At 44.2% G+C, this 286,873-nt stretch overlaps 8 protein-coding genes and 1 long non-coding RNA gene across 14 annotated transcripts; 8 read left to right on the top strand and 1 right to left on the bottom strand.

The window, feature by feature from the left end:
• Positions 1-25,751: 25,751 nt before the first annotated feature.
• On the top strand, positions 25,752-27,907 carry LOC134389611 (metallothionein-4). Its single transcript, XM_063113183.1, has 3 exons — positions 25,752-25,858; positions 27,068-27,133; positions 27,682-27,907. The coding sequence occupies exons 1-3, from the start codon at positions 25,828-25,830 to the stop codon at positions 27,771-27,773; spliced, it is 189 nt and encodes a 62-aa protein (XP_062969253.1). The 5' UTR covers positions 25,752-25,827; the 3' UTR covers positions 27,774-27,907.
• A 10,275-nt stretch (positions 27,908-38,182) lies between these two features.
• LOC134389310 (uncharacterized) lies at positions 38,183-55,383 on the bottom strand. Its single transcript, XR_010024693.1, has 3 exons — positions 55,101-55,383; positions 42,293-42,368; positions 38,183-42,038 (listed from the first exon to the last, which is right to left on the bottom strand). It is a non-coding gene; the product is annotated as an uncharacterized LOC134389310 (long non-coding RNA).
• A 1,808-nt stretch (positions 55,384-57,191) lies between these two features.
• On the top strand, positions 57,192-58,850 carry LOC134389309 (metallothionein-2A). Its single transcript, XM_063112852.1, has 3 exons — positions 57,192-58,001; positions 58,331-58,396; positions 58,605-58,850. The coding sequence occupies exons 1-3, from the start codon at positions 57,974-57,976 to the stop codon at positions 58,694-58,696; spliced, it is 186 nt and encodes a 61-aa protein (XP_062968922.1). The 5' UTR covers positions 57,192-57,973; the 3' UTR covers positions 58,697-58,850.
• Positions 58,851-67,520: 8,670 nt separating this feature from the next.
• On the top strand, positions 67,521-69,247 carry LOC134387168 (keratin-associated protein 5-8-like). Its single transcript, XM_063109518.1, has 3 exons — positions 67,521-68,019; positions 68,613-68,678; positions 69,023-69,247. Exons 1-3 carry the CDS (start codon positions 67,536-67,538, stop codon positions 69,112-69,114), a joined length of 642 nt encoding a protein of 213 aa, XP_062965588.1. The 5' UTR covers positions 67,521-67,535; the 3' UTR covers positions 69,115-69,247.
• Positions 69,248-73,599: 4,352 nt separating this feature from the next.
• On the top strand, positions 73,600-74,802 carry LOC134387169 (metallothionein-1E-like; the record flags this gene model as incomplete). The annotated part of the gene is made up of 3 exons (XM_063109519.1): positions 73,600-73,633; positions 74,234-74,299; positions 74,647-74,802. Coding segments are annotated over 3 exons (192 nt in total), but the record flags the coding sequence as incomplete, so codon positions are not given.
• Positions 74,803-83,101: 8,299 nt separating this feature from the next.
• On the top strand, positions 83,102-84,407 carry LOC134387201 (metallothionein-1E-like). Its single transcript, XM_063109597.1, has 3 exons — positions 83,102-83,364; positions 83,901-83,966; positions 84,176-84,407. Exons 1-3 carry the CDS (start codon positions 83,337-83,339, stop codon positions 84,265-84,267), a joined length of 186 nt encoding a protein of 61 aa, XP_062965667.1. The 5' UTR covers positions 83,102-83,336; the 3' UTR covers positions 84,268-84,407.
• Positions 84,408-88,277: 3,870 nt separating this feature from the next.
• On the top strand, positions 88,278-89,780 carry LOC134387203 (metallothionein-1E-like). Its single transcript, XM_063109598.1, has 3 exons — positions 88,278-88,305; positions 88,878-88,943; positions 89,689-89,780. Exons 1-3 carry the CDS (start codon positions 88,278-88,280, stop codon positions 89,778-89,780), a joined length of 186 nt encoding a protein of 61 aa, XP_062965668.1.
• Positions 89,781-128,316: 38,536 nt separating this feature from the next.
• NUP93 (nucleoporin 93) lies at positions 128,317-231,157 on the top strand. Of its 3 annotated transcripts, none has more exons than XM_063109387.1 (22): positions 128,317-128,408; positions 145,124-145,316; positions 155,345-155,462; positions 192,482-192,544; positions 197,876-198,004; positions 208,555-208,629; positions 210,958-211,047; positions 212,592-212,731; positions 216,367-216,499; positions 217,936-218,093; positions 219,283-219,448; positions 219,736-219,829; positions 220,643-220,834; positions 221,560-221,686; positions 221,803-221,875; positions 222,208-222,252; positions 223,898-224,014; positions 224,784-224,902; positions 225,946-226,063; positions 226,510-226,593; positions 227,974-228,102; positions 230,888-231,157. In XM_063109387.1, the coding sequence occupies exons 2-22, from the start codon at positions 145,138-145,140 to the stop codon at positions 230,996-230,998; spliced, it is 2,460 nt and encodes an 819-aa protein (XP_062965457.1). In that variant the 5' UTR covers positions 128,317-128,408; positions 145,124-145,137; the 3' UTR covers positions 230,999-231,157. The 3 variants fall into 3 exon arrangements, with proteins under 3 accessions (XP_062965457.1, XP_062965459.1, XP_062965458.1); XM_063109388.1 differs by lacking the exon at positions 128,317-128,408 and adding an exon at positions 144,758-144,998; XM_063109389.1 differs by lacking the exon at positions 197,876-198,004.
• Positions 231,158-250,205: 19,048 nt separating this feature from the next.
• On the top strand, positions 250,206-286,179 carry SLC12A3 (solute carrier family 12 member 3). Of its 4 annotated transcripts, none has more exons than XM_063109007.1 (25): positions 250,206-250,312; positions 250,503-250,578; positions 251,465-251,560; positions 251,847-251,986; positions 252,362-252,472; positions 253,454-253,565; positions 253,764-253,894; positions 257,703-257,787; positions 258,779-258,933; positions 259,254-259,361; positions 259,853-259,976; positions 261,798-261,899; positions 262,854-263,009; positions 263,815-263,914; positions 264,710-264,821; positions 265,189-265,329; positions 266,317-266,423; positions 267,810-267,892; positions 269,091-269,162; positions 269,939-270,040; positions 270,956-271,067; positions 273,730-273,816; positions 275,951-276,086; positions 277,676-277,743; positions 283,918-286,179. In XM_063109007.1, exons 1-25 carry the CDS (start codon positions 250,253-250,255, stop codon positions 284,057-284,059), a joined length of 2,718 nt encoding a protein of 905 aa, XP_062965077.1. In that variant the 5' UTR covers positions 250,206-250,252; the 3' UTR covers positions 284,060-286,179. The 4 variants fall into 4 exon arrangements, with proteins under 4 accessions (XP_062965077.1, XP_062965076.1, XP_062965079.1 ...); XM_063109006.1 differs by having other exon boundaries at positions 269,091-269,168; XM_063109009.1 differs by lacking the exon at positions 252,362-252,472 and having other exon boundaries at positions 269,091-269,168.
• Positions 286,180-286,873: the final 694 nt, after the last annotated feature.

Below are 286,873 nucleotides of genomic sequence, written 5' to 3'. Positions count from 1 at the left end.
TCTTGTTTTGAACCATTTACCGCCTCCATGGCAAACGACATGACACATACAAGGTTATGATTAAGATTCTGCGCAACATGGATGAGCCAGAGGTCCCTGAAGAAAAGGAGGGAAGCCATGGGAGAGCGATTACTATTTGCACATCTATGAGGACCAGGACTTAATTTTTTTTTTTTAATAAACAATAAAGCAATGCCATGCATCACATCCTCAGCTATTTAAAGACATACTCAGTGAATTACATTTAAAGACTCTTTGGGAAAGCAAACAAAGAAAAGATTTAGCCTACAAGGATCCAAATATCATAATAGCCTTGCCAAACAACTCACTCAAAGAAAACACATTTTGATGAGTTTTTGCCGATGTTGTTCCTCCTAACATTCTCTGGCTTCAGGCATAAGCTTCTGATTTTGAAATGCCTATGAAACTTACATAAGGTGTAATTTTTAAAAATCTACAAATGTACTCTCCTTAATCTTTTTGTTGTTATGATCTATGAAAAACTCCCCCTGCTTTCATCTCCACCTGCCAAACCCACAGTAGTAAATGATATTGATGGAAGGTGTGACCAGAGGTGTGCTGACAATGACAAGTCTGCTTTGCCAGGCAAGGAAGAGCCGAAGAGTCTTCCAATGATTTTCAAATTAGAGGAGTCCACAGCAGGATGCGGTAAGGCAGCAACCAAGAAGCAGAGGAACCGCCTTCTGGCCCATCCTGCCCCAGGGTGCAGATCAAAGCTGGTAGCTGCAGTCTGTTCCAGTTTCCAAGGAGTGTGCTCTTTATAGCACCCTGGAGCCATCCCCAGGCGTGGCCAGCATCAGACGCTAGCTAAGACTTGACTCAGCTTTAGTAACTACCTACTTGGGCAGGAAGCCAACCTCTGGGGCACCTGCTCTGGGAAGTTTGAGTTTTTCTACTTTGGTATGAACTCCTATACTTGAAAATGGTATACAGGTTTGTGGATCTGAACATTACATCTTCAGGGGACACAGAAGGCTAAATGAAATTCCAAGTTCCATTTCTACACTCATGGCATTTCCGAGTAGGAAAGGGCCAAAAAGGTCATCAGCCCAGGCTTCTGCCCAAGGCAAGAATCATCATCCAGCCCCTATTTGAATATTTTCTATATCTGGGTGGCTCACAACTCACATGGAGTCCATTACATTTAGACATAATTCTCAGAAATCTCTTACTTACATTGAACCACATATCAGTCTCTGCTAGAAAGAGAGACAGATTGACCTTATCACTTTTCCCATGCCGGGGAAAGTAAATACTTTCCAGGTATTTGAAGAAGTATCATCTTCCTTCCAAAGTCTCCCTTATGCTGAACACCCCAAATGGCCCCTTCAAGGGTTCCTGAGGGAGATGGCATTCCTAGTTTCTTTACCAAGCAGGACACACTTTACCATCAATTCTTCCTTAAGGGGCCTGCTCTGAAAGGAACAGAACTCTAAAGCAGTTGTGGACATATTGTCACACGCGCACACACACGCCCAATACACACACATGCAAAGTCCTTTCACTCCACCTGCCTCAAGCTTCTCAGGTGCCAGCTGGAGGTGACAGCAGCTGTCTAACACAGAGAAGAGAGGTGTGCAGTGACCTTGGAACTCTCCAGCAGAAGATGCCAGGAAGCGAGATCAGAGTTCCTTTTTGAAAGTTAGATAAAAGTGAACTGGCTGAGGTGCTGAGGCTTGATGGGTCCCGGCGGCACACAGGAGGGTTACTCACCTGGGATTGTGAAGACACTGAAATTGTGGGAAAATAACAGAGGATAAGGAGGCAATAATAAAAGCTGTGACTACCTGTTATGGGCTGAATATGTTGGAGTCCTAATCCCCAGTATCTCAGAATATGAGCTTGTTTGGAGATAGGGTCTTTGCAGAGAAAATCAAGTTAAGAGAGTTTATTAGGGTGGCATAGTTTAATCTACAATCTAGCATGACTGGTGTCCTCATGAAAGGGGGAAATTTGGACACAGACATGTACACAGGGAGAATGTCATGTGAAGAAGAAGGCAGAGATCAGGGCAATGCTTCTGCATGTCAAGGAGTGCCAGAGATTGCCAGCAAACCACTGGAAGCTGGGGGAGAGGCATGGAACACACTCTTCCTCACAGCCGTCAGAAGGAACCAACCCTGCTGACACTCTGATCTTGGACTTGTGGCCTCCAGAACTGTGAGAAAATAAACTTCTTTTGTTTAAGCCACTCAGTTTGTGGTACTTTGTCATGGCAGCCCTAGCAAACTAATACATCACCCCTAGGCCTTAAGTCAAAAGGGAAGGAAACTGTCTCAGGAACTCAGTGAGATGGACACCTGGCTGGAGCTGTATTCACAGAGGCTACAAAGCAAGGAGGGGGCCGGGCAGTAAAGACCTGATCTCGCTCTCGTCCCACCACCCAGTCTCCTGCCTAAGCCAGTTGGAAGCCCGCAGGCAAGGGAGGTGGGTGACACAAACTGAATACACACCTGCCTGGTGAAGGACATTGTCCGCGCTTCTCTTATGACCGATCAGTGTGGGATCCTCGGCTGATAGAGCAGGGAGGAAACTCAGGAGCACGTGATCCTACCCTTTCATATGGCCCCTAGGGAAACTGAGTTCCAGAGAGGGGTGTGACAATGCAGGCAATCCAATCTAAAATTCAATCTCTTGACTCCACTCATGCACTCCTTCTGATGCACTCCTTCTGAATATCAGAGCTGCTTTTTCTTTTATTGTTGTTGTCGTCCTACTTTTACTCACCCATCCTAGCCTCTTTAGCACAGTGCCTTTTTAAAACATTTTATTTAATTTATTATTTGAATGAGTAATATTTTGATATGCCAATTAAAAGGTATGAAAACATATACACAAGGATGTGGAGGAATTGGAACCCTTGTGCATTGCTGGTGGGACTGTAAAATGATGCAGCTGCTGCGGAAAACAGGAGGACGATTTCTTAAAAACTTACATGTAGAATTACTGTATGATCCAGCAATTTCACTCCTAGGTATATACCCAAAAGGAATGAAAACAGGGATTCAAGTATTTCTACCAATGTTCATAACAGCATTATTCACAAGAGCCAAAAAGTGGTAACAATCCAAGTGTCCATCAACAGATGAATGAAGAAATAAACTGGTATGTGCATATAGTGGAATATTATTCAGCCATAAAAAGGAATGAAGTTCTGACACATGCTACAACATGGATGAACCTTGTAACACTATTCTAAGTGAAATAAGGCAGACACAAAAGGACAAATACTGTATGGTTCCATTTATATGAGATACATAGAACAGTCAAATTCATAGAGACAGAAAGTAGAATAGAGGGCTGGGGGGGAGGAGGGAATTGGGAGTTATTGTTTAATGGGTATAAAGTTTCTGTTTAGGATGATGTTCTGGAAATAGTGATGATGGTTACACAACTTTGTGGCTTAATGCCACTGAACTGAATACTTTAAAATGGTAAATCTTATTTATTATTTATTTTTTTTAAAGATGACTGGTAAGGGGATCTTAATCCTTGACTTGATGTTGTCAGCACCACACTCTCCCAAGTGAGCTAACCAGCCATGCCTATATAGGGATCCGAACCCATGGCCTTGGTGTTATCAGCACCATACTCTCCCAAGTGAGCCACGGGCCAGCCCTAGTAAACAAGTATATTTTCAAGGGTTCAGATCCCTGCATTGGCCAGCCACCAAAAAAAGAGAGAAGTATATTTTCTAAAAAAGCATACACAGTGAAAGGAAGTCCCCTTTCCTATCCCTGTACTTGCCACCAAAACCTGCTCCCTGGAGACTCCCACTGAGACCAATTCCTCTCCACAGATGGTCTGTCTATAATTACACAGGTAAGTCCTCTCTCCCTGTGTGTATCTTCCCTAGCTTTTGTGTACTTCATAAATGGTAGCATACTAGATACAGGTTTTGTATTTTGCTTTTTCACTTAATATGCTTCGGAGATCATCTTCATTTTTTTAAGGTCACATAGTGATATCCCTGCACAAAACCTTTCACACAGGAAGTGTTCAACTAACATTTGAAGATGACGACACTTGCATTTTTTTAAAAAGTTTTTATTGAATCAAAATTGATTATACATATTTCGGGGGTTCAACATTGAGATATGCTGATCAAATCAATATTACTAGCATATACATTTTTACAAATCATAATTATTCTTTATGTCCCTTGTCCAATCCCTCCCCATCCCCTTTTCCCTCCCCCCTCTAATTACCCTAGATTTCTTCTCTCCCTCTGAAAGAATAATGGTTACTCTGTTGATTTGCTGCCCAAATGATCTGTCCAATGCTAAGAGGCATGATCAGGTCCCCCAATACAATCATAGAGCAGATGCCTCTCTGTCACCCTGAAATGGGCTCATCCTCCTCTTTTCTTTATCTCTGCTGATGACTCTTCTTGTGTCAATGCACTCCAGTGGCTGGCAGACCATCTGCGTGGTGGTTGTGGTGTCTAGCTGCCTTCGCAGCAGCCATGATACCGTGGTGGCTGTGGTGGGCCACCCACATGGAGAAGATGATTTTGGCATGCTACTTGGTGCTGGCGGTGTGTCTGGTTGTGGAGAGTGTCCGATCCCCAGCTCCATACCCAGAGTCCCTGGGTGGTCCCCAAGGCACTGGTGCAGTGAGCCTGGTTGTGGGAGGGGGCATCTGGTCCCCAGCTCCATACCCCGGGACCCTGGTTGGGTCCCAAGGTGCTGGCATGGTGTGCCTGGTTGTGTGAGGGGGGTCTGGTCCCCTTCTCCATGCTCCAGGTCCCCAGGTGGGCCCCAAGGTGCAGGCATGGTGTGCCTGGTTGTGGGGGGGATCTGGTCCCCTTCTCCATGCCCCAGGACCCTGGGCAGGCCCCAAGGTGCTGGTGCATTGGGCCTGGTTGTGGGAGGGAGAGTCTGGTCCCCTTATGCATGCCCCAGGTCCCTGGGTGGGCCCCAAGGTGCTGGCGTGGTGTGCCTGGTTATGGGAGGGGAGTCTGATCCCCTTCTCCATACCCTGGGTCCCTGGGTGGGCCCTGAGGCACTGGCAAGATGTGCCTGGTTGGGGGGGGTGGTCCCCTTCTCCAAGCCCCAGGTCCCTGGCAGGCCCTGAGGCACTGGTGTGGTGTGTCTGGTTGCGGGAAGGGGGTCCAGTCCCTTTTTCCATGCCCTGGGTCCCGACAATACTTGCATTTTAATAAGGTACAATGTCTTAACTTCAAAGAATGAATTAGGAATGGTAGAATTTCAGAAACCCACCAAGTATGTGTACGCAGGAGGAAAGGATGGGCTAGGGATGCTGTCTTTTCAGTACAGCTGAACAAAATTTATGGAGGCCACACCTGGAAAACAGCCCTTTGTTGGGTGCTGGTATGATAATAGCCAACGGCTATATAACTCTCATCCTACTGCAGCTACTGCTCTAAGCACTTCATGCATATTAACTTATTTAATCCTCACAACAACTTGATGTAGGTACTGCTATTAATTACCCCCATTTCACAGGTCAGGACTCCAAGTCATGAAGAAGTTAAGTAACTCGATTAAGATCACTCAGCTAATGAATGACAGAACCGAGATCGAACCCACATAGTGGGGTTCTAGGGCCCTTGATCCTGCTCACTGTGCCATGCTGCCTCTCAGCCATGCAGACATTTACTGAATTGCATGCCAGGCCTTGGGCTTCCTACCAAGAGGGATCTGTTGATGCCTTAGACATAAGCCCCACCCTCAGGGAGTTTCCGACTGTGACAAGGGCACAATTCACCCTAACACAAGGCAGAGAACTGATCAGGGGTGTAAGAGAGGAACATATCGAATGTTGGGGAGGTTAGAGGCGATATGGTATGGAATGCCACGTGGAGGAAGCAACATTTGAGTGTGAAGGGAGCCAACCTTTAGGGAGCAGCTATCCTATACCAACCACAAGATATATTGAGTCCTCCTGACAGACGAGCTGTCAACCCCATTTCATAGATTTAAAAAAATTGAGGCTCCCAGAGATGTATTAGGTAGTGGAGCTGGGATTCTCCCCCAGGCTCCTCTAACTCAGAGCTAGGACCTTCCCACAGCGAGACCGGACCATGAGCCGGGCAAGGTCTTCTCCATGCTGTTGGCATCCACCTCCTTCCTCAGGAACGTCTGGGATCTTTAGCCAGCTTGGTGTGAACCGCCATCCTTGGCAGGGCTGCTCCAGCCAATTAACAAGCCAAAAGCACTTTGAAGATGAAACTGTCCATAAAAAGGGCTGGTTCCCACAGTTGCAGGCAGTGAGGCGGGAATGGTTTAGGGAGAGGATTGTCATGACCATAGTGTAGGAGCAGTATAGGAATTCCTGGGAAGAGGATCCTTGAGCAAGGAGGCTGAGCTTCCAGGACCTTCCAAAAATGTCCTTCTCTGGCTACAGAGAAGGCCACAATAGAGAGCAAAATTTCCAAAATTCAGTCTGACCCATTTTCCCTTGAATTTTGCTATAACTACATTCCACCTGAACTGGAATTTATTTAGTGTCTTCATTAAATTGATTCAATTAAAAATTATTCATCCTAAGCACCAACTTTTATGAGATTATAAGTCTGATATGCTAGTTGTGTTTCTTTCTCATTCATATTAAAGTAAATTAAAACCACCAAGGCAACAAAAACAGTTTTTCTGTGGATCATCTAAAAGCCCCTCCCTTTTGAGAACCCCAGACTAAATCTCCTCTTGCCTTGATGAGCACAGGAATCACTAATCAACTCCTCCTCTTGCTCCATGACCTTAGGCAACTCCCTTTTCTTTCTCCAGGACTCAGTTTCCCCATCCCCAGGTTCCTTGTAGCTCTTACACAATGAGGTGGTGAAATGCAGACTCAAGCCTGGTTTAGAATCCTGGCCCTGGCCTTTCCCACAGTGTAATGTCAGGCAAGTTACTTAGCTCTTCTCTGCCTCAACTGCACCAGCTATGAAATGGGGACTACTCCACAGGGCTGTTGAGGGTCTTTGCATCTCCTCTGTGGAGCCTACCCTGACCATCCTATTGTATATACCACGTGTCCCCTACCCCCAGAAACTTTTCTCCTCTACTTGTCCTTTTTCCCATAGCATTTATTATCTTCTAACCAACTACACGATCAATTGGTTGATTGATTATGTTTATTATATTTCCTCCTGCCCTCGCTGAGAATGTAAATTCCACAAGGGCAGGGATATTCAGTTTTGTTCACTGATGTATCCTAAGCACCTAGGCAGAACACTGCCTAGTCTTCAGTAAATATTTCTTTAATGAATGGAATGACAATTAATCCTGAGTCTCACAGCCTCCCACGTGGGGTAAGAACCCTGCACCCCAGGAAAAGTCAAGAAAACTCCTGACTAAAGAAATCATCGTCTTTGGCTTCATATTTTGAAGGAACAGGAACAATTAGGAAATGGTCTCTGACTCAAAGGGAAGCCAGTCTTTTTGGCTTTCTAGCAGTACTAATGGTACATCAAAGGAAATGAAATGATCACCGAAACCGAAGACTTTTGGCAAGTCTGGGGGTTGGGGGTAAGGCTGCTGCCCTGTGGCTTTGAAAGTGGTGTGTAGGGTCTTGGGAGAGCCCTAAATGCTGGCTGTGATGTCACCCTCCCTGCTGGGTTGAGAAGGGATAGTTACTCTTACTGAGTGCCTGCTAAGTACCAGGGGATCCCTGTAGAATAGATCATTTATTCCTAAAAACAGCCAAATGTGATGGGTGGAATTCTGCCTGTTTTACAAATGAGGAGGGATGGAAAAAGACAGTGAGTTCCTAAGGGTCACCTAGCCAACTGATTAACAGCAAAGTCTGGGCTGGAACCCAGACTGCTCGGTCTCTGGTCTCTGGTTTACCTTCCCTGCTCTGGGTGCTCGTGGACCCTCACTCCCACAGCTTGTTTTCAACCCCTGGAGCTTGGGCTTCCCTGAAGATAGGCTTCCTCAGACAATGATGCAGACGTGTATTTACTCACCATAGGAGGATGCTCATGACATCACTTGAAAGCCAGACCTGGTTTTCTGACCCCCAAGAGATGTTCCACGTCATCTACCAGGCTGGCCTCCAGAAAATATTCGCTGTTTCCAGAGGGATAAAAGGTGCCTCCAAAGATATCTTGGGAAGCAGCCGGTCCAGAGGCCACCCTTCTAAAATAACAATGTGGAGGGGGATGTTCGTGTACCCTGCTCATTAGCCAGTTACCACACTCTGGACTCTCACCAGATGCTTCTATAAAACACCAATGGAAGAAGGCACGGAAAACAGGGAACAGCTGTTACTGCAAAGAGGGGAACTGCATGTTTCCACTTTTCTTTCCTTAAAATGACTATATTACCTATTCAAAAATAAATAAATAAAACAAGAATTATTAACATTAAAAAAATAAAAATGATCACAATGTATGGTTGAGGAGAGGGGAAGGTTGCAAAGTAGCCTGTTTAATATAAGCTAATTTTTTTTCTTTCTTTTTTTTTTTTTTGGTGGCTGACCAGTACAGGGATCTGAGCCCTTGACCTTGGCATTATCAGCACCATGCTCTAATCAACTGAGCTAACCAGCCAGCCCTAGTTTTTATGTTTTAAAAATGTATGTATAGAGCATGAAGTTATAACACCAAGGTCAAGGGTTTGGATCCCCATACCAGCTAGCCACCAAAAGAAAATAATGCATGTACAGTACCCTTTTGTATGGCGAGTTCTGCATCCATGGATTCAATCAACAGCAGGTTGAAAATATTTTTAAAAATAAAATTAAAAAGTAACAATAGAACAATAAAAATAATAAAAATTTTAAAATACAGTATAACAACTATTTACATAGCATTTACTTTGTATTATGTACTGTAAGTAAACTAGAGATGATTTAAAGAATATGGGAGGATGTGTACAGGTTATATGCAAATAACTATGCCATTTTATATCAGGGACTGGAGAATCTGCAGATTTTGGTATCTCCAGGGGGCCTGGAGCCAATCCCCTGTGGATACTGAAGGAGGACTGTATGTCGCCAATAACGGAACAAACTGGTATCATGGGCCCCCTAACAGAATGCACTGAGGACACTGCACCACATCAGTGGTGTTGCTGCCAAAAGTGCAGAACCTGAATCTGATCATAAGGAAATATCAAGCAAACCTTGAGGGCACTCTACAAAATAACTGGCCTATGCTCCTCAAAAACATCAAGGTCATGAAGAGAAAAAAAGACTGAGGAATTGTTTCAGATGAAAGGAGAATAAAAACACATGACAAGGAGATGTAATTGCTTGGTCCCTGATTAGATCCTGGACCAGAAAAAAATCTTGCTATACAGGACATAAGTGAGACAATGGTGAAACTGAAATAATTGGTGAAATTTAAGTAAGGTCTCTAGACTAGATAATAGAATTGCATCAATGTTAAGTGTCCTGATATTGTTAACTTTAGTATATTTGTAATATTCTTGTTTTCAGGAAATACATAATGAATTATTCAGTAGTAAAGTGGCAACTTACTCTGAAATGGTTCAGAGGAAAATATCCATATGTGTCTCCACATATATGTAGAGAGCCAGGTGGGAGAAGGGGACGATAACAAAGCAGGTGTCGCAAAATGCACATCTGAGTAAAGGGTATATGAGAGTTCTTTGTACTATTGTTGCAACTTTTCTTTAAGTTTGAAATTACTTAAAAATGATAAAAAGATATGAGCCAAAATCTGATCAGTACTTATTTCTAGGTGATGGGATCACCAACACATTTTGTTTTTACTTTTCTTTGTATTTTCTTTTCTCCCTGTTTTTTCTTTACTTTTCTTTTGGAAAAGTAATACAAGCATATAGTAAAAATAATCCAAATGCTAAGAAAGTACTGACAGTGTAAGTTTCTCTCCTGGCTGAGCGGACCTTCAGCTCCCAGTCCTCTCAGAGGTAATCGCTGCTACCTGTGCCTCGTGTCGCCTGGCAGGTGTATTTTGTTCATATATTTATGACTGAGTGGCCTCTCTCTACTTTCCCCCCAACAAATGGTGTCACCCTGATCCACATCAATCTGTACTTTGCTTTTCCTCAGTTAACACTATATCTTCATGATCTCTCTATATGGGGACATATAAAGAGCTACCTCGTATTTTTAAGGGCTGCCCAGAATTCCACTGCACTGACATATCATAATTCATTGAATCCATTCCCATTGTCATGCACGTTTAGGCCTTTTCCAATCTCTTACAAAGAAGATTGCAATGAATGACACCCACTTCTTCATGCTCGATATGTGAATAGATATCCAGGATAATTTCCCGCAAGTGGAGCTGCTTTGTGAAAGCACATGTGCCTTTTACGTCTTGAAAGCTGTCCTAGTCACCCTCCAGTGTATGTGTCACCAACCATGTTGAAGCTTGTTTTCCCACAGCCTCCCCACACAGTGCACTTCATATTTTTGTTTTTTGGGTTTTTTTTAAAAGATGACTGGTAAGGGGATCATAACCCTTGACTTGGTGTTGTCAGCACCACACTCTCCCAAGTGAGCTAACCGGCCATCCCTGTATAGGGATCCGAACCCGTGGCCTTGGTGTTATCAGCACCACACTCTCCCAAGTGAGCCATGGGCCGGCCCTGCACTTCATATTTTTGGATCTCCGCCCATCACATAGATTTTGAAATGCTATCTGATTGTAGCCTTAAGTTACATTTCCATTACCTTAAGTGTAGATGAGTATCTTATCAATTGTTCTAAAAGTCATTCGTATTATCTTTTTCCTCTGTGATCTCTTCTTGCACTTACATAAATGGTTTAAGTTTTCTACTATGGACCCAGCCCTCCTCCAGGGAAACCCACACTATTAATCGCAGGCTGAGCCCTCCTGGACCTGTCTGGGTGCTGAAAAGAAGAATTGTACCTTCTGGTGCATTCAGACAACCGTGTGTCTCATCACGCCCAATGACTCACGTCTCCTTTCAGGTTTTCTAGCTGTAAACCCAAGGGCACTAATTTACTTCAGGTGCCAGGTACGTGACTCAGCCTCCCTGTCCCATGGCAGCTTGTCACTGAGCTTTGTAGCACATCTACCTGCCCATCCCTGAGAAGCAGGGCTTCTTAGTCACTCTGGGTTTCTGTTTTCTCCCCACATCTTTAAAAGCTGCAGTGGGAACAGAACGCTTCATTCAACAGGAGGCCCTGAAAGGCCCTTTTGTGTTGCATCCGTTCCAGGAACCAGCTCAATGTTCTCTGAAAGAGAAAAGACTTGGACAAGAGCTGGCATCCTAAGAACCCTGGAGGTCAGGCCCTCGCTAATGAGCCACAGGCGTCTTTGCCTCATTAGTACACAAACACACACAGAGCTTCACCTCCTTTGAACCCAGCTCAGGGCAGACATTGACCCAGCTCAGTGCAGGTGTTGATTTTGGAGGTGGAATTTTTTCCCTCCAGCATCTGTCAGTGAGAGCTCTGCAGTTAGGGGATTTTTCTACTTGGTGATGTGTCTGAGACGGGTCATGTCGAGGATGTTGGTCATTATTTTGACTATCCTCTCATTGTGCGTAGAGCCCAGGCTTTGGAACCAGATCGGCTGGGGTTCCAATCCTCACTCTGCCCTTTCCTGGCTGGCTGACTTTAGCAGATGACCTCTTTGAGCTAGTGTTCTCATCCCAAATGTGGACTTACAACGGTACCTACTTTGCAGGTGAAGTGCTCGTGTCTTTGGATGCAGAAAAGGTGCATAAAGGACTCCTTGTCTATTTTCCTTACTGTGCTGCAAGCTTCATGAGGACATATTTCTAGAGCTGGCACCATGACTGGCACATAGAAGGGACTCACTGAGTATCTGGGTATGGAAGGAAAGGGGACAGAAAGGAGGGAAGGAAAGGACAGGCTGGTGGGAGAGACGTAAATGTACTGGTGCTCTCTGGATCCTACAGCAGAGGGCAGCCACCTGTTCATTTCCCTTCTGGTTAAGGTCCACTGGACATGGGGATGGGCTGGGGTATATCTGGTGGTGGCCCTTTAAGGAACAAGTCCTTCAAAATCCCCTTCTGAGCTTCTCTGGGTACTTAGTTCTTCTGCTTTGGGAAGCTTCAAAGTCATTTTCAAATCCTAATTACCCCACATACTGTAGCCCCCAGGCAGCCACCAAACTTGGCCTAACACTCATAGTTGCAAATTAAGAAACTGGCACCCACAGTTAAAAGCTTGCCTGGGTCCTGAAGAGAAAATCAACCTGAAAGACCCCTTGCTCCTCAGAACTTGAAGCAAATGCTGGAAACTAAGGATACCGTGGGCCTCAGCTTCCCCACATCAGTGCGAGACATTCCCTGCTGTGCAATTCCTTGGTTCTCTGCTGTGAATCTACCCAGCTCAGGTGCTGCAACGAGGCAGAACCCAGGCTGTCAAACATGTGTTGTGAGGATCTCAGTGTTTTTTTTAAAAAAAATTGGAGACTTTTTATAAAAGTCAATATTTGGGGATTCTTTTGAAAAATCAAAAGTTCCAGCAACACTGGAGTCACACATCCCATCTCCACATGTTGAGCAATAGCTTTCTCTTTTACACAGATTATATTTTCTCTAATGTGCCACAGTCCTCACTGCTCCCTTTTGTCTCTGACCTGGCTCAATTCACTCATTCATGAATCCTGCTGAACCATGTAGGCATTTGGTCCACAGTTCTTTGAGTACCTCTTTCCCCTTAGCCGCTATATAGGCCTTCTCTGTTTCTCAAAAAAGCTGTGCTCTTTCCAGCCATAGGGCCCTTGCATATGCTCTTTCCTCTGCCTGGAACACTCTTCCCTCCAAGTTCCCTAAAAGTGTCAGCTGAAAGGTCACCTCCTTTATCTGAATTGGGTTCCCCTTCATACATCCATAGTTATTTTCCCATGTCACATATCACAATTTGTAATTATTCACGGGTATGATGATTTGTCTTATCTCTCTCCTGTTAGAATATTAGAAGTAGGAGGGCAAGGACTTGCTTGGTTTTATTGATTGCTGCATCTGTAACACGCAGCCCAGAACCTGGAGCATCTTAGGAACTTGGTAAATGTTTGTGGAATGAATGAATGAGTGAATGCATGAGTGGGTCTCTGCCAGGCCTGTGGGCTTCTATTCAATGGGAACTGGCCAGTCATTCCTGTCTTCCTACAGAGTTGGTAAGTGTGCCACTTTCCCAGCCTCCCTGTGGGGTTCACTTGGCCCATGTTTGCAGGCACATGTGTTCCCTTTTTTCCAGAAGCCCTGGGATGAAAGGTGACTGAAAACGCTTAGGGGCATTTGCATTTGAACCTGGGTACATTTGTCAGGCAACTGCTGATGACTACAGTGATCAAAGGGATGGTGAGATGACAGAGCTACGAAATGAGGCCTCTTCCATCTGGAGAAAAGGAGGCTTGGCTTGACTTAAATCTATAAAGTCCCAAAGTGTATGCACAGGGAGCAATGCTGGTTACCCCAGCTATTAGAAGAAGGAGAGGTCTTCCTAGAAGTTTAAGAGAGTTCAAGGCAGGGAAGCACCCCCCTTCAACCTACTTTACTCAGAAGGGTCTTAGGAAGTGTTCTACCCCAAGAGGAGGATGGGCCAAGGATAAAAGCAGGGTTAAGAAGGCTTCAAATTCCTATGTGACAGATCTGAGGCAGGAAATGAGTTTGGGGCCTGTTTATAACAGTGTGGTCTATGTTTGGCCAATGTTCAATGAACAAGCGATGGCATGAATATCATAGAAAGCAGCATTCTTCTCCCGCAAGTGCCCACCAGACCCTGATCAAAGCAAGAGTGCTCACCTAAACGGATTCAAGCACTCATTTATTTGATGCTTCTAGTATCTCCAAGCTCTCCCTGACTCACATTGAAAAGGTTCATCTTCCAGGCTTGGGGGGTCAGGTATCCAGAGAGTGTCAGTCACAGGGAAAGTTTCAAAGACAGGATGGGGAAGCTGAAGAAGTAAGGATTCAGGTTTGGCATCTAGTGCTGGATGATGGAAGGGGTCTCTAAAGGGGGCAGAGAGATGAGGTGGCATGAATAAGCATCGCCGGGATCTGGTCAAGAATCTGCTCCCAAAGTCTCAAACCCTAAGAGGAACAGCTCCTTATCATTGGCTGTCTCCAGCTTCTGGCCACCTGCAGCAGCTTTCCCTTCTACAGTCCAGTAAAATGAGAGATTAACCAGAGGACAAATGTGGGACTTGTGAAAGCTGGGGGTGGTGGAGAGGGCTGCTTGTGGGAAGGAGTCCACTGAAGATTGATGCTCCCAAAATGGAGATGGGCTATTTCCAAAGGTAATGAGCTTCCTGTCACTGGAGGAGTACAAATGAGACCTTGGAGGCCATTTTCATGGCTCTTGCAGATGGGATTCCAGCATTGGGCACACAAAGTTTCTTAACCTGATCATGGATGGACATCAGAGGGAAGGTACTCAGACCCTCTGCCACTGGATGAAAATTTTTTCCTGAATAAGTATCTTATTTTCCCTAAGGAAAGTGTTGATAACTTTCTTCAGCTTCTCAGAAAGGTATGACCCTCCAAAATTAAAAACCATAGAAAGGGACTGATGAAGTCACTGTTTCCCAAACCTGCTGCAAATGAGAATCACCTGAGGAGTTCAAAAAATATGAGACTCCTCCCCCACAGATCCCACTTCAAGCCCACTGAATCAGAATCCCTAAAAATTTGTATTTTTTATTTTGGCAGCTGGCTGGTACAGGGATCTGAACCTGTGACCTTGGTGTTATAAGGCTGTGCTCTAACCAACTGAGCTAACCGGCCAGCCCCAAATTTCTATTTTTTTAAAAAGCTCTCCCTGAGTGGTTCTGATGCCCTCAACCAGGGACCAGTCTGAAGTCTCTAGAAAATGGTAACCAAAGGCCTAGATGAATTTTAAGAGACTCTGCACCCCTGACACTTAAGGTTTCCAAGGCAGAGCTCACAACACAGGACCCTGTGGGCTACTCTGGCCTGTGGATATGCTTGTTCATGAGGAGGGTATTTAAAAAATAAACAGTAAACAACTTTGATCAATGTTTAAAAATTGAAATATTACACACACAAACCAGATTTTCAATTTCTCCATAAAATCGGAAGAGCTGGCAAAACTTGACCCTCATAGTCCCCACCTCTCCGTATTACTGACGATCAGCTTACTCCATTCATGCACTAACTACCTAGCCCCTGATTGCACTTAAGTTTGAGACCCCTATTTGAAGTTTCCTCGGACATTCACCAGCTAGGGAGATTGCTGACTCTAAGGTGATCCCCAAATTGAGACAGGGGCTGTCTGCTCTCGGCTGAGCTAGGAACTGAGGGACCAGGCTTTTTCTAGCCCCCTGCCCTCCACCCTGCTGACATCGAGGAGTTGTCCTGCAACTCCAGCACTGGGGCCAAGGACTTCAAAGCCAAACAAGATCTAAATTTAGCTGGCACTAATCCTCTTTGGCCTCGACCTGTTTTCTTCTGCCAGGCAGAACCTTCCTGCCTCTGCTCACTTCCTATTAAAATTAACAAGCGTTGCAGGCAAGCATCAAAGGCAGAGTTGTGCCTTTAATATTCTAAGCAGGCCCAGGCTGTGACCACAGCCCTTGCCCCTTCTTCTCTTCCAGCTGAACTGGGGGAAATGGTTCGGCTGGGAGTGCCAGAATCAGGACTTTGGCCATCCTCATCCAATATCTGCACCATGGAAAATTCCAGGGCCAGCAGAACATCCTCACAACAATTTTCTTCAAAGTGCCCTGCAAAAACTGGCCAATTATTCTTAAGAAGCACCCTTAGAGAGATGTGTTATTATCACCATTTTATTGGCAGGGAAACTGAGGTCAAGGGCTTACCCAAGGCCACAGAGAGCAAGAGACAGAATCAAAGCAGTGGTAACATAAATCTGCATCCACCTGGGGTTCACTCAGACCTGTACCTGGCCCAGGCATTCTAGCAGGTTTTCATGCCTAGCCAGGATTGTCGTAGCCACCCTTCCTCGTTCTCACGCTGGGCCGCCTAGACCCAATCTGTGTGAAGACATTAGGTCAGTAACCCACAGGCGCCGAGGGGGCCACAGCCTTGTCCTCAACCCCATTACAATGCAGGAAATGAATGCGACCAATAATTATTCTCCTCTATACAACCCTCAAACTGTCATCTTTGTTATTTCTCCCTAATGTTAATTGGGGATGATCTGATTATTTCTAGGGAACTATATATTTATACTAGAGAAATCAACAAATAACGAGTGTACACAGGTCCCAGATTATCAGTGAAGTCCCTGGTAGGTGGGTAAGGGCTCTGTTGTTTGAGCCTTGACCCCTCTACCTGAGTGCTCTTCAAACAGAACTCCACAGACCCCTGGGATTTCAGAACTGGAGGAAATGCTGGCGATCTGGCCAGCCCACTGAAGGTCTTCAGGGCCTGAGCTGCTGAATCTACTCCCACATCTTTGGAGGAAAATCACAGGCAAAAAGTGCCTGCAGCCAATTAACAATTAGTGAGGTTTCTCTCAAAAGTGGCTTTGATCCCAATGTCTTAGATACAAACTGCTTTGGGGGGACATTGGCTGAGGGGATTACCCCTCTGGAGATCTCAGAGACAGGCATCTCCCAAACAGTTGTCTCCTTACTGGCAGCAGGAACAGAGCGGGGGCGGGGGTTGGGAGGATGCTGAGCAATCATCCAGCTATGGACACGTCCTTCTTGTTTCAGGAAAACTGAGGCCCAGGGCAGGGAAGTGAACTCATAAGTGAGGGATGCCAGTGAGTGAGTCGAGAGGACTCAGATGCCCTGAGCCCCAGACTGGTGTTCTTGCACTAGGAGAGAAAAGAAACAAGAGAAAAAGTGAGAGGTGAGAGGGTAAAGGAGGAATGAGAAAAAAGGCAGAGGAAGAAGAGGAAGAAGGAGGAAAAAGAAGGAAAGGAATGGGTGTTGGAGAAGAGACAGAGAGAGACTCTAAGATGCACGTGAGGCACCTCGGTTTATTTCAGCATTCGAGCACATGGCTCTGTGATCTCGCCAGTGGTTTCTACTCTGGGTGTCTCAGCTCCCCAATTACACCATAAAATCTACTTCTTTGCACCCCTGGGTGAGGCGTGTGGCACTGTGTGGGGTCCTCAGCAGTTGCTTAATCCAAGAAGGTGGTTCTGAGAATAGCCACACTCTGTAGTCACTTAGGAGATTTCAAAGGCACTGGGAGGTTTTCCTCCCCATTTCAAAACCTGCTTCAGCTGATTTGCACCAGGGGTGGGAGGTAGAACGATAGGCTCTTCCCTCATCAGGGCTTCAGGCCCCCAATCTGTAAATGGGGTTGGTCGGGTTGGGATTGGGAGAAGGTTATTGCCCTTAGACCTCTGGCATTCTAGAATGACGTTAAGTCCAAGAGTTATTCGTCCCTCCTTCCTCTTCAAGTATTGATGAGAGGCAGTACAGAGCAAGTCCAGAGCTCCTTGTTATGAATTAATTACAGCAGGAAGGAAGGGGTTCTAAATGAATGGGGGATGAAGTGTGGAACCTAAATGGAGCTTTGCCCAAGTCGGCAAGATCGTTCCCCTCTGGGTTTAGCGACTGCTTGCAGAGGATGCTGCTCCAGGCTGTCCCCCCATTCCCCAGCCTACTCTGGCTTATCTTTTGGGGAACGTACTGGTATGTTCATCTTCTTCATCCCCCAAGGTCATCTCTGAGCCTCCTAAACTGGGAAGTTATTAAAAATCAGCAACATGGGAAGACAGAGACAAACAGTGTGTTCGAGAAAAAGATATAAACTGGTCCCAAAGTGGGACTGGTTAGTGCTGAGTCCCACAGAACAATCAAGGAAGTCAGAAAGAACACTGGACCAGAGAGGAAACCTGAATGGCCAAAAATCCTGTGATAGTACTCTCAGCCTCTGCAGTGGTCAGGTAGATGCAAAGCAACAACCAAGGAAATGCCATTTCCTGGCTGTCTTATCTGTCCCATTCAGAGGGCTAACTCAAAGCTTAGCACACATTTTAACTGGCAAAAATTTAAAAGTCTGAAAATACCAAGTGTTGCCAAGGATGTGGAGAAATGGGTCCTTCAGTATATTGTTTGTGGAAATGTAAACCTCCGTGGTGAGCAATTTGGGAATATCCAGTGAAGTACAATAAGCATATGTCCTTCAAACCAGCAAGTCCACTCCTAGGCATACCCCCTCAAGAAACTCTGGCACATATCACATAAGGAAACATGTATATGTGAATATTCATTGCAGTATTGGAAACATCTAAATGCTCATCAACAAGGAAAAGTTTAAACTGTGAAATAGTCATACTATAGAATACTATAAAGCAGTTAAAATTGTGGATAAATTTCAAAATGCTGAGCAAAAGAGCAAAAAAATTGTAAAAAGTTACATAGAGAATGATGCCATGTTATATAAGGTTTATAAACCTGTAAAACAAGACTACATAATTTTTATAGATACGTATATATGCAGTAAAAATAGAAAAACATGCATGGGCGTGATAAACACTTAATTCGTGAAACTGGTTCCCTGGTTTGGTGGTGGGGTAAGAATGAGATCAGGGAATATTACATGGGGGCTTTCCACTCTGATTGTCTTGTTCCTTTAAAAAGTTGAAATGAATAAGACTTAATGTTAACGTTTTATAATGCTGGGTTCCAGATTTAATTCTCTATTCTTATCTGTTTTTAAAATAGTTGAGAATAAAAAAAATAATAATTTAAAAAAGAAGAGAAAGCAAGAAAAAGCACTGGGCCATGAGTTCCATCCACTCAGGATTACAGGTAAGCATCTGCCCCAAGCTGCCTCGGTTGTCTTGGGTAAGTCCTCTAGCCTTGCTAGGCAGGGTTCGTATTGAGCAGGTTTCCAAATGGTTCCAGCTGCAGCATGATCTATACCTTCCCACTTATGAAAGCATTCTTTGTGTGAGGGGGGAGAGGTGAGATGCACAGGATAACACAGATTTTTTAAAAGGAGGAGCTTCCTGTTAAAATAGTGGGGAGGACGGAGGAATTAGCATCCCACCTGCAGTCAGCCCCTACAATACAATGCATGAACTCCCAGGTTCTGAGCATACATGTTTTGAAAAAAACCTAATCCAGCTCCAACATTCCATGAGGAACTAAGGATTACCTAGACTGGGAGAAATGAAGGCAAGACCAGGGTGAGGCAGGTGAGGCAGCTAAGGCATCCAAGTGCCACCCTGCCCTTGTGTCCCCTCACAGAAGTCCTGCTTGCTCTCTCCCTTTCTGGTAGTTGTAGCCTTGATTATCACTCCTACTGGAAAACCAGTTCCTGTCTGGTTTACTTCCCCCATCCAGAGGACTAATCCAAAGCCTGACACATAGTAGGCCCTATATATGTTTGTGGATGTCTGATTAAAGAAGGATAGAAGGAAAGAAAAACAAAGAGAGGAAGGTTGAAGAAAGGAAGGATGGATGGATGGAGAGCCTCCTTCCCCTCTCCAAAGCCCTAACTAATCTGGGCTGCCAGCCAACCTGGACCAGCCACTTTGCTGCTGGGGGCGATGAGTGTGGGTAATTGTCGGTTCTGGCCTTACTCATCCTTCCTTGGGGCCGTGCGCAAAGCAGAGGGTTTCACTTGCCCAGTGGGTACTGAATTATAGCTGTGGAGCTGGTCCCGTGTAATTAACTAGCAGCCGCAAGCCCTGGAGAGTCTGTGAAGCTTGCCGAGTGCACAGGTGGTTTGGGCACCAAGCGAGGTGGCTCCTAATTAGTTTTGGCCTGATTTTTACAATCCACGGTGCTGGGACCCACCTTCTCAGATGCTGGTTACACACTGGCTGTGGGATTCTTTACTGGGGGCCCCCCGTGTGGAATTTGGGGCCAGAAAAGCAGAAGTTTGTGTGTGTTTGTGTATGTATAGTTCGGTTGGGAGGAGAGGCTTTCTTAGAACTACTCTGAGAAAGAACAGCCTCAGAATCCCTGGTTTCTCTCTCTCTCTCTCTCTCTCTCTCTCTCTCTCTGACACACACACACACACACACACACACACACACACACACACACACACACACACACACACACTCACAAGTTACCTTAGCTAATGGAACAAATCTCAGGGGAAAAAAACATAGTTAAAGGAAATGTAAGAACTTTACAGTCTATCAACATCTATAGAATCTCTTCCTGACGATAAAATCTTTAAAGTACCCTCAGCACAGTCATCGGAACTTGGATCGCAAAGGGGGAAGCATCTGGAAACCTAGCAGGGGAGGAGTAAATAGTGCATGGGGGGTGGGGGGCTGTAGCTGCTCCCCTCCCCAAGCCCAACACTCCTCCCTGACCTTTGGGCCTCTCTGCATCACGCTCCGGGAATGGCCATGGACAGATTTGTGACAAAGAAGATGTTTGTCCTCTATGTTTTTCATGGCTTCCTGCTTCTCTTTGAGCTTTCTACCCTTGTATCTCCTGTTCTGCTCTTTCCATGTATTATCATTTCCATTTTAAAGATGACAAACTGATATTTGAGAGGTGACATGCCTTGCCAAAGCACTGAGGCTGAACTCCAGGCTTATCTGACCCCACATCAAGTTGCCTAACCACCACTATAAACATGAAATCTTAATGTCTATCTTTCCTGGAGCACTTGGTGCATTAGATGCCTGGTCCTCATTTTTTCTAAAACCTTACCACAACTCCATGAATAGACCCATTCCATAGTAGAGGTTCATAGAGATAAGGGAACTTGCCTGAGGTTTTACAGCAAACAGATGGAGGAGCCAGGATAGGAAGAAGTCCAAAGGACCACAGCCTTTACCTTCACAATGCTCTTTCTCACTAGGGTGTGAAAGGCTGCCGAGACATGCACAATCCAAGTGAGGAAGACTGAACCATGGCCCACTCTCTGGATGTTAATGGTTGATAAAGCTGGGAGGCAGGGACATGCAAATTATACCTCAGTTAGATACCATTGCACATCACACTTATCAGATGGGCAAACATTTCAAAGTCTGACTATAGGGAGTATTGGAGGAAGTGGTGGGGAAACAGAGACTCGCAGAAATTGCTAGAGGGAGTGTAAAGTGGTATAGAATCTTTGGAGAGCAATTGTCTCCTACAACCTAGCCATCCTCCTTCTAGGGATGAATGAAACTTGCACACTCATCTATGTGACATGAGTGGGGATGTTCCTTGCAGCATTTTTATAATAGAGAAAATGTGAAAGCTACCTAAATGTCTGTCAGCAGAGGAATGGATAAGTAAAATGTAGCATATTCATACAGTGTGATATCATAGAGTAGTCAGGCATCAAAAATATCATGGAGAGACCTAAAAACATAATAGTGGGGGTGGGGGGAATGGTCATAGAAGAATACTTACATTATGGTACCACTTATGTATTTTTTAAGAACACCCAAAGCAATACCATATATAGATTGTGTATGCCCACACATGCAGAAAAAGTTTGAAAACAAGAATGGAAAAGATATACATGAACTTTATAACTGGCTTTCATAGGGGAGAGAGGGGAGGGGTGTGGAAAGGAATATAAAAGGGACTTTGACATATTAATTCAACAAATTGAGCACCTGCTACATGCCAGGTACTTTTCTAGACAATGAGTATACAGCACTGAGCAAAGCAGGCCAAAATCCCTGCCCATGTGGAGCTCACATTTTGGAAAAGGAGTCAGACAATAAACAAGATAAATAAGTAAAATATATAGTACTTTTGATGGTGATAAGTATCAAAGAGGAAAAAGAAAGCAAAAAGGCACAAAAGAAGTGTTAAGGGAGGAGGTGGAAATATTAGATAAGGTATCCAGAGAAGCCCTCACGTGAAGGAGAGGAAGCATAAGCCGGGTAGATATCTAGGGGAAGATCCTTTAGGGATGTGCAAAGGCCCTGGGGCTGAAGCATGCCTGGTGAGTTTGAGCAATGAGGAGGTGGGGAGGCTGGAATGGAGGAGGCTGTGGAGAGCAGTGAGAGACAGAGGCAGAGAGGTAACAGGGGCTGACCAAGAGCCTTGTTTACTCAATGAGATGGAACACCTCTAAAAGGTTCTGAGCAGAATAGTGACACGATGTAACTTTTATTTTATTTTATTTTATTAAATCATAACTGATTATACATATTTTGGGCATTCAACATTGACAGATGTTGATAAAATCAATATGATTAGCATATCTACTATTACGAATAGTACTTATTCTTTATGCCCCCTGTCCAATCTCTCCCCATCCCTCTCTCCCACCCCCTCCCACCTCTGCCAGAAAGAAGTTTCTGGGACTCACGGCCTAGGAATGGGTTTAGCCATGCAATGATGGCAGAGAAAGGTCCTGTGCCCTGACTCCACACTCCAGTTGGGGTTTTGCTCTTGGGATCATCATCCTTCCCCATACAGGATTTCTTCTCTCCTTCTGAAAGAGTATAGGTTACTCTGTTGATTTGTTGCCTAGACAATCTGTCCAGTGCTGAGACTCTGTTGATTTGTTGCCTAGACAATCTGCCCAGGTCCACTACTATTATTGTAGAGCAGATGCTTCTTCTACCACTATGGGCTTTGTGGAGAGAGACATCCTCTTCTTTTCTTGGGCCTCTGCTGGTGACTGTTCTTGTGTCAATGCACTCCAGTGTCTGGCAGGCCATCTGCATGGTGGTTGTGGCATCTAGCTGCTTTTGTGGCAGCTGTGGCTATTGTGGGCAACCCACATGGAAGTGATATTTTTGGCGTGCTCCTTGCCTGATTGCAGGAGAAGGGGTCGGTCCGTGGCTTCGTAACTTTTATTTTAATAGGATCACTCAGTGTTGTGTGGCAAACGGGGAGGTGGGGGTGGGGGCAGGTAAAGAGGACAGCGACAAGGAAAGAAACAGGCAGACCAGTTCAGAAACAAGTGCTGAATATAGGCAGGAGTTGCTGGTGGCTCAAACCAGCAGCTGTGGGGGCAGACAAGACTGTGGAAGGATCTGGTAGGAGGTGAGGCAGGGAGCAGGAGCTCAGCAGGGGATACATCACTTTTGAGAAATTGGTTGACTTTCACATGGAGATGTTGAGTAGCAGCCGGAAATATGAGTCTGGAATACAACAGAGAAGCCTAGGCTGGAGATGTCAATTGGGAGTCATCAGCACATAGATGGTGTTTAAAGCCGTGAGCCTGTTAATTTTTTATTTTTTATAATTAAAAGAGCTGAAGCAAATATGACAATGTTGACATCTGTTAATGCTGGGTGCTAAATACAGTGGTGTTTGGAATACTTTGTATTTTTTAGTACGTTTGAACTCTTTTCTAATAAAAAATTAATTAATAAACAGTTTATAAAAACGCACAAGGCCTCAAATTACTGAACAATTCTGTCACGAGTGCCTCAGATTTACAGCTTGAGGAGCCAAGTTCAAATCCCCCCACGACCAACCTAAGCTCAGTGACCAGGAGTTGGCGCTGTCTCTCTGGGCCCGTTTCCCCATTTGCACAACAAATGGCCAGTCCCTGACTTCTCAGGGTTCTTCCAGTGCCAACCATCTAGGACTCAAGCTGGTGCCCCACAGGGGCCCTGCCTGCTCTGATTTTTGCCCCCCACATCTCACACCAAGTCCTACATATAAGGTCAGAAATACCCCATAAGAGGGCTGTGTAGGTGGAAGGTCAACTTTCCCTCCAAAGAGATGGGAATTACAACCAGGGGATTCAGAAAGGACAGCACCCCGTGGTCCCCAGGCCCTGGGACCCAAAAGGAATTGGGCTGAGCTTAAAAGCAGGGAGCCCCAGAGACTAAAACTCCACAGTATGTACTGCTGATGAATGCATCCTGCTCAGGACCCTGAGTTTGGGGTCTGTGAGCCTGAAACATACAAATGGGTGGGTGACTGAACCAAGCTGCCAAGTTGTATTAGGCACAGATAATGATAATAACATTAACTGTAATAATGTTAAGGGTAAATGATATTGTGCCAGATTCTGAATTAAGTGCTTAACATGCCTTCTCTCACTTAACCTTCACAACAACAGTGCCATAGGGTTATTATTTGTATGAGCCAGATTTTGCAGATGAGGAAACCGAGGCTCAGAGAGGTCAAGAATCTTGCTCCAAATCATGCAGCAAAGAAGGGGCAGAGCTGGGATTAGGACCCACGCTGTGTGATTCCAGGTCTCAAGCTCTTGCCTGCTCTTGGTAAGCAACAATGTCCTCTAAGTCTCGTTGATGTGAGCCAGAGAAGACAGCGGGGATGTGACTCTGTTAATTGGGTCATTTATTCATCATCAGCCCACAAATATTTATTGAGTACCTACTGTGTGGCAGCACTCAATGTGCCTGGCCACGGGGTTATGGAGATTAATTAATAAGCTTCCGTTCTTGAAACGCTTCTGGTCTAGAGAAGCCAGCATAATAAAACCGATGGCTCCAGGCTGCTCCTGGGAAGACACCTATATCAAGAGGGTCCTGTATGGGGAAGGATGATGATCCCAAGAGCAAAACCCCAATGGAGTGTGGAGTCAGGGCACAGGACCTTTCTCTGCCATCATTGCATGGCTAAACCCATTCCTAGGCCGTGAGTCCCAGAAACTTCTTTCTGGCAGAAACTGCTGGGCACAGGGGCAGCACTTGTTACATGTTTAGCTTTTACCTTTATGGGAAAGGGGAGACGACAAAAACCCTGTCATTTTATGTTTTGTAAGAGGTGAAGTATTAGATGCTCCTTTGAAACAACCTGCTTCATTGTTCTGAGAAAACCACTTGAATTTACTTATGCATAAAGTAGAGGCCATGAGTGGAAAAGGAGATATTTAGGACTTAGTGGCTCAAAGGAGCTAAAATTGCTGGGTGAGAAGAGGTGATCCAATTTGACTATTTGTTTCATTCATTCACTCATGCATTCATTCATTCATTCATTCAACATCCACTGAACATTGTACAGAACACGAGCGGGTATAGAGATGCTTTAGACTCAGGTCTTTCATCTGAAAGTTCCCAGATTGGGGCAAGGGAGGTAAGAGCCATGAACACAAATAATCATACAGTGGAGTAGAAAGTAGTAAATGCCATGAGAAGTGTACAAACACACCACTAAGGGGACACAGAGGGGAAAATTTCTGAGCTGAGAGGGAGAGAAATCAGAGGCAGCTTCCTGGGGGAAATGTGAACAGCAGCTGCTCCAGAATTTCTGTCTGGGGGATGGGTGAGGGCGGCAGCTTGTGGGGGAAGCTTGAAGCTCTTTCGTCCTCAGGGCACTTTATATAAGACTAAGTGGTAGTCAGCTGCCTATATTCAAGAGTGAGGTTATGATGGCAGTTGGGGGGTGGCTAATTCTCCCCCAAGTCCTCTCGTGCTTCTACCACTCCATGTGTGGTCTGGAAGGAGAGGTTGCAAGTTCAGGGTGGACCCATCCCCCTGATTTTCCACCTTCTCACCCATGAGGAGGGGCACAGCTAGGGGAGATTCTTGGTGGGGCCTTCTAAAGCCTGGGGTGAGGATAGAGGCTCCCTCCTGTCTATGGTAAGGGCTTTTACAGTCACCCAGAGAAAGAATGAGGCACTGAGCCTTGGCAGGAGCAGCCCCTGTAAAGGAGAGAACAAAAATAGCAGATAACAGAACTCATAGGACTTGGAGACCAGATGGATGTAGCTGCCAATCTGAGCACTGTGAGTGCCATTTGAGCCTGAGTCTGGTTCTTTGACACCCTGGCACCTTGGCAGGTGGGCAGGTCAGTGAGAGCAGCCACTTGCACTCCTTGTGAAAAGCCACACGTATGACTGTACTGCTCAGCCTCTCCTCTGCCCTCTCTCAGCCTGCTCTCCCCAACCCCCAGCCCGCGGCGTCTGGCTGGGCCGTGTGCAGGGCGTCTGGCCCCAGGGAGAGGTGGAGTAAGCCGCATTCTACACCTATCTGGCTATAAATAGGGAGCCTCCAGTAGCTGCTCACTCAGCCTCCCTTCTCCAGCTGTGATAACACCACTGGAGCCACTTGGACGCCTAGACCATGAACCCTGGGGAATGCCCTTGCATGTCTGGTGAGTGAGGACCCATCCTGGGGTCCTGGAACCTTGCACCAGCTTCCTATAGGGAGCTGCAGGATTCTGATTAAAACTCCTCTTTCCTCCAGTGAGGAGCCACCACTGGGGTTTGTCCTGGGCTAGCAACCTCTGGAGCAGTTCCCACTCTCTGTTGGCTCCCATCCTGATTTGCTAGAATTGATAGCCTGGCTCCCAGAATGACTGAGAGGGGAGCCTGAAAACCTTGGTCCTTCTAGCCACAGGTCCCTAGGGGCAGCCAGCAAGGCTGGGGAAGAGCTTTGGCCCAGAACCTGGCAACCAGTTTTGCTCCATTGCTGCCATTTACTCACCAACACTTATTGTTGCTGGGCCTCAGTTTCCCCATCTGTAAACTGAGGTTACTCATCTCCAGCTGCTCACATCCCAGGATTGCTGTGAAAGTGCTAAAGTCATTAAGCACTTGCAGATGTCAAGAGAGTTGTTAGAAGCTTATGCGGACTCCCAAGTCTCTGAAACTGCTTAACTCCATGGAAGCATGTTGGCCAGAAGGAGAGAGGTCAGGGGTCAAAGCCATCTCAAGACTGAAAAATGGTATCAGGAAGTCTCACAGGCCTTCCTCATTCTTAACGGGACATGTCTGTGCCAAAAACTTGCAAAAGAGACAGAAGTTTTAGCATTTTGAAATTGACACTGATAGATGGCATGACTTTTTAAAAGTGTGGGTAGTTTTTATGATATGAAAACAAAGCATGGCTCTCACTTTGAGATTGTGGATGCCCCTTGTCCTTTCTCCTACCCATTCAGGGTTTCCATTTGCCTTGTGAAGGTGAGAAGGTTATGAAAGGCTTCGATAGTTCCTGGATGAACCTTGGGCTTGCTAGGCTGGCCTAGCCTAGTGGTTCTCAAACCTGATTGTACATCCAAATGATCTGGGCTGCTTTTCAAAAATACTGATTCCCTTTCCCCACCCAGGCTTATGATTAGGTCCAGGAATCCCAATTTTAACAAGTCTCCCAGGTGGGGCTAGTGTATCCCAGTTCCCATATGTGGGAACCAATGGACAGTACTTGACCTGGTGTGATGCTCAGCAGCATTGTCACCCTCTGTCCAGCCACCCCCACCAAGGGCAGCCCAGAAACCCTGCCACTGTGACACTCAGCAGCATGCCTTGTGTCCCCCGTTGCATCTCCATTCTCATGTTTGTGGTGTTTCTATCCTCTCTTCTAGGAGGAATCTGCATCTGCGGAGACAACTGCAAATGCACAACTTGCAACTGTAAAACATGTCGGAAAAGTGAGTATGGTGATGGAGGCACCTCTGGACAGGGTGAGGTCCGGTCCCCCATCCTCATTCCTCCAGCCATGGTGGGACTGAGAGGGTTCTGGATGCCTTTTATCCATTTGGGAGAAATCTGAAATGAGAGCTGAGCAGAGACCTGGGGCAGATCTCCCCTCGAGCTGTAGCCCACCTGGGCCTGAGGACATCCGTGGTGTTTGGAGCAGGAAGGGGACTGAGGGGGGAGGTTCTATCTAGCCCAATGGTGAAGAGGATAGAGCACTGGCCTGGAGTCATGATCCCTGGGTTCCAGTCTTGGATCTGCCACTACCCAGTGACCTTGGCAAACCCCTTCCCCTCTCTGAGGGTCTAATGGACTCTCCATGACCCCTGAGATTTTAATAACAATAATAACATACCACAACCTCCTGTCCCAGGTTGTCTGTTAATGTGGATTGAAGCCTTGTGCACACACTCTTCTTTTGCTACTTCCTCTAAGTAGTGGGAGGGGTGGTGGTAACATGGGAGTGTTGACCCCAAGCTGACCTATCTCCTGACCCTTTCAGGCTGCTGTCCCTGTTGTCCCCCGGGTTGTGCCAAGTGTGCCCGGGGCTGCATCTGCAAAGGGGGCTCAGACAAGTGCAGCTGCTGCCCCTGAAACCCATCCATCATGCTGGAAGAGAGGCCTGGAAGCACCTGTATAGTGCATGAATAGAGATGTTGGAATAATTGTACAATAGGTTGTGCTTTTTATATATTTGCCCAAATGTGGTGTTGGTGACATTCATGTAAAGTGCTTAGAGCAATAAAATTTTCACTCATGATTGGTGACTCAGAGCATTATTTTACTCTAACCCAGCAGGACCCAGAAGGGCTGGTCTGCTGCTGATCCTGTAGCTGCCCACCTGTACCCCTTGTGCAGATGGCTGCTTTCTGCAAGACCTGCAACTCTGCCCAAGGGCTTTCTCCTGCTGCCTGAGCACACTGGACCCATGCACAAGGCAGGCCAGGAGCACTGAGGCATTAACACCCCTGGGAACAGCCCTTAACCAATGACAAACAGGAGTTGATAAATAAATACCCCAGCATCTGCCCCCTTCAAGCAGTATAGCTCTGCGGCTTGTTCTTTATTGTCTCTAGAAGTCTCCCGTGGCACTGACCTCCAACAGCCTGCATCGGTAACCTGCTCATTAACATAACTCCTCCCTTACCTCATTTCCCCATTCCCCCACCAGTCCTTTTTGGCATCCCCACCCAAAGAAACTACTTGTACAGGGTCTGCTTTGGGGGTAACCCAATCTTAGCCAGGCTCTCCTGGCATGGTGTTGGTCCAGATGCTTCATTGTGCAAATGTAGCTGTTTAGTGGACGTGAACACTGAAACAGCATGACCATTGAACCAGTCATGAATAGGGTCTGTGTGTATGTAGAGAAAATCCCCAAGGCCAAGACACTGAGGATATTAGCTACCCTGGTTTGGTTATTTGGACCAATCTTCAGGACTGGATGACTGGGTAGACATGGACTGGGAAGGAGAAGCTGGTGGAGGTGCAGAAACAATGTCCTAAGCTGACATCCTAAGAAACGACTTCCTAGATGGCCAGCTGAGAAAGTTGAAGTTCCTGTAGACTGAAGGCAAATCCATGCTCTGAGATGGTGTTCATTCACGCTGCAAAGGGCCTGAACCAGGGCCCATCAGAGACCCGAGCAGCCTTCTCCTCCACTGGCCTCTGTCAAGCAACCATAGCTTTAGGAGTGGGTGAGAATGGAACATTCTCCAAGGTCTCAGGGCAGCTCCAGCATGTCCAGTGGGGCTGGCTCAGTCAGTAAAATGAGGAGCAGGATTACCTAACTGTGTGCTTCCTGGTACTGAGCACTTTCATAATCCACACCGTCATTACTCCTGTTTGAAAGGAGGCCTCCTTGGGAAGGTTGGGGTCTTCCCGGGATAGTTTTCCTCCTCCATCCATGAGTTGCACTTTAGATGCAGCACCATAGTGCAATGAAAGGGCTTGGCCTTTGGAATCAGACACTCCGCTCCACCACCTCTGGCTGCATGACCTTGACCCAGACACTTAACCTCCTCATATGTGAAATGTACCTCCTTCACAAGGTTTTAGGGAGAAACTATAGCATAGCATTTTGCATATAGTAGGTGTCCCCAAAGCAGGGATTTTAGTAGGGTTACAACCCATCTTAGGCTTCTTTTTGTTAATCTCTGAGAAGGCCTGACCTTTCTGTAATTGCAGAGCTCTTGGGCACCTTGGGAAGGACATGATGCTGGTAATTATACTTTCCAGGGGATGGAGCAGTGCCTGGTGTCTCCAGCAAGCAGGCTGGCCTCTCCCCCTGCAGCCTCAGCCTCAGCACCCACAAGGATGCCATCTCATCACATCCAGATGCCTTCAGAGCAACTGCACCTGAACAATCTCATTTACTCTTATCACACCCTTGAAAAGAAGAATCAGTTCTCAGATTCTCATTTTAATGATAATAATAATGATTCTGATAACCATTATTTTTATTATTATGTATTGAGCACTTAAGATGTATTGAACAGTTAATGTGTACCAAGCATTGTGCTAAGCAGTTTGTAAACATTATTTCATGGACCTTGCAGAATGAGGACCACTTTAGAGCCAGACAGCCAGGGCCCTGCTCTGGGCTCCCTGCCTTAGAGGGTCTGTCTCTGGTCATCCTCTTCCCCACAGGCTAAGAGCCTGAGGATCTAAAGGGATATGTCCAACTGGAACTCATACTCCCCCCAAACCCCCATCCCACCATCTAGACAATGCTTTGAGTACCTTTTACCCCAGAGCCCAATTCCAGGGTCTGCTTCAGCCTCTTCCTCAGGTCCATCCTTCCTGAGAGTGGACCATGTCATCAGTCTGTACACTCCTAGGCCTGAGGGACCGCCATGGGCAGCTATATTCAAGGATGGTGTGGGGAGAGGGGGATGAGGTGAATAGGGATTGGATACATGAGTTTTGATTTCTACTTAGAGTGGAACAGCCAGGGTGGGAAGAAAAGGGAATGAACTGCAGGCTTAGCTGGCTAGAGCATGGTGCTGATAACTCCAAGGTTCAGGGTTCGATCCCTGTACTGGCCAGCTGCCAAATAAATAAATAAAATGAAAAAAAATAAATTGTTGTTACAATATTATGATTACATAAATACTATTTACTGGAGAACCAAGGGTAAATGGATCCACAAAGAAGGGCATCACTGTATCACTAAACTTGGACTACTTAAAGGAGAAAGAAGGTAAGAAAGATATTTTCTTCTGAGTCTTGCTCAGAGTCAGATCACATTTTAGTTGGCTTAATATCTGGACTATTATTTTCTTGCAGGGTTTTTTGTTTTTCCGGGCATCTGTAGCTGTCTTTTCCCAACTTGTATAGGCACATAGGTATATAAGCCTTTTTTACTCTATCAGTAAGATCATTTCATTTTTAATTATGCTATTTGTTGAATAAACTAATATTCATTGACTTCTTTCCTGATCTGTTGTACAGCTATCATTCTGAGATCTCTTTTCATTAATCTCCTAAGTTAGACCCATTGGTTCTTGGATCCCTTGTCATCCTCTACCTTGGACTCTTTTCATTTTCCTGGAGTACATCCTCAAGCAATTTTTTACCAAAAGGATGACTTAGGAGAAACTTCTGGAGTCCCTAAATGTCAGAAATTGTCTTTATTTTTCTCACCTGCTTGATTGATAGTATGATGGGATATAAAATTTTAAGTTCAATTTAATTTTCTCTTAGCACTTTTGAAGGCATTGCTTCACTGTCTTCTAAGATTTAGAATTCCTGTTACGAACGCTAACGTGGTGTGTCTTTTCCTTCTCTTTGGAAGTGTTTGGGGTGTTTAACTTATTCTTGGCACTTAAAATATCTATAATGGGTCCAAATCTGGATAAATTTTCATTCATCCTATTCTATGTCTGGTGGGCCTTTTCATTCAGAAGACTTTTGCCTTTTTTTTTTTCTTTTTCTTTCCCTCTAGTCTTAAGAAAGTGTCTACTATTTCTTTAATGATTTTCACCCCTCTATTCTGTTTTCTCCTCTAGAACTCCTATTAATGATTACTGATTTTCCTGGATCAATCCTCTATGTCTCTTCATATTTTTTTATATTATGTACCTCTCTCTTGGTCTTTGATCTGAGAAATTTCTCAGCCATTTTGCAACTCTTTCATTGATTTTTAAAAATTTTGTCAAACATATTTAAATATATTAGAACTCCTTAGTCTCAGAATGGTTCTTTATCGTAATATCCTGTTTTTATTTTATGAATGAAGTCATTTTCTGAATCTCTCTGAAGACTTAAAGGGTTTGTATTTTTATTAAGTTTTCTCTTTCTTGAATTATTTCTGCTGAAAGCAGGCGTGACGGGCATGAGTGGAGCTTGTTGACTGGCAGACTTGGTTTTAGCATACCCAGGTGGGGACCTAGCAGGCAGGTTTGACCCCTCTTTAGGGTCATACAAGAAGGGCTGTCCTCTGTGGGGCTGACCCTCCTCTGGGAGCCCTGGCCCCTCCCAAACTGGTTACTCCATTTTTTTCAGGAAACATCTCACAGTTTCAGTCTGGGGGAAAATGGTGGAGTTGCACAGTGGAGGTGCAGGAAGCCAACCTGAAGACCACATGGCAGCTGCACAGCCAGATCTTCCATCAGCCACTGTCCTCATTTCTTCCCTTCCTTCCTCTTTGGCTCTCCCAGTCTGACTTCACCCCACCAAGACAAAACAAAACACAACAAAATCCCCCTTGATATAAGCTGTGGCTTTCTCTGCTCTCATTTACCCATAAATGTGATTCGATCCATTCTGGTATTCCAGAAATGTAAAAATCTCTGATCCCTTGATATACCAACCAAACCATCCTCCCCCACACAGCTCTTTTATTAGATTTTCTTTTTCCCTTTGTCCTCCTTTAGTTTCTCTCAATGGATGCTGAGGAGGAATGAGGTAAATCCATGTGCTCAGCCTACCATCTTGAGCCAAAAGTCTGAGCTAGGTTTTTTGTTGGTGTTATTCTTTATCTTTGCAACAACATTGCAGGACAGAGATTATTATCTCCATTCTACAAACTGAGACTCAAAGAAGTGAGGGACCTCTTAGCACACTCAGGCAGGACTAGCTGACAGAGAAGCTTAAAGACCACGAGGAAAGATGAGCTGGAGGAAAGTCAACAGGGAAACGTGAGCAGAGTGGCTACACATGGCTCTGAGGGGTAACACATGAGCAGAGAGAGGAAACACCAAGGAAACAGATTTTAAGTCAAGAAAAGGAAGCACTTTCTCATGGAAAAGCCGCCTGGAACAGGTAAGTGCTGTATTAGGAGGCTGACACATCATGGATTGTGTTCCCGTGCTGCCTAAGGAGCAGCGGAGTCCTCAGAACCTGTGACAGACGTTATGCACCTGCTCAGGCCACACCTGGACTGAGGCGGAGATCTAGGGGTGGGTGGAGGGAGGGCGGGGAGCCCAGATCACAGGACAGAGAGGGAAGTTCCTCACATGGGCTGCAGGGGGCGCTCGAGGCCCAGTGGCAGGTGCCGCGGGAGTGAACCGATGCCCGGCGGGATTGCACAAGGGTTGAGGGCGCTGTTCCATCTCAATCCAGCTGCTACTGGGGCCCAAGAGAGCCTAGAAAGGGCCTAGGACCTTCAGACAGGATGCTGGGAGGATCATTCAGGACAAGTTCTCCAAAGGGCTGAGGAGGCCACAGGTATGAAAGGGCTTAACAATGTACAAGTCACCCCAATTTACAGAGCATAGGCTTTTAAAACAACTTGCCAATATACATCAAAGAACCGTAAAAACATTCTTCCCATTCCACCCCGTAGTTTCACGTCTGGAAAATCTATTCTAAGGAATTCAGCCCAAATTCGGGGTGGGGGTGGGGGGGAAGCCTCCCTCACAAAAAGGTTCGTTCCTGTACTATTTACCTTTTTACAGTTGAGAAAAACTGGAAACAACCTAAAATCTAAGTGAATGAAAATGTTCAAGTAAGATATGGCCTATGCACAAATAGGATATGATACAGCCATTAAAAATGCAAGAACACAAAAAATGGTTATGGTAAAATCCTAAACAGACAACAGGCCAAAAATTACTCAATGCAGTAATTTTTTTTTTTTTTAAAGAAACCACATGGAATATGAAATACGGATATGAAATATACTAAAATGTCAACAGTGGTTGTGTTCAGACCACAGATAAAAGATAAGTTTTACTTTTCCTACTTTGTATTTTTCAGAATTTTCCAAAATTTACTGTGGTAGCATGTTTTAAAATAAATACATTTTGAAAAGTCTGTATTCTTTGAGCCAGAAATTCTACTTTAAGAAATGTTGTATCCTAAGGAAAAAAATCATGAATATACACATACAGATGCTACCAAGATGAGCATCGCAGCATGGATTATAATAGTGAAGATTTGGAAATAATAAAAATGTGTCAAAATAGGGGATTGGTTAAATAAATTGTGGAATGAATCTATTAAAATAAAATTGTAGAAGTGAAATTAATGTCATGGACAGATCCCATAGTCTACTGATGAGCAAGGAAAAAAGTCACTTATAGATCAGAGTGTGCTGTAGATTTCTATTTTTTATATTTGAAAGAATTATATATGTATTTTAAAATATTTCCAAAATTTTCTATAATAAAGCAGGAAGAGGAGGGGAAGCTAGGAGCTAGACTCAGGTATTTTTTTTTTAAATCCAAGGCACAGATGGCCTGAATTGTCAAATTTACCATCGAAGACAAGAAAAGGACAGAACTTGAAATTGAAAGCATCTTGTAAAATTTGAGCTATTTTACTGCAGTAGACACAGGCTGGATGGACACTCTTCTCCCTCTCCACGCCCAGCCTCACTGTCCAACGTTTCTCGTTTCTCGTAAATTACTTCCCCTTGCGTTCTCACTTGCTTTGGCATAGTTGAGCCCCCAGGCACCTTTGTCAGGGAGGGAGGATGATTCTGCATTTGATACATTCCAAAGATGCAAGCTGGTGATAAGGGAGGGATTGCAGAGCAGGTATTCTGATTCCCCTGGTTCCTTTTCCTACATGTTTGAGTTGCTAAAAAATATCACAGACTGTTATAAGATAAAGTAAAGCAGGCTTTCTCAATCTGGACACTATGAAATTCACCCAAGAAGGGAGGTTTCATCTGGCTGCAGGCAGGAGTGAAGACTTCCTGAAGGAGGTGGCATTTGAGCAGGGCCTCCAAGGATATGTAGGATTTTAAACAGGTGGAAATTGTGAGCAGGACATTCCAAGAAAAGGGAACCCTGAACAGAAGCATGGAGGCAGGAAAGCTTGGGGTAGATTTCTGGGTTAGTATGGATCACATTTGGTTGGCACAGGGTGCCATACCATGGAGTGTTCGTAAAGACAGTCTAAGGGAAACTGGAGTCCATTATTTGCTAATCCCAGATCCTTGAAGATTTCTACAAAGGGGACTGATACTAGGATTACTGTTTATTGAGCACCTCCTATTTGTTAAGCAATCTGCATGAAGAATCTCATCTACTTTTCACCATAACCCAAGAGATAGGGAGTATTATTATTCCCATTGAACACTGAATAGCTGAGTAAAAGTGGAGTGATTCAAACTCACCTCTGTCTGACACCAAGAACTTGTCTTCACTCACTGCGGTGTGTAAGAAGATTCTGGCAGCAGTGTCAGGGTGGTGTGGGGGAGCAGTGTGGGACCCCTATTATGCTCCTGCTGGGAGCCCAGCAGCACACACTGGAACAATCCCTGCAGTTCAGGGGCCCTGAGGATTTTCTCCGGTGCCCCAGCTAAAGTGTACCCTTCATTCCACGTTAAATCCCGCCCTCCAGCCACCGAGCTCTGGTCCCAGCCACGCACAAAAACCAAACTTCTATGAAGGGGTGGTCCTCAGGCCCCATAAACCAATGCTCCAATCAGCTCAGCTTGAGCCCCTGACTTGCTCAGTGTTTAACTACTCCCCTAATCCCCTCACTGATAGGAGATGGCAGGCCACCTCTGTCCCTATAGTGTTAAGAGGTTCAGACCCTTAGGGAACACCCTGTGTTACACGGTCCTTAGTGCCAGGAACAAACACCAGGAGCCAAGATATTGGCGTAGTTGCTGGCGTCAACCTGGTCACCTTATAAAACCTAGAAGATGGAGGCAGCCCTTCCCGCCTCCCTTCCTCCAACACCCTCATCCTGCCAACAACCAAAGAGAAGAGCGGAATCTCCTTGTGGTTTTTAGAACCCAAAGGTGCCTGGCGAGGTTTCACACAGGAGAAAGAAACAGAACCAGCAGCCGAGCTGGACTTGAGCAGTCAGGGTTTTAGCCTGGTAGAGGGCAATGTTTCCCTGACTGCTGTCCTTCCAGAGTCACCTGTGCCGTCTTAATTATAATCACATATCAGCTGGTTTATTATTATACTGAAATTTATTTTAAAAGGAAATCTTGCATCACTACTGTAGAAGAGACACTAAATCATTTGCCATAAACAGGAGGTAACCATGGAACTAAATACACAGAAAATAAAGCAAAGGTCTTAAATTTCTAGCTAAGTACTGTGGCATGGTGAGGCTCCCTCTTCTGTCTTTTTCCTGACTCTTCTGCCCTCTCTGTTAGAAAGGGGAGCTGGGCCAGCACATGAGAGGCACTGAAGACATCTTAGCAACAAGCTGAGACTCCTTGGGGTAATCAGGAAGATTGATAGGGAACCAAAAGGGAAATAACCTTGTTATTATGTGATTTGAGGTTATTTTATAAAATCATCTCACTTTGGGAAGCTGGACCAGTGGAATCAGACTTGGAATCAAGACACATGGTTCAAGTTCTGGTTTCATTACCACCTTGCTGTGCAACTTTGGTCAAGACCCATGCTGTCTCTGGGTTTCCTTATCTGTTAAAATAAGGCAGATCATACCCATGACATGAGTTTCCAGAAGGGGTCTCAGAACGACTGCTCAAGCCTGGGGCGAATGGGGCAAGGATAGGACAGGGAGGGGAGGAGCACTTTGAGAACGCATGTACCAGTAATCCAGTGAAAATTGGGAAACCAATATCACAAAATAATTTAGGCCTCCAAAACCTAGTTATTGCAGCTCACAGTGACTGTCCCAGGCTCAAAGACTCGGTCCCCTGCAGATAAGAGCTGGTCCCCTGGTGCTGTGGGATGGAACCTGTTTCAGGCCAGGGTCTGCTTGCAGTGGAGAGTCAACCTTCATGGGGAGATCTGAAGTCAGGGTTTTGATGTTCTCCAGTGTGGAATACCAGGCGTAATATCATGGGAGAAGCTGTGGGTTGATTCTATGCTGTTGCAGGTCATAGAGATCCTGAATGAGGCATTGCCAGGAACCGCAGACCTGCCTTGTGGGTAGAGAGAGGAGACAGAAGGACTTTCTTTGTTGCAGACCTGAAGATTCTGCAATTCTACAATCTGCTTGGGGTATCAAAACAGTGCCTGGCACATAGCATGCCTAATGAAAGAGAAGGGGCAAGATGCCGGGTACTGTTCAAGCTTTATTAAAGAAAGAAATCCGCCGGGCTGCGCTCAAAATGGAGGACAGCCTGGGGCTGCCCTGAAAATAGGAGACAGCAGCAACAATGAGTTTGTGAGAGTTTATATTAGCTTTTGGGCGTGAAATGTATGGGGGGAGGGACCATTATTAGGTTGATGTAAGTGGGTGGAGAACTGCACCGATGCAGAAGCCGGAAAGTTGTTTCTAAGTCAGAAGTCTTCTCCTAAAGGGAAGCGGGGAGGGGCTTGGTGCTGGAGTGGAAGACGAGGCTGGCAGCTATTTCATGCTGGTGTTTATTGTGTGCACAATGGCACCAGCCACGTCCAAAATCCATCACCAAATAACTGGAATTCATAGTGAATTAATTGAATTAAAGAAATCAGGGCAGGCCGAATAGCATTGTACTTAGATTCAAGTCCTGGGTCTGCCTCCAGAACAAGTCATTTGATTTCTCCAAGCCTCGGTTTCCTCGACTACAAAATGGGGTTAACAATGCCTACCATCAAGGTATTGGAAGAAGTCAGTGAGGTATTATGTGAAGTGCTTGGCTCCACACGGTGCTCAGTACACTACCTGGTACATAGTAAACTCTCAGCACATAGAAGACATTATCCACAGTAGTCACTAGCAGTCATCTGGTCAACCCATGTAAAAACTGGGGCACAGACTGGGAAGAGGCTTCCTCGAGTTTACAAAGCTACATAATGAACAAGCTAGAAAACATGGGGCTCCTGGACCAGTACTCTTCCTCTAGCTTCAGCTGCCCTGTGAACAAAATTGCTCTTTAAACAGTTATTTGACTAATAAATCCAGATCTCTCCAAGAAATGACTTTATTTGCAGATAAGCATACTTGCAAATCCTGTTTTTATGCAACTGTCTATCCAGACTCCTAACGTCCTGGCCAACTGTTCATCCCAGGACAGGAATCAACACAATAGTCTTAATCCTGCACTGGATCAATTTCAACCAGGATGTGGGACTTGCTGGGCTCCTTGCTTTTTTTCAGAGATCCTCTGGGGATTTCCCTCCCCTTGGCTGGTGAGACTATGAGTGATTTCCACCCCTCACTGGTCCTGCCTATTGGCTCCAATCTAATGGAAAAAATAAAAAAGTCTCCGTGAACTCCCAGGAAGCACTAGGATTGGGTGCAGGACGGATGTCTGTGACTCAGCTGGTCCAAGCTAATGCCTGCAGTCCTGTCAGTTGGAGGCCACTGTGTTTCAGGAAGCAGAGAGCTGAGGCCACCAATGAGGTTGGGCATCAGGTAGGAGCTTTAGGGAGCCCACGCTCCCTTCAGAGTCCTCACCTGACCGCCTCATTTGTAAATGGTCAGAGCTAATGTGATTAGCCCTGCTCTGAGTGCTCTCCAAGTGCTATCCCATTTAAACTCCTGACAAACCTATGAAGTAGGAACTGTTATTCCCATTTTACCCTTGAGCAACTCAAGACACAGAAATGTTAAGTATCTTGCTAGTAACTTGCCACATTACTAGTAAGTGGCAGAGTCACACTGTAAACTGAAAGAAAGTGAGCCGAGAAGCCAGGTACTGTTCAAGCTTTATTAAAGAAAGAAATCTGCCGGGTTGTGCTCAGAGTGGCAGGCAGCCCAGGACTGCCCTGAAAATGGGGGACAGCACTAGGCATGGGGGTGGTAGAGCTTATATTCGTATGTTGGTGCCAAGAGCCGGGTGATGTAATTCCGGGGTGGGGATTGAGTTAGGTCATGGGAATGGAGAGTTCTGCACATGTGGAAACACCGAAAGTTTCATTTTCTCTGAAACCATGAAGCTTCTGGTAAAAGAGAACGGGGGAGGGGAGGGGAGGAGGTAGACGGCACCATTTTGTACTTGGGCTTGTCTAAGATGGTGCTGGTTATGTTGCAGATCTTTTATAAACCCACCCAGCATGACTTCAGTCATTGGATAAAAGCGTCCTGACTATCTGTCGTGTGCAGGGTATTGTGATAGGCACTTCTGATACATCGGTGAATAAAAACAACGATCCCTGCTCTCACGTGCTTAAATTCCAACAGGAGACAGACAACAGTAAGCATTATAAATAAGTAATTGTTTACTTTGTTAGAAGGTGTTAAATGCTATGAAAAAAGGAAAGCTAGAGCAAAGTAAAAAGAATCAGGAGTTCTGGGGTGAGGGTTGAGGTGTGTGTTGCAATTTTTACTGGGATGATCATGGTGGGCTTCACAGAGAATGTAAGATTTGAGCAAAGACTTAGAAGCAAAGAAGAGAGCAAGTCGCATGGACATCTGCGGGCGAAGAATCACAGGCAAAGGGAACACAGACAAAATAATTTCAGGTTGTGAGAATTAACAAAGGGTCATAGGGGAATAAAGGTGGGGGTAAGGGGAATCCTTGGAGTGACACACCTATGTGACATGTTCCTCAGAGGTCATGGAGGCTGAGAACTGAAGGATGAGGGGCCTGGCCATGTGAAGAATGGGCAGTAAGGTGTTTCAGAAGGATGCTGTGGCTGGCACACCCCTCAATATCCTGGCTACCCTTGGGGAAGGAGGGAGGTTGCTATCCCAGCTCTGAAGCCTCAATACCAAGGAAATCTGAGAAGCCTGAGGGGTAATGGAAGGGAGGTGGTTTGGGCTGAGTGTATCCTAGGCACTGAAGTTCCCAGATATAGAAGCCCCGAGGGCTAGGGGCAGTTCAGGGCCTAGTCCAGGGTACCCTTAGGCAAAATGAAAACAAAGAAAGAAAGAAACAGACAAAAACTGGTGCTGGAGCTGTGAGATCTGAAATTACCACCGATGCTGTGAAGCAACTTGAGTTTCGGGTTAAATGCTGTATCATGAGATATTAGAGGAGACCCCCTGTTCCTCTCACTCCTCTATACCCTACTCATCTTCCTCCTCCCCCTCCCCACATTTTCGTTCTTCACCTTTACTGAGATTTAGACTCATGGACCAACTGTAGGTGCCAAGGCAAGACATCCCCTTCAACTCCCTGAAGGTTCTCTGAAAAATCATCTAACAGAGATTAATATGAAGAAAAGGCATAAGAAATTTTATCATATAGTTTTACGTGACACAGGAGCCTTCAGAATGAAGACCCAAAGATATAGGGAAAACTACATTTTTATGCTTAGGTTCTATGAGGCAGACACAGCTGTGTAATGTGATTGGACAAGAAATGCTAATAATAATAATAATAATAATAATCTAATGCTATTAGTCTGAGTGGGGAAACCCAGCAAGGCCTGTTTGTTCAGATTCTTCTTGGTCTCTGCCATGGATTGAATGTCCCCCTAAAACTTATTGAAGCTTGACCCCCATTGTAACACTGTTAACAGGGTGTGAAATCCAATTATGGTATTTAAAGGTGGAGCCTTTAAGAGGTGATTAGATTGTGAGGACTCTGCCCATTGATCCATTCATGGGCTAATGGGCATCATAATTTTGATGGCTTTATAAGGAAGGCGATTGAGGTTAGCTCACTTGCTCATGCCATTTTCTCTCTCTCGCAATATTATACCCTGAGTTGCTGTAGAAGGCCCTCACCAGATGCGTTCCTTGGACCTGTAACTTGCCAGCTTCCAAACTTTAAGAAATAGATTTCATTTTTTTTATAAATTAACCAGTTTCAGGTATTTTGTTATAAGCAACAGAAATGGACTAATACAGTTTCTCAGTGTAGCATTCTTTCCTCCAGGATATGGAGCAGGACCCTTCCTAAAATGGGTTTATGACCTACGATTAGACAAGGTAGGTCAGAAAATTTCTTTATGGCCAGCTCTAGGACAGAATAGCAGCGGGGGGTGAAGGGGATGGGGGAGTGGGGATTAGAGTATATCTATGACCCTCCTTGGAGAAGAGGAATTCTAATCTCTGTGCCTTGTCTCAGGAGAGAATGAGGCTGAGAGACGGGAAGGCAGGAGAAGGTCAGAGAAAAACTTTGCTTTGGCAGCTGCTTCTGAGGCCTTCACCCTGGGGTCCTCAACACAATATACGTCAGGCCTGCAAGGAAAGGCCTGGAGAAACCAGCTAGCTCAATCCCTCAATTGAGGCCATTTAGAAGTCCCTGGACAGCTAACATTTTGGGGTTTCCAACCAACATTTTAAAAGTATTGTCCAGCTCAGATTTAAGACAGAGGCTCAGCTTTGCACCGGGGACAGTTGAGTGGTGCCTAGTCTCTCCTCTGAGTCCCAGTATCCCCCTCTCAGCAAAACCAAAGCCTGGCGGCTCACCAGACTTGCCTTTCTCTGGAGGTGGCCTCTGGACAACCTGCACAGAGGGAGGGATGTGGTTCCAAGGGGGTGTCTCTTTAAAAGAAGTGGAAGTTGGGGTAAGAGCAGTGTTCAAGCCCTTTGGGGGGGCTTGTGGAGGAAATTCCACTCCGGGGGAGGCAATGGGTGTTCCAACCAAGCACAGGATGCCAACCCCTTTCAGACACTTGATTGCAGGAACTCTGGCATTATCTTCTTTTTGATTCTCTCTCTCTAGGCAAGCCTTGTCCTGTGAAGCCCAAGACAACTATGTGAAAGGAGCTTGTACCACACGCTGGAAAAGTGAGGCCTCCTGGTGGGAGTCACCATGTGACTGCCATGTCTGAAAAGCCACCGTTACCAAGGCTTTCTTCTACTTCCATAGCCCTTGACCAACTGTCTCATGCTTTTCCTTTGCTCCTCTGCTTCCTGGGGACCAAGTGAGGACACTGAGACTTCCTCCAAGGACATGAACTGTCCAGCACAAGAGGATACACTTCAGTGAAGCCTCTGACTCTCAATCCAGTGCTCCATTTTTGGCCTTGGTCTACAGCTGCCAGCCCTCTCCCTGCCCAGAGTCGTGTGTTAAAAATTCTCATCTCAGGGTGAATTTCTTTGTTTTGCTCCAGTGTGACTGGTTCTTTGTCTAACACCTACTCTAGCCCTGCCTTCATTTGGGGGCCGTCTTAAGGCTCAGCTCCACCTACTCCAAAACACAGCCTCTTCTGTGAAAGCTTTGGCAAGCAAGGCAGAGTTTCCAAAAGTCTCCAAGAGATGGAGGAGACAATTGCACCACACATCACACAATAACACTTTTTAAAATTCCCTTTACGGAGTTTCTCTCCTACCTCTCGTCCCTTCATCTCTCCCTCCCCCAAACCTGGTGGTCCCAAAGGCTCCTGGATGGCCCTGTCTTTTGAAGAGCAATGATCGCTCTCATCACTCTCCATGGCCCAGGTCTCCTCCTCACATGCACTGTGGTGCTCAGCCACAAATGATCCTCCTTGGCAGCAGCCCTTGGAAGGCAGGAGAGGGGGTAAATAACAAAGAGTTCATGTCCCTGTCCCAGCATCACCCTTGGGATGTGATGTCAGAACTTCAGCAACAAGGGCTGGTCGGTGGCTCCCTCGGGAGAGTGCGATGCTGATAATACCAAGGCCATGGGTTCGGATCCTTTAAAAAAAAAAAAAAGAAAGAAAGAACTTTAGCAACAAGTTGAGGAAATAGAGGACTTACTGCCCTAGAGCTGGGTCTGGGTTTCAACTTTGGGCATAAGTTAACAGTTCCCCCCGCCCTCTTGAAGGGAGCAAATGTAATTTATTTATTTTCTCAACCCTAATAAATTCTGAGCTGAGACACTCCCCTGAAAATAAAAGTCAGATTAACAAGAGAAAGTCGAAAATTTTTATTTTTATTTCATGCTGTACCTGAAGTTGGAGGTAGGGTCCAGGGGGCCGGACAGTCGGCCTCAACCTGCCCGTTCTTCTAACCAGGTTCTTGACTCTGCCACAGAAAAGAATTCAAGGGCAGAGTCATAGTAGAAAGTGAGAACAGATTTAATATAACAGATAAGAAATACAGATTGCACAGAGAGCACGGCATAGCTCCAGAGACTGAGCAGGGCCCACACCAAGTTTAACACAAAAGTAAGTTCAGTACAGACATCAAGTCTAACACAAAAGAAAGAAAAACATACTTATGGTTTAGTACAAAGTGCAGGCTGGCTCAGGAGAATGAGCAGCTGCCTGCTGAAAGTAAATTTGATACAACGTAAAGCATACACACCTCAGCAAGAGAAATACACATCACCTCCAGGAAAGTGAGCAACAGCCCCACCTCTGCCTGGGATTTGGCTTTTATAGCTTATCTAATGAATATTCAGTTAGGGGGTGGTTCCCAAGTATATGCACCAGGCATATTCAAGAATATTCTGTGTTCTCTATTGAGCATGCCCAGCCAAAGGCCAGCCCCTTGTGGTCTCATTTTTCCCATGTTGGTGCTAAAAGTAGGTCTAAGTGGCTACAGTTACATTCCTCCAGGGTAGAGCTCAGAGGAGGGGTCCTGAAACCTCAGTTCAAAAGTATCTCTCTTGGGCGGACCAGTGGTGCACTTGGGAGAGTGCGGCGCTGGCGGCAGTGCTCCTACCGCGGGTTCGGATCCTATATAAGGATGGCCGGTGCGCTCACTGGCTGAGTGCGGTGCGGCGGTCACAGAAAGACAAAAAAAAAAAAAAAGAAGAAGTATCTCTCTCTTCCCACAATGGCTTAGGGGTTTTGCTTAAATAGTATTTTAACAAAGAGCCATAGATCTTAGAAGGGACAGATTAAAGAAGAGAGCAGTTTTAGGCTTCCAAAGGACGGGAAACTGTGGGAAGGTAAATTTATGGGAAAGATGAAGTCTGCTCCTAGATTCTCTTAGTTCTGCTTGATGCCAGCCTCTGAGCTGGTAAGCGCTCAGAGCCATCTCCACTAAAGACAGAATTTACGTCTGTCTCCAGGTGGAAAAGCGGGGGTGGGGGGAGAGAGGTGGAAAGATCTTTTGGCTTTGTGAAGACATCAGGCAAGCAAAGGGAGAGGCAGAGAAAAGAGCAGAGAGGCCCCCTGAACTCTAACCACTTTTAGCTCAACAATCCTGGATAGTTTAGAGCGGAGTATTTTGGTTTCCTTCATTCTCAAAGCAACTCAGACTTCTTTTCCTTTTATTTGCATCCAAGTCCCTTATATAAGCACTTATCAATCTTATTTTATCTAGGATCCCTTTTATAAATAAAAAATCTCACCACTCTCCCCCGATTATGATAGGCCCCCTCCCTATAGGTTCTCGATTTCTTTCTTTCTTTTTATTAAAGCATAATTGATTATACATGTTTTGGGAGTGCAGTATTGACTACCATTATTTGTGTGCAATATGTGATGATCAAATCCCCCATTGACCATTCCCCTAGGTACCGGAGTTCTGAGTTCTAGTCCCGGCTCGCCTCAGTTTCTTTCTGGGACCTAGGCGGGTCCCCTCCTCATTTTTCCTTATTTGTCTAATTCAGGGGTAGGAGTCAAGAAGCTGAGGGTGCTGGACAGGACGGAGGTGGAATGGAAGACGCCCCTTGCCGGTGCACGACGCGAGCGCAGTAGTCACCGCCGGGTTCATGCCAGGGGGCTCTTTCTGTCCCCAGCTCAGGACCCCATTTAGACGAAACTGGCGCCCTCGAGAAGTCCAGAATAAGGGGGATGAGAAGCAGGGAAGTGCTAGGAAATAGGCAAAGCACCTTCCACTCCCTTCACGTTCAGAGACGGCACGCGCGCGCTTCCCCCGGCCGCGCTGCAGCGGCGGGCGCGTCCCCCCGGTACCCACGGCGAGGGGTGGTGGCTGCGCGCGCACGGCGGGGAGTCGGCCGTGGCCACAGCGGCGGGGTGAGGTGGGGGACAGCTGCCGCAGTGCGTCGGAGCGGGTGCGCAGACGAAGAGAGCTGGCGCCCTGCGCAGGGGCTTTGCATGCGCGCCCCCGCCTGGAGTTATAAAACCCTTGCCACCCGCTGCCAGTAGCCAAGCCGTGCGTCCACTTGCCCGGAGAAGCCAATTCACTACCTCCAGCGGCTGCTGGACTCAACATGGACCCCGAGACCTGCCCCTGCCCTTCTGGTGAGCCCCCACCCCCGTCCTGCGGCACGGTGAGCCCGCTGACTTGCAAAGAATCCGGCGCCCTAAACCTTCGCTCAAGGACACTTGGGAGAAGGGCTCGTTGTTTCCCATTTTTAACGTCGTGAAGGGTGAACATGTCCATGTCGCGAAGAGCACAGAGATTTGGCACCCCACCTCTTCCTTTTAGGTGTAGGACCCCCGAGTTTTAGCACATTAACCGTTCCTCTCTCTCTAGGTGGTTCCTGCACCTGCGCTGACTCCTGCAAGTGCGAGGGATGCAAATGCACCTCCTGCAAGAAGAGTGAGTGTATCCCCCTCCTACTAGCCCCCGCCGCTGCCCCCTTTGCTTTCCCGAGTCCGCGTCTGGTCACGAGGCATACAAAGAGACCTTTAGACCCCTTTTCCATTGCTTCTGACTCTTACTGGGACAGAACCACCTGCGCAGACGTTAAAATACAAGAGTCCGCGTCTCACCCAGAAATTGATACAGTAGGCATGGAGCGAGATGTTTTTGTAAATTCCCAGAAGATTCCAATGAGCAGCTGGTATTGAGAACTGCTACCCTGGTCCAGTCCCTCTAGCCCCACCCCTCAAAACCTCCAGCGCCCGAGGAAGCCATTAGTGAGGCTGGGGGTCAGCTCTGGAGTTCCGGCCCCTCTCAGGTTTTATGGATCCCCTCAATTTGACCTCTCTCACATCTCCCCAGCTTGCAGAAATGTAATATGCATGGGGGGTAGGAGAAAGGCTCCCTTCTTTCCTTGAGTGTATGACTGGGCATGGATCTTCTCCTGGACCCCCTACACTGGCACCATCGCTGCCCCTCCAAGTTTATCCTTCAAGGCCCCTTGCAAGGCCATTTACCCTGTGATGCTTTCTTCTGAAGGCCTAGCACTCCCCTAGCCTGGGCCTAACCCAGCCATCCCCAGGGACTCCCTGGCACACACAGAAGAGGCTAGTTACTGGTTATCTCCTTCCCGTGATAACCCAGCACGTAGCTGCCTCACCATTGATGCTGAATCAAACCAGCAGTGAGAGTAGGAAGGGGACAGCAACCAGCCTTGGCTGAAATAGGATGACTCCCCAGACATCCAGCACCCTTCCCTCTCTCCCCTCCCCTTTGATGGGGACAGATGTGTGTGTGTGTGGTGGGGGAGCATCAGGTTAGGTGCCTCCCATTTTATCTGCAGGCTGCTGCTCCTGCTGCCCTGCAGAGTGCGAGAAATGCACCAAGGACTGTGTGTGCAAAGGTGGAGAGGGGGCCGAAGCCAAGGCAGAGAAGTGCAGCTGCTGCCAGTGAGGACGTGTCCCTCCGTGTGGAACCTGTGTAAATAGTGCTGGTTGGCCCAATGCCACTTCTGCCCGTGGGGAGCTGTGACTCCTTTCCCTGTTTGGCCGATGGCAAGTGACAATAAATCCCATGAACAGCATGAGCCAAGGTCTGGTTTCTTCTTAAAGGGGGGAAGGATGTAGGGGATAGGGAGCCTACTGCAAGGGAACCACCCAGTTAAAAGTGAAATCATGAAACTTGGCCACCAGTTTCTTTGGGTCCAGGATGGTGTGTACACTCTCCCCTACCTTCAGAAGCCACTCGATCCTCCTGTTAAGTCAAGCTCGACTCGGGAAAGAGGGGAGATCAGACCCATTTAGGTTTGTCTCTCCAACTCCCAACTTCTGTTTCTTCTTCTGTACAATAGTGGGAGTTAAAAGCAGACCCCAGCCTCAAGGACCTGTGATTTCTGGAATTTTCTAGTTGCTCCTGCAAAACTGCTCGTTTTGAGTCATTGGAGGAGAGTCCAGGAGGCCCAAGGGCTTGTCTTGGCAAACTGTCAGCTGCGTTTCCAAGGTCACCTCCCTGAATAGCCTGTCCCCCCAAAGCACATGGTTCAGCTTCCTCTCAAATCTTCTCACTTAGCAACTTGTCTCAAGCCCCTTCTTCAAGAGGAAGTAGGGTAGTAAGAGCTTTGATCTGTGATAGTTATGGTTCAATCCTTGATGAAAGAGAACACTCAGATCTATCTGGGTTGGCTGAGAAGAGAGAAATAGAATTCTGGGATACAAAAGTTTCCCAATAAGAGGATACAATGCTGTGAACATGTCAGTTTTCCCAAGTTAGATTTTTAGGACAGTCCATTCAAAAGCTCACCAGGATTTTTTTTTAAAAACCTAACAGGCTGAGTTCAGAAAAGGAGAGTGCAAGAAAAGCTAGTTTTGAAAAAGATCAGCAAAAGCTGCTTGCTCTAATCTGCTAGCACTACTTGTTCTGAAGCTCTGAAGTGGAGTAGGCTCAGGGATAGATCAATTGGACAGAGATGAGAATCCAAAAACAGACCCTGTGTAGCTTGAAGAGATGACCAATTGAATCAGTGGGGAAGGATATATTAGTCAGTACTGGAACAATTGGCTACTCCTTTGCATATCATATATAAATAAATTTCAATTGACTTAAACACCTAGGAGCACAATTTAAAACTATAAAAGAATTGCAAAGAGGGAAAATAGGAGAATGTTAATTATTTGGGGGGTAGAAATGACCCTTTAGATAAAGTCATAAATGAAAAGATTGATAAATTTGAGATTATCTTGTGCTAAATCCTTTTAAGTGCATTATCTTACTTAAGCCTTACAATTGTAGAACAGTATGCTTACTATACCCGTTTAACAGATGGGGCAATAGGGATTAGAGTAATTTGCATGAGGTCACACAGCTAGAATGTGGTAGAGTCAGGATTTGAACACAGGCAGTCCTGACTAAAGTCTAGGTCCTTAAACTTAACCATGCATTGTTTTCTCGCTTCTGGCTTGCCTTGTGTTACAAAAAGTATCAAAAACAAAGCTACATCACTTCATACCCATTAGGATGACTAGTATAAAAAAATAAAATAAAATGAAAATAGAAAATAAAAAGTGTTGGCCAGAATGTGGAGAAATTGGAACCCTTGTGCATTGCTGATGGGAATATAAAATGGAGCAGCCACTAAGGAAAACAGTATGGCAGTTCCTCAAAAGTATAAGAGAACTACCACATGATCCAGCAATTCCACTTCTGGGTATATCCAAAAGAATTAAAAGCAGGGTCTTGAGATACTTGTACACCCATGTTGATAGCTTCATGCAGCATTATTCATAATAGCCAAAAGCTGGAAGCAACCTAAGTATCCATTGACGGATGAATGGTATATTCGTACAATAGAATATTATTCAACCTTAAAAAGGAATGGCATTTTGACATGTTACAACATGGATGAACCTTGAGGACATTATGCTAAGTGAAGTCAGTCAGTCACAAAAAGACAAATACTGTGTGATTCCACTTATATGAGATACCTACAGTAGTCATATTCTGTCTACATAGAGACAAAGTAGAATGGAGGTTGCCAGGGTCTTGGGGGAGGGAGGAGTGGAAGTTAGTTGTTTAATGGGTATAGAATTTCAGTTTTGCAAGATGAAAGAGTTCTGGAAATGGATTGCACAACAATCTGAATGTACTTAACATTACTGAAATGTACACTTAAAAATCATTAAGATGGTAAATTTTATGGTATGTGTATTTTCTCACAATTTTAGAAGTAAAATAAAGAAAGCTGAATGACAATAAAAATGGTTGCTATATTGTGTGCTATGAACTAAAAGGTGTCTGTTCCCCACCAAATCCATGTTAAAACCATACAAACCCCCAATGTGGTTGTATTTTGAGATAGGGCCTAAAATGAGTTCATTAAGGTTAAATGTTACAGAGAGTATCATGGAATGGTTATATCATGGTTCGTTTTGCAACTCTTACAGAAAGATGGATAAACATTTAGGTGGCTTCTGCTTTTTTCAATATGCAGACGGCGATTCCTTCTTGTGCACCTGTCTCAGTGAGTTTCTCTGAGTTATAAAATGAGATGTGTAATTGCTGGAGCACAGGAAATAGCCCTTTTTACTTTTGATAGATCCTGCCAAACAGTCCTCCACTGAGGCTGTTCCAGTTTGCACTTTACCAGCAGTGTCTGAGAGTTTTCAGTGCTCCATTCCCTCATCAACCCTAGGTATTAATCTTGCATTTTTGCCAACCTGATGGGTGAAAAATGACATCTAGGGTTTTAAATTGCATCTTCCCTATTAGCAGTGAGGTTAGGCATCTTTCCATTGGTTTACTGGTCAGTTGGTTGTCATTTTCTGTGAACTGCTGGTTCATGTCCTTTGTTCTTTTTCCTATTCAGTTGTTTGTCATTTTCTTATTGATTTGTAGAAGCTCTTTATATATTTTGGCCATTGAGCCTTTGTCTTCCATTTGTGCTTCAGGAAGTTCTCAAAGTGTCAGGTCCACTAGTGTGGTATTCTTTTTTTTTTTTAACACCTTTATCAAGATATATTTTACATGCCATAAAATTCACCCATTTTGAGTGTACTATTTGATAATACTAGAAAATTTACAGAATTGTGCATCCATCACCATAGTCCAGTTTTAGGGCATTTCCATTATCCAAAAATTCCCTTTTGCCTGTTTGCAGTTAATCCCTGCTCCCACCCCTAGGCAACCAGTGACCTGCTTTCTGTTTCTATACTATTGTCTTCTCTAAACATTTCACATGAATGGAATCATACAATGTGTCGTCTTTTGCATCTGGCTTATTTCACTTAGCATAATGATTCTGAGATTCATTCTGTGTTGTTTCATGTATTAGTAATTCATTCTTTTTTTAAATTGCTGCGTAGTATTTGGATACACTATGTTTTGTTTATCCATTCACCAACTGATGGACATTTGAGTTGCTCCATATTGGCTATTTTGAATGATAGCTGTGTTCATAAATGGCTGTGAACCTTTGTGCGTGGGTCTTTGGGTGGACATATATTTTTATTTCTCTTGGTTAGATATCTAGGAGTGGAATTGCTGATTCATATGGCAACTCTATGTATAATTTTTGAAGAAATTGCCACATTGCTTTCCAAAGTTGCTGTACCATTTTATATTTCCACCAGCAATGCAAAAGGTTTCTAATTTCTCCACATCATCACCAACACTTTCTGTTGTCTCTTTTTTATTATAGCCATTCTAGTAAGTGTGAACTGATATCTCATTGTATTTTTTCTTTTTTTAACATGTTGATCAAATTAATATTATAAGCATATTCATTATTATAAATCGTAATTATTCTTTATGCCCCTTACCCAATCTCTCTCCAAATCCCCCTCCCTGCCCTCTCCCACCTCTAGTAACCATAGATTATTCTCTCCTTCCGAAAGATCAACATATTATTGTGCTTTCTTTCTTTTGTTCTTTCTTTCTCTCTTTCTTTCCTCCTTTCTCTCTCTTTCTCTTTCCTTTCTTAATACCCAATTATGAGTGAGGATATGCGGTATTTCTCTTTCTGTGTCAGGCTTATTTTATCATTGTGGTTTTAATTTGCATTTCCCTAATGACTAATGATGTTGAGCGTCTTTTCATGTTCTTATCAGCCATTCATGCATTTTCAAATATTTTGCTCCTTTTCGCCCTTTTTTTCTTGTGCTGAAATATACACAATATAAAATTTATCTTTTTTTTTGCAGGCTGGCCAGTACATAAATTAATCATTTTTAAGTATACAGTGCAGTGGTATGAAGTATGTTTGCATTGTTGTGGACCATCACCACCATCTACATCCAGGACTTTTCCATCTCACAAAACTGAAACTCTGTCCCCATCAAACACTTAATTCCCCATTCCCCTCTCCTTCAGCCCCTGGCACTACCATTCTGCTTTCAGTGTCTATGAATTCGACTGCTCTAGGTACTTCATATAAAGGAATCATACTGTGTTTGTCCTTTTTTGTCTAGCTTATTTCATTTAGCATAATGTCTTTAAGGTTCATCCATGTTGTAGCATGTGTTAGAATTTCATCTCATTTTTAAGGCTGAATAAATTTTCCACTGTATGTATATACCATATTTTGTTTATCCATTCATTCATCAATGAACATTTAGGTTGTTTCCATCTTTTGCCTATTATAAGTAATACTGCTATGAACATTGATATCCAAATATCTGTTTGAGTCCCTGCTTTCAATTCTTTTGTATATGTATTTTTGCCTATTTTTAAATTATTTGTCGATTATTTGTCCTATTATTGTACTGCAAGAGTTCTTTACATATTTTGAATACCAGTTCTTTATCAGAGGTATGCTTTGTAAATATTTTCTCCTAGTCTGTGGCTTGTCTTCTCATTTTCTTAATGGTGTCTTTGAAGCACAAGAATTTTTAATTTTTTTTAATTTTTTTTTTTTTTTTTTTGAAGATGACTGGTAAGGGGATCTTAACCCTTGACTTGATGTTGTCAGCACCACACTCTCCCAAGTGAGCTAACCAGCCATCCCTATATAGGGATCCGAACCCTAGGCCTTGGTGTTATCAGCACCACACTCTCCCAAGTGAGCCATGGGCTGGACCAAGAATTTTTAATTTTGAGGAAGTCCAATTTATCAATTTTTTCTTTAATGTATTGTGCTTATGGTATCAGATCTAAGAACTCTTTGCCCAACTTAGGATCACAAATATTTTCTCTTTTGTCTTCGCTTTAGATGTTTTGTGGTTTTAGCCCTTAAATTTAAGTCTATGATCCATTTTAATTTATTTTTTGTGTATGGTGTGAGGTAAAGTTCTAATTTTTTTTTTTGCATATGGATATCTAGTTGTCTCAATACTATTTGTTGAAAAATCTACCCTTTCTGTATTGAATTGTCTAGACACCTTTGTCAAAAATCATTTGACCATACATGTGATAATTTCAAGACTTTCAGTTCTGTTCCATTGACCTAAATGCCTATCCTTGCACCAATACCATACAGTCTCGATTATTGTGTCTTTATGACAACTTTTGAAATTGGATATTAAGTCCTCCAACTTTATTCTTTTTCTTTATTTTCTATTTCTTTATTGTTTCCTATCAGTTAGCCTTTTAATGAATGACTTTTTCTGTCTTTCCATGGGATTTTGAATAGGCATATACATAACCTCTGAGTCTGTCATCTCAACCCAGCCCTCTAAACCATTTCTTTGCAAAAATATTTATGGATGTCTAAAAGTCACCATGCCCTGTGGTGGTCACTGGGAATACATAAAAAGAGGTGGTCGCTGCCCTTCAAGGAGCTTACAGACTGGTCGTGAAGGTAAGACCACTGCAGGAACATTCTGAGTGGAAATCCTGATACTTCAGAGCTGGAAGAAACTTACAGACCATCGAGGCTTTCCTCAGGGAGGGAGGGGATGTACAAGCCGAAGCTCTGATGACTTTAAGAAGGGAGAGAAGAGGAGGCATTTGAAATGGGCTTTGGTATATGTAAGGCAGGGGGAGCAAATACCTGGAATGTGTGTTTGGAGAAGGGTGTGGGATGGCAGGGCCTGACCCAAGGGCAGAAGTGCAGGGCTTTGAGACAGGTAAGACAGAGAAGGGAAGTTGAAGCCAGATGGAGGAGGAGGGGGTGATACAACCAGAGTGTAGCTTCTCCCTGAATGCAGGCTTTCAAAAGCTGGCTCTCCACAAGGCAGGCCTTGCCCTTCAAGGAGCCTCCTTCCTGGCTGCTGGCAGGATTCCCTTTTTTCCATTCCTCTGCATTATTTAGCACCCACCATGAGCTAGGCGCTGTGCCAGGTGCCAGAGATGAGACAGAGAGCACAACAGACACAGCCCACAGCCTCGTGGAGAGACAAAGGTTAAACAAAGAACCACACACAGCACCAGCTGCCCAGAGAGACCACGTAGCAGTGGCTAAGCTCACAAGCTCTGGAGCTTGACTGTCTGCTTTGGTCCTTTACTAGAGTGACTTTTGGCAATATCATTTAACCTTTCTGAGCCTCAGTTTCTCATTCCATAAAACGTAGATAATAATGGTCACTCTCTTACAGGGCTGTCAGAAGGTTTGAGTTCACACATGTTAATCATTTAGCACCTGCCACAGGATGTGGGCTATATAAGTGTTAGCTGCTTTAGTAGTAGTGACTGTGATTGTAATAATGCTACAGAGAAGCGATGTGTTTGCTGGTAACAGAGGGACTCAGCCTTTAAACTGGAACCCAACAGATGGAGTGGTGGCAAGAACATTCTAGACAAAGGGAGCAGCATGTGCAAAGAACCTGAAGTCACACAATATACTATTGCCTTTGTCCCCAGGGTAGCCAGGATTTGAAGTCGCCAGTGATCCAGCCTCTGGTGTTCATGCCTTTGTGTAATCCCCTCCCCTTGAGTGTGGGCTGGACCCAGTGACTTGCTTCTGACAAGTAGAATACTGCAAATATAATGGGGTGTCACTTCCATGATGAGGTTACAAAAAATGGTGACTTCTTAATTTAAAAAAACTGGGAAAAAAAAAAAGGGAGGAAGCTATCTTCCAAATAATTTGGAAAAGGGAGAAATTTCTATCTTGTGGAACAATGTAAAAGTACTGGGAGAAGAAAAGATTTACAAAGAGGGTTTCTTCAGGGCTGGCCCCGTGGCTCACTTGGGAGAGTGTGATGCTGACAACACCAAGTCAAGGGTTAAGATCCCCTTACTGGTCATCTTTAAAAAAAAAAAAAGAGGGTTTCTTCTATATAAAAACAATCTTCTAGAATCAGAAACTTCATCTGGGTTGATGATAAGTTGGCAATGGTATAACTCTTCTGATGTTTTAAAATGAAAAGCTTCCTTTCCATCCCAGTCCCCATATGGCAGGGGAGAGGTGGGGAACGTATCCTGCCCTGGGTTGCTAACATATTACTATTTGGGGCCACGAGATTGAGATCCCATAGCTTGGTCACCTTTTGAATAAATTCAGTATCATTACCTTTCATTAAGAATGAATGAATCAAAGACTGTGACTTCTGTCTTGCTCACTCTTTTTTGCTGGCACTCTCTCTGGCCCTCTTACTTGCTCACTGTCATGTTATGAGATGCTCTGTGGAGAGGCCCATAAGACAAGGAGCTGAGGGGGGCCTCAGTGTGATAGGACACAAGGAACCAAACTCTGCCAACAACCACATGAGGAAGCTTGGAAGCTGATCCTGTCCCAGTTGACCATTGAGATGACTGCAGCACTAGCCCACACCTTGATTGCTATCTGTCAGATCCCCTGAGCCAGAGGGCCCAGCTACACCTTGCCTGATTCCTGACCTACAGAAACTATGAGATAATACATGTGTGTGGTCTTAAGCTGCTAAGTTTTGGGGTAGTTTGTTATGCAGCAATGGATATGAATATACCTCCAAAATGAAGGCAGGGTCAATAGAAGGAGGAAGAACTAAGATTGGACAGATAGTACCTGTGATGGGAACCACAGAATCACAGAATCTCTCGGGGAGGAAGGGCCCTAACCTCTTCCTATCCCCCTATCTCATGCTGGAGTCTGCGGCCTCTGCTTCTATAGCTGTGGTAACAGAGAACTATCTCCCAAGGCTGGCCTCTTCCACTCCTGACCAGCTATAATTACAAGAAAGAGCTTTCTCACCTGGAACAGAATCTTTATCTGTTTAATCCCACCCTTTGTCCTGGTTCTGCCCTTAGGACCACAGACAGCCGGCCTAATTTCCTCTTTTCAGCAGGGCATAAACACATAGGTGTGTGTTCGAATCCAACTCTGCCCTCAGTGGGATCACATAACTCTTCAGTGTAAAACGGAGATCATAACAGCATCTGCTTTATAGGGCTGTGTTGAGGTTTAAGTGAGATAAATCCATATGGTCCTTAGCACAAGTCCTGGTGCATAGTAGCTGCTCAATATCATTCCCCACTACTGCTGTGGCAGATTAGAGATACCTGCAAATTCCTTGACTCCTCCCATGGAGACATGGGGTTTTTCTCTCCTCTCCTTGAATCTGGGCAGGCTCTGAGACTGCTTGACCAATAGAATGTGGTATAAGTGACCTGTGCCAGTTTTAGGGCCCAGGACTTCAGAGACTCACAGTTACCCCTCCTGTCTTTTTGGGACTTTCACCTTTGGAGCCCTGAGCCACCATATAAGCAGCCTAATTACGCTGAGGCCACCCTGCTGATGAGGCCATATGTGGAGCTCTGGTCAACAGTTCTAGCTGAGCCCAGCCTTCCAGCCAGCCTTGCCAAAGTGCCAGACATATGGCTGAGCCATCTTATATCCTCCAGACCAGCCCATCCACCATCTGAATACCACCAAGTGACCTCAGTCAATGATACATGAAACAAAATAAATCACCTAAATGAACCCTGCTTGAATGCCTGACTCACAAAACCAGGCAAGATAATAAAATGGTTGTTGTTTTAAGTTGCTAAGTTTGGGGTAATTTTTTGCACAGCTATAGATAATTAGAGCAACCACTGTCAAATATTTGAAGTTAACTCTTCTAGATTGCCCACCCCTCTCAGCTGTTGCTTACATGGTAGGGTTTTGAGTCTTAAGACTATAGTGATCTGGACAACAAGAGACACAGCCCTCCGGGTGGTCTACCCAACTGTGCCAGTTAGGACTCTATCCAGAATGATTTAAGCAAAAAAGGAAATTATTGGCTCACAGTGGCTTCAGGCATGGCTGGATCCAGGTGCTCCAATGATGTTGTCAGTCTCCATTTCCTTTGTGATGACTTTATTTTCAGGCTCTTCTCATGGAGACAAAAGGCTTTAGTAACTCACCTTCACATCCTCTCAGGTTCAAGTCCACATGGAAAAAGTATCTGCCACTCTCCCAACATTCCCAGCCAAAGTTTCATTGATTCTCTTTGGTACATGGCTGTGTGGCCCCAAAGAGCCAATCACTGTTGCCAGGGAAGTGGAATGTCCTGGGAGCCCACAAGTGGGGGCCTACTCCATCAAAACCATATAGACTGAGAGTGGGGAAGGGTGATTCTCCAAAGGAAAACCAGGCATACCAGCACAGGGGATGAATGAATGAATGGCTGGGCAGCAGAACTATATATATCCACATCATCAGTTAAAAGGAAAGTGAAAAATCACCTCCCTCCTTCTAGCTGGCATACTTCTATTAATCAGGGCCACATCATCACCTCACATTGATGACTCACACCAGATATTCAGGAGGATGTTTTCCTTATTCAACGCTGCTTGGCTTCATCTCCCTCATCCCCTACCAAGTCAGGAATGCAAACATTTGAATATCCTCCCTCTCCACCTCTGTCTCAAGCACAGTGAGGCTTTTGGGACACAGAGATGAACAAGACCAGGCCTGTGACTCCCTCCACTTTCCCTGATTCATCATCCCTCCCTCCCCTCACAGAGTAAAAGTGAGTTAAGGGAGACAGCTTAGGCCCAACAGCAAATTTTACTGCCAACATGGCTGGCATAAACCCAGGGCTAGACTCAACACTTTTCAGTGCAAAACAAGCCCTATTGTCTCTTCACAGAGTTGGATTGTTTCCCCTGAGTGGATGGGGACCATCTGATTTATTAGATACCAGGGATTTGGTATATAATGTGTATACATATGTCAATAACAACAACAACAAAATCTGCCCACTGCCTGAAGAGCTTTCAGTCCACCGGGCTGCCAGACACTGTGAGATTTTCTGAGAACTTGGCTCTAACATCAGAGGATGTTTGGATATGACCCTTAAATTCTAGTACAATCTGATCATTTCACAGATGAATAAACTGAGGCTCAGAGGGGCCTTAGCACATAACTGCCCCAAGGTCGCTCAGCAAGTGAGTGGCAGTGACCATCAGAATTCAGTCCTTCTAACAGCTCGCTTCTCCCACTCTGCTTGATGTTTTTACTGGTTAGCACACAGTTTCCATCATGGTGAAAAACTGTTTACTTTCATTTTATAATTGGCTCTAATGCAAGATGGGAGCTGAGAAGGGAGGAACAGCCCAGGGGATTACCCCCATTAATTCATTTGACAAATGTGCCTACTGCAAACTTGACCCTGTGGTGGGGGCTGGAGACACGATTCCAGGGGAGGAAGGACAACTGCTCTTGCAGTTCTCATTGTCAGGCAGGAATGACAAGGGGCACAGACCTCAACCCAAGAATCGCATAAGTTCCCATATATGACAGACATGGAAAGTGCAGTACAGAAAAAGGACAAGATGTTTACCAGCACATTCCAGGGGCATCCACAGGCATGCGGGTCTGGGCAGGCTCCCCAGAGGAAGTGATGTTTGAGTTGAAGTAGACAGATACTTCCAGAGGTGCTTACAGAAAGCACTGCAAGGACAGCCTGTCCTCCTCCTGGCCACCACCTCACCAAATTCCGCTGCAGCAGCCAGCATTCACTAAGCCTGCCAGAAAGCTTCCAGTAACCGTTTCCTGACTCCTCGGATGACACACTTCGGGCATTCCAAAGCGAATGACGTAACACCGTTACACAGCGGCCGGACACGTGCAGGCGGGGAAACAGGATGTCCCTCCACAGAGAGGAATTTGGACACCGCCTCGGCTCTTCCCCTCAGCATCCACTGGGGAAGAAAGTACTTGTGACGGTTTCCCTTCCAAATGTTCCAGGGCAATGCCAACTTTCGTGCCGATTACTCCCTCCCCAGGCTGGAACACAACTTCCCCCTCCCTGCCTGGCACACACCTTCTCACTCTCTGGCCCAAGACGATGCAACACCTCTTCGGGGCTGGACTGGGTCTTCCTCTCCTCGCTCCCCCCACGCCCCAGCTCCCCCTCCATCACTTTTCCCTGTCCACCCACGGAACCGCCCCCATGAATATGAGCTTCCTGAACACAAGACTCGTGGCTTCTCGATCCTTATTCTTTCTTGTTGGTGATGTCTACTCTCCAATGACCTTCAGCACCTGCTGGGGCCTCTGATGTGAACCAGTAGGCTCTGCTACTCACTAGCTCTGTGACCTTGGGCAAGTTATTTAACCTGTCTGGGCCTCCGTTTCCTACTCTGTAAAATTAGAGTAATGAACAATCCTTACCTCAGATTGTCACAGGGTTAAATGAGATCTCGCACATAACACGCTTACTATGGTCCCTGTGGCACGCTAAAGCACTCAATGGACAATGGATACGTCATCAATAAACACTCCACGGGTTTAATAAGACGCTACACAATTGTAAAGCCCTGACTGGTACGGTTTTTTTGTAACCTGTCCACACTTTCAACTGACCCACTTTCACCCTCTCTCTAACCGCTCGGGTTCCAACACAGGACACGCGGCAGGCGAGCTGTGCACACGGCGCAGGGCGAGGGGCGGGGTGCTCCGCGCGCGGCCGCGGCACGCGCTGCCCTCCGGCTGCACCCAGCCCCTTCCGGGCCGAGGGGGCGGCTCCTGGGAACCGGTGCCCGGCGGCCCGTGTGCACAGCCCGCTGCGCTCGGCTCGGTGCGCACAGCCCGGAGTGCCGAGCGGAGCGCCGAGTGACTCAGCGCGGGGCGTGCGCAGGCGGCGCCCGGCCGAGGCAGGACTTTTGCACTCGCCCCGGCTCTTCGGCTACAAAAGCAGCCCGCAGCGCATTCCGCTGTACTACGCCTCCTCCAGGCCCTCGTGATTCTACGTACAGCTGTCTCCAGACTCCAGCCACCGCTTCAGCTCGCCATGGATCCCAACTGCTCCTGCGCCACCGGTAAGGGACCTGGTCCGGGGCTGGGGACTCCGGTTTACAGCGTGAGAAGCAATTTCTGACAACTTCATCACTTACTTTCAGAGTGCTCATTGCTAATTGCTCCTTCCCAACGCGTTTTGGTGTATCTTTCTCTCTATTCTAAGTTATTAGGAGCGCAGCCCCACTTTTTTTTTTTTTTTTTTTAAATCTATGGGAGATCTGATTTAAAGTCTTGCCCAAGTTCCCATGGGCTGGCTGCGTAACAGAGGGACTCGAACGCGTGCTACTAGCACGCAGTCCCACTTTCAGGTCTCCAGGGACCGTTCTCACCTCTGCCCTTCTCCTTGCAGGTGGCTCCTGCACCTGCGCCGGCTCCTGCAAGTGCAAAGACTGCAAATGCACGTCCTGCAAGAAGAGTGAGTGGAATCCTCTCTTCTTCTACCCCTTCACCGCCCCGTAACCCGTCCTCAGCCCTCTACATCATCCTGGGGGAATTTAAGCAGGCTGGGGATGCCCCATCCTCCTGGAATTGGTACCTCCGCAGTGATCCCTATCAGGTACGGCGGGAATCCTTATTCCCTTTATCCCTAGCGCTCATCTCTGTCGTCTCTTCCCCGTCCACAGGCTGCTGCTCCTGCTGTCCCGTAGGCTGTGCCAAGTGCGCCCAGGGCTGCGTCTGCAAAGGGGCATCAGATAAGTGCAGCTGCTGTGCTTGATGTGGGAGAGCCCTGCTCCCAGATGTAAATAGAGCGACATGGACAAACCTGGATTTTTTTTTTTTTTTTTTCTAGTACAAACCTGACCTGTTTGCTACATTCCTTTTTCTATGAAATATGTGAATAACAATAAAAGTTGTTGACTTGATTCTCACTCTGGCTTCCTTTGTGTGTGTTGGTTATAAGGGACTTGATGCCCATCAGGGCTGGAGAGGGATTAGGCTGAGACTCAGCGACCTGGGCTTTGGACTGAAATGTTAGCCCCTAAAAGTGCCTTTATTTTTTATTTTATTATTATTATTTTTTTAAAGATGACCGGTAAGGGGATCTTAACCCTTGACTTGGTGTTGTCAGCACCACGCTCAGCCAGTGAGCGAACCGGCCATCCGTATATGGGATCCGAACCCGGGGCCTTGGTGTTATCAGCACCGCACTCTCCCGAGTGAGCCACGGGCCGGCCCCCTAAAAGTGCCTTTAGACGAGCCAGGTCACCTCGCTGACCTTCCTCTTCTGCAAAATGGAAGAAGATTGTGCCAGATCATATTGGGGGGGGGCGATAGAGGATCCACTTTGTTCTCATGTCAAGTATTGGTGTCTGAGAAACTTCTCAATCCCTGCCCAACTTCAGTTCTTCATCAGATTTTAAGCTTAACAGTGACTTCGGGGTGTGGAATCCAACTCCCCAGTTGCTAGAATCTTACTCGGAGCTTCTCAAACACACTGTGATGAATGACTGGTCTTTATTTTCTATTGGTCACAGACCTAAACTTTAGTAAAATAAAATGAGTTAATAAAAAAGAAAAATCAAAAACAAAAGTATATGAAGAACAAAATAACATAGTGAAAAGAATAACAAACACTACATGTTTATTCTAGAGTGTGTATCACACACTGGAAACAGTTCCCAGACCAGGCCAGTGTGTGAACCACATGCCTTGAGGCCATGTGACTAGCCAGGTCATCCACATATGGGACCATCAGTTTTAGCTTAACCACTACCACTGAAGGGACAGTTGCTGACCCCTGAGAGCTCCTTGTGCCTTGGATCTGAATCTTTGGAAGTTCCTCCCAAGGTCAGCTGGATTTGGTACTCTTTCAAAATTCCAGCCCTTGGTTACTTTATACCAGAAAACTGACTAGGGATTTGGAGGGAATTGCCTGGCATTTTCCTGGCAAGGTGAATTTGTTCCAGTTGAAGCACTTGGTGTCTGCCAGTGCAGGGGTCAATGGCAGATTCTGCAGTTTGGAGGGTGTGGTGGTGTTTATTAGGAAGGAGTGAAGCCCTGAATGACTTGTAATTAATGCCAACGTTTAGTCCCCCTGGCTATTTGTTGAGGAAATGTTATTTGATGTTCATTCAAAGAGAAAGATGAGTCACCTGACCTAGGAATCATGACCATGCTTGCCTGAAGGTACCCTGTGTGAAGAATGGGTATTTCAGAAGGCAGCCTGGGACAACTACATGGGTTTTGATGTCAGATAGTCCTGGTTCACAGCCCTCTTCACCACTTACTGGCTGTGCAGCCTAAGCAAGTCACTAAACCTCTCTGAGCCTCCATTTCCTCATTTGTAGAAAGAAGGCTGTATCTGTGTGGGGGGGATTCTGTGAGATAGTGACCTGGCTCTTGGCTAGGGCTTAGTAAACCATGGCCATTATGATCATTCTGTCTACATGGACTTTCTTAGAGAGAGAATCCAGTCTCAACAAGTTCTTAAAGAAACATCTGTCTGGAAAGAATTACTCTGGGTTGGAGGGGAATTGGTGCCTTACTGATTGTGTACCAGGGGGAGTGTGGATGACTTCCCTTTAGGATAACCTGCTGCCCCAGTATTTGACAAACACAAAAGACTTCCCAATTTTTTATATCATTTGAACTTCACATGACCCAGTGAGAAAGTGAATGTTTGGGGACTGTAGTGATTGTATTATCTTCCAGAGTGGTTAAGCAACCTGCCCAAGGTCACACAGCTCAGAAATAAAGGTATGGGTGAATTTATGCTACAGTTGTCCTCCTACCCTGGCCACAGTCCTGATGTCACTAGAGACTAAATACTGCCTCTCACAGTTCAGAGCTAGAGGGGCTTTTGGTTAGTTACTCCAATTATGTCCCTGACTTGAGAAATGGTCTACTGAAGCCTGAAGAGGTCACCAGGCTATGCAGAGGAGCTGACTAGCTGGCTCAGTGGTCTTCCCACTGCTGCCTCTGTTCCAGATTTGTGTCCCCATCTTTCATGTGACATGGCGATATAGGGTGTGGGGAGGAAATGATACTACAGTCAGCCTGCATGAGTCCAAACCTCCACTCTGTCACTAATACCTGGGTGACATACTAACCTGTGGCTCAGTCTCTCCACTGTAAAAGGGGCATAATAAAAGGGGCTACATATAGGAAATAATGAGTTCATACATTTAAAGAACTTAGAATGACACCTGGCAAGTGGTGGGTGGTCTGTAATATTAGCTATTATTTTGTTTTCTTTATTCATAGCATAGAAGACATTTTTATCCCAGACAAATATGCTAGGACTGGCATGCCTAGCTGTGTGTCCTGTATTATCTTTATCAACTACCCGAGCAGGTGACCAGTAGTCCAGAGAGAGTCATTATACTTCCTCCAAAGTTGTGATCAGCGCTGGGGACATAAAACCATGAGCAAGACAGTCCGTGCCTTTACAGCACATACAGATGGATGCCTTTTTGTTCCCACCTACACCACTTTCTTACTCAACATTTTTGCTTTAAATGATTCATATTTTTACAAATATATTGGTATCACTCACAGTGCCCCTTAGAAACAAAACCAATGGGATGTATATAGGTAGACTTAGAAAGAGAGAAAGAAAGAGAAATTTATTTTAAAAAATTTGCTCATGTGATTGTGGGGACTGGCAGGTCGGAAATTTCTGACTGGCAGCCTTGCAATTCTGTCAGGAGTTGATGTTGTAGTCTTTAATCTGAAGGCAGTGTAAAGGTAGATTTCCTTTCTTTTTCAGAAACCTCAGTCTTTTCTCTTAAAGCCTTCAACTGGCTGGATGAGGCTCACCCCATCCAATTATGACGAGTAATCTGCTTTACTCAAAATCTGCTGATTTAAATGGTAATCACATCTAAAAAAATATCTTCACAGTAATATCTACACTGGTGTTTGAGCAAACAACTGGGTACTATATAGCATAGCCAAGTCGACCCATAAAACTAACCATCACCCATTTTCACCCAGTCCACCCATTGTCAACTTGGCACACATCTCCTTAAGCCACACTTAAGTCTGAATAAAGACAAATCAGGGTCATACTTCCACCTAAAATGACACAACTATCCTGTGTACAACTGAAAATATACTAACCCTTTACCCAGAAGAGGTTACAAAGTCGTTGGGTGATGTTGACTCTTTTCCTTGATAGCCTGTAACTTAAATACTGTGATATAAAGTTAGCGATACTTAAACACGATGATGTAAAGTTAACACACCCTCTGTTATATGATAAAGAGTTAACAGAAAGAAGAAAACAAAGATATTTTCCAAACACACATACACATATTTATTACAAAATAATGAAGAAATACTCCTAACAATGACTTTCCTCCTTTCCACTTCTGTAACTGGTTACATCATCATAGTGGTATTTATAACTTCCTTCTTCCACTACTTATTCGGTATTTCCTTGGCCCTCAGCAAGCCGTGGTTCTTTATCTGATGGAGGGAACCAAGCTTTTATTCCTGAAGGGTCTGGGACATTAGCAATCCTGCCTGAATTTGATTGTTAAAGTTTTCCATTGATTTCAATCATAGGACATGATGGTACTAAGAGACCCCCTACTGCATCGCCTGTATTTCATATATCCTCTTCCTTACCTCCATTGTGGAGTAGCGTCCAATTTCCACTTGGTAATCACAATCAATCACCCCAGACAGTATGGCAACTCCTTTCTTTGCCTGTTGATTCAAAGGCATGAGGAGCCCAGAGTGGCCTGGTAGCAGTCTTCACTTCCAGTCCAATGGAATCACTGGTGCATCTCCCAGTGAAAGCACTCCTTCCTTTGAAACTAAAACTTTGAGACCAACAGAGCATAAGGTAGTAGGGATAAGAAACAAAAATTTTGCTGTGTGTCACTAGGGGTAATAGTGAGTGGTGCTACTCCCATTTCCACCCCTTGATTCCTAAGGGTCTGTGCTTCCTTGGTTTACCTATAGAGGCCTGCCAAAGGCTACAGACAGCATCCCTACCTGCCACTGACACTTTAAGCACCATTGAATCTGTTGGGTAATATGGCCCAAGTGGCAGCACAGCTTGCAAGGCAGCCTGGGATTTGTTGAAGAGACTTTTCTTGTTCTGGGCCTCCACTCAAAATTATCAGCTTTTTAGATCACTCTGTGAATGGTCACCCACCCAAAAGAATATGTTGCCACGAAAATTCAAAGAGGCCACCAGGCATTGTCCTGCTTCTTTGGTTGTAGGAGGGGCCAGATGCAACAACTTCTCCTTCACCTTAGAAAGAATATCTCAACATGCCCCGCATCACTGGGATCCTAGAAATTTCAATGAGGTAGAAGTCCCCTGAGTTTCTGTCAGATTTTTTTCCCATCCTCTGACATGCAAATGTCTTTCCAATAAGTCTAGAGTAGTTGCTACTTTTTGCTCTCTAGATTCATTCAACATAATGTCATCATTTCCTGTATTCATTACATTGATAACATCATGCTGATCGACAGTGTGATGTCTTGTAGAAGGGAAAGTTTCCTGCAAACAAAATTATGACATAGAACTGGAGAATTGATATATTCCTGAGGTAGGTCAGTGAAGGTGTATTGCTGGCCCATATAGCTAAAAGCAAACTGTTTCTGGTAGTCTTTACTAACAAGTATTGAGAAAAAAATCAAAAACATTTTTTTCTGGTTGAGTGTACAACAATCCATGGTCATTCTCCAAGATCCATTTGTCATCTTCATGGGCAAAATAGGATAGTTGAATTGGGACGTGGTGGGAGTCACCACCCCTACATCTTTCAAGTCCTCGATGGTGGCACTAATCTCTGCCATCTTTCCAGAAATCCTGTATTGCCTTTCATTTATTATTTTCCTAGGTAGAAGAAGTATTTCTAGTGCTTCTATTTGGCCTTTCACACCGTATTAGCCCTCACTCCACAGATCAGGGAACCAATGTGGGGATTCTGCCAGTGGCTGAGTACATCTGTTCCAATTATGCGTTCTAGAACTAGGGAAATAACCATAGGATGGGTTCAGGGACCCATTGGACCCACTGAGATGGACCTGAGCTAAAACTCCACTGGTCACCTGACACGCATAAGTCCCTACTCTGACTGGTGGTACACAGTGACATTTTGTGTCTCCTAGAATTAGTGTCAGTTGATAGCCAGACCTGAAAGGTCTGATTATTTCCTTTTCCCCATTACACAGTTATCCTGGTAAAAGACCATAAATCTCAGGCCGGCCCGTGGCTCACTCGGTAGAGTGCGGTGCTGATAACACCAAGGCCATGGGTTCGGATCCTATATAGGGATGGCCGGTTTGCTCACTGGCTGAGCGTGGTGCTGACAACACCAAGCCAAGGGTTGAGATCCCCTTACCAGTCATCTTTAAAAAAAAAAAAAAAAAAAAAAAAAAAGACCGTAAATCTCTTTGGGGAAACTGGGAAAAAGATGAACAGTATCAATGTTTGCCAGTGTATCAGGAGCCTTCTTCAAGGGGACCCAGCCTTCCTTTTATTCAAGGAGTTCTGGGTCTGTAAACCAGCTCAAGTCTGGGAATTGTTTGAGGGGCTCTGACTCTGTATTTATGATTCAAGTTAGACTCTGGCTAACTTGACCTAGAACTCCTCCATTTATGCAGATCAAATAAGATTTTAGTAGGCTGACAATCTATTTCCCTCCTAGGAACACCAGGAGCAACTAGCCAACACCACAGGTCTCTGCAAGTCAGACTATTCTGCTTTGACTCTGCTGTCAAAGACAGTAATCATGCCCATGTTGCCTTCGGTGATTGTCACCCCTTGGCTCATACCACCCAGGGATCCAACTAAACCCATTGCATACAGGATTACCAATTCAGTGGCAGTAGTTCCCACTGTAATTTCTAACCTATAGATAATAGTGACTGGAGAGCTCTTTAATAATGCAGGGGCTACTTCGCAAATTTATTTCTCATAATCATGGTGAAAGGCGTGTACTCTGGACCTTTCCAAATGTGGGTGAGCTGGTCTAAAATGATAAATCCCCCCTAACATTACAATCTCCCTAAGCCTTTGGATGTTTCCCCCTACAGTATACAAAGCAGTTGTGACATTTCAACTTCATTTAGTGTAGGCCACTTTTTGGTCCATGTTTCAGCCAACTAACATACCAACGAACCAGATTACTTTCTAGCCCCCAAGGGCTAGAAATGTTGAATCCAGATCTCTGATTAATGGACCCATATCAACAAATCTGGCTTCATCCAACCTTATGATCCTTCTATTATCTCACACCCTTAATAAACATTTCCACAGTCCCAGGATTTCTGTCTACATAAAATGGAAAAAATCAGGTTGTTCTTTTGGAGCATAGCACACCTTCTCAAGGGTCACACTTCAACCTCACCTTTTGAAGTTTGCTGGGACTTGAGTCTAGTTATAGGTCGAGACCCAAAGACGGTGGTGGGGATGAATCAGGAGTGTCTTGCAAAACAACTATCTCAGGGGAGGCCATTACACTTTCCTCAGGCAGAGCAGGGTTAATCTCTTCAGGTGGGGTGGAACGGCTGCTTCTCCTGGCAAAAATGACTGAGCAGAATTTAGGGATTCAATGTTCTCAGTTTCATCAGGGTCTTCCCATATGTACACATTCAATTTTCCGGATTCCATTCCTTCCCAATCAATGGCCTCGCTTTAACAGCAGACACCCTGAGAAGCTGGGAATTCAGTTTGCATTGCAATCCAGCCACACACAGGATGAGACCCTGAGCTTGGTTTTCAACAATCTCAGCTCTGTGCTTGCAGTAGATGAGGGTTTCTTTCAGGGCAGACAGAAACTTTCAGATGGTTTATGAGGTGCTTCAGCTTGGATTTTGAATCCCTCATCTCATCCTTTTCTTTCCCACTTTATCCAGCACATTTAGGAGCGATCAGGCAATTTCATCATACTCATTAGTTTGTCAAAACTATTCTAGATTATCAGATACATGGCCACCCAGCACCTTGCTTCTTTTAAGTATTTGATTAGGCATAACCAGTGGTGATTTTTTTTTTTTTTAAATAAGATGACCAGTAAGGGGATCTTAACCCTTGATTTGGTGTTATCAAGACCACAGTCTCCCAAGTGAGCCACAGGCTGGCCCCTCAGTGGTGATATTTTGTATATCTCGTGTTGCATCACAACATGAACTACCTACCAATGCCTCTTTACTATCGGGGATAGAGTCATTAGTGATTTCACATATAAACAGATTAGAGAGCCAATTCCAAAAACACCAGAACCAATTAAGAAAACTCATTTTTAATATTCTGTTCCTCCAGAACTAATCTGAGTACCAACATCTGTATTATTGCCTGAGAAACAGAACCAATAGGATGTATGTGTGTGTGTGTCTGGGTGTGGATGAGACAGAAAGAGAGACAGAGAGAGAGAGAGAGAGAGAGGAAATTAATTTTAAGGAATTAGTTCACATGATTATCAAGTCTGATGTTTGGAGGGTTGGCCAGCAAGCTGGAAATTCTGGCAGTTGATGTTCCAGACTTGAGTCTGGAAGCAGAATGCCTACCTTTTGGGAGGAACCTCAGTCTTTTCTCTTAAACCCTTCCATTAATTGAATGAGGCCCACCACTATTGTGGACAGTAATCTGCTTTATTCAAAGTCTACTGATTTAAATGTTAATTACATCTAAAAAATGACATCGCAGCAACACCTACACTGGTATTTGAGCAAGGAACTGGGCACCATAGCCTAGCCAAGCTGACACGTAAAATTACCTACCTCATATATTTAAGTTAAATATATGAAATTCTTCTCTACTGAAATTGAAAAGCAGTCTAACTTCCAGACATAGATTACTCCGTATATATAATATTCTCTTCCTCTCTCTTTACATATATATTTCTCTTCTTCATTACTTCTCAAGCTATTCAGGGTTGAGCTTGAAACTTGCCCCTGTTTAAAAGATTTCAAGCAGTACACGTGTTGAAGACAAACCTGACGCCAAAGAAATCTTTGTCCTCGACCTTCTTTCCTTGGGAAGCTGACAATTCAGATCCAGTGGCACCACATCCTAGCTCTATAACCTTGGGCAACTTACTTAAACTCCTTGTTCCTTAGCTTTCCCATTAGAAAAATGAATTTATAGGAGTTTTTCTCTTTTAGTGTTGGTGGGAGGGTTCAAAGAACGAAAACGATCGTTCAGGGGCTGACATAGACTAAACGTTATGTTATAGGAATATTCAATGAAAAATAACCACTTTTCTTGCTTTACTTTGCTCAACGCAGGGTCGGCACATCACCTAAAATGAGTCCTCCCTTGGGGGAATCCCCATTTTGGGACTTGCCATCCCGGAGTGGGGAAGGCTGGCTAGGTTGTGGGGAGCCCCTGGAGATTTACGCAGTGCAGGACGCTGACAAATGTTCCTATACATCCCCTCAGACTTGGAGAATGAAAAAACTTGAGGCAGAGCTCAGTGTTCCCCAAGTTGCTGTATAAAGGAGAAGTATGGTCAAAGGACCTAGGTGGGGACAGGGACAGGCAATGTCAGAGGCGGCGGGGGAAGGCACAGCATCCGCGTCCAGTCCTTTGCAGGCAACTCCCCCGCTCTGCTCCCCACACGCGCCTATCTAGAGACGTGAGCACTGGCATGGGGTTGCACACGGGCTCCGAGAAGGCGACGCTGAGGACAACAGAGAGGGGCAGAGGGTGGGGGAAGGCCAGGACGCCAAAGCTGAGTTCCCAGAAACCGGTGGCCGACAACCCCGAGAGAATTGGGAAGGTCTGGCGGGGCGAGGGGACGCCGCGTACCGCCGGGCGGACAGCCCTCCAGCGCGAGACGGTGCCAAAGGGGCGGCCCGCGGTGCACACCGAGCCGCGCTCCGGGAACAGTGCGCCCGGCACGCCAGGGGCTCAGCGCCGGCCAAGGGCGGCGGGCGGCGCTGACTCGGCGGGGCGCGTGCAAGGGCCGGGGCGGAGCCTTTGCGCCCGGATCTCCCCTGACTATAAAGGGAGCTCGCGGGCTCCTAGGCTCCACCGCTCCTTCCACCACCCGGCTGCTTGTTCAGACCTTCTTCTTGGATCTCCAGCCTCATCTCGGCTCGAAATGGACCCCAACTGCTCCTGCAGCACTGGTAAGGGACGCTGAGTTTCTGGTCCTTAGTTTGACCGTATCCCAGCCACAGAACCGAGTGTCCCTGTGGTTGGAGGCGGGCACATTTTGAGTTTTGATCTGAAATGGACTCCTATATTTCGTCTAGTGCTTTCTTCCGGGCAAAGCTCCTGAGAGCATTTCCATCCTCCCTATGCCTCTCTTTCATGGTTGAGGGTACTGAAGGTCAAGAGTGTCCTTCTCGATATCTCCCACGTGGTCAGGAGGCTGCTGGGCTGACTCTAGTGCTCTGTCCAGGCGTGAATTTCCTGGGCTGAGTGGCAGATAGGGAGCAAGGAGCTTCTGGGATGACGACTTAAGATCCTGGCCCCGACCCATCCTGAATCAGGTCTGGAGCCTGGGACCTTGCCTCCCTATAGGAAAAACGGAGAAGGTACACTATGATTCCCGCAGGAGGGTAGATAAGCTGGGGTTACACTTGCATCTGTTCAGTGTGGGACAAGAGCTCCCAAGACTGAGCCGACTTAGTGATGGGTGCAGGGAGAATTACTGACCCACTGCTGTATCTCCTACAACTCACTCACTGCGCACCACCTGTCTTTCTCTTCCTTGCAGGTGGCTCCTGTGCCTGCGCTGACTCCTGCAAATGCAAAGAGTGCAAATGCACCACCTGCAAGAAGAGTGAGTGGGGGCCTTCCCTGGGAATCTGGGGCTGTGGCTATGTTGGGAGGAAACCCAGAGCTGGTTCTGAGTGTATGCTTCTGGGCACCTGGCCTTCCTTGCCCCCAGAGGCCATGTCATACCCTCTCCAGGTGTTTTGCCCTGTCCTGAGCTCAGGTGGGACTGGGCAGTCTTTTTCTATTAGGACACAAACCACAAAGGTACCAACTATTGTGTCAGAACAGAGCTCTCCTATCTAAAAAAGTGTCCAGGGGCTGGGGGCAGAGCCTATTCCAGGCCTGCTGTTGGGGCAGGGAGGTGCCTAGTAAGTCTGCTCTGACCTCACTCTTCCCTTTCATTCTCAGGCTGCTGTTCCTGTTGCCCTGTGGACTGTGCCAAGTGTGCCCAGGGCTGTGTCTGCAAAGGAGCATCAGATAAATGCAGTTGCTGCGCCTGATGTGTGGAGAGCCCTACTCCCTGATGTAAATACCTCAATGTGTATAAACCTGGATTTTTTTCATAACCCCCTGACCCATCTGCTACATTCCTTCTATGAAATATCTGAATGATAATAAAAGTCTTTGGCTTCACTTTGTCTCTGGCTTCTTTTCTGGGCCTTGGAAATAATGGACTGGTGGGGGGTGGGGGGGTGGGAGGTATTGCACTGGGACTCAAAGACCTGGGCTCTATATTGAACTGTTAGCCCCTAACAAAATGAACTTTCTGGCAAGCCAGGTTACCTCACTGAGCTTCCTCTTCTGTGAAATGGAAGAGGATTAAGCCAGATCATTGGGTTTGGGGCATATACAGGATCCCCTCTCTTCCCACATCAGCTGTTGATGGCACAAAAACTTCTCAATCCCTCATTTTCACTCTCTGAGCTCCCTGCCCAACTTCAGTTCCTCATCAGATTTTAGGCTTGAAAGTGAGTATAGGGGTAGAATCCAACTCCTCAGTTGTTTGAATCCTAAGTAGGGTTTCTCAAACTCCATGATATAGAAACAGTTTATATTTCCTATCCATGGCACACCCAAACCTTGGTAAATAAAATGATATTAATTATGGGGATAATGAAATTAAAAAAAAAAATACAGAACACATTTTTAGATTTAACGGGTAAATTTTAATAAACATGAAGAACAGGCTGTCTGGTTAGCTCAGTTGGTTAGAGTGCAGCCTTATAACACCAAGGTTATGGGTTCAAATCTGTACAAGCCAGACACCAAAACACACACAAACACACACACATACATATGAAGAACAAAATAACAGGAAAATAAAAGAATTACAAATACTGCACATTCATTCAAGGGTATGAATTGCAGACTAGCCCCAGTGTATGGATCACATACCTTGAGCAGCACTGGCCAGGACATCCCCACGTGGAGCCATCAGTCTTGGCTTGCTCAGTACCACTGACAGGACAGTCACTGACCACTGAGACCTTCCTGTTGTGACTTGGCTCTCTTTGGAGGTTCCTCCCGAGGTCAGCTGAATTTGGTCCTATTTCAAATACCAGCATTTGGCTACTTCAAATCAGCAAAGTGACTAGATTAAGAGGGAATTGCCTGGTATTTTGGGGGCAGGATAAAGTGAACCTGTAAATTGGTTACACGTGAATTACTTCTTATTTGCAAGTACAGGAGTAATGGAAATTTCTGCAGTTTGGAAGATGTGGTGGTGTTTATTGGGAATGAGTAAGTCTAGGGTGACTTGTAATTAATGCCAACGGTTAGTCCCCCTGGCTATTTGTTGAGGGAATGCTATTTGATGTTCACTCAAAGAGGAAGATGAGTATCTTGGACTAGAAGTCAGGACCTTGCTTGCCTGCAGATTCTCTGTGTGAAGAGGGCATTTCAGAAGGTAGTCTGTGCCAAGTGCAGGATTTTTTTGGGTCAGGTAGTCCTGGTTCACACCTTACACACTTCATATCACATTTTTGGCTGTGTGGCTTGGCCCAAGTCACTCAACCTCTGAATTTCCAGTTCCTCATTTGGAGAAAGGAGGTTATATCTCAATGTAGGGATTAAGTATGATACTAGTCTGGCTCCTGGCTATGGTTGAACAAACACTGGTGATTATGATTGTTCTGCCCCCACTGAAGAACGAATCCTGCTAAATACCAACGAGCTCCTGCGGAAAGGCTCACAGGGTTAGAAGCATTACTTGGGATTGGATACAGGTAGTGGGATTGGCACCTAGCTGATCCAGTGCCAGGAGGAGTGGGGGATGTCCTACAGAAGCCCTCTGTGATGACACACTGCCCCAGCATTTGAACAGACATAAAAGCCTTTTCCCACCCTCCAAAGATATTTGATCTTCACACAACCTAGTAAACTAGAGCCACAGGCCTCATGAATGTGATAGCAAATATGCAGGGGCTGGAGTGATTGTGCCATCTTCCAAGTTCCAGAGTAGTTAAGCAACTTTCCCAAGGTCACACAGCTCAGAAGTAAAGATATGAATGAACATATGCTACAGCTGGCCTCTCAACCCTGGCCACAGCTGGTAGATCATGATGTCATTGGATGCTAAACCCTGCTTATCTTTGTTTAAAGCTGTAAGGCCCTTCAGGATGAACTAATTTTACGCTTGGCTTGAGAGTTGGGAAACTTAAGCCCAGAGAGATCCCAGAGTTGTACGAAGAAATCTGTCTCCGTGCCAGACTTTCAGTGTCCTCGTCTTTCATGTGACATAGTGGAATGGGTGAGTCAGTCTGTTGTCACAGCCAGCCTGCATGAGTGTAAATCCCACCTCTGTCACTTATACGTGGGTGACATAACCTCTCCTCCACTGTAATAGGGGCCAAATAATAGTGACTGGCTTGTAGTACTAAATGAGTTAATACATGTAAGGAATTTACAATGGTGCCTGGCAAATGAGTGGTCTATGTATTAGTTATAGCATTTTTATGAATATACATAACATAGGGGATATTTATTTACAGACAGCAAAGCATCCAGTTCTGGTGTGCTCAGTTGGGCATCCTATGTCATTCACATCTACTATATGAACATATAACCTGTGGTTTAAAGACAGTCATTCACTCTACCCACATAATTGCAATCCACCTTAGGGGTATAAAGACATGACCAAGACTGTGTGCCTCATGTTTGATATGAAAGGATGACTGCCATTTCTGCTACCACTTGCATCATATTTTACTCAACATTTTAGGTTGGAAATTATTCATATTTTCTTAAATATATTTATATAAAAACCAAACTTTTTACCAGTACCGAAAACGAAAGTCATCTTATTCGACACATAGAAGATAGCCAGATTATTAATTACATACATGTGTGTATTTCACTTATGGGTTGCTTGTGTCACTGCCCATGTTGAGCTGGTGGCATGCTCTTGTTTAAAAGATTTCCAGCAATAGAGAAGTGTTGAAGACATACCTGGACCAAAGGAAGGATTTATCATGGCCACCTCTCTCCCTTGAGAAGCTGACTGAATTCAAATCAGTGAACAAATTCCTAGCTCTGTCAGGTTGAGCAAGATCTTTGGACACCATGTATGTCAGATTGCTAGAACAGTTGGGTCATAAATAATATTTCCCTTTAGGATTGTTGTGAGGATTCAAATAACAAAAGTGATTAAACATTGCCTGGCACAGAGTAAATGCTATGTAATAGGAAATCAGCACTTGAATTGCTATTTATTTAATGCAAGATCTGCATATCACTTTAAATGATCCCTCTTTGGGGAGCATCTCACATTTTCAAAACTGCCATCCTGGCATGTCGTGGGCCAACTAGGCTGCGGGGAGACCCTAGAGAATTTTATGCAAAGGAGGATTCTTCCATTTTCCGCTCATCCCCTCAGGCCCGGAAAATGGAAGAAAGAAACAGACTGTATTTGCTATGTTTCTGTGTACAGGAGGAACTGTTGCTTTGCCTACCACGAATTTGTCACCCCTTTTCCCCTGGTGACGGAACTGCCAAAGATTACTCAAAGCTCATCTCTTCTGAGCAGTGAGAAGCCCCGAAAAGGGGTTAATTTCCCGGAACCCTCAAGATGGAGGCATTCCTTCCATTTGGGAAATTAACCACAAATTGGGGTTCTCTTCCCGCATTTATTCTCCAGACCAGGAAGTTACAGGAAGGGAACATAGGTGGGGTTTTTGCTAACTATAGTTTAACAAGTTTAACAATAGAAGCTGGTAACATTCAGTAAGACAAGCAAGGTGACATTCTATAATGCAATTAACTCTATCCACTAACAAAAGCTTGAGTTTAGCAAACATTCTCTTCTTACAGCAATTTCCCAGTATCTATACATACCAATCAGTAACCTGTCTGTCTTTGAGCCAGCAACCTTGCTGTGTTACAATTCTTTATCTTACAACAGAGACTATAGCCTGGGGAAAATTTGTCCTTTGCAAGGTCAATATTTGAAACTGCAAGGCTTTGGAAAACCAGGCCCTGTGAAGTTCATTTGCTTTATGCATACTCCACAAGGAACAAGTCCTAGAGACACACCTGTGGAAAGGTTCAGGCAATGCAGGAGAGTGGGGGAAGCCAAGGTCCCGTCCATGGCCAATCCTCTGCACATGCCTATTCAGGGACGTGAGTGTGAGCCTGGGGTTGCACTTGGGCTCCCAGAAGGTGACGCAGAGGACAACTGTCCGTGGTTGGGGGTGGGGGGATGTCAGAATCCCATGGTTGAGTTCCCAGAAGCTTCGTCCCCGCCTGGAAAGGGGTGAACTGCAGGGCTCAAGTAAGTTGCCTTGGCAAGGATGTCCTTGGCAAGGACAGTCCAGGCAAGGATGGCAGGAGGCGCTGATGTGGCAGGGTGGGTGCAAGGGCCAGGGCAGGGCCGCTGAGTCCGGCCCCCTCCCCTGAGTATAAATGGAGCTCATCTGCTTCTAGGCTCCAGGACACCTTCTACAAGCTCAGCTGCCTCTTATCTGCTTGGATCTCCAGTTTCACCTTGACTCCAAGTGGACCCCAACTGCTCCTGTGCCACTAGTAAGGGATCCGGCTTTCTGGTCCTTAGGATCTATACCTCCCAGCCACAGAATCAAGTGTCCCTGTGGCTGGAGGAAGGCACATTTTGAGTTCTAAGCTGAAGGGAAGGCCTTTAATTACTCCAGTGCTTTCATTCTGGGTGAGCTCCTGAGAGCATTTCCATCCTCCCTATGCCTCTCTTTCAGAGTTGAGGGTACTGAGGCTCAAGGCCATCCTGCTCGATATTTCCCAGGTGGTCAGGGGGCTGCTGCTCTGAGCCCCAGTACTCTGTCCAGGCCTGATTAGCCTGGGCTGGGTGGGAGTTGGGGAACATTGCCACTTCTGGTCTCATGACCTAAGATCCTGGCCCTTGGCCCAGCCTCCTCAAACTGAGTGTAGAGCTTGGGACCTTCCTTCCCTGTGAGAAAAAGAGAAGAGGTTGCACTGAGCTTCCCGCAGGAGGGTGGAGAAGGTGGGCTTACACTTGCATCTGTTCTGTGTGGGACAGGAGCTCCCAGGCCTGGGCCTGCACAGTGATGAGTGCAGGGAGAGTTACTGACCCACTGCTGCATCTCCTGCATCTCACTCATTGGTCACCACCTGTCTGTCTCTTCCTTGCAGGTGGCTCCTGCACCTGTGCTGGCTCCTGCAAATGCAAAGAGTGCAAATGCATCTCCTGCAAGAAGAGTGAGTGGTGGCCCTCCCTGGGAATCTGGGGCTGTGGCTAAGATTGGGAGGAAACCCAGAGCTGGTCCTGAGTGTGTGCCTCTGGGGACCTGGCCTCCTTTGCCCCTGAGACCATGTCATTCCCTCTGCTTGTGTTCTGCCTTGTCCTGAGCTCAGAAGGAGCAGGGAAACCTTTTTCTATCAGGACACATACCCCAAAGTTACCACCTATTATGTCAGAACAGAGCTATGTCATTCTCAAAAAGTATCCAGGGGCTGGGGGCAGAGCCTATTCCAGGCCTGCTGTTGGGGCAAAGAGGTGCCTGGTAAGTCTGATCTGACCTCTCAATGTCCCCTTTCTTCCCCAGACTGCTGTTCCTACTGCCCTGTGGGCTGTGCTAAGTGTGCTCAGGGCTGCATTTGCAAAGGGGCATCAGACAAGTGCAGCTGCTTTGCCTGATGTGAGGAGAGCCCTGCTCGGAGATATAATAGTGATGTGTGCAAACTTGGATTTTTTCTACAACTGTGACCCATTTGCAGCATTCTTTTTCCTATGATATATATGAATGATAATAAAAGATATTGACTTTATTCTGTTTCTGATTTCCTTTCTGTGCCTCAGATAAATGGACACTTTGTTCAACAGCTGGGGTGTAGGATTAGACTGAAAGCCCAAAGACTTGGGTGTTGGAACCATAGCTTAGCCCCTAAACACTGTCTTAAGGCAGGTCAGGTACCCTGTCTCCAATTCAGTTCTCAGCTAAAAATGCAAGAGCATATTCCAGATGATATAAGTGCAGGCAGATATAATCTCCCCTCCATTCTCAAGTCCAGTGCTGATGGAGCAGAAATATCTCAATCTCATTTTTATTCTCTGTGGATTCTATGTCAAATGTCAGTCCTCATTGGACGGTAAGTTTGAAAGGCACTCAGGATGAAATACAACTAGTATGTGCTTATATTCTACAAGGAGTTCCTAGAAGGGGGTAGTAAAGATTCAGTTTTCACTATCCATCACAGACCTATACTTTGGTATGATAAAATAAAATGAATTAGTATTAAAAAAGCAAACCCAAGATACAAAACCCATTTTCTATATTCCATATGCATATTTCAATAAATATATGAATAACAAATTAACATAGTAAAAATAAAAGACTTGCAAACACTACACATTTGTTCTAGGGTGTTCATCATGGACTGGAGACACTTCATAGACCAGCCCCAGTATGTGGGCCACACACCCTGAGCAGCACTGGCCAGGACATCCCCACAAGGAACCATCAGGCTTGGCTTGCCCAGTGCAGCTGGCAGGACTCTTGCTACCCCTGTGAGCTCCCTGTTGTGACTTGGCTCTGAATCTTTGGAAGTTCCGCCCAAGGTCAGGCTGAATCTGCCCCTGTTCTAATTACAACCCTTGCTGACTTCAAGCCATCAAAGTAACAAGGGATTTGGAGGAAATTTCCCAGCATTTCCCAACAAGATGGAGTGTGTGTGAGAACAGGTTCCAAATGAAGTACCCTGTGCCTTCAGGCAGTGCAGATGGCATATTCTGCAGCATGAAGGGTGTGGGAGTGAGACCCTGGGTGACTTGTATTTAATGCCAGCAGGAATCCCCCTGCCTATTTGTTCAAGGAATGTTATTGGATATTCAATTTAAGTGGAAGGTGAGTCTGGTATCCCTGGAGGTAGGGTCATGATTGCCTGCAGGTCCCTGTGTGAAGAGAGGATTTCAGAAAGCAGCCTGGGCCAAGTGCATGGGTTTTAGTGCCAAGCAGCCCTAGTACACAGCTTGCTTCACCACTTACTGGCTGTGTGGCCTGGGCAGTTCACACAACCTGTCTGAGCCTCCATTTCTTCATTTGTAGAAAGAAGATTGTATCTATATGTCGGGACTAAATGTGATAGTGGCCTACCTCTTAGTAAGGGCTTAATAAACAGTGGCATTATACTCATTCTGTCCACATGTATTTACTGGAGAAACAATCCTGTTTCCTGTCATCAAGTTCCTGGGGAATGACCCATCCATTTGGAAGCGTTACTGTGGATTGGAAGTTGGAGATGGGATTAGACTCTTTCTGATCCGGTTCCAAGGCAGCGTGAAAGACCTCTTTCAAAAAGCCATTCAGAAGACACTGCCCCAGCATTTAGATAGACAAAAAGCCTTTCTCACACTTCATGTCATGTGATCTTCATATGAACTCATGAGAGAGTAAATGTGCAGAGTGTGGTGAGATTGTGATTTCTTCCAGAGTAGTTAAACAACCTTCTCAAGGTCAGATAGCTCAGGAGTAAAGGTATGAATGAACTTACAGTATAGCTGTCCTCAAGCCCTGAACATAGCTGCAGGTCGTGATGTCTCTGGATGCTAAACCCTCCCCACACAGACCAGAGCTGTAAGGACCTTGGTTAATTAGTTCAGTTGTGCCCTTGACTTGAGAGATGGTCTACTGAAGGCCGAGAGGTAACATAGCTACGCAGAGGGAGCCGACTGCCAGCTCAGTGCTCTTCCCCCTGCTCTTCTCTCTGTGCCAGATCTCAGTGTCCTTGTCTGTCATGGGACATGGTGACATGGTTATGGTTGAGGGCAAGATACTGCAGTCAGCCTGCATGACAGTAAATCCCAGTTGTCAGTGATACCTAGGTGACATTACTTCCCTGTGATTCAGTCTCCTCAACCATAACACAGGCTTAATATAAGAGTTTGGCTTGTAAGAGTAAATGAGTTAATACATGTAAATAATTTGGAATGGTGCCTGGCAAGTGGTGAGTGGTTTATAGTATTAGGTATTATTTTATTGTCTTCATTCATAGCATACAGGGCATCTTTCTCCCTTAAGAAAATAACCCAGTCCTGGTGTGTCTCGTTGTGAGTCCTGTGTTGTTTTCATCACTACATGAGCATGTGAACTCTAGCCCAGAGAGGGTCCTGCACTCTTCCACAAAATAGGGATCTACGCTGGGGATATAAAGTTGTGGACAGTCTGCGTTCTCATAACCAATACAGAAAGATCTCTGCCATTTCCGCTACCAGCTTCACTACTGTTTTACTTTACATTTTCTTGTAAATAAATCATATTTCCTTAGACATATTTATATAAAAATCAAACTTATTTTCACTACTGAAAAGGAAAATGCATTTTACTTCCGGGCATAGAAGACTGCCATAAAATTACATATATCTCTACCCCTTCCACATCCCTTTTTTGTTGCCAGGGTTGACCTTGATGCTTGGTTTTGTTTTAACAATTTCAAGCAGTAGAGAGGCCTTGAAGACATACCTAGGCCAAAGGGAAGCTTTATCATTGATTCCTATCTCTTGGGAAGCTGACACAGGATTCAGATCCAGGGGCACATAATTCCTATTATGTAGTAGGAATGCTGAAGGGAAAACAACCACTTTAATTGCTTTATTTAATCATATCAGCTAAGAAAATGATCCCATCCTAGAGACATGTCACTTTTTAGGAATTGGTTCCCTGGAGTGGGGTGGGCTTACGTTAGGCTGTTGGAGTCCCTGGAGAGTTTTATGCAGAAGAGCACTCTGAAAAAATGTGCCTCTGGGTGCCCTCAGCTGGAGAATGAAAGGGAGGGAGGCAGGCCCTGTGTTCACCTGTTGCTGTGTACTGGAGAATCCCTGCAAAGGACCAAGATGCAGATAGGCACAGGCGATGCAGATAGGCACAAGCAATGCGGACAGCTGAGGGGGAGTGAAGGTCACACCTGCATACATCTGTCTGCATGCAGTCTTCTGCACACAACTCCCTCCCTGTGCTGCTCTGGTTCACGCCAATCTAGGGACTTGAGCACAACGCCTTGGTTTGCACACGGGCTCCGGGAAGGAGATGCCGAGGACAACAGTGTGGGACAGGGGGTGGGGGAAAGCCAGGACCCTGCGGATAAGTTCCCGGACATCTGGGGGCAGGGATGGTGGGCAATCTCAGGGAAATTGCTAAGAGCCAGCAGGGTGCATGGAGGCTAAGTTCCCCTAGGCTCACAGCCGGTTCTGCAGGAGGTGGCACCAAAGGTGTGGCCCTGTGGTTTATGCCCAGCAGTGCATGGTGTGCACAGCGCAGAAAAGAACAACATAAGACACTGACTCTTTGGGGTGGGTAAAAGGGCCCAGGCGTAGCCTTTGCACCCAGAACCTCTTCTGAGGATAAATGGAGCTTGCAGGCTCCTAGGCTCCACCATGCCTTCCACCAGTCCAGCTGCCTTGTCGCCTCTTGCTTGGATCTTCAGCCTCACCTCGGCTTCAACTGCTCCTGTACCACTGGTAAGGGATCTGGCTTTCTGTCCTTAGGATCTCCATTTCTTCACCACAGAAATGAGTGTCCCTGTGGTTAGAGGAGGGTGCATTTTGAGTTCTAAGCTGAAGTGTATTCATTTAATTTGTCCACTGCTTTCTTCCTGGTCAAGCTCCTGAGAGCATTTTCTCCCATCCTATACCTCTCTTTCAGGGTAAAGGGTACTGAGGGTCAAGGCTGTCCTGCCGGATATCTCCCAGGTGGTCAGAGGGCTGCTAGGCTGACCACAGTGTTCTGTCCAGGCCTGAATTGCCTGGGCTGGATGGGAGGTGGGGAGCATTGCCACTTCTGGTCTCATGACCTAAGATCCTGGCCCTTGGCCCAGCCTCCTCAAACTGAGTGTAGAGCTTGGGACCTTCCTTCCCTGTGGGAAAAAGAGAAGAGGTTGCACTGAGCTTCCCGCAGGAGGGTGGAGAAGGTGGGCTTACACTTGCATCTGTTCTGTGTGGGACAGGAGCTCCCAAGCCTGGGCCTGCACAGCGATGGGTGCAGGGAGAGTTACTGACCCACTGCTGTAACTCCTGCATCTCACTCATTGCTCATTGCCTGTCATTCTCTTCTTTCCAGGTGGCGTTTGCACCTGCGCCGGCTCCTGCAAATGCAGAGTACAACTGCACCTCCTGTAAGAAGAGTGACTGAGGGCCCTCCCCTGGGAATCTGGGGCTGTGGCTAAGATTGGGAGGGACTCAGAGCTGATTCTGAGTGTATCCTGGGGAACTGGCCTTCCTCTGCCCCTAGAGGCCATAACATTCCCTCTCCAGGTGATCTGCCCTGTCCTGAGCTCAGATGAGGCAAAGTCATCCTTTTCTGTTGGGGGACAAAACTCAAAGGTACCACTTAATTTATCAGAGCAGAGATGTGCCATCCTAAAAAAAAGGGTCCTAGGGGATTGGGGCAGAGCTTGTTCCAGGTGTGCTTTGGGGCAGAAAGGTGCCTGGTAAGTCAGCTCTGACCTCTCACTCACCCCTTTCTTTCTCAGGCTGCTGCTCCTGCTGCCCCGTGGGCTGCGCCAAGTGTGCCCCAGGGCTGTGTCTGCAAAGGAGCATCAGAGAAGTGCAGCTGCTGCACCTGATGTGGGGAGAGCCCTGCTTGCACATGTAAATACAGCAACGTGGACAAACCTGGATTCATTTTTATACAACCCCAAACCATTTGGTCCATTCATTTTTCTATGATATATGTGAATGATAATAAAAGCATTTGACTTTATTCTGACTCTGGTTCCTTTGCATGCCTCAGGAATAAAAGACATCACATCCAATAGCTGGAGTTAAGGATTAGACTGGGAGCCCAGAGACCTAGTTGCTGGAACCATACCTTGGCACTTTAAACACTGAGTGCCTTAAGGCAGGTCAGATTCCTTGTCTCAGATTCAGTTTCCCAATGAAAAGTGCAAGAGCATCATCCAGACGACACAAGAATGGGGCAGATATAAGCTCCCCTTCATTCTCAAATCAAGTGTTGATGGTGTAGAAACTTCTCAATCTCATTTTCTTTTTCTGCGGATTCACTACCAAATGTTGATATTCATTAAATGTTAGGCTTTACAGGAACTTGGGATAAAATCCTACTGTCCGCTTATATTCTATACAGAGTTTCTAAAATGCAGTGGTAAACGACCAGGTTTTATTTTCTATCTGTCACAGCCCTAAACTTTGTAAAGATAAAATGAAATGAATTACTGTGAAAAAAATAAAGACACACACAAAAAGAACTATTTTGTACATTCAATAGGCATATTTTAATAAATATATGTATAATAAAATAAAAGAAAAAAAATTTAAAATCACAACCATTGCACCTTTGTTCTAGGGTGCACACCCCAGATGGAAACAATTCCCTGACTGGCCCCAGTGTGTGGGCCACACACCTTGAGCAGCACTGGCCTGGAAATCCCCACAAAGAACACTCAATCTTAGCTTGCCCTGTGCTACTGACAGGACTCTTGCTACCCCCGAGAGTTCCCTGTTGTGACTTGGCTCTCAATCTCTGGAAGTTCCTCCCAGAGTCAGGCTGAAATCTGCTCCTCCTTCAAATCCCAGCCTTTGACTACATCAAGCATGCAAAATGACTAGGGATTTGGAGGGGATTGCCCAAAATTTCCCAGCAAGATGGAGTGTATGTGAGTAATGCTTCCAGATGAAGTACTTTGTGTCTGGCCAGGCAGTGGTGATGGCATATTTTGCAGTTTTTTCCAGTGTGTGGTGGTGCTCATCCAGAAAGACTACCAACCTGGGTGACTTGTAATTAATGCCAGCATTTTTTCCTCATGATTATTTTGTTGAAGGAATTTCTATTTCTTGTTCAAAGAGGAAGATGAGTTTGGTGGCCTAGGAGGCAAGACAATGCTTGCCTTTAGGTGCCCTGGGTGAAGAGGGGATTTCAGCAGGCATCGTGGACCAAGTGCATGGGTTTTGATGTCAGGTAATCCTGGTACACAGCTCATTTCACCACTTACTGGCTGTGTGTCTTAGGCAAATTGCTCCAACTTCTAGCCTCCATTTCCTCATTTGCAGAAAAACTGTTTCTCTATGTAGGGATTAAATGTGATAGTGACATGACTAATGAGTAGGGTTTAATATAGTGGCATTACAATCATTCCATCCACATGGACTTTCAGGAGAGAATCCTGTTAGTTCTCATCAAGTTCCTAGGGAAAGGCCCATCTGTTTGGAAACATTACTGTGGCTTAAATGTTGAGGATGGATTGGAACTTTGCTGATTTGGTTCTGAGGCCATGTGGATAGACCTCTGCACAAAAGGCCTCCTGATTTGGTTCTGAGGCCATGTGGATGGCCTCCTGTACTCTTCAAGACAAGACACTGCCCCAGCATTTGAACAGAGAAAAAGCCTTTCCCACCCTTCACGTCATTTGATTGTCACATGAACCAGGGAGATACTGAATGTGCAGGGTCTGGCAAGATGTGCTGTCTTCCGGAGTAGGTAAGCAACCTGCCCAAAATGACACAGCTCAGGATTAAAGGTACGAATGAACGGATACTACAGCTGGCCTCATGCCGTGGTATCAGCTGGTAAATCATGATGTCACTGGATGCAAATCCCTCCCTCTCATACTTCAAAGCTGAACGGTCCAGGGTTAGTTAGAACAATTGCAACTTTGACTCCAGAGATGGTCGACTGAAGCTCAGAGAGGTCACAGAGCTATGCAGAGGAAGCTGATTGCCAGCTTAGTGGTCTTCCCACTGCTGCCTCTGTGCCAGATTTCAGTGTCCTCATGTTTCACGCGACATGATGGCATAGGCTGTGGGTGAGGGCAAGATCCTGCAGTCAGCCTGCATGAGTACAAATCCCATTGCTGTCACTTATACCTGAACGACATAACCTCACTGTGGGTCAATCTCATCCACTGGAAGAGGGAATAAAAAAGTGTCTACCTTGTAGGAGAAAATGAGTTAATGCATGGAAATAACTTAGAATGATGCATGGCAAGGGGAGAGTGGTTTATAACATTAGTTATGTTTTTGTTATCTTTATTAATAGCAGAGGAGACATTTTTATTCCAAAAAAAAAAAAAAAGTCCTTATGTGCTTCGCTGTTTCATATATTGCTCTCATTATCTGCATGAGCAAGTGACCTGGAGCTCAGAAAGGGACCTCTAGGCCAAAGGGAAGCTTTATCATTGATTCCTTTCCCCTGCCAAGTGGACAGATTTCAGATCCAGTAGCACCGTTTCCTGGCCCTGTGACCCTGGGCTAGGTACTTTTAAACTCCTTGTGTTGTAGTTGTCCCGTTGATTAAATGGTTCATAAATGTGCTTCCTCTTAGGGTTGTTGTTAGAGTTCAGGTGCGAAAGTGACTAAACAGGGCCTGGCACAAACTAAATGCTATGTAATAGTCAGGAATATTGAAAGGAAAATAGCCACTAGTCTTGCTTTTTTATTTAATACAGGGTCTGCACATCACATAAAAGGATCCTTCTTTTGGGGTCATCCCACATTTTCAGAATTGCCATCCTGGAGTGCTGTAGGTCCCTAGGCTGTGTGGAGCTCCTGTAGAATTTTATGCAGAGGACCACGACAAACGTATACATCCCCTCGGGCTTGAAGAATGGAAAGGAGGAAGCAGAGCCCCGTGTTCCAGTGTTGCTGTGTACATGAGCAACGTGGCCAAAGGACCTAGGTAGGGGCAGAGACAGACGGGGCGGGGTGGGGGAGTGAAAGTCTCCTAACCGGCACTCCTCTGCACAGAACTTCCTCGCCGCATTCTCCAGCTCACGACGACCCAGGAACATAAGCAGGAGCCTGGGGTTGCACACGGGCTCCCACAAGGCAAAGCTGAGGACGAGGGCGTGGGGTTGAGGGTAGAGGACGGCTAGGACTCCGGGGCTGAGTTCCCGAAAAGCCAGGGGGCAGGGCGGGCCGACCCTCGGAGAAACTGGGTAAGGACAGCAGGGCGCAGGGACGCCGCGTTCCCGTGACGCACAGCTCCTGCCGCTGCAGCGGGCGCCAAAGGGGCGGGTTCGCGGTGCGCACGGAGCCGCGCTCGGGACCTTGCGCCCGGCCCGCACGGTGTGCACAGCCCGGCCAAGGACGCAGGGAGGCGCTGAGTTGCGGGGCGGGTGCAAGCGCTGGGGCGGGGTGTTTGCGCCCGAACCCCACCCCTGACTAGAAATTAGCTCCCCGGCGCCTAGGCTCCAGCACGCTTTCCGGCGCCTAGGCTCCAGCACGCTTTCCACCACCCAGCTGCCTCATCACCACCTGCTTAGACCTCCATCTTCACGTCGGCTCGAGATGGACCCAAACTGCTCCTGCGCCACTGGTGAGGGACACCGGGTTTCCGGGCCTTAGGGTCTCCATTTACCAGCCAGAGGACAGAATGTGCCTGTGATTGAAGGAAGGTGTATTTTGAGTGGCTGAAGTGGTCCCCTTTCCTTCCTAGTTCTAGTGCTTTCTCTCAGGCCAAGTGCCTTCATCACCACTTAGAACGTTTCCATCTTTCCACGCCTCTCATTTCAGTGGCGATAGTATTGAGGCTGTAAACCGCCCAACTTTATGTCACTCACATGGTCATTGGACTGTTGGGCTGGGACCCAGTGCTCCGTCCTGGCATTTGAGTTGCCTGGGCGGAATGGGAGGCAGGGGACATTAACTCTTCGGGATTCCCAACATAAGGCCATATGGGGTAAAACGAGGACGGCACTTGTCCTTCCTGGCCCGTGGGGAGACAGCATGAGGTTAGACTTCCCTCTGCCCTGAGTGACAAGAGCTACTGTGCACTGAGTGGGGAGCATGTTGACCAACTGCTGTATGTCCTTCATCACACTCATTTGTCACTGTCTTTCCTTTTCCTTGCAGGTGGCTCCTGCACCTGCGCCGGCTCCTGCAAATGCAAAGAGTGCAAATGCACGTCCTGCAGGAAGAGTGAGTGGAATCCTCTTTTCCTCTACCCCTTCACCACCCAGCAACCCGTTTTCAGCCCTCTACACCATCTTGGGGGAATTTAAGAAGTCTGGGGTTGCCCCATTCTCTTGGAAGCTGGCTCCTCCACAGAGATCCCTATAAGGGAGGGTGGGAATCCTTATTCCTTTCATCCCTAGTGCACATCTCTGCTGCCTCCTCCACATCCACAGGCTGCTGCTCCTGCTGCCCAGCAGGCTGTGACAAGTGTGCCCAGGGCTGTGTCTGCAAAGGGGCATCGGACAAGTGCAGCTGCTGCGCCTGATGTGGGGAGAGCCCTGCTTCCAGATAGAAACAGAGCAACATGGACAAACCTGGATTTTTTTTCATACAACCCCACCCCATTTGCTACATTCCTTTTTCTTCGAAATGCATGAATAATAAAAGTCACTGACTTTATTCTGACTCTTGTCTCCTTTGTGTGTTTGGAAATGAGGAACACTATATCCAGCATATGCAGTGGGAGATTAGACTGGGAGCTCTGGAACCATAGCTTGGCCCTAAACACTGAGTACCTTAAGGCAAGTCAGGTTTCCTGTCTCAGCTTCAGTTTCTCAGCTAAAAATTCAAGAACAATATCCAGATGATATGGGTGGGATAGATATAAACTCCCCTCTGTTCCCAAGTTAAGTGTTGATGGCACAGAAATGTGTCAATACAATTTTCATTCTCCATGGACTCCCTGCCAGAGTCAGTCCTCATTGAAAGGGACTCAGTATGGAATCCAACTCCTTACCTGCTTGTATTCTACACAGAGCTTCTAAAACAGTGAAGGACAATTTTTATTTATCTGTTAGAAAGCTAAACTTTGATAAGATAAAATAAAATAAAATGAATTAGTATAAAAAAATGAAAATACAAAACCTATTTTTGAGATTCAACAGTAAAATTTCAATAAATATGAAAAACAAGATAACATAGGAAAAATAAAAGAATTACAAATACTACACATTTCTTCTCGGCAGTCCATTGCAGACTGGAAACAGTTCACAAACCAGCCCCAATGAGTGGATCATACATTTTGAGCAGCCTTGGCCGGGACATCCCCACGAGGAACCATCAGGCTTGGCTTGCCCAGTGCCACTCACAGGACTCTTGCTACTCCTGAGAGCTCCCTGTTGTAACATGGCTCTGAATCTTTGGAATTTCCTCCCAAGGTTAAGATGAATCTGCTTCTTCAAATTCCAGCCCTTGTTGACTTGAAGCCACCAAAGTAACAAGGGAATTGGAGGAAATTTTCCAGTGTTTCTCAGCAAGAGGGAGTATATGAATTACTTCCAGATGAAGTATTTTTAGTTGCCTAGGCAGTGGTGATGGCATATTCTGCAGTGGTGAGGGTGTGAAGGTGTTTATTAGGAAGGAGTGAGGCCCTGTGTGACTTGTACTTAATGCCAGCATTTAGTCTCCATCGGTATTTGCTCAGGGAATGCTACTGTATGTTCAGTCTAAGAGGAAGATGAATCTGGTGTCCCAGGAGGCAGGGCCATGCCACCCTGCAAGTGCTCTGTGGGAAGAGAGGATTCAGAAGGCAGCCTGAGCCAACTGCATTGGTTTTGGTGTCAGGCAGCCCTGGGTTACGGCCTACTTCATCAGAACTGGCTGTGTGTCTTGGTCAAGTTGCTTAACCTCTCTTAGCCTCCATTTCCTCATTTGTAGAAAGAAGATTGTATCTCTATGTAGGGATTAAATGTGATAGTGACTTGGCTCCTGGCTAGGCTTGATAAACAATGGCATTACAAACATTCTGTCCACGTGGACTTTTTGGAGAAAGAATCCTGTTCCCTCCCATCAAGCTCCTAGGGAAAGGCCCATCCACTTGGAAGCATTATTGTGGATTTGAAGTTGAGGATATATTGAAACCTTGCTGATCTGGTTCTGAGGCTGTGTGGATAACCTACTATACAAAACCCTTCAAGACAAGACACTGCCCCAGCATTTGAGCAGAGAAAAAGCCTTTCCCACCCTTCATGTCATTGGATCTTCATATGAACCAGTGAGAGAGTGAATGTACAGGGTCTGGCGAGATTGTTCTGTCTTCCAGAGAATAGTTAAGCAACCTGCCCAAGGTGACACAGTTCAGTAGTAATGGCATGAATGAACTTATGCTTCAGCTGGCCTCATGCCCTGGTATCAGCTGGCAAATCATGATGTCACTGGATGCTAAACCCTGCCCTTTGCATTTCAAAGCTGAACGGCCTGGGCTTAGTTAGAACAATTGTGCCCTTGACTAGAGAGATGGTCGACTGACGCACAGAGAGGTCACAGAGCTATGCAGAGGGAGCTAACTGCCAGCTCAGTGGTCTTCCCACTGCTGCCTCTGTGCCAGATTTCAGTGTCCTTGTCTTTCATGTGACATGGTGGTGTAGGGTGTGGTGAGGGAATAATTCTGCACTCAGTGTGTATGAGTCCAAATCCCAGCTCTGTCACTTATACCTGGGTGACATACCTTCTCTGTGGCCCAGTCTCCTCCACTGTATAAAAGGCATACTAGCAGCATCTGACCAATAGAAATAAATGAGTTAATACATGGAAATAACTTAGAATGGTGCCTGACATGTGTCAAGGAGTCTATAATATTACCTATTATATTGTTATCTTTATTCATACCATAGAAGACATTTTTATCCCAGACAAATAAGCCAGGCCTGGTGTGTCCTATGTAGTTTTCATCAACCGTGTGAGCATGTGACCTGTGACCCAGAGAAGGTCTTTGTATCTTCCACAAAATAGGGATCCACATTGGGGATATATATTGGTGAACAAGACAGTTAGCATCCTCATGAATGATAGAAAAGGATGCCTGCCATTTTTGCTGTGTCTGCAAAGTTATTTTACTTACCATTTTTCTTTTAATAGATCATATTTCTTTAATTGTATTTATATGAAAAGCAAACCCCTTACCACTAATGAAAATGAGAATCTGTCTCACTTCCTGAAATAGAAGGTTGCCATAAAATTAAATATATTTCTTCTGTAACACTTTTCTCCCTCCCAGGATTGACCTTCATGCTTGCTTTTGTTTTAAGATTTCAAGCAGTAGAGAGGTACTGAAAACATTCCCAGGTCAAAAGGAGGCTTTATCATTTACCTCTTTCCCGTGAAGCTGACAGGATTCAGATACAGCAGCACCTTTTCCTAGCCCTGTGACCCTTGGCTACATACTCCTGTATGTAGTTTGTCATTAGTAAAACGATTTCATAAATAGTATTTTGCTTTAAGATTATTGGGAGGATTCAAAAATTGAAAGTGTTTAAACAGGACCTCCACCGATTAAATGCGATCTAAAAGGAATATTGAAAGGGAAACAATCACTTGTTTTTTTATTTAGTTCAGTGTCTGCACATCACCTAAAATGATCCCTCCCTTGGGGGCATCCCAAGCTTTGGGAACCTCCATCTTTATGTGGGGTGGGCCTGCTAGGTATAGGAAGCTTCAGGGAAGTTTAAGCAAAAGAGTTCCTGTACGAATGTGTTCATACATCCCTTCCACCTTGGAGGATAGAAGGCACGGAGGCACAGCCCTATGTCTGCCCTGCTGCTGTGTACAGGAGGAACGTGGCTGTGAAGGCCCTAGGTGAGAATAGGGACAGGCAGTGTGGAAGAGGCGAAGGTCACATCAAGGTCAGTTCTTTGCACACAACTCTCTAGCTGCGCTCCCCACCCTCCCGGCAATCCGGGAATGTGAGCACGAGCCTTTGGTCGCACACGGGCTCCGGGAAGGCGACGCTGAGGACAACCGTGCGGGGCGAGGGGTGGAAGTCGACTAGGACCTAGGGGCAGAGTTCTCAGAACGCCAGGGGACGGGGTGGCCGGCAACCTCGGGGACATTGGGAAGGGTCAGCAGGGCACAGGGAGGTTGCGTACAGGCGAGCGCACAGCCCCTCCCTCGCGAGCCAGTGCCGAAGAGGCGACCCCGCGGTGCGCACTGAGTCGCACTCGGGACATCTTGCGCCCGGCCCGCCAGGTGCTCACAGTCAGGGCGAGGATCGCGGGCGGCGCTGACTCTGCACCCGGCCCCCTCCTCTGATTATAAATTGTCTGCACCCGGCCCCCTCCTCTGGCTATAAGTTGTCTGCACCCGGCCCCCTCCTCTGATTATAAATTGTCTGCACCCGGCCCCCTCCTCTGGCTATAAGTTGTCTGCACCCGGCCCCCTCCTCTGACTATAAAGGGAGCCCATGGGTTTCTAGGCTTCACTAGGGATTCCATCGCGCACGTGCATCTTCATCTCCATCTTCAACTCCTGATTGGATCTCCAGCCTCACCTCGGCTCGAAATGGATCCAAACTGTTCCTGCGGCACTGGTAAGGGACGCCGGCCTTTTTGATCTTTAAGATCCCTATTTCTTAGCCACATAAACTGTGTCCCTAGGGCTGCAGGAGGGCACATTTTCAGATCTGAAGTGGACTCATTTAGTTTGCCTAGTGCTTTCTTCTTGGCCAAGCTCCTGAGAGCATTTCCATCCTCCCTACACCTCTCTTTCAGAGTTGAGGGTACTGAGGGTCAAGGTCGTCCTGCTCCAGGTCACCCAGTTGGTCAGAGGGTTGCTGGTTGGGCTCAAGTGTTCTCTCCAGGCTCTGAGCAGCCAGGATGGATGGGCAGCAGGGGATGTTGCCTTTTCCGGGTTCAGGGCCTAATGATGTCCTGGCCCCCAGTCCCAGTCTTCCTGGGCTGTGTCTGGAGCTGGACCTTTCTTGGTTAAAAACAGGAGGGCACTTGCCCTTCCCCAACATGAGGGGAAAGAAGATGAGTTTCTCTTCCTCTGCCCTGAGCAGGGAAGGAGCTCTCAGAGTTGGCCCTGCACAGAGGAGGGAGAGTTACTGACCAACTGCTGTATCTCTTGCATCTCACTCACTTCTCACTTTCTTTCTTCCAGGTGGCTCCTGCACCTGCGCTGGTTCTTGCAAGTGCAAAGAGTGCAAATGCACCTCCTGCAAAAAGAGTGAGTGGGGGGCCTTCCCTGGGAATTTGGGGGCTGGGCTGACTCACAAGGAGAAACCCAGAGCTCAGCAGGCAGAAACAGGACAATGACCAGCCTCCCCACATCCCCTTCCCTCAGCACCTGATTCAGGATCAGAGCTGAAAGAGCCATAGTTTAGTTCCAACCTCTCATGACAGAACTGGGAAACTGAGGCTCAGCAAGGTCACCGACTGGTGTCAGGGACTGAGCCAGAACTTGAATATAGGTCTCCTGCTTCCTGATACAGCCTTTTTAATCCTCCTGAGTCCTGAAGCGCTTAATGACCGTGATCTTTAGGACCGCATGTGATTTCTGACATGCTGGTACAACCTTTTCCTGTAGAGGCAGCCCAGAACTTCCCTGACCCTCCCGGAGCTGCATTGTCAGGGGTTTGCGCCTGTCTGATCTTGAGGAGTTTCCTCATTTAAGTGCATGGTTGGGGGTGGGGTGGGGAGGAATATGCTGCCTTTCTTCGCTCCCAGAGCCCCTGTCGCTGCCTCTGTAGGCTTTCTGCCCTAACCAGAACTCAGGTGGGGCAGCGCAGCCTTTTTATAGTAAGACCCACAGCCTAAAGACCCACCTGTTGTCTCTTGACACAGCATGCCTGCCTGAACTAATGGTCCTCCAGGGCTGTGGGCAGAGCTTGTGCTGTGCCAGGTGTGCTGTTGGGGCAGGAAGGTGCCTGGTAAGTCTGCTCTGACCTCTGACTTCTCCCTTTCTTTCCCAGGCTGCTGCTTCTGCTGCCCCGTGGGCTGTGCCAAGTGTGCCCAGGGCTGCATCTGCAAAGGGGCATCGGACAAGTGCAGCTGCTGCGCCTGATGTGGGGTCATCCCTGCTCCCAAATGTAAATACATAAACATGGACAAACTTGCATTATTTTCATACAACCCTGACTCACTACATTCCTTTTTCTGAGATTTGAATGACAATAAATTTGTCCAGACTACTCTGGCTCTAGGCACCTCATTTGGTTTTGGGAATGTGGCACTTTTAGTTGGGTTGTAGGGGAACCTGGGTTGAAGGAGGTCACAGGGAGGGATCAGAAGTGGGGGTCCACCTTCCACACACCTTGCCTTGTTTGCTCCTAAGTATTTATCACCCCTGACATCGTATACACTGGTATTGAGTAAAATTTATGAGGCCATTGTTTGGACTAAGCTCTTGCACTAGACTCTATAAGACCAGACTAAAAAAATCAAAATCGTTACCCCTGCTAAGTTCCACATCACTTAGATTGTGGTCTGACCTGCAGAGAAATAAGGAGAAAGAGATAACAGCCAATTTCCTAAACAGGCTAGTTTAAATCTTCAATAGTTAATGCTAATAAACTTCCCTCTGCTTTAATCCTTACACAAAAGAGCCTGAAGTAGCCTGATGTTAACTAGTCAGTTATCTTTCTATTCTGTCTTGTCCCCAACTTAAAAGGAAAGTAACTTTAAAATGATCGATCTGCATTTTGTTCTTTCTTCCGCCTTTTTCTGTTTATAAAATCAACCCCTTTTGCTCAGCTCATTGGAACACCTTTTCTATTTTATGAAATGAAGTGTTGCCTGGTTCTAGCATCGTAATAAAGCCAATTGAGATCTTCAAACTACAACAAAAGTGGGGGTCCAGGTGCAAGTTGTCTTGCAGTCTTGCCTGGAGTTGGCTCTCCTTTGTGTGCTATGGCAGGGGGGATCTTCTACCACCTTCTAGAGACAGTTAAGTGGTGGTCGCTGCCCTCTTTGTATATCTAGGTCACATTCTGTATGCGACAGCTACCTATCATGCAATTACTGCATACACAGTTAGGCATGGGCTTCTGAGTGATGAGGGAACATGGAGCTTACAGACTGCTGGGGAGAAAGATAATTACAGAATAGGAAGTCTTGTGAAAAAGAAATCACGTTAGCTGCTAAAGAAACTTGTTTAAGGAAAAAGAAACAAGGGCTGTGACTGAACACAGCTGTGCTGAGCCTGAATGAAGAGCCCTTTCCACTGACACCTGAGTGCTGCATCCCTGCCAGAGGGCACAGCTGGAGCGAAGGCCAGGCGGTGGGGAAGAGCTTGGTGTGTTCAGGAAACGGAAAGGCCAATCTGTGATAGTGTGAGGGGAAGTAGCCCATGTTCCCTCTGGAAACAGGAGGGCAGAGACCATGTGCCTCATTTATCTGAGTGACTCCCAAACCCCAAAATGGTCGCACAGCTGAATCACTGGGAGGGAGAGGTTGAAAATGTGCTCAAGCTAACGTCCCACTTCCCCCTCCCAGCCTGCATTTTGATTTTTTAGGTCTATAATGGGTCTGGTGAATCTACAGTTTTAACAAGTACCTAAGGTTGCAACCCGCTGAAGCAGTCACACGGAATCATTTGATGAAATAAAATGAGCCTCTGCCATTTCCCCTCTGGTCTTAAAAGCAGGAAATATTTCCTGGAGCCACTCCCCAACATGTGGCTGCCTGTCCTGGTGGCCAAGGAAACCTGGTGGTGCCCAGCTTCTGTCTGGCTTGTTGAGGGAGAGGCGGGCAGGCCTCACCATGCAGGACGTGGTTGGTGTTCTCATAAAGACCAAACTAGGTTCAGAGGGCAGGTCTGAGCCTCCTTGGGACTCACGCTATGGTGACACTATCCCAGTGTGGGAGGGCTGGTGTCCGAGGGGCCTTTTCCTGGTGAGAGAGTCTGGCATGGACCTCATGGGTAGGGCTGCGATGTGGGTGCTGCCCTGTTTATTTCAGACTTGGTCTGGAAGCCCTGCTACCAAAGTCACAAATGTTCCTCGCTGTCACTCTTTCACAACTCTGTTTTGGGGAATTGCAGCTGCCAAACCTCTCAGGAGGTGGGTACACGATGTTTTCACCAGGTCTGACAAACACGATCATTGCAGCTTTTTATTTTCCAAGTCATGTATGAAACGGTATCCTGACTCCTCACCCCCATCCCTGAGCCCCATCTCCCCTGGGGGGAGGGCATGATCATCGTGGATGTCTGTTAGATTAATTTATAATAATTTAAAAAAATTTTTTGATGTGGCTGATACTGGAATGCCTTGTTTAATTTCAAAAGTCTCAGAGCCAAGTACATCATTGTGAAACAGCCTGGTAAAGCAGTCAGAGCAGCAGCTCTGGAGTCCGACTACCTGGCTGGAATCCCAGCTCCACTACTTAGGCAAGTTATGTGGCCTCTCTGTGCCTCATATTTCTCACCTGTCAAATGGGGACAATAATAGCACCTACCTGATAGGTTTGTTGTGTCTGGCAGTCCCTGGCACATATCCAGTGCTCATTAAGTGCTACGTCCCTCTGGGCCAGGCGTGGTATCTGACAATCAGTAGGTGATCCATAAATACTCTTTACTTAATTCAACGAGCACTTATTGGACCCCCTCTTGTATGTAAATCATTGTGCTGGGCACAGAGAGGGAAGATAATATATAAATAAGTTCTAGTCCCTTTGCTGGAGATCTTATTCTATTCCCTCTTGAATTCAGGGAACAACTATTTACCACTTCAAGATGCAGCTGCCAAGATTGTACAAAGAACTGCACAGAGTCTGAACATCTCAACCTTCAAGAGAAGGACCCACTTCATGCTGACTTTGTGATAGGCAGAGACAAGCTAAGACAGAGGTGTGGAAGCCTTAGGGGAAGGGTGTGATTTACCCCTTCTGTCCAGGAGACCAGGAGAAAACCCCATTCACTCACTCATTCATTCATTCACTCACATTTATTCATTCATTCACATGGCCACATCTTGGCCACAGTGATAGAGTATTGGTAGGTAGGCTGAACAAGCAGGAGGTTCTTCTGGAGGGGCGGGGCATGACACCCTGCCCAATGCGGATGATTGGTACAGGCTGAAGGTAAACTGAACCAATTAGATCCTCTTTTCTGAGAAGTATAAATTCAACATGCATGTGGGGGGATAAAAGGGCCACAGGATTTCATGCTATAACTGTAGCTATGTCATAAGAACAGTAAAGAACCCACCCTAAGTGGTAGCCATGAAGATGATTAGACCAAGCTACATGTCTGATTTTCTGTGAGAACATTGTGTATCTCAGTCTCCTAGGGACTCAGAGAGGCTGAACATCTGCTGAAAGGGGTCCCAATGACACCTCACCGCCCTTTGAATTCTGAAAGCAAACCCTCTATCAGTCAGGGTTTCTTGGATGCAAGCAACAGAAACAGACTCTAGCTAAATTAGGCAAAACAAATTCATTAGAAGGATATTGGGGACCTGTGCAATCAACTGGAAGGATGGAGAACCAGGCTCGGAAAATGGGCAGGAGCTGTGGGTGGCCAGGCAGCAGGCCATGTCCCAGGAACAGTCTGGCTGGGCTGCAACAGTTGGCACAGCTGTCACCACTGCTTCTGCTATCCCCCAATACCTCCACCACCGCCACTGGCCACCACTACTGTGAATGAATTCTAAGCTGCTTGCCGAGTTCTTTACGCCTTGCCTAAGACTCAAAGTCTCAGAAAGTCCAGCTAGTTGGCAGTGTGGAGGAGGAGTATATGGCCACCTTTAGATTCCCTAGGGGGAGGCAGGTCCTGCATACCCCCAAGACTCACCCTGTGGGGTTTCTTGCTATACCAGTAAGAGTCCTGGAAAGAAATCAGTGAGTAATTGGGGAGAGTTTAATAAGGGGATTGTTTACAAAGGAGTGGGAAGGATTAAGAGAAATGAATAAGATATGTGAAGACTCCCAGTGGGAAGCAATTACCAAATCTAAGTGTTACTAACCCAGAGAGAGTAGCTGTAGGAGAGGGCGTCCCAACAGGAGCTGTGACCTTGAGGTTGCCACACAACCTGGCAAGGAGGGAGCCCAGGGAATACATTCTGTGACCTCCTGTCCTCCTTGCTCATCTCCCAGTGCTCTCACTGGCTGAACCCAACCGAATGTTGTCCCTGCAGCTCCCATCCACTCCCCAGCTGCAGGGAGGAGGGTCGAGAGTGGGTCTGGAAAACACCCAGCACACCCTGCAAATAGTCTGTGTCCCATCAACAAAGGCCACGTGTGTTTCTTCCTTATTCCCTGGAAGAATCCAATGAATCTAAGGATGAATTCAGCTTACAGGGTTGAAGGGAGGGAGGGGAGGGTAGGGGTCAGGGATGATGGTAGAAGCCCTGTATTGGCAGCGAGGTGGGGGTGAGGGTGGGGGAACAGAGTGTAGGCATTTGAGGCCTCTCAGAATGCCTGTCTGCAGGTGTGGCTGAGTCCCCTGGTGAATGCAGGTTGGGGAAGAACTTGAACCACAAATAAGTGTGTCCCCATGACACGCTCATCTGGCTGCACCCATTGCATCACCATACCCACCGGGCCACCCCTTCAGAGTGGTCCCTGGGGCCACCCTGGCTGCCTGAAGGTCCATATCCACCTCCTGCCCTGGGCGAAGCTGTGTCATCAGCAAGACTGGTCACAGTTCCCCACACTTCCCACTACCCCACCCCACTCCTTCCAGATCCTTTCCCTCCTCCACGGGGGCCTTTCTCCCTCCCGTGCAGATTCCAGGGCTTCTGCCCCCAACTCTTCTACATAGCAAGGACAGGGAGGTTGGGGCACGCTGTAAGAGTTGGCTGGTTTTTTTGCCTTCTCAGGGGTCAGAGATCCTTCCTCCGAGCCTCTGCCAGACTTGGTGATCCTTGAGTCCTCATGGGAGGAAGGTGAGGCAAGGCTGGGGAAGCTGGCGCTGCCACTGAGGCTTGGCGATATGAAGGACTCAGTGGACTAGCCCACTGGGGATTCCAGAGGTTGCCTCGTAAAGCTGGGGATGGGATCTGGGCCCCAGTACCTGGCCTGCCTGATACATCATTTCCATCCCTGGCGGGGGGCGGGGGAGTAGCCTCCCAAACCTGAGCAAGTCTGAGCCAGAACCTACACCAGTAGGTCAGTAATCTCAGGTCACCCAGCCTGGGAGAGTTTGCTGGTGTAAGTGTCCTTCAGAAACAGAGGGCAGTGTCCCACCTAGAGAAGTGACTCTGAGAGTGGATGAGGCTTATGATGGGCATTCATCAAGCTAGACTGTCTGGCATTCATCTCCCCAACTTCATTTTGGGAAATTCCCTCTGCCTCCAGTTGTGTGCAGCCTTGAAGGGAGGGAAGTTCCAGGAGTCTGGTGCAGCTATAAAAACTGGAGGGCCAGAAACTTGTTCTCCAAGGAGCCTCAGCCAATTGGAGACTCCCCTTTGGAGCAGAGACATGGGGTGGAAAGAGTCTCAAAGGACATCCTTCACAGGCACATGCCCTGACCAGATTCTCTGGGTCCCAACACCAGGCCCGTGGAACATGCATCCCAACACTATGGCATTTGCTTGGTTGCTGCCCTCTTTCCAAGAAAAGCTCCACAGCCCTCACCGTTTATTCTTCTAGCAGGTGACCCTTAGCTTAATTTTTTTGCTTACAACTGAAGCATCTGGACGGACATCCCTTTAGTGGGAAAAATGTTGGTAGGGGAAGGGGGCTTCCTTCGTGGCATCATAGGACCACCTACTGTGACCAAGATTGTCCCAAGATTGTCCTCACCAAACCCCCAGGGCCTACGACTCTGAAAGCAAAACTGGACCAGGGGATATAATCTCCCATCCAGGGCTATGTCCCTTCTTGCCTGGGCCTGTGAAACACACCCATGGGTGAGGTTTTCTCTGATCAGGTAGGTGTTTCCTGCCCTTGGGGCTTGCCACTTGCAGGCCTGGGAAAGCTTACTTTCCTGGCAGGGATTCTGTTTGTACCATTCAGAAGTGGCTCCTCAGAGTCTTATGGGTCACGTGGGTCTGGGTCTCTGGTACAGATGAAAAAGCTAAAGCAAGATTCTCAAGGCAAGCTCCCCTAGAGGGAAAGAGCCCAAAGAAGACATGTGTGTAGGACCTCGGCACTCCACTTACAGCACACCCACCCCAGCATGTGCCCTCACCTGTCCTGGAGAAGGGGATAGAATAAGAAAAGGGCTGGAGGTGGGAAAGAGAGTCTTGTTTGATCACTTCCCAGATAATAGTGAGCCAGAGAGGGTAAGAGGCAAGGGAACAATGTGATTGGGGCTCTTTGTTCATTCATTCCTGGCTGCTTCCACTGTGCTGGGCCTGTGACAAGAACTGATTGATAATAATGAAAAAGATAGTCCTCGTCCTCCTGGAGTCCTCAGTCCATGGTATGAGGGTGGGGAGAGTTAAGTACACAACAAATAAATTCAACACGGGGTGAAAGAAGGCAGGGTGGCATCAGGCCAACTCCCATCACTTCTTACTACTCCCACTGCTGCCAAGTCCAAGTCACCATCTGCTTCTCCTCACTTGCTGCCCTAGCTTCCAACCTGGTCTCCCTAGGTCTGCCCTTGCCCTCTGCAGTCCAGCAGCCAGAAGGATCTGCTCAATGCCCTCCATTGGTCTCCACCTCACTCCATGTAAGAGTCAGAGCCCTCACAATGGCCCCCAGGGCTGTAATTAGAACCTCTGGATCCTCATCCTCTCTTGGTGCATTAGAGTTTTCATTTTCTTTCTTTTTTTTTTTTTTAAAAAGATGACCGGTAAGGGGATCTTAACCCTTGACTTGGTGTTGTGAGCACCACGCTCAGCCAGTGAGCGAACCGGCCATCCGTATATGGGATCCGAACCCGGGGCCTTGGTGCTCTCAGCACCACACTCTCCCGAGTGAGCCACGGGCCGGCCCAAGAGTTTTCATTTTCTGACAATCAAATGGCTGCAAAATGGTATCTCACTATGACTTTAATTTGCATTTTCTCAATCACCAATGATGTGGAACATCTCTTCATATGTTTATTACCATATGTGTTTCCTCTTCTGAGAAATGCCTGATAAATGCTGTGCTCTTTTTAAAAAAAATTAACCAAAGTCCATGCTCTATCTAGATTTCCTTAGTATAGTGGATTGAATTATGTCCCCCCAAAACTCCATGAGGCTTGAATTGTCTCCCAAGTTGTGTGTATTAGAAACTTAGCCCCCACTGTGACTGTTAAGAGGGTGGGAAATCCTATTATGGTCATTGAGAGGTGGAGCTTTGAAGAGGCGATTGGATTGTAGGACTGTGCAGTAGTGAATGGATTAAAAATGGTGCTGAAGGGTGTAGTTCTGAGGGCTTTAAAAGAAGGGGAGAGTCTGTCTGTCTCTGCTTCCACCATCTCGCAATGTGAGAGCCCTGGGTCAGTGTCGCCACCACCAGATGGACTTTGGACATCACAGCCTCAGAAACTGTAAGCAATAAATGTCGTTTTTCTTTATGAACCACCGAGTTCCAGGTATTTTTGTTAGAAGCAACAAAAACAGACTAACACATTTAGTTTTTCTAATGCTGCTTTTCTGTTCCAGGATCTCATCCAAGGTACGACATTATACCCAACCATCAAGTCTCCTTAGGCTCCTCTTGGCTGTGACAGTTTCATCAGACTTTCCTTGTTCCGGTGACTTTGACAGTTTTGAGGAGTCCTTGACAGATATGTTGTAGGATACTCCTCTCCTGAAATTTGTCTGATGTTTTTCTCATTCTTAGACTGGGGTTATGGGTTTTTGGGAGGAAGACCATAGATACCATACCATCACATGCTGTCTATCAAGGGCATAATACTGTCAACATGACTTATCACCGCTGAAGCTGAACTTGCTCACTGGCCGAGGAAGTGTTTGTCATGTTTCTGCACTATCAAGGTACTCACCCCTCTTTCCATGCTGTGCTCTTTGGAGGAAGTCACCATGTGCAGCCCACATTTAAGCAGTAAGAAGTTATGCTCCTTGAAGGCAAGTATCCACATAGATTATTTGGAATTCTCCTACACAGAAGATTTGTTTCTTCTCCCCCTTTTATTTATTCAATTGGTTACTTATATCAGTATGAATTCATGGATATTTATTTTATACTTTGGGTTATAATGAAACACTACTTTATTTTGTTGCTAAAATTGTCCCAAATTGTCACATTGGCTTTGGCCATTGGGAGCTCTTTCAGTTGGCTCCTGTGTCCCTTTGACACACCCTTGTCATTGTGGATTATCTTTTTGTTGTTGTTGTTGTTGAGTATTTCATTATTTTCTGTTTGTGCTCGTTTTTCTATGGGTTGTTTGTACTCTTCTTATCATGTTATAGGCATTCTTTATATACTCTTGAATTTCATCCTTTGTCTGAGTCTTTTGATGGGCAAAGGTGTTACTTTTAAAGTCAAATTTATCAACTTTTATAATCAGATTTTCTTTTTGTAGCTTAAGAATTGTTTTGCTACTCTGAGGTCCAAAAGATATTTGTCTACCAAAAAGATTAAAATATATTTCCTAGGGTTTTGTTTTTGATATTTAAGTCTTCCTTCCATCCGGACTGGATGTTTGTAGATAGTATTGAGACAGACATCCAATTTCATTTTTTCCTGGTGAGTGATCAGGTCCGTTTATTGAATGTTCTTTCTTTTCCCCACTGATCTGACTTGTCACTTCTGTCACATACCAAAGTTCCATAGATGTGTGAGTCCGTTTCTAGGTTCTCTTTTCTATTTTATTTTATTTTTTTATAAAAGATGACCGGTAAGGGGATCTTAACCCTTGACTTGGTGTTGTCAGCACCACACTCTCCCAAGTGAGCTAACCAGCCATCCCTATATAGGGATCCGAACCCGTGGCCTTGGTGTTATCAGCACCACACTCTCCCAAATGAGCCACGGGCCAGCCCTCTAGGTTCTCTTTTCTAAAGCTTAAGAATAAGTCTGATATCTGGTGGTGATCAGCTCCCCTCACCCAAGCCCCTGCTTCTAAATTCCTGCTGTTCTTCAGAAATGTCCTGGTTATTCTTGGCTCTTTGCTCTCCCATACACATGTTAGAACTATTTATAAAAGCTCCATGAAACATTTAGTAGATTTTGATCAGAATTGCATTGAATCTACAGGTCAATTTGGGGAGAGCAGACATTTTTAGAATACTAAATCTTTCTACCACGAAATGACATAATTTTAGGAGAGTGCCGGTAAATGTGTAACAATCAGTTCTACAGGGAAAAAAAATGCATTTATACACATGAGTACACAAGTTTACTATAAATTTCAATGATATAAAGGACATGCAGCAGACAGTTTAGAAAAAGAAACAAAATATGCGATATTCTTCATCGTATAGTCCATATAACCGCTTGATTTTTACAGAATGCTTTCACCAATTTTGCTGAACTCTTGTATCTGTAGCCAATCTATGGTTTTCAATTGATGAATTAGTTCCAAGGTGAATCTTGCTTCACATTTTCGTTTACATTAACAAGTGAGACAAAAGTGAAACAATGAAGATGATTGTTGGAACTTCACTGGATTGTTAATGACCTGAGTAATTTCTTTGCTGAATGAGGTCATAGTCTACAAATACTAGAAGAATATTTCTTTATTTTTTGTGCTATTCATAATGTAATGATTACACAATTTAGGTGTAAGCTGCATTATCAACATTTACTACAACACTTTCTTAAGTCTAGACAATCAAAACATAATTAATCAAGCCCTGGTTTTTAGGTTTGCCAATTTAGGGGGTGTAAATAGTGCCCAATATTAAGCTACCAATGTGGTGTTACTTAACCCAGAGTTGGGAAGAGATGCAGGGTAGAACACTATTACATAGGACTTCCATCAAACACGATAGATGTCACCGATCTCAAGAACATAGGTCGAGGTTCAGGAAATCATTGAGCTTGAGGCCTGTCTTTGAATGGCCTAGGAATGTTTTTACATTTTCAAAGTGTTGGTTTTTTTTTTTTAGGAAGAAGAAGGAGGAGGAAGAAGAGAAAGAAGAAGAGGAGAAAACACAGCAAAGACTGCATGTGGCCCACAAAGCCTAAAATAATTACCATCTGGCCCTTTACAGAAAAATTTTGCAGACCCCTGGCACACATAATAAAATATAGTACAACGATTAAGAACTAACGAGTTTTGAATATTTATTACCTTTATTTTAATATGATTTATTTAGCTGTAATTTTCTATTATTTTTAATAATGGTGCAGAGCCACAGCTAATGTCTGGAATCCTGTCAACATTGCCAATTGTAGAACTCTTAATCCTGTTTGTGACACCAATTGTCTAGCTTCACGACTACACCAGTTGTCAGGCTCTTTTACCTGCCCATAATCTTGCACCGACTGGGCTGATTGTCGAGCTAGGGCTTCGTCTGGAGCTCACAGACCCCTCAAGCCCGTTCACAGACTGGGTCACAAACCCTTCACATGCCAGGCTGTGAAGACCCCTTACATGCAGGTCTATGAGCTAGGTAACTGGCCAAAAAGTCCTTGGAAGCCATAGGTTGAAAAGCATGGCTGCACCGGGCAGATGCCCCAGGCAGACGCCCGCCCGCCTGCTTCACAAATTCCTCTCTCTCTAATAGCAACAAAACTAAAAAGATACATTGGCACACATGCGCACTAACTGCCCGCGCACACAATTTGCTTACAATGGATGTGCTAAACCACACCCAATCGGACCGAGGTGAGGGCCCTGACCAAACTATTCTATTTTCCCAAAGAATAGCTAGGTTTAAAATTGGCTTACAAAATTCCTGAAAACTTAACAATGGCCTCTTATGAGTCAATACAGGCTGATTCCAGAACCCACTGTTTCTCTCTCCATTTATTTAGAAATTCTTTAGTATCTCCTAATAAAGTTTTACGATTTTTCCCTGTGGTTATTTTGAAAATTATTTGTGGGACTTATTCCTGGATACATGGTATTTTCTGATAATGTTGTACGTGATGTATACTCTAATTGCATTTGTTACTTGTTTGCTCCTGGTATATAGAAATACAACTGACTTTTGTAGATACCAGTCACTTTATTAAACTCTCCTGTTGCAGTAGTTCCGCCTTATCCACAGTTTCGCCTTCTGCTGTTTCAGTTACCTGTGGTCCACCTCGGTCCAACAATAGGTGAGAACAGTGCAATAAGGTGTTTTGAGAAACAAAGAAAGAGACCACATTCAAATAACTTTTTTTAATTTTTTTTTTTTTTTTTTTTTTTTTTTTTTGTCCTTTTCGTGACCGGCACTCAGCCAGTGAGTGCACCGGCCAGTCCTATATAGGATCCGAACCCACGGCGGGAGTGTCGCAGCGCTCCCAGCACCGCACTCTACCAAGTGCGCCACGGGCTCGGCCCTCAAATAACTTTTATTACAGCATATTGGTATAATTGTTCTATTTTACTATTAGTTGTTGTTAATCTCTTATTGTGCCTAATTTACAAATTAAATGCTATCAAAGATCTGAATGTATAGGAAAAAACAGTAAATACAGGGTTCCGTAATACCTGTGGTGTCAGGCACCCACTGGGGGTTTTGGGATATATTCCCCATGGATAAGGGGGAACTACTGTATTTCTAACAATTAAAAAACGTAACTTTTACATTTCTATGTAAATGTGATGTACATAGACATACAAAAGAATCTACAGTTAAATTGTTAGAAATATAAAATACATTACCTGCAAATAATGACACTAATTTCTTCCTTTCCAGTGCTTATACCTCTAATCTCTTTTTCTGTTTTTCTTCCACTGGCAAAGAATAAAAATAGAATGTGGAGTAGAAGAGGTGACAGCAGGCGTCCTTATCTCATTTCTCCCTTTAAAGGGAATTACTCTAGGTTGTCTTGCTTGTTTATGTGTTTTTTTTCCAGAATCACCTTGATCTTATGAAATGCAATTATTCAAAGTATAAACATATAGCATCTATAAAAGGACATAATCAGTATTAGTTTATGTGTCTTATCTCAATATATAAGATAAGATTTTAGAGCCATACAGATTTAAAAATAATAAACTTGTCCAACTTCTCCATTTTGCAAATGATCAAACTGGGGCCCAGAAAAACTAAACTGTATCTTGCTTGTTCGTTTTGTTTTCTTAATGAATATGCTTTACCAAGTATGCCCCTTACCGGTTTATTGTCTCTTAGCTCCAAATCTTCCCTTCTTTTCCTGCTCTGTGATAATGGAGGAAGACTTTGTAAATATTTCACCTTAGCTGTTAGGAGTGAGGTCATTCATTGTCAGAGGTGCTGGAGAGACACTGGAGGATGGGGGTGTTTTCTCTTCCTGGTTCATGTCTACCTTGTTTCACAGGCTCCTGTAGAACACATTCTCCAGCACACAATTCTTGCAGAATGCAGTTTCTCCAGCACCCAACTCCTACAGAGCATGGTTTCTTCAGCACCAGGCTCCTGAAGAGGGTGATATCATTGACTGAATGTATGTGTCCCCTCTACCCAATTCATATGTTGAATCACTAACTCCCACTGTGATAGTATTTGGATATGAGGTCTTTGGGAGGTAATTAGTGTTAGGTGAGGTCATGAGGGTGAGATCCCATGATGGGCTTAGTGTCCTTAGAGAAGATACCAAAGAACTCTCTCTCTCTCTCTCTCTTTCTCTGTACATGCACTGAGAAAAGGCCATATGAGTACACAGCAAGACGGCAGCTCTCTACGGGCTAGAAAGAAGGCCCTCATCAGAACCCAACCATGGTGGCTCCCTGATCTTGGACCAATAAATAACATAGTGCCTGGCATATAGTAGGTGCTCAATAAATGGTAGATATTATCAGACAAAGCTGGGCTGGCCAGTTGGCTCAGTTGGTTAGAGCATAGCATTGATAATCCCAAGGTCAAGGATTTGGATCCCTTTACCAGCCAGCTGCCACACACAAACAAAAAGACAAAGCTGTGTGGCTTTCCACTGGATTAACATTGATTTTAAAGTTTGACGATATAATTTTTTTTTTTTTGGGGGCAGCTGGCTGGTGCAGGGATCTGAAGCCATGACCTTGGTGTTATAAGGCTGTGCTATAATCAGCTGAACTAACCAGCCAGCCTTTTAGTTGGACAATATCAAATGGGAACACTTACTATCATGAGGGGCCAAAAAGACATTAGACTCACCTGCAGAGTTCTTACTTTTTTTATTTTTAAATAAGTCAATGAGTTCATGATTTACTCTGGGATTAAAAACAATTATTTTTGAAAGAAAACTGTGATGTGCATGGGGTTACAAGGTAAAGTTCGTGAGCTGCTGCCAACTCCTGGCCTCTCCGCAGAGCATCTCTCTAAAGGGTCGCCATAACCCAGTGCCGGCCCATTGTCTTCCTGTGGCAATGTGGATCCAGCGTGGCCAGATTTTGCAAATTCTTAGCACAAGCCAGAAATCCAGACTTTTATGTAAAATATCCAGGTTTTAAAAATATTGTGTGGAAACTTGAAAACATTATGCTAACTAAAATAAGCAAGACACAAAAGGAGAAATATTATATGATTCCACGTATATGAGGTACCTAGAAGAGGCAAATTCATAGAGACAGAAAATAGAACAGAGGTTGTCAGGGGTTATGGGGGGTTAATGTTTAATGGTACAGAGTTTCTACTGGGGTTGATAATAAAGTTCTGCAGAGATAGATGGTGACGATGGTCACACAACATCGTGAATGTACTTAATGCCACTGAATTGTACACTTCAAAGTGGTTAAAATGGTAAATTCTATGCTATGTGTATTTCATGATGATCAAAATTACATTAAAAGAAAACAGATTGTGTGGACCAAAGAAAAGTCAGAGGGCTGGATTTGGCCACCTGGCAACTCCTGGTTGGAGCATTCCTACCTGGAACGCCAACTCCCACCTGTCCCCCCTGCCCCCACCCCCTGGACCCAGCAAAATTCTGCTCATCCTTCAAGGGCTGGCCCAGATGTCACCCTTTTCAGTTCCCAGAGCTGAAGGTCCAGCAACACTGGGCCCTCTTTCCCACATGGCAGCAACATACTCAGGTGAATGGTGGCTGTCCCTTTAGAGCCACATTCTTCAACTTGCTGCAATCCTCAGCACCTCCCATTTTATCTCCTACCTGCCCACCTCACTGGCCCCGTAGGCATCTGAGATTTCAGCCCCCACAGACTGTCTGTTCCTTGGGGACAGCGATGCTATGCTATTTTCCCGTGCTCCCCCAAATCCAGTGCTACAGCAATACTGAGTGGTTCCTCCCCGCCAGATCCTTGGTCAGGGGCGGGGCTACAGAGAGAAGAGACCCAGGGAGCACTGGTCTTACCTCATCGTGGGCAGGAGTTAGTTTTTTGTCGGTTTAATCCAGCTTATCTCAACCTTGGCACCACTGCCATATAGGGTCAGATGATTATTTGCTGTGGGCTGTCTCATGATTTGTAGAATGTTTAGCAGCATTCTTGGCCTCAACCTACTGGATACCAGTAGCACACCCCTAGTTGTGACAACCAAATATATTTCCAGATATTGCCAAATGTCCCCTGGGAGGCAAAATAACCCCTAGTTGAGAACTTGTTTAATTCATTGATTGGTTTATCAAGTAAGTTATTAAAATCAAGATCCCAGATAAGGGTGGGGTGATTCTACGCAGGTTAAAAGCTGGATACGTTAAAAAAAAAAAAAAAAAAAAAAAAGATCAGCAGCATAATTTAGCTATGGTTACCCAGAATTCTAAGTACTCCCAATGTCACGGATCCCACCTCTTCTGTTCAGATTCGCAAGTCTGAGCGCTTTGTAGTGCGAGAAGGGATTGCCTCTGCTTACTAGGTATTTGCTGCCACCTGGTGGTAGTTTCTCTTCATTGCAAGCTGGGGAAAAATTTCAGTGTCACTGGGCGTAGGAGAGACAGACGTGCTTTTCTCGGATGCTAGAAAGCAGTTCCGGGGGCTCACAGATATGACAGTGTGAGAGGTGTACAGACAGGCCCTTGAGAAAATAGTTTGGACTTAGCATGAGCTGGTATAAGCAGTGACCTGCCAAATTTTCCCAGGCCTATCTTAGTTTGAATTTTTAGGACACCACTCTGGCCCCATCTTTCCTACTACTAAAGATCCTGTTTGGAATGTGATTGTAATTTATGAAAAAGTGCATTTGAATTTGTTTTGGAAGAATATTTCTGAGAAATTTCATATTACACTTGGACATTTTTAGGCACATTCAGGGGTGCCATCAAATGAAGGCATCTTATATTAAAGCAGTGTTTTTCAAATGTGTCTGATCACGAGAAACAGACAAATTGATGCAATAAGCCTAAGGTGGAGCCCTCCAGTGGACTGTTAGGACCAAGGCCGTCTGGAAACCTCTGTCATAGGATGTCAGAGCTGTTGCTATGGTGACTTAGTGTGCTGGCTGATCTTGAGGATGATGAGTTTTTCTGAGACTCAGTTTCCAGGCGTGGGCCACCTCCCTATCCATCTGGGCCCAGATAAAATGTTTATTCAGGGCTCAAGCTCAGGCAGAAGCCAAGTTCTGCAGCTGTCATTAAAATGAATTATATTTAATAGCAATAGCCACAAAGTTTCAAGGGTTTGGAGATAATTCAGGCAAGTGCAGCCAGACCTTTGGTCTATTTTCAACAAAGTAGCTGGACTCCTCCTGGTGGAACATGTGTCACTCCTCTGTTCCAAACCCTTCAGTGGTTGGACATTTCTCTTGTAGTAGAAGCCAAAGTCCTTATGAAAGTCCACAAGGCCCTACATGACTCCCTCCCACCTGCTATATTTGCCTCATCCTGTCCCTCAAGATCACCAAGAATGGCCTGCCTCAGGGCCTTTGCACCTCCTGTCCCCTGTGCTTGGGATGCTCTGTAAGACTGGTTCCCTCCCTCACCTCCCTTAAGTCTTTGCTCAGCTCCTCCTCCTCAGAAACACACCCGATCCCTTTCCAGCATTATTTTTTCCCTGAGCATTTGTCTTTATTTGATGTGTTTTCTGCCTTCCCTAACAGAATGCACATTCCATGAGGGTAGGGGGTTTTTTAATGGAAAAATTCTTTCTTACTGAAGACATTAAATAGCAGGGCATTTACATAAGAAATAAGTCAGACAGAGAAGACTTGCAAATTAAAGATCACTCTCTTTAGAAATAGGGACATTATTTGAAGGAAATGATTTATAAGCCATTATATAGTTATCATAGAAGAAGTTTTATAATTATGGTGAAAAAATATTCAATTTTTTGACTTAGCACATGAAGCAATGTAATAATCTCATATCTTAGTTTTATAGACCCAGATGAGATCTGACCTATATTTCCCCTGCTTGTTACCTTCAGGGTTTATTTAGTCAAGGAAGAAATAAGAAGAGCAAAGGGCCGTTGTGAAATAATTGCTGTGACCTTCAGAACAACTACACTGGTGAATGAGTTATGAGAAATGAACTGTGATCGTTGCTGTGATTCTAGTAAAACAAGAATGTAATCATTGATGGTGCTGGGGTCTGAGGTTCCGGGGTCAGTGTTGAATGTAGCATCTGAAGGCCGGGGGTCAAGTCCTGTCTCTACCACTCGCTAGGCATGTCAGTATGGGCCAATCATTTATTTTGTTATATGTCAGTGCCCAGAACAGTGTCTGGTACACAGTAGGTCCTCAGTAAAAAACAATAAGTGAAAAAGAAGATGGAGTTGGCAATGCACCCTTGGAGGGACTGGGAGGGGTGGTCAGAAGACCCATGGGATTCACAAGGAGCCCCAGGTGGGGAGGGAAAGGTGCACACGAAGGACCCTCCCCTCTTCTTTTGAAAGACTCTGAACAGCGTCAATCCCACCAGCAATAACTGATGCTTGGGGGCCAGGTCCAGGGTGGGGAATGGGGAAAGGCTGCCAGGAGGTCAGAGACCAGCATGGGGAGCCCACCCTGGAGAGGTTCACAGCTAATTGTGGGGTGCAGACACCTACACATTCATCCAATGTGACCAGTGTGGTCTGTGCCTACCATGGGGGTCTTACCCAAGAGCCAGAGAGCACCCAGGAAGGAGCAGTCTGTTCTTGGAGAGAGGGGCTGGGGACCAGGAAACCTTGGGTGGGGAGAAGGACCTGGATGCCTCTAGGAGAAGAAGGGAGGCATATCTTGGGACAATAATATTATTTTAGGTTCTTTTTTCTTCTCCCTTCCTTCACCCCACAACCTTGACTGCTGAAGTCATATATGCTCAAAGTAGAAAATTCATACATTATAGAAAAGAACTAAGAAAACCTCATCACCTAACAGTTTAGTGTATATCCATGTAGTTTATTTTTAGCACTGTTGTTAATTATGCATAACACAAATACTTTCTTCTTGTAAAAAATGTAAACATTACAGATAGCTCTCAAGTTTCTCCTTGGAGCCCCACTCCTGGTCCTTCTCCTCCACCCTCACCTCCCAGATGACCACTTTATCAGGGTGATAAACATCATTCTAGACTGTCCTCTATGTACATCGAGATGTAGAGACCTTTTTGTTTCTTTAGTTAGAGTTACATTGCAAATTCAGCTTTGTGGTTGCATTTTTCTACTTCACGTGAGTGCTTTTTCTATACATTTATGTATGTACCTACAGAAAATATATTATTTTATGGGTTTTTAAATTTGTTTGAGCTGTATTGCTCACACAGATGTGCAACTTGTGTGACATGTTGACTTAGGGCAAAAGGATCGATAGTGCAGGCTCTGAAGCATGATTACAGAGTTCTGAGTCCTGGCTCTACCACTTCTTATCTGTGTGACCTTGGGCAGGTTACTTAACCTCTCTGTGCTTCAACTATCTCCTTTGTAGGGCTTTTAGTGATTACTGTCTCCCTTCTTCAAAGAGCTGCCATGAGTGCAACATGAGATAATACATGTCAACTACTGTAAACAGTGCCTTCACTGGCCCTGCAGGAAGGCACAGGCAGGGCTCAGCTGGCACCACAGGTGGACCTTGGGCTCCAAGGAAAACCTTCTGGATCTGAGGTACCGATGGGAGGCCTTGGGCAGCCACACCAGCAAATTCAGCGACACCTCTGTGGAGGACGGGGGCAGCAGGTCAGTCGTGAAAGGCAACACCCTCAAGTTGTGAGTGGCTCCCTGGCTTTCATTGTGTTGGTAGAAAGCAGTGTATCTGTACCTGCATCTGCGCATGTGCAGACATAATACTTGTGATTAAATGGAGAGAAAACCAGAAAAATAAACAAACAGTGCCTTCCATGTGCAGTGTTACAAATCAATGTTAGGTCTGATAATTGTGTTAATATTTGCAGGACCCGCTCATCATTGAGTGGGGAAATAGCATAATGGCTGAGAGCACAGACACTACAGCAAGACTGACTGCAGCCTTGGTTTAAACCCTGTGACCTCCACTGGCCCCATGATCTTGGGCAAGTTTCTTAACTTTTCTATTCTTTATCTATAAAACGGCTTAATGATAGACCTACTTCATAGGGAGAGAATCATGTTAAAGTGCCTAAAGTATTTAGACTAGTACCTGCATTTACATGTTAACTAGGAATTTTCTTTTTATCTTCTGCCTAATATCTCAAAGTAAAAATGTAGTACAGTTTTAAAAGCCATTTTCCTACTAATAGATATTTAGGCTGTTTTTCCTTGTCCTTTTCCATGTGGTTTCTCTACCCAGGAAATTCCTGGGTCAACGGGAATGTACATTTCAGTTTCTTACTATTTTTAAATCCACATGTAGACATTATTTTATATACTTGGGTTAGTAGTTTTAGCCAGTTTTTCATTTAACTATGTAGTATAATTTCCAAATATCATTAAGTATTCTATAGTATCTTCTTCATCTTTGTTTTTATAAACATTTTATCATGGAACATTTCAAGCATATACAAAAGTAGAGAAAATAGTTGAATGAACCCTCATGTACCCATTCCTGAGCTTCAACAAATAGCAACAGTTTGCCATATTTTGTATAGCACTGTTAATGGCGGTATAATATGCATCATAAGCATGTACCGTAATTTATTGATCCTATTCCTTACTGTTGGAAAATTAAGCTTGTTTACTTTTCGCTATGCCAATAGGATTTAAATGTCTTCCCTTTAGTAACTGAAGTACAGGAATGTTCTGCCATTCTGTTTAAGGTTTTGCCCTACTCCCCGCTTAGCCCAGTGTGTCCCCTCTTCTGCCCACAGACACACCTTCTCCCACCTCGGTGTTATAAGGAGTTGTCTTCTGTCTGGGTTTCTCAGATGCAGAGCTGGACACAAGGATTTGGATGTGTGTGACTTATTATTGAAGGAGGAAGGGAAACAGAATATGGAAGAAGAAAAGGGAACGTCTAGCGTTGGCCTGATCCACCAAGTTTGTGCTCTGGAGCAAAACTCATACCACTGACTTGTCCTGCCATGAAACAAGGGCTTTTGCTCCTTCTGTCAGTCACTGGCTGCCCCAGGAGTGGGGTGTAACCTGCCAGGCATAGTCAGGGGATGCACCAGCAGCAGCTGGGGAACAGTGACTGCCTGTGAGGCTATCTGGAATGCCCACGCGCCCATGTCCTGCATGGTGAGACCATGCTGACACCTATTTATGAACGAGGCTTCATAGGGAACATCTGTGAGGTGAAGGCAAATCTTCAGAGCTCTTAGATTAAACTGGAAGATTTGGGGTTGGAGAGGCAGGCAGCAGGAAATGAATCTGCCTTCTTTTCATACCTGGCTGCAAAGCCCATGCATGTCCGAGTTCAGACGGCAGCTAAATATGGAATGAGATGAAAGATTGGGCCACATGATGGCCCAAATGGAATTTTAAAAAGAGACAAACAAGCAAATCAGTCAATAGAAAGGTGGTAGGAGACAAAGAGAAGCTGAAGGGAGATCATCCCAAGCTTTGGTAGATTTTGGGAGACTTTGGAGAAAGCTAAGGAGCTGCTGAGGGGGTGATAATTAGAGTCCGGATGGAACTACTGTTTGTCAGGAAGGATGGATGTATGCAGGCAGGAGGGCAGCCTCAGAAAGTTCAGGTTTAGTCAATAAAATCCTCTTACTTTTCACATAAAAAAAAAAAAAAAAAAGAAAGCTCAGGTTTAATGCACAGGGGCTTTTAGATGGCGACATAGCCTCATCCTTAGAAGGCTGAGACGTGAGCTTGTGAAGATCACTGGCCTGCTGCCCATCCTACTGCAAAACACACAGGGGGGAGAGAAGCACAAACACTGCAATCCATACTCCTGGGCTGCATCACACCCACAGACATGTTTTATGTGGCTGCAATGTGCGCTATTAGAATCCAAATCTTTAAAAATCTGGGTCTCCAGGAACACTAGGCCAGTGGTCCCTCATGACCATCTCAGGGGACCATCTCAGTAATGGCTGTTCCCTTTAAAGTGGTCATGCCACAGTCTCCACCATTCCCTAATGCATCACCCCTGCCACTTCATTCATTCATAAGACTTGGGTAGCCCTGCAGGGGGTTGTGGCTTCCCACCCACCAAATCTTCGAGAAGTCCAATCTCAATCATCCTTTTTTTTTTCTCAACCATCTTCTGAGGCTCCATTCTTTACTCCAGCTACAGCACTTCCTCCAGTGTTCAGGGAAGTGAGGATGGGTGGGGGCAGTGGGAGGGGAGGACCAGCACGGAGGGTAATGATGTGAGCCCTGGAACTGGACCGTCTGGGTTCAAGTTCTGGCTCCAGTACTAGCTAAGTGAGCTTGGCGAATTGCTTAATCCCCCAAGTGTCTCAGTTTTCTCATCTATAAAATGAGGATAATAAAATGAATAACTACATGTATGAAGTGCTCAGTAGATGTTAGCTACGACTGTGATTGCTAGCTCTGGATACTGGCATCACCAGGCCTCCAGCTGCACAAGCCCTCTCCCAAGACTGTGCCTCCATGGGCTATTGGCTAGAGCTGCTCTCAGCAGACCACAAAGATGCTCTCCCAGCTGCCCCCACCGCTGACCACAGGACGCCATGATGGAACCCTGCCTCCACCCCCAAGGCTCCAGCATTAGGCACCAGCATCCCTGGATATTCTTGCACTGCCCCTACCTGAGAACCCCCTCTAGGGCACTGTGTGCCACCTCTCTCCACCTCCACTCACCACCTTGTGGTCCTCTGGATCTCAAGGAACCACTCCCTTCAGAGCCACAGACCTCCATGCCTCCTTACCCAGTCTGAACAATCACCATTTGTCATGTCCACCTGGGTCAGAATAAACTGGGGCGGGGGGGGAGGGGTGGTGATAAAAATGACAATTCTTGGGTCAAAAATGCCCCCCCAAAATGTCAATTTCCCAGGTCTCAGGAATCAAAATCTCTGAGATCAGGGTTGGCAATTCACACACAGAAACACACACGCGCGTGCACACACACACACACACACACACACACACACAGCTTTTGAAGTTAAATTACATTTACCTTATGTTTACATTCAGTAAAATGCACATATCTTAACCAGGCGGTTTGACAAGTTTAGAAAAATGTACACCCCATGTAACCCACACCCCAGTCAAGATATAGAACATGTTCAACACCTGGGAAAGTTCCCTGCCAGTCAATACCCCAAACTGCCCCCACAGGGCGACTACTTTGTGATTTCTACACTATATTAGTTCTGCCTGTTCATGAACTTCATATAAATAGAATCGTATAATATGTGCTTCTTTGTTCTGACTTCTTTAATATTGTCGCATGTATCAATAATTTGTTCCTTTATATTTCTAAGTAGTGTTGCATTATATGCATATATCAGAGTTTGTTTATCCATTCTTCTTTAATGGACATTTAGGTTGTTTCCAGTTTTGTGCTGTTATAATGAAGCTGCTTAAGCAACCATCTTGGAGAGTGAGGCAGGAGGCTAAGGGTAGTGGAGCAGAAACGGAGGAGCCTGGGTCCTTGATGACTGTGACACCACTGCCTGGTCTGGATGGCTTCTCTTCAAATTTCTTTCATGCAACAGAAATAATGTCTTATCTTGTTCAAGCCACTAAGTGCTGATATTATCATCATGTTTTTGTTTGTTTTATGCAGCTAAATTGAATGCTAGTTACTATACCTGTCTGCTGTTCCTGTGATGGGATAGGGAAAATTAACGTTTCATACTTTGGTTAATGAATGCTGCCTTAATCCATTTCTGCTGCTATAACAGTGTTTTAGTCAGTTTTGTGTTGCTATAACAGAATGATCTGAGACTGGGTAATTTATAAAGAAGAGGGGTGTATTTGGCTTACGATTCTGGGATGGTTGCATCTGGCACGGGCCTCAGGCTGTTTCTACTCATGGTGGAAAGTGGCAGGAAGCCGGTGGGTACAAGCAGATCACATGGAGAGAGGAAGTAAAAGAGAGAAGCAAGAGGTGCAGGGTCCTATAAACAATCAGGTCTCTCGCAGGAACTAATAGAGCGAGAACTCACTCACTACCCCTCCTCCCCCAGGGAGAGCATGAATCCATTCATGAGGGATCCACCCCCATGACTCAATCAGTTTCCAGCACTGCCACATTGGAGATCAAATTTCCACATGAGTTTTGGAGGGGACAACACATCCAAATTGTATTGGAGCCTCCATTCTGAGAGTCCCCTGGTGAGTCATTCAGGACCTTTTTCAACTAACGTTCACCGAACACCCCCTGATGGACACAAAGTTGAATATGTCATGCTACTGCCTTCAAGGGCTTCCAATCTAGTGAAATTTACAGACATTTGCAATGTCCTGTGATGTATTGTGTGCTTGGTAGCCTGATGGGGTGGGGAAGCCTCTACTTGATTCTAGAGTTGTGACAACAGGCCTTGCTAGAAGTAAAAACACTTAACAGTTGTTGAGTACCTGCTAAAAGCAGGGCTGTGCTCTAAGTCAGTCCTTATAACTACCCTTCTTGGTAGGTTACTATTATCCCTATGAGAATACCTGCAATGTGAAAGAGGTAATCCCCCCAAAGTACTTGAGTGGGGTTCTTGGTTATAGTTACCAAAGAAGGGAGAGTGAGAGGCCCCCCCAAACACCCATGTTCACTTACTATTCTCCACACTTATTTGCTGATATTAATTTTCTCCTGGCTTTGTAGAGAATAATTAAGTCTTCTGATTTCTAAAAGTGACAATAGCTACAAGTCTGTTTCTGTTTTCCACTTTCACTCTTGGAAACACTTTTCTTTTGTCATTTAAGTTTTTTTTTTTTTTTTTCTGTGAAACTCCAGCTGCAAATACATTTAATAATCAAACACAACAGAGCCCTTGACAGATGGGCCTTGCAACAGATGGCTCCATTGAAAGGCAGCAATTGAAATTAGAGGGTAATTTGAACCAATCAAGAAGATGGGGTCTCTTGGAGGCAAAGTTCCCTCAAAAACTGAAACTACATTCCTCAAGCTCCTTTGGTACATTTTTCACCCTCAGATGAGCCTTCCTGGAGGCGGGAGGGAATCGATCCAACTTTTTTTAAACATCTGGAATGTTGAAAGAGAAGGAAGAGAGAGAAGCCCCAGGGGCTTGTCAATCAAATTCACTTTGCTTTTGGCAAATTCAGCATCAGTGACAAATTGCACAATTTGAAATAAACAAAGTTGATAGATGTCGGCAAAGCTGTTTTTAAACAGCAGCAAGGGAGAGATGTGTAGGATTTTTTTTTTCACTCAACAGTCAGTATGTTTAATAACAAATAAAACACCAGATGTTTAAAAAAAATCTACCACCTTCACAATGTCATCTGATAGCTGCTGTTGACTGATGATAATGTGGGATTCATTCCAATCTTAATTCAGTAAGTTGGCAGTAACATCCATTTAAGGAATTCTTTGGATAGCTCCTTGTTAGAGATCACGAAGGGTTCCAAATTCATCTCTGAGGCTTTCTTGGACTAGAGAACCCTGGTCTCAATTTCAAAAGACTTGAGCTCAGCCTCTGGTCTGCTACTATTTCTCTGTGTAACCTCGGGTAAGTCATTTAATGTTCTTGGAGCTTAGGCTCCCCACAGGATACACAATGATAATAAATCCTGACCTACCTAGCCTTAGGCTGTTGCAAGGTTCAGATGGAATAAGAGATGTGAATCACTTTTTCCTTAATTTTAAGTTTATTGATCTTTTTACTGAGAAATAATTTCATCTGGTAAAATGCACAAATCTATAGCTCAATAAAATTTAGCATATGTATACACCTCTCTTGCACTCAGCTCAAGATATGAAATATTTCTGGCACCCCCAAAAGTCCCCTGTGCCCTTTCCCAGTCAATATGTCCAAGAAAGAGTTATTCTCACCTCTATCACTCATAGATTAGCTTTGCTTGCTCTTGACCTTGATATAAATAGAATCACATAGTACTTATTCTTTTTTTTTTTTTTTCTTTTTTTTAAAGATGACCGGTAAGGGGATCTTAACCCTTGACTTGGTGTTGTCAGCACCACACTCAGCCAGTGAGCGAACCAGCCATCCATATATGGGATCCGAACCCGGGGCCGTGGTGTTATCAGCACCGCACTCTACCGAGTGAGCCACGGGCTGGCCCGTACTTATTCTTTTATGTCTGGCTTTCAGTTGACATAGTGGTTTCTGGGATGCTCTTATACTGAAGCAGCAGTTAGTAGCTTGTTTCCATTTATTGCCATTCTATGGCTATATCACTCTTTGTTTATCTATTTATCTTCTGTTGATGGACACTTGGGTTGTTTCCAGTTTGGGGTTATTATAAACAAAGCTGCTACAAGCATTTTTTGTGCAAGTGTTTTTGTGTGAATATGTTTCGTTTCTCTTGAGTAAATCCATAGAAGAATGGCTGGGTCATTGGGTAGGTGTGTGTTTAAATTTCTTAGAAATTGCTCATTTTCCAAAGCAGTTGTATAACTTTATATTCCCTCCAGAAAAGTATGAGAATTCTAGTTGCACTACATCTTCACTGTTCTTGTCACCTTTGAACTGTGGCACCCTCTGCAATGTAGTGGGCATTACCATTACAATGAGGGAGGAGATGTAGTGTTATGATTAATACAGAGCATGGCGTCTGTCTTGTTTGAAGCATCATTCAGCGCTGGGTTCACCATATGCCCTTCAGGAAACTACTTAATTCCTCTAGCCTCATTTTCTGCATCTGTAAAATGGGGCTGTCAATAGCACCTCTCTCAAAGAGTGATTGGGAGGATTAAATGAGAAAAATCTCTTAGAAACCTTAGCACGGGGTATTGTACACATAATGCTCAGTTAATGATTGCTGTGGTCTTTATTTATTTTGCCTATAATTTAACAGATCCCAGTTGGAGAGAACATCTTTAAATGTCACACATTTGTCAGGAGTGCTGACGGAGCCCAAGGATTGTGATTGTCTTATACTGTAGGAGCTGTCTACCTTTTTTGACCAGAAACATCTTTACTGCCCCAAGATCGAGTCCACACCAAGAATGGCAGAGCAGAGAGATGGAAAGATCTGAGTCCTTGGTGAGCTGCTGAATTAACCAAGCTGATATTCACCTTACTGCTAGTAATTAAGGTACATAATGGTATTTCCTTATTGTTTAGAGCAATTTCAATTGGTTATTTGAAGCTTAAACATGCTGTCTAATACATCAGATGACCCCAGCATTCCTCCACCGAACCTAGACTTGCTCTCAGCATCCTGAACGCTGGGCTTCCAGCAAACCCAACCGGTTGCCAGGAGCTGTGTTCTAGTGAAAGCCTATTTGCCATCCTTGATAATGCCAAGTCGCCTTTTGTGCAGCTAAAATTTAACCCATCTGAAGGGCAAAATAAGAGGCTTCCTTTTTAAGCTTTTAATGCTTTTGAAGAATATTGCTGATCACTCAGCCACAGATCACAAAGCTTTATGTAATTTGCTGCCACCTACTAAGAAACCATCTCTGGCAGCAGTAGTTCAAGATAGAAGGCAATCGGTGGAGCTGGATTCTGTCTGTTATTTAAGAAATATTTCTTGCTTTCTGTGCATGTATCACATGCTGGGTATTGTGGAGAACACCAAAAACGTAAAACAAGGTTCTAGACTGCAAACAGCTGGGGGAGGGGAAGTGATATGATTTCTGGGTCACAAAAACATTGAATATTCTACAGTAAAGGGGATATTTTATTTTAGTTTTTACTTTGTATTGTAGTATAATGATTAATATATGTGTGGTAAAGAGCACAAGTCTTAAATGTGCAGCTCAATGAATTTTTTTTTTTTTTTTTTTTTTTTTTTGTCTTTTTTCGTGACTGGCATTCAGCAAGTGAGTGCACTGGCCAGTCCTATATAGGATCCGAACCCGCGGCGGGAGCGTCGCCGTGCTCCCAGCGCCGCACTCTCCCGAGTGCGCCACGGGCTCGGCCCTGAATTTTTAAAAAGTGAATACACCCATGCACTTTACTTCCAGATTAAAAAACGGAACAGTAACAGATTTTAGAAGGTTGCTTCATTCTCCTTCCTAGTCAACAACCCTCCCCTGCTTCAAAATAATGACTGTTCTGACATCTGACACCATAGATCAGTTTTGCCTGCTTTGAACTCTACATAAATGGAATTTTACTTTTGTGTCTAGCTTCTTTTGCTTAACATTATGCCTGCGCGATTCATTCATGTTGTTGTTTGTAGATGTAGTTCATTCTTTTTGTTGCTGTAGTGTTTTGTTATATGACCACAACATAATTTATTTATCCCTCCTTCTGTAATGGACTTTTGGGTTGTTTCCACTTTCAGGCTAGTACAAATAGTGATGCTATAAACATTGTTGTACATGGCTTTGGGTGAAAACATGTACACATTTATGCTGAAGATAGATGGTAGATAGATAGATAGATAGATAGACAGACAGACAGACAGAAAGACAGACAGACAGACAGAAAGACAGACAGACTTGGTAGGTCATAGAACATATGCATATTTAGCTTTAATATATTTTGCCAATTTTCCAAAGTGGCTGTCCCTATTTACAACCCCTCAACAATATTTGATGGTCCCAGTTGCTCCACCACTCTTTGAACACATAGTATTGTCAATTTTTAAATGTAGCCATTTTCTGGACATCATTACTTGTCAGGGGGATGAAAATTAAAACCACAATAAGATACTCTGCACACCTATTAGAGTGCCTAAAATAAATAAAAAGCTGACAATACCAAATGTTAGTAAAGATTGTAGCAACAGGAGCTCTTATATATTGCTGGCGGTAATGTAAAATGGCACAACCATTCTATTTATTTATTTATTTATTTGCTTTTTAAAAGATGACTGGTAAGGGGATCTTCACCCTTGACTTGGTGTTGTCAGCACCACGCTCTCCCAAGTGAGCAAACCAGCCATCCCTATATAGGGATCCGAACCCGTAGCCTTGGTGTTCTCAGCACCACACTCTCCCAAGTGAGCCACGGGCTGGCCCTAGGTTTTTTTTTTTTTTTTTTATGAGGTTGAACATATATTTACCACATACCCAGAAGTTTTATTCCTAGGTATTTACCCAAGAGAAATAAAAACGTAGGTTCACACAAAAACTGGTATAAGAATGTTTATGGAAGCTTTATTCCTAATAGCCAAAAACTGGAAATAACCCAAACATCCATCAAGATGAATGGATAAACAAAATGAGGTATATCCATACAGTGAATACTACTCATCAGTAAAAAGGAATGCACTACTGATACAGGCATCATCATGCATGAATATTAAGAACATTATGCTGAGTGAAGAAACCAGACACAAAAGATAGAATGTGGGGCCGACCCCGTCGCGCACTCGGGAGAGTGCGGCGCTGGGAGCGCAGCAACGCTCCCGCCGCGGGTTCAGATCCTATATAGGAATGGCCAGTGCGCTCACTGGCTGAGTGCCCGTCACGAAAAAGACAAAAAAAAAAAAAAAAAGATAGAATGTGATTCCATTTACATGAAATTCCAGAACAGGCAAAACTAAGTTATAGTGACAAAGCAGATAGATCAGTGGTTTCCTGGGGTGTGTGTTGTGTGGGTAGAGAGGAGATTCACTGTAAAGGGACATGAGGGAAATTTTCAGGATGATGGAAATGTTCTATATCTTGATTGTGGTGATGGTCATACAGATATACACACGTATTGAACATATCTAAGTGGACTTTGTAAATTTTTTATTTTTTGATGGCTGGCTGATAAATGTACTCTTAAAACAAGTGCATTTGTTACTGGCTTGCTAAAATCTGTTATCCCAGGGCATTCAGCTCCTGGCTTGGCTGGCCAAAGTCTGGTTACTGAACCCAAGTCTGGCTGCCTGTTCTCCAAAAAGACCAAAAGACCCAAAAATCAAATGCTGGTGAAAATGGAAGTCAGCTTTTACTCAGGAATGCCGGTGGCCTGAGGAGAGATGTTAGATTAACTCTTCCCTCTCTTCCCTAAGCCTGAAGGAGACAAGCTAGTCTAAACCATATCAAAGATTCAGATTTACTAGGGAGGTTTTTCAAGAGGAGATTGAGAGAATGCAATGTGGGAAATGAAAAGCAGGACAGAGGAGGATGAGTAAGGGGCCGCCAATTCTTGCCAAGGCTCCTTCTGGCTTCTGTTCTTGTCCTTGATGTTACCTTAGGGTCCTGTAGGATTTTGGTTTGCTTTGGAGTGGAATCACATAGTTTTATTGATGTCTTTGGTTTTTTCAGGGTCTGGACAATACATATCTCGTTGCAAGATTGCAACTCCAGGCTGACTGGAAAACAGCTTTACATTTATGTAAATAATGTTATCTTGCCCCATAACCAAGGTTCAAAATATCAAACAACTGTGGGAAAAGAGGGAACTCAGAAATGCATGCTAAGGAAAAAAACTGTCTTTTAAATTTTCCTACAGCCCAGGCGGTTTTAGGTCCCAACATGACTTCAGTCCTGCTCACTTCAACACATTTTACTGTATATAAATTGTGTTTCATTAAAAATGTAGTTATTCTGGTCTGATGGATGTGTAGTGGTGTTTCACTGTGGATTTAATCTTCATTATTTTGGTGACTAATTATGTTGAGTTGCTTAATGACAGGGATACACTCTGAGAAATGCATTGTTAGGTGATTTCATCATGTGTGAACATCATAGATGTACTTACACAAACCTGGATGGTATAGCCTACTACACACCTAGCTATATGGTATAGCCATTAAAATCTATGAGACCACCATAATATATGTGGTGTGTCATTGTGTGAAACCTTGTTATGTGGCATATGTCTATACTTACTGGCTATTTGGATATTATGTTATTGTACAGAACCAATAAGATATATATAAAAAGAGGTTTATTATAAGAAATTGTCTCATGTGATTAAGGAGGCTGACCGGTCCCAAGATCCGCAATCAGCAAGCTGGAGACCTAGGAGAGTCGAAGGTGTAGTTCCAGTTCCAGTCTGACAAGCTCAAGACCCAGGAAGAGCCAGTGTTTCGGTTTGAGTTCAGTGGCAGGAAAAAAATTAATTTCTCAGTTTGAAGGCAGACAGAAGAAATTCTCTGTTACTCATGCCTTTATGTTCTATTCAGACCTTTAACTGATTGGATGAGTCCCACCCACATTAGGGAGGACAGTCTACTTTACTCAGTCTAACAATTCAAATGTTAATTTCATCCAGAAACAACCTCACAGACATGCTCAGAATAATTTTTGACCAAATATCTGGGCACCCCAATCAAGGTGACATGCAAAATTAACCATCTCAGATGTCCTCTTTTGTGAAAAACCTGTTGAAGTTCCTTGTCCATTTCTAATTGAGTTATCTGTCTTTTTCATCTTGATTTATAGGACTTCTTTATATATTTTGGATACAAATCTTAGTTAGATACAGGTACTGCAAATTTCTTCCAGTGGTTTGCCTTTTTCACTCTCTCAGTGGTGTCTGATTTATCAATCTTTTCCTTTTGGTTAATGATTGTTGTGTTTTGCTTGAGAAATTTTTGCCAACCCCCAGGTCATGAATTCTACTTTCTTATCCTTTGGAAGCTTTATTGTGCTTTCTTTTCACGTTTTGGTCTATAATGCATCTGGAATTCATTTTTGGTATGTGATGTGAGGTAGGGATGATTTTTTTTATAGAGCCAATAGATTCAATACCACTAACTTAAAATGCTTTCCTTTTTCTCCTCTGAGTTTCTTGTGTCATAAATCATGTAATCATAGAAGTGTGGGTCTGTTTATGGACTCTCTGTTCTGTTTCATTGCTTTATTTATCTAACCTTGTGCTAATATCATCCTTTTAAAATTACTATAGCTTTAAATAAATCTTCATATCTGGAGGTATAAGGTATAAGTCCCTCTCTCACTTTGTTTTTGTTCTTTAAGAATGTCTAGAAGGAACATACTTGGCCTTTCGCATTTTCAGATAAAGTTTGAAATCGGCTTGTAAATTTCCATTAAAAATTTGCTAGGATTATGCTTGTAATTGCACCAAATTTATAGATCACTCTGGGGAAATTGGCATCTTTATCATTTTGGGTCATACTGAGCTCATCACAACTTTGATTTCTTCTGTATTGGCTTTGTTCCTAGGCAGGGTCTTCCCTCATGGCTAATAAACAATTAAACAAAATTTTAAAAGGTTAATTTCAGGAAATGGTAATTCCTACAAAAACATCTTCACAGTTCCAATTTCAGTGGTAGAGAGAACCGTCTGAGCAGAGCATCTTGAGAGTGCATTCTTTTGACCCCACTGGGTCATAGATCTATCCCTGCACCAGCCACTGTGGCCAGGATACTGCAGTGTTTTGATTGGCTAGCCCTGAGTCACATGCCACCAATCAAAACACTGAGAATAGGGGTGGGCAGGGTCACAAAGGGGGGTTCAGGACGCTAAATAGCAGCTGTCTACTACAGAACCATTGTCTGGTAATATAGTGTAGTGTAGTGAATGTACATTCCATATATACTAAGTGAGTTAATCTGAAGACTAAGAATATCTGAAAGCACTGTAATTCAACCAGAAAAGTGTACAAAGGCTCTTGCATTACTTTGATATGATCAGCAAGCAAAAAAGGTAGAGTTATATGCTTGGCATGTGCACAAGACATGCAAAATCTGTGTTACATACAATGGCTCCACCAAAGATTTCCTTTGAAAAAGGGGTTCTATTAAAGGATGTCTGGGAAACAACGGGATTAAATGGGGGAAGGTAAGGACTCCCTGCCACCACCCAGCTGCCTTTTAAGTAGAAAAGAGCATGCAATTTGTTTTAGTCCATTTTGTGATTCTAAAACAGAAATACCTGAGACTGGGTGATTTATAAAGAAGAGGGGTTTATTTGGCTTACAATTCTGGGACAGTTGCATCTGGCACAGGCCTCAGGCTGTTTCTACTCATGGCGGAAAAGTGGCAGGCAGCCGGCAAGTACAAGCAGATCACATGGTGAGAGGAAGCAAGAGAGAGAGAGAGAAAGAGGAGGTGCCAAGGTCCTTTAAACAATCAGCTCTCACAGGAACTAATAGAGCGAGAACTCACTTACTACCCCTTCTCCCCCAGGGAGAGCATTAATCCATTCATGAAGGATCTGCCCCCATGACTCAATCAGTTTCCAACACTGCCACATTGGAGATCAAATTTCCACGTGAGTTTTGGAGGGGACAACACATCCAAACTCCATCATAATTCTCCAACTCAGGGAGAAAACATAGGCCTTACAGGGATCCTGGGGCACCTCTCAGAACAATCCTCAAGGCAAAGTCGCTTTGAAGGTTCTGAGCTCAGTTAAAAGTGATGTTCAAGAAAACTCTTCTAAACTATGTAATTAATTAATGGACAGTTAGAAAGAGCTCCAGAGATTACCCTGTTACAGACTTTGAGATCAGTAGAAAGAAACTCCTGTCTTTGTGGCATTTGAACAAGAAGACAGTTCAAGGAGTGGGGCTGGAGGTGAGTTTGGAATCCTCAAAGGAAATTCTCTGGATTATATACCTAGGTAAATATTGGGAAGCTGATGTTTGTTATAACTCTTGTGCAGATAAAACAAAACAAACAAAGTTTTAGTGTATTTTTTCTGATTATGGGAGTTATGTATTACACTTCTTCTCCCTGTGTAATGGAGACGAAAAAAAAGAATTATGTGATTACTCAAGCACTATGTATGCATTGAGGCCCAGACAGCCTGCACTTCAGTAATTTCCCCATTAGGTGGAGAAAAACTGAATGTGTCAACCCGATTTAAAGTTAGCCTCTCCCTTTTATTGTAAAGACAAGGAAGTTTCACAAGAAAATTCAGTTGATTTTATCATTACAAAGAACACAAGGACTAGTAGCATCAGTGAAATAACAAAGTGACCTTTCATGATGCAATTTGCAAAAGGTTAAGTTGATCCACCAACAAGCTTGTTCTTAGCAAATACTGTCTTTTCCTACACAGTTTCCTCAGTATTGTTACATAACAAGAAAGCATCTTTAGGTTAATCTGCTCCAAAGGCATCTGTCCTTGAGCCAACAATTTTGCTGTGTTACAATTCTTAATCTACAACTGAGACTTTAGCCTGGGGAAAGTTTCTTGTCTTTTGGAAGCTTAACATTTCCATATGTAATTTTTAAAAGTTAGATTATACCTGAAGCTACAGGGCTTTGGAAACTAGGCGCTGTGAAATACATTTGCTTTATAAATGTTAGTATACTCCACAGTTATGCATGGTCATTTCATTACAGGAACTTTGAAAAATACACTAGCTCTTAAGGGCTCACCTGTGGTTCCACCACCCAGGAGAGACATCGTTCCCACTTTATCAGTTTTTTTCTCTCAATCAATCAATCTCTCTCTCTCTCTCATGTGTATTTTTAACATAGTTGAAACTACAGTTATATTATCTTGCTTTTTTCCTCTTCTTGGGAATTTTCTTCTTTATTATTTTAAAATATTGACACATAAAAATTATTTGTATGTAATAACATATATGTAATAATGAATAATGATATAATGAACACCTGTGAACAACCACCCTACCCAAGAACTAGAACATATCCAATACCTTACATTTTCCCAGGTGGTTCTCCCAAATCCCTTTCTCTCCTCAGAGATAACCACAATCTGAAATTTCTATTTGTCATTCCAATGTTTCATAGTTTTATCATAAACATATCCATGCATAAACAATATATGACTTGGCTTGACTTTTTTAAAGCTTTATTAGAAATTTTGAGCTTATACTATACTACATAGTCTTCTGGTACTTGCTTTTTCTTTTTTTTTATTTTTTTATTTTTTTTTATTTTTATTTTTTTTTTTATTTATTTTTTTTTATTTTTATTTTTATTTTTTTTATTTTTTATTTTTTTACATTTTATTTTGTCGATATACATTGTAGCTGATTAATGCTCCCCATCACCAAAACCTCCCTCCCTTCTCCCTCCCCCCCTCCCCCCCAACCATGTCCTTTCTGTTTGTTTGTTGTATCAACTTCAAATAATTGTGGTTGTTATATCTTCTTACCCCCCCCCGTTTGTGTGTGTATGTGTGTATGTGTGTGTGTGAATTTATATATTAATTTTTAGCTCCCACCAATAAGTGAGAACATGTGGTATTTCTCTTTCTGTGCCTGACTTGTTTCACTTAATATAATTCTCTCGAGGTCCATCCATGTTGTTGCAAATGGCAGTATTTCATTCGTTTTTATAGCTGAGTAGTATTCCATTGTGTAGATGTACCACATTTTCCGTATCCACTCATCTGATGACGGGCATTTGGGCTGGTTCCAACTCTTGGCTATTGTAAAGAGTGCTGCGATGAACATTGGGGAACAGGTATACCTTCGACTTGATGATTTCCATTCCTCTGGGTATATTCCCAACAATGGGATGGCTGGGTCGTATGGTAGATCTATTTGCAATTGTTTAAGGAACCTCCATACCATTTTCCATAGAGGCTGCACCATTTTGCAGTCCCACCAACAATGTATGAGAGATCCTTTTTCTCCGCAGCCTCGCCAGCATTTATCGTTCATAGTCTTTTGGATTTTAGCCATCCTAACTGGGGTTAGATGGTATCTCAATGTGGTTTTGATTTGCATTTCCCGGATGCTGAGTGATGTTGAGCATTTTTTCATATGTCTGTTGGCCATTTGGATATCTTCCTTAGAGAAATGCCTACTTAGCTCTTTTGCCCATTTTTTAATTGGGTTGCTTGTTTTCTTCTTGTAAGGTTGTTTGAGTTCCTTATATATTCTGGATATTAATCCTTTGTCAGATGTATATTTTGCAAATATTTTCTCCCACTCTGTTGGTTGTCTTTTAACTCTTTTAATTGTTTCTTTTGCTGTGCAGAAGCTTTTTAGTTTGATATAATCCCATTTGTTTATTTTTCCTTTGGTTGCCCGTGCTTTTGGGGTCGTATTCATGAAGTCTGTGCCCAGTCCTATTTCCTGAAGTGTTTCCCCTATGTTTTCTTTAAGAAGTTTTATTGTCTCAGGGTGTATATTTAAATCCTTAATCCATTTTGAGTTGATTTTAGTATATGGTGAGAGGTATGGATCTAGTTTCATTCTCCTGCATAACGATATCCAGTTATCCCAGCACCACTTGCTGAAGAGGCAGTCCCTTCCCCAGTGAATAGGCTTGGTGCCTTTGTCAAAGATCAGATGGCAGTAAGTGTGAGGGTTGATTTCTGGATTCTCTATTCTATTCCATTGGTCAGTGTGTCTGTTTTTATGCCAGTACCATACTGTTTTGGTTATTATAGCTTTGTAGTATAGCTTAAAGTCAGGTAGTGTTATGCCTCCAGCTTTATTTTTTTTGCTGAGCATTGCTTTGGCTATTCGTGGTCTTTTATTGTTCCATATAAATGTCTGAATAGTTTTTTCCATTTCTGAGAAAAATGTCTTTGGAATTTTGATGGGGATTGCATTGAATTTGTATATCACTTTGGGTCTTGCTTTTTCCATTTAACATTAGGTTTCCAGGATTCATCCATGCTGTGTCTGTAGCCGTTTTACACTCATTTTTCATTGCTTTGTAATTATATGTTGCATAATATACCACAATCTATCCATTTTGTTGCTGTTAATGGATTGGCTTGTTTCCAGTTTTTTGATATTCTGAACTGGGCTGCTATGAAGATTCTTTCTCATATCTCCTGGTGCACATGGGTAAGAGTTTCTTCTGGGCAGGTATCTAAGTAGAATTGCTGGATTTTACAAAATGGAAATATTCAGCATTAACAGGTCAATGTCCTGATTTTTTTATTTGGCAGTGTTTCATGAGCATTTGTCTATGTCATTAAAAATTCTTTACATAAAGGAAAAAAAGCAAGGTGAAAGTATAAAACATTATTCAGATGTAAGATACTATTATCTTTACGGGTATACTCTAACCACAGAAGGATCTGGATACATATTTAATAGCTTGAGGACAAGGCCACATCCATACATACTGTCAACCAGCATTGATCATTTATAAAGAAACCACAATATGCTGGTGTGAGGTTTTAAAAATAAACAAAGCTGAACACTAGTTGCTATAGACTGCATGTTTGAGTCCACCCACCAAATTTATAGGTTGAAAACCTAACCCCCAATGTGACGGTGTTAGGAGGTGAGGCCTTTATAGGTGATTAGGTCATGAGACTGGAGGCCTCATAATAGGATTAGTGCCCATATAAGAGAGACACTGGAGAGCTCCCTTGTCCCTTCTGCCATGTGAGGTTATAGCAAGAAGATGGCTGTCTATGAACCAGGAAGTGAGCTCTTACCAGACACTAAATCTGCTGGTACTTTGATCTAGGAATTCTAGCCTTCAGAATTGTGAGAAATAAATTTCTACTGTGTATAAGCTACCCAGTCTATGGTAGTTTGTTATAGCAGTCTGAACAGACTAAGACACTAGTTAAAGTGGCAAGGACAGGTTTTAATCAATAACATACTATTGCAAAGGGAAAGAGTCCAACGTGAACTTGAAACCACCTAAAACTAGTTGAAACTGGTTTATTTCCTTATCTCAATTTGTTTTACAAGTTGTCTTGCAGGATGTTAGCTGAGCATACACAGAGAGAGGAATCTTGCCCTCCAGATGACCTCGGACTCCACGGGAACCAAATATCTCCCACCTACGGAACTAAAAAGCAAGAAATTTAACCACCAGAGTGTTTTAGGAAGCGAGAGCCCTTCAGCAAGGAAGATCCAGCATCCAGCAGTTTCATTACCACATATGGCCTGACTTGAAGCTAGCCAATCCATTTTGCCCAGTATCCCTTGAAACCTGCCCTGCCCCTGGATTGAGGAGTCAGATTTGAGAGTGTCTTGCCTCCTGTCTCTTTGCTAGTTGATCTTGCAAAATAAAGCCTTTTCTTTTCTCAAAGACTGGTGCCATAGTGAGATAGGAGGTGATCGGTTTCCCTGGGTTTGGGTTTCAGGACACTCCTCTAGGTTTCAAGCCACTCCCCAAGGTCTCAGGCCCCTCCTTTAGGCCCTCTCCTAGAAGAAAGTTACTGTTGCTTGTTGGACCTATTTTTGGCAGCAACACAGGGAAATTGAGACTTCAGGGGGCTGACTTATGCAAATCCAGTGGCTGGGCATGCTCAGTAGAAAGGGGTTATATAACCCTAATAGCTGAGCATACTCAGTAAAGTGGAGTTTATGCTTTGAATGACCTTCCACTAGAGATACTAAATAACACAGAATATTCTTGAAAATGTTCATTGCATGTGATAGAATTTGACCAAAAAGGAGACCAATTGAGCATGTGCAAGACTATGTTACATCACTGGGAACCACCCCCTTAGTTGAATTTTCATTAGATAGCATGAACTATGTGTTAGACAGCAAAACTATAAAAGTGAATTTCAGGAGGAGGTGGGGTTGTTGCTCACTTTCCTGGAGCCAACCCACACTTCACCAGCTGATGTGTGTATGCTTCCTTTTTGTATCAAATTTATTTTCAGCAAGCAGCTGCTCAACCTCTTGAGCCAGCCTGCACTCTGTACCGAACTTTAAGCGTGTATTTCTTACTTTTCTATTAAACTTGGTATGGGCCCTGTTCAGTCTCTGGAGTTAGGTCTCACTTTTTCTGTGAAGTCTGTATTTCTTATCTGTTAGATTAAACCTGTTTTCATCTTCTACTGTGACTCTGCTCTTGAATTCTTTTCTGTGGCGAAGTCAAGAGCTTGGTAAGAGGATAGGGTAGGTTGAGGCTGGCTATCGGGCCCCCCCAGATCCTTTTCTTAATATCAATAGCATTGGCTTCTGTGCGCATCAGGTGGCGAGTCCTTGCTCAATAACAAACTGAACTCAACTTTGATTTGTACAGAGGAGAATGGACGTTTTAAGGATAGAATAAGGGACTGGGGGCAGAGGTGAGTGGGGGCTTGGTAGAGTTAGAGAGGTGAAAAATTACAAAAAGCAGGATGGGGAAGGATGGTCCAGGTGAAACTGACCTGAGTTGCTAATTGTTGCTTATTGAAGTTAGTCTTCTATCCTGCCACAGAGGCTGGGAGACAGGGGCCCTATCTTTATGTGTTGGCTGGAACAAATGCTAAATTTTTTTGGTAGCCTTGAGTTAATTTTCTCAGGCAGGTATTTAGGAGGGGTAGATTTATCTTAGTGATGCAGCCTTGAGCTTTTAGAAACAAAATTAGTGTTTTCTCAAGTCTTTATAGGCCAAGGTTGAGGCCTAGTTGAGAAGAAGGCTCAGAGGGTCCTGGCTAGAGTCTGGCCAAGGAGAATCTAAGCTAGTCTGGCCAGTTAGCTCAGTTGATTACGGTGCAGCCTTATAACACCAAGGTCATGGGTTCAGGTCCCCTTATAATACACTTACCACATCAAACTGAAGTACAATCTCTTTGTGTACTCGCTTCCTCACTGTATCATAAGAACTGGGCCTTACTGATTTTTGGCACATTGTGAGCATAATGTTTTGCATGAGTGGACACTGCCACCACTTTAGTCCCACCATCATTATATGCTGGCCAAAACTGTAGACTCCTAGTCCCTTTCTCTTGCCTACATTTCCTTCTCCACCCAGAGAGCCAGAGGGATCTTTTACAAAGGTAGGTGAAATGCCACACACTTGCTTCAAACCCTCCTGTGCCTTCCCATTTGCACGAAGAATAACTTCAGTTTTCTTGCCATGGCCTAAAGAGGCTGCCAAGTGTGGCCCAGCCCACCGTGTGTCCTCCCCTCCCCCACATCTTCCAGCCATACCCTCTTTGTTTCTATTCTCCAAACACCAAGCTTGTTTCCCCTCCAGTCTTCACTCTTGTTCCCTCTGCTTGGAATGCTCTGCCGCCAGGACTTTGCAATCTCCACCCTTTCTCCTCGTTCATGTTTCAGCTCAGACTTCACCTCTTCAAAGAGGCCTTCCCTGGCCACCCAAGCATTGTCTCTCCCATCACTCTTTTTTCTTCATAGCCCTCCTTACAAACTACAACTACTTTCTTTTTCTATTATACGAGTGCTACGTATTTTGTTTTCCCCAGCAGCCCGGGAACTCCCTGAGGGCAGGGATCTTGTCTGTTGTGGTCCCCACTGTGTTCCTAGCGCTTAGAATAGGGCTTGGCACTTGGATGGCGCTCAGTAAGGTGTAAGAAATCCCTTTGGCGCTGAGAATGGTGAAAACGCTTTCTCCCCGCAGAGCCGACACTAACCAGGCAGCGGGGTGAGGGCGGTGGCCTCCAGTGTACCTGAAGTGACAGTTCAACCTAAGGCCCCGCCCCCTCCCCGCCCCCAGCTCTGCCCGTGTTCTTGTCCTCCCCGACGGATCTCCATAAAGTTTGTTTGGAGGCGCACCGCGCGGGCCTTCTGGGAGCGCCCGGCCCGGCCAATCAGGAAGCGCGGGCGCGCGGCGCGAGAAGCGGCGGCCGCGTTCTCTAGGAGGGATCTGCCCGGCGGAGACGGCCGCCTTGCCAGGTAAGGGCCACGGTTGCGTTCATCCGACACAAGACTTGTCCTTGAACTCGGGATTCCGAGGCTGAGCGGAGTCCCGTCCTCACGCTCGGAGTCATGCCGCTCAGACTTCCCGTTCTTCTCATGGCAGCCGGGCACGCCCGACGCCGGCGACACAACGCTTTGTCGAACCGCCCCCCATTATAGCGTCGGGCTGCACCCCCGGGAGTGCCTTTCGTTTGTCTTCCTTCTGAATTCAGAGGCTTGGCCTCTTGATCTACCTTCCCCGCTGTAGCGCTCTGCCGCGGCGGGGCCTGCGAGCCCACGTGGCTGGACCGGTGGCCCCTCGCCGCTACAATCACCTTCTGGACTGCGCCCTAACAACTCTGTCTGCTTGTTTCTTGCAGACACACCTTGGGGGGGGGGGGCGTTGCCTTCCTAGGGAAGGGGTCTTTGGGGATAGGGGAGACGACCCGGTGAGCTTCTCCCAACCCTTGGCTTGTCTCCAGTACCGTCATCCAGGGGGAAGGTAGTGATTGGAACCCGGGGGTGGCCCACTTTTCTCTGGGCTCTGAGCATCCCGTCCTCACGATGCCTGAGTTTACTGGGTCGCTTTTTAAAAAAATTACTGGGCCGATCCAATGGGTCCTTGGTCAAAGTTTGGACGGCCGGTGACAGAGGCTCTGATTCGAGTTTGCCCTTATGCTAGGTGTGGGAAGAAAGTTTTATTTCTTGTTTTGGCCGAGATGTCTTCCAGCACAAGCGAGGGTCACTTTTTGTATTCTTTCTGGGGAGTGTGGAAGGGTATCCTCGGGCATCGTAGCTTTTCTTTTTAATTTCTTTCTTTCATGTATTCTCCTTTGTTTATTTGTGTTTGCGACATTTTCATTTTTTATTCATGGTGATCTTATACAGGCTCATAGCTTTAAATACCTATATATTTAGCTAACAGATCTCTTTTTTATATCTCCAGTCTGGGCCTCTCCCCTGACCTTTATCCAGCTGGCTACTTAACATCTCCACTGAGATGGATGACAGGTGACTCAAATTGAATATACCAAGATAGGGCTAGCAAGCTCCCCTCCATCTCCTTCTCTGAACTAATCCTCTTGCTGTTTTTTCTCATCTTGGTGATATAAAAGGCTCTGGCCAATAACCTTTGAGTCATCCTTGATTGCTGTCCTTCCCACTCTACATCCAGTGCTTGCCACCCTGGGCCAAGTCACCACCATCTCTCACCTGGATTGTTGAAATAGCTTACCATCTGGTCTCCCTTCTTCTGCTCTGACCCAACAGCTAGAAGGGATCCTTTTAAAACACAGGTTGTCATATCATATCACTCCTTTACTTAAAAAACCCTCCTATGGATCCGCATCTCACTAATAATAGAAAAACTGCTTATAGTGAGGTATAAGGCTATACATAATCTGACCCACTATTACTTTCCTAGTCTCATTTTCTGTAACCCTCCACTTTCACATGTCATACATGCTTTGGCCTCAGGGCCTTCGTGCTTGCAGTTCAATATCCATGAGGCTTGCTCTCTCTTCTTTCAGGTCACCTGACAAGGGTGTCACCTAGTGAGGCTTTCCCCACTTTCTGTCTTCTTCACTGCTTTAGTTGTTCTTAGCACTTACATTTTACTTATTTATCCTGTGTATTTTGTCTTTTCCCTCTAGAATGTGAGTGGGAAGGATTTCTGTGTGTTTTGTATTCTCATCACCAAGGCCTGGCTCACAACAGGTGTTCAGTAAATATGAAGTAAATGAATGTTCCTGGTACTCTTATAGGCTTGGGTTATAGTGGTGAATGAGACAGGTCTGCCGTCATTGAACTGATGTTCCTAGGGAGGACACCGTCAACAATAAAACACACAGATATAAAATGTAGTGTTGGAGCTATTTTTTAAAGGAGGAGAAGGATATTTCAACAGAGACCTGATTGAAATGAGGGAGCAAGTCATGGGAATATCTAAGAGCATTCCTGGCAGGGAGAATAGCAAGTGCAAAGACCCTGAGGTGTGAACAGTTGGAGATGTGGTGAGCTTGAGTGTCTGAACCTGCTTCTTGATGGACTGAAGTAGAAAATAAGATAGAGGGAAAGGTAGATGTGCCAAGGTGGGGGAGGGGTCAGAACAAAGATCTGGAGGTGAGAGGGCCCAAGGTGTGTTTAGGGAACAGGTCACTTTAATTCAGCAAATATATATTTAGTACATAAAAAGGTACTTCAAAAAGTTTATGGAGAGAGTCACATTATCTTTTAATTCTACTTTTCAATGAATTTTTTGAAGTACTCTCTTATGTGCTAATCTTAGCTGCTGAGGATTGAGAGTTGAGCATCTGTGGACCTTATTCTATAGAAATTTGCCATGTAGAGAGGGAGGCATACGTGGGAAGATATAATGACAACTACTCCACTGGGGAAGAACAGTATAGAAGGTTTAGAATAGTGTGGGAGGAGGTTGGGAGGAGGTGGGACTGCTCCAGCAGACTTTGCATCATACATAGGACTTCCCATGTGACAAGGTAGGGATGGGTGTGTGTTATAGCTGTGTTCACCCTAGCTTGTACAGGGGTATGAAGGGAGGAAACAGCATGAGGAATAGAGAATTGCTAGGGCATAGCTGGGATAAAGCAGTAAGACTTGACGATGAGGGTGGCAGTGCCTGTTCTGTGGAGGGCACGCCATATAGTTGCATCAAGTGTGAGTACTTCCTCCCATTGGGGATGGAAGCTGTCCCTGATGGACTTAAAGTAGGGGACAGAAAGACCTCTCTGGCTAGGGGGAGGATGGGTCGGAGGAACAGGAAGGCTTAGACTGTTGAGATAATCAGGAGAAAAATGTGAGGGTCAGAGCCAGGGGCAAGAGTTGAGGGTATAATTGCAAATGGTTTGAGAGTTAGATGTGAGATTGGCTGTATGTTCGGGAGGTCAAAGAGGAGCCTTGCTTGGGTGACTCAAAGGTGATTTTTTGCTGACATGACTGGGTATTAATTGTTTTACCAGAAGAGACTGGGAATCCAGAAGGAAGCAGTGGTGGTGGCTTAAGAGGACAGAGAAGTTATGAGTTTGGTTTGGGATGTGTATTAGTCTGTTTGGGTTGCTTATAACAAAATACTTGGAACTAGGTAATTTATAAAGAAAAACAAAATTTATTGCTTACAGTTTCTGAGGCTGGGAGGTCCAAAGTGCATCTGGTGGTGGCAACAGTGACCCAGTGGTCTCACATTGCAAGATGGTGGAACCAGAGAGAGCAGCAGAGATAGAGACTCTCCTCCTCTTTTAAAGCCCTCAGAGCTACCCCTCTGACCACCATTTTTAATCTATTCACTGCTGCAAGGTCCCACAATCCAATCACATCTTCAAGGCTCCACCTTTCAATTACCATAATAGGATTTCTCATTCTCTTAACAGTCACAGTGAGGGCTAAGTTTCTTTTTTGTGTGTGTGTGTGACCGGTAAGGGGATCATAGCCCTTGGCTTGGTGTTGCCCACACCGCGCTCAGCCAGTGAGCACACCGGCCCCATCCCTATATAGGATCCGAACCCGCGGCCTCGGCGCTGCTGTGCTCCCAGCGCCGCACTCTCCCGAGGGAGCCACGGGGTCGCCCCATAAGTTTCTAATACATAAAACTCAATTTGAGCTTCAGAGAGTTTTGGGGGGACATAATTCAATCCAATACAGGATGTGTGTTGTTTAAGGCATCCATGAGTCATCTAGGTATAGATGTTGGGTAGACAGCTGGAAATAGCTCTCAGGGAGAAAGTTGGTTGGACATAGAGATATGGGAATCACCTTTGTTTTGATAGATTAGGGTCCTCCTAACTTGTTTATTTGCCTTATGTTATTGTCTATTAATGCCTATATCCCTTCTCCCCCAAGTAGCCTAGAGCTTGGAACGTTTTGTTTTACGCTTTTTCTAACTTCAGCAGTGCCTTCAAACAGTAGCTTCATCCTCAATATACATAGTTGCCAACTGCCAGAATAACCTTCCTCAAACTTTGCAAAAAATCTCTAATGTCTCCCTGTTTTCTGAATTCTTACATTGTTCTGTAAGGTCCACCAAAGTTATAGCATCATCTTTTTCCCTCCTTTCTTTCCTTCTGTCTGTCCTTTAACAGATATTTATTGAGGATCTACAGTGTGCTGGGTATTGTTTGTTCAGTGCCTATTTTCTAAATTCCTACATTGTTCTGTAAGGTCCACCGAAGTTATAGCACCATCTTCCTCCCTCTCTCCCTTCCTCTCTTCTGTCCTTCCGTCCTTTAACAAATATTTATTGAGGATCTACAATGTGCTGGGTACTGTTTGTTCAATGCACAAGGAATGGAGCTATGGACAAACAAGTCAAGGTTCTCAACTCAAGGAGCTTATGTCTGTCTGTTAGGAGACAGACAATAAATGAATAAACAAATACATATGATGCCAGGTGTTGATAAGTGCTAGTAAGGAGATAAAACAGGGAAATGTCATAGAATGGACAGTGGGACTGCTTTAGCTGGGTGTTCTTAGAAGCTTCTTTAAAAAGGAGACCTATGAGCAGAGACCCATATAAAGAAAGGGGGTGAGCTTTATAGATATTTAGTGGGAGAATGTTCCTGCAGGTGCAGAGGAAACTGAATGCAAAATCCTTGGGGTAGCAGTGTCTTTAGTGTATTTGAAGAAGAACAGGAGGCCTTATGGGTGAAGCTCAAAGTCATGGGTAGAGTGTTGGGCAGGGGACAGGTCATGTAGGCTTCACAGCACAAGGTAAAGACTTTGGATTTTAGTCTGTGAGTGGTGGGAGCTGTTGAAAGGTAGAGCCTCATTCTCAAAGGCTTCTTCCCACTGCTGTGTGGAGAGAATACACTGGGAATCGGGAGGGGACAAAGTAAGAACAGGCAGACCAGTCAGGAGGTTACTGTATTACCTAGATGGGATACATGAGAGTGGCTTGGACTGGGATGGTAATGGTAGAAGAGACAAAAAGTGGGTCTGACTCATGTATATATTTTAAGAATAAATTTAGTGTAGACATGAATTGCTAGAGTATGAGAAAAGAGATCAGGGACAGTGCCAAAGCTTTAGGACTGAGCAGCTTGGAGCGTGAAGGTGCCATTTACTGAAATGAAGAAGACGACAGGGAGAAGAGTAGGTTTGTACACCAGAGGGCTGCCATGAAGGTGACATTAGATTATACAAGTAAAGCCCATGGCAGGGATTTGAACATAGCCAGAACTCAGGAAATGGTGGCTGTCATTCCCGCTCTCAGGCAATAAATGAATGGAGTAGAAAGGAATTTAGATTGGGAAATTTCTGTAGGATGGGTATTGAGGAAAACTGGTAGGTAAGATTTGAATTGATGGTAAGGATAATAGCTAATGTTTACTGAGTGGTAACTATGTGGCAGGTGAGGGAGGTACAATTATTTTTCCATTTCACAGAAGAGGCCCAGAGTGAGTAATTAACTTGCCCAAAGTCACCCAGCTAAAGAGTGGAGGAGTTGGCTGGAGCTCAGGTGTGCAGCAGCAGGTTGGGTAGGTGTTTCTGTTTGGGAAAAATGACATGAGCAAGAGCACAGAGCAGGGCATGTACAGGGTTGGTCAGGGACAGAGTATCAGGTGACTAGTACACAGGGTGTATTCTGGGAGGTAGGAAGTCAAAAGCAGTACCTCATTTGAATCCCCGTGAATGGGAGACAATGAAGGCTTTTGAGCAGGAGCAACATAGGAAAGTGATGTTGGAAAAATTGAGATGGTCTTAGAGCAATGTGATGTGAAGTGGGAAGGGCTAGAAGTCCATCTAACAAGGACTTAGGCTTAAAGGAATGGTGGTCTAACCTTGTGTGATAGTGAGGGTGATGGAAGTAGCAATTAGAGGGCATTGCAAAAATGTAAGTATCCCTTGCTGTCTAAATCTGTTTATGTAATGAGTACTGAGGAACATCATGTTATCTGAATCTACAGTATTTGGTTTCCTGAGCTTTTTTTTTTTTTTTTTTTTTTTTTTTTTAAAAAAAAGATGACCGGTAAGGGGATCTCAACCCTTGACTTGGTGTTGTCAGCACCACGCTCAGCCAGTGAGCGAACCGGCCATCCGTATATGGGATCCGAACCCGAGGCCTTGGTGTTCTCAGCACCGCACTCTCCCGAGTGAGCCACGGGCCGGCCCATGGTTTCCTGAGCTTTTATTAGGGAGTAGCAAAACTTTGGATAAGAGGAATACCTACCTGCTTGCTCTGAAAAAATGTATCTACATGTGTCTGGTTTCTGAGTCTGGAGAGTGATGGATACTGGTAAGTAAGCAATCTGAGGTCATGCACAGATGCAAAGGAAAAGGATCAGTTAGAACCTGAGTGAGAGAAACCAGGGGTCAGAAGTGGAGGAGTTGGGGAGGGCAGCCAGTGGTGGTGGTGGTGATTGGGGGTGGATAACAGCATTTTGAGATAAAGTAGGGGTAATAGGTGGGGGTAACAACTAGGAAGGTGTTCGAGAGAGGAAATGCACAGGTGGTGCCTGGAAACTCCGGGTTGGAGTTTGAGTGGAATGGGGCAGGTGTGGATTTGACAGTAATTGCCATTGAGGATTCAGCAGCAGTGGTGAGACCAAACACTCTGAAGTAAGGAATTTAGAGCACTATAAAAATTAACAAGTTATTAAAAGTTATATAAGGTCACATATACTCATAGAATATAATTCAGATTGACAGGAGTATAAAATGAAAAGTAAAAATCTCCCGTCAGCTTTGCTCTGCAGAAATAATACTAAGTATTTTGTTGTGTTAATATTATGTTTCTTGCTATTCCTTCTAAAAACTGTTTGTGGACAAATCTTATGTTACATATCAATGAAATTTTACAGATTTATTCATTCATGTGACCACTGTATATTAAGATACTAAAGTAGAACATTTCTAATACCCCAGTGTCTTAGCTGAGGCTACCATAACAAAATACCATAATTGGGTGGCTTAAACAACAGAAATTTATTTTATTGTAGTTTTGGAAACTGGAAGTTTGAGAGCAGGGTGTCAGCATGGTTGGGTTCTGGTGAGGGCCCTCTTCCAGCTTCTAGATGGCCACCTTCTTGCTGTTCACTCTGAGCTCATGTGGCTTTTCCTTGGTGTTGGTACATAAGGAGGGGTTGGTGGGGGAAAGCAGGCTCTCTGGTGTCTTTTCTTATGAGGGTACTAATCCCATCCTTACGAGCCCAACCTCATCACCTTATCTAAATCTAATTACCTCCCCAAAGCCACACCTCCAAATACCATCACATTGGGTGTTAGGGAATGTGAATATGAGTTTTGGGGGATCATAGTATCTGGAAAGTTCTGATGTGCTTCCCCCCATTCAGCACCCCCCACACCCCCAAGGATAACCAGTGTTCTGATTTCTAGCACCATAGATTAGTTTTTCCTGTTTTTAAGATCTGTGTAAATGGAATATTACAGTATGTTCTCTTTTTTTGTATCTGGCTTCTTTAGTTCAACATTTGGTCTGTGAAATTCATCCATGTTGTTCCAAGTAGCTGTAGTTTGATCTTTTCCATTGCTGTTTGGTACACCAGGGTATGAAAATACCACCATAAAAAAACCCAAATAGGATAATTCTGTATATACAGTGGTTTTTAAATTGTTTGGGGAGGGGGATCCAGACTATTTTTAGAAACTGGTAAGAGCTGTAGTGCTTTCTTTTATTAATAAAAATATGCATATACTTCCGGGGGTTCCTAGAGTCTCTGATGCTGATGTCATGGCCCTCAGGCCAAGAAGCCTTCCTTAGTTTGCAGCACTGTTTCTCAACCTGAGCATTATTGATATCTTGGGCCAAATACTTTATTGAAGGCTGTGCTGTGCATTGTAGGATGTTTAGCTGTATCCTTGGCCTCTATACTCTAGATGCATGTAATGTACACCTCTGCCCTCAAATTGTGACAACCCAAAATGTCTCCAGATGTTGCCAAATGTCACCGGGGGGGCAGAATCCCCCAGTTGAGAACCACTGTTTTAGAGAGAAGAGCCAGACCCAGAACCAAAGGCCTTTGGGGGTCAGACTTGGTGATTTGCCCCTCTTTGCCAGTTGTAAGATGGGGCCAGTGTCATTCCTAAGATTCTGTGTACAAATAATTTCCATTACCACTAAGATGGGACTGTTCCTTTCAAGGAAGCATAAAACGAGTTTAAAGACCGAATTAAAATGTGTCATATTTGTAGATTTTTCATGGTGAGCAGGCCCTTAGAAATCATCTGAGACAACCCTCTCATCTCATTGGTAGTGCAACTAAGATCCAGAGAGGATCCAGCCCCAGGGTCAGAGGGCTGATGTGGGTGGAGCCAGGCTGGAGTCCACAGCTCTTCTTTCCTGGGTTGGCCTTCTACTTGACTGGACAGCTAAGGGTTTATCAGAAAGTTCCTTAGGTGGATAATTTGTTTTTCTATGTGATGCCAGGTCATGTCTCTTTGCTCATTGCAGATGAAATAATACAAGTGATGTTTTATATATAAGGAAAGCTGATACTACACATTCCTTATGCAAACAGTCATCAAGGGCCGTACTGCTACTAAATCACCCAGGTCTGTCTTTTCTGTCTACATTAATTTATTTTAGTTCTTTGTTTTCTGCAGAATTCTACCTTCTGAGTAATGATTAGGGCTAACTCTGTTTTTCTTAGTCTTACAGGAATATAAATAATTATCCAAAAACAAATTTTTTTATCATCCTTTTCCCCTTTATCCAGAGGCATCTGAAACAGTAGTATCTTTCAAGATGTAATTTTCTTTTTGGTTGTTTTTGTAATTGACAGCTGACAGATACAGTAAAAACTGGAATGATAGTGTCCTCTAACCATAGTTTATATATTCAAAAGAAAAGAGAAGAGGAGAACCATTAATAAACTTTTGATATCTTGAGTGAGGCTTTTCTCATTAATCTTTGGTGCTGAATGTTGAACACTATTTTTGTGTTTTAATGCTGTCATATGTCATAGTCTGATTCGTGAAGGCTGAGGGCAGGATTTCTGCTTGAAATTAAATGCTAAATTTCTTTTGAATCAAAAGTTCATTGTGGAAATTTAGATTTCCGGTAGTCCCTCCTTATTCACGGTTTCACTTTCTGCGGTTTCAGTTACCTGCAGTCACTTGTGGCCTGAAAATATTAAATGCAAGATTTTCGAAGTAAACAATTCATAAATTTCAAATTGCACATTCTGAGTAGTGTGATGAAATCTCACACTGTCCCCTGGGACATTGAATCATCCCTTTGTACAGAATTTCCACTACCTGCCTGATAGTCACTTAGTAGCCGTCTTGCTTATCAGATCTACTCTCCTAGTATCACAGTGCTTATGTTCAAGCGACCCCTATTATATTGGCCCCAAAGTGCAAGAGTAGTGATGCCAGCAATTCAGACATTCCAAATAGAAGCTGTAAAGAGCTTCTTTAAGTGAAAAAGTAAAAGTTCTTGACTTAGTAAGGAAAGAAAAATTGTATGCCGAGGTTGCTACAAGCTACAGTTAGAATGAATCTTTTATCCAGTAAGAACGAATCTTTTATCCATGGAATTGTGAAGAAGGAAAAAAATTTGTGCTAGTTTTGCTGTTGCACCTCAAGCTGCAAAAGTTATGACCACAGTGTGTTTTAAGTGCTTAGTTAAGATGGAAAAGGCATTAAATTTGTGGGTGGAAGACATGAACAGAAATGTGTTCTGATTGACTGCATTCGGGTTTGGTATTATCTGCGATTTCAGGCATCCACTGGGGGTCTTGGAACGTGTCCCCTACGGATGAGGGGGGGCTGTTATATAATAATTTGTAAAAATCATATTTGATGGAGGGTGATAAACATTTGAAAATTTGTATTCCAGAAGTTCTTACTGAATGATATAAAGTTGTGACTAAATAAGTTATAATATAGTACCAAATGTTTACTAGAAGATTTTTTGAAGCAGAGATGTTTATAATTAAATGATAAAATGCTGCCAAATTGGCAACTTTGGGAAAAAAGCTAAAATAGCATTTTACAGTGATGTAAATCAGCAGAGTTTATAAAATACTTTATGTGTATCAACACCCCCTTGAAGGAGATTATCATCTTTTGAGGGGATTATTATCATCTTTTCATAGATGAGAAAATTGAGATGGAGAGAATTTTATCTCGGGTAAATCGATCCACCTTCTGCTAGTAAGTGAACAATCTGGATTTGAACCAGGTGTTCAGGTTCAAAGTCCAATCTTCTACTTACCCATTCTGTTTAAAATATTTTTTTGGAATTTATTTTCTTGTCATATTAAAATTTAAAGATAATTGAAAAAAAAGGAAGAACATTGTTTGGTGTGCATTTGGAAGAAAAAGGTATAGTAAATAGCAACATCAGTTATTTCCTCTGATGTATATATAAAATCTCCGCCTTTGACAACATCCAAAAAAACATAGCAGTACAAATTGCAGGATCTTATTAGGTTGCAGGATCTTTGCAGTTGAAAGAGACAATATTTGGGTTTGTAGTAAAATTAGAATTCTTCAGTGAATGGTAGTAAGTATTGTTTGATTATATTGAAATTCTGCAGGGAAAGTTGTTGGTGTCATCTCCCTGTGTAAGTCAGTGAATGGAGAGATCCCTTAACACTGAAGAAGAGACAGATGGCCTTGTCTTTATCCTTTTATCTCTTTCTCAGGCCTTTGTATTTCTCTCATAACTGGGCTATTTGGATTGTGGTGATGAAAAGGGAAAATAACATGGGTTTAATATATTGCATTATACTTGAAGAAGGCAGTGTGTTTCCTCTATCATCCTGTGCGTTAGGTCAAAAGAACGTTTACAGGACAAATTTCATCATTTGCAAAACAGATTTCTTTGCCAAATATACTCTCCAAATAAACAGTTTAAAGAGGGAAGAGGAATGGTAACAGGCTTATTGAGTCACTTGTTTAATTTTTTTAACAATGTTTTCACTACTGGGGCCTACTGAGGGTAGCTTTGTCAGAGGCACATAACTAGTGAGCACTGAACCAGGATTTACTTATCAGGTCTAGCTCAGATACCCTAGGCCAGGGGTTGGCAAACTGTGGCCTGAGGGCCAAATAAAAGCTAAGAAGGGTTTTTACATATTTAAGTCGTTGGAAAAAAAAATCCAAAGAAGAGTAATATTTTGTGACAACTGAAAGTTATATGAAATTTAAATTTTAGTGTACATCTTAGTTTTATTGGGGCACAGTCACACTCATTTGTTTGCATATTATCTGTGGCTGCTTTCAATCTACAATGGCAGAGTTGAGTAGTTGTGACAGAGATTGTCTCACAAACCTAAAATATTCATTACCTGTCCCTTTATAGAAAAAGTTTGCTGACCCTTGCCCTAGGATACCAGCCTCAAAGACTATAAACTGGACAAGGCTTTGGCAGGCAGGTCTAGGATGGATGGCTCTGAGGTTCTTTCTCTTTGTTTCATGTCAGCTTTGAGGCTCTGAAGGCTCTGATTTTCTGGAGAATATCCTGGAAGTAACATAGGCTTAAGTCAAGAGAAATAGTGAGTAACAGCCATTTCTGGGATGACCCAGTGGTCTTTAAAGAACTCTGATTCTCCAACTTGGGAGTCCACAAGCCCCGGGTAAATGAAAAGAGGTATTCTACTTGTGGCTGGGGCTTTTAAAGTAAAAGAAAAAAAACCAAAGAACTAATAATCAATACCAGAAAACGGGCATATAGACGTTTTAATATACTAAGCATGAATACTGTAAGAGACTAAGATTCAGACCACCTGCAAAATCCTGAAGGGGGCACTCTTTGAGAATACTGATTTAAAATGGTTTAGAAGTACTCAGCAGTTTGAATATTTAAGTATGTACTCTTCTGGCTTGATTAAATATTTAACTAGGTTTATTGAGAATGTGGAAATGACCATATTTTTAATAATTGACTTACATGTTAATAGCACGTGAACTGAAATTATTTGATGTATTTTTGCTCTTCCTTTACATTTAGTTCATTTCACCTTATACGCATTTTTGTTTTTTGGGGTTTTTTTTCTCTCATTTAAGACTGTTGATGTGCCCCAATAGGGGATGTTTTTTTAGACAGAGAATGACAACTGAATGCAGACCACTATGAGGAAATGGAAGTCTGGCCAACCCTTGGTTTAGTTCTAGGTAGCAGCTGTCTCTCTAAATCCACAGATTTAATTTCTTTTTAGTTAATTTGCTCGGCATCCTCTAGGTGTGATGAAGAGATCTAGATCATGGGAACTTCCCACTAAGAGCATTCCTTATTTTTAGCATAGTGGGGTGTCCTACTTCAACTTCTGGAAAATAGTGGGTCATTATCCTTTGTTTTGGGGGGGACTTTTTTATTGAAGTATGATGAGCAATCAGAAAAGGGCGCAAATCATAAGAGTTTAGATCAGTGAGCTTTCTCAAAGTGAACACACTGTTAACCAGAACTCGGATCAAATAACTGAAAATTACCAGCTCCCTAGAAGCCTTCCTCATGCCCCCACAAGGGTAACCAGTCTTGCCTTCTAACAGCAGTGATAAGTTTGCCCATCATTTTAAGGCTCTCAGTTGCCTGGGTGGTTGAGGAGGTCTGTGGAGGCTCAGAAGGGCTTCTGCCAAGTGGCACAGGAAGAGCAATTTGTTACTCTGGGCCCTGGTACCCTGGGCAGCTCTTCGAAATGCCTGTCAGTGTTGCCAAAGGCCTCTCATGATCACAGACCAGAGGCTAAGTCATTGCTATCATAGAGGAGTCCCAGTGCTATTAGTCTGTCCTTGCTGGCCTTTTCCTGTCCAGCCCCAGTTCTGCTGCATTGACTGTTCCAGTTCTCACTTCTGTGGGTTCTCTGTGTGGCTTCTTACTCCCTCCTCCATAGCTCCCCAAGGGTGCAGCCAGTGTCCAGTCTTTGCATGGCCAGAAGTTTCCAACACAAAGCTTGGACTTCAGTCCCTGCCACTGCCCTTGCAGATCATTTTAGTTCTCCCTATTGGGCAAAGCTAGTGAGATTATTTTCACGATCAGTTTTCAGTATCTTGAGTCAAAATTGATTTAATGACTTAACCTCTATATTTTATGACTAAATTGATATTTATTTTGTGGAGGGGATAAAAATAGACCTTAAATTTATGAAATCAACCATAAATTGAAAAGTTTTAATGAAGTGGGATGATGACTACATCAAAGTATAGATTTGGAAACTTTAAAACAACTTTTTTTGTAAAGTTAATTTCCACTGGTTGAGTTATAATGCAGGACAGATCCAGTTTTTCCCAAATATGGTACTGTATACATGTCTCTCTTTTTTCGCAGGGAGATGACATGGAACAAGCTTATTTTCTTTGTACTTCTACCCTGAAGTTATATAGCAAAATTTTTTCTATGTGTATCTATTTTTTTTTGTTGTTGTTGTTGTTCTGTTCACCTGAAGACTTGGCTGTTTATTCTAAAATACTACTGGTTTTTGTTTGGGTATTTAGAGGGAAAGCATGAGTCTGCACCGAGTGTGATCTGAATTTATGCCATTTTATGCTGTCTCTGCCTTATGCTGTGTAGCCTCAGAAATGTTATCAGTGGGTAGTCAGAAGGGAATGTTTTTGTTCAGGTCTCTGCTTGCTAGTGGGTGCCGATATGGCAGGGGAGTGCAGGAAGTTTATGAGAAGGACAGACTCTCCACAGACAGATGAATAAAACTCCTGTCCATTCAAAAAATGAGCAACTACTATGTGCCAGACACTGTATGATCTTGTGGGTACATTAGTGAACAAAACACTGTCCTTGTGCAGTTTACATTCTAGCAGAGGTGACAGACAGTACATGAGATGAGGTGACACTGGGGTTGGAGGAGGTTTGTACTTTTAAATAGTGTGTTCTAGGTTGGCCTCAAAGGCAAGGTGACAGTTGAGCTGAAGCAGAGATAAGGAATCAGCCATGAGCAGATCTGGGGGAGGAGCATTTCAGTAGAAACTGGGCATGTAAAGGCTCTAGGGCAGGAATGTGCCTGATCCATTGGGGACCAGCAAGGAGGCCCCAGGGTGGCAGGAGCCCAGGGAAGGAGTGGAAATGGTGCTGGGTCGGAAGCGGAGGTGGGGCCCCTTCTATAGGGCTTCATTCTATACAAGACGTTTAAGCAGTGGAGGGATGGAATCTGACTGACTTTCAAAGGGTCGCTGGTTGCTAGGTTGAGAATAGACTGAGGCAAGGGCTAAAGTGGGGAGGGGAGGTCTGGGAGGGAGGCTGCTGAGGGAATCTAGGGAAGAGGTGAGGATGGAGGGAGGTGGCTAGATGGAGGTGGTAGGAAGAAGCAGATTCTGGATGCATTTCGAAGGAAGATTTGAAAGGCTTTGTTGGCCGATTGGATGTGGGGTATGAGCCATGGCAGCCTTCAAGGGTTTGAGCCCAAGCAACTGAATAATGGAACCTCCACATGCTGAGAAGGCCAAGGGGCAGGTTTTGTAGATGAAAGTTTAGAACTCAGTTTTGGGCATATTAAGTTTAGGATGTTGTTTAGAGATTCAACCTTTATTTTACCATGGTCAAAATAATTCTATCTAATTAACTTAAAAAAATCTTTATTGAACCATGTTAAAGTAAATAATGATTTTTATTTTGCATTTATTACACTCAAATTCATTGCCCTAAATCTTTGTATGGGCTGATCATTTGAGGAGTTGAGCATTTCCTTTGTCTGAATTTGTCTGACAAGGGAGTGAAATGTTAGACATATTTCTTTCTTTTGCCTTTTTCTTTTCCTTCTTCATCTTTTTCTTTAAGCATATAAAAGTTTTCTTTCATTCAGTTAATTTAAGGACTTCCAAAGTTTTCCTTATGGAAAAAAGGATTTCCTTTTCCTGTTAGAAAAATTGTTTTTATCTTAGAGTAGAAAAAAAAATGGAAGGAAAAGGCAGCATTTTGCTTTTCTTTCTTCTTTCTGGTGAGTGACCATGTTTCTAGTGCTTAGTAGAATGTCATCAGCCGTACACGTTTCTGGGGAAAAACATTTCTTCATCAGGCAGAATTAGTTGTTTAAAAATATTCTTCTGTTTCTACTTCTGTCCCTAAGAATACCTTCCTAGTTCTGCCATCCCCATTTTCCCACAGGTAAAGATTGTATTATTGTATTCAGTCAAAAAAAATTACAATGCTTAGAAAATTTAGGTTAGCAGTTATTGTGTATGTGAATTTTTATTAAAGATTAAAACCAGCTTGGAACTTCATAAGGAATACCAAAATGTTTTCATGTTTACTGCAACTAAGCTATTTTTGTTTTAACCTTGTGCCCTTTCTTTTTTTTTTTTTAAAAAAAGATGACCGGTAAGAGGATCTTAACCCTTGACCTGGTGTTGTCAGCACCACGCTCTCCCAAGTGAGCTAACCAGCCATCCCTATATAGGGATCCGAACCTGTGGCCTTGGTGTTATCAGCACCACACTCTCCCAAGTGAGCCACGGGCCGGCCCTCGTGCCCTTGCTTTTAAAGTTAATGTCCTTTAATATTCATTTTAAAAAGTCCTTATTCTCCTGCTGTGGATTTATGGTGGTAACAGTGCCCTTTTAACATTATCATCCTATGCTTCATAGCTGAAATATTATTACGTATTACATTAACATGACTACAATTCCAGACCAGTGGGTTTTTACATATGCAATAGAAGCCATGAGTTTAAAACAAAAGCAAAATCAACAACAGCTGTTTAAAGAATTATGTTCTTTTTTAAAATAAATAATTTTGTTCTTAACCTTTTAGCAATGTAAATTTTTCAATGATGATGATACTTTTTATTTTCTTTTGATTTAAATAGTGGTAGGAGTTAAAATAACATTCTCTTGGTCAAGAACCTTATTCAAGGATGGTATATATAATATTCATAAATGTGTAATATCTGTTAAATATTACCACTCCTCGTAGGGCTTTTCTTGATCGATTGTTGGAGAAATAAGTGGTTTTGCTAATATTCATGGTCTAGATGCCAGCTGCTATTTATATATAGTTAGTAGTAATGGTATTTATAAAAGTAGTAAGTATAGGAATTATTAAATCCTGAATGTCATATATGACAAGCAGACATGTATCTCTTTCCTCAGTAACTTTGTAAGCTAAAGAATATGTGAATGGAGACTCAGAAACAAATAAAAAAAGAACGTCTTATGTTAGTGAAGGAGCAGGTGTGTTAGAATAACACAGGGTGGAGTGGGGGAGGCAGTTAGGCAGAAGATGATCTGTGGTGTTCTGGTCTCAGTTCAGCCAAATTGCAGCAGAGAGTATTCTGGGCACGTAACTGAGCTTCTCTGAACTGGAGTTGCTTTTTCTGTCTACTCAGTTGTGAAGATCATATGAGATAAGGCCCTATAAATTGTCCGGCACTCTTGGGGTGGTGGTGTTTTTCTAAGATGGGTGGAGAAATAGGAGTGCAGGGTTATTGTTCTTTAAGCTTCTCAGAGGTTGCCACAATGGCTTCTATTTCCTTATCTGCTTTGGGTCTGTGGGAGGAGGCAGGAATGCTGGCCTATGGCTTAATATCTTTGCTTTTGTTCTGGTGACAGAAATCAATCTTGGGGCTCAGTATGAACAGAAATGATCTGTTTCTTCACAGTCTGACTCATTTTCTCTGTCAGGCTTGTTCTTGGGCTATGTTCAGGAACAAATCCTGCTTGTTGGTGAGCTGTCTCCTTGTCTGTTTACAAAAAGTACTAGTGTTTCCTTAAGCTTGTAACAGTTCAGGCAGTGTTTGAAGCCTATCTTTCTTTTGATTTAGGTCTCCTCTCTTTTCTCTCCCATCTAGGTTCTGCATCTCCAATGGATACTGAGGGGTTTGGTGAGCTCCTTCAGCAAGCTGAACAGCTTGCTGCGGAGACTGAGGGCATCTCAGAGCTTCCCCATGTGGAACGGAACTTACAGGAGATCCAGCAGGCGGGCGAGCGCCTGCGTTCCCGTACCCTCACACGCACGTCCCAGGAGACAGCAGATGTCAAGGCGTGAGTACTAGTGGGGAGGCAGCACTGGTATTGGGTGGTTGGGGGCAGGATTAGTTTCTTCTTTCATGCCTTGAATTCTGATGTAGTCTGTGAATCACAGTCACGAGCCAGATTTTCAGTAACTCAGAGAGGTTTTGTGAACAGGTCAGTAGCCTTGCTCTGTCTCCCTGCCTCTTGAGCTTTCCAGCCTATCTGCCTGACCAAGCTATGAGCCATATCACAGGCAGAGATGATCAGGGTGGGAGGCGGCAGAAGAGCTCCATCATGCAGAAACTGGTCACAGTAGTTCCCGCTTGGGTTTGCTAACTGTTGGGTCATAAATGGCTCTGGTTAAGTATGGTACTAAATATGGGCCATGCAGATAAGTGTTACCTTCAAAGTCAGAGAGCACTCAGTGATGAGCAGAGTTTTTAAGAGCACTTGGAAGAAAGTGATGAGCAGTCAGTGACAAGAAGCCATCTAAGTGAGGAATGATTCTGCCTGCTTATTGTCAGTGAGCCCAGAGGCTGCCTCTGAAAGGCTTTGGAAATACAGTGCCTCCTAGCTGATTGTAGAAAGGGAAAGTGGGTGAGCCCCATGAGAGTGCAGCTGGTGAAAAGTGCTGACTAACTGGGCCGGTGGCTGCTGCTGCCACACAGTATCAATTAAGCTACTGATTCCACAAATGCATGTTTAGGGTGCCCACTATGCCAGGCCTTCACCATTTCTGGGGCTACAGCCATGAATTAGACATAGTCTTTGCCTTCAAGGTGCTTATAATTTGGGGAGTGGGGCAGAAAAAAACATGCTGCTTTTCATAAGAAATGTGATTTACTGGTTACTTGCTGTGTTTCAAAAACTTGGCTAGACTTAAGATTCTTGCTTAATTCTCACAACCAACATTAGGACTGTGATCTCCATATTACAGTTAAGCAACAAAGGCTCAGAGAGGGCAGATAACTCTCTCAGATCACACAGCTGGTGAGTGGCGAGCCAGGATTTAAACCCAGCAAGGCAGACTCCAGAGCGTATGCTCTTTGTAACCCTGATGGAAGGGCCATGGGAGGTAGGAGGGTGCCCTTGGTGAATCTGGAATGTCACTTAGATTTTGTGCAGGAGATATGGGAAATCGTCAGTCATCTCCTCAGTCTTTATTCCTTGAACTTGAGAAAGACCTAAATGCTGTTGTTTGTTTTAGGTACCTAGTAAATGTCAAGGAGTATAATGTAGGAGTGGGCTACATTCTTTTTCCAACTAATTTTGAGAGCTGCTGAATGTTTTGGCTGCTCTGTCAAGTCAGTAAGGATGTTGGGGAAATTCTTCTATAGGCCTCCCCAGAATGTTATTTTTTAAAATACTAGTTGGTTTTGGTTCTATTTGGCATTGGTAAAGGCAAGTCAGAGGAGCCCTGGCAGAGATTTGTACTATCCATCTTTGCAGGTAAATGCAGCCAACTGCTCTCCCACATGGTTCCCCAGCACCCCAGCCAGCCTATACACATTTCTGCTAACTTGCCCTTCTTACAGGCTCCTTAACTGCAGCTCCTGGCTGCCTGCAGTTACCCCCAGTCTTGAGCATGCAGGTTCTGTGCTTGTGTGCAAAGATGCTGCTGGAGTGAAAGGCCTGCAATGCCAGCTGAGTTGCTATAGTTATAATTTAATTGCATCAGCTTTATAGCCTATTAAGAGCAAAAAGGGAAAATGTTTTCTTGGTAGCAATTATCAGTCATGCTCTCTTTCTTGTAAATTTCCATTCTTCCTGATCTTTTTCTACATTAAATTCATTATTTTAGGGAGGAGGAAGTTGACACATTGAAAGAATGGGTATAGGGTGGGGCAGGTGCTAAAAAAAAAACCAAAGGGCTGATGACTGTATTTTTCCATCTTTTTGATAGGCAGAAACATAAAGTGTGATGTGAATATTTTAGTACGTACAGGGTGAGGGCAGAAGAGAGAACTGAGTAGGAAGAATTTTCTTATATGAAATAAGTTTTGAAAAAAAATTCTCTTTAAGATTTTAATTTAGATTGCAAGTTTAAGGTAGAATTGTTTTGTGCTGAATTTGTTTATTTGTTTAAATATACTGTGTTGGATTTTTCTTTTTAGGGAACAGATTTGATAGCTTTTTTGCATGTGTGTTTGTTATTTTTAAGTTGTTAAATAGTTTCACACATAAAGAAGAGTATGCATAATATACTCATATAAAGGTGTAAATCAGGGATTTGCAAACTATGGCCCATGAGCCACATCCAGCCTGCTTGCCTGTTACAGTTTTATTGGAAAACAGCCACACTTATTTGTTTATGTATTGTCTGTGCTGCTTTTGTGCTACAGTAGAGTTGAGTAGTTGTTGCAGAGATCCTATGGCCTACAAAGCCTGAAATATTTACTATCTGCATTTTACAGAAAATGTTTCCTGACTCCTGGTGTAAATAATAAAATGAATGGATACCCATGTACATATTGCACAGTTAAGACCGAGAATACTGTTAATGTCTATGGAGCTCTCCCTGGGTGCCCGTCATGTATTATATCCCTCTCTTTTCCTGTCAGAGATACCACACTGGATTTTTCCATTCAAACTCTGAAGCCAAGCAATGTAGAGTTGTACAAAGAAGAGGCTAGTAGTCATTCTCTTTCCCTAACTTTATCCTCCAAGGTAACTGGTATTATTAATTTGCTTATTTTTTTATACTTTTCTCCATGTTGATGCAAAACATATACAAACATGGATTTGCCCAAAATTATACAGCAAATTATAACTTTACTTGTGTTGACACTATTATACTGTCTTTAAGCACTTTGTATTTTGTTAGGTACCATGCCGTGCACTTTACACACATTTTATAATTTCTTCTCAAAATAACCTTGTGAAATGTGTTATCTCCATTTTATAATTGAGGAAGGTCAGATAGCAAGTGACCAACCCAGAATTCAAATTCAGCTTAGTAAGAATCCTTACATTCATAATGTCACTTTTCAGTTCCCCAAGGACTGTCGTAGGCGTTCTCCTGACTGGTCTTCAAAACCTGAGAGGTGAGAGAGACAAGGATTTTTCTCCATATTTATCAGAGGAGAAAACTGAAGCTTGGAAAAGTGATTACCTAAGATTTTCAGTCAATAAGACATAGGCTGGACTTGAACCCAGGCCTTGTGACTTTTTTCCTGCTCCCTATATGTACTGTGAACAGTCTTTGTCTTCCCTCTCTCCTGGGACTGGAGTGTTTGACTCCAGCTTCTGTGGCTTTCTGCTCAGTGGGTGCTGCTTGACTTATGAGAATTGGGTTGGGTAGAAGGCAGGGAACCTTTGGATTTTTCCACCTTTAGGAACTGAAAAGTTTCTGGTACAGTCTTTATAAAACCATTTCTACCCTAGATTCCCTACCTTCTTCATCAGTCCTCTCTCACCCTCCTCCGTCAGGGTTTCTGCGTACTCAACACATAAGCCATGCACTGCACCGTTCCTGCAGCTGCCACCTGCTTAGATGATCTTTCTTTTGTAATAATTCTAATAGCTAATTTTTAAATTCTCAGGTTCTCAACCCTGGTACGCATTAAAATCTTAGGGCACTGGATACCTTCTTACATATCACTGGTTGAGATATATCTCACTATGGGACAGAATTTGGAAACAGCTAACAAAATTGACCCAGCAATCCCAGCAATGCCACTTCTAGGGATTGATCTCAAAAATATACTGGCAAAAATGCAAAAAGACTACACAAGGATATTCATTGCAGCATTATTTGTAATAGTAAAAATAGGAAACAACTCAAATGTCCATCAATAGGGGACTGATTGAATAAATGCGGTACATCTATATAGTGGAGTACTGTTCAGTAGTACAAAAGAATAAGAATATACCCTACCAAAGAGTGATTCCTGGACATATTATTAAGTAAAAAACGTGGGGCAGAGAAAAGTATATACTGTAGTATTCTATCATTTATTTAAGAAAGCAGGTGAAAGGATTCCATGTTCATGGATTGGAAGACTTAATATTAAGATGTTAATACTTCTGAAATTGATCTACAGATTCAACATAATCTCAGTCAAAATCTCAGCTGGTCTTTTTTTGCAGAAATTGACAAGTTGATCCTAAAATCCATACAGAAATGCAAGGGACCTAGAATAGCCAAAATGATCTTTAAAGAATGGAAAAAAGTTGGAACTCACACTTGCTATTTCAAAAGTTACTGCAAAGCCACAATAATCAGGACTGTGGTACTGGGATAAAGAAAGATATATAGATTGATGGCATAGAATTGAGTCTAGAAATAAACCCATGTTGTGTCTGTGATCAACTGATTTTTCAACAAGAGTGCCAAGACCATTCACGGTAAAAAGAATAGTCTGTTCAACAAATGATGCTGGGACAACGAGATATCTACATGCAGAAGTATGAAGTTAGGCAGTTATCTCACACCATATACAAAAATGAACTCCAGATGGATTGTGGGCCTGAGTGTAAGAGTGAAACTATAAAACTCTTAGAAGAAAATATGGTCATAAATATTCTTCATCTTAGGTTAGGCAGAGCCTTCTTAGGTAAATAGATCAACTGAGCTTCATCAAAATTAAAGACTTGTGCTTCAGAGGTCACTATCAAGAAAGTGAAAAAACAACCCACAGAATGGGAGAAAATATTTGCAGATTATATGTGTCCTAAGGGACTCGTATCTACAATATGTAAAAAACTCTTAGAACTTAATAATAAAAAGACAAATAACTTAACTAAAAAATGGGCAAAAAGATCTTTGTCCTATAAGCAAATGAAAAGATGCTCTGTATCTTTTCATGATGGCTTCCGCCATCAGGGAAATGCAAATCAAAAACACAGTGAGATAACCACTTTACACCTACAGGAATAACTATAAACAAAAAGACATATGCAGTAATAATAGGTGTTGACAAGGATGTGGAAAAAAATGGAACCTTCGTATTCTGTTGGTGGGAATGTGTAGTGGTTCAGCTACTTTGGAAAATAGTCCAGCAGTTCCTCAAAAGGTTAAATATAGAGTTACCACATGACCCAGCAGTTTCATTCCTAAGTGTATTCCCAAGAGGTGAAACATTTGTCTACACAAAAACTTGTACATGAATGTCCGTTGCAGCATTTTTCATAATAGCCAGGAAATGGAAACAACCCAAATATCCATCAACTGATGCATGGATACATAAAATGTGGCATACTCATACAATGGAATATCATTTGGCAATAAAAAGGAAAGTAGTAATACATACTTCAAAATGAATGAACCTTGAAAGCATTATGCTAAGTGAAACAAGCCAGTCATGTAGGACTAGATATTGTATGATTCCACTATGATTCCAGAGTAGGCAAATCTATAGAGATAGAAAATAGATTAGTGGTTGCCAGGGGCTGAGAGTGAATGGGTGAGAGAACATGGGAAGTGATTGCTGATGGGTAGGGGCTTTCTTTTTGGTATGATGAAAATGTTCTAAAATCGATTGTGGTAATGGTGAGTCACAAATGGTGATTATACTAAAAACACTGAATTATACACTTTAAATGGGCCAATTACATAGTATGTGAATTATATCTCAATAAAGCTGTTTTAAAGAAGCAGGTGATACAAATGTATATACATATTTGCTGGTGAAAGAGAAACAAAGGGTTTTAAATTACCCAGAATTTCTTTTAATCAGGTATGGTAAGACATGTAGGTAAATGACTGTCATAAAGGAAGAAGTTTTTACTTACAGATCCCTAGAAACAGGAGTGTGGTACACCACTGGGCCACATAGGGAAGTACTGGGGTTGATCAGGAGGGAGAGGAAGCGAGGGGAAAATGTGGGCAGTAGCCTTTATTGTGGTTCCTGCAGGAAGGCAACGTAAGGCAGGGTAAGCAGGTTTAGGATTGGCTAGTTTGAACAATTTCAATAGGCTCTGGGGTATGGGACTGTTTTGTGTTATCTGGTACCTGGTCCTGGGATGATTAGGACAGGGATAGTGGCCCAGAACGTGAGAGCCATATGAGAATTCGATAAAGGAGGAAGGAGGTTGTTGGGGTATTGGCTCTTGATTGATTGGTTTGCATACGAAAGATGTGCTTGCAGGGTGGTTGTTTGCTATCTCTAGGAATTAGCTAACCCTGGGAAAGGCAGTCCCCCCAGTGTTGGCAAGGCCCCAGATGTCAAAGCATGAAATACAGAAAATAAAAAGGCATGTTTAATACAGAAGGTAAACAAAAGCTTATACCTACAGGAAAAAGGAAGGAATAAGGTGAAGACAATGACCTTTTTTTTTGTAGATTTGACTTTGGAACTATGTAAAAATTTAACATACTTATAAAACAAAATTAAATTTCAAAAAAGGAATTCCTAAAAATTGAAAATAAAACAAATGAACCTAAATGTTTATCCAGTTGATGACATAACCACACAGAGACGAACAGTTCCAAGTAACATTTTAATCCGTCTTCAGTAATCAGTATTGTTGGTGAAGGGTTGTTATTGTTATTTGGAGGCTGTTGTGTGTATATTGTATGATAAAGCCAATTACTTATTATGGCAGTGATGTTGAGAACTAGGGTTTTTGGTTTGAGAAAAAGGTACAGATGGAAAATTTATGAAGCTAAATGAACCAAAACCCTGTGTTCTTAATTTTGAATTGGAAGTATCGCTATGAACTCATCATGTAATTTATCTGAAGAAAACTAAAACCACAGTAAAAACTCAATTTCTAGCTTTGGCTATTGAAAAAGCCTTGAAACAAGGTAGCAATGAGCAATCCTAGTGCCCAGATAGTTGCCTTTAAATAAAGACATCTAGAGCTCTTTGTAGAGTTGGCTGATTCCAGGTCTGAGGCACAACTGTATAAGATGAACATGAAATATCTTGTCATACCAGGTAGCAAAGAAGCTGTTAAAGCCTACTTGAGTCATGTCAAAAGAACTCAGAAACCAACTTGAAGAGGCTTCTACTGTTCAAAGATGATTGGTTCATTAATAAGGAAAATGACTACAATGGATTGAAACATTTCAAATATGTTTAAATTCGTAATGGTACTAAAACGAAACTCATCGGTCACTTTTGGAGGATACTAGAGAACCAACTCATTCAGGGTAATCATATAGTAGATGAAAGGAATTTCTCTGAATGGAAGTGTTATAGCTAATGAAGGTAGAATTAAAATACCACCATCTTGCAACCCCAAAGGAATTAATGGATCTAAGCAATGATTATCAATGACTGCAAACATTCCAAGTAGTTAACGAGACATTACATACCTCTTGATGAAAGTATGAAGTAATCTAAGCAAAAAAAAAAAAAAAATGGTGCCTGATCTAATCAAAACTTTAGAGTTTACTTTCAGTTTACAGGAAATACAGAGAACAGAGGAACGTGTTAAATGACATCCTGGGGATTCAATCAGTAAAACCTGTTCTGTAGGAAACCAAATCTTTGCTACTTTGAGTGTAGTCCATGGGTCAACTGCATCAGCATCACCCATGAGCTTTTTAGAAATGGAGACTCTCAGGCCCCATTCCTGACCTGTTGAATCAGAATCTGCGTTTTAACAAGCTTCCCAGGTGTTTCACATGTTCATTTAAAGCTTGAGTAACACTGCTTTACATGATAAATAATTCAGAATCTTCAACAAAGAAATTATATGAAAAAAAGATGAGATGAAGGGACAACCTTTATATTAAAAGAGATTTAAGAGGCATATCAATCATTCACAAGTAGATACCTTATTTGGAGTATATTGAAACAAATACAGATTTAAAAATTATGAAATAATTGAAGGATATCCTGGATTTACTTCAGAACAATTTGGGCGATAGAGGAAAATAGGTAGGGATATGGATGAAACATGATTGACTACAACATGCAAATTGTTGAAGCTTGGTGATGGATACAAGGAAGTTTATTAATTTTGCATTTAAAATTTTTTTTTACAGGAGCTTAAAAAAGGGATGCCCACTAGGACTATAGTCAAAAAGACAGATAATAACAAGTGTTGGCAAGTATGTAGAAAAAATTGGAACCCTCATGCATTGCTAGTGGGAATATAAAATGATGTAGCTGCTTTGAAAATAGTCTGGCAGTTCCTCAAAAGATTAAACATAGAGTTACCATGTGACCCAGCAATTCTACTCCTAAGTAAATACCCAAGAGAATTGGAAACATATATTCTCACAAAAACTTATGCATAAATGTCCATGGCAGCATTTTCTGTAATAGCCAAAAAGTGGAAACGACCTAAATGTCTGTCAACTGATGAATGGGTACATAAAATGTGACATAGTTGTACAATGGAATACTATTTGGTAATAAAAAGGAATGAAATACTAATATATGCTCCAACATGGGTGAAGCTTGAAAGCATTATACTAAGTGAAAGGAGTCAGTAACAAAAGGATATATATTGTATGATTCCATTTATGTGCAATGTCCAGAATAGGCAAATCTGTAGAGACAGAAAGTAAATTAGTGACTGCCAGGTGGTAGGGGTGAGGTTTTGGGGCAAATGGGAAATCACTGCTCATGGGTAGAGGTTGTTTTCAGGGAGGTGATAAAATATTCTAAAATTGATTGTGGTGATGGTTATATAACTTTATGAATATACTGAAAAATCACTGAATTGTATACTTTAAATGGTGAATTGTATGACATGTGAATTAATATCTCAGTAAAGCTGTTATGAAAAAAGGAGGGAGGGCATTATATTAACACCCATGCACCAGGCTTCACCTAAGACTAATCAGAATTGTTGGGAGGAAAGTTGCGGCCGTGATTCTAATGTGCAACCGGAGCTGAGAAGCAGTGTATTAGAAAGGTAACTATTAAGAATTGTTAGAAGAAAGAGGGAAGATTATCTATCTGATAAGATAGCCTGGAGAGAAGCCCCAGGGATGGCATCAGAGTTGACCTGGAGGAGACAAAAATCTATAGGGAGGAGCCCTCTGGGTGAACATAATCTGTTGTAGTGTTGATGAGAAAAGAACTAAACGTTGGAAATCATTTCTCTTCTCCAATAAGCGTTAGTTCAGGATTGAAAATCTTGGGTGTTACACCTGTAGATGTTAGGGTTATTTGTAGTGCCAAATGTTATAGCTTCTTCTAAAGTTACTCAAAGTGAACACAAACTTTGTCAGTGGGATTTTTGTTACTAAATCGTAATCCAAAAACAATAGTCTGAAAAATTAATTTAATGCCACTAAGTTTCTTTCTCCCAGAAAGTGTTCTAATGTTCTCTAATGTTCTTTTTCTTTTCTTTTCTTTTTTTTTTTTCCCACCTCTTCACTGTTACATTGCCCCAGATGAGTAGAAATATAGCTGGCTTTATTCCCATTTCTCTTTGAAAGCATATATTGGTCTGATGACAGCCTCCTATGTTATTGGGCTAGGTCGCAGAGAGGGAACTTGAAGATGTTTTGGACGTGGCGTTTGAAGAGAAGCCAGGGAGAACTGGCCTTAGATTCCGGTTTGACTGCCCTTGGGCAAATCATTGACTTCCCTGGACTTTTAGTTTCCTCAACTAATGAATGAAGTTTGGATTATGTTACTCCTCAAACTTCTAAAATTTTGTAGTTCACTATATGTGTCTTGATAGAGGTTGTAAGTATAGGATGGTGATTAAAAGTTTGTACTCTAGAACTAAGGGACCTAACTGTGCCACTTACTGGCTCTATGATTTTGGACAAGTTGGTTAACCTCTTTGCACTGTAGTTCCCCCATGTATAAAATGGGGATCAATAATAGCATCTTCCTCATGGGCTTCTTTACTGTAAAGTGTTTGGTGCTATCTAGCCTCTGGTAGTATTATTGTTTTATTCTAGACAAGGCTCTCAGGTATGATCAGAACTCGGATCTCTCTTACTGCCAAGTGCACTATTCTGTCTCTTATTCCAAGTGATAGATCTTTATGGAAAGGTATAAAACAGCCATATAAAAGTGCCTGCCCAGTATATAGGAAGTTTTGAATAAAAATACTCTCTGGTATTTTATGAAGCACATTAGATGTCCTAATCCTACTTTTTTTTCTTCACCTTTGTCTCCCTGCCCTATATCCCCATATAGGTCAGTTCTCCTCGGGTCTCGGGGACTTGACATTTCCCACATTTCCCAGCGATTGGAGAGCCTCAGTGCTGCCACTACTTTTGAGCCTCTTGAGCCTGTGAAGGACACGGACATTCAGGTAAGAGGTGCCAGATATGGTGCAGGTGGAACCCCAAGCACGCAACCTAAACTGAAGTCCCTGCCCTTTGTCGACCAGCTAATTTAGGGATTCCGGTTTTCTTTGTTAATTTTCTTCTTCCTCAGATATTAAGAGAACAGGATACTCAGCTTTGGAGGTATAGTGGGGGTCATTGGGTTATTTTCAGAGTGTTTTACATAGATGAATTTAAGAAAGCAATTCCAACCTGCACTTTTTACATTATTGTAATTATGAGATCAGATTTCTCTTCCTTCCTTGAGCTTAATCCAAAGTACAGAGACATTAGTTTAAGTTTCTCTTTCTTTACTAGATCTCAAGTAATTTTACTGTTCATCTTTCATGTTTATTTTCTGCATCTTGCTTGTATTGGTTGGCAAAGAGCTGGGGAAAACTTAGAGTACTATTCACTGAAAACCACTCACTGATTTCCAGGAGGTATTTGGCTGCATAGTGGCACCAGGAAATGGTCTCATAGAGCACTCCAGTCTCATTTAACCTAACATGCCACCAGCAATTGATAGCTATTTTAATCTAATCAGACACTGATAAAATTGTTGCAGAAAAAAATTGTCCATTTAGCTTTGAGGAATTGGAACAGTTTATTTGGGTTAAAGTGAAGGGACAGTGGGGTACCATATTTATCATCAATTTACCTTTGAACTGAAAGGACACATATCCTGCAAAGGCAAATCCTAGTAGAAATGGGAAATAATTGTGTTGTTATTTGGGCTCATTTTGAATTAATACTCTACCGTATTTCCTTTCCCAAGAACTCTTTTAGTCCATATAATGGCTGTGTTTCTACTGCATTTATTTCAGTTTAAAAACCTAAAACTGTATAATTGAGTTGTGAATTGAATAATTATACATATTCATAGATTTTCCTGTTATTGATATGTTCCCGAACTATGGAAATCAGTTTTTCTCCAGTTTTATATGTTAAATTGTGTTTGCCTGTCAAATTATAGATGGCTTCTCATTTCCATGTAATCTTAAAATGGCATGCATACTTAACTTTTTTTTAAAAAAATTTTTGTCACACCCATCTCCCCGCATTGCAACTGTTTATTGCTCTATAAACAAATACTTATAATAGTGATGAGGTGGGAAGAATGGGTCAGAGTTTAAATAATTTGAATAATCACCATATATTTTGGGAGCATTCCTAATAGTGTGGAAAGAAATGACATCGGAAGGTCTTTTTTGTTTTTTCATTTGAGTGTGTTTAACGTTGAAAATACCAAAGAAGTTGTTTATTTGAAAAACTAACTGCTTTTACAGTTGTCTTTGGCATTCTTGGAATACCTGTTTGGAACATTAGGCAACATTTAGTGATGCCCTTCATGCATTTCCACTGATGTGGTGCTTCATTTTTTACCTTGAGATATTGATGAATTTATAAATGTATTGTGTTGTAGTGATCATCTCTTCTAACCTTGTACTTTAATGCAAGAACACCCTCCTTCAGCACCCCCAATAGATGGTTTCCTAGCAGTGCATGCTTAGTCATATCAAAGAGAATTTCTTAATTTGGAATTAGCACGGCTAAGTGTTTTTTAGTTCTGTACCACTGGGAAATCTTTGAACTTTGAGACTAGGGATGCTTCCATTTCAAAATTTCACCTCGCAGTTGGCCTTTTCTAGAATAGCTTCAAAAATGCAAAACGGTCAGTCCAAGATAACTTTTGGTTAATTGGGAATTGATTATTTGGACCTTAAAAAGTAATGGTTTAAGACTTAACTAGTTTTGAAATAAGTCCTCTGTTGACTTTATCTTGTCAGCAATTCTTAAAGGAGAAATTTTAGCTTTTATCTAAAAGGCTGAGACTTTGGCCTGATCGGAGATGACTCTATTTTATCAATAGGGATTGGAGATTTTAAAGTTATATTGTGTGACTCATCTGACCTCTGCTTAAACTTCCTATATACACAGTGGTATTGTGTCCTTGCCTAACTTCTTATTTAGTAGCCAAGAATAAGAGCCAAGCCAGCTTGCACACTTAAAGCATGGAGTGGTCCTCCTTTTAATTCTTCTCATAATGCATTGGTTATTTAAGAAGAGTAAATTAGGACATTTTCAATTATTTGTTTTTAGAAAAGCCAGATATAGTATTTGATGGACTTTTCTCCATTTATTTTAATAGCTTTATTGGGGATAGAATTCACATATCATAAATCTGATGGACTTTTATATATGAACGTTTGTTTTTCACCCAGTGCATGTTTTTTTTTTTGAGATGAGAAGGCACCCTAATCCTCTGTGCCGAGTATCAGAGTGAAATTATTATGTCAATTTATAAGACCCATAAAGTACTGTTTATAAACAGAAATGCTGATGCATCCTTTGGCAGATGCTGTCCAGGACTTTGTACAATCCATTGTTTGCATTACTTATAAGCTTAAAAAGGCCTTTTTCCACGTATAGATTGTCCTTTTCTATTTGGTAAACATTGATTATATTTCCTTCTGTTTCTAATGGAGGTTGAAATTAATATGGGTCTTTGTTGTTACTGTTTTGTTGTATGTCATAATCAGTGATATTGGCATACATTGAGAATGCATTTTTTTATTTTTTTTTAAAGATGACCGGTAAGGGGATCTTAACCCTTGGCTTGGTGTTCTTAGCACCACACTCAGCCAGTGAGTGAACCAGCCATCCCTTTATAGAATCCGAACCCGTGGCCTTGGTGTTAACAGCACCGCACTCTCCCAAATGAGCCACAGGCCGGCCCGAGAATGCATTTTTTAAAAATTGCTGTGGCCAGCAAAGGTAATATATTTTTTAAAAACCCACTTAAATATATGTGTGGATGATACTTAATAGAATTTTTAAAAAATGTTTATTGATTTTATTTTTTGGAAACAGTCGTAAAGAAGGCCTACAAATTTGTAGGTGAAGAGCAATAGCTTAACAGGACATGCTGCTAAAACAACTATACTGATCTATTCAAATTGACTTTGTGGTGCTTGGGAGTATAAGTTTAGTCACAGAGACCCACTTCTTGCTCACTTCTGTTTTTGGAGAGAAAAATATTGAGGACAGATTGTACATTTTTACTGTGATTTGAACAGACCTAATGTACTATGGATGAAGTGTATTATATAATAATAAAGTACAAATTTACATAGTTTAATTATATTCTGAGCTTTTTTGCTAGCTTGCATGTATATTTCAAGAAGGCTGTGCAAAAATAGCCTGAGTTGGCTGTAAAAATGGGAGCTGCAGTTTCCCAGCATTAGGCTATGATATTTCCAAATAGCATTAGACCAAAGCAATAATATTATTGCTAAACATACTTTATTAGATTCCTAGGGATGCCACAACAAATTACCACAAACCTGGTGTCTTAAAACAACAGAAATTTATTCTCTCACAGTCTGGAGTCCAGAACTTTGAAATCAAGGTGTTGGCATGACTACACTCCCTCCGTAGGCTCTGGGGGAGAATGTTTCCTCTTTTAGCTTCTGGTGGCTCCTGGCATTCTCCTTCACAAGTTCTTCCTTGTGTGTGTGTGTCAAATCTGCTCTTGCTGTCTCTTCTAAGGACACCAGTCATTGGGTTTAGGGTTCACCCTAAATCCAGGATGATTTCCTCTCAGGATCCTTAATTTAATTACATTTGCAAAGATTCTATTTTCAAAGAAGGTCACATGTATAAGTAGTAGGGGTTAGGATTTGGACATATCATTTGGGGAGGCACACTTCAGCCTGTTATAGTGCCAGAAATTTTAAAACTCTGACTGTAGCAGCACCGCACTCTCCCGAGCGAGCCACCGGCCGGCCCCTAAAACTCTGACTGTAAATAATGGAACATCTTCAAAGTTAACTCTCATTTTACAGCCATATTGAGAATTGGAATAAAGCATCTATTACTGTTTGTTCCTGGTGGACTGTAAGCCCAAATCAAGTATCTGGTCTCATCCTCAACATTCTCTTTCTGGCATTTGGGGAATGAGGCTTACTACTCCTGTCTGATACTGGAGGAAAATGAAGCAGAACACATGTTAAAGATGAAGGGACTCTTGCTCTCTAGGATTTAGACTGAATCAGCATAAATGCAAATAGACTGGGTCAGCAAGAATTCGCAAGGCTTAACCGCAAACCACAAACTTCCTATTGAGTTACCTAGGAGACGGGGAGGTATGGGAGGGGCTTACAGCTGGCTAAAACATAGATAATACATGCCTGTAGACAAGAAAGTTGCTTAGTGCATGTGCTAAGCCCCAGAACTTTGTCCGGTTTCTGGTTGCCCACCTCCCTAGGTGGCAGCCCCTAGCTCAAGGTGTGCCCTGAGCAACTCACCTCGCTGCACTCTGTTGGCAGGGCTGAGTGTGGCCCTGCTGCTGGGGGACTCCTGGCAGAGGCTACTTGTAGCCCTGCATCCTGAGACCCCCAGGACCAAGAGAAAAGTGCATGATACCAGAGTTCAATAATAGTTATTCCCTCTAAAAAGGGTAACACTCTGTAATGTGTTTGAGAGATTTCTGTAGAGATATTTTTCAGTTAGAAATAGTTTGCTTTTTAAAGTATTAAATACGTAGTTTTTAGGGTAAGTATAGTAGAATTAAATTGTGGCACTTTTCCAAGGTAGGAGGGACCTGCCTTGTATCTATTTATTCTGTGCTTCAGCCGGCCAGGTTGTCCAACCCTTTCTTTTTTCTTTTATAATTCAGGCCTTTGCTCACCACCTTTCCTTAGCCTGGAGTTGCACCTCTAGAATGTCTAAGCCCTAATTTCAGTCTAAGACTATAAAGCTTTCCTTAGATGCCACCTCTTCCATAGACTTCTCAGATCTCTCTTCCTCAAGGCCTCCAAATATTAAGACAGAACTTTCTGAAAGTTGTAGTAAACAGAAATCTAGAGTATGTTGTTGGAATTCACTTAGCAACCAATTCTAATCTTAGATAAGTGAAAATTCAGCCCCTTCTACCAAAAAAGAGAGAGAGAGAGACCCTATTCTGAAGGATTCCATAATCTGCTTAAATGTCCAGACCAAAATCTTCTCTGTATGGGTAAAGAGAAAAAGAAGTCTAAAACAGAGGATAAAGTAACCACAAGAAAATTAGAATCAGGGAAATTGATCTATCTCATGTAAGACTAATGGTGCAATGATAACTGACTTGTTAAAAACTTGTTTTGCTTACCACACTATAATAAAATATTCATTATTTCCTTCCTTTTTCTGTCCTTGGATGTATATACTCAAACCACTCTTAGTTTATCTTTTAAATAGTGAGAAGAAACGAAATAGCTCTGGTAAGTATAAAAATGAATCAGTGGTGTTGTAACCCCTTATCATCTAGATTGTTATTTTTGTAGTTTATCTTTTAATTTTCTATCTTCAGAATTAAGCTGTATATAACAGATAAGAGGAAAAGTGGTTGTGTTGCTTACTAATCGTGTGTTTGTAATACTGGCAAGTTGTTGGTTGGGAACAGGTTGCAGAAATACTGTGGCAGTTTGTTGGAAAGAGGGTCAGACTTGCCTAGAATAATCAGTGTGCTAATAGCAGATCCTCAGGAATATTACTGGCAAAATATTAATACTGAGAAAAAAGTGCAGTAAAGTTTCCCTAGCTCAGATCGGTTGAGGGAAAGTACAGTCTGAATGGGTAAACAGTATCTTAATTCTACGGCTACTTTTAAAGAAATGCAGCTGTCATTTTTATCTGTTTCTAGAAAATGAAACAGCTGAACGTGTGCTGAGGAGAGATCTTACGAGAACTGCTTTAGGAAATCTAAGGAAGAGATGAGGCTCATTCCTAAGAGTTGCATCTATTTGCATACTGATAATTTGTATAACAATTCTGAGAAATGGTTTAAGTAGGTGAAACACACCTATCTTCCATCTTATTTCTGCTCTTAATATGCTTGGTCAGGCTCTTCTGCACAAAATGATGATTTAGCCTATATTGGATGATTAGAAATTTTAAATTGATGGACTATGGACTGTGGTAGAATAAGAATTTGCTCTTAATGTTTTCAACATATACAAAAATATAAGAGACTATTTTGTGGACTCTAATGGTGTGTAGGTTTTTAGTTAAGCATTTGTGTTTGTTGATCTCCTTTGCTGTAATACTCCTCATGCTTCTAAGAGAATCAACGGGAATTTCATGGCAACCTTTATTCTGAGTTTTTAAGAGGATTTTAATGGATCTTTGAATCTTACCCTTTCTCAGCTAGTAATAGTTGCCTATCCTGGACTTAAAACAACATATAGTTAATGCTCTTGGGCTCACTAGCAAATGAATCTGATTATCACTGGATTCAAAGTTTGATGGTTGGAGAAAAGCCCTTTCCTGGAACACAGCTACATTTTTTTGGGCAAGACTGGTAGAGTAACTGAACTGCATGTAGAAAAGACACGCATCTTACTGTTCCCTGTTCTCGTTCAGGGTCAGTAGTTGTGCGAGGCTTTGTCCCATGTGTGAACACAGTAGTAGTGTCCACATCATTCCCGCTTAATAAACGTTTGCTGTTCCTTGTCATTCAACCCTGATGCAGTATAAATCTCAGAGCTGGTAAAAACCAGTAAACCTGTTAACGTAGTGTCTTCACAGTGGCACCCCAATATGCCATCCTGTTTTGTGTTTGTAATTACATAACCTAATGCTGATTACTGTGGTAAGAACTGAAATGATTTAATTTTTTTGCCTGTTCATGATAAGGGAAAAGATAGGTATTATGGTCTGGGGACAAAGTATGCAATTATATTAAAGTATTCGGTGAATGGAATTAAAAATGGTAACTTTGGAATAAAAATGTGTTGTGGAAAATGTGAAAAACTGCTTTTATGTGAGCCAGGTATACAAGATCTCAGCCATTTTATTTATCCATTCACACTTATTCCTGAATGCAAGGCTTTCAGAACAAGCAAGTGGATGCTGACTGCATTCTGAGCAAGCAGGAAATGACAAGCTTTTTGTCTTCTCAGAGGTTTCTTATACCCCGTAGTGAGCAAGAGAATATCAATTACCAACTTAAAGAAGTCGGAATGGTTCTGTAAGAGTATTTTGGAACAAGTCCATGGCTAAAATATTTATCTAACGTTTTAATAGAGTACTTCAAATATTGGCCAAGCTCTGGTGTCTTTGAACAGAATTGAGACATCCCCTCCCTCCTTCACTAGCTGTCTCTTAACCTGCCAATATCTACTGATGCCCTAGTATTCTGGAGATGAGGAACATATATTGTCATCTTCAGCCCGGCATCTTTAAATTGCTTGCTCTCAAGTACCAGAAATGTGCATGTCTTTTTTATCTCCTAAACTGTTTGATATTGGAGAGGAAGTGATTTAAATGGTGGTAAAAACCTTGTTGAATATTGAATGCATTACTGTAGATCAGGCTGTCATTCTCAGATGACAGCCACTGACCTGGTACGCCACCTTGATCTGCTTGCCAGAATGCCTTGTGATCTCTTATTTCTGTTTTGGAATGTTTGATCCAAAGCCTTTCCAGCCTGATGTGGCTCCTTTGATTCGTGGTAGTTTCAGAGTGTGGCTCCTCAGTTACAAATGCCCCTTTGGGGCATGGATTTGCAGTGTCTCCACTACAAATCCACATTCTGAAGGAACTGATAGAGGGGCTCAGATAGGGGAGATTCTTGGTTTTACTTCTTTTGTTTGTTTGGTGGGGACCAGGAAAAGAAGCAGGTAGATAGGGTGGGCAACATCCTCTACTGACAAGACCTGTGCTTAGAATTTTCTTTTGCCACAGAGCTCTTAGAACCTGTGTGTATTGCTCTCTTTTAAAGCATTTTTCCTGTTTCACAAATGCTCAGCTTCCTTCTTGCACTTCAGATATGGAGAGGTTGAATAAGTTTTCTAAGCCCAGGTTGCTGGCAGCCAAGCTGGGGCCGAGGCCCTTGATTCTGACAGCCACTGGTCTGCAGTGATCACAAGATCAGCGCGGTTGCATGCACCACTTTAATTACCTTGGAGGACAGAAGAGCTAGTCCTTGCTTCTCACTGTGGAGTGGCTGTGAGGCCTAGATGCCATCAGCGAAATCCTGCCTGTGCTTTTCAGAAAACTGCAGCACTTGAAGCACTGCAGCAGAATCTGCTGAGCAGGCTGGGTGTGACACAGCTGCCAAGAAATTGTTCAGAAAGAACCCTTGTCTTATAAAACATATTTACAACTAGAACTGGGCTATTTGTTTAGTTTATAAAACAAAGGGGAGGGTTAGGTCAGTAGAATGTAAGTGGGAATGTGGATTTACTGACTGATTTTTATTATTACTGCCTAATTTGGTTTATTTCTTTGGATGACATGAATAAAAGGATATGGGGGAGAGTTTCCTCTACTCCTCCCTTTCCTTTAAAAAAAAATTGTCTATTTTAAAATGTGATTGCTATCCTAGGGACAGGTAGAAACAGCTTTGGAAGGTTATGATATGCTTGATTTGCTCAAAGTACCAAAATACATTGATGTGATATTCTCTAGGAGTATTCTGTCCTCTCTCATTCGGTTCTCTCTTATCAACAGTGCATATTAGTCTGTCTCAGCAGGACCTGTCTCTAAATGAGCAGGGCCTGGTGGATCCTTGAAGATTTACAGGCACTTATAATATAACACTTCATTCTATGATGAGGTCCCAAACTGCCCCAGATGTCTTAGTGCTGAAGGAATATGGTGGTGGGTGTTATTTATTCAAAAGGTACTTTACTGAATTAGTGCTTCTCAAACCAGTTTTTTCCCCCCAGTTTGTGTCAGACTGAGAGATACTTTTTTATGTCCAGATGCTGTACTAAGCACTTTCTGGATCCTTATTTAATCTTCCCAGCAACTCTCTGCTGCAGATACTTATTGTTAAACCCATTTCATAGAAGAGACTCCTAAGGCTTATGGAGACTAGGAACTCCAGACTTAATTTCTGTTGATTTGAGTTTAATACTGTGCTCCTAGCTTCCAAGGTTTTAAATTTTATTTGTAGACTAAGACTCTTTTAGTAAAGGAGTGAATTTTAAGAGTGTATTTGAAGGAGGAAGGTTAGTGAAAGTATGAAGTAGAAGTATAATGATCCCTCATTTGGAGCAAAATATAGAAAGCCCACAATGCCAGAGGAAGGTGAATGGATGTGGTAGGCATTGCTCTTACGTATGCTTAAGATGCTCGGTAGTAAAATAATGTTGATTGAGGGAGAAGCTGCAACATACTTTCTAAACCTTGATACAAACTCCTGCTGATTTTTCTTTTATGGGGGGGGGGGGGGTGAGTTTTGCAGGGAGGCCGAACCTGCTTCATCTGTTTATCTCCAGGTGCTTGCTTTTTTGCCATAGTTTTCTGCTTGCTGAGCCATCAGTTTAATTTACTGTCTAAAGCTCAGCCTATTATTTTTCATGTTTGCCGCCCTACAGATACACTGTAAAAGATTTCTGTGAAATCCTGGAGCAACTTTTAGTTTCGGTAAGGGGATCTCAACCCTTGGCTTGGTGTTGTCAGCACCACGCTCAGCCAGTGAGCTAACCGGCCATCCCTATATAGGATCTGAACCCGTGGCCTTGGTGTTATCAGCACCACACTCTCCCGAGTGAGCCACGGGCCGGCCCGAACTTTTAGTTTCAAAAGGCCAAGGCTTCGTGCTCGTGAGAATAGATATTATATTCAGCTTCTTGCTCAATCATCTTTGTTTTGTTTCACTTCTGAAGCTGAGCTTGAGTTAGAAGGATGATGCTAGAAGCAATTTAAAGGGCACATCAAATTTTTACTGTAATACTGAACTATTGATTGTTGACTTATTTGTAGGTTTAATGCAGACCCATTTCCTTACTTAGCGTCTAACTGGCCATTAAGCTCTGGCAGTGTGCCGGAATGTTGAAATCTTGCATCGCATAATATAATTTGGCTGTCTAAGGGTATTATGTGTATTTGGTTTTTAAAGATACAGACAGCCCTTAACTTTGTGTGTGTTCTCCAGAATACAAGAATTTCTCTACAGCAAAATGATTCATTTCTAGGAGACTGCATAAATGTGAGGAGTTGACATTCAGCAGAATATTAACGCCTGACATCAAGCAAATTGGGACTTTTTGGACTAACTGGCTCTTATAAATAAATGAAAACTAACGTAACAGAATTATGAAGAGAAGCCTAAGCAGGGAACTGAAGAGGGGTGGTGGTGGATGTTCAAGAACAGGTCACAGCTAAGCAATCCCATGTAAGTGGCCCTCAGCATTTGCCTGGTGCCACTCTCCTGGTGTGGAGTTGAAGTTAGAGTCTAGCTGAGGAGCTGGTGCACTGTCTGGCTTATGGAGGGAGCTGTGCAGAGGCCAAGTGGTTGGAGGAAAAATAATCATTGGTTGCAAAAAATTTTTACCCTCTTCTTTCACAACGTGGGCACCTCTTGACTGGAATATAGAGGGTATGCCCGCACCCTTTGAGTTAAGGCTAAGGAAGTGAGATGACAAGGAAACATTAAATCTGGGATTTTGAATGAGAACTGGATGGCTTTAGAAGATAAAACTCACTTTCCCCTCCTAATTACAAAAGTAAGACATGATTAGTTCTGAAAACTTGGAAAATGACTCTGTAGTGCATTTTCTTGACTGTTGTACTGTCCCTAGAAGTTGTTAGAATACCTACAATTTCGGGAGTGTTCAACTGTACCAGATACTTGAGATTGTAGAAGAATATCTCGTTTAAAATGAAAGAAAAATTGATATATTTTAACAGAGAAGTGAGGAATTAGCACATGAAGGATGTGTTAGAGATAGACTATAAGAATTACCCTCATAACTCAGACAGAAGTGGTCAATTCCTGTAAAATGGTGTGCAGTCTTTTCCTTTATTCTGTAATGGAAAAGCTTCCTAATGTGTGAAAAGGGATCTGAGACACACAGATTTCATGAGCAACTATTACATCATTATCCCTTTCAAACCATTGGGAAGGCTAGTTATTGAGTTCTATGGTTTTGTCCTAATTTGGAAGATTTAGGGGGAAGTAACAGGCCAAGAATTTTGTGTGAACTTTGAGAGGCATATCAATAATCCTTCCATTTGTATAATACTTTTCGGTGGGCTTGTCCATCACCCTCTTGTTCCTCACTGTTGTGTTTGAGGTGGGTTGAATGGATGTTGGCATCATCTTTATTTAGAAGGGGAAGAAATTGAGACCAAGATAGAGGGATTAATTACTATCAAAGGTGGAAGTTGAACCCTGATAATTCTTTATACCTTGCCCTGTATTCTTATCATGCCTTGCTGAGGAAGGCGTCAGGTAGTGGACTGGTTGGGTAAATTCCATATTATCCTGTTCTGCAAAGTCAGTAAGCTGGTTCCTTAACTCTAGTTGAGTTTCTTAATGTTTTTTCCCTGTTTTTCCTTCGAGACTATTTTTCACCTGTTTTTTTGCTTGTTTATTTTTCTGTTTTTGAGATGACATTTCCATTTATTCCTTCCTATGTGAAAGACTTGCTGGTTGATTAAATTGATTGTAGGAATGGAAATGTAGACTACACACTGAGTGGTGATAAACCTCACTTTTTCTATCTGAGATAAACATTGGAACAGAAAGTGATACTGATGTTTGTTGCTGCTGCTAAAATAGTTTACTGCTGCTTTCCTTTACGTGAAGGGGCTCAGGGTTTCTTGAGATTTGTAACACCAGAGAGTATCAACTGGGTTGATGCTGTCTGAGTAGGTCATTGCTGCCAAGCAAATGCAAAGTGGCAAACTGGAACAAATGCCATCTTTGAAACTTTAGGTGGACCAGAATGTCAGGGGTTTTAGAGCAGATTGGGGGAAAGGGTTTTTTTGTTTGTTTGTTTGCTTTGTTTTTGCCATTATTCTGCTTTGTATTTTATGACTGATCCCTCCCTCCCTCTCTCTTTCCCTCCTTAACTCCATCCCTCCCCTGTCTATTCTTTTTGTCTGTTTTTTATTGTTTTTATGTTCTCCTTTCTTCCTTTCATTCTTGCTTTCTTTCTGTTCTTTGCACCTCTCTCTTCTCTTCTACCTACCTCCCTTGCTCTTTTAAAATTGGCTGTCATCAGGACCTGCTAATGTATTGCTAATGAGAGTGTACCAGATCCCTCAGAGGTACTGGGGGCAGAAGAAAGGTAGAGGACATTGTTGGGTAGGCTTTTAGTCCTTTTTCCTGATTAAGTGTTAGCTGTGAAATCATGACTGTAGAATGGCTCCTGCAGCCTGGCAGAGTGCATCCACCAAGGCTGTCTTGCCCTGTGGAATGAGCACAGTCTCAGTGTGAGATTGATCTGGGTCTGGTGGAGAGACTGGCTCTGTGGCAGCCTGGCCTTGCTGTCCACCAGAGGTGGGCCTCTTCCTTGATTCTCCCCTGCCCCACGTGCTCTCATTACTTTGGTTTCTGTATTTGTAAACCCTGAAGAAGGAATTTAGTTTATCCATTTAGCTAACTTGCTCATGTTTTGCTCTTTTAATTGGTACCCGAAGTGCATTCCTTATTTTTGGCCCTCACCTAAAGCCTCTGCTTTTCTATTTTTGATTTGTAGTGTCTGATTCAACTTGGTATTGAAGATCTGTAAAAGGTTTTTTTTTTTTTTTGGTAGCTGATCATGTAAGGTTATTTTTGTTATAGTACATAGTAAACTGAGGTTTGGGTGAGACTTTTACGACTTATTCATTATTTGAGGATTGATTATAAGTTAAAGCCAAATCCTAAGTAGAGGGGATAATAGGGAAGAAGAAAACGACCAAGGAATAGGAGACATTTATTTGTGTTTCTCATATTTAAGGAATGAAGTTGTAAATCATTCTACTTCTAACCTCATATGTGCTTTTCAGCATTTGTTAACTATTCATCCAGCTATCTCTTTGGCAGGGGGTAGTGTTATGGAATGGGGTTTATTTTGGAGCAACTTGCAGAGCCCTTCAGGTATCCAGGCTTTTCACTGGGGATTAGGAAGGTAAAAGAGCACAGATCTCATTTCTGTCTTTTGTATTAACTTTCTAGCTCACATTGGTTTGAGTTTCCTTCTCTATTCCTCTCATGCCCTGAATGCCTCTGGCAACCGGACAGAAGCTTTTGGTCAGTGGTTCTAAAGTGTGATGCCCAGACCAGCAGCATCCGCATCACCTGGGAACTTGTTAGAAATGCACATTTTCAGGCCCAACCCCAGAGCTGCTGAATCCACATCTCTGGTGGTATGGAGAAAAATGAAGGAGAACACATATTAAAGATGGCGTCGCTGTGGTAGGGCCTAGAACCTGTGATTTAACAAGTACTCCACTTTGAGACCCACTGGGTTAAGTGATTACAGTTCTCTCGTGTGAGTAAACCCTGCTTCTTTAGGCATCTCTGTCGACTTTTGTTTATTTTATTATTTATTTTTATTTTTATTTTTTTTGATGGCTGGCCAGTGTGGGGCTCCAAACTCTTGACCTTGGTGCATCTCTGCCAGCTTTTAAACTTGATCCACCTGTGGACTAACACTGAATTTTCACTAAACAAACTGTAGAACCAGCTGGTAAAGCAGTGTATTTATCTTTTAAGCTTAAAGAATTTGTAACTGACTTTGTTTTTATCCTTATTTCATCAAGGACATAGTGGTCAATAAAATATATGTTTAAAGCTTATATGTGTTTAAAAAAAACCTTATGGCTTATAATTTTTCAATTATAATTTTTCACCATGGAGTTATTGAATCTGATATTGAGGCTGTAGTTCAAACTATACTACCTAAAAAGCAGTCAGAGCCCAAAGGAGAATGAAGAAGAGAGGGAGACATAGGAAGGGGAAGTGTGGGGGATTAATAATCCCATCTTGGTTAATCATCATTATCTTTCTCATTGCTGTGAGCGGATGTGCTATTGCTTCTGGAAATGTTAATAATTCATGGATGGACTATTCCAAAAGGCAGCCTTAAATCTGCTCTCTCAGTAGATTAAATATACCGTCTGCCATCAGTAGGAGACAGAAGAGATGAAAGATGGACTTGTTGTTTTTATTCATTAACCCGATTCTCTGCCTTTCTCCCCAGATCCGATCCTCTTGTTCTCGTTTTGTTTACCTTTTCATTTGCTTCTGTCTCTCCTCTTCCACCCCCCAATTAAATGAGTGCTGGGGATCTTGGGTCTACTGTTAATGACATTAGATTTTACTTTTCCTTAGCTGCTAGTAACAACAGATGCCATGAGAGAAAACAGAGAGGCAGAATAAGTATTTCCTTGGAAATACTAAATCAGACTAAATCAGTCTGCATATTTGAAAAAATGTATTAAAATGTGCAGCCTGTGTTTTAGAAATCATTTGAAATGGCTTCTCTTTGCTTTGAAGAATAATCCTATTGTATAGACAGATGAAGATATATGTAATGTTCTTATTTCATACTGGTCTGGTGGTATTTTCATATTCACAGAAGAGGAAACTGAGGCATAAGGTGAATGATTTGTGCTCAGTTACCTAGAACCTAGCTAGTTATTCTGATTCCCAACTTCAGTATGCTTTCCTCCTGATCTTAGAAAACATATGTGGGTAGCCTTATCACCAGATTAAGTTCTAATAATATATAGGCAGCTTTACAGGAACACTTCACCAGATTAAATTCTGAATGATAATTTGCCAAGAAGTACCATGGTCAGAAAAAGCTGTTGACAGTTTATAGTTGTGTAGATATTTCCAGAACATAACAACCCTCACCAATTTATATGTTAATCAGTTATGTTGAGTACTTATCCTGTGCATGATGCTTTGTTAATTACCCTAAGTGGATAAAATATAGTACTCATCCTTATTATATTTTTAGTATTTTGGGTTTACCTGAGGGTATTTGGCTACTTGAAATGTCCCAGTATCCACTTAAGGATGTAAGATGGCAAGGTAGTAAACTGGAAACATTTTGGTCTCCTCAATAGATTGCTGGAAGGACTTAACTGTTAAGAAGCATGTTAATAAAACTGGACCATTATTTTTAAAGTCATTTTCACCCATGTCTCTACTGGAAGACTGCTGGAGAGAAGAGCAGTATGGGGAAAGCAGATTTTAAAATCAGCCTTTTTTTTTTTTTTTTTTTTTTAAGGTTTTGGAATTATAGATCCTTGTGTCCCTATTTTAGAGGTGAGAAGGGTGCATTACAGGGATGGAAACCTGACACAGTATTTTATAGGGCAGTGTAAGTTTCTAGGGCCTAGACAAGGCTGTACCCTCTCCTGATGTGGTTGTCTGTCCTGACCTGGAGTGGTGGTGGGTAAGGGAAAGGCAAGAGCCCCTCTCACCTCTCCCATCCCATCATGTAGAACCAAAATCCCATGGTCACCACCGTGTTTTCTATTTCAAATTTATTTTGTTGTTATTTCTCTTATAGTTTTTACTCTGGTTATTTTCTTTCTTTTTTTTGATCTTTTTCGTGACCGGCACTCAGCCAGTGAGTGCACCGGCCATTCCTATATAGGATCTGAACCCGCGGTGGGAGCGTCGCTGCGCTCCCAGTGCCGCACTCTCCCGAGTGCACCACGGGCTCGGCCCTGGTTATTTTCTTTTATAGTTTTTTTCCCCTAAGGTTTGCATCCTCGAATATAATTTTATTACATTTTGGTGCCAAATTTTTAGTGCTTTGAGGAATGCTATATTCAATTTTATAATAGGGATTAATGATGAAATAGAATCTTGACTACAAGTTTCCTTCATAGAAAAATTTCAGGAACCTATATTTTGCATATGTTAGTGAATGTGAAATTCTGACCCAATAATGAAATAAATACAGTTGTTTTTCCCTTATTTAAATTACTGAGGGTTGGATAATTTTAGTAATTCTTTTCTTTCTATTGAGGAGTCTTTTATTTTTTATCAGTATCTGGCCTCATTACTGTTTTCTAGCAAATAACAGAAATAATATGTACAGCAAAAAACAAAACAAAACAAAACAAAACCCAAAAAAAACCACCAAACACAAAAATTAAGGTTTTAGTGCCTTTAATATAATAATATGATGGACCCTGCTTTAATATGCAAATCCAAATCTGAATACTTAGATTTATAAAAGAAATCTTGGGATGATGTTTAACTTTAGTATTCCTTCAAATAACAGCTTCCGTGTTGAATTTAAAATAGAATTTGTTGGGCCGGCCTGTGGCTCACTCGGGAGAGTGCAGTTCTGATAAAATAGAATTTGTTTAAAAGAATTCTGTTTACAATCAACCTGGAAAGGAATACATCTGTTGTATAAAGCACATTGGTAACAAGAATTAGCAAACTAGAAGCTGTTCTTTTGCAACCATCATCTCCTGTGTGATAATTTAAAACTCCATGAAATCCGGGGCTCAAGCATGAACCTGAGCAGTTTTCTTTTTCAGTACAGTGTCCTCTAATGCTGTACAAAGAGCTCTGTAAGGAAGCAAGAAAGGCAGGTCCTGGGCCCGAAGCCAGCACCTGGGCCAGGTCACTGTGTTACCTCAGCCAGAAACTGAGTATCTCTGCACCTTATTTTCTTAATCTGTGCCACGAGGGAAATGAATTGCCCCTGAAATTTTATAGCTGTGAATCTGATGAATCTTCATATGCTTTTCATTATACTTTTTAATTATTTATTTTTTATAGTGGTAGAATTTATTTACATATTCTGTAAGTTTTTGCCAAAAGTCTCATTTATTCCCTCTGTTTAAATACTAAGGCTTGATGGATGCTGTGTGTGCATGCATGTGTGCATTTGAGGAGCATGCTTCCTCCTCTCCTTTTAGCCTACTTCCATTAACAACACCTTTACTAGGAAATTGCTTCCTGAAAACATGTTTAAAGTGGAAATCTTACTTCTAAAATTCCTTTCACCTCAGTACATTAAGTTTCCTGCCCACTATAAACCCTTCTCCCACCCTTTTTGGTTCATAGTCATATCAAAGGCAGAACCCTACTCTGGGGCAGCAGGAACTCTTCAGCTTCTAGAAGCAGGGAGACCTTTCTTTTCTCTGTTGTTTCTTGACCCCTGGGCAGACTACTTTGTGTAAGAGGGAATGAACCTTAGTTTGTTTTACTGCTAAATAAAGACCTGTAGAAATAATCTCTTTTTTTATTGACTGCTTAAGTCTAGCATTCCTCACTTAAAACAATATTCAGGATGAAATGTCCATGATAAATTAGCAAACTCTTTCATTCTCTTCTGATTTGTGAGGACAGATGAGCTATGAATGCCATACTACGGACTTTGGGCCAGGACCTTCTTGTTTTCCCTGAACCTTCTTGGCTCTAGACGCTTATGACAAGGAAGATATCTTTGGGAATTGAATACTGTTGGTAATGATGCTTAGTCACAAAGAAGGGTTTGGTTTCTCTGCATGTTGGCCAAGAACCACCTAAGCATCTGTCTTACTGCTTAAGGCTGGAATCATCTCAGGGCTGGAGAGATTGAAAGAAAAACAAAAAGCAAAAGTAATATTTAACTCCTCTTTAAGTAATTGACTCATTTACCAGGGAGGCACCTAGTGAACACTAATAAAAGTCAATGAAGTGGTTTTGTTGAGTGCCCATTAAGAACAGCACTATGGTAGGCACTGAATATAATTAGAATTAATATAAATTCTGATACTGCCCTTTGGAAGCTCCTTGTCTTCTACCTGGAGAGTCAACACTAAACATTCCTACAACCATATTGAACTGTCCAAGGTAATGTAAAGTTATAGGCAAAACTGAATGGAAGTGACATGAGATTCTAAATCCCATGGGAGAGGGCCGGCCCGTGGCTCACTCGGTAGAGTGCGGTGCTGATAACACCAAGGCCACGGGTTCCGATCCTATATAGGGATGGCCGGTTTGCTCACTGGCTGAGCGTGGTGCTGACAACACCAAGCCAAGGGTTGAGATCCCCTTACCGGTCATCTATAAAAAAAAAAAAAATTAAAAAAAAATAAATAAATAAATTCCATGGGAGTTCAGAGGAGAGGAAGAGGTTAATGATGAGCGAATTCTGGAGTAGTTGGGGAAGAGTCCCTGGAACAGATGGGACCTGTATGGGCCTTGAAAGATGAAATGGGTTTAGCTTGCAGGAAGTGAAAGGGGAGTACCTGATAAAAGTCAGGGAGGTGAGAACAGAAGTTTTGTGCTAAGAAGTAAAATCTGTCAGGGAGGGGAGATCAAATGTGGAAGGAGTGACTGCCAAGTAGTGAAGTGTAGGCAGTAGGTGCTATTGAAAATTCTGGAGCAGGTAAATGTCCAGAAGAAAGGAGGGATTGTGTGGCAATACTTATGGAAGTTGGCTTGACCAGTCGAAAGATACCTGCTGAGATGTTAAGAGGCAATTATAATAATTAAGCCACAAGGTGACGACAGCCAGGATCAGGGTGGTGGCTGAGAAAATAGTGACAATGTTTGTAATAAGACATCGGCCATACTTGGTGCTTGATGGGCTTAAGAAGGACGTTCAAATGCTACACGAAGTTTGGAGCAAGGAGAAGTATTGGTGCTTTTGGTTGAGGCTAGGAAATTGGGAAGATTAACTAGATCAAGTGGTAAGATTTCATTTCAGTTTTTGATGTTCTAGCAAGCCACCACTGTGGAAATGCCCCTGAAGCATTTAGAGATAGGGTAAGAAACACTGCTCAGAAAATAGCACCAGACAGAATTTTCCAGAGCCACTGGCCTAGAGGTAAGTGGCAGTGAAAATGAATATACAGAAGGAGAAAGGTATAGCAGGAGTCAAAGGGCCCAGGTCTCAGCAAGGAGAGACGAGCCAGGAGGAGGTTGTTGGTGGTAAGTTGGGAACGGAACCAGGACCCAGCTATGTCACAGAAAAGCTAGGGGGTTGGAGGTGCGGGGAGTAATCACCCTACCTCAAATGGCCTCTCATTCTTTACTCTTAAAAGCACTTAGCCACTAGTAATATTACTTGATCTTCCCAGCAGCCTGGTGAACCTGGCAGAAGACAGAACAGAGCCCACCAGGGATCTATCTGTAAAAGTTTGATTTCTGGATAAGTCCTGCATGTGGTCAGTGTACTGTAGAGGTTTACAATTGTTCACTTGAGTATAATTTTACCTGGTAATGGTTAGAATTCTGCTTGAACCACTGAATTTCAATGGCTTCCTGTTTCTACTCTATGATCTCTGCGTTTGTGTAAGTGAGCCTAGTTTTATCCCTTATATTAATAAATGCTAGACCCATAAGTTTTCTGCCCATTTCTCTTTGCTTTATAGTTTTTAATGCTTAGGACTATATAAAGCCAAAACACAAAATTAAACAATGGACTACCAAATAAACACTTAGGAATGGATCACTTTATCTTCGGTTAATGACGAAACAGGTAGAGAAGCACCTCCTCTGTAAGGTGGCTTGTTTCTAGCATTTTTGTGATCTCCATGTACATATTCAGGCATCTGCCTTCATCCGAAGGTAGGTTAGTTAACACTTCTTAGTACCCTCTGCTCTGAGGTCCTTTGCAGCCAGAATATTCTGCAACTCCAAGCCAGCCTCACATCTGGTTTCCCTGGGATATTCATAGATAGGGGTAAGAGGGGGACTGAGCTAGTTTAGGATTTATTCTAGCATAAAGAAATATCCTGTTAATTTATTTCTTGGCAGCGCTAAAGAGGAAAGACGTCTTAACAGTGACTCAATGAGGGTTTTTTTAGTAAATAAAGATGCTTTCTTGCTCCCCTATGGTGAACCTCAGATGTCTCCCTCAGGAACAGGTTTTACATCAGTGAAATGGTTTGACTGTAACCACACTCGGTCTTTGGGTCCTTTTCTCTTGCCCCTTCCATCCCCAGGCAGAGAGTCCTATTGCTGTATATCCACTATGCTCCAATACAGTATTTATTTGATCAGAAACAAAAGAGTTTGCTTCTTGCACTGGTTCAGAGGGAGGTCCCCCAGGATTGTCTTTTGTTCAGTAATTGGAGCATAAGCTGAGCCTGGTTAATTTCAAAGCTACCCCCAACACACGTTCCCTCCCTCCCTCCTTGAGCAGTTTCTGAGCTGTTAGTGCTACCTTATACTGGGTCTAGAACAAAAAAAACCTTAAATTGTTGAATGTTAGCTACAACTACTGGGACATCTGCTGTGGCACTGAATAGCACTGTTGGTGCAGTTAATTTTAAGTTAGGGTAAAAAACAAAACCAGAAAGCTCTTCAGCTTTACAGTGCTTGTTAACACATGCACCTCCAAATTATGCATTTGGTGCTATCACAATGAATAAAACAAAGCAATCATGAGTGGATTTTTATGTTAGTAACATAAGTTCTTTCTTTGTTATTCACTAAGATACCAGTGTGTTCCTATTTTCATTCTTTTTTATTTAGTTGGGTTTGTTTGTTTTTGTAAGACAGAAATGTCTGAAATATATCAACTCTGGGTGTTTAATTGGCAAAAGTTCTGCTGTAAGAAATATGTTAAGTATATTAGTTGTTTTTCTTTTAAAGCAATAAACTCTATAACTTGGTTTTACTTCTTAAAATACATAAATGATAATGGTAGATGGATAAGAACCATAAGTAGTCAAATTCCACATGCTAGATAGCCAAGTTAATATTTGTTTAAAAATACATTATTAAATTGGCAAATATCATGTGTCTTTTGGGTTCCGCAGGATAGGTGTTGGTTTTGCAACCAAATGAATTGCAATCTTAGGGTTTGTGGTTTTTGTTTTTAAAGATGGAATGGTCTTTTCTCTCAGTTTTTCTTTTGCAATCTGCACCATAATGATGGGCCACCACCTGACTGGATTGAGTTTAATCATCTGGTGCCTGGGTCTTAGTGCAGTTTCATCTTTGCTTTTTACAAGCTTTCCTATAATTGCACAGTGTTTGCTGCATTGAATTTCCTTTCATGACAATGAAAAACACATGTTAGTATTTTAATGTAGTCTTTAATTTTCAGGTTATACGTTAAAAATACAGAAAAAAATCCCTTTCTGAGGAGCACTTTAAAAAAACTATGTGGTAGAATGGGAATATTCATTACTTATGCATCATATATTTTCCTGTAAATGTTGTACAAAGAAGTGACAGTTGAGCTGAGCATATGTTAATAAAAGGTCTGCATTTTCTGTGCCACTGACGGTTTCATTGGCTGTATATTCCTGAAATGCAAATAACCTGTTCTGTTCAAAGCTATAATTAATCTGAGTAGTTATTTAAATATTATCAAAATCTTTTAACTACTAAGAGGCCAAATATTTAAAGTGGTGAATTAACTGCTCTGTTTGAAGGACAGTACAGTTGACAAGGGCACAATGATCTAAGATACTTCTGTATGTTGGATCTACACAGTCTATAGACTAAAATGGCAGAATCTTTTTGCTGCAGTATAAAATCTTCTATCATTTATTTTAGCATTATGGCATGTGCAAATTCCTGCTGCTCAGTTAAGGGACCAGCTTCACAACTGGTGTTACAATCTGTGGCCACAGCACTGCATCACAATGCAGCAAATGCATTTTCCTCATTAACCAAACATGACAGCTGAAGCGGTTATTAACCATGCAAGATGTCGGAAGTCATCAAAAATTCACATCAGAGTGATTGCAATGGCTTGGGTCGGAGGGAGGAAAAAAAGTATCATAGGCATTCCTTGCCTACATGTTGTCTCTCCCCCTCTTGAATCTTAACTTGGTACAGTCCGTTAACAATAAAATACCCTTCTGTAACCTATAAACTGTTTCTCCCATCAGTTTGTGCTTTCAAACTGATGGTCGACTTCTCTGAATTTGTGTAGAGCTCAAGGAATGGTGATACTCTGCTCCAGAGGCTGCAGTGCACCCTTTTTAAGGGGACCCTGCAATCTCATTGTCTAATTGGACTCTAGTGCTTCAGTCATATCAGCACTTGCAGAGGGGTTGTTCTTTTCCTTTTTCTTCTTTCTCTTTCTCCTCTCTCTTCTCTCTCTCCCTCTTCCTCCTCCTCCCACCCTTCAATTCAAGCAGTTTGGGGTAGAAAAAACTTGAGCACTGGTTCCGACAGAGCTCATCTGCCAGAGAAGGTATGGAAGAGCTGCAGTGACCGACAGCATCGACCGGTCTGTAACTCCTTAAATTTGAGAGCTGCAGGTAGGATTGCCCATGTTTTGTAAAGAAATTAAGATAAATGCGCCCTGGTAAGTAGAGTGACAGGATATTGTTCCATTACCTCTGAAAGACAAGATCTTGGTTTGTTTAAATCTTGAAATAAATTCAGAAGCAGTTAACTCATTTGGTAGAAAATGTATTTCATTCTTCTGAGAATTGTTCAGATTTGTGCCTTGCCATTCTAATATTTTTCTTTAAAGAAAAATCTATTGGGTGGGGCACAGAGGTGTTTGCTTAAAGATTTAAATAACTGGCTATTTAGGATTTTTGTGGACTTTAAGTAGCAAGTAGTGTGGACTTCAATGAAGATTTTAAAAAGAGGTACATGTGAAGTGCAGAATTCTTGTATAAGGTGAAACATGAAAATAGAATTTCTTTTCTTTACTAAAACCAGATTCTTCTTTGGGATTGTAGGTGAAGTGTATGTGAATTGACTATGCATGTGTGTGTGTAGGAGCCTTACCAAAGAATTCAGTCATTGTTATGTTTGGTGATTAGGCAAAAAGTACTATTAGAGATACTTGGAATTATCTTACAGGAAGTGTTTTAGCTTAAGGCTTTAAATGAAAATTAAATAGCAACACCAAGGATGTGGATTCTTAAGTATTATCAAATGTTGGCCATTTAAATTAAGGTAGTTACTTTTTATTTTTTAAATTCAGCCTCAAAAGAGTATGAAATGAGTCTTCTAAGTATATTTAAAATTTTTGGTGTAGAGAATGTGATCTGTATAAGTGAAATGAAAACTTCCTAAGTCATGTAAGCATTATCTGGAAGATAATAAAATTATAAATGTTGCCTATAACACTTTTAATACCTTGATTAATATCAGAGATAAAATGCTTTTAATTCAGCAGTAAAAAGAAGTTTGTTTGCTGTCTTCCCTTAAAGACAACAATAAAAAAATGATGATGTATATAGCTTCTTATCCCAAGGAATGTATTTGTATTGTGGGACCTGTAGGGTCTAGACCTCTTTCTGAAGCATGGACTTGGAAATTGCTCACCTAGGTGTGGGATTCAGTTCCCTTTAGAGGTGTGGGACTTTCTTTACTCTTAACAATAGGAGGGATTGAGGAGCTGTCAAGTGAGGAATAGAGGAGAGCTACTCAGGAAAGGGAGAGGAACTGTGAGAATCTGGCTCTTCTCCGCATTGGAAGTCTGGATTTACCCACAACTAAGATTCCTTTAAAACTCTGACCCAGCATAGTAGCATTGCTAAGAATTGATTTCTCAGATGAGACAATGAGCTGTGGTTTGCATTTTGTAAGGGTGGAGGAAACCTTTCACGCTGACCCTACATAGGAGATGACTCAATTATCCTGCCTTGGTACAGTTGAAAATTATTTTCCTTTGTCTGAAGTGGGTGGATGCCAGCGCCTTCATCAGAGCTCCTTAATTTAATGTATGGGAAATGTCTCAGCCACCATTTTTAACAATTAGCTGTATCATGGTCGAGGTGAGCTGGATTCTGAAGGCAGCTGCAGGGACATTTCACTTACATTAGGTTCTGTGGCACAGGAGCTTTGTTACTGTACGTAAAACTAAGGAAATGAATTTGCACACTGTATAGAAGAGTTTTTTAGGAGGGTGGAGAACATTCCCAGAAAGAAAATGGAATCCTTTTGTCTACAGTAAGTATTTCTCATATTCATGTAGCAATGAGAGACTGAAAATTTGTCTTTGGTTGAATGGGAAAAATAGACTTTTAAATGAATGCTGCAAATAGGAAAAGTGTAACACAGAGGTTCTTGAATGTATTTTTTTATGTATGTGTTAAAAACCGGGTATGGTATATATACTTGAAATATAGGTTTTATGAATGATATTAACGAACAATTTTAATTATTCAGTAGTAATTTAAGTTAATGAGAAGTATGAATTTATCACTAGTCATGGATGGAAATAACACTAGAGAGAAAAAAGAAATGTGACTGTGGTAAACAGGCTTTTCCCTGTCTTTCAAAAACAATATGTTTTCCATTCCTGAAAAGAATTGCTAGATTTTAGTGGGGTTTTATTGTTATTGTTTTTCTAAGAAAATACTCCCATGTTAATGACCTATAGCAGCTGATTAAAATACACAAGAAAAAATGTTTTGACAAATAAGATTTTATCCTCAAAGATCAATAGATTGAGGCTTTCTCACTCATGGGGATAATTTTTGGTGCCTTCTGCTTAATTAATAGTTGTGACTTCAAAGCTACTTACGCAGAAGTCTTGTTTGTAATTGTAAGCTTATAAATCTTGATTCTTAAAATTAATTGGATTTGACCCAGCTTATTTCTTTGTTCCTTAGTGCTGTTACTAAGAGAACACAAGTGGATTTTAACTTTGATTTGTTTTTCTTTTAAAGGCTGAAGAATTTTTATCTTTTAAGCCTTGAAGAATTTATAGTAAGTGTATTTTACAGTAAACTATACAAGAAGAATTTGCTCAGAATGCTGTAGTAGCTATTTTAGGAGTTGAGTCTTCCCAGAACTGGGTATCTAAGAATCATTTTAACTTAGTATCAAATTTATAAGGCCAACTATTATTCTAGATCTTGTTGCGCTAGCTGCCATTCATCAGAGTCATTGAATGCTCTTTTCTCTAATAGACATTTGAAACTAGGGAGAGAATGATTTTCTTTACATCAGCCTTTTCACTGACATAGGAAGGTTCAGTTATCATAAGCCCTGGTTAGAGTCCTGCAAAGATTCCATAAATCTGTGGTACTAAAATTAGCTTGCAGGATAAGGTCCTAGATCTCAACATAATTTTTTAATCCTGGAGTGGTGGTGTTTAATATATTAATTGTTTAGCTATATGGTAGAATGCAAACGGGTTTTTTTTCTTGATTTTTACAAGGCTTGCACCTTGAAATAAGAGTTTTAGGGCAGCAAATTAGAACTTCATTTTAACTGCCATTTTGTGTAAAATGTTTGGTTGGATGGCATGCGGGGTGTCACAAAGCTTTCCTTTGAAATTTTTTAAGTAAAACTTGGTTGAAGATTCTGGTCTTACTTCCTTTTGCTGGCTTTATAATGAGCTGTGAATTAAGTACCTTTAGGTACTGTGGGGTGGTAGCAGAGACCCAGTTTCTTTCCATTTTCTTTGCCTCCACCATGGCCTACTCAAGCTTGGCTGCTGAGAAGAGGCTCTCCTTTCTGGTACTTGTAGAGGATTACTTAATCTCTTCAATCTGGAAGCTCTTCAGTATTCTCATGAAATTTTAGCCTGGCTGGTAGTAAAGAGTCAGGGTTGGTTCTTTTAGCGACAAAAACTGTATTTGTATCAAACCTTTGATTGCTCTGACAGTACCATGATGTAGATAAGCAAAATAAGCAAGCATGTCAGCCAGTCCGCTAGGAAACGTTCCATGGCACTAAGATGGCAGTGAGGAAAGGAGTAAAATGGCGTCACCAGCACTGTGATTAGAAGTGGACCAGTGAGCTATTTTCCTTCAGTCAAGTCCAAGACACCTTTAGAAGCACTGTCTTGCCAATTTACAGGGGTTTTTTTTGTTGTTGTTGTTAGAAGATAAAAAATTTGAAATTTTCCTAAAGCAATGACTTAATTAGTACTTAATTAGAATGGCTTCAAATGTTGCTTTTAAGAAATTGATGGCAAATATGGTTAAAATAAAATTTAAAATAGATATTTTGTATTAACACTTCTGAATTTCCTTGCCTTATGCTTTCCTCTTCTTTTTTAGTATAGAAACTTGCTACTTCCAACATAGGATAGATTTTTAGAAAATGAAAGACAGTATGCTCCTCCTTTATGTCAAGGTGAAACTAGCATTCTTATGAAAATATATTACTTGTTTCTGGTTTTTATTGTAGCTCATTGTGGGTTTTAGTTATCTTACATATAAAGTATAGCTGTCGGCTACCTTCAAAAACAAAGCTTATTGTACTGCTTTTGTGGCTGAAGGCATGGATTATTTTGCAAATGAACCATAGTCATACTGGTAATGACAATGATGATTTCTCACCTATTCCCACCTCTCATGGAGTTGGAATTTCTGGAGCTGGCTTTAGAGTTTATGTAGTACAATCAGCTCATCTTGCAGTTAAGTAAAGTAAGGTTTATTGCAGATAAATAACTTTTTCAAGGTCATACATCTGGAAAGTATGTCAGACCTAAGTCCAGACCACCTGACTCCTAATCTGTGCTGTGCCTCTGTCTGCATCTGACTCCATTTCTCTTTGCGGGCTTGCTGGTGACTGACAGATCTAATGGATTGAGCTTTTAGCAAAATGTCTTTGGTTTAGCAACCTAACTCACAGAAATGTTCCTTTTCAGCTGTGCCAGAAATGACTTACTGAACTGTGCTTGAAGTCTTCCCGGGCCTGTATCGAAGATGATATGCACTTATAAATTTATTATTTATAAATAATCTTTGAAAGTAAGATCTGTCCCACAAGTTGACCTTTTAGGTCCATCGTGTTGGCTTGGTATGAAGGGTGAAGTGTTTGTCTCCTGGGATGGGAAAGGTTGTCACATTCATCTTCTGTGAACTGGGATAGAGCCTGGCATGCTGACGTGTTTTTCCAGCAGGTCACTCCTTTAACTCTGGGTGTGAGGGGTCCCACAGTGCAGAGTTGCCCCTTTTCCTCCCAGTGAGAATGGGCTGGGTTAAAGGCTTTAGCTCCCTGTGGGTTTCGGGCAATTTGTATTTGAAAAATGATCCTGCCCTCTCTCCTTCCTTTGCTTGTGTTTGCCGCTTAAGCTAAGCAATGTTTCATGTTTTCTGTACCTGTGGTGACAGTGGTGAGTGGTTTATTCTGCAGTATTCCTCACCTCTGACAGGATAGTCAAAACGTTTCCAAACTTAATTAAGGTTTTAGAGAGAGTGTGAAATCACGAGTACGATTAGCAAAGGAGTACCTTGACAAATTCCACTTAAGATAACGTAAAGTTATAAAAGGGAAGGTCTCTTGTTTGTTTTAATGGTCTCTAAACAAATTTTTGAAAAAAGAATTTCTGAATAAGAAGAAACTGCAGCAGAACTAGAGCTGTCTTTTCTGTGACAGCCGTGATGATTGGTGCTCCAATCCCGTCAATAAAAGCATTGCTGCATAGCAGAAGGAGCTGTGATTTTTGACCGCAGTGTAATGACTGACACCATGTACCAGCAGGGAATTAGTATGAGAAGTGGTTCCCAAACATTGTCCTGACTAACAGCACTCCTTGTGCTTACTAAGTAGAATTCGAGTCATAATCCTGAGCGCTGTGTAAACTAGCCTGGCAAAAGCTGCTCAGCTTCCACCTGACTGGCTCGGAGACACACCCTGTGCTATCCTTTTCCTCCCACAGCCCCGGAATCTTGCTTTTGTTTCCTTTTTCCAAAAGGGAGAAGACAATAGATCTGACAAACCTGAGGATCTGTGTGTGGCTTTGTTTTTTGGGTGTTTATTTATTTATTTTTTAAATTACAGGATAGCTTTAGTGGGTTCTTTTAGTGTGGATTTTGGGGGCCATGGGAAGTGATGCTGGCCATGATAAAGGCCATTATTGACACATTCCCATTTTAATACTGCAGTGTGGTTTTATTTAGTACCCAAACTTCTTTCAGAGTGGGCTAATCCATCTCCAAGATGGAACTCAGTTCCCCAAAGACATATTGAAGCATTTTTTATCATCTTTTGATGTGTCCTCCTTATCTTTCCTTACCTTAGAGAGACTGTGGGATTAATATTTCTTTAGATTTATTCATACCTTGGGTGAGTAGAGGACTCTGCTGCTGCTCTTTGAAGTCAGACGTACTTTGCAGTTTTCCATTGCAAAGCTAGATTGACAACGTTTTCTCTTTAGAATCCTCTCCTTTCTTGTGTCTCCAAAGTTTAGCTGTAGCAAGGGGAAAGCGATAAAATGTTCAGAGTTTGTCCTTGCTTTCTCTCCTGGACCAGCAGTCTGAGAGCAGTTGGTTGGCTGCCCTTTCTGCCTCCTTTGACTTCCAGTGCTCCTGCCTCTCTCCTGCCTCCCATTTTCCTCCCCCCGCCCTTCTCTAGGAAGTGGAGAGAGAGGATGGCCAGCAGAGGCCCTGCCACTGCAGTACGGCTCATCTTGCTGCATCACAGCCCCTCTTGCTAGGATATGGGCTCTGGCTTGTTTTCCTGGAAGTGGTGAAGCAGTAATAAGTCATATTCCTCTTCCCAGCCCTCTTGTGACCAGCTAAGGAAAGTTGTTTATACACCCAGAAAGGGTATCACAGGACTTTGCTGGATTTGGGAGGAGAGGGTTCTGCCAAAAGCACTTTTCCCCCACTAATGCCTAGATGGCCATCACTTATTATTTCTCATTTATATTATGCTCTTAATACCCTCTCTATACAGTCTCCAGAGTCTTTCAGTAACTGAGCTGAATGGACTGCTTTCCTTCCTTGGGTGGCCAGAGAGAGAAGTAGCAGATAACAAGAACACCCTGGGGCCCCTAACTGTAACAGAACTGGCTTTGCAGCAGTACCGCAGAGAAGATTGAAATGATCCTCGCAGGGATCAGCCCTTAGCCTTGGCCTTCCTCTCCAAGTGCTAAGCAGCCCCAGCTTGATGCCTGGATGTAGCATAGGAAGAGGCATCTGGTTATGTGCTTACATTGTGTTGACAAGGGAGGTATACCACACATCTATCTCCATACCCCTTGCTACCCCACCATAGGAATGGCATGTCCCCATTCTTGCAGATGACTTTCCCCACAGCTTTCCCTCGTGGGTTGTGGTGAGTCCCAGCCTTATTTTCTTAGCAAAAGCTGAAATCTTGGAAGTTGGGTTTTTATTATTATTTTATTTGGGGGTGAGGGGTTGGGGGAAATAGGGAGGGATCTGCAAAAGGCAATTAGGTGGACTTATGTTAGTGCCTCTTTCTGTGGCTTTCCCAGAAGGCAAAGATGTAGACAGAATTATATCACAGCTCTATTGGCACACCCTTGAAGAGACCACGCATGCCAATACACTTAGGTCAAAATGTTGCCTGGAAAGTCCCTGGCTGGTCCAGGAGGAGGCACTGCCCAGTGCCATGTATTCTTGGGTTTAGAATCTCCTTGTGTGCTTTGAGTTCTCTTCAACCTATGGGAATTTATAGACCATCCTGAAAACCAATTTGAATCATGGGGCAAGTAATTTGTTTTGCCTTAGTGGACCCAAATCCATCACATAATTGTGTGACCCTTTTTTTTAGCCCAGTAGCAGAAACCGTGTATGAAATGGGACCTGCAGCCTGACAATGACAGACGGCCTGGTTCCTGTGCAGCGTCATGTCATATTGCCAAGGTCTGCCACCTGTGGCTCCAGAGCTGCCTGCAGCGCTGATGGATCTGCTGAGCCGATGAATGGTGGAACTCCATAACCACTCTTGTGGCATCTGCTGCCACCTGCTGAATTAGAGCGGCTAGGCTTTTGTATAAATGCACAGTGAGAAACCAGACAACAGCATTAAAAATATATTAACAATTGGCAGATGTCAGCTCTGCCCACTTTGCACTGCTTTTGTCAGGGGTATTTTTGAAGATACATATGCAATCTGTGAACAAATAAATTAAAGTATTAAAATTTTTATAAAAAACAAGCAGTAGGATTTACTCTAAATATCTGAGTTGGAGAATAAATCCTGCACTTGCTATTCAATCTATTTTCCTTACAGGAGAGTCATTCTCCATGGTCCTCGTGAGCTGACATTTTATGTATTCTTATTTTATTGGAGTAATAAATATAACCAAATAATAAAATAACCAAACATGCTATAAAACCTTAAAACCTTATGGAAGTGCCCCAAATCTTGAAAGTGCTCAAATTAAAAAATTTCTCTGTGCATTTTCTGGGCTTTATCAGTAATGGACATCTCTTTGTGCTTGATAAATTCCTTGAGGCGCTCTCAGTGTAGGCGCCACAAAAGGGAGCTAATGAAAAGCGTGTCCACACCATCTGATAAGCCCAGCGGCTCTCCAAGTACTGGCAGGATATCTGTTGTGCTCACCTGAAAACAGTATCTTACTTCATCCTTCCTTATTTTCTCCATAAGAAAAAATTTTACCTTTGTAAAAATTTCATCCGGGAGAAGGTTTTCGAAGAAGTCATTCATTCAGAAATTGGGAAGAAGGTTTAGGAGAGGTTAGGCAGTAGATAATTTACTCAGAATGAGCTGAAGTAAAATAATGGGTATAACATTCCTGCCTTTATAGAATTTGGACTCTTCTCATTTATTGCACTAACTAAAGTTCTAATGAATACTTAACAGTGCTTATTGGAATTCTTATTTTATTTTGGAGCAGACCCTTTATTGACTTTTTTAAGTTTATTTTTTGATCTGCTTATTTTTCTGTCCTTCTTCATTACCTTTCTAGCTGTTGCTTGTGCCTTGGCAAATGTTTTTTTTTTCGGCCACAGTGACCATTCCTGTTTTTAAAAAGATGACCGGTAAGGGGATCTTAACCCTTGACTTGGTGTTGCCAGCACCACGCTCTCCCAAATGAGCCATGGGCTGGCCCTTCACAGTGACCATTCCTAATGCCGCTGCTCACTTTGTGTTAACATTATTTTGATTTGGTGGAATGTTGGTTATAGATTTCCTATCAGTTTATATTGTATATATTGTATGTGTTAATTGAGAGATGATACAAGATTTTTTGTAGCACACACCATGTATTTTTGTGTTGTGTCAGATACCTTCTGGTAAATGTCCAACGTGCTGTAGGTGCCTCACTTTAAATTTTGACGGGGTAGATTGCTGGTTGGTCTATTGAAAGGGAATAGACATGGAATGGTCTTTTGTGTTTTGAGGGCCATGTAAAATATGGCTCTTGCTTTGTGGACCTAATTTAGACTCTAATTAATTAATTATTTATTTACTCACAGTCAAGAAATTTATATGTTCTTCAATGTAAACTGTTATGTAATTGTCCGGCAAACACTTATTTGTTGTAGATAGGAAGGAGAGAACTTGTGAAAGAGTCAACGTAAGCTCTTTTTTCTTTTTGCCATCTTACTTTGCTGACTAAAAAGGATACTGAAATTTTTCTCACAGAGATACTTACTTCTCGCAGTTTTCACTTTTGGAAAGAAAATAAGCTAAGAGAACTTGGCCATTTGGCAAAAACAAACATTCTTTTGCCCACTCCCTTTTTCTGCCGTAGGAATTAGCTACAACTTGTCTTCTGAAACCCAGAATACATGCATGGTGATTAAAAATAAGGCAGTTTCATATCTATTTTTCCTAACCCGAGTCATTTAAGAGCCACTTCAGCCACCACTTTGGCTGCCAGGTCCTTGAGATGTGACTACAAATTTGATAGGAGAATCAGCTTCCCTTGAGGTTGTTCTCAGCTATTTCTGGCCAGTGTACATTGCAAGGCAGCTCACTTCCTCTGTCAGAGATGGAACATGTGGGGGCTGGCCCATGGCTCACTTGGGAGAGTGTGGTGCTGATAACACCAAGGCCACAGGTTTGGATCCCTAAATAGGGATGGCCGGTTAGCTCACTTGGGAGAGCGTGGTGCTGACTACACCTAGTCAAGTGTTAAGATCCCCTTACCAGTCATCTTTTTTTAAAAAAAAGATGGAACATGTGGCTGGAGATACTGCTTGGGCAGATGTATGGTGTTTATTGTTCGACAATAATAATAGTAATAATATTTTGGAATACTATGGAGTTGACCTCTATAGCAGTGATTTTAAGTTTTTTGGACCGTGACCTATAGTAAGAAATATAGTTTACATTATGATCCACTTTATAGATACAAATAAATACATATAATTGAACCAAAAGTTTCACAGAACAGTACTTACCCATACCACATACCTCTGTTGCATTTATTTAATTAAAAAAATGCTTGCTGATTTCACGACCCAATTATGGGTTCTGACCCATATTTATTTTGAAAACCACTGTTCTAGGGATGCCAAAAACTTGACATTTGTTGTGTCGTTCCAAAAAAGAAATGACTATGCAAGTGTAAAATATTTGTTCATCCCTTCTTGATTGCTGTAATGAGAGACACCATGGTAGAGTGGAAAAGGGTAAATAGGGGCTCAGAAAATTTAGATTCTACTTCTGAGCTTTGCTATTTTTGAACCAGGTCATCTTGACATGGAACCCCACAGAGTTGACAGAAAGAAGCTCTAGAAATCATCTTGTACAGCTCACTCAACATTTAAACCTATTTTAGGAACATACTTTGAAATCTGATCTAGTTAGGTGGTATTGAGAGACAGTTTAGCACTGGGTTAAAAGTGAGGGCTAGAACGAGATGTGCGTAGAACACTTATGCCTGGCACAAAGTAATGGCCATATTGTAGTGCCATAAGAATTAGTATTCTCGGAGCCGGCCCGTGGCTCACTTGGGAGAGTGTGGTGCTGACAACACCAAGGCCACGAGTTCAGATCCCATATAGGGATGGCCGGTTAGCTCACTTGGGAGAGCATGGTGCTGACAACACCAAGTCAAGGGTTAAGATCCCCTTACCGGTCATCTTTTAAGAAAACAAAACAAAACAAAAAAAGAGTACTCTCTGAGCCTTAACTTCATCATTTGTAAAGAGGAACTGACACCTGATGAAGAAAACAAATTTAAGGATATTTTTCTCTCCTCCTGGGTTCCATCCTTTTAGAAAAAGAAATAAATTTTTCTTTGTTTTCTTGAGTTAGAGGTTTACTGTTCCCTAGGTATCTCAGAAACAGTTGGTCTCGAAAGTCAGAACTATGTTTGAATTCTACCTCGGCTTCTGTCTTTCTGGTCAGGAATCCTTTGTCAAGTTCATTAAATGTTGAAATCTCAGTTTCTTACCTGTAAAATGGAGCAGGGGAGGGCTGAGGGAAAGAGTTTGATGATCATGTCTGTTCTTATTGTTAAAGCATTAGCAAAATGTCTTTGAATTGCCTAGAACAGTGTTTGGCCCTTAATTGCTTCTTGAATGGGATCTATTATGTATTATATATAGAAAGCTGGAAATCAAAACACATTCAAGGAGCCAGTTAGAAGAGGGTCTGTTTCCAGGACTCCGGCAATGAGGAGCAGTATACAGATGGGGAAGTCAGGAGTAGTCATCTTACCTAGCAGGCTTGCAGATGTCTATGGAGTGTGCTTTATTGAATGGGCCAGCAGTGGAAGGGTTGGGTGGGGGACTGTGAGCAACTAGAAAGTGCTTGTTGGCCAGATGAGGGGACAGGAGTGATGAGGAGCTCTGAGGACCAAGGTTAGACTTCGCCATCTCTGAGCAGGAGGTGAGCTGTTGGGCCTTCTCTGTGTTTGAGAGGCTTCAAAGTGGCAGGGAGCCAGTTCACCCTTCACGCCCCATCTTACCTCTCCAGAGAACCCATTTTCCAATAAGCTATAAAAGTACATCTCTGGAGTGAGGGCATGAGAGGTGCCTCACAGGAAATGGAGTTGGAAGGAAAAGAAAAGGGACATCAAGGAAGAGATCTATGGGAAACCTAGGCTGAGGCAAGGATGTTTCTGCCCAGTTTTTTCGTTCTTCAATTCTAGGGGACTGTTATTTTTCCTTGAGATGTGTGTTCTTTAAAAGAAACTAACCGCCACTAGATGGCACACAGATCCCAGCACTGTTCTGACTGCAAATTATTATTATTTTAAAGATTTTTTTCAAAAGATAGGCTACTAATGTGTTGTTTTTAAAAATAAAATATGATTGTGACCTTTTTTAGCATTTGATTTTAGAAAGTAATAAAGGATGAAAAAGTTAAAATTCAAAATCTATATGTTTTGTGAACTCAGTTTGTGCTATAGAGAAAGCCTAATTTTTGAGGTACACAATGATTAACGGTCTTTGTTCATGTGTGGGTGATATCTAAAATTTGACTCTCATGCACATATGCTTCATTTAATTTATTGAGATTTTTAAAATGTTGCTTTGTAGTAAATATTTTAAAGATGAGAGTAGTTTGCCCCAGAGCAATAATGTCTTTTTTTTCCCTTCTTTTTTTTCCTTAACCATTGCTTGAAATTTCATCTGTTAAGGGCCAGCCCGTGGCTCACTTGGGAGAGTGCAGTGCTGATAACACCTAGGCCAAGGGTTCGGATCCCTATATAGGGATGGCCGGTTAGCTCACTTGAAAGAGTGTGGTGCTGACAACACCAAGTCAAGGGTTAAGATCCCCTTACCAGTCATCTTTTAAAAAAAAAGAAATTTGGGCCAGCCCCGTGGCACACTCGGGAGAGTGCAGCGCTTTGGAGCGCAGTGGTGCTCCCGCCGCGGGTTCGGATCCTATATAGGAATGGCTGGTGCGCTCACTGGCTGTGCGCGGTGCGGGCGACACCAAGCCAAGGGTTGGGATCCCCTTACCGGTCACAAAAAGACAAAAAAAAAAGAAAAAAAAAAGAAAAAAGAAATTTCATCTGTTAGAAATTTGGTGGTTGTGTTTCTTGCAGAATATTATTTTGGTTTTAAACAAATGTGTCTGATTATTGCTTTATGTTTTGTTTGAGTTGTGTGTGTGTGTGTGTGTGTGTGTGTGTGTGTGTGTGTGTGTGTGTGTGTGTGTGTGTGTGAGAGAGAGAGAGAGATGTGGACGTGGGTGCACTTAAAAAGAATTGGGTGGGCTGGTCATTGACTGGGGAGAGCAGAGGAAGCCCATTGAAGGGTTGGGGCAGAACATCCGACTTAACGTGGGCCTTGCTGGGCAGTGGTTACCGCCTCCTCCTCCACCCACCCCCCACCCCTCCATGTAGCTTGTTTAGACAATCAGCTTCCCATGATAGCAGCCACAAAAAGGTGCAGCAGAGCACAATCTATGCTACCCTCTGTTCAGGAACTCAATCCATGATAATAGTTGCATTGTTTTGTTTATAAACTGTGACATTAAGGCCTTTACCTTTAGCTGTTAAAGACTCCTCATGAAAGGGAATTCATAATAAAGGTTTGTTGACTTGACATAATCATTTGCTGTGAAGGGTATAAAGACCCATTACAAATCTTTGCCATCATTTCATGTCTGGCTCCCCTGTGATGACCAGAAGCAGGCCTGTGGTGTCAAGCTGAATGGACCATGTGGTTCCTAGCTTTATGTGCTCTGGTTTATTGAGGCTATTACATTATTAGGCAAATGACCAATGCCTTTCCCTACTGAAGTCCCCCACCCCAATTATCAGTATAGATATTTGGATCAGGAGCAGTCTTCATGTTGTGTCCTGAGAGCTGCCTCAGAGACTGCTTTGGAGAAGTCTTTATGAGAGAACTATTTCCTGGGCTGCTGGCCATTGTCCTTGTCCATCCTGTCACACTGCCCAGGTTGGGCTGTGACAGCAGGTATGGGAATCATGGGCCCATACATAAGAGATCTGGGAACCTGTGAGGATTAGCAATATTTTGTTTAAATTTATATCCCTAGTATTGTTCTGCCCCCACCCTCATATTTTTTTTTAAGGAAACGGCAGCCTCATGTCTAGGGCTGTTTGAACAATATATACTAAAACATTAAAGTTGCTAAAATATAATAAGTGATTAAAAACTAATTAACCATAATAGTAAGTTTTAAATATAAGAAAACTGTCAGATGTGTTTTGGCTTGCCATTTTAAAAGCTTTTTCTTAATTCTTCTTTGCATTATATTTTCCCTAAGTTCTTTTTTTTTTTTTAAACCCAAAAACATAATTCTGGAAAAATAGGTCATTTTAGGTATGTGTAAATGCACTAGTAGTATGCTTGACATGTATGTAACTTTCATTATAGAGTATAAGTAGATCTGGTGTGTAGGGTAATTTGAATTCTTCCATATTACAACTAAGACTTTGATCTCTTTATATTAGTTGATGGAACATTTTCCTTGTTCCTACACACCAGGCACACCCCAAGCTGTGGAAAAGATGCTTCACCCTTGTGTGAAGGACTAGATGTTGACATGGAAGCCACTCAGTTTGTCTGTCTGTCTGCCTGCAACTGTGGCTGTCAGACCAGTGTCCAGCCCTCTCCCCCACCACACCTCTGCTCAAGCAAATAAAGACAGTCAACAGCAAAAAGAAGGGCACTCTGAGCATCTCTTTCTTTAATATCACCAACAGATCTAAATCTAATTGATTCTAATAATAGAGCTACTACATGTATTGAGCCTTGAGCCAAGAACTTGATTATATTATCTTATTTTTACAGATGACTAAACTGAGGTTTAGAGAGTTTGGATAATTTGGCTGAAGTCCTGCCATTAGTAAATGGAGGCACCAGGATTTGAAACTGTACATTCTGGGCCGAGCCCGTGGCGCACTCGGGAGAGTGCGGCACTGGGAGCGCGGCGACGCTCCCGCCGCGGGTTCGGATCCTATATGGGAATGGCCGGTGCACTCACTGGCTGAGTGCCGGTCACGAAAAAGACAAAAAAAAAAAAAAGAAACTGTACATTCTAAAACCTGTCCTCTTGGCCATTGTGGTATTGTGTTGTTGCATTTTGCAGGCATTTAACTTTCATATTAAACTAGACTTAGATTATCTCCTCTTTACCCCACCTATATTAAACAAGGAGTAGATATCATCAGACTTGAAATAGGGAGCGCATATGGCAAAATCACAAAAGAGATGTGTAAATAAATGATTTCTAGGGTAATCCAGCCATTAGCAAACAACTGAAAAGCACCCAGGCAAGTGGGCAATGATGGCTTCCTCAGTGTTAGCAAGAAACTGAAGAATTAATTGAAAACAACAGAGAAATAGACTAAGGAACAGTTAGAGAAATTGACCAGCTGCATAGCCAAAGCTGTGTCTACAGTACGAGCCATTTAGGAATTTTGAGGGGCAGTCTTGACTGTTCACTTTTTACATGTTTACAGGACATGGGACTCCACACTGTTGTTTCATGGGGACCCCACACTATTGTTTCATGGGGACTTTATCTTCTCACAATCATCACTGCTCCCAGAATGAAAGAAACTAGGAAACATCTGTTAAGAACCAGCTGTTTTGTTGTTTTCAACTTGAAAGGGTTTTGTGAGGGTGGAGGTGGGCAGGGTGGCATATATCTTTATGGTTATTTTTTTATTTCAGTATACCTTTGATTATTTGAAGGTAGATTTTAACCTAAGTTATGTTGTTTTTCCTTCTTTCATAGGGCTTCCTAAAGAATGAGAAGGACAATGCCCTGCTGTCTGCCATTGAAGAGTCCCGGAAAAGGGTAAGAAAATGAAACAAATTGTAGAAGTATATAGTTATATGGGCAGCAGTGTATAGCAGGGGAATACAGGTTCTGGAAACTGGAGTCTTTGTCCCAGGCCCAGCTCTCTCCTACTTAGAGAGTTAGTTCACCACAGGGAGTTCTTCAGGAACCATTTTTGAGGAGAATATCGTGCTTATAACTCCACATGTATTTTGTGGCTGAAAGGTATCTGAGACACTGGACTGGACAGTTAATTAAATTGATCTTAAAATGGAAAGGCCAGAAAGTTCTTTGGTTTCATTGTTATTGCATAAATGATATTTTGGTTTCTACTGAATTTACGATGATTGATAATTTCCTTCAACTTCTTTTCCTGTTATCAAAATATGACTGTGCCACCTTTTATATTAATTTCTCTAAGCTCTTTAAAAAACAACAACAGAAAAACTAGCTCAGTGCTCAAAAGGATGATAAGCCGCCCAGAGCAACTATTATTTGTGCGATAATATTTTGCAACAATTATTCCTGCAAGATGCTGAAAGATCGTTCACTTTACTAACATGTGAGCTATTACCATTTGTTTCTGACAAGGATAAGATCAAAACCTTTCCAAAACATTCTAGAGTAAGAGATTTTTCAGCCACTGGGGGTCTTTTGGGTCTTTTGGGGAGGGAGTTAGCTATCATGTGGATTTGGTTCTAAAAGTGCAGCTTTCCCCAGGAAGCAGGATACATACCAGTCTGCCAGCAGTGGTTCTCTCTGCAAAGGGAGTAGGGGTGAGGGAAGACCTCTGTTTTGCTGTTTACTTATTTAATCCTTATATCAAGTGAAATTTTTATGTATTTTGTGTGTGGTTTAAAAAGTAATAAAGTGAAAAAATGCTGTTTCTCCGTGTGCTTTATTAAAATATTCTGTGAAGGTGAAAATGTGTTAATAGGACTGATGTGAGATAGGGCAGCAGGGGGAGCTTGCCAACTCTAATTTATAGGAAAATGTTCCAAAGGCATTATTTAAGTGATTGGTGTGTTTAATTATCAGAATAAAATTCCCTAAAATTTTATTAATTATATTGTTGGCAATAGTACTTCACCCTAGAAATAGAGAAATATACTTGGTTCAGACTTGAAAATATTAAAAAAGGGTTTTATTGTTCACACTTTGAGTTACTTACTCACCAACATTGATTCTCCTGCTGTAAAGGACCAATGAAATTAAATTAGGATTGTTGAATGCCACCAAGCCTTATTAATCCATTTACCCTGCAGAATGTGTTTCTGAAATTGGCAGTCTCTGAACATTGTGCCATACTGAGACTATAAATGTGCAGCCAGCCAAAACATTTTGGTGACATACCACAGTGCAAATGTGTGCATATGTGTTTGAGGGAGACATTCCAGTTTTGGGAGACAGGCTGTTGGGGGAGACCTGTCTGGACATTGGGAGACTGCTGCTGAGTAAGAATCATTTTCAAACAAAAGGTGAACAGCTTCCTGGCATTTTGGTGGCAATTTCATGTTTGAATAACTTGCCAATGTCCTGCTGAAATGCCAAGAAAACAAACTACAAAACCACAAATGTGTCCTATCGTTTCCTATTTGGTTCATCCCAGCAAAAACAGAACAACATTATCAGAACATATGCAGTACTTCTAAGAGCCAGCAACAGCTCAGTAATAAACGGGTGTGATGTCAAAGCATATTGCCCTCTTCCCTTTATGAAAATGGGGTTTGAGTGCTTCCCACCTGTTCTTAATTCAGTTGCCCAGTTTTCTCCCTGCCTTTTTTTTTTCTTAACTGTGTTTGAAGAAAAATATTTTCCACACATAACAATGACTTGACAGCTTCAGGTTTAATTTATGATAGTTTCTCCACTGCTTTGTCATTTTCTGTAATTTGCCTTGCCTGCCTTAAATATTTAGGCACACTCTTCCAGTTTATCTCTTTTGTCTTCCTTTGAGTTTCTTTCCTTCATGTCCCTACTAGCCCCTACCTCCCACCTTGCCTCAGACCCTCACTGCTTTTAGTTCTTAGTTGAGTAGCTGTTGATTCTCTCATTAGCTCCTCTAGTTAGCATTCTTCTTTGCACCTAATCTTGTGGTTCAGCCGTGGGTATAAATAGGCTGGAATGGGGCAGATGGGTGGCTTATCATCCCTGATTAGCCCACAAATTGGATGCTCCATTATCTCTAATGTAATTAATATAAGCTGGGGGGTGGTGTGGTCAAGGGAGGAGAATTTTAATGTAGGGCCATTTATTTTTATTTGAAGCTTATCACACTAATGATGAACAGAACCACAGCGCTGTTCATTCAGGTTGTGGGGCTCTTTCTAAATGAGTAGCCTGGCATACTTCTCTGATATATCTGCAGATTTGAGACCAGAAAGCTGCCAGTTTTTAAAGTACTTCCAAAGTACTAAGCGGGAGTTCTTGGCACACAGGTGGGCAGCCTAATTAACAGGGGATGGTTAATTCCCGCTATTGTCATTCTGACCCTTACCTGATGCTGGAAGTCTGTCCCCACTGTCCTCATCAACAGTTTCTGTGGGTGGTGTATTGTCTGTTTTCTTCAATTGATTGCCTCTATTATTCTTCATTCTGTATTAGCCAGAGGTCTTGTCCTTAAGAAAAACTCATGTGACACTTTGAGGTGTCCTGGATTGGTGCTACAGTTTAGTTAGTGCCTCTCTTCCTGTTGCAAGCTCAGAAAGCTGTGTAGTATATCAGCCTTCACTCACCTCCTTTTTTCTGTCCTCCCTGGTTCTTCCGCCACATGGCCTTCCATTTTTCCTTGCTGGGAGAAGCTCATGGCTGAGGAGGTGGTTGATTTGACTGCTAAGTAGGAAGAGTTTTAGAAGAAATTATGGCTTACTTGTACACACTTTCTGAATAATTTCTAAGGAAATTATCTTATTCCCTCCCCTCCACCCTTCTGTTTCATCATACTTGTCTCTATTCAAAATACATAGCTTTTGTGTTGAAGTTCACTGAACAAGAGGCAAGGATGTTTCTCTGGGTATTTTTCAACTCAGGCTAACTGACTAGAATGGTCCATTCTGTCCGACTCAGTGAAAAGAAGAAAACCAGATGGAAGACTATTTTCAAAGTTTGTGATTGTCATTTCTCCTGTGTCTTCAGAATACACGTTAGAAAAGGGTCCAAGATGTGCCAGCCTTCTTCCTAATCATTTGTGTGTGTGTCTGGTGTCCCTTTTTCACATTTTAATAAATATTGGTCCAAACTCAAACATCCCATTTGTAGGAAAAATATGTGTGATTTTTCTTTTTTTCTTTTTTTTGCATTTCCTCTTTTTTTTTTTTTTTTTTAATTTTATTTTGTCGATATACATTGTGGCTGATTATTGCTCCCCATCACCAAAACCTCCCTCCCTTCTCCCTCCCCCCCTCCCCCCCAACAATGTCCTTTCTGTTTGCTTGTCATATCAACTTCAAATAATTGTGGTTGTTATATCTTCTCCCCCCCCCCCCCCCCGGTTTGTGTGTGCGTGTGTGTGTGTGTGTGTGAATTTATATATTAATTTTTAGCTCCCACCAATAAGTGAGAACATGTGGTATTTCTCTTTCTGTGCCTGACTTGTTTCACTTAATATAATTCTCTCAAGGTCCATCCATAAATATGTGTGATTTTTCTAACAGTTCCTCAAAGCTCATGTATATGGATATTACCAGTATAAATTACGTGTTGTTGCCAAAAATAAAGCAGGCATTACTAATACTCATTCCCTTGATGCTGCCAATCTGACTGTGAATGAAATGGCCTTATGAAAAGTGGGCTTAAGCTGATGGGAAACCTTTTCTGCCAATTAAAGAATAAGAGGCTGATAATGGTCATAATTCAGTGTATCTCTATACATTGTTTTAATTTCTTCCTCAGAGTTTATCTTTTTCCTTTTTCCCTCTTCCCTTTCCTTTCCTCTCTCCTTCCTTTTTTCCTTTCTTCCCTTTTTTCTTTTCCTTCTGAGTGCCTTTGTTTTGCCAACTACCTGCAGTGTCATCAGTAGACAGTAGTGAGGTTTGGCAGACTTTTCAGTGTTTTTGAGTAGACTGGTAGGAAGTGTAATTCTAGAAGTCTGTTTTTCTTTTACTGGTTTGCTTCCTACTATGAAAATATTAGTGTTTCTTAAAAAAATAAATAAAAATCACTGGGAGAATCTTTTGTCTTTGTCTTTTCTTATTTTAGGTGCTTATTAAATCCTAAGATAGCATTAATTTTATAATCTATCATTATTTTATGTACTGCAAAGAAAAAATACTGCAATGACATGCTATCATTTGTAATATACAGCCTAATTTCAGAGGTTTTAAAGAGATGTTTGTCTTAATAAGCACATGGGAAGATGTTCAACATCACTAATCATTAGGGAAATGCAAAGCAAAACTGCAATGAGATACCACCTCGTACCCATTAGGATGGCTACTATCAAAAAAAACAGAAAATGATAAATATTGGTGAGGACGTAGAGAAATTGAAACCCTTGTGCACCTTTGGTAAGAATGTAAAATGGAGTAGCCTCTGTGAAAACAGCATAGAGGTGCCTCAAAAAATTAAAAATAGAATGATGTGATCCTGGCAGTTCTACTACTGAGTATATACTAATATGAATCGAAAACAGGGACTTGAAGGAGTAACTGTACGTCCATATTTATAGCAGCATTATTCACAATAGCCAAGAAGTGGAAACAACCTAGCTGTCTATCAATGAATGAATGGATGGATAAAGAAAATATTGTATATACATACAATATGTTATTCAGCCTTAAGAAGGGAGGAAATTCTGACACGTGCTACAACATGGATGAACCTTGAGGACATTATACTAAGTGGAATAAGCTGGTCACAAAAAGACAGACACTGTATGATTCCACTTAGGTGAGGTGCCTAGAGTAGTTAGATTCAGAGAGACAGAAAGTAGAATGGTGGTTGCCAAGGACTGAGGAGAGAGGAAAATGGGGAGTTATTGTTTAATAGGTATAGAGTTTCAGTTTTGCAAGATGAGTTCTAGAGATGGATGGTGAAGATGGCTGCATAACACTGTGAATGTACTTAATACCACTGAACTGTACACTTAAAAATGGTTAAGATGGTAAATTTTTTGTTGTGTATTTACCTACAGTAAAGAGCTTTTTAAAAAATGCCTGGAATCGATGAAATGGGATATGTCACAAACAATTGTCAATAAATTTTTTAAGGATAATTTTTAAAGTAGATTGCTTTTGCGCTGCTTGTGGAGAAGTGGTAGGTCTGGGGAGCTTTGCATTTCTGTTGAGCTTTAAAGGAAACCGTGCTGTTTGTTTTTCATTTGGGTCATTGCTCTCTACTCCTCTCTGACAGACCTTTGGCATGGCTGAGGAGTACCATCGAGAGTCAATGCTGGTCGAATGGGAGCAGGTGAAACAGCGAATTTTGCACACACTGCTGGCATCAGGAGAAGATGCCCTTGATTTTACTCAAGAAAGCGAAGTAGGTTGATTCCAAAACATAAACCACTATTAATAAAAATGTAAAGTCGAGGAATGCTTGTCTGCTGGTCTAGTATTCTTAGCATGGCTGATCACTATCTCCCCCTGAAACATTTTTTTCACTTGGCTTACAGTATGCCACATGTGCCTGGTTTTCCTCCAACATGTCTGGCTGCTTCTGCTCAGTCTCCTTTGCTAAATTTTCCTCAGACTCCCTGACCTTTAGATGTTTGTCTTAGGGCTCAGTCCTTGACCTCTTTTTTCTTTCTCAATCACTATCTTGTTGACTTCTGTGGCTTTAAATACCATCCATATGCCAAAGACTCAAATTTACATCAGCAGCCCTGAACACCAGACTCATTTATCTAGTTGCCTTCTTGGCTCTACTTAGGTTTCTTATAGCCATCTCAGGCTAAATATGTCCATAATTGAGTCATGATAGCAACTCCCCCCCTCAACCCGCCTTCTCTTCTCACAGAATTCCCAATCTTTATAAATGGCAATTCTAGTTTTTCACTTATTCAGATCAAAAACCTCAGATTCATTTTTGTACTCTCCTTCTTGCCCATCTCACACCCAGCCTCTTTCACACATTGATAAATCCAGTTAACCCTACCCTTAAAATATACCCAGAATCCAACCACTTCTCACTACCTCCACTTTTAACACTGGTTCAAATCACCATTGTCTCTTGCTTGGATTATTGAACTAGCTGGTTGTTTTGTTATCTGTTGCTGGGTAACATATTAACTCTAAACCTTAGTTGTTGTAAATAAGCATTTAGCTTAGCTGGTTATTTGGCTTGATATGGGGAGGAACCACTCCCAAGTCATTCATGTGGCTGTTGTCAGGCCTTAGGTCCTCTCTGGCTCTCGGCTGGAGACATCAGTTCCTTGTCAAATGGGCCTCTCCATTGTGCTGCTCACCAGCATGATAGCTTACTTCCCCTAGAACAAGAGGAAGGGATCTGAAGGAGAGCTAAAGAGCCCTCAAGACAGAAACCACAGTCTTTCTATAACTTAATCTTAAAAGTAATAGCCTATTCACCTTTGTTGGTTAGAAGTGAGTCACTAAATCCAGCCTACACTTAAGGGGAGAGGATTATACGAGGGCTTGAATATGGGAAGATGGGGATTATTTGGGGCATCTTAAAGGCTGGTCTCCCTGCTTTTGCCCTTGTACTCTCCCACGGTCTCTTCTCAACACAGCAGCCAGAACAATACTAATAAAAGACAAGTTAGATTGTGTCATTCCTCTGCTCAGAACCCTTTGGTGACATCCATCTCACTTGGAATGAAAGCCAAAGTCTTCACCATGACTTGTAAGTCTCTACATGACCTGGTCTTGTTGCCTCTCCAAGCTCATGTATACTACTCTCCCTTTGTTCTTGCTGCTCCATCCAGGCAGTCTCTTCACAGGTTTCTTGAGCAAGTCCAGTGGCTTGCTCCTGCCTAAGGTCCTCTGTTGCTTCTACCTAGAGTGCTCTTCCCCCAAATAACCACGTGGCTGTGTTCCTCATTCCTTCAAATACTGTATTTACCCAATACCGTTTCAGTGAGCCCTTCAGTAGCCTTGATACTTGAAATCCAAACCAGCCCCTTCTCATTCAACACTTCCTATATCCCCTTTTCTTGCTATATTTTTTTCTCAGCACATCTTCCCATATGCCATAGTATATGTTTTGTCTTTGTATTATATATTGTCTCTTTCTTACAGTAGAGTGTAAGCACCATGAAGGTAAGGACTTATATTTGTCTTGTTTATTCCTATATCTACAATGCCTAGAAGAGTCCCTGAAATGGAGTAGATGCTCAAGAAATGTTTATTGAGTGAATCATTTGACTCTAGCTAATTGTGTGCTAACTGAAGTATTAGGGATATGTTGAAACAGTGTGATTTTAGAATGAGTAGCCAAATAGCATTTATCTTAATTGCCATCATTAATTGATTGGTAGTAGTGCTAATTATCTCCTTTTTAAAAAATTAACTTAAAAAGGCAATGTAGTTATGCGATTCAAAAATTAAAGCACTCTGTCCCCAAATGCCCCATTCCCTTCTCCCTTTGCCCTGTAGGTAATCACTATTAGCACTTTCTTGTGTATATTTCCAGAGTTTCTTTATACAAATACAACTATTTGAGATTATATATTCTTATCCCCCCTCCTTCTTACACAAAAGTTAGCTTACTGTAAGCTCTGTTCTCCATCTTTCTTTTTCCCCATGATGTATCCTGGAGATGTTTTCTGAGAAGGATTTTGAGGCTGCATCTGGGATCAGCAGGAAGGAGTATCTTGCTTGATCAGTGATGCCTCCCCTTGTGCTGGGGGAGCCATAGCTTGCCACACATTTCCTACCCTGGTGTTGAGGAGAAGACAGTTCTGGGCTTCAAATTCTAGCTTTAGCAGTGACTAGTTCTGAGGCCTTGTCCAAGTTATTTAATCCTACGGACCTTCAGGGTCTTCACTGGTGAAATAGGGTTATTGGAAAGGATTAGTGATAGTGTAAAGCCCCTGATCCAAAAATGGCCATTTCTTACTACTGTCTTTTAAAAAGTAATTTCAGGGCTGGCCCTGAAATTGGGAGAGTGTGGTGCTGATAACACCAAGGCCACAGGTTCGGATCCCTATATAGGGATGGCCGGTTAGCTCACTTGGGAAAGCGTGGTGCTGACAACACCAAGTTGAGGGTTAAGATCCCCTTACTGGTCATCTTTAAAAAAAAAAAAAAAAAAAAATGTAATTTCAGATACTTTGAAAGTGGAGGTTAAAAATTATAATGTGTAAAAATTATATTATTAGACATTTTTAGGTAATATTACCAACGCTTCCTAAGTGTTTTTTTCTCAGAAGTTGTTTCATGCATAGCTACCATTCTTTTCGAACTTTGTGAGGAAAACTGAGGCTCAGAGAGACTCTGGTGAGATAAGGACTGTTGTCTTCTAGACCATTGCTCTGTTGAAGTCTAGGTCAAGGATGGGTAGGTTGGCAGTTTGTGGTGCCTGCAGGGTAACTTCGCACATTCCGCATCTACAAATTTGCTCCTGATTTAAAAACCAGTTTTTCTATTAAATTAACCCCCAAATAAATAGATGCTAAAGTCATTTGTCTTGGGAAATTGCTCATTAAGGACCCTCTCCCATATTTCTTAGACTCAAAGACTTCAGACTCAAATGAAAGTCTTTGGAAAAGAAGAGCTAATGTGTAAGCCAGGCTAATGTTTCTTTCTTAATTCTTTTCAAATCTGGGCAAATAACTAGAACAGCTCATGGTTTTATAAACTTCGTTTTTTAAAAATGGTGTTAATAGGTTGTGTTTTGTATTGGGATTTGGAAGTAATTATAAATTGTTAATGAGATGTTCTTTCTTGATTGCTCTTCTCAAAAATAGACTAGTCTATTTAGTAGACTTTCTTTTTTGACCTCAGGTCCCCTTGTAAGAAAGTTATTGATGGTTTTGCTGTTCTTTATTGTGATACCTAGCAGAATGGATAGCTTTGCTGTAAAAGTTGACAAGTGATGCAGAGGTCTCTCTTCAGATTATCCAGGGAATTGGTATTTTCTTGAACCTTGTAGATTTTGTTTGTTTTTAGTTTTGAACCTTTTTCCTGAAGTATAACATGTATGCAGGAAAGTGCACAAATCATATATACAACTCAGTTATCACAAATGGAACACCAAGGTGAAGAAACAGAACATTCTCAGCACCCCAGAAATCCCCTTTGTGCCCCTTTCTGGTCACTACCCCCCACCAACAACAAGGGAACCACTATCCTCACTTCTTGCATCATAGATTAAGTTTGCCTGTTTTTGAACTTTATGTACATGGAATCATATAATATGTAGTCTTGTTTCTTGCTTCTTTTGTGTAACATTCTGTATATTGTTGCATATAGTTGTAGGCCATTTATTCTCATGGTCGAACAGTATAACTACAGTTTGTTAATCTGTTCTGGTGTTGATGGACATTTGGGTAGTTTCCAGTTCTTGGCTTTTGTAAGTAGTGTTATTGTGAACATTCTTATATGTGTCTCTTGGTGATCACACGTTTGCATCTCTGTTGGATACACCTATGAGGATAATCGCTGGGTTAGAGGGTATGCATGAGTTCAGCTTTAGTAGATACTGCTAAACTGTTTTCCAAAATGATTGTATCAGTGTACCCTCCTACCAGCAGTATGTGAGAATTTCATCAGTTCCATATTCTTGTCATATTTGGTGTTAACCATTCTGGTGGGTATGTGAAACCATGTGTTTTTACAGACTTTTTCCATATAATTTCCTTCAAAATGATGGAAAAGTGATATAATATCCACTTCGGCAGGCACTTTGTCCACCCTCTTTCTAGGAGACCACACAGTGTGAAGGGCAGAAGACAGGCTTTGGAATTCAGTAGGTCCTGGGTTCCTGAGCCTGGTTTTCCTCATTATAAAATATCTCTCTTGAAGAACTGTCATAAGGAATGTAGAACATATGTAAAGCATCTAGACCAGTGCCTGGCATAGAGTACACACTCAGCACATCCTAGCATTATTTGCGTGGTGGTTAGTATTTGGTAAGCTACATATTATTAGGTTTACTTTAATCGTTTTAATATGGATCCTTCCCTTTTTAAGTGTTTGCCTTAACGAATGCAAAAATCTTTGGGCATAAATAGAAGAAATAGTTAAAGAAATATGACTTGATATGTAAAACATTCTTTTCTGAGCTCTTTTTATTGTCAGGAATAAGGTTGTTGGAATCCAAACAGTCATTAATAAAGGAGGCTTGAGATCATTTTGAGTTGACCTTTTTATTTGAAGGAAATGTCCAAGTTTGCATAATTTAATATAAAGAGAAGCTCCAGGCTTTTTTTTTTTTTTAAAAGCAAAAATGAACTAGGCTATGGGCCGACCCCGTGGCTCACTCGGGAGAGTGCGGCACTGGGTAGCGCTCCCGCCGCGGGTTCGGATCCTATATAGGGATGGCCGGTTCGCTCACTGGCTGAGTGCCGGTCACAAAAAAGGACAAAAAAAAAAAAAAAAAAAAGAACTAGGATATGGTGGTTCCTGAAACATCTCCCGTCCTGCCTCCCAAGCCTTCCAATAACAGGAGTTTCCCCAATTCTTTTCAAGGAGACAGTGGTAATGTCTATTCCTGGCAAGTTTTAATAAAGGATAATGATGCTCCAATAACATAAGTCAATTTGGGAAATTAAGTTCCTTAGGATATCATTGAAGAAAGAGGTATAATTTTTAAAGGAAGGTAGGAATTGAAAGACTGTTAACTTTTGTTTGTGGTCTGAATAAAAATGACGTGCTTTGAAGCAAGAAAGAGACTCATGGCTATGAATCCTCGTGCCCCAGTTCTTGCATTTGGTCAGTGAGGAAGAACTTCCCCAGTGCTGTGCAGCTTGCATGATGGCACGGGGATAGGGGGATTGAGCAATCTGGGGAATCCCTGATTTTAGTCAACTTTTAAAACATTATTTAAATGTAAATTTATCTAACCTTAGTGTAATCTAGTGTCTGTTTTGGTATTGGACATAGTCATTGGGCAATTCCTTAATGTATTGTCTGGAAAATGACTTAGCAAGCAACAGGCTTGCTAGAGAAGCTAAACTGTGGCTTAGTAATGATGGTAATATTCTACACTGTGATATGTCAACAGATGTTGAACATACTCTTTAATTTTAATAACTGACTTAATATCATTTTTCATCAATTTCCAGTCATGCCTCTTTTTTACATTTAACATCTCTGAAATTGGAATATGTCTTAAATTTAATGGTGTGTGTAATTTGATAGCATTTATTTCTTTCCTAGTAGTACATAAATAACACTATGTCTTACAGTAGATAGTGTATTGGATTCAGTGAAATACAGTAAAACATTGACTGACAATTTGAATTTGAAAACCCCAGACTAGATGATCCCAAGCTGTCTTTTGTGGCTCCCTGGCAGTTTCCTTGGGGATTGACCTGGTTCACATGTTGGGGTTTGAGTAGGATTTCAAGTATAGAAAGTGCTCTGCTGCTCTTTCAAAAATAGGATTTTTTAAAAAACCCCAATTCCACAGGCCCTCCACTTTATCCTCATGATGTGTCATGCATGAACACCGGATCTTGTGCACTTTTCTGATGGTAGAGGTACATAGACCCACTGGGGGAAACTCTGCCACTCTTCTCCACTCCCAACCCAAACATAACCTCTGCCAATGGTACACATCCTTCTAATTCCCTCTCAGGTACTTACATGCCCAGTTATACGTGTATGTACATCTTATCAATTTAAGTGTATTATCAGCCATAATTGGCATCATTTTATACAGTAGGTTCTACAATTTAGCATTAGGTTTTGTTGTTGTTTTACATATTTTGGAGCTTTTTCTAGAGTTAGTACATGTAGGTCTCTGTCGTTTTTTAGTGGCTATCATAGTGTTCCATTGTATGAGAAGCATTCTTCTCATTTTATCTGTGGTCACACAGTCATTAGTTGAGTTGCATTTGGAACCTGGGTCTTCTGGTCCCCAGCTGGTGTTTTTTTCTGGTAGTACTGGGCTTTTATGTATAGGTTTTATACCCAACTATTGTAAATTAATCACTTTGGTTCCATTTTGCTTACCTAAAGCCAAAACATTCCATGTGGAAATTAAACTCTCTTTCTTTTGTAGCATCATCATATTGTCTTTTTACTCTATATTTGTTTTGCTAGGAGTGTTAGTTGCATTCCTTTTTCCATAACTAGAATGTGCCCTCCATGAGAAAAGAGTTTTATGCATCCCTGAATATGCTTTGTACAGTAAATAGTAGGTGTTTAATAAAAGTTTGCATTTCCCTTGTTCTGTTCTCCAACCACAACCTGCCTCTCCCAGAATGGCTGTTTTGGGAGGAGTGTCTACCCTGAGAAGCCCATTTTCACCCTATACTCCCAGAGGCTGCTATTTCTCCACATGTCTCCAGACTTCTGGTGAACCTCGTTTTCCTCTCTGGCCCTACCCTCCTGTCTTTCCTGTCTTTCTGGTCTTTGATTCCCTGCTTTTGTCATCTTGTCGTTGCCACTATGGCTTGGTCAAGCCCCCGTGCAGAGAAACCCAGAGACCAGAGGCATTTGGAATGTTATTATCACACATCATACTGGCACCCACTTTCCCAGCCCTCAGGCAGCCCCTGGTTGTGGAATTCCAGCTGAACATTTGTGGTTTCCTCTGCTCAGGAATGTGCATGAACAGATCTTGTTGACTGATAATTGACTTTATGGTAAAATAGTGGCTTGGCCAAGGGCGACTGAAGGAGAGGCACCTTTGAAAACAAGAGCATTAGGGTAAAATTAATTTGGAAATTTGAAGGCTGAGAACCAACTACTTTTTAAATGGATAATTTAAAAAATTAGGTTTTTAGTACTGGAAAATATTTCTCAAGGCTATTCATGTATATTTATCTGAAACAACTGTGTCCTGGCAGAAATGCTTTAGTGCTGTTCTTTTCATTTCCCTATTTATTCCCCCAACTAGGTTACTGGAATTAATGGGCTTAGTGCTGTGTTCATTAAAAAGACAGATCTTCAGCTTTCAGATAGTTCTCTTCCAGAAAGGTAGCTGTCTTACAGAACAGTCCTCAACACAGTGTTGCCAGAAACACTCAGAATTAGTCCAGAAGTAGAAAATGCACTGGTGGGGGCTTCTGTTCAAACAAGGAATGTGTGTTCATTGTAGAAAAATTAACAAAGTAAAATATTTCAGGTCATGTTTTTGTAGTGTCTGTATATCCATTGTTGTTCAGCATAGGATTTGTTTCTGTGTTCATTATGGTTGTTTATAAACAATGGCTAGTATTTACAGGCCATGTGTTGGGCACTGTGCTGAATTTTCTGCTTATTCCTCACAACAGTCCTGTGGGGTATTATTTTTCTCCCCATTTAATCTTTATCTCAAACCTATTACTACTATCCCCTTTTACAGCAAAAGAAGCTGAGGCTTATAAGAATCAGTATTCTCAAGATCACTTAGCTAGTAGGTAGTGGAGCCATTATATCTAACCACTGCTCTCTTTTGTTCTGTGGTGGCTGTCCTTGGGAAGCTGCCTCAGGCTGCCCTGGCCGGCAGAATTGGGTGGTAGCGAAGAGTACAGAGTGTGGTGCCAGATTGTGGATTCAAACCACAGCTCCACTGCTTCCTTTTGGAGTGAGTTTGGGCAAATTGCTTCCCCTTTCTGTGTGCCTTTGTGTCTTCATCTGTAAAACAGATATCATAAAAGGACCTACATCATAGGGTTATGGTATTAATACATGGAAATTGAGACAGTGGTTGGCACACAGGCCCAATAAGTTTTGCTATTGTTATTGTATCCTGTTGGTTTTTATTAGTTTTATGTTTTAGGTAGGAATGCATTCAACTGTGATTAACAGAAAACTTGAGCTTCAATGGCTTGAATAGGGGTTTATTTTTCTCACCAAACAAGGAGTCTGCAGGTGTGGAGAGTGTTGACCTTAATTCAGTTGTTCTTCATTGTCACCAGAGACCAATCCCTTTCTGTCTTGTACACCCACTATCTGTAGCACATCCACATGCTTTAGCTTCACAAGATAACTGCTGTAGCTCTAGATGTTACATTTGCATTCAAGGCAAAAAAGAAGGGAGAAAGCTGCAATGCTGTGACAGGCTCTTTTCCTCTTTGTCAGGAAAAGCAGAAGCTGTTACCAAATGTACTCGCAGATGTGTGCTTTCATCTCACTGGCTGGAACCAGGACTCATGGCCATTCCTAGCTGTAGTAGAAGCTGAGAAAGGGTCTATTCAGTGGTATGTAAAGGTCCAGCTTATGAGGACCTGTTGTTAAGTTTTCAAAGAATTTGCAATCTAGGTCATACCACTGTGGGTAGCTTGATATCTGTCATGGAGTATTTATACCACAGAAACCAGCAAATGCTATCTATCAGGTCCTCTTCCCCAAGAGCTAGTTGTTAAACTTTTACCAGACCAGTACAGAGTATATTTAACTCTATATGCCAGCCTGAAAAGTGGCAGGGAGTAGATGTGAGAAGTAGGAGTTGGGAATGGTCATTCGATTGGCTAGCCACTAGTATCTATCAAGGTCAGTAAGCCCTGTAACCTCTTTAATACCAATGATCACTGGAGATCAGAGCTGAGGGGGCCTCTAGAAATCATGTAGGACAGTGCCTTCATTTGACTGATGGGATCCTGAGGCTACAAGAGAATGTGCTTTGCTCCAGACCCCAAAGCCAGAGACTGAGGTGGCCCTTCTAGAACCCAGGTGTCCTTGATGTTTCAGTCTTCGTTCTCCAGAACCAAGGGTGTAAAATCCACCTTTGTCACCTGCCCCCTTGTCTCTATTCTACCCTACTCCCGGTGCTCACTCTAGTATTCCTTTTACCAGCTTTTGTAGTGCTCGGAAGTTTGGCTGCTAACTTCTGTTGGTTTCCCAAGAAGGAACTGCTTTGCTTTAGATTTTAGAGAATAGAGCATCATGGGGTTTTTTTGTTTGTTTTTTTAAATGAGCTAAGCTTAAAGAATTTGATCTCTGCTGTGAGTATAAACTAATGTATTGGAGATTTAACAATATACCTAATGTCTAATTTTGATCCATATTTGTTTATAGCAAAGAATAAGATTAGCTAAAGGTGAACTTTAATCTTCCGTTAAAAAAGACTAATAAACATTTTTCATATACAGGTTGAGAATTCCTTATCTGAAAATCTGAAATCTGAAATGCCCCAAAAGCTTCAACTTTTTGAGTGCCAACATGATGCTCAAAGGAAATGTTCATTGGAGCATTTTGGATTTCAGATTTTTGGATTAGGTATGCTCAGCTGGCTAAAGTATCTGTAAATATTCCAAAATCTGAAATTTGAAACACTCTGGTCCAAAGTATTTCAGATAAGTGCTACTCAACCTGTATTTATATCTAACTCTTCTCATCAGATGGTAAGCTCTACGTGGACAGGCTCTGTAGGCTGGCTTGCTTTCATCTCTGTGGGGATGGATGTACACACAGCTGTGCACGTGGCAGGCACTTACAAATGTTTACTGATGAATGAATGACTGCCCAACTTAGGCTTCATATCTTCAGATAACAGAAAATTCATCAGCAGCCATTGTCTTAGTGTAGACAAAAGATTGGAAAAGTCTGAATCTCATGTTGTCACTCTATAAACTCTCTTCTTTCAACTGCCTGATATGATTGATGGAAATAGGAGGCCATTGATAAAAATGATGTCCTCACAGGAGAGAAGATGAGGTGGAGAGGGGGTCTTCAGATTGAAACTGAATGTTGGAAAGATGTGCATTTCTAGAAACAGTCATTGAGATATCTGATCGGGCTTATCCAGCCTCCCATGACTTTTTAGTTAATCCAGTCCCATGCCTGCTGTCTTCTCGTGTGTTCATGGTAAGACAGTTGCGTTTTATTGAAACTCCTAAAGTCATCATTTTGAGGAAGTCTTAAATAGGAAACAGGCTCCTCACAGCTCTGTTAAAGACAAGAATATGTTTATGTGATTTTTATTTTTTCACATGACTGAGTACTTTTCTTAACCAATTCTGATTGTGTATTTATCTACAGCCAAGTTACATCAGTGATGTGGGACCTCCTGGTCGAAGCTCTCTGGATAGCATCGAGATGGCCTATGCCCGGCAGGTTAGTGTTTTCTCAAGGAAGATTTAATCCAGGAAAATCCTCTGTGAGCTTCCAGGGAGTAAAAGAAAAAAACTTCATGTGCAAGTCAAACCTTGAAAGCAAGTTGGCTTTTTCCTTTAGAGGACTGGTTAATATTTTATCATATAGGCCACAGGAGAATTCTATCAAATAGGGTAATAGAATGACTCAGATTTGTTTTGGAGAAATTGAAATCTGCCCTCTACACTGACCACTGCATTTCATTTTGCATTTTTGGCAATAGCCCCATGTACAGTAAAGCCTTGAGTAACTGCACTGCTTAGCAAATGAGTTGTGTATTAACTGAATTATCTGGCAGGCTGATAATATTATCAGAAATGCTTTTTTCGTGCCTTGAGAGAAATTTTCTAGATGCTCTTCTGCCTTGGTAAGCATAGTGTAACTCAGTGCTACTTAACAGCATTTTTGTTTTAGAGAAACTCATGATGTTTTGGGGATCACACTTCTGGTTATAGATCATGACCATGTAAAATTGCTTTGTGGTAAGCACAAAAAATTCAGTTGGACTGGAACTGCCGTGAAAACAGTACATACCCGGAATTGACTTTTTGATTAAAGCAGTGCCAATCAACTGTGTGTTTTATTGTAGTTTGCCACTTTCTCCCACAAAGTATCAAGAGTGGTAAGAATTCCTGTTTCTTGAATTGAGGGTGATGGGCTCCCATCCCCTTAAGATCATCCTGTACCAGCAGTGGACAAAGAACGTGTCAGCCTTTACCAACTCCCATGATTCTTTGAGGGGGAGCACATTGGTGCCACTTGTGGCCCTCAATATTACCTGCTTCCTTCCTTCCCTCCAACCTGGAGTGGAGTGGCTGGAGGCGAATATGGGTGGCAGCTATGGAGGTGAACAGGGGGCAGTGAGAAACTGTTAGATCTTGTGCTCATTAGCAGAGGTCTCTGTCTTCAGCTGTCAGTTAATTAGCTATTGGAGTTGTGCATTAACTGAATTACCTCGTAGGCTGAAAGTATTATCAGAAACCCCTCTTTTACTTCTTGTAGAGAGAAATTTTCTAAATGCTTTTCTGAAAGTCTCTCTCCTTCAGTGTACCATTGCCACTTCAAACTCCAGGCAGCTGAAGCCAGCTTCACCAGCTTCCCACAGCTCTCCTGTGTTTTAGCATTGGCCTTCATTTATTTCCTTCTCCAATTTTTAGATTTCTTTTTCGTTCTCCTGCGTACTTGCATTCTTTAAATTTCACCTTCATTATATGGCTGACTTCCTCCATTGCCATGTCTCCACCACACATTTCATTATTTGAGGCCTAATGAAATTACAGGCTTCTGAGGAGAGAAACTATGTATCTTCTGCATATGCAAAGAGTAAAACTTCATAAAACTAACACTTTATAGCACTTAGGACACTGTAATGTCATGTATTGGTTTACCTGGATATCCCCTCCAGTGGAAAGTGAACCTTTATATCCCGTGTTGAACACAGGACCCTGCAAAGGGAAAGCCCCTAACAAGTGCTTATTGAGTGAATAAGAACTACCACATCGTTGTAAACTGTTTTATTTAATCTTTATAGCAGCCCTGGAAGCTAAATGATACCATTGCCCCCCCATTTAAAGTAGAGGAAACTAAGGTTCAGCAGGGTCATGATTTGTCTAACATCACTACCTTTTTCATTCCTTGGTAGAGCAAGAGTCCTTCAAATACAAAGTGAAATCTTTTACGAGAGTAGAACTTACTAGTTTTTACTGTCATTATTTTTGTTCTTTTAAAGTTAAATCCAAAGTAATACTGGCTTTCCCATACCTTAAATATCACATAATTCATTTTTATTGAAAAAATTTTAGTAAAGAGCAGAGAAATGGATACTTCAGATGTTCAACAACTGCTCTTCTAACAGGGAGGGCTGCAACCTGACTTTTCCTACCTCAGTCCATGAGCCCTGGACCTGGGGGCATTCACTCCTTTTGCCAGAATCTTACCAAACTTTTCCTTGGTTCTTAGGAAGCAACAGCTAGAGTCCTTCCATTGTCCCATCTTCCTCCTTGGTCTTTCCTCCCTGGGACAGAAGCACGGAACTGCTTGTGGCACTCCACTCCTGGGACCACTCTGCTCCCATTCTTCAGATATTTGGAAGTCTGGGGTAACAGTTAGCTTTGGTGTTTGCCCATAGCTCAAACACAGAACTGGGGAGCTGACCAATGTGGATAGCTCTGCCACTCTGAGGAAGGAAACGTTGGCTGAAGCTTCTGCTGACCATTTGCTGGCTTCAGAACTGCTTCAAGAAGTAAAAAATAGAAATTGTGCCATTTGCTTTGCTTTTCATCATTTCAGATTTATATCTATAACGAGAAGATTGTAAATGGGCACCTGCAGCCTAACCTTGTGGACCTCTGTGCTTCCGTCGCAGAGCTGGATGATAAGGTAGTGTCCAGAGCTAACCCAAATAGAACTGTGAATTCCGGTGTTCAGAGGGGATTAGCAGCTTGCTGACTTGGCTGAAATGTACTGAACAGACACTCCATTCCATGAAATAAAATGTTAAGTGTTCTTCAGAGTTTTATTTTAAATATTCTTGGGTTGGTTTTTTTTTTTGATGATTTTTTTAAAAATGCATCTTCAAAAGCCCTGCCATGATGAGCCCACAACAGTTCTCCTCAAACTGTATTTGCTTTGAAGTCCTGTCAGGCTCCGACTCCCCTCTCACCAGCTTCTCTCCTTAGACAGACTAATGGGATCTTTAATGAGAGCTGAATTGTAAAGGTGATGCAGTTTTCACGCCTGTGAGCCCCTTGAAGTGGACTCAGGTGGGGTCTTTATGAGCACTCTTGATTTGCCACGGGGTCTGTTCTCTGATACCCCCACCCCCACATCTTTTCCTCAGTTCTTTCCCTGGCCAATTTTCTCCCCTAGAAAATAAAAATAAAAATAAACAAAGGAGGTAGATGGATGAGTGGGTGGGTTGGTAGGTGGTAATAGGAGGAAGGAAAAAAGGAGGGAAGGATGTTATGGAAGCAAGCACGCATACACAGTGTGTTTTTGTTTTGTTGTCTTTTCAAAAATGCATTTAACTTTTAAAATTTTTTTAAATAGTAAGATATCAGGCAATACAAGCAGATCTAAAGAAGTAAGAATTCACCAGTCATTTCATCACCTGGAAAGAGTTCCATTTGGCTGGCTATTCTACAGCTTTAATTTTTGAGAGACCACAAGAACAAGCTTTTGTTTTGCTTTGGAAAAAATATAAGCCTGCTTTTCTCCAATTGGTGCTATCTTCCAAGGATTCTTAACTTTAGAGTCTGCCAAGGGTTCAGGGAACACATTTTAAAGAAGAGATTTACAGCCAGGAGGGTTCTGGGGAGAGGGAATCCCAGCTGTGTGGTGGTAACACAAAGGAAAGAACGCCTGCTCCTTCCTGAGGAGGTGTCTTTTGAAGAGAGTGAGTGGGCAGGAAAATAGGAGGCTGTGATAACAAAACAGGTTGATAGCAGGGGCCCCTGGAGAGTCTCTGGGCGGACAAAAACCTGTATTATTTAGGTTAAACTCTTATTTTAAGCCTTAAACTCAAATAACCTTGTAAGGACTGAAATGCAGCTACTTGAGTTTAAACTCCTAGAGCTTTGAACAATTATAAATGTATTCAGTCTCTCTTAAGGGATAGCCCACTGAGATTCAGAGTTCTTGTTACTTTTATGTGGTTTTAATTATGTAGGTGTTTATGTCAGATCCAGAATAGTAATTGATCTGAAAACCAACTCTGAGTAGGGATGAGGGGTGCTCGTCGATGGATAGAATTCTGGCAGCTGGTAGGGAAGAGGTGCATCTTCTGCACTGAGCTTAAGCCGGGGTGTTTCAGACAGAAAACATTAACCACTTCTCATCCTGCCTTTGAGGTCGAAGTGCCACGAAGAGCCAAGTAATTTCTCCAGCCCTGCAGCATTGTCACGTGCAGTCTTGTTTATGCACAGAGCATTTCTGACATGTGGGCCATGGTAAAACAAATGACAGATGTGCTGTTGGCGCCTGCAAGTGATGCCCTGAAGAGCCGCAGCAGCGTGGAAGTGCGCATGGAGTTTGTCAGGCTGGCCTTGGGATACCTTGAGCAGAGGTAAGGCAGCAGTGGCGCAGTAGGGCTGGCTTTCAGATCCCCAGTTTCTCAGGCGTTGAGTAGTCCTCAGGCTAAGTGTGTTTAAACAAGATTGAACAAGGCTGTGAGGTCTAATCCTGTTTTCAGAAACAGTTCTCTACCAGAACTGTTTCTGCAGTGGTATAAAATCACATATGTAAGATCATGGTAAGTGAGAATACGGTTAAGACTTCTCTTTTTCTCTCTTCTCTCTGTCCCTTAATACAGAGACATCATGATTATTAGGCTATAACAATAGGTCAGAGTCCTGTTTCCTAATGTACTTCAGCCATTACTCCTTAGGCTTTTTTGTTTTCACCATTTTAATTTTTACTCCTGGCAAAACAAGTATTACCACCTTCAGACCTTAGGAAGGCCCCTTTAACCTTATTTTCCTTCTGGCTCTACTTGGTTAATCCCTGTATGTCAGGGTCCTTCCCAGCTACTGATACCTGTGATTTCTGCCTGGGTTTCTTTGCCACCTCCTCACTAATTGGAGTTGGTCACTGAGGAGTTTGTAGCTGTGCCCTAACTATTGTCCCCTCTGTTAGTAGATCCCGTGCCATTCATCTCTCCCTGTGGACACTCCTAGCTCTGAATTGGCCAGCGAGGGTTGTCATGAGTGTGCAACAGACTCTCTTTATTTCAGAGATAGGGTGCTGGGCCTCTCCCTGCTGGCCCTAGAAGAGAAAGCCAAGTTGAATACACTTGCTCAATTGCAGCCCTTTGCCACCGAGCCTCTGTAGCTGCCAGTGGCCTTGTAGTGTGGTCACACTTTGTCGACAAAATAATACTTCATTAGGAAGTCATAAAATTTCCTTGTAACTGAGGTAATTCAAACTTGGTACAGCAGAGAATAGGTTTTTATACCAAATACTGTGTTAATTATACCATAGTTGCATGAAATGAACACCATCAGACATACAACACTCATTAGCCTCCGTTCCCTCGTTAAGAAAAATTTGGAACTCCAAATGGTTTTTTTTCCTCTAGCATAGATGTGAAGGGACTATAAAATAATTCATCAGGCTTTCGCTAAATTTTTATAATTAAGTTTTCAGTGTATTGATCTTTAGCCATGAAGAATCTAATGCATGTAATAGTATTTATTTGTTGTAAGTCAGCAAAATATAAGTCAAAATTTCTTATACTGTATAAAAACCTTCAGGAATTTTTTTAATGGGTATAAGTATATGACTGCTTTTTCCTCAGTCAACCTAATCCTTAACATTGGTGCTGACTTCACCAATGGCACCAGGCTGTATTCCTTGGTTTTATATCTCTGGTATACCATCCCATTTATTTTTTTCATTTAGTTTTAAAAATTATTTTGTTCCATTAATTCCTTTAACAGCACTTGGAGCTATTTAGGAGTATTTTATCCACAGTTATTGTAACTTTATTTTCTTTTTAACTCTAGTGGCATCACTCTCTAATGGCATCTTTTTTAAGGATTCATTGTCACCTTTTGATAAAGGGGTTATTTTAGAATAATTACACTCAATTTTAAAGTATTTTTGCTGATGCAAATCCACTTACAGTATACATATAATATTGTAAGCAATGTAATGCACCAGATGTAAGGTAGACCCAGTCCCAAATCATTTTTCAAGTATAAGGCTGAAAATGTTGAGAAAATACATGGTTGGTCTATCTCTTCTCTGCTACATTCTAAGATTTGAGGCTGGATACATATATCTTAGCCCTAAAGGAGTTTAGGCTTCTTCTTCAACTTAGGCCCTTGCCAACACATGGGTTGTCTTAATTCAAGTTAGAAGAGACCGTAAGTGGGCATCTGTCCTGGCTGCTACAGGACTCTTTAATCTCTTATTCAGTCTCTGCTTTTAAATATTTTCAGTGATGGGAAAGTGATTACATTTGTTAAATTAAATTTTATTTTTCGTTATAAAAATGATATGTGCTAATTATAGAAATTTTGGAAGATATCAAAAGGAAAGCCTGAAAAAGAGGGAAGGAGGCCCTTTACCTTATGTCCAGAGGCTCCTATTACCTTGTTATATTTCTTTTTTCCCCCTTTTTTTGATGTATGAGTACTGTATTTTGTTTTTTATTTTTTACACAATTATGATCCAAATGTGTACAATATGTGGTTTTATACAGTTTGATTTTTAATTGTGTCAATATCATTTTTCCTAACTGCATAAAATTCTATTAAGTCTGTTTTATATAATTGACTTTTAGGTTGTTTCTCACTTTCTCACTCTCTGTTATTATACTTAACCTGGTGTTGAACATGTTTGTACATAAGGAACACCCTTTTTATAAAAATGTTTTATTTTGGATAAGAACATATTATTTAGAAAGTTATTTGTTATCTTAACCACATATTTGGATATCTGTAACTTGGACCATTTAATCTTGGTATGGAAGTGCTTAACCAATAAATGAGGAGGGAATGAGAGAAAATTATCATTTTGCAACCACTGATGTAATAATTGGTTCAGCAAGGACCATCAGTGGAAACTAACACCAGTGGGTGAAACATAATAATATTCACATGACAGCCAAGTATTACCCACAGATTACTTATTAGTTACAAAGGGAGTAATATTAAATTTTAACGGGGAAATTTGGTGGGCAATACCTTTTAACTAAGTGAATCAAATTTAGTGTTACCAGTAATGAAATAAACTATTATTAGACTCAATGGGAAGTACCAACATCAGCTGTGTTGGGTTATTGAGAAAAAAGTTGAACCTGAATCAGTTCATGTGGAAACAATCTGGACAGCTGGCCTGAATTCTTTGAAAAAGGTCAGTGTTATGAAAGACAAAAAAGTTGGCAGAATTATTCTAGATTAAGGGAAATGAAAATAGAATAACAACTAAATGTCATTTATTTCCTTGATTGGATCCTGGATTTAAAAAAAAAAAAAAACATTATTAAGAAACTTGTATATGGGTTATATTTTAGATAATAGTATATTAATAATAGTTTGTTTGTTTTTTAAAAGATGACCCGTAAAGGGATCTTAACCCTTGACTTGGTGTTGTCAGCACCACGCTCTCCCAAGTGTGCTAAACGGCCATCCCTATATAGGGATTCGAACCTGTGGCCTTGGTGATATCAGCACCACACTCTCCCAAGTGAGCCACAGACCGGCCCTTAATAATAGTTTTTAAATGTTAAATTTCTTGGTGTCATAATAGTGTTAAGTTAGGTAGGAGAATGTCCTGTTTCTCAGGAACCTCCTGGTGAAGTATGTACAGATAAGGTAGCCCCTGATTTCTATAACATTTTCAAATGGTTCAGGGAGAAAAACGTGTGTATATGTGTATGTGTGTGTATATATAGAGAAAATGTACACAGGTATTAACAATTGGTGAATCTAGGTAAAGGGTATATGGATGTTCATTGAACTATTTTAAGTTTTTGTATATCCGTAGTGATGATAAATCTTTACAATGATTTGCTGCCCACTGCATTAATAATGTAGTTTGTCTCATTATGCATGTACTGTTTCCTCTTCTGTGTTACATTTGAAGTCCGGGCCCTGCCCTGTGGAGTTCAGTCTAATGTCTTGGATATGAACACAGACGTATGTAATATGTGTTTGTTTTCAACCTTCCCGTTTTTTTCCTTTTAAATTCTTCCAGTTATAAGAATTATACCCTTGTGACTGTCTTTGGAAATTTGCATCAGGCCCAGCTGGGCGGGGTGCCTGGAACTTACCAGTTGGTTCGAAGTTTCCTGAATATTAAACTTCCAGCTCCCTTGCCTGGACTTCAGGTACTGGCAACTTTCTTTACAAGATCAGTTACTCCACCAGAGCGGTTGCTCTCAGATAGACATTTTCAGTTAAAACATGGTCATGTGTGGAGACTGCTATATGGGGAAGACACCACAGGGGGTGAGGATAGAAGCTGGGAGAACTCTTAGGAAGCTAGTCATGCAGAAGTCCAGGTGAGTGATGGTGGTTGCTCAGCCCAGGGTGGAGGAGGGTGCACAGGTAAGATGTCATTGGGTTTTGGACGTGTTTTGAAAGTTGAGCCCATAGGACTCTGAAGAACTTGGAAGTGGGTGTGAGAGGCAGAGTCAGGGATGACTTCTGAGATTTTTTACTAAAACAGTTGGAAAAATTGAGTTGGATATAGTTTCTAGAATGTTCCTTTTCTCAGCTCACAGTCCAATTGGGGGAATTATACAGTTGATTATCATACAGTGTGCAAAGTACCAAACGAGCTTTGTACTAAGGGTGGTGGGATACAGAGGAGTCTGGCTTCATAAAGAAGGCGTGGTTCACACTTGCTCTTAAAGAATAGGGGTTTATCACCCTGAGGTCTTGGAAAAGGTATTCCAGGAGGAGGGAACAGCATGAACAAATGCATGGAAGCAGGAAAGAGTATCTGGAGTGTTGGGTGTGTGGCGGAGTTTGGCAAGTTTGGAGCCACTGATGAAAGCCTTGAGTCCTGGGCTAGGCACTTTGGACTTACGTGGCTCAAAGGAGTTAAGTGGACAAGTGACACAATTGGATCCAGGTTTTAGAGAGAGCCTTGCAGGGGGAAGGGTGGAGGGGCCAAGAAAGAGGAAGTCTTAGGTCCACTTGTGGAGGAGTTGGGGAAAAGCGAGACAGATGGGTAAGCACAGGCCTACTGTGCAGACATGTGACAAAATCAGATGTAGGATAGATAGGCTGTAGTACTGAGAGAGTGGAAACAGGGCTGCCTAGCAGTGCCCAGCAGTGTCTGACACCAGGGTACTCAGTAAGTGTTTGAATGAATGGCGAGTGAATGATTGGCTAATCATTAGTAGTTAACATCTTATAAATTCAAGTACAGTAATTCTCTTTTATCGGTCAGTGACCTCTTTAGCTCTTGCTTTGTGGAGGTTGTAGGAGTGCGTGTCGATAAAATTATCACAGAACATGTCACCCAGTTACTGCAGGCCACTGGGATTCCATGAGAAACCACAGGGCTGGGTTTGGATCAGGTGGGGTACATAGCACCTTAGAGGAAAAGCTCTGGAGCCACACTGCCACTTACCAGCTTAGGATCAATTACCCTCTCCGTGCCTCGGTTTCCTCGTTTGTAAAACAAAAAGGATGAAGATTTAATGGTTCTTACTTCAAGGGGTCGTACAAGGAAAAGGCTTAGTTGGTTGTCAGCACATCAGAAAATAATCTGCCTTTGTTTGTTGATTTTGAGCATCTATCTTTCCTCTTTTAGGATGGAGAGGTGGAAGGCCATCCTGTGTGGGCATTAATTTATTACTGCATGCGCTGTGGAGACTTGCTTGCTGCCTCACAGGTGGTTAACCTAGCCCAGCACCAGCTGGGAGAGTTTAAAACCTGGTTCCAGGAGTACATGAACAGCAAGGACAGAAGGTACGGTGAATGAGATAGCATGTCCAAAAGGAGGCACGTGGAACCAAAGGGGTGGCCTCCACTGGCATTGTTCTCTTTTCCCTGTGCATGCTTGAAATAAGTTTGTTCTTGGGAAAAAAGAGGTTTAGAAAGCGGGTAGAACTTTCTTGGGAATGGTGATTGAAAACGTTAAAAGAGAAACCCGTTCTGACATTGATGTCTACACAAGCATGCATCTGTGTTTGAGGATTTTTCTGTTCCTGTAAGGGAGGAACTATTTGGAAGCATGATTTGACTTATTCTGTAAATCCAAGGCACATCAAGGGTGCTTTATGAAATGAGTCTTTTTTGTATTACAGTTTACTTGTTAACACTCAGTACTTTTATGGTCTGTCCAATATGGAAGTATGTTGTCATGTGCTTAATATATTGTCTTGTACTTCATAGCTCAAAGGCAAGAATTAGAAATTAGTAATCTTATAATAAAATTATTGAATTAATTCACTAAGTTTTTAAAGTTCTATTGCATTATGGAACTGTTAAGAATTAGTTTTTCTTTGGATTTTACTAATGTAATTGGACTTAAATTTACATTCAGTGTACATTTATGTATATGTACATGCATATATGTAAAAGAAATAATGGTGGTTATTTCAGTTGCACCTGTGAAAAACTAGGCATACTTTTCTTGGCAGTGTTAATAATGCCATGTCAAGAGATCGTCTTAAGGTGCAAACCCCTGTCTTGCTAATATTAGAGTTTAAAAGTAGGATTAATGTCTTGGGCTTCCCCCAGAAGGAGACCCTGAGGCAAGGATTTGAGTGCAAGTAGTTTATTGGAGAGGGAATCCCACATGAATAAGGGAGTCTGGAGGTCAGAGATGGAGCTAAGACTGTTAAGGGAAGGACTCACTGCTGTCCATCACTGCTTGCAGGCTGCTGGGGGGTAGAGTGGAATACTAATTCCCCAGCATTTCTGACCTGTCCCTGAAGGCCTCAGCAACTAGAGAAAGCCGGCAGGCAAGTAGATGCAGGTGTTGGTAGTTGTAAGTCAGGTTAAAGCAATGGTACTAGGGGGATAGGGGAAGAGACAGTGTTACCCTGGTTGAATGAAGGCTTCATAACTCTGTTATGTGGTTGGGACCCGGGGTGCTTTCAGATGCCCTTGATCTTTACTGCCTGTGTGTCGGTCTGTTCCCTTATGTCTTTAGATTGTCCCCAGCTACAGAAAACAAGCTCCGGCTGCATTACCGCAGGGCCCTCAGGAACAACACAGACCCGTACAAGCGGGCCGTGTACTGTATTATTGGCAGATGTGATGTCACTGACAACCAGAGTGAAGTGGCGGACAAAACCGAGGACTACCTGTGGCTGAAGGCAGGCACTGCTTCCCTTGTCCGGACAGGGCTTTACTCTCTCCCTCTGCTCACATTTTCCACACAGATTTTACCTGCTTAGTGTATGATGCCGATAAGGTAATGAGGGCAGTGGATTTCCGGTCTCCTGCCCCCATTTTTTATTGTGTAATTCCCAGCCAGTGACCACAGCCTTCAGCACAGCTTCCAGCTCACAGTGTTGAGTATGGCTGCTGAGCAGCTACAACTCTGAGCATGTAGCTCGGGATGTAGTGTGTACCAATGCATGTGTTTCTCTTGGGGATTTAGTTAAACCAAGTGTGTTTTGATGACGACGGCACCAGCTCTCCACAAGACAGGCTCACTCTCTCACAGTTCCAGAAACAGTTGTTGGAAGACTATGGTAAGGTCCTGAACACAACCACCTTCTCTTCTCTTGTCTACTTAAGGCAACTACTTAGTTTTCCTTTAGGAAAATCCTTCATCTCTGAATCTCTCTCTCCTTCAAAACCCCTGTGGATCTTCAAGGCAAAATACAACAAAGCAACCATTTCAGATTCAAGTAGAGGCCATGTGGCCTTAAGAAATGTGTTTGACTTATATGATCATATACAGTAAACTGTTCTCTAATTCTTTGAACTGCTCTGCAGACATTTGCTCAGAGAGACTCATAAAGAGGACTTAGCTGTTGCTTCCTAGTAGATCTTACCAGTGACTATATCTGAGCACAAAGGGAAAGAAATGTCTCTCTTCCTTTTTCCCCCTCATTGTTTAATGATTCATGGAGGAAAAGAAGATTCCAGCTAGTGGTCAGCAGTTGTTGAATTCAGATTTCTGTGACTATGAATATGAGTGAGAATGAAGTTTCTTTGAAAACTTCATTTCTCTCCTTTTTGAGTGACTCTTATCAGGGTAAAGGAGATAAATGGTCCCTTTGTAGTCTGTTTTAAGGCTCTTAACTCTCTCTCCCAGCTAATTCAAGCAGTTTGGGCTTTACAGCACGACTTCTACTTGCCAGTCATGTTGTGAGGTCTAGAGAAGGTGGGGGAACCAGGTCACCTTTTAGATAGCAGTTCACTGTGTCCAGGGCCCCCTAGATTAGTTCAGGCTCATGCTGATGCTTGCTTCCTGCCCTGCAAATGCTGTAGGCTGACTAGGGGTTGGGGCTGCCAGTAGGCAGCTTCCTTCTGAGTTGGCTTTATCTCCTCTTCTCTAGGTGAGTCCCACTTTACCATGAACCAGCAGCCCTTCCTCTACTTCCAAGTACTGTTCCTGACGGCGCAGTTTGAAGCTGCAATTGCCTTTCTCTTCCGCATGGAGCGTCTGCGCTGCCATGCCGTCCACGTGGCACTGGTGCTATTTGAGCTGAAGCTGCTTTTAAAATCCTCAGGACAGAGTGCTCAGCTCCGTGAGTATTTGTGACTAAGTTGGCAGTGATGTAATCACAATACATCCCCCACTGGGTGACATTGGCGACAGAACTGCAACCAATAAAGATTTGGGCAAACAGTACCAATCATTTTAGAGCATTGTAGACAGTTGAGCTTTTTGGTTGATTAGTGTTAGGGTTCTTGTTTTTTTCCCCCCCATTAGTATTCCCTGGGGTGTTAAATATATAAAGTGCTGTACAAAGTGCTAGCTTTGTGGCCATCAGTCTGATTGCTTGGAGAATGGTGTAGGAGAAGCAGTCCCTGGAGTCATGAGTCTGGTTCCCATTAGGGCTCTGGCTTTAATGACATTGGAAACCCCAACCAGCCATCTCTGTGCCTATCTGCATGCAGCAGGAGAGTCAGGGGAGAGAGAGAAAGAAATGTGGGTGAATGGCAGTGGATCTCTTATTAGTGCAGCAGAGTCACCCCAGAGCACATGTCATAATGATCAGTTGGATCATCTTTTCTTTCAGCGATCAGCATACTAGTAATTTACTACAAAATAACATTTTCTCCATTCTGTCCATGGAGAGAAATTGAGGACAGGGAGGTGAAAGGGGTTGGTCAAAGCATACATTGGCAAATGTTGGCTGGCTGCAGGAGTAGAAGCTGCTGGGTCTATGAATTCAACTTCCATAGTTCCTGGGTTGCATAAGTCAGAGGGGCAGTGTGGTTGTGACCCATTCTGCTCCCCATGGTGCAGTCAGCCATGAGCCTGGTGACCCTCCCTGCATGCGGCGGCTGAACTTTGTGCGTCTACTCATGCTCTACACTCGGAAGTTTGAGTCTACGGACCCGAGGGAGGCCCTCCAGTACTTTTACTTCCTCAGGTAAAATTTGCTTTTGAACATTTAGTTCAGTTACTTTTGATTTCTGCCATTCCAAGAATGACTATTAGAGACTTCAAATTCATACCAGAAACGAAGTTGCTTTTGTCCCTTTTTAGGGATGAGAAAGATAGTCAAGGAGAAAACATGTTTCTGCGCTGCGTGAGTGAGCTTGTAATAGAAAGTCGAGAGGTATGTTGGTTCCTTTTCTCTCCCACCAGGATTTTCAGTATCCATGTTCTCATGCTAATGCAATACTGCATGTTTACCTCAATATGCTTATGGTGGATGTGGCCTAGGGGATTTTTGGAGTTGCCTTTGGTTTCTAACAAGGAAAATACTCACCTTAGTCTTACTGTTTTCTAATTTGTGTAAGACTTTTGACCCTGCCCCATTTTCTTTCTTTCCTTTTTTGATCTTTTTCCACTGCCCCACTTTTTTCTCCTTTTGTCTCCAGAGAATTGTGGATTATGTTTATATCCTTGTCCAGTAAATTGAGTAAACTTTTTCTTTTCTCTCTACAGTTTGATATGATTCTTGGGAAACTAGAGAATGACGGAAGTAGAAAGGTAGGTTAAATGCATCCCTGAGAAATGTTCATTTGCAGTTGGGAATTTATAAATGTCAAAAGAATACAGTTAGATTTTATGATTCAAGGTACTAAAGATGCAAATCTGAACAAATCTAGAGAAATGTTCATTTGCACTTGGGGATTTACAAATGTCAAAAGAATACAGTTGGACTTCAGGATTTAAGGTACCTAAACAAAGTTGCTTAGTTTAAAAAACAGGAATGAAAGTTACAGGCCCAAATGATGACCTTGATTTCATATATTTATATCTTTCCTTAAAATATGTAAATTTGTGGTTAGATAGCTTTTTAATTCAGAATACTTGTCTGTTCGTGCCTGCCATTTTTTTGAGCTGAGAAATCTACATTTTTGCCATTCTTGGCTTAGAGAACATGCAAGAAAAAGAAATTGATTACTATATTTACTCTCCCCAGATGGAAAAGTTAGAAGTGCACTTGACCTCCTTCAAAAGGCAGTTTCTGAGAGCTCAGAATCCTGTGCCAACCCTAGAAATGCAGTAATTCCCATTAGCCTTATTGGTTCCCCTGAGACACATTCTGCTGTGATGACTAATCATGCTCATTGGTCATCATAGCCGAAGGTGCAGAAGCCCCATTGTCAAAGACTAGTCCAGTTCTTGACTCTCCCTGTGACACTGGGAAAGTCATTTGCCCCTCAGGGACTCGCTGAGATGAGTTCATACTGCTCATACTATCCAGCTCAGACAAGAGGCCAGTGACAATTTTGAGGACAATGGCTCATGCTTATTGGGTGGTGACAGTTGCCAGGCACTGTGCTGACTGCTTTGCGTGTTCTTTATTTAATCACTACAATAACCCAACAAGGTGGGAAGTAGTAGTATTATCTGTGTTTTCCAAGTAAGGAAATGGAGATAAGAAAGGTTAATTATTTTCCTCAAGATCACACAGCTAGTAAGAAGGGGAGCTGGAATTTGAACTTACTCCTTCTGACCTCAGAGCCCATGCTCTTCACTCACCTCCTTTGCTGCCTCCAGAGTGGCAGGGCAGCTCACCACAACTTGGTCCAGCCTTGAGAGTATAGTGCTGATGGAGAATCAGAATGGCCAATCAGAGGTGTCACGCAATTCACCATTACCCTCCATAGTTCCTAAGGCCTCTCTCATACTCCCCATAACCATTTGGTTGCTGTTGAGTGGTGATGGTGATTTTTTTTAATGTCCTGACACCAGTTGCCATGTATTTTTCAGCACTGAGTTTCTTTTGCCATCTGTCTTAAAGAGCAAAGCCAAAATCTTTTAGATAGTTTTTCTAAACCTCCTGATTTTTCTGCTTAGTTCCTACTCATCAGCAAATTTAAAATTATTGATAATTTCACCTGCTCTCTGGGTCATTTTGGTAAATTAGCTCAGTGTCTTATTGCTGGCCCCTGTGCATCCAATGAGTCTGCCCCTTCAAGTATGGTTTCCTCAGTCTCTTTCATGGTTTTAATAGACCTCATATCTTCAAAAAAGCCAGAGTCCAGCTGATGGAATACATGCATTGCCCAGGGCAAGCGTTCTCAGTTAAAGTATATTTTGGATCCCACTTGCTTCTCTGTGTTTAAAATAATAGCTCTGTGCACCTGTCTCTCTCTTCCTCCCCTTCCATAATTTGTCTTGTCAGCCTGGAGTCATAGATAAGTTTACTAGTGACACAAAGCCTATTATCAACAAAGTTGCTTCCGTGGCAGAAAATAAAGGACTGTTTGAAGAAGCAGCAAAGCTTTATGACCTTGCCAAGGTAAAGTATGCCCTTTTCCTTCTTCTGCACTTAATAGATCTGTCCGCCTTCTGGCATTAGATGCACAAACATTGTGACAATGCCATTGTTGTAGCATTCTCTCTGTTGAGGCATTTTCTCCTAGTGCTTAGGCAGTTAATGGTCCAGTCAGGGCTAAATTCCCATTTTACAGAATTATTTCTGCCCATAAGATATTTCTGGCCAAACAAGCACAACATATTGAACAGATGTCCTGCAGGAATTGAACTATAGTCTCACTTGGCAGCAGAATAAGAATCTATCACATTTTGATGGTGAAGCTGCTGGTGAAAATGCCCTCTGGGCAGCCAGAGACACACTGGTGAATAGTGTGTGTTAGAAAATAAGACCACAACTGGGGTGTTTGGAGAGAACTGGAATAAATGTTTCTATGTAAAAACATATGACAACTGGTGATGATTATATGACCTAAAAAGATTATGTTCTCTCCTTTTATCAACTGAGAAAAGTAGGCAGAAAGAGGGTAAAAATTCATGGTTTTTAAAAATTTTAAGAATGTTTTGATCGAGATATAATTAAGAAATAGAAAAATATTGCATGTTATATTAAGACACAACTATTATGTGTACAGCTTGATGAATTTTCCATAGGTATGTCTGTGTAACCACCACCCAGATCAAGATACAGAACATTTTCATCTATCACCCAGAAAGTGCTCTCTTTTGTTAGGGTTATTTAGTTTTTCCTTCTATTTTATTGATTATTTCCTTAATTTTAAAAACTTAAACAGAATGCTGACAAGGTGTTGGAGCTTATGAACAAACTGCTGAGCCCTGTTGTCCCCCAGATCAGTGCACCTCAGTCCAACAAGGAGAGGCTCAAGAATATGGCACTCTCCATTGCTGAACGGTAAGGCCAGGAGCTGGAGCCCCGGGCCCTAGGAGTACCAGTGCCCACCTACATGTATGTTCAGCTTTACTAGGTAACAGCAAATAGCTTTCCAAAGTGGCTGTACCAAATTACCATGCCACCAGCACAAGCCTGAGAGTTTCCATGTCCCACATTATAACTGTCGGGCTTTTAACATTTTTGCCAAAGAGGATGTTATGAAAGCGTATCTCGATGTTTTAATCATGCACGTTAGGTTTTATTCTAGGCATTAAGCTCATCTCTACACAGATGCTCCTCAGCTTAATGATGGGGTTATATCCGGGTAAACCCACTGGAAGTTTATCAAAATGTAACCCCATTGTAGGTTGAGGAGCATACTGAAAGCATATTGCTTTTGCAACATTGTAAATTTGAAAAATCGTAAGTCGAACCATTGAAAGGGACCCTCTGTTCTGTTACATATACTTTTATTAGCCATCTTATAGGCATTAGGAACAAAGCTAGTTATGGATGGATGGAGGAATTCTTAGAGGTGTTGGGGCCAGTGTTTCAGAATCCACCTTCCTCCCCAGTGAGTTAACTGAGTTATTAGACTGTGTAACCAGTTTAACTCCCAAGCTGAGGCAAAGGATGTTACTTTTTGTTCCCTCTACAGATACTCCTAGTAAGGTAAACCAGAAAAAACTTGTTTTGGGATGCTTTCCTGGGGTAATACAAAAGAACACTCTCTGGCAAATGAGATATCTTCATTTAGAAATAATCTTGTGATGGCTGCTGAACTCTTTCCTGTTAGGACTTCCTGCCCTTCTTGGAGATTTGGATGCTGAGTTGATGGTTGAGGCTGGAGAACTATGCTTCATGCAAAATATTTGTAGGTGGATTCATACCAACTCCACCATCAATGCTTGGCCATTTCAAAATGAACACTAGTTTTGGCTCCTTAATTCCCCTGACCCAGAGAGTTCAAGAGGTGTTGATTTGTCTTAAATGCTATCCCACAGTTACAGATTACACAGAAATTTGTAACACACACTTGCTCCCTCTTCCCCTTTGTCTTCCAGATACAGGGCTCAGGGGATAAGTGCAAATAAATTTGTGGACTCTACATTCTATCTTCTATTGGACTTGATCACCTTTTTTGACGAGTATCACAATGGTCATATTGACAGAGCCTTTGATGTAAGTTTCAGGAGGAACATTTGAAGTGCAGGTCAATGTATGCCCTTGAAAATTCAAAACACCTCATGGAATTCATTTAATACAAAGGAAATGTCATCAATATGCTTTTTAAATGAAGAAGGACAAGTACGACCCTGGGAATTTAAAGGGGATTTCTGTGTTGCTTTTTTTTTTCTTTCTTTTTTCTATTCTTTTCCCCTTTAATCTGAAAACAGGTTTCTCAAAATAATTTGGTATCTCTGAATTTTAAAATTGTGTCAGAAAATGAGGATAGAAATCAAGTCAGTCAGCAAGTTAGAATCAAAGCCTTTGAGTGTGCAAGGGGGAATAGTGTTTTCTGTCAAGAAACCCTTTTTGAATATGTTATATGCTGACTGTATGTTTAAGGAGATGAAACGCTGTGATGGTTGTGTCATATGGGGCTGGTGGTTGTTTGTTTTAAACAGATAATTGATCGCTTGAAGCTGGTGCCCCTGAATCAGGAAAGTGTGGAAGAGAGAGTGGCTGCCTTCAGAAATTTCAGTGATGAAGTGAGTCCTTTTCTTCCTGAGTTATGGGATTATTTTTCCCCACTTCCACTGAAAACTTTGTGTTTTAATGTAGTTAACAACTTTATGAGTTCTAGTGACAGTTACTATCCAGACTAAGTCTACCAAGATGGGTCCAGTTTCAGATATCCTGGTTTTTCTGTGAGTGCATACACCGATTATTGTCTGAATTCCTGATTCAGAAAGTACATTCACTTCAGTGATTGACATGTTCTTGGGCAAAACAGGTTTCTGGTTGATCCTATGAGGTCTGGTTTAACTCTTTTTTTATCCATTTGTACTAGAAGGGGTTTTGGTGCTTAACTCTGATCCTCTTTAAGTAGTGTCACTGGGTGCATGAAACACACATCATGATTCACTGCCGTCCTTCCCCTCCCTGAACTGTTTTATCTAAAGAAGCAAGTTCAGTGACCATGGACTAAGTTATCACCCCACGAGCCCCAGAGCCACTGTTTCTCTGCAGGTTTCTAGCACATTGCCACCATCTAGCCCAGGAATGCTCAGCTGGGCTGCACACTGGAATTGCTAGGAGAGCTTTAAAAAAAAATCTCATGCCCAGGCCCTACCCCCAGACCCAGACCTCCCCCAGTCATTCTCATATACAGACTGGGTAAGATTCTTCTCTAGAACCACAGAAACTCGGGGCCAGCTGCCTGGTTCTGGGATGTAACTAGCAGTGTTTCAAGTTAAAATTGTTCCTCATGAAGCAAATGCCTTTTATAAGAATATGTTTCTGTTTTAGAGGAAGAAATAAGGCAGCTTCAGCACATGAGGAGGGGCGTTGGCTACTGTGGTACATACAGTTCATAAGGTTTTGCCCTTTGTCGACCTTCCCTTCATACCTGCTACGGATTCTACACTTAGTCTTTGTTATTTCTTCCTTTATTCTGGATTTGTCCTCCTTTGCCTCATGGGCTGAAGTAGTGCATCAGGGCCTGCCTACCCAAGGACTCTGGTAGGGCCATGCAGGGCCAGTGGAGACAACCTAGTGGGTGTGAGACAGTGGGGATTGTGGAGAACTGGAGTGTGCACTCTTACCTACTGATATTCAAGTCCAGATTCTTTTTGGTAATCATTCTGCTGGCCAGTCCAAGCCTGAGTGCTGGCCAGATGTTGTTAGCCTGTTTTTGGCTCCCCGCCCCTGTCAAGGAGGAATGGCATAAAGAAGGGAGCAGGAAAAGTGACCCTCCTGACCTAAGCAGCACTACCTGGGGTTTGGTCTCACATTTGACATTTCAGCACCATTCACTCCTTTCGGTGACTGTGTAGCTCTTCACATGGCTGCTGTGGGATGTGGTGTGGCCAGGCAGGCCCAGAGTACTTGGTTCTTTCTCTTTACTCCATGTATTTCTCTCTGTGTAGATCAGGCACAACCTCTCAGAAGTGCTTCTCGCCACCATGAACATCTTGTTCACACAGTTTAAGAGGCTCAAGGGGACGAGTCCATCCTCAGCATCCAGGCCCCAGCGAGTCATCGAGGACCGCGACTCTGTAAGATCCCAGCATTCGTGAGAGGCATTGCTGAGAACCACCTTTCTGATTTGGAATCCATTGCACTCTTATGAGACTACATGACCCAGAACTGTTCTTTTCCCTTACTGCCTGGCAGCTGGATAAATCTTGTGTCAGGAGGTTCCCAGAGGAAATTGAACATTAATAGGAGTGCTGTTGTTCTCAAGCCTCAAGCTAAAAAAAAAAAAAAAAAAGATGTGCTAGGTCTGCAAATATCACCTTTTAAAAAAATCAAACAGAATGCTAATTCATAGCTTATTCCACAAGAATTTCCTGCTCACTTTAACATATAAGGTTATTTTGTGGGTCTCAGCTCATCAGTGAACACTTTTGTCAAAACTATATTTTGGGGGCTAGCCTGTGGCTCACTTGGGAGAGTGTGGTGCTGATAACACCAAGGCCGAGGGTTCGAATCCCTATATAGGGATGGCTGGTTGGCTCACTTGGGAGAGCGTGGTGCTGACAACACCAAGTCAAGGGTTAAGATCCCCTTACCAGTCATCTTTAAAAAAACAACAAAAACAACTATATTTTGGTCAATACATTAATTTGATCCAAACCCTTGTTTGTACTCTCAGCTGAGCCTCACGATGACCCTAGTGAGGTAACTAGGGCAGCATTATTATCCCCATCTCACAGCTGAAGAAAATGAGTCCTGGGTTGGAAAGCAACTTGTTTGCTTCTGTAGTTTCCTCAGGTGGAAGGGAGGTGAAGGGGCCGTGTCTGGAAGCCAGGTCTGTCAGACATCTGAGCTTCTGTTCTTTCTGCTGCCTGTGGGGCCTCCAGCAGCACATGAGTCAAGCAGAATCTAGGTAGATAGAACCCTGGGACTCACACTGTCCAGTTGATTTGACAAAAGAGCAAAGGTGTGTTTGACCCAATTAAACCTGTTTGACCCAATTAAACCATGAGGCAGGACAATCCGGTGGTGGTTTTTAAAATGACCCTTCCCTTAACTTTTCCACTTAATTTTTAATGAGACTTTCAAGACAGCATTTAATATCTAAATCTAATTTTGACAGTCAAGAAGACTTGAAAATCTTGTCTTCTACCTCCAAGGAAGTCTGTGGGCCTCTCCACTATGACCCCTACAGGCACTGTTGACAGAACTTCTGCTTAGGGAACGGTGGTGGAAATTTCCACCTTTAGGATTGTGGATAACAGTGCTCAGGAGGGATCCACTGAAGTGTTCAACCCATCTGTGTGTGCACCAGAGGCATCTGCTGGTCTGCCAGTGCCCTGGGACAGACAGGAACCTAGATTCTGAAGTGTTGGTGGTGGGCTTTCTGTGCTTGCCACTTGGCAGGAATCTGTTTTTATGATGAAAGAAACCCAGTGCAGTGCTGTTTATGAATATAGTGGGTGTTTCCTGGTGCTGTGTGTACTGCTTACAGGTCGGGGAAGGCTTGCCCACAGAGAGGAGTACTGGCCTGGCAGGCCATTTCCCACATCTGAAGGGAGCTGTCTGAAAGGCACTTTCTGTATATGTTTCACTCTTTCTGTTTTAGGCACTTGGTTTTTATGTACCATGAATAAAACCATTCTCTCCTGTCTTCCTCTTCCCCACCACCCTCCTTTTCCTTTCTTTTTCTGAAAGGTAGGGATGGGTGTGATTGAGGTAAAGCTTATTTTTAAAAGCTGCATGCCCAAGAAGTGGTTTCATAGTTTAAAGTGAAGTGCTGCCTAGTAAGGGGGTGGATCCTTTTGCCCTGAATATCCCTAGAGCTCATTTAACCAAATCAGGCATGAAAGCCCATGCACTTTTAAAGAAAATACAATGGGCATTCTCATTCCAAAGTAAGATTTCATTTTGTTTAGACATTAATAAGGAATACACTTGCCAATTTATGTCACACATTAGGTAAATAGCATTTGCCTTTCAATTTTCTTCTGGAATGGTTCTTAAGTAAGCCTAATAAATGACCCTTGAGTTTTTCTAAGTCTTGTTACTGGTCCAGGAAGGTATTTGTAGATGCCTTCCTTTCTAATCCACATACAGTGCTCCTTGCTGGTGTCAGCATCCAGCATACCTCAGTATGAAACAATCTGAAGCCCCATACCCCAAATATCTTTCTTTCACAGTGATCATCTGAAGCTGTTCTCCTGCATTTCTTTATTCCTTATTCAATAATTTATCACTTGGAAATCAGAGTGAAGTTTGTAGGGCTATCTTTTCTCTTCTGAAACAATCCAGGAATTCTGTAAATATTGTTGCCTGTGAAAAGAGGGCCAAGTGTGTATGTCAGAAAGGGAAAAATAGAAGGAATGAATGGGAGGCAGAGTGAGGCAGCAGAAGAAAGCTGGATTGGAACTGCACACAGTCACAACTCTAGTGTCTGGGATTTCACGGGCTTCTTGGGGACCCTGGAAACTCAGATCCCCTTTGAAGCAGATGGACAGAAACCAGCTAGGAGAGAGAGGCTCAAAAAACTGGGACAGGCAGTTGCAAAGCTCAAGGCTGTGTCAGAAGGTAGTCAAATGTATCTGGATGAGGCAGCTTGCCTGGCAAAACGGTTCATCTGCCTTTTGCTTAGTAGAAGGGTGTGGACGCCCTGTGGAACTGGGGCCGCAGTGGACAAGCTTTTCAAACTCTGCACCATGTTGGAGGAAGATGACAGTGGAGGGTAAGACTGTCATCCACCCACGAGGGATCTGTCCCTGACACTGTGAGATAGAGAATGGAAGAACATGGTGGTTGTTTTCACTACAGTACCCTGTCTTGAAAGTTAACCAGTTTTCTTCTCTTCCTCCCTCTTTCTCTCAGCAACTCCGAAGTCAAGCCCGAGCCCTTATTACCTTTGCTGGAATGATCCCGTACCGGACATCTGGGGACACCAATGCGAGGCTGGTGCAGATGGAGGTCCTCATGAATTAAGTGCCATGCTTTGGGGGGCTTCTGGGACTGCACGCGGTCAGGCGCATGGGCCCCTGGGGTGGGGCTTCTGGTTTTGTTTCTGTTGTGTTGTGTTTTGTTTTTTGTATTATGTATTTTTGTCAGCACCAATAAATTTCTTTGATTTGTGTTTCTTTTTAACATTCTTTTATTTTCATTCTTTTTTTTTCCTTTGAAATTTTGTTTAAAATTTTTATTTCTGTATTTGGGGAAATGCCATCACTAGTTCTTGGGCCAAAGAATGACAGGCTATATAGGCATCTATGATTTGGTTAAATTGATCTTAAATGATTAAAAATTTATCCAAAATGAGCAAGGAAATGAAGCCTTTGGGAGTTACTTTTATTTAGAGATAGTATTCCGTATAGCAGAGTCACAGTTCGTTTTCACACTTTTATTTAAATGTGAAGGCCAGCCTCAGCCTTAGGAGATTTGAGATACGTATATGAAATATCAAGCACTTCATGTCCTCCCTCTTTGTGGGTGTGCCTTGGAGTCCTGGTGATCCAAAACCATCCCCCAAATCATCTGCTCTGCTTGCAGGATTAATTAGTTCACTGTTCTGTTGAGATCCCACTGGAAATAAAAGCACCAGCCTAGAAAAAGCCTGAAGAAAGAAGGTTGCAAGGGCCGGCCCGTGGCTCACTTGTGAGAGTGTGGTGCTAATAACACCAAGGCCACGGGTTCGGATCCCATAAAGGGATGGCTGATTAGCTCACTAGGTGAGCGTGGTGCTGACAACACCAAGTCAAGGGTTAAGATCCCCTTACCGGTCATCTTTAAAAAAAAAAAAAAAAAGGTTGCAGGTGCTCCAGCGTGAGCTTTAGGAAGGGGTAGATGTCACTGCTTCCCCCGTCTGTAGCTGATCTACTGAGAGTTGACTGCTTGGGCTTGTGCATACTCTCTTATAAAGGTCTTTTAAGTCCCTCTTTTCCCTTCTGTGGTGAACAGTTCCTCTGCTAGGACGATCCCCCTTACCCACTCATAAAGATAATTGATTGGGCAAGCTCATGGGTCACATTCTGAGTGTCCAGTGTACAGAATCCATATACCAAGTGGCATCAGCACTATGGATATTTGGTCCCTGAGCAGTAGTTGTCATCTATCATTGGCTCTGTTTCTCCTACCACCAGTCCCAAAGCCCTGGACTAAATTGGAGAGGAAATGAGGAGGAGCGTTTGTTCCTGAGTAGGCCAACTGGGTCCACAAGACACTGGGCAGAGAAGTCTGCTGGTTTGATGGACAGCTCCTGAGGTAGACTCTTTCCGAGGAGGATGTTAAGATACCCACAGTGTCTCCAAAGATGCTTTTGCTCCTAGGGAGAAATTTCTATGTTGTCACAGTATGGTCACCCTTGCCATCTTCCAGTTGTTAAAATAACTGTTACCTTTCCTCTTGGAAAAGAACTAATCTGTAGATAATGGGACCATCTGCTGCTTATCGGTTGGATTCCATATTTCATTAAGGATGTAGCTTGAGGGTCAGCAGGGCTGTGTTCTGCCTTCTTCCTGTTGTCCTATCTTGTCATCCTGGAGTGCTACCTTCAATTGAACTTTACTAGGAAGTTTCGGAAGATGAGCCCTGCAGGGGACATGGTTTAGCAAGTTGTGCCCTGTTTATATGCACTGATTTAAACAAATCAAATGATTTGTTTTAACAGTGTTTTTAAAAAAGTACTGTGTGGACTTTTCATGAAATGTGACTTAATGTTTTGTTTTCTTAATATTAGATCTTACTTACAGATAGAAATATAACAGTGCCATAAAGGAAAGAAGGCTCAAATTGTTTTAAATATTTATTTGCTCCCTGGCTCACCTCTTGTTCATCATCCTATGAGAATTGTGGATTTGCCTTTCCTTACATCATACAATTCTACTGGCTCCAAATAGAATTGCACGCCAGCTCTGCATCTACCTTTGACCAGTAGGTGAGACATAAAATCAGAAGGGAGAGAAAAGCAACCAGACCTTGAGCTGCTCTGCTGGAGGAGCTGTGAGTTCAGAATAGAGAGGCAGTCAGTTAAGGACTGTAAGAGTCTTAACTGTCAGGAAGGACAGTTAAGAGTGAGACATCTGTAGGAGAAATAAGATTACTAGGTTCATGCCAGAAAGGCTAGGCTTCACTGAGCAAATCCCAGTACTTGTCCTACAAGCTTATTCAGTAGTTGAGCGTGGCCTGCTGGGTCTGTGTGGAGATGAGGAGAAACAGGCTGAGTTTGCAAAGCCATAACATTAACAGGTTTCTATATACCCATGTTTACAGCTTGTGCTCAGATATGAACCTGTAACAGGTTATTAGCTTAAAAAGTCATCCTTGGCTCACACGTTCAGAGAACTAAATCTGTTCCTTAGGTGTTGGTCCATGATTTCATTCTTTAGCCAGGGACACTAAGAGAAAAGTGGCACTGGAAGTCTCTCTTGTCTGCTGGGATGAGATTGCAGTCTTTCTTACAAAATCAAGGGCACCTGGAGACTGACAGATTGCCTGTCTCCAAGTGACTCATATTAAACTCACTGAGACACTCAAAGGAAAGTACTGACTTGGTCTGGATCCTTTTTAGAGGTCTAGAGATTTGATTTCACGGGTTCTGTTCCTTTGATTGTTTTTAAATCAGCTCTGGCTGCCTAACTTCAAAGGGAAAAATGAAGTGGAAGAGTTGAGCTCTCTTAGAGCGACTCCTTTGGTTTTATCACGCATGAGCTGGATGAGTTCATCACAGCAGGAATGCCCATTCACGCTAGGGCCAGAATGTAGACCCAGCTCCTGCCCTCCAAGAACTTACAATCTAATTAGACACTCTTAACAACAATTTGGCAGCCTCTGTTATTTTGTTTATTTATTTAGATGCATCAATTAAATCCTTGAGTTTAGGTTAGTTTAAGCAAAGAACTACAGACCCTTCCCCAGCACAATGTCCAGCATTTGTGGATTAAAAAAAAAAAAAAAAAATCCAAATTGAGGACTCTTCTCTTTTCCCACTTTGGATTTTCACACTTTCCTTCTCTATTTGAGTAGATACTCCTGGCCCGAACCCTTAATACTAAGTTTATCGATTATGTGCAGATGTGCCAACCTCCTCCTGCTTTAGAATGGATCTCCACAATTTTTGTTTCTGCATTAGGCATCATAACCTTTGTCTATTTCCTTAGGTATTTTACATCGCTTGCCAGATTTCTATCATACCACTCAGAAAATGGCTGAATACTGAGTTAGAGAGTGAAACCCAGGCTGGCACATTGCCCCATGCCCTCCAAGTGTTGGCAAGTCCCACTCTGACTGGATTCTCACTTAGTCTCAGCTGTGGAGATGGATTGAGCACTGTCCAGCAAATTGGGGAAGGTATTACCCATAAAATTCGTAATGAAAATGTACGTTTTATGTGGGGGTATTTCAAAAAGTTTGTGGAAAAATGAAATTAAAAGATAATACTAATCTTTCTGTGAACTTTTTGAAGGCTGAATTCAGAAGTCACCCCACTGCCAGCCCATCTTCTGACAGTTTCATAGTACATTAGTATCCCTCACAGGGCAGGGACAGGAAGGAAATAAGTGTGTCTTCTTGCCATTTTTTCTCACTGAAAAGGTTGGTGGAAAAAAATCTTAAAAGTACTAAAATGTTCTGAAAAGAAATTTCAAATGATCTATTCCTCTCCTTGCCTTGTTAGGCATGTAAGTGTTGTGACTGACTACACAGGTTGTATGTATTTATGTATCAGCTGGAGTTCAATTCAGCAGACAGTTACGAAGCCCCTGCATGAGCTGGGCTGTACTATGTAGCTGGGGAAAGATAAATAAAGCACTATCCCCATCCTCAGAGTTGTTCTTAAGTCTAAGAAAGTGGGCCCTCTCTTTTCCTCTTTTTGCTAGGGTCACCTAAGTGAAAATACTCGTGATTCTAAGTTGCTAACCCAGGGAAGGAGGAAAATTTCCCATCCTAACGTTGGGTTTTGAAATATGCTTGTCCTGTATGCCCTTCCCTGGCTCACAGTGGATTGCTCAGCAGATGTTTAAATGAGCAGATGCTTTTCTTTGACTCTTGTGCCAACCCCCTACCCATGTCCTCTGGACCAGCTCCAATTGCCTGGATTTAGACTCTGTGTTTCAGCTTGGGGGCTCTTAATAGGCATGCAGTCTGAAAGAAGGTGGAAGAGAGGAATGTCTCCCAGGGACAGATAAGAGTCAGGGCTGATTCTTCAAAGATGAAACTGGCAGAGCTGCGCAGGCAGCAGGAAAATGTTGAGAAGAAGGGGATGGAAATTTGATTAACTTAACAATAATAAAGGCCAGATTTTAAAAAAGGTGGTGGGGGCAGTGCTGACAGAAACCCAGCATTGCACTGGCATACTCTGTACTCCTGGCTGTCTTTGCACTTGAGCATCTGTTTATTGGGGATGAGGAGGGTGAAAAGTTTGCCTCAGATATTGGCTTCTGTTTGAGCAGGAAGTAGGGAGCCACTGATCCCAGAGGGGACTTATAGCATTGAAATAGTTGTGCTGCAGCCCCTTTGGTGGCACCAGCAGACCTGGCCTAGACAGGCTCTCAGGTGTCGTCTAGGGCTGCACGGCCTGCAGGTAAGGCCCCTTTAGCCAGTCCATATTTAGCAAATAAATATAAATATACAGGACACTCAAATTTGAATTTCACATAAACAGTGAAGAAATTCTTAATATAAGTATATCCCAGTTCTATCTGGCTACTCTATGCAGGGTTGCTTCTGCTGGCACTCGCTGTCTAGAGGACTTTGGGCCTGGCACAGACTGCTAGGAGCTCTCCAGCTAAATTGAATTACCCTGATTTGTTGCACTGTTTGTGCTTCTGTAGGCAGCAGAAATAACAGTGAGATATCAAGTCACTTGAGAGAGGCTAGTAACTGGAATTCAGTTTTGAAGAGCCAGGCAGGCAAACTCAGTGGGAAAATTGTAGACCCCAGTTGACCTCAGCTGCTATCATCTACTGGGTGTTTTTCCATTAGGGATTTCAAATGCCATGTATTTTATAAAGAGAGGGGGAAAAGGCAAAGTGTAGCTTTTTTTCAGTTGATGGTTAACTTTTATTCTTCTCTTCATTCAGTTGACTGGTTATTTTCCTTTCTTTCGTCTTGCTCTTCTGACATTGTCATTCTCTGTAGTGTTTGTGGTAAGAGGGGAGAGGGTGGGAGAGAGCCAGTGCATGTGTTCTGCATGTTCCTTTCTGTACAGTAACTTTTGCATTTACTCTGTTTAGGATGGTTCCTTCACCACCTCTGTCTATAGCCAGTAAATTTCTGGAATGTTCTCCCAAAGTGCCATGTACTCCCTTTGTTCAGTCCTTCAGTGAAACAGAAACCTCTCTCAGGCCTTCTTTCCTGGGAATATCCGTAGCTGAGGCACAGCCTGGCGCCTCCTCAGAAGGTAGCAGCAGTGTCTCTTCCCAGTCTCGGGGTGAATGAGCCAGGCCCCTTCTCTACTCCCTGCAAGGAAGGCTCCTATGGCCTGCCCGGTCCCTGGGTCTGCGAAGTCCCCCAAGGTCTCTGTAAGTAAGGACTCCCATCTCAGCTCTGAAGTCTTGCTCTCCCCCCACCCACCTCAGATCTAGTCCCTTGACGTGTCTGGGGAAGGTCCGATTCTGGCTGGAGGTATGGTGGGATGATAAAAGCATTTTGGTGATAAACCCTGCATGTGGCATGCATTCTGGGGCTAGGAGCAGTTAAAATCTATGACCCTTTATTTTAGACCCTCAATGAAAAGCATTCTAAATGAGGGATTGGCCTTGGGGAAGGGGAGGCAGGATTGAGGGGCTGTGTTTCAGATGGGTAGCAAGAGAGGCTTGGGCTGGACCATGGTACCTGTCCTGCTCTCTTGGACAATATCTTCCTGTGTTTTTGACCAGGAGGGATGTTTTCAGGATCTGGGGCATGGGATTCTGCTTGGGGATATGCAAATGGTCAGGGAGGTAGGAGGTGTTAATCTCTTTCCACCTCGGGGACCTTGTCCCAGTGAGAAGCCCTGAAGTGACATGGCTTCAGCTGCCCAGTGGCCTGTGTTCTCCTCTTAAAGGGGCTACATGGAAAATTTCAGCCCATTCTTTGCATGGGGGCCGTCAGCTTAAGCTGGGCCCTGGGGCCTCTGGGAAGTCATTTGCTGATGAATCACCTGGGAATCAGCCTCATACAAGGGCCCCTCATACTCCATCCTAGGGTTTAATGGTCTCCTCCAGGACTCTGCAGCATCTCCTAGAGCTGGGTCTGGCAAGCCTGTGGCTGTGGAGGGGAAGCTACCAAGGTGGGTGGGGGCAGATGGAGAGAGGGTGATGAGGTAAAGGGTGGCCTTGTTTGTCCAGGTTGCTTATAGCTGGAGGCTTTTCAGTGGAGTGAGGATTCTTTCTGAGTCATTTAAAACCATTAAAATGCCATCCAGGTGGCAAAAGAAAATGACAAAGTTAGGGCCATTGGTCACCCCAACATGAGTGGTACCTAACCTGTTCCCTGGAAATGGCCAGGTTTCCACAGAAACCCTGGGAGGCGGTCACAAATATGAGTACTGATGGGAAGTGAGGCCCCAAAGCCTAGGAAAGCTTCATACTGGCAGTGCTGTTGCGAGAAAGACATTTTCCTTGGGGAGGTTGACTGAAAATTTTTTCCTCAGTTGCCTCAAGTGTCTCCCCATAGCACCAGCCTGGAGGCATCACCGTCACCACTCACTGACCCTCCCACACTTGGGGTGAGTCTCTGGGATGAGCTTTCGTGCTAATCAATGTGACAGACAGCTGACTTGGATTTTTAGAAAAATCCAAAAAGGGCGCTTTGTTTCCTTAAAAATAAATGTTTGGGATGTGGCCCTCTGGTGGCTGGCAGCAGTTATTAGCATTAGAAAGCTCAAGCTGGCCGAGAAGGATTTTAGAGACGTCTTTGAAAACAATTCTGAAAGTAAAGAGCTCAATAGCAATGGGGGGTAGGAAGGGGCGAGGAGTATTGGGAAAATAGGCCAAGACCGAAGGCCCTCAAAGCACAGAGCCTTGAACTGAGTGAGCACGTCCTAGCTGGGCAGCAACCCCACAAGGCCAGAGCCGGCCCTGTGAGGAGACAACCAAAAGCTTTGGAGTTGGACTGAATGTTGGTTAAAATTCCTTCTTCACCACGGGGTCATCGTGTGACTGAGGGCAAGGCATTCAATCATTTCCCACCAGTTTGATCATGTAGAAGGCAGGGATGCCAATTCCTATTGGTAAGATAGTTAATTTACATAAATCACCTACCTATAGCCTGTCACAGAGTGGGCCTTCAATAAATAAAAGTTAATTTTGGCCACCCTGCTCCCAGCCTTGTTTAGATGGGTCTCTAAGGTTATAGGCATGTCCTCTACCATTTGGCTTTTTCCCTTCACAGCAGGCTTTGCCATACAGGGGCAGGTGGCATCAATTACCCCTCTTCAGGAATGGCTTTTTTTTTTTTTTTTTTTTTGCAAGAAACAAAATTAGATCAAAGTTGGGACAACAGACTTTGACATGTCAAGTTCAACTTGTGGTTCCTGTTTATTCAGTGACTGCTAAATGGAGAATGCATTCAACAAATGTTTGAGGGCCTACCCTGTACCAGGCATTGTTCTAGATTCTGGGAGCTCACATCTTACTAGTGTGAATGACAGTAAGGGGTCTCTTCCTATAAAATGGATCTCGCAGGCTGACTTGAGATCTTCCCTCATTCATTCAGCACCCACCAGGGGCCTTGGGGCTAAGACCTGTGGGGTGATTTCTGAGACTGAGACACAGCCCCTGCTTTCAAGGTGCACAGTGTGGTTGGGGAAAAAAGATAAGCAGGTATATGTGCACGTACACACAGGCATACCAGAATGAAATAGGTGAAACCTCAAGAAATGCCACAAGAAAGGGACGTACTGTGGTTCTGTACAGCTGTTAATCTCTCCTATGACCACGAAGCAGGAGAAACAGCAGGACTCAGGTGAGTTGGGTGGGGGGGGTGGCCTGCCAGAGGTCGCAGGCCTCATGTTCAGCCCTTCCTGGCCAATTAGAAACCTGACTGTAAAGCATCCACATTGTTTAAGTGGTGAGTATGTGGGGGTTAGGGGGACACCTGGGAGTGTGTGTGGCCCATGAGACAGAGATGAGTCGGGGGTGGTCTGACTTGGGGGCACATACTTCTCTGTGCAAACCAATAATATTTATAAGGCTGCTGTTGGTTTGGGCGATGAATCCAGCACAAAGGGTTGGTGGCCACTTATGTATTCATATATCTAACCAAGAGAAAAATGCTCTTTAAAAGACTTTTACAATATGAAAGAATTTTTGAAAAAATTCTTTATCAGGAAGAGCCAGATTCTGCGCTGCACACACAGTCTTAGTCAAGACGTCATCCTTCATGCAGCTTATAGCTCCAGCTCTGCAGTTCTCAACCCTGGCTACATCTTAGAATCACCTGGGAAGCTCCAAGCCCTTGCCCCCTGCGCTTCCCACTTAATTGGCCTGGGGAGGAGCCTAGGCACTGATACATGTTTTTTGAAAACTCCCCAGGTGATTTCCATACCCTGCCAGGGTCAGAAACCCATTATTCTGTCTGGAAGCCAGGAGTGAACAAGAGGCCCATGGGCCTCTCTACATGTAGAACTCCTCCTCCCCCCTCGCCCCAACACAGGTTTTCGACAATGAGATACATTAAATAGGAAGATGAAGATTCTACCTGGTTAGGGAAAAAATGCACCGTGCCTTGGCCCATCAGGTCAGCATGCCTGCTGTGTACCCACGAAGGTTAAAGCCAGTCATCCAGCAGGGTTTTTAATGTCAGGTGGTAACCAGTAAAGACATCAGGTAAAGAGTGTTGGGGGGGGGGTCGGTTAGGGGGCACATTTTCAGGAAGTCACAACAGAATGAACATTTGACAACTCTGGTTGAACCTCTGACCCTGATCAAAGATGCTCTTTCCTAATGTACATCTGCCCCTGGCCTTCCTGTGTCCAGCACTGGCAGGCACATGCCTTGATTGGAGCTTGTCTGGAGCCTCTTCAGTGCTGGGCACTGCTGCTGTGAGCTCTCTGGGGGTAAGGATCCAACTTCTGCTCCACATGCAGCCCCTCAAACTTCCTGCTGTGGGGCTCCATAACCTGTGGGACCACCCCCAGCCAGAGCTCAAAAGTTCTGCTGTGGTTCCCCTCTGGAGTGGAGACCCCTTGGATCCAACCCTTCTCCCCACTGTAGCACAAATGCAGCCTGCATGCAAGTGTTATCTTGCAATTGAACCCTGGGGTGCTGGGTGACCACTGGCAGATGATACTTTGGACCTCTGCTTTGGGATGTTAAGGAGGTCAGCAACTTACTGAAGACAAAGGGGCAACCAAATGATGTGGGAGAGCCCCTTGACTGAGCTAGGATTCTCTGAACGTTTTCTGCTTTCACATGCAGCTTCCGTCAAAGCATGAGCTCTGATGACTGCAAACAACCAAAGGCAACTCTCTGGGTTTCTGCTTTCTGATCCTGAGCTCTTCTTCCCCCCACTCTTCCCCATGCCGTGTATCTTTTAAAAATATAAATAAATCATAGCAGCTGCCCTTAACAGAAAGCACTGCCTTAAACGAGTTGAGGATGAGTTGGTTTTCTCTAACCTTTCTTTTCTGGCAGTTAAAGAACTGGGACCAAAAAAAAATTATTCATATTCACAGAGCATTATTAATGTACTCCAAAATGTTTCTTTCACAAGTCCCCTTTTTTGATCATCAAGAAAACCATTGACAGGTGAATTATCTCCAATTGGTGGATGATGAAACTAGGCACCAATTTATAAAGCAGATGGTGCAGAGCCAGGCCAGGTGCCTCTTTTAGTTCGCATCCTTTTCATTCCTCTGTGTGTCCAGGGCTGGGCCCAGCTTGGGGGCAGGGATAGGGGAGTTAAGCCTTTAAAAGCAGCTCCAAGATTCTAGGCCCCCTGGTCCTACTGCAGGAGCAGGTCATAGACTCCTGGCTCCAAAAGAGTCCATTAAATAGTGTTCTGATTAGAAATGCATCTGTGGAATTCAAAATTGGAAGCATGACCATGTTTCTATTGCTTTCAAGAAAAAAAAAAAAAGTTTTCCAATAAAGTTAGAGAAGCTAAAAGGTGTATTGAAAAATGAGAGGTTAAGGGTATGGCAGAAAATGGCCTTGACTCCACAGTCTCTTGGGAGAGCACAGTGGCAGAGTCATCAGCGTGGAGGAACATGTGGTCATATCTGTTACCAAGACTGAATTTTTATTAGAATTACTGCTTCAATTTGTGTTGATGCAACAGGGCTGAGCTGAGAACCCCTGTATGGAAATCTTCCCAGCTATGCCTGAATGGAGAGATAAAATGTTGATGAAGATTTATTTTCTTTAGGAGAAGAGGAAGAAGGGGGAAAAAAATTAAATCTCACTGTTTCATCAGATGGTGACTACTGAGCATGCCACTTTTTGCCTTGGCTACCAGGAAGCTACAAGCTAAAATTGGGTTCTCTTCCTCTTAAATGATTGCTTATTTTTTTGCTTTATTCTAACTGCTATTCCAGACACTCCACTCCACCCTCACCCTTGCCCCAGCCAGAGGAAGTCATCCCTTCTCTGAACTCATGCAGCATTTTACCCAGGGATTTACGCCTTTGGGCCTTGGCTATTGCTGGCCTTACCTCCTCTGATGAACTGTATGCTCCTGAGGAAAGTGATCATGTCTTGTGCTTCTGTGTATCCCCCCAAATAGCCAGATTGTGTCTAATACATTATTAATATCTACGATTACTTATGGAACAAATGTTGGCTAAATAGGTTAAAAAAAAAAAAAAAAAAAAGTCTGCCCATGAAGAAAAAAGAAACAGAGTCCTTCCTTTAACGATGAAAATGTCTTAACTCATTATGCATGTTTCCCTTTTTGCTTTAGCTGTCAGTAGTTTCAAGGTACTTTAGTGTCCAACAGCTATAATATTGTCTGGGTAGAAGGACCAGCGTTGCGGTAGACACACCTATGTGCCCCAAGACAAGAAAAGTCCCCGTTTCTTGGTCCTGGTTGCTGGAGAGGTTGTAGTTCAGCCTCTGGCTTCCTTGGCCTTCCCAGTGCCTCGTACCCCTATTGCTGCTCTGCTCCCCCTGCACTGTAAAGGTTTTTATGTCTGTTCCCCTCTTTCCCGCTATCACTGACTGTCAGCCCCTCACGGGGAGGGACCCCAGCTTCCGTCATTCACAGCCCTAGGCCCTGGTGCCACACTGGCCTGGGGCAGCCATTGGTTGGGGATGATGTTTGCAGGGTCTCATCGCTGTCTCAAAACCGGAGGAGCCACACCCCAGAGGAGGAAGTCGGCGGAGTTCTGGTATCGTTGCTGCAGCTGGTGTTGTGAATCAGGCCGACGAGCAGCGCATCCTCTTACCCGGCTATTTCACGACACCAGGGTTGCATCATACCAATCCTCTCCAGGCGAGCCTCGTGGGACCAGGTCGGACGCAAGGACATCGGGTGGGGAGTCTGTATGTGAAAGATTGTTTTCCGTAGCCCACTGCATCTCAGTCTGGTCAGTACCTCAGAATCACCTGGGGAGCTTTAAAAAGCTGCTGCTGCCTGCCTTTCACCCCCTCCTCCACCTAGGCCCATAGAATCTCCAGGGCGGGGCCCCAGAATGAGCATTTGTTAGAGGTTGTGGTGTGATGCTAAAGTCCACGTGTAGTCGGGGGTGAGTCCTAGGTCTCATGCTGGGGGCCTTGTCTGTTGCCATAGCCTCTGCCCAGACACTGGCCAGCTTTCCAAAAATAGATGGGGTCTGAAAAACCAGGACAAAGACCAGCCTTCCTGTCAGGGTTCCCTTTACACAAATGATACCACCATCTCCCCCCATCCCTCTTTCCTTTGCACCCTTGCCCCACACAGATCCATGTACTGGTTCTGTCAGCTGTGCCTTCAGAATATATTTCCACTCCCAACACTTCTCCCCATCCTGCCACCCGCAGCTACTTGCCTGGCCTGACCACCACCAATGTGCCCCTGTGGTGGCCCTTGACTAGTCTTGTCTTGCTCTTGTCTCCTTCAGTTCATTCTCCATACAATGGCCAAGGTGATCTTTGAAAAATATAAATTTGACCGTCACATAATAGAATATGAAACTGCTAACCCTGGCCTTTAATAAGGCCAGATGTTCCCTCTCCCATATCTCAAACCCCATCTCCTTTGTTCCTCTGCTCTAGCCATCTAGGCCTCCTAGCTATTCCTGAAGCTCAAGCCGTACTCCTGTCGCAGGGCCTTTGGAACCCTTGTGCTAATACCTGCTCACATATGGGTGGCTCCTTCTCACTGATGCAGCTCAGCTCAAATTTCTCATCCTCAGAGAGATCTAATGCCTCTCCTAAGAAAAGGCTTTGTTTTCTCAGTAGCACTTATTACTAAATGTATTATAACATTTCTTGTTTATTTATTGTCTATCTCTTCCACTAGAATGTGAGCTCCAGGAGGGCAGGGTTTTTGTCTTGTTTCCCATGGTGCCTCCCTTGCCTAATACAGGGCATGATATGCAGTAGGCACTCAATAAATGCGGTGGAATGAAGAAACAATTGAATACCTTTCCGCCTCATCTCCCACCATTTCTTCCCTCCTCCCCCCATCCCACAGCACTGTATGCTCCAGTCCCACCTGCCTCTTCCCTTGCATTGAGCATGCCCTTCCTGAGCTCCCCTCCAGCCCCTCCAGCCTCTCCAGCCTGTCCCCCCCATCTCCCCTCCTTGCTTCCTTCTCCTCCTGGGCAGCCTCCCTCTTCTGCTGGCTGGTTGCGTGATCTCCTTGCTGGTCTGTCTGCCAGGCTAGGCTGTGAGGTCCAGTGCCTAGTATACAGGAGGAGCACAATAAATGCTAAAGTGCCTCTGTGGACATGAAAATAGGAGGCCCAGAGATCTGGAGATTGCAGCAGGCCCTCCTATGGACCTCACCATTTCAGCCCCTGCATCTGGGGTTTTCACTTCTATGGAGTTTCCTGACTGCTGAGTCTTTTGGTTCCTTTACTCCATCTGTTCTCCTTCCTTCTGAGAGCCAGGAGATGAGAGGGGCCCTACGTCACTCAGCCAGGGGCTGCCACTGGATGGGCCAGAGATACCTGGCACTGGTATAGGTGTCCTTTCCATTTTGCTGCTGTGGAAGCTGAGGCTCACCTGGGTCAGGTGACTATCTCAAAGCCACACAGAAACTGATGGACTGAGACTCCCTGAGGCCAAATCACAAGGTTTTGCTCAGAGTATGCAGCATCTCAGATCTGAAGGGCTCTGGGGGCCACCTGGCCCATGGGTTCTCCTGGAAGCTAAAGTCCTGGAAGACAGGCATGGTGTGTGACCCAGCATTGTGTCCTGCCATCAGGAAGAATGCCTCTGTGAGCATCTCTCAAGTTAACTAAATTCCATCCAAATGCAAGAATCCCCTTTCTTGAGGATCTTTGTTTTGGGACAAAGTATCTGACCATCCTTCAGCTTGCTCTAATTCAAGGAGTCCTGCTTAAACCTCATCCTACCCCAGAGTGATGTGGAGAGGCAGGAAAGGGATCTTGAAACAGAAAATGTTCCCTCCAGGGCTGGAAGGGACCTTGGAGCTGACCCTGGCCAGGGTTTTTTGTAGGGAGGAGGAAGAGACTTGCCCAAGGTCACCCAGCAAAGTCATGGCTCCTCACTCTGCTCTTGGTCCCAGTGCTGCTGGAAACCAGCCCTGGCCCCTTCAGGCCACTTCCTCTCTCAAGATCTTAATCAGGAATTTTCCACAGCTGCCTAGGGGCAGAGAGTAGGAATGGTGTACGGGGATGCTGGACAGAGGTGATTTTCTCCAATTAAGTGGCAGTTTAAGAGCGAGAGGGTGATAAGATCTGCCCTGAGTAATGCAGCAGGCAGCAGGGAGAGGCCCCCACACATCCTCTCCCCCCACAAATCCAGGCCGGGACCTTCAGGGAAGGTGGAAAAGGTGACCATGACTAGGAACCTTGGCCTGGGGTCCTCAGCTTCAAGCATTCAGCCCCACTGGCAGCTGGCATGGGGACTGGGGACATATTCCAGCAGACGGCTTTCTCAGGAGGGGCTGGAAATCCAGGGAAGAGGGTAGGTAGGCCTGTGGTCATCAAGAGGAGCCCTGAGAAGATTGAGAAGATTCTTTTTAAAAAATTAACATGTATGGTAAATATATAAACTTTGCAAAGAAGTGCACAGTGATTACAATCTTTTGGGTTTTTCACTGGGGTCCTCTTATTCTCAGCTCACCTCTTGATCCACACTAGAGGCAGAATCCTAAGCTGAGAGAACCCCGTGGAGCTGCCCCTGGTTGTTGGTCCCTGCTTGGGGTAATTCTGTCAGCCAAAGTATTCTACGGCAGCCACTCTTTGATTCTGGGTTCCCTTCGTGATACAGTCAACATGTGTTTATTGAGCACCTACTCTGTGCTGTTCTAGTTGCTTGGAATTATCATTGAACAAAATAGGGCCAGATCCCTGCCCTTGTGGGCTTACGTTCCAGCAAGTTGGATGAAATTTAAACTCCCCTCCCCGGAAAAATGCCCGGAGGTAGGAAAATTTGTCCATGATTTTGTGGGACTCCTAGACCCTCATTTTGGAGGGTGACTCCCTAACACAGTTTGCTACTCGGACACAGTCTGAGCATTCCCACTTGCCCCCTTCTGCCTGCCCTACAGGTGAGCACACCTGTCCTGGGCCCCTCTAGACAGAGAAGGAGGGGGCCGGTGATGGGGGTGTGCAACGTGAGCCTCTTGCGTAACCTAACTGGGTAAGTGCCTCTTTGTAAGTTCTCAATCAACTGGGGCTGACTTCCTGTTGTAGGTCATGGAGCTCTGAGGACTCAGAGCACCTAAGAGCTGGTCCTCTGAGAGCCCAAGTCTGAGAGGCAGGGCTAGGGAGGGAGAGAAAATGTATCCCTCCAGGTCACTCCCGAGGATGATGGGAGCCTGAGCATAAGCCAAGCTCAGATACCCAGAGCTGACGGTGGCCTTTTGGCCTCCATTTATCCCCTGTTTCCAGGAGGAGCAACTCATCTTCTAAGGTCAGGGGTCCCTTCCAGGAAGCCTTCCCTGGCTGTCCCCACCCTGACTCTCCTCCAGCAGCTTCTCTCCCATTGCTGCCCTCACCGCACAGCTGGTCTGGTCTGTTTCCATGTCCATCTCCCCCACTAACTCAGCAGCATTGTGAGTGCAGGTAAAGTGCCCACAGTCTGTGTCCCTGGCTCCTACCACTACCTACAGCATGGTGGGTGGTCAGTAAAAGTTTGCGGGGTGAGTGGCTGAAAGATGGAAAACTCAGCAGAGGTGACAAAGATCAGTGATTTTTCTCGTGAGCTGCTAGGCCACTCCACCCCTGTGAAACAGACTCTTAGGCAGAGGTGAATGTGTGGGACATTCATCTGGGAGCCTCTTGGGGTTGGCACCTATGGGCAGAAGGGAAGGAAGCAGGACTGGGCAGAGGGAGAAGTGGGCTGCAGAATAGACTGAAAGCCTCAGCTGACCTGGGGGAGCTCTGGAGCTGGGGTGGCCCTTTAGAGCCGGAGCAGGACACCCCACATCCATCAGTCATTGGATGCTGCCCCTTGGGGGAGACATGACCTTACCCAGGGGGAGGCCATGGCCATGGGGGCTGACACTGAGAGCTGTCACAGCAGTGGGGGATCATGTCCTTCGTATCGGGCAGCACATCAGTGTCCACTCACTCACTAACTCATCTCTCAAAACGCAGACCCATCTCTTTACTCCCCCACAACTCAAACTTCAACCACTGCCCCCCTGCAGTGGCTTAGGTGCCACTGGTGACCACAGTGTTGTTCTCACTGCTACTGTGCATTCAAGGGGTGGCCTCAGGGTGCTGACAAAACTGGACCTGACATGGCCCAGCACTGGGCCCATGGGAGCTGGGGGATCACTGTCTGGGATGGCTCTCGGGAGGGGGAAGGCCTTGGCTTCCTGGGCTCTATGACCTGATGGCCCTGCAGGCAGAGCCCAGGGAAGCGTGGCTCATGTGTGGGGTGGTGTCTAATTGCCCTAGAGGACACTGGCCAGCCACAAGCCCCTGGAGCTCGTCAGTCCATTGGTGGCTGCGGATCACACCTCAGTCAGCTGAGCTCTGGTTTGGGGCTACTTGTAGATAATGGCTTATATGTACTAAGATGTCTCTGGAGAGACACAAAAGACATTGGGAGACAGAGGTTGCAACAGGAGGGACTAACTTTTTATATGTATGTACATCTTTTTAAATGTCATAACCATTCATCTACTCAAAATACAAAATAAATAAAAAATAAAGACTATGTACTAAAATGAGAGGTTTTTGAACCTGCATGGGCTGAGACTCATAGTAGGTCCTCAGGCCACCAGGCCATCTCTTGGGTCCCTCACAGGGTCCTTGAAGGTCCTCTCTGATGTCTTCCTTCCTGAGTCCTGGCTGGGGATCTCCATTGCCCCCAGACTCACAACAGCCACTCCAGAACTCAGGGCATGTTTGGCTCTGGGCCAGCCCAGTCCTCCAGGTCTGAAGTGGGGCCTCTATCTCAACGATCAGATGGTGGGCAGGACAGCAGTGGACACGTGCTCCACCTCCCACCCTCTCCAGGGACTCTACTTGCCAGCTGTGGGCAGTTTGGGCCAAACTCCCTGCCTCCTCCCTACTGCAGGCTCAGCCTATAAAGCCACCCTGTGTGTCCTTGCTGACCCTGGTCCCCTCCCTGACACCCAGAGCCACAATGGCAGAGCTGCCTGCGTCAGAGATCCCTGGGGACCCTGCTCTGTGCAGTGGGCGCTTCACCATCAGCACGCTGCTTGGGGGTGATGAGCCCCCGCCACCAGCTGCCTATGACAGCAGCCATCCCAGCCACCTCACCCATGGCAGCACCTTCTACATGCGTACCTTTGGCTACAACACTATTGATGTGGTGCCTGCCTACGAGCACTATGCCAACAGTGCCCTGCCCGGTGAGCCCCGAAAGGCCCGCCCCACGCTGGCTGACCTACACTCCTTCCTCAAGGTAAGTGCTGTCTCAGAAGACTGGCCACTTCTCTGCTGTGTGATCTTGACCCAGTTACCTAAGCTCTCTGGCCCTCAGCTCCATTTGTCATCTGTGCCATGGGGACAGACCAGTGTCTTCCTCATGGGTTGGTTGAGAGGCCCAAATGAATGGTGGAAGTGGGAGCTGTAGAGCTCTAGGCACATATTATAATGTTTCTTGTCAATTACTGGCAACCTAAAATTGGAGTGGGATGCTTAGAGAGGTAATGAGCTTCCAGGCAGTGTAATCACGCAAACAGAGGTTGCACACACCTGAAAGAGACAGGGAAAAGAGGGGCAGGGGAGGTTCATCTCAGAGAGTGGGTTCTCTGGGTTTGTTGCCTGGGAGGTTGGTCTGTGAAGGGTGATGGGCTGGGAGCTGGATTGTCATGACCCCTGTCTAGTCTCACTTTTCCCATCTGAAATGGGGCAGAACCATTCTTGGGTCTGAGACTGCTAAATTCACAGGACTCCTTCCCTCCCCAGAGCAAACCTTTATCCTGGTCTGCGGGGGCCAGACATGACCCTTTGCTCTATACAGGGCTGCTGAGATAAGGTGCCAGGGGGAAAGTCCCAGAGGAGGACTTCAGTAACTTGGGGCACAAACTGGGAGACCTACCGACACCCCAGAGGCTGAGGCCTGGGTTCAAGTCCCAGCCCTGGAATGGACCTATTGTGAGGCTTTAGACAAAGTGCTTCACCTCTCTGGGGTGACAATAACCCTGTCCCACCCCTTCTCAGGCTGTGTAACTGCCTGGTCAGTTCCAGGGCCATTGCTTTCCCAGAGGGAAAAGGTGTTGTGAACAGGAGGGCCCAGAACTCCTAGCCTCCAATGGTATCTGTTCCCTGCTGCCACTACAGAGCTTTTTAAAAGCCCACCAAGCAGCTCAATACCCAGGAGACTGAGGAGTTGGAGCATGGTGGTGCAGGCCAGTGCGCTGGGTGTAGAGATCCAGTCTCCAGCACTCCTGCCTGCCTGACTCATGGTCTCTGGGTTCCCAGCAGGAAGGCAGACACCTGCACGCCCTGGCCTTTGACAGCCGGCCCAGCCATGAGATGACTGGTGGGCTGGTGGAGGATGAGGCAGGCACCAACAGTGAGAAGAGCCCTGGGGAGCCCGTGCGCTTCGGCTGGGTCAAGGGGGTGATGGTGAGTGGGGTGTGGATGGTGCTTGATGTCCAGCAATGGGGGTGGGAGGACAGGGCTCAATCCAGGCTCAGCTTTGACTTTCAGGCCCTAGTGGCTAGGGCAGACCAGAGCCCAGTCTGGGCCTCAGTTTCCCCATCCGCACAATGGGGAAACTGGTTTTTTCTCTGGTTTGTGCTTCCAGACCACCATTTGTCCCTGGCCCTTGGGCAGATCTCTGCCTGGCCCCACTTACTAGTCGTGTGACCTTGGGTAACTTCTCTGTGCCTCAGTTTCCTCATCTGTGAAATGACGAGCATTACATGAGTTAATAAAGTCATTGGATCAACACCTGCCAGGGAGTTATTAGAAGAAGCTGTATTTCTCCAAAAAGCCACCAGAGGGCAGAACTAAACACACAAATCCACAAAACGTTTTTTTTATCCTCCTTCACGAAGAGAAGGGAATGATTTTATGTAGTGTGCAGCACGAATAAGTCCCCACACAGTAAAGAATTAAGTGAGCCTGGCTAATTGCTACAGCAGAGAACGCGGATTAGGAAATTGGAAGACATGGGACTTTACAGAGGGGACCACATGGGATGTAGGAGAAAGCTTTAGTCCTGCTCTGGGAGGCAGGAGGCCTGGGTTCTGACCTTCACTCTGCCAACTGCCAACTGACTGTGCCTTGGTTTCTCCATCTGAACCATGAGCCCTCTCCCAGCCCCAGAGGCTCATATTCAGAGTCTGGATCTCCCTCCCACACTGTGTTGGCCAAAGACTGTAGTGACCCATTTAGTGTCTCAGGGCAGATGGAGGGCCTTGGAAATCTCCCCTGGATGTGAACGCAACACACCCACCCCGGGACTTGGTGGGGCCAAAGACCAAGCAGCCCCTCCCACCTGGGAACTTCAGGCTCAATCTCGGCCTCCGGCTTTGCTCTAAATTTGGAAGCTAAAGTCACAGCAAGCTGAGCTCTGATTTCTACTTGTATGTGGGGCATTGGCTCAGCTGGCATTTGCTGAGCTCCCCTAAATGCCAGGCCCTGGGCCAACAGCTGGCCACTGGGGCTGTGGCTGGGGCTGGCAGACACAGAGTCCTGGGCGTGGAATAGGGTGAGGGGAGATAATGCTTGCAGCCCATCCTCAGGCCTCGATGGAAGGGCAGGAGAGTTGGTGGAAGGGACAGGTGAGTGTCCAGGTGCTTCTTACCTTCCTTCCCCACAGAACCTATTGAAGTGGGTAAAGCAAAGAAAGGACCCAAGTGTCCTCTTGTCTAGGTGCCCAGTGTCATGCCATAGCCAGGGACAGGGACTTGTTTGTTTGGCCTTGGGGTAACTGGCATACCCAGGTGGTCTCTGACCCCACTATCTTCCCAGATTCGTTGCATGCTCAACATCTGGGGCGTGATCCTCTACCTGCGGCTCCCCTGGATTACAGCCCAGGCAGGAATTGGTGAGTGCTGCCTGTGGGGGAAGGAGGGAGGGTGTGCTTGAGTCCTGGTCCTCCAAGGCCTCACAGGAGCAGGCTTGAACTTGGGTGCAGCCTCGGGCCCCCACAATGACAGAGGTCAGGGTGGTGTGGCAGAGACCCACTGGACCTGGAGTCAGCAGACCTAAGGGTTCTGCCCTGACTGTTTGTCCTCAGGAAGCCACTTAATCTCTTTGAACTAATTTCTTTTATTTATTTTTTTTGTAAGAAAATGAAATTTATTGCTTACAGTATCAGAGGCTGGGAAGTCCAAAGTCTAGGGGACACATCTGGTGAGTGTCTTTTTTGGTGGTGATGCAGGGTATCACATTTTGAGAAAGGCAGGCGCAGAGAGCTCTTGGAGCTAATTACTAATGCAGAGCATGTGTATTAGGCAGTTGCACCCTGGACGAAGTTTTCAGATGCTACTAGCTCTGTGCCGTACTGTGTGGCTTTAGGCAAGTTTCTTAACCTCTCTGAGTCTTGGATTCCTCATCAGTAAAATGGGGGTGTAACAGTACCTACCTCACAGAGCCATTGTGGGTTATATGATGCAGGTAAAACAGCATAGAATCTGGCACCCAGAAGTGCTCATCAAGTGGTAAATATTACTTTATTTTTTATATTACAGGAGGGCACCTTCCATTCCTTACCTAATGATCCTTTATGTATTGTCTCATGAGCTCCCTGGCTATTCAGGAATATGCCAGGAGGTTGACAGAGACCCATATTTCAGATGAGAAAACTGAAGCTCAGAGAAGGGAAGTGACTTAAATAACAAGGTGAATTAGTAGGCATACTCAGGTTCCTCCGGTGGCCTGGGAGATGCCCTGACAGAATTTTGGGGTGCTCATATCCCTATTCCCCACAGTCCTGACGTGGACCATCATCCTGCTCTCAGTCACAGTGACCTCCATCACAGGCCTCTCCATCTCAGCCATCTCCACCAACGGCAAGGTCAAGTCAGGTGGGCCCACTCCACCCCCAAGGTCTTCCTTTCGTAGGCTCTCTGAGTCTTCACCCTGAGAATGGGTCTCACAATTTCCCCCTTTCCCCCATGGGCCACCCCAGCTGCTCCTGTGGTTCCAGGTGAAGGCTCCGGGCAGGCTCTCCACACCAGGGGGTGACCTAAGTTATCTCCTGTCCTGTGGGCCCCATGTTCACCCTGTCCCAGCCTCGACATCTGCCTGTCCCAAGTTCACCCCCTCCAGCTGATTCCTCTGGTTTCACGGCTGCTGGCTCTGGCCCCATAGGTGGCACTTACTTCCTCATCTCCCGGAGTCTGGGCCCAGAGCTAGGGGGCTCCATCGGCCTCATTTTCGCTTTTGCCAATGCCGTGGGTGTGGCCATGCACACAGTGGGCTTTGCAGAGACTGTGCGGGACCTGCTCCAGGTAAGGCCCGGGGCTGGACCCTAGGTGGAGGGAGCCTGGGCAGCCTACCCTACTCTCCTCCACCCCATCTGGGCCAGGCCTTCCTGCTGCCCTGCCTGATTTCACCTGTCAGGGACCAAGGCCACAGTCTGATCACTGTGGGTGACAATGACACTCTCATCATATAAAGACCATTCCCACAAGTCCCCTTCATGGGTATATGTTACCTATAGGACTGAATTATCCAGTGCATGTAGCAGTCACTTTGGGGGATTTTTATGCAGGGAAGGTGTTTGAGTTTGTTCTTTCCCGTCGGGGGCACCCTCCATGACGTGCCTCCAAGGCAGTGGGGTGTTCAGAGGGCGGCATGCAGTTTGGCCTGTTTCCCCTCCCCAGGAGTATGGCACGCCCATCGTGGACCCCATTAACGACATCCGCATCATTGGTGTGGTCACGGTCACTGTGCTGCTGGCCATCTCCCTGGCTGGCATGGAGTGGGAGTCCAAGGTATGGGCATGGTGGGGAGGGGACATGGAGGTGTTGAGACCCAGGTCCTGGTCCTGTTCTGCCTCATCTTATGTATATTAGCCAGGCTTTAGGTCTTGGCTGCTATAACAAAGAGACCCTGGGTAACAGTGCCTTAAGCAAACTGTTTCTCTCACATGTAACACTCCAGGTATACATGATCTAGGGTGGGCATGTTGGCTTCAGGGGTTTGGGCACCCAGACCCCTTCCATCCTGTGTCCCCTCCATCCCTGGGGTGTGGCCCTCGTCCACCTGGTCCAGGATGGCCACCACCACCATGTCCACAGTGTCTCAGAAAGGTGAAATGAAAGGGAGGACATTCCCTTTCCCCTTCCCTCCTTTCAAGGCATGATCTGGAAGTTGTATCACTGGCTGTGCATAGCTGCAGGGGAGGCTGGGGACATGTAGTCCTCATTGAACCACGTATCCAGCCTGAAGTCGGAAGTTAGTAGCTGCTACGAAATAAGGGGAGAAGGGATGTTGGGCTACAGGAGCAGACTTGGCCAGACGCTCTGGGCCTGCAAGCCCAGTGGAACCGGGCCCCTGCTGCCTCCTCTCTGACCTCCAGCTGTGCTGGCCTCACTCTTCCTTGAATGCACCAGGTCTAACCCCTCAAATCATTCTATGGCTCGCTCATCCTCCTCCTTTAGGTGTCTGCTAAAGTCTCCTCCTTGGAGACACCTTCCCAAGCCACCCTGCTGAGGTAGCTCCCAGCCCAGTCTCCATCACACCCCCTGCTCCTACTCTAAATTCATCTTATTTATCATCCAGGACAAGAGGCCTTGGACATCTAGTTCACTGCTGTATCCCCAGTTCCTTGAACAGAGCTTGCTGCATAATGGGTGTTGAATGAATGAATGAGTGAATCATGGACTGAGGGAAATAGGGCAAGTTTTTCCCTGGTGGGTCTTCCTGAAGAGGTGGAACCAGGCAATTGACCTCTGGGGTCCTTTACCTCCCAGGCCCAGGTGCTGTTCTTCCTTGTCATCATGGTTTCCTTCATCAACTACTTGGTGGGGACGCTGATCCCCCCATCTGAGGACAAAGCCTCCAAAGGCTTCTTCAGCTACCACGGTATGTGCAGGTTGGGGTACTGACGATGGCTCTGGGGACAGGGATGAATCTGGCCCATTGTGTGGGCACCAGGAGGATGGGATCCCCCACTCCCACTGCCAGGGCTGTTCACAGGGGAGCTGACTTGGCTGCCTAGCTGGGCCCAGCAAGGCAGACTGAGCCCTCCAGGTGGCCCTGACTCTGGCCTTGGCTTTCCAGGGGACATTTTTGTCCAGAACTTGGTGCCTGACTGGCGAGGTCCAGATGGCAGCTTCTTTGGGATGTTCTCCATCTTCTTCCCCTCAGCCACGGGCATCTTGGCGGGGGCCAACATCTCCGGGGACCTCAAGGTAAGCAGAATACCTGACCCTTCTGCATCCTGGTACTGAGAGTGCTGTGAACAGAATCTGGCTGCTTGTCCTACCAGGATCTGCTGCTGGGCACCGAGCTTGGCGCTGAGAACAGGGGTCAGAGCTTCCAAAATCCAGGCCAGTCTAACTCAACTCAATTCAGTTTGATCCAAATCAATTTCATTTCATTTAGTTCTGGAGTTATTGATTAATAGTAGCTGCACTCAAGGCCTCGGTGGCCCCCAAAACTGGGCTAGTCTCCTCCCTAGTTCCTGGGACTCTCAGCTTTAGGAGAAGACTGACCCAGCTGTGACCTTCCAGAACTCAGCCTTGATTGTGCCCATGTTTGCTGGGCTGACATCCTCCCAGAGTTCTCCACTGCCCTGGTGCAGGCAGGCTCCTCAGCTCAGTGCTCAAGGCTCCAGCTCACCTGTCCACCCTCATTCCCGACCACTGCCACCATTCTCCTGACCCCTGCTCCATACCTGAGGCTCCCATGTTGCCCTGTCCCTCCCCCATGTCTTTGTGCTCTACTCTCTATCTGGACTCCATACCCTTTATTCTTTACCTCGCAAGGTTCTGCTTGTCTTTCAAATACCTCCTCCATTCTTACACCTCTCCGAGGCCTTCCATCAGAGCATGGCTCCCTTAGCATAGTGATGTCGGGCCATTCGGATGTCTGTTCCTCCTGCATCTGGAGAACTTAGACCCACCTCTATCTCCCTAGACCCTCCCAGTTTAGAGTCTGACACATACTAGGTACATGTCAGGACATGTTTGTTGACTGAATAGTGCTGAAATGTAGTGTCAGAGCAGAAGCACAAAGTGCTGTACGGTAGGGGAGAAAAAAAGGCTGCTGTTGGCAGGGACTCCAGCAAGACTTCCGGCAGGATGGAGGTGGGGCTGGAGCTAGGCATTGAAAGACGACAACCCGATGCAGCCTTTGCCAGTGGGAGGATCAAAGGAGATGGTGGGCAAGTGAGGGTGATCAGTGAGAAGCCTCTTGCTGTGCTGGAAATCACAGTCAACCCTCACCCCCAATCTCTAGTCGCACTTGGATGGTGTTCCTCGATGCTTTTTCTTAACTGAATTAAAACTTGTGCACTGGAGACAATTTTGAAGCCAGCCTGGCTCTACCTGGGTATGCCCTGGGTGGTGTACAGCAGGGCCTGGAACTTGGATAGTGGCTGTTTGTCCAGTTCCTCTCCCTTCTCTGGGGAGCAGCCAGAAGAGGTTTGGTCTGCCTGCCCTGAGGTCCCTGCAGAGGTTTGTCTGTGATCGAACAGGCTGGATCCTCTCCGAGCCCCATTAAAGATCATCTCCTGGGAATTTATCTAGATGCTTCACCAGACACACTGGCCCAGTGTGCAGGCGTCAGGCCCAGGCAGCTGTCTTGGAGCTGGGTGAGGCGGGCACCTTCGCTATGTCCTAAATGCCTTCAAGCCTTAAAGGGGTCCATGGCTCTTGGACTTGGTCCTCTGCCCATCCTGTGGGACGGTGTCCTCAGCAGCAGAGCAGCTCTTGTTCATGGAGCCCTCACTATGAGACTTTGGACAAGTCCATTAAAACCTCCCTGAGGCTCAGCTTCTGCAATTGTAAAATGGAACGAATACAGCCCCCACCTTGCAGGGTGGTGGTGAGGATTCAGTGAGCTAATTCCCATACAGCGCTCAGAACAGAACCTGGCAGGGAGGAAGTGCTAAGAGCGAGGTGTCATTTTTACCATCTTACAGACGAGCAAGCCAAGCTTGGAGAGGTTTGGGGGCTTGCCCAGGGCCACACAGGAGGCAGAGGAGCTAGAATGCAAGTTTCTAGAGCAAAGAGACCTCAGCTTAATCACAACAACTTTATCACTCAACAAATATTTTTGTGTTGTCCCAGGTCATGTCCCTCTGCACAACATTGCCCCACCTCCACTAGCTCACATTTATGGGTGTTTGCTATGTGCCAGGTTATTTCCTTTTTCCACAGATAGGGAAACTGAGGCTCAGAGATGTTGAGGGGTTTCTCCCATTGCACACAGCTAGGAAGAGAGGGGCTGACAGGTGGACCCCGATATGCCTGACTCGTGAGCTGGGCTTTGAGATCTCAGACCAAGGCTCCAGGTGTCAGGATGGGGCTTGAGGGCATATGTATTCGTTTCCCGTGGCTGCTATGTGAACTTACCACAAACATGGTGGCTTAAAACAACAGAAATGTTTTCTCTCACAGTTCTGGAGGTTAGAAGTACCAAATCAAGGTGTTCGCAGGGCCACGCTCCCTCTGGAGGCTCTAGGGGAGAATCCTTCCTTATCTCTTTCTAACTTCCGGTGGCTCCCAGCAATCCTTGGCATTCCATGGCTTGTAGGTGCATCACTCCAATTTCTGCCTCTGTCTTCACATGGAATTCTTTCCTCTGTGTGTCTCTGTGTGTCATTTCCTCTTCTTATAAGGACACCAGTCATTGCATTTGGGGCCCACCCTAATTCAGTATGACCTCATCTTAACTACTGACATCTGCAAAAACCCTATTTCCAAGTAAGGTCACATTCTGAGGTTCTGGGTGAATGTGAATTTTGGGGATGCTATTCAACCCATTAGAGATCGGATGGGAGGCTGGCCTGATCTATTGGCCTTGGGGTCAGGGACTCCACGTGCATGGCTCAATCGGGCCATCTTGGTACACAGGGCAGGCCTGGCAGGACCATGGCTCAGGGCCCTCAAAACAGAGATCCCAGCCTCCCTCCAGCTCCGCGCCTCTGCTCCCATTTTTCCTGTGCCTGCTACACCTCCCTCCCACCTCCTCCTGACAGCTCCACTCTGATTTGTCTCTAATCTGTGGTTCTACCTACCAACTGGGCAGTGAGTAGAATAGCCCAGGGAAAGCTGGGGAGGTTTATAAGTCCACTTCCCATGGCGGACTTGGCCTTCCACTTCGGTCAGAGTCTGTGCCTGGAGGGTGCAGGGGGTCTTGAACTTGCTGTAAAAGTCCCAGCCTGTGTTGCTGTACCCAGGATCAGCCTCCAGAACCTGAGGCTGTGGACCTTGGTGTGGTCAGGATCAGAGCTGCCAGAGGCTCTGTGAGCCGGGTCCTCCTCATGGCTCCCTGTCTTCAGTTTCCCCACCAGCTGGGAGTGGGTGCCAAGGCCACTTCTCGGGAAATCACATTTGAGAAAGTGCCTAGATGAGTGGAACGTGTGATGTGTGTGTGAAGGTTTGTTATCACTATTAGCAAAATACAAGCAGAGATTTCTTTCTCGGGGCAGGGAGGAGAAAGTTTGGGGCTTGTCCTGTTTATTGTTGTGGAACCAGACAAATCAATGGGTGCATAATGATTTAATACACTGTGAGGGGTGACTGTGAGCTAGGTCCTGGTCTAAGGGCTTGATGTGGATTAGTTCACTTCACCAACATCCCTGTGCACTTGCACTGCCCTCACCCCACCTGCAGATGAGGGGCTGAGATCAGAGCACAGCACGCTGCCCAGTTAGCCTCTTGGAATTGAACCCAGGCAGGCTGACTCCAGATCCCTGCCATCCTGACCCTGCCCTTCACTACCCTTGTAGCAAGTGTTGGTCACGTGCCCTCTGTGGCCCAGGCATGGAGCTGTTGGAGTTTCTCTCCCTGCCTCAGGCTCCCAGGGCCTTGGATATGGTCTTAGCCCCATGATCTTGGTCGTGTCCATCCTCCTTCCTCTCCTTGCTGGAACAGGGGCTCTGAGGGACAAGGTCAGGGATTGCTGCCTGCCCTGGCCTCAGACAAGGTGCAGGAGCATGAGAGGAGGCGCCGAGGTTGCCTGACACCCTGCCTCCCTCCCTGTATCCTGCAGGACCCTGCTGTAGCCATCCCCAAGGGGACGCTCATGGCCATTTTCTGGACCACAGTATCCTACTTGGCCATCTCAGCCACAATCGGTGAGTAGCTGTCCCAGCCAGACGGGGAGGGACAGATACCTGTCCCCCACCCTGCAATGTCCGCAGAGGCCAGAACCCTGGAGGGGATCACAGGGTGGGATTCAAATCTCTAACATGGAGAGCTGGGATGGGAGGACATCACGGCCCCCGGATGTGGAGCTTGAACCCTGTCTCGGGGGCACCTTGATCGTAACTTGAGCATCTTCAGGGGGGGTGCAGTTTCTGGTGGGGATGGGGGAGCAGTCAGACCAAGCTCCTTTGATCCCTTCAAACCTTAAGGTTCCAGATTCGTGGGTGTGGAGATCCTGCAGGACAAATCATGCTCCGACACTAGGAATGATGATGACGATGACGATGACACCAGCAACTGACTTACCATTGTCCCAGCCCTTTACACACTTTTACCACATTTAATCCAGGCACTGTCATTTCCTCCATTTTACAGAATAGAAAATGGGGGCTCAGAGAGGTTAAGTGACCTGCCTAAGGTCACCCAGCCACTGACTGGTGGAGCTGGGCTTTGAACCAAGGCCTGGGCTGTTAACACCTGCCTGGAACTGAGAAGCTCACAGGTGCACTTGCTCCCAGTGACCACCTCTGAGGCAAGCTATTTACAGATGGCCAAGGGATTCGGCCCGGCTCAGAGCCATTCAGGGTTTGAGGCCAGGTCTCCACTTTCAGGAGGACAGTGTGATCTCGGGCGGGTCACTTAAGATCTCTGTGCCTCTGTAAAACTGTAAAATGGCAGGACAACAAAAATAATCCTAACACCTGCTTCTCAGGGTTGCTGTAAAGTACTCCCACGGCACCTGGCACATCGTAAGCACAGCTACATATTAACTATTATCATTATTATCGTACACGACAAAGGAAGAGCTGAGCCATCTGAGGCATCTTGCCCTCTACAGAAGTGGCTGGCATTTGAGGGATGGGAGAGGACAGAGGAAAGGAAGGAAGGGAGACCTCCCCATGACTTTCTTCCTCCTCTCAGGCTCCTGCGTGGTACGGGATGCCTCTGGGGTCCTGAATGACACGGTGACCCCTGGCTGGGGTGCCTGTGAGGGGCTGGCCTGCGGCTATGGCTGGAACTTCACCGAGTGCACCCAACAGCACAGCTGCCGCTATGGCCTCATCAACTACTACCAGGTACCGCGGGGCCTCCGCTGGGAAGGCTGCCCCACCATACACACGGGGTGTTGGGTAGAGGCCGGAGGCCCCTTGCAGTGCTGGATCAGGCTGGAGTAGATGTAGTTGGGGAGCCAGGCCCCAGGCTTGGGGAAGAGAGGTTCTGAGCTCCGGTGGAGGTCCTGTGCCCAGCCGTTACCTGTGGGTGGGTACTGGGATTCCCAGGTGGAGGTTGTGGACTCAGATGAAGGCTTCAGGACCCAGCACCTGCCTGCAGTAGGGATTTGGGTGCCACAGGTGGGGGCTCCTGGCTCAGGGCCCTGAACCCCAAATCCCTGCAGACTATGAGCATGGTGTCAGGCTTTGCCCCCCTGATCACAGCTGGCATCTTTGGGGCCACCCTCTCCTCTGCCCTGGCCTGCCTAGTCTCCGCTGCCAAAGTCTTCCAGGTGAGGCCACAGAAAGGGGCCAAGGTGGGGGTGGGGGACTGGGTAGGGGGACCCAGGTAGAAGGGACCTCAGGTGGCTGCTACAAAGACCTGGAGGTGTCATGTGACTGGTGTATAGACAGAAGGGAAGGGGCCGGGCAAGCAAACTTGTGAAGGAAGCCCCTTCCTGTGGTGTGATTTGAAGACCACCTGCATTTCCCACCCTACACTCTCACCTGTGCCACCGGCAGCCTGTCTGTAATTCCGCCATTCAAGTTCCACCCCTGTGCAATCGACCTTTCGCATTGTGCCCTTTTACTGTCTTCATGGTGAGGTAGGGGAGAGTGGGGAATTCACCCCCATTTAACAGAAACAGAAATCAGGACCCAGATTGGGGAAGTGCCCTGCTGAGGTCATGGAGGGGGGCTAGCAGGCGCTGCAGTCCAGGTGGCCCTCGGGGCGGGAAGGTGGCAGGTCCCAGCCAGAGGGTAAGTGTGCATCCGGTGCCTGCAGCGCCTGTGTGAGGACCAGCTGTACCCGCTGATCGGCTTCTTTGGCAAAGGCTATGGCAAGAACAATGAGCCTGTGCGTGGCTACCTGCTGGCCTATGTCATTGCCGTGGCCTTCATCATCATTGGTAAGAGGGTGGCAGGGACAGCAGGGGCTGACCTCCGCCTCTCCAGGCCAGGCCATGAGGGCCATGGGAGCAGTGCTCCCCTTCCTCCTATCCTATCCCTCCCACACCCCAGTGCCCAGCTGGCCTGGCAGTCAGTGGGCACCCAGTGAATAACTCTCGAGTGGGTGAGGCTCTACCTGGAAGGAGACTTTGGGAGGCCATGTGGTCCTTCCTCCTCCAAACACGGCAGCTCCCAAACCATGGCAGGCAGCGGACCATTCTGTTTTGTGAGAAGGGACATCACCTGCTTTCCAGTGTCCTGGCAGCTGGGGCACCTCACACCACTTCCCAGGTCTAAATGAAGCTCCAGGACACCTGTGGAGCAGAGTGCACTGACTGGTCCCTCCTTGGAAGCTGATGCAAATGGCTGGGTCACTATCCTCATAAGTGTATAAACTAGACAAACCCAGTTTCTCAGACCTCGAGCTGCTAGACCCCTTGGGTTTCAAGGTGGGGGATGCCTCAGTAGAACGAGCCCAGTTAATCAGTTAATCAGATTGACTTCTTATCCCAGCTTTGCTATGTGCCAGCTTGTGTGACCTTGGATAAATTACTTCATCCCTCTGAGCCTCCATTTCTTCATCTGCAGAATGGGAGCAATAGTACATAACAGGTGTGTCATAGATAGGCAGGGAGAGACCATGTGTGTACGCACACAGCCACGTGGACACAGCCACACACATGCACACCCACAAGCATTCATATTGGCACACACACTCACACGTGTGCACACGCCCAATTCTTCCTGATTAACTCAGCCGAGGAGGCAAAACTTGGTAGGAGAGAGGTAGCCATAGCAAGCAAGGGCAGTGGCCACACTGTGACATGACATTCCCCTGGTCCCTGCTTTCTGTACAGGAGCAGGCTGGGGCTAGGCTGCTGGTGGGCATTCTGGGCTTGTAGGTACCTTTCTGCCACAGCCAAATCTCTGCTGCTCAGGTCGGCATCACCAATCTTTAAGACTTACCCTGATGATCTAGTCATGTCACCCAAGGGAAGCTTTCCAGGCACTGGACATGCCTAGATCCTGAACCATATGAAAAGGTTGCAGGGTCATACCAGAAGATGGAAAAGTCTGGTCAGGCCTGGTTTTCCCTGGATCCATCTCTGCTTCCTGCTCACCAGGGCCCAGATACCCATTTTCCTACATTTCACCCCAGCTTGGATTTGATGTCCTTTTATCTGGGTGGTCTGACTTGACTTCAGACTGAGGACCATGGTCTCTGATACTCTGGGGCAGGATTCTTAGAGTGATTAAATGGAACCATGGACAGAAGGACCCAGGACATAAAAGAGGTGTTTGTCTTGTTCAGGGAGCCCCAAAAGCAGGCCCAGAGACAAGGATTCACATGCAAAAGTTTATCTGGGAATGCTGGGGATGGTGGCAGTGGAGGGGGACAGTGAGACAGGGAAGAGAGTTCTTAAGCAGGTTACCACGGCGGGTGGAACTGTGATATGGTCTCGAGTCACATTGCAAAATATATTTCTTACTGTCATTTGTGATCAAAATACTGTGACAGCCACTGCCCTTGGCCATCCCATAGCCTGATCGGTCTCTCTCACACTGTCCTCTATCCTCTTAAAAGCTGTCAGCTTACAGTTTATGAGACACTGTCTCTGTAAGCCTCACAAAATGATGAACCCATTTCACAGATGAGAAGGCCGAGTCTAATTGAGCCTCAGTGGCCTATCTGGGGTCTCCCATCCTGCAAGGGAGAGTGCCAGGCAGCTCCTTGGCAGAGTTGCCAACAGGCTGTCCCCTCTCTCCCTGGGTCTCTGAAGCCGAGCTCAATACCATCGCCCCCATCATTTCCAACTTCTTCCTGTGCTCCTACGCTCTCATCAACTTCAGCTGCTTCCATGCCTCCATCACCAACTCGCCTGGTAAGCAAACCCTATGCCCCTCCACAGGAGGAGGCACCTAGGAGCTGTGGTTTTGCGGGGTGGAGTGGGAGTGGGAGGCGTGGATGGAGGTAGGCAGCCCAAGGTCACCTCTCCAGTTGAAACCAGTTAAAGGGAATATTCATATAATAATAGCAGCTGTCCTTTATCAAGCACTTACAGAGTGCATTTTACATGGATATGTTGTTTACAGTCTGTAGAGATTTTTCTTAACCTCTGGTCCCTTTCTTAACCAGATTTATAGGAGTCAAGAGTCTGATTCCTCAGAAAGGGAAAAGAATTGTCCAAAGTCACAGACAGAACTTTCACATATGGTGCTACAGGTTGCACACTGCACAACTCAAGGGGGCGCTATTCTTATTATAGGTTTCTTAGATTTGTATGTTTATGATGAAAAAGTCCTGGCAGATGGTAGAAAAGCCTTTGTAAAGACTTTTTCTAACTAGCCCCACATTGCTGATGCCTATTACCAGGCCACCTTTTACATAGACCACAGTGTGCGTGATGCCCTGGAGCTGTGCCATGAGGCAGCCTTCCCTAGTGGCAGCCCTGCCTGGCCTGCTGGTGTGGAGCCAGGCAGAATCATGTCCCTCCCTCTCCATCTTACTTCCTTGGCTCCACTAGAGCCATGGCAGCCAGTGCTGTTGCTGACCTTGGACGTCCTATGGCTGTATTTGGCCAGAACTGGATGTCTCCTCCTTGGTGTAGCCTGTCGACATGGTGAAATGCCAGCTGAGACAGGCATGTGATCCTCCCCAGAGTCCCTAGGCCAGCCCCAGGAGGCAGGCTGATGGTGCCCCTTGATGTCCATGGCTGGTGGGCACAGGCCAGGACCCTGGCTCTGGGCACTGCTGGCATTGCCGTCCAGCCCTGCCCTGGCCTGGGAGGAGGCTCCAGAGTTCCGGCCTTGCCCGATGACTTGTGCCCCTGGGCCAGGGTGGAGACCCTCGTTCCGGTACTACAGCAAGTGGGCGGCGTTGTTTGGGGCAGTCATCTCCGTGGTCATCATGTTCCTCCTGACCTGGTGGGCGGCTCTCATTGCCATCGGCGTCGTGCTCTTCCTCCTGCTCTACGTGATCTACAAGAAGCCAGGTGTGCAGGCTCAGCCGCCTGGGGCTTACCCCCACCCCCAGGCAACCATGTGGGCAGTCTGCCTTCCAGCCCTGCTAGAGGACCCAGGATCAGCTCTGTGCTTTCCAGAGCCCCATTCTGGCCTCCCACCTTATCTCTCCCACTCAGAGCCCACACCTCTCCCTTTAGACCACCCCAGGCACCCAGGACCCCATAATCCTCTGCCCAAAGGACCCTGAGCCAGCTTCCGGGGCCTGTGCAGGCCTCTTCCCCAGGGCCACTCTCCCATGGGGGACCAGCCACGGGCATACATGCCTAATCCTGAGGGTGGCTATTTGAAGGGCAGGTGGATAAAGCTTGGACACTGCAAGGAGCCCACATGCATGCAGGCAGGAATCCTGGGGTGACAGCCAGGAGGGTGGGAAACAGAACTCCAAGAAAGCCTGGAAGTCTAAGTTTGAACCTGGACTTCCAGGTCACTGTGAAGGTCACTATGAAGGTCTGTTTGTCAGGGTAAGAGGGTACTTCAAAAAGTTCATGGAAAGAGTTGTATTGTATTTCAATTCTATTTTTCCTTGAACTTTTTGAAGTACCTTAGTATTTTGTAGTGTTGAGCACCCTGATGTATAACTTTTAATATGGAGCCGTGTGGTATCTGCAAACATTAGGAACAGATCTGCAGGCTGTCCCCCTGCCAGGTGGCCTTGCCCCACAGGCGCTCAGCATCTAAAGAAGGCTGACATTCCCTCTCTTCCTCCCTCCCTCCACATGTCTGGTTTCTTCTCCTGACTTCTAATCTTGCTCTCACCCCCGGCCCTGCCCTCAGAGGTAAACTGGGGTTCCTCGGTGCAGGCCAGCTCCTACAACCTGGCCCTGAGCTACGCGGTGGGCCTTAACGAGGTGGAAGACCACATCAAGAACTTCCGGTGAGCAGTTTCCGGGACCCGCCTGGGATGCAGGGGCCAGTGATGGCCCTGCCCTGGGAGTCCAGGAGCCAAGACCTGTCACCTGACCCCACAGACCTGGGTGGGCACAGCCCCCACTCAGAGAGGGAGCAGAGGTAGAGGAATACTACCTGGTCTTCAGGAGACCAGGGTTGACATTGCCGGATGGGAAACAAGCAATTCAAGGGACTGCTCTGTGCCTCAGTTTCCACAGTGGAACATGCTGTGTTGTAAGGGCAATTTGGTTTTGTAATTCCTATCACAATAATCTCATGAGGCTGACAGTGACAAACCTCCCCTGGGTACTGCTCAAAGCTAATTCCCCTCCTTGGTGAGGAGAATCAATCACCTGTGATCACCTTCCCACCAGACCATTATGATAATAATCGGCGATATCTATTTATGTCACACTTACTGTGAACCTTTGAAAAGTGCCTTACACAGGCTCACGACAACCCCCTGAGGTCCACGAAATTGCTAACCTCATTTGCAGCAGAGGACACTGACGCATCGAGAGGTTAAGTAACTGACCCCAAGTCCCACAGCTGGTGAAGAGCTGGTTGAGTCTGGCTCTGATTGACTCTGGTAGTGACCCCTGAAAGTCACCCTTGAGTCCCATACTGGGAGACTGGGCCCAAGGCTCTCAGAGTCATGCCCGAAGCCACAGGTTCATGGAGACCTAGGAGGGAGCGGAACTCCTGAGGTGCCTGCCTTTAGCACCCAGACACCCCAGGCTCTCTCATGATGGCTCATGCCCTTTTCCCTTCCCCTCCTCAGCCCCCAGTGCCTGGTGCTCACTGGGCCCCCCAACTTCCGCCCAGCCCTGGTGGATTTTGTGGGCACCTTCACCCGGAACCTCAGCTTAATGATCTGTGGCCACGTGCTCATCGTGAGTGCCTCCTGGAGGTGGGGCAGGGCCATACTCTTGGGAGCCACCTGGATGTCATGTCCATTTCTGGGGTGTGGGCGGAGGGCATGTGGAGCACGCAGAGCCTAGCCAGACCCCCAGTTCTCTCCCCCTCCCAGCCCCTCCCCCTGGCTTCTTCCCCACTGGCCTGCCTCTCACCTGCTCCCTCCACCTGCCTTCCTTCCCCCTCCCTCCTCCTGTTCTTTTCCTCCCCTAACTCTGTAAAGGAAAACGGGCCCCTCTGGGTGCTGCTGAGCCCATGGGGCAGCCTCCAGGGCAGGAGAGGGGCTGAATCTCAGGCCAGAGGGTGAAGGCAGTCCCTGACATCATCTGCCCTTGCCACCCACAGGGACCCCGCAAGCAGAGGATGCCTGAGCTCCGGCTCATTGCCAACGGGCACACCAAGTGGTTGATCAAGAGGAAGATCAAGACCTTTTACTCGGATGTCATCGCTGAGGACCTCCGCAGTGGTGTCCAGATGCTTATGCAGGTGCCCTGGGTTTGGGGTTTCCCTACAAGGCTTGATATGACAGCTCAGAAGGCAGCAGGTCCTAGGGGCTTAGTGTAAGCCCCTTTTGCTGCAACAGGAGTCCCACCTTTCTGATTCTTTGAGTGCCCAGGACCTGGGAAACTGACTCAGAAGCCAACGGGGGCTGTGTTACCTTGGCCAGTTCTCGTTTTTGTTTTTATTTTTTAAAGATATAATTTATACACAGTAAAGTGAAAAAACAGTAAGTGTATAGTTTGGTAAATGTTTATCAAATATTTATATAAAAATATGTAGACACCCTCCAGGGGTGTGTAATCACCACGAGGATCAAGATCTAGAACATTCCACCGGGCAACTTATTTTACTGTTCAGTTTTCTCATGTAAAATTAGGTGCACGGATAAAATAATAACTGTTGTTAATTCTGAGGGATGATAATCTTTTTCAATAGTTTTAGATATTTCTCAAAATTAAAAAAAAGCATATGGGGTATCTTTGGGGGGTTATGACAGTATTTTGGAAGTAGATAGAAGTGATGGTATTGTGAATGTACTAAATGCCATTGAAATGTACACTTTAAAACTGTTAATTTTGTTATGTGAATTTCACCTCAAAAATTAAAAAAAAATTAACATTAAAAAAAGAGAAATATAAAGGATGCAGGGATTAGATGACCCAGGGACACTCTAAGGTTAACATCTAAATTCAAGTCTCTTATTTTGAGAACTCATAGGACAGTCCAGTTCTTGCCCAGGCTTGGAGAAATCACAGGGGATAATTTTGGCTGTAGCTTCACCTTTCTCCTGGTGTGTCCAGGCAGACAAGAGCCTAAATAGGGAGATATATTCCTGAGCCTCTGCAGCATGGATGGGAGAGTGGCTGGAGCTAAAAGAGAGCCCAACCCTAGCCACGGAACAGAGCCCCTTGGGGCATGAGGCCTGTTCAGCAGCCCTGCCCTCTGACTGATCCCCTACCTCACCCCTGGCAGGCTGCAGGTCTCGGGAGAATGAAGCCCAACATGCTGGTGGTCGGGTTCAAGAAGAACTGGCAGTTGGCTCACCCGGCCGCAGTGGAAGACTACATCGGCATCCTGCAGTGAGTGAGGGCCTGGTCAGGCAGGGGCCTGGGATCTTTTGATTTGGGCCAACAGGGTTTCTTGGGCCTTGGGAAATGGAAGGGAAGCAGTGGGTGCTATAAGAAGTTGAAAGCTCAGGAGGAAACAGGCTGAGGGTGTCCCACCCTGACCTATGGGACATGGACACCAAGGTCAGCAGGGATCAGGTAGGTAACACAAAGAATGAAATGGGCCCAGTATAGGGCAATAGGGAGCAGTGGGGACTATGGTAAACTGGGGAGAACAGCTACTTGGCTCTAGCCAGTTCTGCCCATGCAGAAATGTGGGCCCAGGGTCGCCAGATCTTTTAATTTTCAGAGTAGCTGAAAATGTGGGATTTTAGGTGACAAGCTTGTGCCCACCTGTGTGCTTCAGAAAGCCTACAGGTAGTCAGCTCAAGAGCTGTGAGGTGGTGCCACTGAGCAGAGAAGAGAAACCAGGCCCCTGAGGACTGAGCTCCCTGGGAATTTCAGGGTTGACTCCAAAGCCTGTCTCCGTCAGCTCTGGATGTGCAAGGTCCAGAGAAGCCTGCCTGAGTGGCTTCTTGGCATTGATGTTGCATAGAGGGGCAGTGTGCAGTTTCATTAGAGAACATGAGGCTGAGTGTTGGGGCCCTGGGACCTGCTTCCAGGTCTGCTATTAACCAGTTGTATGACTCCGAGCAATCATCTTACCTGCCTCTAACAAAATTACAACAGGGAATGATGGGGATACCTGGTCTCCAAGCTCCTCCCAGCTCCAAAATTCTAAGACTTCAAAATGCAGGGGCCTGAGAGGTCCCTGTCCCAGAGATGTGTAATTAAAGGAGTCCAGGGAGGACAATGCTTAGCCCATTGGATCAAACTCTAATGGTGGGCTCTTGGGCACTGTGTCAGTTGGGCAGTAATATGCTTCTGGGGCAGGAACCTTCCAGACATTCCATGTAGACCAACCATTGCATGAGTGAGACTGTTCCTGTGTGCATGCCTATCGTTCGGTTTATAGTCTCAGCTACATAATTCTCATCCTAGCGGGTCATCTCTTTAGTTGTATGATCCTGGGCAAGTTACTCCCCAAAACTCAGTTTTTGCATTTGTAAAATGGAGATAATAATAAACATCCCCACCTCTATGGCCAGGGTTGTGACGATTATCCAACTGTATCAGGAACACAGGGCCTGACTATAGGATCCACAGGATCTACAGTGCCACAGATTGTAGAGCTAGAGAGGTCCTGGGGGACTCTCCAGTACTGCCTGCACATTATACAGATGGGAAAACTGAGGCCCAGAGAGGAGAAAGGGTATGGAAGGAGGCAGGGCCAACTCCACCCCACGCTGGCGGGAGCTGGGGTCAAGAGAAGCCAGAGCTGACCTCCTCTCTTTCCAGTGATGCCTTTGATTTCAACTACGGTGTGTGTGTCATGAGGATGCGTGAAGGGCTCAACATCTCAGAGGTGATGCAGGCACACAGTGAGTACACGCTGCACCTGCTCAGTGCCCCTGTCAAAAACTAGAGCAATATCCCAGAAAGTTCTAGAACCCAATTATTTTTTAAGTGGTGGAGGGAAGAAAGGGAAAAATTTGTACAAAATACAAGGTCATAGACTCATAGAAAATCAGCCCTAGATAGTCCCTCGGAGCACATCAGGTTTCCAAATGGAGAAACTAAGGCCCAGAATGGGGAAAGATGGGTTCAAGATCATGCTTCCCACTGGAGGCAGAACCGAGACTGGAACTCAGAGCTCCCCAAATCATGTGCAGTGTCTTTGTACCCAGGTGATAAAAAGGGTATAATAGAAAAAAGGAAAAGAGGAGAGATGAGAACGCCACATGGAGAGGCCAGAATATGAAAATACTCATAGAAAGGTCATGAAAACTGGATGTTTTGGTCTTCAGACCATCTTTGGGCACCAAGTATGGATGTATTTTACATTCTAAAGTCATATATGATTATGCAGACTCTGAATGAGTAATATTTAGGGTGTGAAAGAAATACTATCTATGAGAGCACATTGAGGGCAGTGCTGGGGGACCTGGAAGGTTGGACTCTGTGTTTCTTGCAGGCAGAGGCTGGGTCTATTCATTTGTGCCACTGAGGGCTGAGGGCATGCCTGGCGCATGGCGCTGGTCAATAAATATTTATGCAGCCAGTGTTTACAAAGCCGTAGCTACCCTCCTGCCTGATGCTGCTCTAGGCACTGGGGGTACAGAAGGGACCCAACAAAGACTCTGCCCTTGAGGAGCTGACACTCTAGTGGGAGAAGTGTTATTTAACAGAGGGACCCATAAGTCTCTCAGGTCATGATAGTGTCCTGAGGAAGCTGACACAGGGTGCAGTGGTCAGGGAAGGCCTCTCTGAGGAGCAGGACTTTTACTGAGAAGGGCAGGGCTGGGGAAAATGTGTTCCTGGCTCAGGGGACCTCTACTGCCATGGCCCTGAGGCGGAAGCAGGCTTGGCCTGTTTGAGGAACGGGAGGAAGCTGGGCATGTCTGGGGCGTGAAGAGCCAGGGCAGGAGACAGGTCAGAGGGAGGCATGAGCCAGGAGTGGAGGCCAGGTGAGGAGTCGAAATCTTCTTCCTAATGTTAGGGGAGCCCAGGTGGAGGAGGGGCCTGGAAGTGCCCCCAGTTAAGGAGAGACTGTGAGCAAGCTGCCCCTCTCTTTTGCAGTTAACCCCGTGTTTGACCCAGCAGAGGACGGCAAGGAAACCAGTGCCAGCGGTGCCAGGCCATCCATCTCTGGCACGTGTCAGTCCCCCACTCCTCGCCACCTTCAGAGGCTCAGGACACTCTTGCCCTGTGGGGCAGTTGGTGGTGGGCCACCCAGGAACTTGGTCAAGGGCAGACCATTTCTCCTTGTGGCAGTGGTGGCTGAGTAACGGGTTAGGCAACTGGGAAGGCTTGGCCCCTGTTAAAGATTGCCAGGCTTGGTGGGGAAGTCAAGGACAGGGCTTCAAGGGGACTCCCCCCGCCCAGTGGGCTCTAGGGCTCATGTCCTTCCCCCGCCATGGCCCCTCTAGCCATGCTCAAATGTTATAGGCAGGGAGGGGTAGAATGGGGTTCTCCCTCATCCTCTCCTGCCGATACCCTAGGAGGCAGGGGAACCCGCAGTGCTGGTGCGAGGGCACCCTGCGGGCACTTTAGAGGGCACAAGGGAGTGTTTAAGAGAATGGAGAGCATGCTGCCCTACCGATGGGCTGCCCCAGAGGGCACTGGGACTCCCACCATCCCCCTGTGCCCACCAGAATTCCAGGAGAGAGAAGATGGGAGCAAGAAAGGGCATGTGGCAACACTGTGTGTCTCGGGCCCCGGCTCGTGGTCCACCTGCCCGAGAATCTGAGTCTGTGCCTCAGGAGGGGTGTAGGCCTGCCTGGGTGCACACCCATATCAGGGTGCTGTCAGCTGCTGTGTGCACGCCGGGTGAGGGATGGTGGGCCCCTCACAGGGCTCTGCTGTCAGACGGCTTCAGGCATCTGATGTGCTCTGCTCTGCTTGACCCTGCCCCTCCTCTCCTGCAGTGGCTCCCGAGGCACTGGTGCAGGAGGAGCAGACCAGCACCATCTTCCAGTCAGAGCAGGGCAAGAAGACCATTGACATCTACTGGCTTTTCGACGATGGAGGTCAGTGCCCCATGGACACCGGCTCTCCCCCGGCCGACTTCCCCCCCTGCCTCTGCATCTCTTGGCCTGCTCTTGTCAAGGCCTCTGGTGGGCCCCAGAGCCCAGCAAAGGGAACAGGGGCCCTCGGGCCCACCAGTGAGCTTGGGGAGCTTAGCTGGGCCCTTCTTCCTGGCTACCAGTTTTTCAGCTGTAAGATGGGGAGAAGCTGAAGTCAACCAGAGATAGAACCTTCTTTGGAGGTCAGGTGCACCTGACATCAATGGGAGAGATGGGACAGTGCACAGGAAGGCTGTAGGAATGTTCTTCACCTCACAGAGAAATACACCCTACCCCACCACCACTTTTCTTAAAACACGACTCAGATTTGTTGTTCCAATCTTTGAAAGAGAGAGAGAAATTGTCTGCCCCAATACAGTATATCCTATTCATGATAGCTAATACAGGCTGAGCACTTACTACATGCCCAACACTGAGTGCTCTACCTGGGCTAACCTAATGCAATCCCCAGGTAGAAAGTATTATTATTAACCCCCCATTTACAAATAAGGAAACTGAGGCACCAAGGATTATGCAGTGACACATGACAGTTGGTCCTTGGCCTTGTGTGGAGAGATGGCAGGGAGGGATGAGGGCTCCTACCCATTGGTCAGATTTTCAATATTCAAGAAATGCCAGTCATCTAGATTTTCACGTGAAACCCTCCAATTACTAAATGCCAGCTTGTTTATTTAAAAACACTTCACACGCCAGCCCACAGAGCACCACGTGCAACTCGGGTATAGTCAGACCTGTTCATTATACAGATGGATAAACTGAGGTCCAGAGAGGGGTTTGCTTGTGGCAGGTGGGGTGGGAACCCCCACGGTGCTCTATCCTGAGTCTTTTCCTCTTGATTCACGGGGACTCACTCACCAGGCCTCACCCTCCTCATCCCCTACCTCCTTGGCCGCAAGAAGAGGTGGAGCAAATGCAAGATCCGTGTGTTCGTTGGGGGCCAGATCAGCAGGATGGACCAGGAGAGAAAAGCGTAAGAGGGGAGGGTAGCCCCAGGGCCTGCACGGGACCAGCGCCGTCTCAGCTCTACCTGAGGCTGCCCCTTCCCCCACTCGGACCCTCCCCCACTTCTCCAGGGGGGGTCCTGGGATTGTCCTGAAGCCCCTGGCTGGCTATGTCCAGGCCACAGCAGTGGTGAGCAGGGTTCTGGGCAGGAGCAGGGTTCTCCCCATTTCATGAGTTGTTCTGGTTTCCTGTCCCCCTCCAATAATAAGAAGCAGATGCCCTAGTCTTTGCTATGACAGGGAGGGGTGTTAAGTTTTAAAATCACAAATCTCCTCCAGGAGAAACCTGTATGAAATGAAGGATGGAGATCCCTCCTCCTGAGAAATGAAGCAGGGGTTAGAATCCTTGAAGTCAGTGTCCCCAAAGTGTGGGACACAGGCTCTGGTGAGACAAGTGGTGACTTTGTGGTGAGGAGATGGGGCAGCAAATACCGTCAAATCTTTTGGCAAGAAGTTACTTTTAATTCTTTTTTTTTTTTTTTTTAAGATGACTAAGGGGATCTTAACCCTTGGCTTGGTGTTATCAGCACGCACCGGCCATCTCTATATAGGATCTGAACCCGTGGCCTTGATGTTATCAGCACCGCACTCCCCTGAGTGAGCCACGGGCCGGCCCAGAAGATACTTTTAATTCTCCTCCAATTTTGTGGCTGATTCTGCAGGAGTAGGTCTTGGTTTAGCATTGACCTGTCTTTCTGCTGGTAACCCGCACTAATCTCCTGTCTAGCGAGAGGAGCAGGCCTGAACTTGCAGGCTTAGCGGGCAATGGCATCTGGCCAGAATTTAGCAACACGGGTTTATGTACATGGGTTTTATTGGTCACCTCTTTCTTGCCAGAGTTGCTGGTTTTCTGTTTAAAATCGTGATATAAAATTTCCCTTTGAAATGTATCTAAGTTAGAATGTGAGTTGATTTAAACAGAAGAGGAAGTTAATAGTGAGGCAGGTGCCACACAGGTGTGGAGTTGGCAGGGGTTGGGCAGGTGTTGTTGAACGACTGCTGCTTTAGAGCAAGGTCAAGTGAGGTCAAAGGTCACAGGCTCGAGGTCCGCTGGAGGGTACAGACAGATAGGGTGGTTTTCCCGAGGTCATGCAATTAATTAGCCAAAGAGAAGAAGCCTGCTCAGTCTCTAGTGTCCTTTGCAACAAACTTGGCTGTGATGCTCCAAGGTCAGGATAGGAGGGGACCCCATGACCTACATCACCCTTGTCCTATGCCAGGATTACACCCCCACAACCCCCTTCTTTAGTCACCCCTGTGGGAGTCAAGGACAATCCAGCAATTCCATCTCTTTGTCCCCATACCCAAGGAGGACTTCTCCACCAAAAGGCCACTTTCTCAGCAATGCCAGAGGAAGCATTGCTTGGGGATAGCAGCATCGGGCCTCTCCATGATCTCCAGAAAGTAAACAAACCACACAGGCTGCTTTGCAGTCCCAGCTTCCTGTTCCAGCTCTGCATGGAAGCTGGGTTCAGTGGGTTTGGTTTAGCTCAAAGCTGTGGCACTGTTGGGGAATAGCACATCCTTGAGGCGAAGGTTAGGAAAACTCCTCTGTCTCCCAACAGTCCCTTGATGGGCCACATCATCTGCTCTCCCTATGACCCTGAGGCCAGGTCTCTGCTGCCTCCTTTCCCAGCCTGCCAACCCTGCCACTGCTCACCAAGATGAGTCTGCCCACTACTCGGCTTTCAAATTCTCATCGCCATGTTCAGGACCAGCAGTGGCTTGACTGCTGGGCCCCAGACTGGTCACTCGGGCTTGTCTCCCCTCCTTCTTGTCCCCCGGCACGCTGCCATTCCAGCCAGCTCCTCACTTTCCCCGCTCCACCACCTGGACCCTCATGCCTTCACTCATTTGGACTCCCCTCACCAAGAAGTCCAGTGGTCCCTAACTGGGTGGGCACGTCAGAATCATGTGGGCCAATACCTAAACCACATCCTGCCCAGGGATTCTGACTCAATGGGTAAACTAGCTCCCAGGCAGGTATATTATTTTAAAGGCTCCTCCGGTGATTCTAGTGTGGACACTCCCCTGTCCCATCCCCCTGGTCTACAATCTTACCAACCATCCAGCCAGATGGCCACCTCCTCCTCTCTGACTGCTACAAACCACAGGTGGCTTCTCTTCCCCTTTTAGACGAAAGTCAGCACCATCTGGATAGCTACTCCTGATTCTATACTTAATTCTTGTGTTATCTTTGTTTCCTCAGCCGCTCTTTAATTTCCTTTTTTCAACTTTCCCATCCCTTAGACGGCTGCTACTCAAAGTGTGGTCCCTGGACCAACAGTATTGCATCACATGGGAGCTTGTTAGAAATGCAGAATCCCAAGCCCACCCCAGAGCAGCTGAATCAGAATCTACATCATAACAAGCTTCCCAGCAGATGCATAGACACATTAAAATCTGAGATGCACTAGTATAGAGATGGTCACCAGACACTCGGGAAATTCTGGTCAATTATTTTTCCATGTCACTTGTCATCTGACCTACTTTATCGTCTGCCCAACCCCATGTTAAACTCCATGAGAGCAGGGTTTGGCCTGTTTTCTCACTGCTGTATGCTCAGCAAGTGCTCAATAAAGTTAGTCAAATGAATGAACACATTTTAAAAAATCTCCATGTGTCTTCCAGGATCATTTCTCTGCTGAGCAAATTCCGACTGGGATTCCATGAAGTTCACATCCTTCCTGACATCAACCAGAAGCCGCAGGCAGAGCAGTGAGTTATCTGTGTTGGGTTTCCAAGCAGAAGGGCCAGCTGTGTGTCCTGCGGGCCCCTCTGCCTGCTGCCCCTTTTCTCCTTGGTGAGCCACAAGTAAGGGGCTGTTCCTCCAGCCTCGCCTAAATAGGGCTCCTGGAAAGAAAGAAGAGCCAGCATTTGCTGCTGTTTATTTTTGAGTTCGTGTTTCTTCTCCCTTGCTCACTGGTCTTTTGCATATCAGAGCTCTGGTCTTTGCCAGAAACAACCTAGCCTTGGAGACTGATGAATGTTCACATTTGTGCCTTCCTTATATCAAGTGGTCTTTAAGCTCTTACTGGTGCAGATTGTGGCTGTTCTGCCACTTGAGCAGAGGCCACTGTTTCATTGCAAGGGACTCCCCCTCCAACCAACTCCCACAGACCTGGGGGCCCAGGGAGTCTGGCTTCACAGTCATGAGCCCATGCTGCTTGCTACTCACCAAAGGCTGATTTTACCTGTGAAGGTGACTACTTTTCTAAAATTTCCCCAACCCCCTTAGTGTTTTCATAAAGCGGTGGTTCTCAACCTCCGTGTGAATCAGAATCACATGGGGGGTTTGTGAAAGCACAACTTGCTGGGTCTCACCCCCAAGATTCTGATTCAGTGGGTCTTGGGTCGGGCCTGAGTATCTGCATGTCTAACATGCTCTCAGGTGATATCAGCACTGCTGGTTCTGGCACCCACTCTGAGAACGCCCGTCTACCATGTAAAGTGCTTAACACAGTGCCCGGCCCAGAGTCAAAGTTCAGTAAGTAGTGGATTTGTGGCTTCTGCTTACTGTTCACTTCCGAGCTCTCACTACAGCTGCATCTCCCCTTGCAGGCCCAGCTGCACTGAAAACTGCCTCCTTCTCCAGGCACTGCCTGACTTAGGTTTCTCTAAAAGGGACTGTGACTGGCCCCACACATCCCCTCCTGCCAGGCTAAGGTAGAGGTTACTGTGCAGCCTATTTCTTGACTATCTTTGGTCCAGTTGGCTATGGCCAGGGGTGGCAACTTCTGCAGGGGTTGTGGCAGGGACACATCCCCTTCCTGGGGCTGAGAGGACCATGGACCCAGGCAGCTGCAGCCCCTGACATTATGTTCACACATCAGTGCTTGGAGTGGGGAGAATGTTGAATGGTCTACCCAACATCTTCCTCTCTCCCTCTGTGCAACATCAAGTGCGTGTACTTCAATGGTGTCCTCCTATCTCAGTGTCCTCCTTTCAGTTTCCTCTGTTGGCTCTTCCTCCTCTACTTGACTTACACTTGTTGGCAACTTTAGGGTTTGGCCCAGGACCCTCTTCTCTCCTGTTTACTCTGTCCCCAGGGGAGCTCATCCATCCATGTGGCTTCAGATGACTTCATCTGAATGCTAATTCTAAATTTCTGTCTTTAACAGTATAAGTCAGATCCTACAGAGAACCCTCCAACAGCTTCCTGTCTCACTCAGGGCAAATAGCAAAGACCTGCCTGACTGGCCCTCACTGTCCATCTGTGCTCGCCTCCTCCTGCTGTCCCAAGCTTACCTTGCTCCAGCCCACCAGCTCCTTTGATGCTCCTCACACAGGCCAAACATGCTTTTGTCTCAAGGCCTTTGCACATTCAGTTCTGTCTGCTCCCACACCCATTGCCCTGTGCATAGCAGGCTCTGGAAAGACAAACTTCCTTCAGGTCCCAGAGAGGGCTTTCCCACCCCTGTTGTTCTCTATCCCATCCTTGATTTGTACATTCGTAAAACTTCTGCTTTATATTTATTTGCCTATTTGCTTATCGCCTAGCAGACCATGAGCTCCATGAAGACAGGGGACACAATCTGATTTGTTCACTGTGTATAGCACAGAACCTGGCACAGAATAAGGTTCAGTAGAGACTTGCTGAATGGTTGGTTGGGTGGAGGGTGGATCATGGGTCAGTTGTTGCAGATGACTTGTGGAAGTTCGGTTGAATACCAGACCCAAACAGCAGAGCTGAATTGAACACAGTAGCCACTCTGAGGTAAATGACAGCATCAGAATGGGTTTCAGCCTGAAAAGTATGTCTCTGTGGCACCACCTCCAGCTCCCTCCAGGGATCTGGTTCCTCTGGAGACTGGGCCATATCACCTAGCCTCACCTGCTCTCTCGTCCACAGCATTAAGCGGTTTGAGGACATGATTGCACCCTTCCGCCTGAATGATGGCTTCAAGGATGAGGCCACTGTAACTGAGATGAGGCAGGACTTCCCCTGGAAGATCTCGGATGAGGAGATTAACAAGAACAGAATTAAGGTGCAGGAGAGAGAAGGGCCTTGCTGGGGTGGAGGTGGGGGTGGGTCAAGGCACAACCCTGGGTCAGGGCCATGTGTCCCTGGGTCAGGGCCATTTGTTCCCTGTGTCCTGAGCTTAGTCCTGAGTCCCCTCCCATGAACCCTTGACTCTGCTTCCTCCTCCCAGCCTCTGAGGTATCCTCAAGCCACAAATGCCTGGGCTGATGGGTAACCCAGCTGATGGGTATCCCTGGAGTGATAGCCTGGTCCTCCTGCCCATTTTGAGCAGCCCTGGCAGTGGACGTGGACCACCTGGAGTCCTCCCTCTCCTCCTCCATTCCTCCATGCCTGGTGGAAGGGATTCATGAGACAGGCAGTGAGAGTCGAGCATGATTTGTCCTAAGGCCAGCAAAGCTTCCTGACCTTCTGCTCTTAACCTATAGACCCTGCCCCAGCACAACCCTAAGCCATGGCAGCACCTTCAGGACGCTGATAAGGGCTAAGAGAGGGTGTGTGCATCGTGGTGGTGGTGTGGGGAGTACTACTTAGAATGGCTACTGTAGCCATATGAAGAAGGGATGAGCTGCTAGTGGATGGGGGCAGGGGTGGATCTCAGTTCTACTCCTGGTGTCAGTGGTTCTCCACCAGGGGTGACTTTGCCACCCTACGCCAAGGGACATTTGGCAACCTCTGGAGACATTTTTGATTGTTGCAACTTGGGAGTGAGGATTGCTACTGTCATCTAGTGGGTAGAGGCCTGGGATGCTGTCAAACTTCTTACAATGTACAGGACAGTTCTCACAATAAGGAATTGTCCATCCAAAATGTCAATAGTGCAGGGTTGGTAATCCCTGATCTAGGTTAATTTACTTCCCCTCAGTTTTCCATTCTCTTAAAATGGGGTGTCCATCCGCTATCAGATCCTGAGTATCAATCTTTTTTGAACAATTTGGAGACATCCTCCCCACCCCCAACCCAGTCCCACACAAGCTTTGGGGAATTCCCTGATTTTTGGCCCTCAGACCCTGCCCAAAAATGTTCACGTGGTCATCTGGCTCTTTGGAAACACTGAATAAAATGTGGTGTCTGAAGGAGGCTCTCCCACACTCTGTTACAGAGGAAGTAGAGTGTTCATCCCTGCTGCAGCTCACTTTTCTGGAGTACCTTCCCTGTACCAGGCCCTCTGCCTGGTGCTTTTGCAGAAGTTATCTCATTTGATCTCCCCAAATTCCCCCGGGGAGGATATTATAACACCCAATTTACAGATGAAGTCAGCGAAGCTCAGGGAGGCAACGTGAATTGCTCACATTCTCTCTGCTACAAAATATCAGGGCTGAGGTTTGAACCCAGTAAAGTGCTCTCTCTTCACTATCCTGCTGGTCATGGTAATAAAGCCAGGCAAGGAGAAACCAAGGAAGGCTTCTTGAAGGAGGTGAGCTTGGTGCTCAATTACTTTGAGGTTTACCTTCCTGGAGGCGGGAGAGATTATAATAACTTAAGAGGAATAATTCATGTATCCAGTTGGAAATGTTAAAAGAGGCCATAGGCTTGGTGGGGGGTCCATTGCTCTTGAGGATGTGGGAAGTGACCACTTGACTTTCCCTCGCCCAGTCCTTTCGGCAGGTGAGGCTGAATGAGATCCTGCTGGATTACTCCCGAGATGCTGCCCTTGTGGTCGTGTAAGTAGCACCTGGCTGGCGGGAGGAGAAGCCTGTCAAGGGTCTAGGCCTCTTGCATCCCAGATATCACTGGCCTCCTCTCTGCTCTGCTTTTCCCGTTGGCTGCCTTTTCTTGCCAAACTCAGCTTGGTAAAGTGGGGTCCTCAGCTCATTCCAGAAGGAAATCAATTCCAGGTTGTCTGAGAATCACCCAGCCCCCAACTGATGTTACTGCCAAGCTCGGATCACAGAAACAGAGGCCTGCCCCAGCCCAGCTGTTCCCTCTGGACCCATGTCCAGTTCTGAGTGATCCCTGGTGGGTGTGACCTAGGGCTGAGCAAGTAGAAGGTGACAGTAGCACAGAGAGAGTCTCAGTGTGGCTCCACTCTCTCGGAGGCCAGAAGGAAGAACATGGTCAGGTCAGCCAGCCCTCTGAGTCCCCAGCGCCGGGGGAAGAGGCATTTGACAAGGCAAGTAACTGGCTTTTCTTACATTTCTTGGGTGGCCAACCACCTGGGAATTCTGCAGGGCAGCCAAGGAGCCAGCTGAACCTGTGTTTTTAATACTCTGAAGCCAGGATCAACTACACAGTCTGCAGGGCCCAGGTCAAAATGAAGATGAAGGGTCCCTTGCTCAAAAATTAAGAATATCAAGATGTGGTCCTCCTTTTCAAAGCAAGCTCCCTTACATTCTCATATAGGATATATGGAATTTAGTTTTTTTTAAAAAAAAATCTCATGGTGGTGGAAAGGAGGAAAGGACAGAGGGCAGCAGAGATCAAGAAATGATCATAGGTTGATAATTATAGAGAGATGATGTGGGCATGCAACTTCAGTGTATTATTTTTCAAAGCTAATGTGTTTGAACATTTCTATAAATCTGCAAAACAGAATTTGCCTTGGATGGGTAATAAGTGCCTCATCAAGCTTGCTCTGCCCTGGAGGGAAGGCACCCAGACCTGTCCTTGGAATGTGTGTTCGGATAGAAGGGCTCTGAGGCTCTGGAGATATGGCCCATTCCCAGATTTGTCACCATCTCACCTGGACTGAAGATGTCAGGATCTAAGGACATTGGATTCATGAGAAGACATCTCAGATCAAGGAGCCCATTGAGGGTGACAAAAGCAACTCAAAGCTCATCTTTCCACCACTTCAGTTGCTCAAGTACTAGATAAGTTGTATAAATCCCACCCTGTTTCTCCTGTAATATCCTCTTTCAAGAACGTGTAGCAACGTTCCTTTTAGGTAGTGTATGTGCCACTTTCATAAGATCAAATGGTCAATGGATTCAGACCAAAAATGGCCAATGGCTTCTAGCAGATGAATAGGAATGTGACAGTTAAAGCCTGAGGGTATACACCCTCCTAGGGATTGCTGAATGGTACAAGCCAAGCAGACAGTCTGGGACTGACCTGGGAGGTTTCTGAACCTCAGTTTTGTCTTCAGATGCCTTTGAAGATTCAAAAGGCACCAGCATCAGTTACTCTTCATTGACGGGACAGAGGTAAAATTTTGATTTCCACCAACTAGCATAGTTTAGTCAGCAGAAGAGCAGTTAAGCTATTAGAAACAGGATAATACTCAAACTGTACTCCCATACACCTAGTCAGCATTCAGGAATTGCATCCTAGTCCATTCAGGCTGCTACAATAGAATACCATAAAATGGGTGGCTTATAAATATAAGAAATTTATTTCTCATAGTTCTGGAGGCTGGGAAGTCCAAAATCAAAAAGCCAGGAAGTTTGGTGTGTGGTGATGGCCCATTTCCTGGTTCAAAGATGGGGCTTTTCTCTGCATCCTCATTTGGCAGAAGCAGCCAGGGATCCCTCTGGGGCCTCTTTTATAAGAGGACTCATCCCGTGCATGAGGGCTCCACCCTGATGACCTAATCATCTCCCCAAGGCCCCTCTTCCTAATACTATCACCCTGGGGGTAAGGATTTCATGTGAATTTTGGGAGGACACGAATATTCAGACTATAGCATATGGTTATGACTTACCAAGTTTTTGTCCCCCAGTCACTTCATATGTGCCAGGAAGACATTCGGACATATAGAATTCTTAAAAATTCCTAGTATCTTATGCATTGTGGCAATCATTCTTTTCAGCAGATTAATGTAAGAGCACAGAAGCCTGACAACAGGCCATTGCCAATCCTTCCCTGGAACTCAGCATTTCCCGTCCCATACCCCAGGTGCCACCAGTGCCAGTGTGCACTTTTCCTAAAGGGTGAAGTGCTCACTGCATTCATTTCTCAGATGGTGATATAATTCACAGTGCAGGCAACTGGGTTGAGCTCTTGCTTGCAACAGTTTCCTGTGTGAATTAAGGCCATCAAAAAAAAAAAAAATGTCAAGATGGTGACAGCAAAGCATTAAACCAAGCAGGGGACCCTTCTGAGCATAGGACCCTGTGTGACTGCACAACTGCACACCCATGAGGCTGGTTCGGCCCAAAACAATGCTTCCTGGGGCTTTAGGGAGATCATTTTTTGTACAGAGAAAGTTCTCCATGTCTTTCTGGTGTAAGAACCGTGATAAGGAAAGGGGCTGGGTTTATCTCCAAGCCGCTGGCCAATACCAGCAGAGAACATTCCTACTGCATGGGCTGGCCCAGGGTGTGGACTGAATCAGAGTGCAAAAGAGTAGAAATGGCTTCATCCTGGCATGGTTCCCCAAACTTTTCCTAGGGTGTGTGTGCACCTGGTGTGCACGGGTGTGCCCAACCATGGTTTCATGAGCACCATCTCTGTTCAGAGAAAAAGGTTTGCATTTGTCTCTGCTATTAGCCCACTGCATGGCCTCGGGTAAGTAACCCCATTTCTCTCTAGCCTCAGTTTCCCTAATTATAAAAAGAAGAGTTAAACTAAATTATTTCCAAGATTCTCTTTTATGCTAACATAAAGCAATTCTAAGTTTATTTGCCATTAACATTAGTCAGTCTCTAATTATAAAAAGAAGAGTTAAACTAAATTATTTCCAAGATTCTCTTTTATGCTAACATAAAGCAATTCTAAGTTTATTTGCCATTAACATTAGTCAGTCTCTCTGGCCATAAGATGAGGAATTTCATGCTAGGAGGCACCTCTCCCTCCCCATGTGCCTCTCCACTCCACCTCCAAGGGAAAACCATTCCCCACCATCAGCCTTTGTGGAATTAGCTAACACAAATACTTATGAGTCCAGTCACTTTAGAGAATACGCCACTGCTTAGCATTACTCATACCTACCCTGGAGGCATGCCCAGTGTTTCTCAAAGTTCAGTCGGAAGGTCAGCCCTGCCAGAACCACCGAGGAATGTAGAAAATGCAAAGTCCTCAATTCCTTCCAAATCTGGGTCCGGGAACCGCCTGCATTCCCCAGAAATTCTGAGGAAGGAAAAAACCTCCCAAGCCCCACTGAAATGACAAAATCACATTATCCAGCATTTCAGAGAACATTCTTGGGCCATTTTCTAGAACCAGTTTGAGGCAGCACTTGTTTTTTTGCCATTGACAAATCAGCAGGTTATCTGACTAACGGCCCTATGTGTGAGCCCAGCTACACCTGCACAGCTGATAAACCAGCCTTGTCAACAGCCCTACAACCTTTGGTTAGACTAACCACCCATTCCTGTTGGTCCAGGCACCTCTTTTTTCTATAAAGACTCTCTCCTCAAAGCCAAATAGTAATAATCAAAATAGTAATAATCAACATTGCATTTTATTAATTGAGCCTCTATGGTACTCAAGGCATTGGGCCTTATTAATTTTTAAAGCTCTGTTTTAAACATCCCCCTAATCTCCATTTTTGAGATGAGGAAACAGCCTCAGAGGAGTTAAACAACTTGCCCAGGATCTCACAGCTGGAAAATGGGGGTTGAATCTCAAAGCCTGTGACTATAGTTCGGACTCAGGGCTATCAATTTGCATGTAGGTTAGATCTAAGGCTGCTTTTCTTTGTGGCTAAGAGATGCAATTATTAACAAAAAGTTCCTTTGTCCTGGAGCGGCTTTATTTCTAAAGATTAGTAGCTTAAGGCATGTACACCCTGTGAGCAGGGATAGAATGTATTATTGATGGGCTTGGGGGTGAGTTTAAAGGTGCTGTCCCTTGGACAGGAGAACAGGCTTGGTTGAGGGAGGGAAGTTCATGCGGATGCTTGAAAGTCTACCACAGGAGTGACGGGTGTTCCCTACCCCAATAACACAGACATCCGTTCCCTTGTGGGCTTGGAAGTTTCTTAATTCAGTCCCTAGAAATAATGTAGCATTTCCCAGATGGCATTTTCAGCCTTTGGCATAACTGTTAAATCAGGAGTTTGGGCTGGCTGGTTAGCTCACTTGGCTAGAGCATGGTGCTAGTAACACCAAGGTTAAGGGTTTGGATTGGTATACCAGCCAGCTGCCAAAAAAAAAAAAAAAATTATATATATATATATCTCAGGAGAGTTTGGTTTCAATATTCCCACATCCCTTTTCCCTGGAAAGTCACCAAACTAAGATGACAATAGCTTCGTGAAATGCGTTGTTCCCACTTAGCTTCCCTAATCCTAGGGACCTTGCTTTTTAAAGGATGACAGTGGTTGTCCTGAGTGAAGCTCTGATCATGGAATTCCAAGTAGGAGGTAGCTGTTTAGGGATTTCATGACCATTCTTGGGTGTCTCAGAACAGGTAGGGGGTTACAGTGAGCAGAGGCAGCTGGGTGGGAAGATCCCAAGACCTTGGCTGAGGTCCCAGCTCTGCCACCACCAGCTTGTTCATCTCACGCTGGTAAATAGCAAGTGATGACAGTAGCTGCTGACGTCATGCAGTGCTGACTTACTACGCGCGTCAAGCGTTGCACTGCACCCTGTGTGTGCTTTGTCTTCTTTACGGCTCACAAACGTCCTCTGAGGGAGGTATTTGTGTTCTCACTTTAAGAGAAAACTGAGGCTCAGGGACAGTGAGGCACTTTGCCAAAGTCATGTGGCTGAGGAAGAGGCAAAGTCACCACGACTCAGCTTCTCTGACGCCAGAGCCTGTGCTCTGAAGCCCAGCATTGAACAGCATCCTCCTTCAGTCCAGGTTCCCTCAGCTGTGACCAATCCCCAGGGCTGTTTTCAGGTTCAGATGAAATAACTGCTGTGGATTCTTTTGGGAAAACAAATAGACTGCCAAGTGAAGTCTCTTATAAGGTGCTTGTGCCCTAACTTCACGTAGCACCAGCTGGATCCGTGAGACGCTGCCTTCTCCAGGAACCAAGAGCCGGGTGGCTGCAGCCATCCTGATATATTTTTGGAATTCTTAATATTGTAGAAAAGTCACTTCCTAAAATAGCTGGGAAAACATGGCCAAACAGTATTCCCAGGACATCTCGTTATTTGCACAGCATTGCATAATTAGGACAAGGGGCCCTCCAACGGCAATGGTGGAGTCCTGCTCCCAGGGTCTTACGCACAGGGTAGGAGGAAGGACAAGGGCACTGAGCTGAATCACATGAATGTATCATGTTGTGGCCACAGGCAGGTGTGTGGCTGGAGAAGCAAGCCCAGCATGATGTGAGTGTCCTGATGGGGTGGGGTCTCCCACTTGACAAATCTACACCGATCCTGACTGTATTGGACTGTTCTAGGTCCAGGGGAAAGGGCATGAACAAGACTGACTGGCCTGCTCATGAGTGAACATACATTCTAGTGGGAGGAGACAGACAACAAACAAATAAGTCAAAACATGCTTCTGAGATTGCGAAGGGCTGTGAAGACAATAAAATGGTGACATAAAGAGACCTGGGTGGCCTGCTTTGGAGAGAGTGATTAGAGAAGGAGATGCACTTAAGCAGGGACCTGAGTGATTTGAAGGAGCCAACCAGGTGAGGGCTGGGCACTGCCTTTCAGGTGGAGAGAACATCAAGTGAAAGGCCCTGGGGCAGGAGCAAGCTGGGCACATGATGGTGTGAGTTGGGCCAAGGTGGCAGGAGACGAGGTTATGGGGGTTGGCGAGGACTGGATGACGTGGGCTTTGCAGGCCACAGCTTTGTTTAGAAATGCTTCATGGCTGAAGGTACATTTTGACTAATGCTTTTAAGGAAAGCAGAGGGGTCATTCTTATGGTGGGTGGGAAGGAGCTCTGAAGGGGATAATAAACAGACCTGCTGTTCAGAAAACAAACTGTGAGCTGGGCTGTGTGGGGAAGGCCCCTTGGTAATTTCTCTTCTGCCGCTTCTTCCTGCCTTGCAGCACCTTGCCCGTAGGGAGGAAGGGGAAATGTCCAAGCTCGCTGTACATGGCCTGGCTGGAGACCCTGTCCCAGGACCTCAGACCTCCGGTCATCCTGATCCGAGGAAACCAGGAAAATGTGCTCACCTTTTACTGCCAGTAACTCCCAGCTTGGCCACACCTGGCCAAAGCTGAGGGTGCGCGGGACTGGGGCCCCTCCAGTCCATGGGGACGAGACTCATGTTCTCTTGCACTTGAAGTGGTAGCATCTGGTGATCCGACTGAAGAAGATGGTAGATTTCCAAACTTGGCTGGACCCCACTTCCCTGGACATGTCCCCTGGGCCTCGTTTTTGTAGGCTGGAGAAGTAGCAGATGAAGTTGCAAGGAACCTTCTCTGGAGGACCTTATTCCTTTTAAAAGTGCTCTTTTGATGACCATTAATTAAGATTTCAGTCTTTGATTTGTACGCACATTTGAATAAGAGTTCTGGATGTGAATGCTGACAGTTTCCACAGACCTTCCTTGGTAGTAGTTCCCAAACCATACCTCCTTCCTCCCACAGTCAGGCGAATGGGAGCCCCACCTGGAGGACCTACAGGAGCTCCCAGGAATGCAGGGCTCTCTCAGCCTGCACAATAATGCAAATAACTACCCCCATTCCCTTCACTTTCTCCTTTTTTTGGTGGCTGGCCAGTACAGGGATCCAAACCCTTGACCTTGGTGTTACCAACACCAAGCTCTAACCAAGTGAACTAACAGGCCAGCCCCACCCTTTACTTTCAATAATAGGTATTCAATGATTCTTTAGGCCAGGGATTTTAAAACTTTTTTGGTTGCAACCACAGTAAGAAATACGTTTTATGTTCAGACTTGGAACGCAACACAGAAATGACTGGAACAAAAGTGTCACAAGATAATGCTTACCCTTTCTATGGGTGATGACCTTCATTATTTTCTATTTCTTTCTCTCTTTGTTCCCCCCACTCTTTTTCTCTTTTTAATGTTGGTTGTAATTCACTAAAATGAGTTTTGGACCCACTAACGAGTGGTGACCCACAATTTAAAAAACACAGTAGACCTTCCTTTGTGTCCTGTGTTTGTCTACACAATAGGAAGCCCAGCTGTTTAGGGGAAGGGCCACTGCTAATCATTGCTGCCATTTTCCCAGCTCATCCCACAGGGAAGAAAAGGGGATTAATAGGACACGTGAGGAGGGGTATTGATGGTGGGAGTGTCAAGAAGGAGTGTTAAAGAAGCAACGAGATTTAAGAAATCTAGGGGAAGGGTGTTAAATTCAGGTGTGGTTAAGGATGGGTGACAGAATGTCAGGAATGGGGAAGCAGAGTGGGGGGACATGATAAAGATGGCTAGATTGACAAAGAATTAGGAAGGAGCAGGTCCAAACCCAGTCCAAGGCTGAGGAAAGGATGGGGGAGGAGGAGCCCCTAGTAAGAGAGGGAAAGAGAGCAAGTCAGGTGAATGTAATATGGCGGGTGGAGATGGGAGAGAAGCTAAGGAAGACGGAGATGGAGAAAAGACTCGTACCTGCTTTCCCCACACACAGGGAAGGGTGTGCAGGTTACTATGGATTGAACCCCCCAGAGTGTTGGCATCCACAAAACTAGGGGAAAAGAGATGAATGTACATTAAGAGACATCAAATGCCAGTGGGTGAGGCAGAATGAAAGGGCATTTGCGGCTCTGGACATAAACACACAACGTACAGGTGAGTTGTGTGCTAATATGATGACTGTGCCTTCTTCCAGTGGCAATGGGGTGGCTGAAGGGACAGGCATCTTTGGGTTCCTTTAGTGTCCTCCAAGGTGGCTGCACTGACTACATAGTCATGAAGGCCAAAGTCTCCTTCATGGGTTAAAACCCAAACAATTTTAGCATTTCTCAGGTCATCCTACTGCCAAGTCCAAAAGACTCTGAGCTCCCAGCCTGTTCTAAAGCTCTCACTGCTGTTTTGCTGCATCAGGGCTTGCTGCATGAGTCTGAGGACTGGCCCAGCTTGCTAGGGATGGCCCTGGAGAATGCAACTGCCTCTGAGCCAGTCACCTAGACCCTGGGACCAATCCCCCAGCTCCAGATAAGGCGAACCTCCATCAGGGAATGCCTGCCTTCCTAGAGCCACACAGGAAACAACTTCCTGGCAAATGGGTGCTCTGTCTTCAGACCTCAAAGAGTCCCTGGTCCAAGAACAGAAAATGTTTTAGCTTTTGGTATTTTAAAAAACAAACCAAAATTTTCACTATGTTGGAAACAGTGAATTTTTAACAATAATAGTTTTGTTAACAAACAATAAAAGCTTTGAGTTAACAGTGAGGCCATAAACAATGAAATGAATAAAAATATGTTCATTCAGTCAACAGAACTTATTTGTTTTGGAACACAGTTTTTCAGCTCTGCTGAGTGTTTTGAAAAAATTAACTATTGTTTTTTCAACCCTGGATTGAACTTTTCTCTGAGCTTCTACTGGTTCTGTAAGTCATATGGCCAGATTTCTACATGAATGTTTATAGGAGCCATTTAATTTCCCTTTGCTTCTTTTTTATGTATTTGCACACTAACAGGAACCTATTTTCCTCAGCTGATATAAAAGTCTCCCAGTATTTTTGATCTTGCCTCAAACCGAGAGGTAGAGAGGGTAAGTGGAAAAAGCCATGGCGTGGTCACCAGACTTGGATTTGATTTTCTGTCTCTCCCCAAAACTGCCTTTGTGACCTCAGACATGCCCCTGAACCTCTCTGGCCCTCAGTATATGAAATGAGAGAATTGGACCAGAACAGGTATCACCAGCCAGCTGGCCACTGGTGACTGTGGTTTGGCCCAAGCGCAGTTGACCAAAACTGTGGATGCCATGGAGAGGTAGAGGGGTGGGGAAAGGGTACACATTCTTTGGTCACCTCCCACCCGTCCCAGCCCACCAGTTCCTACTGCCCTGCTGTGGGACCCTCCAGGTCATTGTCTGGC

Source organism: Cynocephalus volans, chromosome 10, assembly GCF_027409185.1.
Source record: "Cynocephalus volans isolate mCynVol1 chromosome 10, mCynVol1.pri, whole genome shotgun sequence".
NCBI lineage: Eukaryota > Metazoa > Chordata > Mammalia > Dermoptera > Cynocephalidae > Cynocephalus > Cynocephalus volans.
Note: the sequence above shows the minus strand (reverse complement) of the source record. Positions and strands in the feature narration are given on the sequence as shown.

Excerpts from the sequence above, each read along its gene's own strand:
- LOC134387168 (XM_063109518.1), top strand. The coding sequence starts at position 67,536 with ATGGGGTTGCACACGGGCTCCGAGAAGGCGACGCTGAGGACAACAGAG. Across the intron at positions 68,020-68,612 it reads CAACTGCTCCTGCAGCACTG|GTGGCTCCTGTGCCTGCGCT; the intron begins GTAAGGGACGCT and ends TCTTCCTTGCAG. Across the intron at positions 68,679-69,022 it reads ATGCACCACCTGCAAGAAGA|GCTGCTGTTCCTGTTGCCCT; the intron begins GTGAGTGGGGGC and ends TTTCATTCTCAG.
- SLC12A3 (XM_063109006.1), top strand. The coding sequence starts at position 250,253 with ATGCTTGCAGCCCATCCTCAGGCCTCGATGGAAGGGCAGGAGAGTTGG. Across the intron at positions 271,068-273,729 it reads ATGGACCAGGAGAGAAAAGC|GATCATTTCTCTGCTGAGCA; the intron begins GTAAGAGGGGAG and ends TGTGTCTTCCAG. Across the intron at positions 273,817-275,950 it reads CAGAAGCCGCAGGCAGAGCA|CATTAAGCGGTTTGAGGACA; the intron begins GTGAGTTATCTG and ends TCTCGTCCACAG.
- LOC134387203 (XM_063109598.1), top strand. The coding sequence starts at position 88,278 with ATGGATCCAAACTGTTCCTGCGGCACTG. Across the intron at positions 88,306-88,877 it reads AAACTGTTCCTGCGGCACTG|GTGGCTCCTGCACCTGCGCT; the intron begins GTAAGGGACGCC and ends TCTTTCTTCCAG. Across the intron at positions 88,944-89,688 it reads ATGCACCTCCTGCAAAAAGA|GCTGCTGCTTCTGCTGCCCC; the intron begins GTGAGTGGGGGG and ends TTTCTTTCCCAG.
- NUP93 (XM_063109387.1), top strand. The coding sequence starts at position 145,138 with ATGGATACTGAGGGGTTTGGTGAGCTCCTTCAGCAAGCTGAACAGCTT. Across the intron at positions 222,253-223,897 it reads AGAATGACGGAAGTAGAAAG|CCTGGAGTCATAGATAAGTT; the intron begins GTAGGTTAAATG and ends TTGTCTTGTCAG. Across the intron at positions 224,015-224,783 it reads AGCTTTATGACCTTGCCAAG|AATGCTGACAAGGTGTTGGA; the intron begins GTAAAGTATGCC and ends AAACTTAAACAG.
- LOC134387201 (XM_063109597.1), top strand. The coding sequence starts at position 83,337 with ATGGACCCAAACTGCTCCTGCGCCACTG. Across the intron at positions 83,365-83,900 it reads AAACTGCTCCTGCGCCACTG|GTGGCTCCTGCACCTGCGCC; the intron begins GTGAGGGACACC and ends TTTTCCTTGCAG. Across the intron at positions 83,967-84,175 it reads ATGCACGTCCTGCAGGAAGA|GCTGCTGCTCCTGCTGCCCA; the intron begins GTGAGTGGAATC and ends CCACATCCACAG.
- LOC134389309 (XM_063112852.1), top strand. The coding sequence starts at position 57,974 with ATGGATCCCAACTGCTCCTGCGCCACCG. Across the intron at positions 58,002-58,330 it reads CAACTGCTCCTGCGCCACCG|GTGGCTCCTGCACCTGCGCC; the intron begins GTAAGGGACCTG and ends TTCTCCTTGCAG. Across the intron at positions 58,397-58,604 it reads ATGCACGTCCTGCAAGAAGA|GCTGCTGCTCCTGCTGTCCC; the intron begins GTGAGTGGAATC and ends CCCCGTCCACAG.
- LOC134389611 (XM_063113183.1), top strand. The coding sequence starts at position 25,828 with ATGAACCCTGGGGAATGCCCTTGCATGTCTG. Across the intron at positions 25,859-27,067 it reads GGAATGCCCTTGCATGTCTG|GAGGAATCTGCATCTGCGGA; the intron begins GTGAGTGAGGAC and ends CCTCTCTTCTAG. Across the intron at positions 27,134-27,681 it reads CTGTAAAACATGTCGGAAAA|GCTGCTGTCCCTGTTGTCCC; the intron begins GTGAGTATGGTG and ends TGACCCTTTCAG.